We start from the raw sequence: 277,154 nt of genomic DNA, 5'->3' as shown, positions 1-277,154 counted from the left end.
AGGGACCACCCCCGTCTTCGACAACCTGTGGAAACAAGGTCTCATTCCTGAAGAGCTCTTCGCCTTCTACTTGAGCAAGTAAGTCTGGGCTGGACGAGTTTTTTGTCCAAATAAGCCATAAGATGCTTCCAGTCACATGAAAAATTGGAAACTACTTGATCTTGAAGTTTCTGGAGAGATAGCCTCATCTAGGGGGAAGCAAACTATGGCAGGGGGGGCGGGGGGGCAACTCTTGCCCGCCCCCTGTTTTTGTAAATAAAGTTTTATTGAGAGGTAACCGCGCTCATTCGTTTCCATCTGGTCTGTGGCTGTTTCCATCTCGTCTACAACGGCGGCATGAAACAGTCACAAGAGCTATCCTTAGGCAGCAAAGCCTAAAATCATGGCAATCTGGCCCTTCACAGGAAAACTCTGCTGACTCCTGCAGTCCAAGTCCCTCATTTGACTAATGGGGGAAACGAGGCTCAGAGGGGAGCTTTGCACAAGATTTCCCAGGAAGGGGGCTATCAATGGGCTGTAGCAAAGGCTTCTCTGAAATGAGGTCTCTGGAATGGGAGAGAGCCGGGCTACGGAGCAAAGTCCCAGGCAGAGGGAAAAACCTGTGCCATGGTCAGAAGGAGCACCTGAGGCCCAGCGAGGGAGCCAGTGGGGCTGGAGCACTGGGGAGGAGGGAGTGGAAATGGAGCCTGGCAGGGAGGCAGGGGCAAGGTTCCCCTTGGGTTCTGTGCCCCCCCCCCACTAACATCTTAGCGAGTTCCCAAGACCTGCTACATAATTTGCAGGAACAATGCAAAATGAAAATAGGAGGCCCCTTGTTTTACAAGTATTGGGAATTTCAAAACAGGGACAGCAGAGAGGTGGGGCTGTGCAGCCCGCACCCTGTGTGAGCCTAGACACTCGGCTTTGCTGAAAGAGGACAGGCCAGACCTCTCTGGCTGACATGGCCCCTGACCACATAGCCGAGTGCTCTGATCGCCGAAGGGGAACGGCAGAGGGGGTGGTCAGAGCCAGCCCAGGTTCGGACTCAGCTTCACCCTCCACTAGCCAGACCTCCACCCCGCTGTGCCGCAACCTTCCTGTCTGTAGAATGGACAGCAGAGGAGAGCCTACTCTATGGGGCTTTGTGATGTGTGGACAAGTGAGCCATGAGAAGCACACCCTTAGACGGTGCCTGGTGTGCTGCTAAGATTGAAAAAAGCTACCACCCCCCAGTTATTTTCCCCTCACAATGAGCCCTTTCCCACTTCCCCCCTCAGAAAGGAGGAAGAGGGCAGCGTGGTGATGTTTGGCGGTGTGGACCACTCCTACTACAGCGGAGACCTCAACTGGGTGCCCGTCTCCAGACCCCTCTACTGGCAGTTAACCATGGACAGGTAAGCCTGGCCCTCTGAGGGCAGCCCCAGGTCATGCCCACACACATGCACACAGAAGCACACACACACACACAGACACACAGACACACACATACATCGCCCACAGGTTCTGATAGCCCTGCGCTCCCTGACAAGTTCCAGATACCAGCAGACAAAAGCTTAAAATGCCCTTTGGAAGCTCCCATTGCCCGAGTCCTGCCCCCGGCATCCACGCTGGGAGCTGGTGGAGAGCAGCCGGTGGCCCCCTTCCTGTCATTCTAAGAACCTGCTCAGAGAACCTCCGTCTTCACTACGTGGGCCCCATAATGAGCCAGACACCAGAGAGGGGTCTCTCATCCCTCCCTCACTTACTGGTTCATTCATTCATTCAACAAAAATATGTCGAGCACCTGCTGTGTGCTGGACACTTGAGAGAGGTGCTAAGGACAGAAACTGCTCCTACAGAGCTTGCCATCTATCAGGACAGATGTACATGAAACAAGTCAGACAAACAGTGAATTACCATTTTGATACATGCCAGAAATGAGTAAAAGTATGCCAAGGTGACCGAGAGAGGAGGCTGACTGAGTCTGGGGGAAAGGCTTCCCTAAAAAAGTGACAGTGAAGCTGGAACCTGGAAGAAGAGGAGAAATTAGCCAGACAAAGGGAGTGGGGATGGTTCTAAAAAGGGATACCCGCATATGCAAAGGCCCTGAGGCACAAGAGAGCCTGGGACATTCAAGAACTGAAGGAATTCAAAGGTCAGTATGATCAGAACAAAGGGAAACAGCTGGCAAGCACGTGCTGAAGGACTGTTCTGGAGATAGCCAGGCAGAGTGCAGTAGTGACGGGAGCCCCCAGTGTGATCCTGCTACCTGCTTTATCCCCCTGTCTCTCAGCATCTCCATGAACGGAGAAGTTATTGCTTGTGATGGTGGCTGTGAGGCCATTATTGACACCGGAACCTCGTTGCTGATTGGCCCATCTGACATTGTCTTCAACATCCAGAAGATCATTGATGCCAAGCAGTCCTACAGTGGCGAGGTGACGGGTGATGCCGCAGGGACACTCTGGGCTCTCCAGACATGGAAGGATCGGCTGGGCCAAACTTCTCTCTCCCTCTTTCTCTGACAGTACATGATTAACTGTGACACCATCAACACTCTGCCTGACATCGTCTTCACCATCAACGGCGTCGACTACCCAGTGCCAGCCAGTGCCTACATCCGGGAGGTAAGGACCCAACCCTGGGGTCTGGTCCTCAAATCTGGGACTTGCAGGAATGTGGCATAGCAGCAGAGAGGAAGACGCCCCCGCTGGAGGCCCAGCCACACCATTGCGGATGCTGCTGGGTGGCCACGAAGGGCCCCCCTGAGGCTGGGAAGGCTGCTTAGAGAGGGGCTGAGCACAGTCTTAGGGAGCAGGTCAGGGGGAGGAGAGAGAGAATGGTATTCTCCACAGAGGGGAACAGCCCAGCCTGAGTCACAGGAAAGACACAGCAGAGAGTGAGGGGAGCTGCAGGCAGTTCTGGTTCCTGGCTGCCCGCCCGCCCCCCCCACCCCCCACCCCCTACCCCCCACTTCTGCAGCTGCTGAGACAGCCACGTGGCTCCCGGGAAAGGAGGGCGATGGAGGGCGATGGAGCGGAGAAGGACTGGCGCTGAAGGCGGGCTGCAGGTGAGGGCTCGGGCTGACGGGTGACTTTCCGTCTCCTCCAGGATCACCAGGGCACCTGCTACAGCAACTTTGATGAAGGCAGAGGCGGCCTCTTGCTCTCGGACTCCTGGATTCTGGGTGATGTCTTCCTGAGGCTGTATTTTACTGTCTTCGATCGCGCAAACAACACAATTGGCTTGGCTCCTGCCGTGTAAATGCGGGCGCTGCTTCAGGAAGCAGCCACGCCCGCCCCGCACACGCGCACACGCGCGCACACACACGCACACGCACTCACTCGGGGCATTCCTGCCCCGGGGCCAGCCGGAGCTCTGTCTGGGGCTCTGCAAAGCCCGCTCTCAGAAGAGAATTAAAAGACCTCATTTTCCATAGTGCTGACGTGAACGAGTGCCTCTCTTTGGATCGGGGATGGGGGGTTGCATCGGAATCGGGCAGGACTCCAGAATCGAGCAGGGAACCGCCCGTGAGGGGAGACCAGTGCCAGCTGGGGGAACTACCGGAAGGCTACTGGGGACCCAGGATGCAGGAGCCAGAGCAGGTCCACAGGGCTCGGTGACCCAGGAAATCAAAACCATCTGCTCATTCTTTCTCTCCCTTCTTCTTTCCCTTCACTCATATTTGATCCTCTTCTTCCGGCGAGCTTCTTTCCTCAGTCTTCTACGAGCGCGGAAGGACCTCGCTCCTGCCCACCTCGGGGCTTTCTAGCCTTAAGGGATGCAAAGCCAAAGGAAGAAACCCTGGAGAGCAGCTTAGTATCGGAGAAGGCTCTGATTGGTCCATCTCGGGTCATGTGCCCAGCCCTCGACCAACCCTTGCGGGCCGGACCTGGGGTACTCTGATTGGCTCTACTTGGTCATGTGGCCTCACCGGGGCTATGGGTGTGATTGACAGTTTCTGACCCAACCACCGGGCCGCGTGAGCTGAGGAGGGATAGTCCCTAAAAGAAGGGGCAGACGTGTGTTGTAGACAAAAGGGCAAGTTCGTGACTACATCCCCAGTAGCCACCACCTCCACGTTCAGAGGCATGGTAAAGGATCGTAAAAATAGATTCTATTCTGCTGACCGCAAAAGGCCGGCTGGCCATGGCCTTGCGCTGCAGAGGATCTCTGAGTGACGCCCTTCAAACTCAGATGGTTCCACTCTGGCCCCCCCCATGCAAGGCAGGCAAAGGACTCCTGCCACCAACTCGCTGCCACCCACACCTACAGTGTCCTTTCCAGTCCTGCTTCCTAAGTCATGGACCCACGTGGACGCCTGAGCCCTCCCCACCCCTTGGAAGCCCAGCAGGGCCCTTCCCTTGCCCTTTGAGACTGTCCTGGGGAGACTTGACTCCATGTCAAAGGGGACCCAGAGTGCACAGAGCCTTCAGCCTCCCAGGGCATGCCAGCCTGAGCCTCCTCCAGGCACACAGCCATTACACCATTTGGTGTGAGCTGCCATGGTCTGGGAAGTTCAGGGTGAAGGCATCACTTCCTACCACCTGGAGACCTCAGGTGGAGGCGCAGGATGGGGGCAGCAGGAGTCATAAGGCAGAGGGAGGGAGATCCAGTCTGAAGAAGGCATCAAAGGTGGAAAACAACACCCTGTCCCAGCCCTTCGTGCTGCCATTATTCCGGTGGGACAGACATCAGTGACAGTGATGTTTCTTCCTCCAGCATCCTTTCCTTTGCCACACATTTACTGAGCACCTACTATGTGCCAGGCCCTGTGGGGGACCCCTGGGATAGAAGGCCAAGATAGAAACAAATGAGAACTCCCACCCATGAGGGCCAGTGGGGGAACAATAGAGGTGTTAGTAGGAGGCTGGAGGACTGATGGGCTTTCTCTCGCGGAGCCAGGATAAGGGTTGGGGGGTTTGGCATTGACCTCAGTCTTGCCACCCGAGCCAGAAACAGCCCCAAGCCCTGCAGTGACCACCCGTAGGAGATCGGCTGTGTGTCCACAGTTACAGCTCAGTCCCTTCGGGAGGGCAGAGGGATATGGAGGGATATGATCACGTGCAGGGAAGCCTAAAGAGGACTAGATGCAGAGCTGATGGAGGGTAAGGCCAGAATCGGTCATGTTTTCAAACAATAAAAATCTAAAACTTAATGAAGACTCCGTGGTGTACAGTTTGTAACCTCATTTTCCAAGTGGGTCTTCATGGAATCATTGGCCACTTCTCTCTTGGTCAGAAGCCACCCATAAGAGCAAGAATAATAAGTTCAGTTAATTGCCTGTGCTCACTGTTACCCTGCGAGCCCCTGCGAGGCAGGAAATGTCACCCTAATTGTACAGATGAGGGAGATGTCCGAGCTCCTGGCTCCAGCTCCCAGGGACAGACACATACGAGGCCTCAGGAAAGACACGTTGAATAAATGAATAGATGAATCAGGTAGTGCTCCCACTAGCCCATGCTGCTGCATCCACGGTGGGAGACGTGTGGCATCAGCGTGGCTTACTGCCATTCCTTCAACCGTAAAAGGCGGGGCTTTGCTCCGCTAGATGAGTCCAAGCTCAAGGCTGGAGCTGGTGCCTTTTAATGAACTGAACGTTCCTCGAGGCTCTGTATGTGTAGCCTGTGCCACCAACATGGGCATAAATTCTAATCTTCAAAGTGAAAATCCCCTCCTCCCCCCACTCCCCCCGGGCAGCCTCCACTTTGATCCTTTACCAACTGCATCCCCCCCGAAGGGACTTACAGAGCCTTTGGTGAGAGAGGATGGAGAGAAAAAGGACAAAGATTGCCCTTGAATACTTCTTGTAAGAATGTAAATTGGTACCATCTTTTTAGAGATGATTTGTCCTTAAAATGAAAGGGGGGGGTAGCTAAGCGTTATTCTATGAAAGAGAAAGGCTTCCGACAGAGAAAAGATGATGGGTTTGCTGGAACAAATAAATCCAGTCCCTTGGAAAAGCCATCCAGGAACAGACTGTGACGTGCTGACACTTAGTGGCCAAAGTAGATATTGCACACGCACTCTTCCGGGTCACTGTCGGACCTGCCTGTCCCCTTCGTCCCCTCTACTTACTTGAATGGCTTTTTGGCAACATGAAACCATTATCACATCCACTCTCTCACCTTTAGAACTGCTAATCCCTGTTCAGACTTAGACAATATATTCCAGATTTTACATATATATATATATATATATATATATTTTTTATTTTTATAATATATGACTAAAAATTATATATTAGCTATGCATATTTTCCCAGGGAAGCTATACTAATAAAAGTTGGAAAGTGACACATAAAGAAACATGTACCCACATGTACCCACGGGGTGCCTGGGTGGCTCAGTCGTTAAGCGTCTGCCTTCACCTCAGGTCATGATCCCAGGGTCCTGATATGGAGTCCCGTGTCGGGCTCCCAGCTCAGCAGGAAGCCTGCTTCTCCCTCTCCCACTCCCCCTGCTTGTGTTCCCTCTCTTGCTGTCTCTCTCTCTCTCTCTGTGTCAAATAAAAAAATAAAATCCTCAAAAAAAAAAAAAAAAAAAAAAAAAGAAAGAAACATGCCGCCGGAATTGAGGGTCCCTCCCTCCCTCCCTTACCGTCTTCAGGTGTCTACCCCACCCCCTGGCGGGGGGGAGGGAGGGGGCTTCACTGGCACCTGTCTCTACAGTGTCAACTCTGACACTCCCTGTCCCCTTCCTTGTCCTCGCTTCCCTCCAATATCACCATGTCACACACAATATAACGTATTTATTGCTCTGTCATCTTCCCTGGAGTGGAATTTTGTGAGGGAGGCATTTGGGTCTGTCTTGTTCCTTGATAGATCCCCGGTGCCTAAGTTAGGGCCCGGGACATGCGAGATGCTCCATAAATATCCTGGGGATAAATGTTAAAAACGTGAAACCAGTGTGAAGAAAACCACATCATCGGGTGCCTGGGTGGCTCAGTGGGTTAGGCCTCTGCCTTCAGCTCAGGTCGTGATCTCAGGGTCCTGGGATCGAGCCCCACATCAGGCTCACTGCTCAGCAGGGAGCCTGCTTCCCCGCTCTCTCTGCCTGCCTCCCTGCCTACTTGTGATCTCTCTCTGTGTCAAATAAATAAATAAAATGTTTAAAAAAAAAAAGAAAAGAAAAGAAAACCACATGGTTGATTCACGCTGAGCACAACTCTGCAGAACCAGGAAGTGTGCACGTTGCCAACTGTTACCCATTTGCTCGGGCCGCCATAATGAATAGCATGGGCTGGGGGTGGGGAGGACTCACACAACAGAAATGTATTTTCTCACAGTCTTAGAGGCTGGAAGTCTGAGGTTAAGGTGGCAGCGGTGTTGTTTCTTCCGAAGCCTGTCTGCTTGGCTTGTAGGTGGCCACCTTCTTCTGGTGTCTTCACATGGTCTTCCCTCTGTGTGTGTCTGTGTCTTAATCTCCTCTTTTTTTTTTTAAGATTTATTTATTTATTTGAGAGAGATAGAGAGCATGAGCAGGGTGAGGGGCAGAGGGAGAGAAAGAGAGGATCCCACGCAGACTCCCCTCTGAGTGCAGTACCCCACAATGGGCTCGATCTCACGACCCATGCTATCATGATCTGAGCTGAAATCAAGAGTCGGACGCTACATGGACTGAGCCACGCAGGTGCCCCTAATCTCCTCTTCTTATAAGGACACCAGTCAGATCAGATGAGAGCCACCCATATGTCCTGATTTCACCTTTTTTTAAAAGATTTTATTTATTTACTTGACAGAGAGATCACAAGTAGGCAGAGAGGAAGGCAGAGAGAAAGGAGGAAGCAGGCTCCCTGCCAAGTAGAGAGCCCAAAGCGGGGGCTCAATCCCAGGACTCTGGGATCATGACCTGAGCCGAAGGCAGAGGCTTCACCGACTGACCCACCGAGATGCCCCAGTCCTGATTTCATCTAAATCGCTTCTTTAAGTACTCTGACTCCAAATACAGTCACATTCAACGATTCTGGGGATGAGGACTTCAAACATGTGAAAACACTGGGGGAGGGGGAAATCATTCAGCCCACTACACAGATAAACACAAAAGCTGCTGGGTTGTGTCAAAAAAATACAGGAGTCGGCTGAAAGGGGCTCCAGGGGCCAAGCCCAAAACAATCAACCATGAAAAGTAAGAAAACTAACGCCAGATTTAACTCACTGAATAAAAAACAAAAATCTCTGAGTCCATACTGATCAATAAATACAAAGAGATCGATGGATGCATAGGGTGAGGGACAGCTCGTCGCCACCATAGGCTGCCAATCGAAAAATGTCAACGAAAATTTTCACTCTGCAACCATCACTTTAATGATCGGTTCACGCACTAACCTCAAGGGTTGCTTTGACTTGGGTGAAGGTCTCACGGGGAGCAGCCTATTTGCACAGTCACAAGGCACCTCCCCACAGAACACCTTAGTAATCCCAGCGCCAGAACCACAATGGACGATCTGGACAGCAGGTGCCACCCTTAACCAAGTCACCAAAGTCAGCAGCACCCAGCATGAGACAGATGAACCCCCCAGTGCCCCCGTGACATTCCTGAAAAAAAAAAAAAAAAAAAACAGAACCTGGATCTAAAAGTAAGACTACCTCAAACAAACCCAAATCCAGGTACATTCTGCAAAACCAGCCCGTGCTCTTCAAAACTGTCCACATCAAGAACAACAAAAGGCAGGCCAAGGAGCTGTTCCAGACTGAAGGGACGTGAAGAGACCAGGCAACCAAAAATAAGGCACGGTCTTGGATTGAAGCCTGGGTCAGGAGAAAAAACAAAAAAAATCACTGAAATGGGACAATCTTAGGACAGCCGGTGGATTTGAATACACACTGTGTGTCAGGTTGTATTAGGCTCGGGTCAATGTTAAATTTCCTCAATATGATCTTTGTGTTGTGGTTATGTAAGCCAATGTCTTTGTTCTTTGGAGATATGCACTAAAGATTTAGGAGTGAAGGGCCATGATGTCTGCAACTGACTCAAATTATTCAACCAAAATTATGCTCCGTGTGTGTGTGTGTGTGTGTGTGTGTGTGTGTGTGTGTGTGTGCATGCATGTGTATAGACAGAGCAAAAATGGAAAAACGTCAATAATGGGGGAACCTGGGTGAAGTATATATGGGAACTTGGGGCACTAGCCTGGCAGTTTTTCTGAACATCTGAGATATTTTCAAATTAAAAGGTTTTGAAATTTGCAAATGGTTTCATGCTTGGTGCCAGGGGCGAGACAGCCCCAGAGTGGCAGGGGAAGGGATGGTGCCTTACCTGAGCCAGCCCTGGGACAGAGAGAACAGCTTCCGGCTGAGAAGGGTGACCAGTGCTGCAGGCACACCAGCAGGAGGATTTTCAAGCCTCCGGCTAGACCCCGAAGCCTCCTCTACCTGTCCTAGTGACCACAAGATCCTTCCAGAGGGTCTGTCAAGATGCCTAGCCATTCGCCCAATGTCTACTCTGTGCCAGTTTCAACTGCCTGTAAAAAGTTGATTCCCCTGGGAATCTTAGGCTACTCTCCTTAAGACAGTTCAAATGCCTCCTCCTCCACGACGACCTCCCAGATGTTCCCTGAAAGTGAGCTCTTTTTTCTAAATGGCCTATAGCACCTTGTCTCTTTTCGGTATCCTGCTCTACTTAAGTATTACGATCATTTTCTGCCTATTATTTTAGTGATTTAAGTCTGGGTCTTATGCCTCCCACTCAGATGTGAACCCAATGGAGGCAAAATTCACGGCCACTTTGTCTCCTGCAGGCCTATTGCCCAGCACGTGGAATGAATGAGGAGATGGACCGGGCCAAGGACTCATGGGGTATCTGGGGGCTCAGGAACCAGTCCAAGGTGGTTAATGCAAAGCAGGAAGAGGGTCTAGAAAGATGGAAGAGGCTTCTCATGCATTCACGGCCTCACCGTGGCAAGAAGGCCCGAGCGCTCCTGCCACAGGTCACCCGGCTGGATGTCCGGCTGCTTCAAGAACAGCTTTTCTCATCAGGAGCTGGAGGCCCACGTCAAGGGTTTTAAATACCCTCCGGCCACTTCCCCAGCTCCCTCACTATAACCAAACATGATAAAGTCCCAGGTCAGAAGCCGAGACCCAGGTCACCGCCAGAAAGAACAGGGCCTCCATCAGATCAGATTGGATCAGAACAGACACGGAGGATCGGGTCCAGAGGTGTGCTCACCAGGGAGCCACGTGGCGTTCGGAGGATAAAAGAGCTGGAGCCCTGTGGGGCAAGACTCATTATCAGCAACCTTGACCTCTATTCCGAGCAGGAGTTCACCTCAGGCCACCAGGCAGCTCCAGCTCCCAGGAGGCACCCTGAGGTGGAGTTGGGGGGCGGGCAGTGAGGGACAGAGGGGCTTTCTGAGAATCCCTTTGTCCCTGCTGCGGGACTTTAGGCCAGCTCCTTGGTTATGCTCCAGTTCCCAAGAATTTTCCATACCCTGGTTAACATCTCCATCCTCTGCCACCCCACCCCCAGGTTCCAAACATGGCCTTGTCTGCTTCCAGTTAACCCTGTTCTGCCCTCTTCCGAACGCCTGTCTCCCCCAAGCCCTTCTCTTGCATTCTACCCAAAGCTGGGCTGGAGGCTCCGGACCAGGGGTTTGGAGACCTTCTGCCTTCCAGGGGTTCTTCGTGAGCACATTCCTACCCACCCCGGAAGCACTGTCTCCTTTCTGCCTCCTGACAATGCTTGAGAGCTTGGACCACCGTGCCCCACGCCCACAGACTTAGGGCTGTCAGGGACCCCATGCTCCGGGCCCCTGAAAGCCAGCGGGCTCCTGCTGCCCTCGGCCGACTCACCCACTCATTCGTGCTTTCATTCACTTAATCTACACGGGATGTCGATTCTGCACCAACTGCCAGTGGCATCCCAGCTTCTGCTTACATACCTCCCGTGGGGCAGAGCTCATTACCTCCATGCTCCTTATCCATAGTCAACAACTCCATTTGCTTGAGTAGAACTTCTCCCCCTGGCTGGGCCCCAGGGATGAACTGTGGGAGTTCTGAAATTGGGTGTCTGTCTGGGTGTGTGTCTTCCCAGGAAAGTGGCAGTAAATGCTTACAAGGCTGGGCTCAGACTCCAGACAGCCTCAGCTCTACCCCCCTGCCAGCTGTGAACTTCTGTAACCTTGAACCTGTCACTGAACCTCTCAGCATCCTAACAGTAAGACATGCAGAGTGGGGAGCCCTTACTCACAGGGTTGCTGAGATGAGACTTAATTCCCGTCACACACTTGCTTTTATACCTGTCAGCCATTATCACGCGCATAGGTGTCTATGCCTTACTGGCCCTGATCTGCCTCTTGGTCCCAGGGGCTGGCCTGGGTGGGAGGAGTTTTGTTCCACCTGCCCCGGGGGAGGTGAACAGCGCCCGGATGAGTGTCCTATCTCCCACGCGCCATTTGCCAGCCTTCCTAGGTCTGGAAACCAAACAAAACCATTTAGAAATACACTTTCTTTCTTTCTTTCTTTTAAAGATATTATTTATTTATTTGTCAGAAAAAGAGAGAGATTGAGACAGAGAGAGCACAAGCAGGGGAAGTGGCAGGCTGAGGGAGAAGCAGGCTCCCCACTGAGCAAGGAGCCTGATGCCAGACTCGATCCCATGACCCCAGGATCATGACCTGAGGCAGACGCTTAACCACCCAGGAGTCCCGAAATTCACTTTCCTTAGTGGATAAGGAGGATCCAGAGCCAGAATGGACTACTTGCTTTTTCATTTTTTTTTAATTGTAAATCATAACCAATATGTAAGTAAGTTTCAAGGATAAATACATAATTTAACACATTATCATGAAACACTTAAGTGACCCCCACACAGGCCAAGAAATGGAACACGCCAGCCCCCAGAAGTGTTTCACAGGTCTCCATCCAAGAGAACTTTCACCCCTACTATCCCAAGATGCTCAGGCCCAGCAAGACAGACAACAGTGGGCCTCAGACCCTCTGAGCAGAGAAGTGAAAGACGCCAGCTCTGCCTTCCGCTTCTCTGTACTCTAGGCAAGCTGCTGAACCTCTCTGAGCCTCAGTTTGCCAGCTATAAATCTGTAAAATGGTTCCATGTAGTCCTGGATCTATCTCCCGGGGGAGATCTCATGCCGGCATATGGGTACCTGGCCCTGCACGGGCAAGTGCTTGGCCCCTGAAGACAATTACTTTTACTAATTTGGGTGGGGACAGCCATCGGGGTGAGATTTCTAGGAGGGCTCTTCTCCCCCAAACTCCAAATCTGCAAATGAGATAGAAACCCAAGAGGTAAGGTTGAGAAGACCCTTCGTTTCATGGGTTTTTCCAAACTGTGTACCTTCGATTCCCAGGGTTTCCATAGGAATGTCTCCACTCTGTTGCCCAGGCAACTCCGCTGTTCCCCATTTTCTATAATGGCATCGCACGCATGTAAGAGGTTATAAAGATATTTTGTCCCTAGACAATTAAACTACTGATGTAAAAGTACAAGTTACAATGCAAGAAAAGAAACCTAACTAGTTTGTTGGGGTTTTTTTACAATTTTATTTATTTATTTGACAGAGAGAAAGAGCACACAAGCAAGGGAGCAGCAGAGGGAGAGGGAGAAGCAGGTTCTCCACTGAGCAGGGAGCTGGATGCAGGACCCGAACCCAGGACCCTGGGATCATGACGAAGCCAAACGCAGACACTTAACCAACTGACCCACCCAGCTGCCCTTATTTTTAATTAGAAGCAGGCTGCAGGGGAGCCTGGGTGGCTCAGTGGGTTAAGCCTCTGCCTTCGGCTCAGGTCATGATCTCAGGGTCCTGGGGTCGAGCCCCACATTGGGCTCTCTGCTCAGCAGGGAGCCTGCTTCCCCCCGCCCTCTCTGCCTGCCTCTCTGCCTCTTTGTGATCTCTCTGTCAAATAAATAAAATCTTTAATAAATAAATAAATAAAAACAGTCTTCAAAACAGTATGTTTTGGACCATCTGGCCCCATTTTTATAAAAAATAAATATATTTATTTGCAACATTAATGCTGGATAGTTCTGGGCGGGGTTGAGTCACTTTAAAGGTTTTATTTGCCTATTAAGTCATCTACAAGGGACATATATTATTTGTAGACTTGGGTCCAAAAAATGTTATTATAAATTTAATTTCAAAACCCGTGCCCATCCCTAGAGCAATTCCACAGGTCTGGGACTGGGGAGTGGAAGTGTGTAGTGGGTGTTGTGGGAAGATTGTATGCCTGGGGCAAGACCCTGATTGAAAGCCCCTAGGGGACCAGCCGGCCCAACGCCTATCACACCAGCTCGATAACACTTATCGTGCTTAAATGACCCATTTCAGTCTTGCCAGGATTGGGCTCCTTAGATCTCATTCCATTGTTTGACTTGATATGTTCACGGAACATTTCTGAACACCTGTACCCTTGGCAGGGCGTGCCCTGCCTTGGGGATGCCGTTCCCAGAACTCCTCAAAGCCAAATGCCAGGCGTGGCTAATGGCAAAGTACACAATGTTGTCTAATCTTTCTTCCATGCCTGTCTGGCACGATGAGATTACCTGGCGTCCCCCACCCCGGCAGCCACAGTGTGGGTCTGGCTGGCCATCAGACTTGCTCATGGAGAATATGTGTTCCTGGAGTCGGGGGTCCACTTTCCCTCCCAGGAGCTCCCGTGGGGACCGGACAGAGTGGCTTCCCTGAGTGTCCCCGGGGTGGAGGCTGTGTCCGTCATGGAACGTCCACCTGATGCTCTAACCTATGGGCGGGAGCCAGGTGGGTGTGTGTGGGCACCAAGCCTGGCCCAGGGCAACGGTTTCCCAGGATCAGAGCCTCCCGTGACATGGATTCTTGTCCCTAAAGTGTCACTATTCGGTTATATGAACCTGTGTTGACCACAACCTCCTGGACTCTAGGAATCATGAAGGGAAGACAATAATTTTTAAAATTATGTATCTTGGAGCGCTGAGAAAAGCCTGGAGGGCCACGGAAACACAAGCCTTATTGTACAGATGGAGGTCCAGACGTCAGCTCCCTTCTTGTCTGATCGTTCACATTTCCTGGGCCAAAAACTGCCTTGCAGGGCTCTGGAAAGACCCCGAGTGGGCACAAGCAGAGGCGGCTACGTGTCTGTGGAGTTTTCAAGGGGGGTTCTATTGTACTAGTTTCTATGGCTGGTGACAAATTAACACAAATTTAGCAACTAGAAACAACTCACGTTCATTATCTCACGTTTCTGTGGGTCAAGCATCCAGGCTATGTAACTGGTCCTCTGTTTCAGTGCCTCCCACAAAGCTGTGGTCAGGGTGTCAGCCAAGGACGTGGTCTCGTCTGGGGTTCACCAGGAGGAGGGTCCGCTTCCCGGCTCCCATGGTTGTTGGCAGGATTTAGCTCCTTGTGGGTTGTCAGACTGGGGGCCTCAGTTCCTTGCTAGCCACTGGCTGGAGACCAACCCCCATTCTTCACTGTTTGGGGCTCTCCATGGGGCACTTTGTTGCATCACAGTGAGCGAGAGAGAACATCTAGACAAAGAGCCTACTGGCAAGACAGAGGGGACGACCCCACATAACGTAATCACAGAAGTGACATCCCATGTGCTGTCATATCCTATTGTTAGAAGCAAGTCACAGGCCCCGCACATGTTCAGGGAGGTGCGGGGAATACAAGGGTCAAGGATACTAGAGGGCAAAGATAATTGGGGGTCATCATAGACTTTGCCATAAGTAGAAAATTGGTACCACCAGATATTTCAGCCTCCTTCAGGGTGTTAAGATCTCTAATATGGGAAGATTTAGTTACTTTCACCAATCCAAGAGCTTCCCATTAGTGCGATCCAAAGACCTGTCCTGGCGGGAAGGAAAGACCTCCCCCCGACACGCACCACCACCCTCTCTTGACTTGACCACAAACCCCTTGAAGTCTTGGCGTATTTCCGTCTTGCTCACGGATGTACCTCCAGCCGCTGAAATTACATGCTTACCCAGCACGGAACAGGTGCGCAATAAAAACGTACTGAACGAATATGTAAATGACTTGTTCAGGTTTCTGTGAGAGGAGCCTTCCTTCTGCTTCCCAAACATATTTCCCCTCGGTCCGAAGTTCCCTGGTGGGTCCGACAGACAAGTTGTGCCTCCAAAGAGATCCCCGTCGTCTTCGGATTCTAAACCCTGCAACCCTCTAGTATGGCCCAAGGAGCACGGACACTATCAGTCCCTCCCAAGAGAACCTCACCCACCCCACACTCACCCCCAGGATGAGGTGAGAGAGCCCGCTGGCCAATCTGTCATTCTTTGGTTCTGCATCTCCTTTAATGGCATTACAACATCTTATCGTGAAATGAATCCTATGTGTCCCCTCCAGGGCACCCGCACAAGCAGAACCTAGCTCCCAGTTTCCCTCCGCCCCCTCCCTCCTGGGGCTGCCACTGGCTGAATGGGTCCCCAGTGTGAAGTCAAGTGCATTGCATCTACTGCTCTAGAGGGAAACGTACCTTGCCAAGTGTACGACCTAGAGAGAGAGCATTTCCATCTCCCCAAAGTCAACCTCTTCCCCTGGCCTCTCACCTGTGTTCTGTCCCCATTATTCTGCCTTTTCCAGAAGATGGTGTACGTAGAATCTTACACAGGTAGCGTCTTGAGTCTGGCCTCCTTCACTCGGCGTGATGCGTGAGACTCAGCCAACACCTCGTTTCTGTCTGCTGCTGAGCGCTCATCCGTCAGGTGGCTCCCCACCATTTCCTGATCCAGAGGATGGCGGAAGGACTTCCAAATTGTTTCCAGTTTTTGACAATTATGAAAAAGAGCTGTTCTAAACATCTGTGCACAGGTCGTTGTGGGGACATATGGTTCTCATTTCTTTTCAGTAAATACCCAAGAGGGGGACGGCTAGGTCAGATGGTAAGTGCACACTTACTTTATACGACCCTGCTAAGCCTTTTTGCAGAGGGGCCGGACCTCTCGCATGCCCACCTGCCGTGGCGGCCCCGCTCCCCACCAGCACTTGGGAAGGGACCGTCGCTTCCATTTCAGTCCCTGCAAGTGCATGGCAGGTTGGGGCGCCGTCGCATGGGCGCCTGTGGCATGGGTGGTGCTGCCGTCGGTTAGGCGTCCAACTCTTGGTTTTGGCTCAGGTCATGATCACAGGGTAGTAGAATCGAGCCTCGAGTCGGGCTCCCCGCTTCGCATGGAAAATGCTTGAGATTCTCTCCCTCTCCCTCTGCTCCTCTCGCCCATGCTCTCTCTCTCTCTCTCTCTAAAATACATAAATCTTTAAAAAAAAAAAAGTGTGTGGTTTGTTAGCACTCCGTGTTTAATTCTCATAATGATCCCAAGAAAGTGGTGGGACTCTACCCCCATTTAACAGATGAGGAAACTGAGTCTCAGAGAGACCAGATCCCTAGCCCCGGGTCTTACAGACATTCAGAGGCTGGGCTGGGATTCCAGCCCCAGACCCGGGATCCAGAACCCTTCATACAATTCCTCCATGGCCTAGAGTAAGCTCCAGTCTGGGAACTGAGGCAGAAGAAGGCGCGGGGAGCCACAGAGAGAGGCCTGGGCTCATGCTCCCTCAGGCAAGTGGCACAACTGCTCTGCACCTCGGTCTCCTCATCCGTCAAATGGGGATCATAGCGCTACTCACCATAGTGAACCCGGAGTGAGAGGCAGTGAATCTGAGCTCCCCTGTCTCCGCTACCTGCCGAGGGAGAGGAACACACAGATGATGCTGTTCCAGGTAAATTAGCAGAGTGGCTAATTCTAGAATCACGGCCCCACTCAGAGTCACATTCCCAAGCTGCTCTTAGCTCTAAGCCCAGCTTGCCTGGGATTAATCAAAACACAGTGCTGGGGGCGCCTAATGGCTCAGTGGATTAAAGCCTCTGCCTTCGGGTCAGGTCATGGTTCCGGGGTCCTGGGGTCCTGGGATCGAGCCCCTCATCGGTCTCTCTGCTCAGTGGGGAGCCTGCTTCCTCCTCTCTCTCTCTCTGCCTGCCTCTCCGCCTACTTGTGATCTCTCTCTCTCTCTCTGTAAAATAAATAAATTTTTAAAAATATTAAAAAAAAAAAAAACCACAATGCTGAACACACCGAAGCCATTGAGGGAAATGAAAGACAAAACACGCATAATGATCTTCGTGGTTCACTCCCCCCAATCCTGAGGCTTCCTGTTCTCTCCCTGCTACCACCCACCCACATTTCCCTTCATCTCCAAGTTGAGAAGTAGGCACAAAAGACTCGGCCCTTCTTTTTTTTTTTTTTTTTTTAGTTACGATGCATAGTTTCAGATACACATAACAGATTACACAAGGTATAAAGAATGATGAGCACCCAGATACCCGCCCCCCAGGATAAGACCCCAGTTACCTTTGAAGTCCGGATCAGCAGCTCCCCACACACGCCCCGCTCCACACTCCCTCCCGCCCCGTGGCCGCTTTGAGCCAGAGTTTCGGCTGGAGCTCCCAGAACTTAGCAAAGCCTCTGTAGGACCATCAGCTCCACCATAGAAGGGCTGAGATCACCCCACAGATCAGAGTGAGAAAGGCTAGGGGCGGGGGGAGAAAAGAGAGAGGAGAGGAAGTGGGTACCAAAACACTTGGAGGTGGAAAATACAGCACAAGGATCCATATTTGGGGTCCAAAGATGTCTTACCCGGGAAATGTGCAAAGCGAATGTGCTATGTACTCACCACCCCTGGTCCCAACCTTGAATCATACTCCCCACCCCTCCACACTCACCCTGAGGCATGGCACGAAATTTGGAGCTTTCATAGAATCTGTGTCTCCTGATCCTGGAAAAACCAGGGATGGCCCAGGGAATCTGATCTCCAAACAAGACCCACAGACAGGGCTTGCTACTACTGACTGGTGCCCTCCCTCCTGCTTATCTCTGTCCCCCACAACTGCTGAATCAAAGTTGTCACTCTATTTTGTCCACTGATGAAGCGCCACAAGGTAGAGAATCTTACAGGTTGATAAGCACCCTCTTCCAAGAAGAGGATCCTCCTTTTTTTTTTTTTTAAGAGGATCCTCTTCTAAGTCATTCACATGCTAGTATGAATTTGCCCAGATAGCTTTGGGCAAATCCACTGTAGCTGATTTGGCCATGTTTTAAGCATGGAGCCCCTGGGAGAGTCAGACCCTCATGGGGTCTCCAAGGTGGAGGCTTCCAGAAACCTGAGAGGGCGAGAGAAGAGCAGAAGGGAGAGAAGGGGTGCGAAACGAGAAAGACGCAGATTTCAACGACAAACGCAGCCAGGTTCAAGTTTGCTTCCTCCAGCAAAGGAAGGCAGTATTCTCCCACTCGCTCCAGCCTCTCCCCTTCCTCTGTGCCGCATTCACCCCTTCCCGAGAGTCAGCTCAACTGCCATGAGAAACCTTAGGCGAGTTTGACACCCAACAATCCCTCAGGAGGACATTGCTGTGTGAAAATGTGTCCTGAGTCCCGAACCACCGACCTAAGAATGAGCTTTGGGGTAGCAGCTACAGGAACATGGACCATCGCTGCGTGGGGGGACTGTTCTCACAGGGGTATCCCCCAGGGGCAGATCAGAGTACAGCAAGCCCCCTTGACATCTGTTCAGTATTAAGTGAACTTTAGACCAATTTTGTGAAAACGTGCAACTTGTCAAGTTTTAATGAATTCCATTATTTAAGGAATAAGCCGTGACTCCATAGCTTGCTCCATCCCCACTGTGGGGGACGGTCACAGTGGAAATCTACTCGATTGGAAACTTCCGGAACGGAGCTGAGGGGCGGGGACAATCTTATCAGGAACTTTTCTGTTTGGGGTTAGGAAAATGGGTGACATTTGGAGGCTGATAAGGCTCAGCCCCAAGCCCTTGGACCGTATATAAGGAGCAGCTCCTGCCTGCTGCGGTACGCTTTCCAGCCTTCGACCCTTCTCTGGAGATCGGGAGCCGAGAAGAACCATGAAGTGGCTGCTGCTGATCACTTTGGTGGCACTCTCTGAGTGCGCCATCATCAAGTGAGTCTGGGGGACACATAGCCCCAGGACCAGCTTCCCGGAGCTGTTTCCTTCTGCCGCCTCTCATGTTCCTTTCTTTTGCCCTCAGGTTTTTCTTCCTGCTTCCCTCATCCAACTTGTCTCTCCTCCACCTCCTCCGGCCTCCCTTCTTGTCTCCCTCTGCTCTTTTGGGGAGGCAGCACAGCCGACATAGGTCTTGAGTCCTGCCCGGGCTGGGTTCCCAGCTCCAGGACCAGGCCGGTTGACTCTGGGTACCCGCTCAACCTCTTTGCATTAGTGTGCCAAATAGAGAAGCGTCTCCCCCCTCAGCTTCTCCCTCCTTCTTCCTCTCTTGGGCCAGCTTCCTTTACCTCCCAAGGCTTCCATGGCACCCCACGAGCAGACTCCTTGCCTAACTACTCTGCCTCCTCCAACCCACCCGTTTGCTCACGCTCTGCTGCAGGGTTCCCCTGGTCAAAAAGAAGTCCTTGAGAAAGACCCTGTTGGACCATGGGCTCCTAGGGGACTTCCTGAAGAAACACAGCCCCAACCCAGCCAGCAAGTACTTCCCCCCGGAGGACCCCGTGATGGCCACACAGCCCCTGGAGAACTTCATGGACGTGAGTGCCCAGGCTGGCCCCAGAGGAGAAAGGGGCTCCCAGGGGTCTTGGATGGTGGGCCAGGACTCCCAGGCAGGATCTCAGAGGCACAGGGCATGCAGGAAAACTCAAAGTCAGAGCCGCTGCTCTCACTGGTTCTGTCATTCACTCATCCAGTGTTTATGCCCTTGTGCCACTCAGTCTAGGAGAGAGAGGTTAGCAGGGACCCTCGGAAACCCTGAACAGTGCCACCAGGCCAAGAGTGAACAGTAAATGTCTCATGCTCGGAGGGTGTGGCCGGGGCAAACATTGACGGAAGAGCCAGGCTTTCCAGGGGACAAGAGAGCTTCCCAGGGGGTGACCGCTTGTGCCAAACCCCGTGACACTGGGGAACAGAGTGCATTTGAGGAAAGGAGGCTGGTGTTCATGGAGAGCAGAGAGCAAGGGAAGGAGACACAGCGAGACCTGAGGAGTCGGTGGGTGGAGCCTAGTCAGAGTCTCCTGTAATTGCCACAGAATTGTCTTTTTTTTTTTTTTAGAGATTTTATTTATTTATTTGACACACAGAGAGAGATCACAAGTAGACAGAGAGGCAGGCAGGGAGAGAGGGGGAAGCAGGCCCCCCACTGAGCAGAGAGCCCAATGCGGGGCTTGATCCCAGGACCCCGAGATCATGACCTGAGCTGAAGGCAGAGGCTTTAACCCACTGAGCCACCCAGGCACCCGCCACAGAATTGTCTTAACCAGGAGGGCTGACATGACCAGACTGGAGCTTGAGGAAGATCACTGTGACTCCCCAGTTTGGGACCACATGGCCACACCCTGCCCTTTGGTAGATATTACGTGTCCCTACTGTGAATGTCCCTACTGTGAATGGCCTACGTTCCCTACGGTGAATGGCCCTGGGCCAAAGGTAGGAGACCAGGCTGCCTGTCGTTCGGAGCTTTGCCTGTGAAATCTGCCAGCCCCGGCCCCGAGCTCAGCTCTCAGGCCCGCGAGCCGCCTGACCCAGGGCAAGTCATTTACGTTCTCCACCTGCTCGTCTGCAAAACGGAACCACTAAAATCTACCATCGTGGTGTCGTTGCAAGTAATGGAGGCAATAATGCTTTTCAGAGTGCTTAGCACAGGACCTGGATCTTCGTAAGGGCTTGGTAAAGTCGGCTCACCTGTTCACTTAACAAATTCGTATGGAGCACCTACTGTGTGCACGGAACTAAGGAAGTGGTGGAGAAGAAGTGACGTTCCCGGAGCTTATAGTCTAGAGGGAAATACAAATTGGAGACAAATAATTGTAAGATAATTTCAGAGAATGACAAGGGTCACAAATTAAAAATCGAGTAAGGGGGAGAAGAAAGACGGAGGGGGGCAAATGCAGATAAAGGAGTCAGGGAGGGCCTCTTGGCAGAGGGGACATTTCACTGGAGCTCTGAATGAGTGATGAGTAGGAGCCAGCCAAGGAAAGATCCAGAGTAAACATCTTCCTCACACAAGAAATAGCTAGTGCACAGGCCCTAGGAGGGGAAGGAAGTTGTCATCATCCAAGAGTCACAAGACCAGTGGGGCTGGAACAGAGTTGGTGAGGGAGAAAGGACTGCCACTGAGAATCACAATCCTGACTGTGTCCTTTTGTGCCCTTTCTTGAACCTGCCACCCACACCTAGATTTAGGAATCTGACATCTCCAGGGGTCCCCTTCGTTAGGTGACTCGTTGATCTCCCCATCGACAACTTACTGGAGAAGCATTTCAGCGTATACTCTGATGGGTGCTGTCAGGTCCCACCCCTTTCCAAGAACGCGCATTCTCTAGGAAAATGAGACTAAGATATACAAGACAAGAGCTGAAGAGGGGACAGTAGATTATCATTGGGTGTTCATGGTGCTTAGAAGAGAACAGTAAGAGGATAACAGGGGAGCAACCAAGGAAGACTTCCAGGAGGAGGGGAGACCGGGCTGGGCCTTGAAGAATGGATGCATTGGGCAGGGAGAGAAGGGCTAAGAGAACAGCGAAGGGAAAGTCTGGAAGGTGGGTGGAGGCGCCAACCCAGACACAGTCTGCAGGGATGCCGGGCCATGGGGTCCCAGCGAACAGTGTGCTCAGTGAACTGTGCCGCCCCACCCCGTCCTGACAGATGGAGTACTTCGGCACCATCGGCATCGGCACCCCCCCTCAGGAGTTCACTGTGATCTTCGACACCGGCTCCTCCAACCTCTGGGTGCCCTCCGTCTACTGCTCCAGTCCTGCCTGCTGTGAGTTCGTGGCCCCTCCCCACCTGGGCTTCCTGGCACCAACCCGTCGGGGAGCCCAGAACACCCAGGGCTGCAAATAGGTCCATTTTCAAGCGGGGGGGGGGGGGGGTGGGTGTCAATCAGGGATTCACGCCACAGGCATTAACTGAACACCTATTATGTGCCAAGCACTGGGCTTAGGTGCCCAAAGATTGAGGGGTGAATCACATATGGTCTCTGCCCTCGGGGACGTCAGCCCACTGGCGAGAGAAGCGTGAAGGTGCTTAGCACTGTGGGTGGCCATGAGGCTGCTCTGCTCAGGGGAGCAATCAGGAAGACTTCCAGGAGGAGGGGAGACCAGGGTGTCCTTGGGGACCTCCCATCCGGGACAGGGTCCCAACTGGCCCAACTAGACAGAAGCGGAAACTGGGATTCTTAGGCTCTAAAGTTCAGGGGAGAGGTTACTTTTCTCCTCCAAAGCCCACCCAGAAACAAGGCACCCACTCTAGGAAGACCCTCTCAGCCCATGACTCTTGCTCTGCTTTTTGAGTTTGACGTAATTACTTCTCGCTCTGGCAGCCAACCACAAGCGCTTCAACCCTCAGAAGTCCTCCACCTACGAGGGCACCAGCCAGACAGTCTCCATCGCCTACGGCACCGGCAGCATGACAGGCATCCTGGGCTACGACACCGTCCAGGTGAGCACCTGACAGCTGGCCACCCGCCCAACCCTGAAGCCATCTTCCCAGGACCCTGGGGAGCACAGTGCACCACCCCCAGAGCAAGCTTATTCAAGCAATGTGGGTCTCAGTGACCACAAAAGTAACCTGAGAAGGATGCAGGAAGCAAAAGTGGCAAAGATGTCACTGACATTTCTAGGTGTGGTGGTGGGTTAAGGCCAGGAGCCATTAGCCAACCTCCGCACCCACAAGTTGAATGCTAGGCAGGGGACAGGAGCAGACAGCAAAAAGCCTCCGTTCTCCTTCAGCACATCCTCCCCTCTTTCCATATCCCCTTCTGCAGCCCTCCCTGCCCCCCCCAGGAGAACTCCACAAGCCCCTCCACCCCCACCCCCCGTGGGGTGATGCTGGGGTCAAGGGCTTTGACTCGCCCGCGGTCTGCTTTGCATCCAGTCGTCAGAAACACACACACACACATTGTGACCATCTGCTCAGCCCCAAATTCTCACTCTTTTGTCTCCAGCCGAGGCCATCTGGAGATCAGTAACAAGCATTCCTGGAGCCAGTCCTTCCCCCTTCCTTCCAGCCCGCTGCCCGGGGAGCAGAGTCCTACTCGAAATGAAGCGGGGATGCTCTGGGCCCACGGCTGGCGCCCCACTGCGCTCCATCAACACGTGCTGATGGAGAGCATCTTGGTTTCCCCCAATTCAGGTTGGAGGCATCTCAGACACCAACCAGATCTTTGGCCTGAGCAAGACTGAGCCCGGCTCCTTCCTGTACTATGCTCCCTTCGACGGCATCCTGGGTCTGGCCTATCCCCAGATTTCATCTTCCGGGGCTACCCCCGTCTTTGACAACATGTGGAACCAGGGGCTGGTTTCCCAGGACCTCTTCTCCGTCTACCTAAGCAGGTAAGTTGGGCGGGGCCGGGGTGGGGAGGTTGGTCACAGCCACCTGGCCCAGCCCGGCTGTCCAGGGCTGGGTGGGGTGGGCACAAGGGATTTGAAAGGTCAAGGTCCGAGTCTCAAGAGGTAAATCTTGGAGACGAAGGTGTCAAATCCCTCCCTGACCAACCTCCTTCCTTCATCTTGTTTTACCAGCGTGACTTTTGTTGCCTCGACTTACACGATCAAATGTCGTTAGCCATTTGCTCCCAGCACCGGTCCCCTCACGGCTGGCCCCCAGGAGTGGATTAAGTGAATCCACTTAAAATGGGGGCCAAAATTCCAGAGCAAAAAATGAGAATAGGACTTAATGTTTTGAACAAGGGAATTTTAACTGACGAAAGCAAGTTTCTTCTGTTAGTTAACAAAATCCACGTTCCGGTTATGACTATGAATTAATTGGAAGAATGAGTAAAGAATAAGCCAAGGGCTGGTTTCGCTGAGCAAAGGTTTATACAAGAATATCAGAGGGTGTCATCAGTTTCCTCAAGACACTCAGCCCTCCTCCGACACATCCTGCTCTCTCGAAGTGCTTTGCCGCGCTCGATGTTCTCCCGGAGTGGCTAACTGTTCTGCCGTCACCTCATTGGGTCGCGCTGTACAGGTGGACGTTTGCCAGGAGGCGGGGTGGGGTTAGCGGAGTGGGGCCCGTTGTATCCGTGGCCAGTTCTTCCCTGGTTACTTTCCTATCTCCGCCCACCTTTATTTCCCTGCCTGACCCGAAACTGCAGAGATTTAGAAAGCAAATGTCCCAGGAACCAGGACTCCTGGAATTTACAACAGGAGCAGCCATTCCTCCGTGTCTGCCCTTGGCCACTTAATATTCCAGTCGGCTCGTACACAGAACCTGTCTTTATGGCTACTTCGGTATTTATCTTATTTCTCCGACCAATCAGGGCCTTTTCCATCACAATCACTCTGGACGTTTGAGACCAAAGAATTCTTTACAGCTGGGGGGCTGTCCTGTGCATTGTGGGATGGTTAGCAGCTTCCCTGGCCTGTCTATTAGCTTTCAGTAGCACCCCCTTACCCCTTCCGAATCACGACAATCAAAAAACATCCCTGGTGCTGGCAAATTGGAAACCACCCCTGGCTGAGAGCCAGGGAACTACATGATCCGGTCCTGACAAGCGGCCACTGTCACGTATTTGCTTCTCTTGAGGTCCCTACAGCAAGGAGAGCGAACATGGGGTAGAAACCACACGCCTTGGAACCAGAAGGACCTAGGCACTCCGTGGCTCCGTGGCCGTGTGACCTGGGGGAGTTGCCTCATGTCTTCGAGCCTCACCGTAAAGTGGAAATGAAAATTTCCACTGTGTCTGTCATACACTTGGCACAGCTCCTGGCACTGGCAAGAGCCCCATCAAGAATAGCTCTTGGGATGCGCAGAGTAGATATTCGGGTGAATGAATGAATGAATGAGTTTCTGTCTCTCACCCCCACTTTCCATAGCAATGACCAGAGTGGCAGCGTGGTGATGTTTGGTGGCATTGATTCTTCTTACTTCACTGGAAACCTGAACTGGGTGCCCGTTTCTGTCGAGGGTTACTGGCAGATCTCCGTGGACAGGTGAGAGCTCTGTGGATGGCCTACACCCTGCCGTGGGCCCTGGGTCTCCTTTCCATAAGGACCTGTAGTTAACTAAGCTTTCTAGAATCCCCCTCGAACAGCCAGCACAGCGAAATGTACCCCATGGGAGAACGTATTGGCCAAGCCAGACAGACCCCAAGAAAGGCATCTCACTGGAAGAGGAAAGCCACTTTCCTTCTGGTTAAACAGGCAGGACAATCTCCCAGCATACGCATCCACACACCCCAGCACCCAGGGGCATTGAACTAGCCCATGTCCCTCCCACCCTAGGGTGAAGGGGCTGACTTGTTTCAAGACATTCCTTTCCACTCTCCCCTTGGGAACCTGCCCCTCTCCCAAGCAGCCTCGTTCCCCAGCTGTCTGTCACCCAGCTGGCCCGCTAGGGTGACCAGCCAGCCGCCCAGGTTGACCCAGGAATGAGCTGTTTCCCGGGACACCAGACTCGCGCGGTACCAAAACCAGGATGGTCTCGAACAAACTGGCACATACTGGTCACCTTGTGTCTGCCCCAGCCCATCACGTCTTCTGCCGCCTGCTGCTGCTCAGTATCTCCATCAGTCCCTGCCTGTGCTGTCCTCCTCCAGCTCTGCTCCTTCTTGGAAGCCTTCCCTGGCACCACCACCCTGTCCCCTGGCCATGTGTCCTGCTCCTCCTGCTCTAGCGCCATCATAACCCATCTTCCCAGACCATGCACTCGCCGCGGCCTGGAACCATGCGGCTGTCCGGTTGTGCATCTCCCGTTCCTAGCACAGAGCAGGCGTTCCGTCGATATTTGTGGAGTAACTGAATGTGTGAAAGCATGAGAGTAGCTGGAATTTTATGTATCAGCCCATGGATGGAAGAGGGCCCCTCTGGGGCCACCTGATTCCTCCTGGGGGAGATACACGCCCCGGGGACTCAGGAGATGCTTACTTGTGTCTCATCCTCAGTATCACCATGAACGGACAGGCCATCACTTGTAGTCAGGGCTGCCAGGCCATTGTTGACACAGGCACCTCTCTGCTGACTGGCCCAAGCAATGCCATTGCCAACATCCAGAGTACCATCGGAGCCAGCCAGGACTCATACGGCCAGGTGAGTCCAGCTGCCCTGTTCTAGACCCGAGCGGTAGGTGGGCCATGTAGGAGAAATCAAAGTCCTCCTAACCGTCCCTCTCTCCAGATGGTGATCAGCTGCTCAGCCATCAACAACCTGCCCGACATTGTCTTCACCATCAATGGCATCCAGTACCCTCTGTCTCCCAGTGCCTACATCCTGCAGGTAAGGGGGCTTGGGGCCAGTCACCTACGTGCGCCTGCAGCGAACATGGCCATGCGCCCCTCAACCCCCACCACCCCAGCCTTTGCACAAGGGAAAGTGATCTTCCACAGGCTGAAGCTGACATCTGCTCTGGACAGCCTCCAGAGAAAAAGAAGATGCTTAAAATAAATGCATGAATGAAAATGGGGGGATGCGCCTCCCCCCAAGGGGAAAAGGGAGGAAAAGGCTGGTGGCGGGAAGAGAGGATTTCCAGTCGGACACCTGAGTCCAAGGTCTGGGTCTCAGTGACCGGCTCATGATTCCGAGCCAGTTGCAACCTGTCCTGGCTCTCAGTGTCCTGGTCTAGAAGCTAAAGATGTCAGCTTTGCCCACCCCCAGGGTGTGGGTGGGGTGATCGAGTGGGATTGACCACATCGAAGATACAGAGGGTTGAGCAAACGGAAACCCTACCTTCCGTGGGGTCAGGGTTTGTGATGCTCCTACTATCTCTACCAAGTAACAAATCTTTCCTTGGTGGAGATGAGCCACAGGACTACGCCACCCGGACTATTGGAATGCCAGGTGGAAAACCAGTTCTGCCCCAAGGGTCGATGTCATTCAGCAAGAAGTATTGATGGCTAGGCTGTCCCCACCCCCAACAGGGATGCTGATTAATTAGGAGGGGGCGTGGTCTAAGCGGTGGGAGGGTGTGGCCTAAAGTTCCCCAGGCAGTTCTAATGTACAGCCAAGGTGGTGGCACCAGTGCCCCTAGGACTCACAGCTGACGTGCTTTGCCACCGGACGGGGTCAGAATGAGAAAAGGTTGTGTCACCAGGGCTTCCAAAATCCTTCACGGCAGCTGACTTCTCCCCAAACCTCTTAGCTCCGATGCTGATGTCAGGGTCTGTGTGTCTGCCAGAAACACTGGATCATGTCTAGTAATCCCTGGAAACCAACAGCAGAGCCAGCAGCTTATACAGGCAGACCCCTGGCCAAGAAGAGCCAGGTCCCCGGACATCAGCCAGGAAATTCGTCCCCTGCCGTGCGGCTGCCTGGGGACCATGATGCTTCGCCCCCATGCCCCGTCACCGGGGAGCCTGTGCCCCGTCTCCAGCTCTCTTCTCCTTTCCTCCAGAGCCAGCAGGGCTGTGTCAGCGGCTTCCAAGGCATGAACCTCCCCACCGCCTCCGGAGAGCTCTGGATCCTGGGTGACGTCTTCATCCGCCAATACTTCGCGGTCTTCGACAGGGCCAACAACCAGGTCGGCCTGGCTCCCGTGGCCTGAGCCCGCGTCTCTCCTGCCGCGTCTCAGGAAGATCTAGCCTTAGTCGCCCACTCTAGATGTATATAATTCTCCTGACTGTGCTTCCTAGGCGCCTGTGGAGGTGGAATCCTGGCCCCCTTCCCTGTCATACCAATAACGTAGAATAAAAACCCATCCTCCTGAAAAACGTGCTCTGTGTTTCTCCCCACACCACCAGGATCAGAACACTGGGGCAAAGGGACAAGACGACGACGTCCACTTGGACGACACCAGACAGGGCTACACATCCCATCTGGAGCCGGGGAGATGATGGGCCCTCGGCACGCCGGGCTGGGGCCATGAGAGAAAGACGGGCACCAGAAATCCCAGACCCATTGCCTCCTCGGGAATGGGGCACCTCGGTTCTCCGTGAGGGAGTCAACTTCTTATTTCTCCCAAAGGCGGTAGGAGATAGTGAGAAAAGGGAAGAGATCAGGAGGAGGAAGCCTTCCACTGATGGGGATATTCCTAAGCAGGCCAGGCAGGGGGAGGAGGGGTGACCAAGGGTGACACTCTCACATCTACCAGGCTGCTCTCTGGGATGAGCTGGTTGATCCAGACGAACACTGGAAAACCCCTCCAGGCTCTGGGTGCGGGACACTGAACTGATCCAATGGTTTTCCAGTTCCCGGGGTTGGTGGGGGGAGGATGGGGTGGGGGTTGAGCAGAGTTTGGGAGAAGGCAGTGGGCAGGCCAGTCAGCAAATCCACCCTCACTGGCAAACAGTAAAAATGGAGAAGCATTTCTCCCAGTGGGTTTGGTAGCAAAACGTCCAGGGAAAAACAAAGTAGCATTCTAGGCCCTGCTTGGAGGTACAGGAGGCTGGTTTCCCAAAGGCTCCCAGGAAGTCATCTGTTTGACCTTGACCCAGCTCACCTGAGGCCAGTGCCTCTCTTGCTAGCAAGCCTTTTGCAGTCCTGCCCTCCTCGGCTGGACTGTTGGGAAAACTCCCACAGCTGGAGACCCGGATTCCAGGCTGAGGGCTGGTGCTGGGCCTCCCTGCGGGAAGGGAGTGACTTTGGGGTGCCCAGACAGGGATGGCTTGGGAAACTCTCTTGTCACATCCTCCTCCAGTGTGTTGTTTGTCACTCACACAAATATAAGATGGTGGGCTCTAGGGTGCCCCGGGTCTCCCCAATGTCACGGACCCCCTCCCCAGCCCATTTTCCAGAGCTGAACAATCTATTTGAAACAGAAAACCTGATCACATCTCTTCCCTGCCTAAAACCTTTAATTCATGCCTTGCACTTGCACTTGGAATAAGACAATACATTGTCCAGCCTCTTCACGCTCTGGTCCCGGAGTACCTTCCCTGCCTCACCTTAACCCCCTCCCCCTGAGTCCCCACCACCCTGACCTTCTGCCACCTCCACAAATACCCAAACTCCTTCCCTACCTCTGGGCTCTGTACACACGGTGCCCTTTGCCGGGGCTGCTGCTCCCTTTCTCTTGACCAGCGACCACCGAGGCTCCTGCTGACCCCAGCTTACACGCACCTCCCTGCCAAGCCTTCCCTGACCACCATCTCGCAGATCCCAGCCTTCCTATCTGTTGCGGCACTCGGGGTGCAGAAAAGCACTGCATTTCTGCCAGTGCTTGCTTTAGACCCATGAGGGCCGGCACGGCTGAAGCCATGGCGTCAGGAGCAGGGCCTGGCACATCGCAGGTGCTCAATCAACACTTGCAGACTGAGTGATGAATTCAAGATGACCTTGAAAGAAAATGACAAGGAAGCGGACCTTCTTTCACCGGGGTCACGCTTCAGACAGCATATGGGTCGGCTCCCACCCCCACTCAGTCCTATCTGGTCCTGAGACAGACAGGTGGACTTCTCAGGTTTCTGGGGAGGAATTTCACACCATCTGGGCCCCTTTGCAGTGTTTGTGTTTCTGGCATTTCCCGAGTACCTCCCACGAGCCAGGCAGCGTACTAGGCTCTGGGGATATGGGCCCGTCTTCCTGGACCCTTCCTGCTCTACTCCTGGGACCCCACAGCTGCAGCTCAGCCCATCCCTCCCACCCCTCTTCCGTTTCCTCGCCCTGGGATTCCTGCATCCAGAGAGAATCTAAAAAGACTCCCCTTTAAACAGACCGTTTGCGGGACGCCTGGGTGGCTCAGTTGGTTAAGCAGCTGCCTTCGGCTCAGGTCATGATCCCAGCGTCCTGGGATCGAGTCCCACATCGGGCTCCTTGCTCAGCGGGGAGTCTGCTTCTCCCTCTGCCTCTGCCTGCCATTCTGTCTGCCTGTCCTCGCTCTCTTTCCCTCTCTCTCTCTCTGACAAATAAAAAAAAAAAAAAAATCTTAAACAGACCATTTGCACTGGGAAACCCAGAGCTGACATGTCTGATCAGACTCTTTCTGCTTTGCCCCCCGCCCCCACACCCCAAGATAAGATAGATTCACATTCCTGTTCTATCTTCTCAGGCTTCCCTCCCGTCATCTTTCTCTGTTCCCTGCAGACCTCAGGGATCTAAGCACAGCTCGATCCATCCCTCCCCTTCACACTTACCCAGGAGTATATTTTCATCTCCTGGGTCTCCGCTCCACTCGTCTGTGGAACCCACACGCCCCCTCCCCCGGATGCGGGGGTCTCACGCCGAGCCAGTGAGAGCAGAAACAGGTACAGCTCCTAAGGAGTGCTGTTCGGCAATATCTATCAAAATGAGAAATGTGGAGATCTTCTGGCCCAGTAACTTCCCTTTTGGGAATTTAGCTTTAAGACATACACTTGCACACGTGCAGAATGATGTAAGTACAAGGTTATTCTTGGTAGCATCTTTTGCAAAAGCAAGATTGGAAATGACCCAAATGTCCTCCCACCGGGGGGGGGGGGCGCAGTTCAGCAGACTATAATGCATGCAAGGAGCTGCTGAGCTGGTGTAAAAAGGTTAGAAATGAGTGTGCTCCCCAGGTGCTGGGGAAAGCTTGAGAAATCATGAGGTGAAACACACACACACACTAACAGGTGACAACCGGGCTTAGACCATGCTATCTTTGGGTTACAGAGAAGGAAAATAAGATTTGCTTGCATTTACATACAGGAACTGAGAAAGGACACCTAGAATCAGAAACGGTAAAAGGAGGAAGGGGGGAGCTGAGTAGATGTGGGATGGTGGAGACATCACCCTGGACACAATTTTATACATTTTTATATCTGATGATGTGAACATATTACACATTCGAAATAAGGGAGGACGCCTGGGGGGCTCAGTCGGGTAAGCCTCTGACTTGGTTTTGGTTCAGGTAGTGATCTCAGGGTCGTGAGATTGAGCCCTACGTCAGGCTCTGCACTCAGTGGGAGTCTGCCTAAGGTTCTCTCTCTCTCCCCCTCTGTCCCCTCACCCACTCTCACCCTCTCTCTTAAAAAAAACCCACACACAAAAATACAAAACACAGGGCACTTGGGTGGTTCAGTCACTTAAGCATCTGCCCTCATCTCAGGTCATGGTCTCAGGGTCCTGGGATGGAGCTCTGCATTTGGGCTCCCTGCTCCTTAGGGAGCCTGCTTCTCCCCCTCCCTCTGCCTGCCACTCCCCGTGCTTGTCCACTCCCTCTCTGTCTCTGTCAAAGAAATAAGTCTTTAAAAACTATTTTTTTAAACTATTCTTTTTTTAAAAAAAGATTTATTTCTTTTTTTGACAGAGAGAGACACAGCGAGAGAGGGAAAGGAAGCAGAAAGAGTGGGAGAGAGGGAAGCAGACTCATCGCTGAGTGGGGGGCCCGATGAGGGGCTCGATCCCAGGACCCTGGGATCTTGACCTGAGCCAAAGACAGACACTTAATGACTGAGCCACCCAGGCGCCCCCAAAAAACAAATATTTTTTAAAAAGCTAAAGGAAGGTATTCTTAAACCTCCGAGTTATCTTAAATTTTTTTTTAAAGATTTTATTTATTTATTTGACAGATCACAAGCAGGCAGAGAGGCAGGCAGAGAGAACGGGGGAAGCGGGCTCCCTGATGAGCAGAGAGCCCGATACGGGGCTCGATCCCAGGACCCTGGGATCACGACCTGAGCTGAAGGCAGACGCTTAACCGACTGAGCGACCCAGGTGCCCCTGAGTTATCCTCATTTGAAGCCTACTATGGTTTATCCTGGAATCTGTGGATCTGAAAACCTCCAATATCGGGTCTCTCGAACTGGGTCTGATCCTTTGGCTCCTTGGGGATCCATAGGTCCGGTGAAACTGACACCAAGGACCAGGCTTCAGGCATCCTCTCTTCCGCACCTTCTACTGCTTCTCTGAAGATTCCCCAGTGTGGAATCCAGGTAAGGGACACTGAAGGGGGGGGGTTCCCCAAAACCAAACACCACCCCATGGCCACCCCACAGAGTTTTGGAGTCCAAGAATTCAGACCAGCTCCTCCCATTCATTAAAAGCAGCCCTCACCCCTCCGGGGTCTTGAAGGCAGTCCTCGGGGCTGCTGGAGCCGGCCAGCTCCAGACAGGGGCCCGAGCATCCTGAGGCTTCTCTCGGGCAGAACATGCTCTTACCAAGTTAGATCCCACTAGGGCCTCCCAATGTGTCATGTCAACACTACCTGAAGGGGGACAGTTCTGAACCCCCCAGGGGTCCTGGGAAGGGACTGTGCTGACCACCGTGTGAGGCAGTGAGAATCCTGGCCAGCCCGGAGGCCCTCTGCAGGCAGGTCCCTCACCTCTCCCCCGAGAGCCTGCGTGTGGTCAGTGGGAAGGAGGCAGTCTGCGTCCTTGTCCCCAGCCGGCTGGACAGGCTGCAGAACCAACAGCCCGGGAGCCAGAGAGGGACGGAAGGAGGACAATGCTGAGGTGTGTGCCAGTCTCCCAGAAGGTCTGCAGAAGGACCAGGTGCCCATAACCTACAGCTGTGACCTGCTCTGTAATGCACCGTGGTTGGTTTTCTTCCATCTGTCTCATTGCCCCCTCCCTCGCCGTGCCTCCTGGATCACTCCCTGCCACGTCAATGACTCTCCCCCAAATATTTCTCTCGAGGTCTGCTCTTGGGGGGAGCCCAAACCGAAGTAGGATAATCACAGCCCCCTGCACAAACTGTCCCTGAAACCCCACCAGAAGAATCCAAGCAGGTGTGGTGCGAAGGGACAAAAGCCTGCGGGGAGTCAGAGAAGCAGGGCTCTCCTCCCAGCTCAGACGTCACAATCCAAGTGACCTCAGGACACGTCTCTGGACCTCTGCAGTCCTCACTGTAAATGGGGAGAGGGAGTTCAGAGAAGCGTTTTTGTTTTGTTTTGTTTTGTTTTTTAGGCTTGGACCACCTTGGGAAAAATGTTTACAGCTATCCTCCTGCCCTCGGTTTGCTTTTTCCGAACATTCATAAACACGATTAACTTGGGCTCTACGGAGGGGGAGACCGGTATTAAAACCCAAACTGCGCACTTTATTGACTAGTGATGAGAAAACTGACACTCTCAGCCACTACCACATTGACAGCTGGATTGTTGGAGAAGTGGTAATGTGGAGACAGCCAGCGCGCTGCACGTTCACCCTGAAATCAGATCCCGGGGGGCATCACGACGCGCGCCGGTGGCCCCGGGGTGCAAGGACAAACCACGGAGAGGTATGGAGCCATTAGCACATGCCACGGTCACCGCTCCGTGTCACATTATTCAGAGGAAGGAGTCGGACCTAAGGTCCCTGGGTGGGTCACAGCTGACCAGAGCGTCCCAGACTTCACTCCGCACCCCATGCCTCAGGTCTTACTGGACAAGAAGGTCTCTCTCAAGCCTTGGGTTTCCACGCTCCGAACTAGAAATTCATTATTCCTGCCACCGCGCGGGGATTAGGACCTCACTGCCACACTGGGGTGTGGGTCGGTGCCCCAGATGGCCTTGCAGCCAGCGCCCCCACAGAACTCCACCCTGGGACGTGCGCTGAACAGCCGGGCAGAGAAGAGCTGCGGGGTAGGGGGATGCGATGCCCCGCAAATGTGGGTAGGGTCTGTGCCCTGGGGCTTGCAGAATAAAGGGATTTCGGTGACAGCAGAGCTCCCTGCCCTCCATCTCCATCCCACCCCCATTAATGACAGCACTGTCCTCTTTCCATCTGTCGTGTGAACTGGGTTCCACTGCCCAGACCCCCCTTCAAGACTGGATATTTATTCCCCCAGCTGCTGGGAAGGCTGTTGGCTAAGAGCTCTCGGCCATCAGCCCTCTTAGGAACGGCCTGGGCTGAAGGGAGCCCTGCCAAGGTCACGACCCTTGCCTGGGGCAGCCCAGTTCGAATTACTGGTCAACACGGGGCACAGAGCCCTGGCTCCTGGCGCCAACTCAGGACAACTCTGAAGGGCCACCCTAGCCTCAGAGGGGGCTGGCTAAGGCTTAGGACTTCTCCCTCACTGCTGCCCTCCCCGCCTCCCACCTGCCTGCAGGTGCCCCTGCTGAGGGTACCCTGGGGAACCACGCACTCCCGGTCCATCTCCGCGAGGCTCCCCCACAGGGAACCCAACCCACGGAGCCTCCTCCTTCATCCTTTCCCTTTTCACTGGAGGAGCCCCCCAGTGTCAAAGGCAGCAGGTGCTTCCACAAGAAACCAACCCACGCCACCCCAGTTGGGTGCTGGTTTTTCTCCCGAGCTGGAGGGTTGAGGTGGGGTGCTGGTTTAGCACCTGTGGGCTTGGAGTGACGTTTCCCCACCTTTCCAAAGGCGAGAAGTGAGTGAGCAGGGCAGTGTGGGGGAGACTGAGACAGGCTTTAATCAGGAAACCTCAGGGAGGGACACGGGACAGCTGGTGGCCCAGTCCCAGGGGAATCCAGGGCCTTCGCTGACTCCTCTCCTCCAAAGCGGGGAGCTCAGCAACCCCAGCCGTCCTCAAAAGACAGGCCGGCAGTGCTGTCCAAGGAGGATACTGACCATGGAGAGTACCGATTGCTGTTCTCACAGGACGTTCCAAATGCTTCTTGGGGACGAGGTTGCGAGGGGTCCTGGGGACTTCCCATCCCTCCAGGAGCCGGAGGTCAGAAGTGAGCATCCGGGGTCAGTGGCCTCATTCGCCCCAGGGCCTCCCTGCCAGCTCCCAGGGCCACTGGCCCTTTTCTCTATCCAGCGTCTCCCAGGCAGGGCCCCGACCTGGAGGCCTGCTTACCCGGTGGACTCGTCCTCCCGTGAGGTCCCTGCAGCGGGCCACTGGGGGCTGGAGCTGGCTGTGGTTGTAAGGACCGCAGAGAGTCTGGAGGCGATGGGAGAGGGTCTGCGAGGCCTGAGGAGGGTGGCGGGGGTCTCTGAGGGGCTGGGGGCCGTCGTGGAATGGGCTGAAGCTTCAGTCAGGAGAACGGCCAGTGAAGAAGACCTTCTGGCCCCTGTCTGGACCCCAGAGGTGGAGGCGGACGGTTCTGGAGTAACAGGAGGAGGCCCAGGAGCCCCGGGAGAGGCTGGAGGTAGAGTGGAGGCTCCTGGTGAGGGCCGGGAGGCCACGGGCTCCCCTGGGAATGTACCCTCAGGCCCCAAAGGGGGTGAGGGCAAGGCCCGGGCTCCTGAGGGGCTTGTGGGTAAAGTCTGCACATTAGACAGGTTCGTTCTGAGGAGGAGCTGGAGGACATGGGGCACTGGCTTCTGAGGCAACACCGCCGGGGGGGCCTGGACAGGAGCTACAGTTCACCGGGGCCTCGGCATCTCCACGGGGACTCCGAGCTGCTTTGCTGACCTCCGCGGACTTCCTCTCTGGGGCATCTAGGGAGAGGTGGAGGAAACAAGATGCCCTGGGGTTCCCCCAGACGGCCACGGCGGGGATAGAGACCTCTCATGGCTGCTGAGGACCAGTGGCCCCTGCCTCCAGGGCGAGACCAAGAGGGAACCAGGAGCAGAGGGAGGCAGTCCGCCCAACTCACTCTACCAGGCGTTGGCTGTGTGACCTTGTAGGAGGTGCATAACTCCACTGGGCTTCCATGTTCCCATCTATGGAATGGGCATCCTAACGACTTACAGGGCCACTCTGAAGACTCAATGAATGGTGCGTGGGAAATCCCAGCCCACACCCTGCAGTTAACCCGGACTTCGGCTGACTACCATGTGCCAGGGCGGGAGGCTCACTGATCGTAATAAACGTTCCATTGCATGCAAGCTGCTGAGAGTAGGAGAGGTTCTCCCACCTTTGCTCACTTGTGCGGGGAACCTTAAACTGCTCTAAAAAAACCAAGTCTGTTGAAAAAAATTTTTTTTAAATCTCAGCCTGGAGCCTGGAATATCATAACGGCTTGATATGCGGGAGGAGAAAAAGCAAAGGAAGAGGATGGGCAAAGAGAACACGGTGGGGAAGAACCACAAGAAGGAGGAGTGTTGGAGAAAGGTACAATCAGGAGGAGACAGATGTGGTCGAACCCAGAAAACCGGGAATGATTATATTTTAAAAATCACCCGGAGGACGGTCCCCAACTCTGAACATGCCTGAAGGCCCTGGCTTGTACACGGAGTGTGTGAATGGAACAGTACGTGATTTATAGTCATGAAAACTGTGGCTTTTGTTAATTGCCGAAAGGAAACCACTCACATTCTACCGCCACAAAAAGTGGTTTCTCCTTATATGGAGCGCTTGTTAGGAAGAGGTGCGAGGCAAACACAGCCGAAGCAGTGTGTTCCAGGAGAAGGGGCCCAGCGCTGCGCCTCACCTCCCTATGCCTCTGTTTCCCCATCTGGAGGCAGCAGAGCACGGGGGAAGGAATCAGGGAGACCTGGGCTTGAGCCCAGCGCCACGAACTAGAGAGCAGTCTTAAGACAGAACCCTAACTTCTCTGGGCCTCCGTTTGCCCATCTGCAAAATGGAGATATAACCACAGCAGCCACATTCCTGGGAGCAAATAAAGGAGGTAACACAGGTCACATGCTCCGGACGCGGCCCAGCTTCTTCGCAAACGCTTAGCCTCCGGACAGTAGGCGGAATAACCATCAGCTTGCCGAGAAGCGTGTGGCGGTTTCAGGAAGCAAAATCTACAAATCAAGGGTTCTCAACAACAGGGCCGGAGGGGCTCAGGAGGCTTCCAGCCCCCACAAGTCCTGAGGGCTGCGCCTCTCCAGCCACAGACCCCAAAAGTGACCCTAAATAGAGAGGATCCTCTTCAAATGGCCAAAGGAGTTAAACAGGTATTTTATCCAAGAGGAAATCCAGGCCACAAAAACAGTAGAAAAATTCACTGTCTTCCTGGAAACTTAAAAAACATAAAGCAGGGTGTGCCTGGGTGGCTCAGATGGTTAAGTGTCTGCCTTCGGCTCAGGTTATGATCCCAAGGTCCTGGAATCAAGTCCCACATCAGGCTCCCTGCTCAGCAGAGAGTCTGCTTCTCCCTCTACCCCTCCCCCTGCTTGTGCTCCCACTCTCTCAAATAAATAAATAAAATCTTTTTTTTTAAAAGAAGCATAAAGGGGCGCCTGGGTGGCTCAGTGGGTTAAGGCCTCTGCCTTCGGCTCAGGTTATGATCCCAGGTTCCTGGAATAGAGCCCTGCATTGGGCTCTCTGCTCAGCAAGGAGCCTGACTCCCCCCACCCATCTGCCTGCCTCTCTGCCTACTTGTGATTTCTGTCTGTCAAATAAATAAACAAAATGTTTAAAAAGAAAAAAAAAGAAGCATAAAATAGCCACATTTAAGGTACTCTATGGACATGTTAAATCAGAAAAATTCAAGACACACAGTGCAGAGCTTGTGGGAGTATGGGGAACCAGCTACATCATGATGAGTTTCCTGTTTCTCGAGGACCCCATCAGGTGGGGACGCCTGTCTGGTGACACGCTGTCCTGCCCCAGGAGGCCCCACAGGGCTCTCAATGCCCCACCACCTAGTACTCCACCTGCTAACCACAGGGCCCAACCATGTGTCCTCGCCACATGCTGGCTGTGTGACCTCGGGCAAAACACATTCCCTCTCTGAGCCTGGGTTTTGAACATCCAGCCCTTTACAAGTTCTAGGTTTCTGGGAAGAAGAGCAAAGTGCAGGAAGACAGTGGAGAAGCTTCAGGACCCAGAGGTCCGCTTACCTGGGCAGGAGGAACAGCAGTCTCCGGGGGGCCCAGAGGGTTCAGAGCAGGCCCGTGGGCAGGGGACCCTCTCACAGCTCACCTCTCCCAGCTGGGGAAGCACAAGGACACACATGAGGAAGCCCAGATCATCACCCCTCCCGGAACAGTGCCCCCACGGAAGAGTACCCTCTTCCACCCACAGAAATATCCTGGGATGGAGGTTTTAAGGAACCCAAAAGAGGGAGGGCACCATCGAATCCAAAGGTATTCTGGCTGTTATTTAAAGTTGGGAAGCGGGAGGAAGATGGGCTTCTGTGCGCTAAGGGGACTCAGCGTTTTGCAAAGGGACAAAAGGCAAGCAGCAGTCCCCAGGCCCAGCTTACCTGGCATGTGCACTGGGTACAGGGCTCATCGTCCAAGGTGAACACCTGGCCATTCACCACCTTCCTTCCCTCGTAGTTGCAGTCTGCAGGGGCAGAGGAGACCAGGCCGTGAGAGCCGAGGCCTCCCAGGCGCCTCGGGCGTGGGGCGGTGGCTCCCCCACTCACCTCTGCACACCGGGCAGCACTCCCCGTCAGGGTGGAAAGGGTAGGTGCAGGCGATGGGACAGTCCACGGGGGAGCAGGCCACAGAACCCAGCTGCGCGACACAGAAAACACACGAGGCCCTTTGTTCTGGGCCACCGCCAGGACCCTCTGGGAGGACAGCCACAGAGCCATCAAGCGCCCACTGGAGCCCCCATGGTGCGGGGACAGGTTCCTTCACTCAGAATCTGTCTTCCTGACAGAGGGCAAGCCCCACAAGGCAGCTCATCTGTCACCAGGCCCCAGCTGAACAAACCCACGAATTACCCAGGAAGGGTGAGCACCAAAAACCAAGGAGAGAGAAGGACCTAGAAGCCTGGAGCTCCACAAAGCCCATGAATGAACAGGGCCACTCAGAGGCCGAGATGTTCGCCCTGAGGTCCTCTGATCCCGCGGACCCTGTCCCTTTCCACGCTGCATCTTCACCCACTGCCAGCAAAGGGGCTCCCCCTGCATCAAACGTTTCCTGCAGCACAAGCAGCAAGGCCGGCCCCCCCACCCCACCCCCAGCCGTTTTCCCAATCTGAATCGTAAGAACAGTCCCACATGCTTTTTCAGACTGAGAGGCAGTCTGGCCAAGTGCGCCTCCCAGAGCAGAGACTCAGAACACCAGGATTCGACTCCTGGCACTTCAGCCGACTAGCAGGACTGGCTGTAGGCTCTTGAGGGAAGGATGACTTCATCTCTCTGTGCCTCATTTTTCTGACCCACAGATGGAGGACATGGTGGCTCCTACCTCATAGGATTCTCCCCAAGATTAACTGAGCTCATGCAGGGAAATGGCCGAGAGCCAGACCGGCCCACGGCAAGAGCACCATAATGGGAGTCTATTAAAGATGGTGGCTCAGCCCTGGGCTTGAGACCCTCCCCTGAGCCCTCTGGGAACACTCCCACATTACACTGTAAGGGGCCCCCAAGATGCCCCTTGGCAGAGGACTTTCACGGGGCAAGCTTAAAAAGATTTCTCTGGCCCTTGGTAAAGATTGATCCTGGGGGGACACCTGGGTGGCTCAGTTGGTTAAGTGGCTGCCTTCGGCTCAGGTCATGATCCCAGCGTCTTGGGATCGAGTCCCACATCGGGCTCCTTGCTCAGCGGGGAGTCTGCTTCTCCCTCTGCCTCTGCCTGCCATTCTGTCTGCTTGTGCTCACTCACTCTCACTCTCGCTCTCTCTCTGACAAATAAATAAATAAAATCTTAAAAAAAAAAAAAAAAAAAATTGACCCGGGGTAGGGCCAGAGGGAGTCAACTTTCCCCGTGACCTAGAATGACCTTCCCTATGCGGGGCTCTGGATGGGCGTCCAAGGTTCTGGAACTGGTGTGAGCCTGTGGGGAGGTTCCATAGACAGGGGTCAGGGCCGGGTGGGCCGTACCAGGCAGATGCAGCTCAGACACGGGTCCAGCACGGACGGGAAGGTCTGGTTGTTGTAGAAGATTCTGCCTGTGTAGGTACAGCCTGCCAGAGAGAGCACGGGGGTGAGTGCCCGCTGGGTAGGGGGCTGGTGACCAGGCTCCTGCCAAGGGCAAAGGTCTGAGAGTCTTCTGAGTAACAAAGGTCAGGCCAATTGCCTCCCCAGGCAGTCATCCCCAGGGTTTGGGGAAGGGACAAAACACAGGTCTGGATTGGGTGTTTTTGTTTTTGTTTTCTTTGCACTGGGTTTAGCAGAGGGGTCAGAGTGTCTCCACTTCCAAGGAAGGGAGCATTTCTTGGGCAGGATCAGGCCAGAGGGACTGGCCCAGGCACTACAGCCATCCTCTCTGCTCTTCCCCCAGCAACCCACTCACCCAGTCCCCACCTTCCAGAACATTCCCCCACATCTCTCCCCTCAGCTTCCCCAAGCCCGCTGGGGTCTGATCTGAATGCTGCCACCTTGAGGACATTTATCACATCCTGGGAAGAATGAAAGCAGGTGATAAGACATCAGGGGAATGTTCTAGGTCATCAGTATGTTATTTCTTAGATACAGGTACATGTTACAAACCTGCAGCCTACAGAAACAGAGATACTTCATTGAAAGAGATCAGAAAAACAAAACCATGAGGCTAAAAGTGATAAGGGGCCCTTTTTAGTTGTTTTTATTTTTGCTGTATGTACTTCAATAAAATGTTACTTTTGAAATCATGGAAAAGGGGAACATTGGTATAAAAAAATAAAGCAGGGGCACCTGGGTGGCTCAGTCGATTCAGTGTCTGCCTTCAGCTCAGGAAATGATCCCAGGGTCCCAGGATTGAGTCCTGCATTGGGCTCCCTGCTCTGCGGGGAGCCTGCTTCTCCCTCTCTCTCTCCGCCTGCCTCTCTGCCTACTTGTGATCTCTCTCTCTATATCTGTCTGTCAAATAAATAAATAAATAAAATCTTTAAAAAAAGAAAGAAAGTGTTTTAAAAAAAATAAAGTGGCATTGTTAAGTTCTCTCACTGTTCCCTAATTGTTTCACTCATATGGTTCCTTGGTCACCCCCACCCAGGATGGAAGCTCGGAGAATGTCTGTATCTGCTTCCAGCACCCAGATAGGGCTGGCCTTGGGCAGACAGATTTAGGTCTCTGAAGTCCGGCTTCCTCATCTATACGGTGGGCTTACCCCGTGGGACATCCCCCGTGGGGCTGTGGGGATGAAGCCTGTGGGGCCCAAACTTTGCACGGAGGAGCCTGGTGCAGGGTGAGCCCAGATGTGTGTGGAGCAGGGGGCAGTGTCAGGGATCTCTGCCAAGGGGAGCAGGGGATGCTGTGCTGCACACACCCCGCCCCCCGCCAGCAGGAAATTACCTGCGGAACAGTCCGGGCAGCACTGTCCTGGGATCCGAATTGGGTGAGGGCAAGAGTCCACACAGTCCGTCCTCTTACAGCTCACTGAACCATCTGCCTGAAGGAGGAAGAACTTCACCCAGACCCTACCTGTAACCCCGGCCCCACCTCCCTGTCGCGCTCCAGCCTCCCAGCATGCCCACCTCCACCCCCAAGAAAGGGCCGTGTTGCACACTGGCCGAGGCTTGGCCCAAAGGGTACCATGATGCTGCTGGGGGGTCGCAGGTTCCCCACAAAGAGGGCTGGCTACTGGGGAAAGGGGGTGTGAGCCTCCTTATGTACTGAGAGAGCAGGTCAGAGCGGGGCTCTGGTCTCCGAGGCTTCCTGTCCCTCTCTAGTGGCAGCCAGAGCTCAACACCAGCCCATCCAAGTTCTTCTCTCAGCTTTTCCCTGGACCCCTTGCTCACCCCAAACCTATGGAGTACAATAAAATCCTATTTTTATAGAAAACTATTCCACCGGAAATGTCTATTTCAGAAGACAAAAGCACCACATATGGTTTCCTTTTTTTTTTTTTTTTTTCTAAGACTCTGTTGTTGAAGCCTTTGTGTTGCTTTCTCATACTATGAGGGCCCTGGTCAGTCATAAAGGGGAGAGGGAGCGGATGTGCCCTCCTCCCAACTGTAATTCCGATGAAACGTTTCCAAGTTTTGCAAGGGTCTCGGGCTTTTTCACAAACCGTGCATCGGAGACCCGTGAAGCCTGTGCCTCTCACATGCCAATGGCTGGACGAGTCACCCGGGGGATTAAAATGCAGATTCTGAGTGCAGAGGTCTGAGCAGCCTGGAGAGTCTGTGTGTCCAGCAGACACCTCCCGGGGGCACGGCCCTTGTTTTGAGAGATAAAGCTCTAAGATCCGAGGGACTAAAAGCTCTTCTAAAGCAGAAAGGAAAGCCAGCGAGTGCTTAAACAGCGAGCAGAAACCAGGCTGTTCCTTGGTAAGCAGCTGTTTGCCTCTGGGCCCATCGACTCTAAGACCCGTCTCCTGACCCGCTTCCGCCAAGCTGAGGTCACAGCTTTAGGTCTGTGAAAGAATCCCCGCAGTTTCACAGGGAAGACCTGAACCGTGGAGCCTCGGGCCACCCCACTCCTTCGGTTATCCATCCCCAGGGAAATCCTGCTCCTGGGACCCTGACTGCTCCCGGACCAGCGGTTCACACCCCATTCTGTACAAATGGGACCTGCCGGCACAGGATGGGGACAGCTTCAGGAGCGGCAGGGAGGACCCGGTCAGGGCCAAGGGGTTCTGCTCGGGGCGAGGCAGGGACAGCCGGGGGTTGGGGGAGCAGCTGAAGGCGTGCAGGTTGCCATTCACCTGGCAGATGCATAACTCACAGGGGTCACCCGGAGACCAGATCTGTCCAATCGGAAACTCAACCCCGTTGTCATCGAGAGAGCAGCCTGGCCAGGGGACAATGAGGGAGAAAGCGCGGTGGGGCACAAGGGCTGAGGAGGGTCCCTAATGCCTGCCCAACCTACAGGGCGACCCCCACCCAAGGACAGACGCTGGGCTTGCTCATGCCACACAGATGGTCCCGCAGAGTGTCCATTCCGCCCCCTGCTGGGCCCAGGGGCTGCCTACAGCTGCCGGCCCAGCAGGGGGCTGGGGGCGGGGGTGCTCCCTCCAAACACGTGCCTGTTCCGCACAGACAGGCCCACGCAAACAGATGCCAACTTCCGAACCCATAAGTGCGCACACTCACACACGGGCCCGTCACACAAACACGCACACTCCAAGACAAACACGCAGATGGCACTCCCACACACACGGGCACACTCACACATAGACACGCTTCCTGAAACACACACACACGCACACGCACACACACGATCTCCTCAGGGGCCACGAAGCCTGCCTCTTGGAGGGCATCCAGGCCCCATGTCGGGCAGAACGCCAGCAAGTAGGGCCGAGGGGCCGCACCTGTCATGGGTGTGGGCTCCCGGCAGGTAAAACAGCATTGTCCAGGGCCCAGCCACCACTCCTCTCGGGGGCAGTCCAGTTCTGGACATGGTGTGAAGGAACATTCCACTTCCCCATTCTGGAAGAGAACCAAGGGCACAGGCTATGAGGGCAGCTCCCCAGCCCCGGGCTATCCGAAAGCTAAAGAGGAGCCTAGAAGGCTGCTGTCACCCTCCTAAAAGTGACAAAGAATCTTCGTGGAGCAGAAGGAGTAGGAGTGGGAGTGGGAGGCAGGAGGTTGGGGGCGAAGGCTGGGACCGTGTTCCGGGATTTCCCGGCTGCTGGGATGGGGGTCCCTGCTGGACCCGGCTGCACCCCAGCCCCTCATGCCCTCACTTAGCTCTCACTCCAGTCTGCCCTCACTCCGCAGCCAGAGAAAGTTCTCGTGCACCAATGGAATCGCACAGCTCCAAACCTAGAACCCATCAGCAGCTCTGCCGAGCGCAGAGCCCTCCACCAGGCTGGCAAAGCCCCTCATGACTGAGTCTGAGGCAGAGACTATGGGGCCCCCTCCTCCCCAAGACCCCTTCCCCCAAGTACTGCCCTTGGCTGACAGGGGACGGGCCCTCCAGGTACCTGGATGGTTCCTTCACCCCCCCACTCCCCTCCCTGGGAGCAGAGAGAATACAGACAAGTACAGCTCCCTGGCCTCTGGCCACACCCTTCTTGGCCGTGCAACTCACTCCAGAGCTCCCCATGGGATCAGCCTGAGACCCCGTGGTCACCTGGCTCCTTCCCCCCCCCCTCACCCCCCCGCCCCGGTCCCGCTTCCATGGCTGGCTCCTCCTGCAAATCTTTGGGAAATCCCTTACACAAGAATCCCGCCCCGGACCCTGCTTCTCAGACCCCAACCCCAAGCACCCCCCATCTGCAGTCTCTTCTCCTGCCTGACTCGTTGCCCACATCCTACACTGCCAGAAGGGACATCTTCAAGCCCTGACAACAGGCGTATGCTCTTGCCCCCTGCCAGGCACCCCTGCCTTGGCTCCTCTCCTGGTAAGTCCCTCACCCTGCAGATCTTGGCTTAGCTCCCCACCCTCCAAGAAGCCTGCCCCTCTGGTCAGGAACCCTCGCCACCACCTGCCCGTGGCCCACCTAGGCTGTGGGCCCCCTGAAGAAGGGACCGGGGCTGTCCTGTGTTTAGCTGTGCCCCCAGCACTCAACATTGCCCCAGACACACAGTAGGTGCTCTATAAATAGCTCCGCTAAAGGGAGAACGGTGGGACGGTGGGAAGTCCTTGGTGAACGCAGGTCCCCATAATGTCTCTGCTTCCTCCGTGTCCCTTCTGCCACACGGCAGCTCCTATTCTCCGGGTTGAGGCATGCTTGGGAAGCCCTGCACCCGGCCGTCTCCTGCACCCACCTACCTGACAGACACAGGTGGTACACTCGTCACCACCCCCACTGAACACAGCCCCGTCTGCGTACCACCGGCCGTGGAAATAGCATCTCACTGCGGGGGAGAAAGGGAGAGGCAGCTCAAGGTCTTTGGGCTGGGGCAGCTAAAGAGAAAGCAAAACGGTGGTGGGTCGGGGGGCCCTGGGGAAGCTAAGATCCTCCTACCATGTCCACAGCATGTGCCCCATTCAAGGAGCCAGCCACTCCCTCCCAAGCCCCTCCTTACGGAAACTACACTGCTGCTTGGAAACTGACGCAGGAATGAAACTAAGACCCACATGTAGACTAAGACCCTTAAACAAAAAGGGAGGGGACTCCCAGAATCACTAAAGAGTAACAGAAAAGCAGAAATGAACAGAGACTGTCCCAGGGCGCCTGGGTGGCTCAGTCGGTTAGTCTGCCTTCAGCTCAGGTCATGATCCCAGGGTCCTGGGATCAAGTCCCAGCATCAGGTTTCCTGCTCCTTGGGGAGCCTGTTTCTCCCACTCCCTCTGCCTGCTGTTCCCCCCTGCTTTTGCTCTTTCTGTCAAATAAATGAAGAAAATCTTTTTAAAAAAAGAAAGAAAGAAAAGAAAAGGAAAGGAAAGGAAAAGAGGTTGCCCCAGATACCTAAGACAAGGTCCGAGGCTTTGAAAAGAAAGAAAGAAAGAAAGAAAGAAAGAAAGAAAGAAAGAAAGAAAGAAAGAAAGAAAAGAGAAGAAAAGAAAAGAAAAAGAGACTGCCCCAGATACCTAAGACAAGGTCCGAGACTGAAGCCATCCCCTGGAGACCAGGAGGAATCACCGAAAGCTTCTTTTTTTTTTTTTTTTTAAGATTTATTTATTTATTTGACAGTGAGAGAAAGCCAGCAAGAACAGGAACATGAGCAGGGGGAGTAGGAGAGAGAAAGCAGGCTTCCCACTGAGCAGGGATCCTGATGCGGGGCTCAATCCCAGGACACTGGGATCATGACCCGAGTCAAAGGCAGACACTTAAGGACGGAGCCACCCAGGCACCCCCGCACTGATAAAACAGCCCGCAAGCCGGACCAGGCCCACCCCACTCAGTCGGTCTGCCCTGGATTCAAATCCCAGCTACACAACTCACTAGGGAGGGATTTGGAGCAACATCCTTAATTTCACTAAGCCTCAGTCTTCCCATCTGTAGAATGGGATTGATAAGAGCTGTTGACGGTTATTATTACTTCATAGGCAGTACATTACCTACTCAAAAATATCTCAGCTAAAAATAATATTTAAAATATAAGAAAAATATTTTTTTAATGAACACCAGCTTTGCAATCAGGTAGGCTCAATTTCAAGTTCTATTCATATATTAACTGGTTGTAGGTCTCTGGGCAGTGATGACCTTGGTAAGCCTCGGTTTTGTCATCTATGAAATAGGGTTATGAATAGTACTCCCTCAAGGCTGAACCACACGGATGCGATGAGATCAAGGGCTGGCAAGCAACAGCACAGAGCTGTCAGGGAACATTCGTGATGATGATGAGGTCATCCCAGGAAAAGAGAACCACATTTTTAACAAAGGACCAACTCATTAGTGGGGAAGGGGAGACGCCTTCCCAGTCCCAAGACAAAGCCATGCCAAGGGTGGCCTCACACCCCTTCCTGGCTGTCTTGAAGGCACCTCCTGGGCAGGGGCCGCCTGAGCAGGGAGCCCGATCTAGCGTCCAAACTACAGCACACGTAGTAAGTGCTCAATTAAACTGGTACTTTGAAATGCTGCACTTGATTTGAGTTTCCAAAGCAAAAACCAATCTCTGTCCTCTGTTCCACTCATCCTTTCCCCAAAAACACACAAAAAAACTAAACCCCCCCACCTGCACCCCAAAGATTCACTGACCTGGAACACAAGTACAGCAATCTGACTTCAGGGGGGTCTGACAGGGGCCGGGAGGACACTCGGGGGAGATGCAGGACACATTTCCGGCCTGAGCAGGGGAGAGATGGTGCTGGGTGGGGGGCAGAGGGCAGGGGGAGAACCAGGCCCTACAGCCCCTCGGTTTGTCCCGTATTTCACGCAACCCGTTGGGTCCCCTGTCCAACACCAAAGCCCCTTAAAGGAAATCATCCAGGACCTCTGAATGCCACCATGGTGAAAGCAACAACAGTGTGCAGGGACCCAGGTCCTGGCGTTTACCGCCGCGTGCCAAGGACATCCTCCCATGGCATACAGGAGCTTTGCGAGGATGCCGGGAAGAGGCAAATGGAGGTTACGCCACCAGAATCACCTTCCCGTGCATCTCAGTTTTGAACCAGGTAAAATCTTGTCTATTCAAAGAATTGACTTTAAAACTAAATTTCAAAATTTGAAGTTAAGGCAAAATAAAACAAAACCAAAAACCTGCCTCTGGAGCCAGCCAGAGCTGAGTTTGCTCCCCCACTAACGAGTCGTGTGACTTTGGCCAACGTCCAATAGCTCCCTGAGCCTCAGTTTCCCTAGCTGCGAGACGAGCCAGAAATGGCGCCTCCATCGGGGATTGCTGAGGACTGGTGCCATGACATGATCCACAGAGGTGCTTGGCCACTGTGTGTGCGTGGCACAGGGGGGAAGCTGGGTAAAGGGGGGCGCTGGCTGCCTCCGTGCCCTGCCCCCCACTCCCCCTCCCCAGCCTTCCACGGTGGCCGCTGCCCTCGCCACCTGGGCAGTGAAGGTCAGAGGGTGGCGGTGAGGGGTGGTGGGCAGAGCCCAGGCTGTGGACACAGACCTTGGCTCAAATCCCAGCTCATGCCTTGGTCTTGTCATCGGTAGAACAGGGACGGGAGAGCTGACCCGGACAAGCCACCAGCAGCCACAGCTAAGGCAAGAGAAGAAAAGCCCCAAGCCCCAAGCCCAGTAGGCCCCGAGGGCTCCTAATGGAATCGATGGGACAGCACCTGGCGGTGTCCGGAACACAGTAGGTGCTTAATAACTATTCCTTGAGAAGTGAATTGGCCTACAGCAAAATAATACTCTTAACAAACTGGTAATAAGCTTCCTCCCTCCCAAGTGTGGATACCTAGGGTGTCAGGATGGCCGAGGGGTCTAAGACGCCAGATTCAAGCTTCGCTTCCCAACTGTGGATACCTTTATTGGGCTGGCAAATATTTTGCCTGGAGAGAAAAACAGCCTCCCTGGTGGGAAGTTTCCGAGGGAGTTCCATCCCCTCCCCTTCCTCAACAGATGGACCCTGTTTGCCTGCTGGCTCTTCGCTGCTCAGTAGAAAGCTCCTGGACTCCACAGACCCCCACGCCTTTAAATTTGACAGGTTCCGACCAAAATCCACAACCTGGGAACTCTTTCTCCGTTTGACAAGCTCACCTTCAACATCGGAGCTTTCCCTCTTCCTCTAAAACCCCCAAAGGTTAGGAAAACAGCCACAAGGCTTTGGGGCTCCTGGGATGCTCACCAGGCAGACACAGACAGTGCAGTTCTCGTCGGGAGGGGAAAACACGTCCCCTTCGGCTCGGATGACGCCACTGTGAAAACAGCCTTTTTGAAAGACAAACAGGAGTGGAGGCATCAGACCTCTTCAAAGCAGAGGAAGCTTGAGGTCTCATTACTTTTCCAGGCGTAATGTCCCTGGAACCTTCTCTCACGGCCAGGATGCCCTGGGAGCGGCAGATCTAGGTACCCAGGACTGTGCAGTCCTAGGACCCCTGGAGAAGTAAGCAGAAGACACCCACAGAAGATGGCCCAGGAGGGTTCCATCTAGGTCTATAAACCCCGAACTCTACTGAGAACGTGGCATTTTATTCCCATACGGCAGGAAAGGCAGCCAGGCAGCCCCGGGTTCAAAAACCTGGTCTGTCCATTCAGTTAACCTGAGTGACCTTGGATATGTCACTTAATCTTCATGGATTCAGTTGTCTTTACTGCAAAATGGGAATACCACCACGTGCCCTGCCGGGGCTTTGGATGGACCCACAGCCTCACATGGAAGGTGCCCAGCCGTTCACATTCAGAGCTCAGTATACAGTAGGAACATGGCAAAAGGTCACGATTATCATTAAGAAGCCACTAAGTCTGTTTCTCATTCTAACCCTTCAGATGTCTTCACTGCTGCTCCCCGGGCAGCAGCCCCAGCATCTTATAGCCAGAGTTCAGGCCCCTCCCCAGATCTACGGAATGAGAAGCTGGGTTTTCACAAGATCCCAGGGATCCACATGCAGAGTGAGTTGTGAGAAGCTCTGTGGAAGGACCTATGAAGATTTAGGGTCTGTATCCTAACAGCAAGGGGAAGTGAATGAAAAACTGTAAGCAGATTATGGAAGTAAACTGGAAAGTGGACAGAATTTGCAAAAGATTACTCCTCTGGCTGCAGGAGGGGAGTTGGGGCAGGGGAGGGGCACCACTGGGTAGAGTTGGGGAAACTCACTGAACGTATGAAAGGATGAAGCTCAGAAAGGATCCCCAGAAGATGAAAAGTTCCCCCCGAGGGATACCACAGCATAGACCAGTGGTTCTCAAAGTGTGGCTCCTGGACCAGCAACACCAGCATCACCCGGGATCTTGTTAGAAATGCAGATTCCCAGGCCCGGCCCACAGCTAATGAATAAGAAGGTCTGGGGGATGAGACCCAAGAATTACCCTTCTAGTGATTCTAATGTACCCCAGAAGTTGGAGAACAGTCTTTCAGCTGCAGATGGGCTGGGGAAGGGAAGGAGTAGGACCATATGGGGAACTCACAGCCTTCCCCAGACCAGCTCCCACCTGTACACGACGGGCAGCAGCCCCCATCTTTGGAGGGAACCGGGTGGGAACAAGCAGCTTCACATGTCACCTTTTCACAGGTCACCTCCCCATTCTGGAAGCAGAAGCAGGAGTTCCAGCCATCACAAGGCCCCAGACACCAGACCTCGGCAGCCCCCAGGATCCCTCCCACCTACCTGGCACCAGCACTGGGAACACCCAGGCTCTGTCCAGCGGCTCCCTGAGTCATATGTGGCTCCCAGGTGCCAGCAGGCAGAGGACCCTGGTGCCACCTGTGTGGCTGCTGGGCCCCTGGGCAAGGACGGGGACCCCTCCTGTGGTTGTGAGGGAGGTCCAAGGGTCCCCAAGAGGGAGGCACGAGGCATGGGGGTAGCCACCAGCCGAGTTGGGACAGAGGGCAAGGATGTGGGTGGTACAGGGGTGGGAGAAGGCAGACTGGTGGTCCTGACCCCAGCTGGGGGCCCCGGGGCCCCGGAAGGAGGACTGTGTCCGGGGGAGAGAGCAGGCCGGCCAGCCTCTGGGAGCAGCAGGAGCATCTTGGGCGGCGGCTGCAGAGGCTGCAGGATGGCCGATGGGGCGAGCACAGCTTTCTGGAAGGCTGAAATGCAAGCAAAGGGGTCTCCTGAGGGAGGCAGCGGGGAGCAGGAGGCGGATGGACGGGGCGGGGGGGGGGCTTGAAGGCAGCTCCTCCACCAATAGTCACTGGATATCTCCGGACCAGTTTCTTCATCAGCATAACTGGTGAACACCACCAGTTCAACCCAAGACCACAGGGGCTGCGGTGACGTTCACACAGGTGGATGGAAAAGCACCACTGGAACAGGCCCAAGTGACAAGTTGGGACGGGGTCCCCGGGTCCCCCTCCCAGATGTGGCTTCCCGGGAGGGGATGCTGAGGCTCCGGTTGGAGGCACAGCTGGGGAAAGCTCGCGGTGCACTAGAAATGAGCCAGTGCTCAGTATTTAGTGACCTTATACGCATGTTTATAGGCACACTGCTGAAGCATGGCAGCGTGAGCTGACGCCACCTTGTCCAAAGTGTCCTGGGAGCCCAGGTTCCGGGGACTCCTGTCTCAGGCTCCTCTAGCATTTGTCTTTCCCTGTTACCATTTGCAAGAAAACAAAAAGGGTTAGGGAAACAGTAAGATGGCAAGGGAGGACGAATGGATAAAGAAGTGGGAGGGGAAAAATGAGAAAGAACGTGAAGAGTTGGAAATAACAAGATGAACTGGAAAAGAATGGGTGGAAAAGGAAGAAGGGCCAAAGACGTGAGGGTGGGGGGCGGGGCCGGGGGTGGGGCGGGGACTGGGAGGACGGTGGGCGGGCCCTGGCATGAGGGCGGGGCCTGGCATTGAGACCAGGCCTGGGTCCGGGACTGCGGGGCTGGTGGCTCACCTTCACAGGACACGCGGTCAGCTCGGAGCCTGAAGCCAGGTCGGCATGTGCACAGAAAGCTGCCCACGGTGTTATGGCAGGAGTGGTGACAGACTCGCCTCTCCAGCGGCCTCCGACACTCGTTTACATCTGTAGGAGAGCCGCGCTGCCAACAGCTGCCTTGTCGGGGCGACGACCCCTTGTTCCTGCATCCCTGAGCCCAGAAGGCGGGGGCAGTCTCCTTGCCATGTTCTTATGGGCTCCATCCCCGCCTCGGGATCTGGGACGTGACTCAGACGTCTAGGAGTGGGGCTGAAATCTACTGCTAGTCCCTTTGGAAAGTTCATACATCCCCTTGGCATTTAATGGATGCACCGATGACTCATTTCCGCCCCACCCCCGCCCCCTGCCCCGCTAGGCAGCGATGGTTATGCCCTGGCTGGTGGGGATGCTGGCTGGTGGGGATGGGCCCCCCCGGGGGAATCTCATCTCCAAAACTTCCAGCCTCCCACATGTGGTAGGGGATGGTGTGGCCCCCTGAAAAAAAGTCTCAAACATCACTGCCCAGCTCAAGGTAGGCTTCAGGACAAACACCAAAGTCCGCCAGAACAAGGTCTGTTTTCAGGCGGAAGGGCCCCCACCTTCAAGCCATGAGCCAAGCTTAAGCCAAACATGCCAATCAATCCCTTTCTGGAAATTTCTGCTAATGGGCTAAGAAAACAGGGGTCTCCTTCTAAACCAGAGGAACCAAGACATAACATGCTTTATTTACCAAGGGGAGCAAAGGCAGCCAAGAAAATGGGTGAGCAGAGAGGAATCCTTGGGATGTATCTGGGAGAGGGGTGGAAGAGAAACGCGACGGGATGAAAGTGGCACGTGGCCAGGAAAAGTCCAAGACAGGGTCTTCCATGAGGAGCCACGCCAAACCCAGGGAAGGGCAGGCTCTGACCCCAAGGCTCAAGGGTTTCCAGGCTCCAGGCAGCCAGGAGGTCCGGACCACTGGCCTTTCCCAGTCCCTGGGCTCGCTCTGCCCATCCTCCTGATGGGCAGCCTAAGTATGAAGATAACAGGCCCCCCCCACCTTACCTACACAGGAGTGCCGGTTGCCATGGAGATGGAAGCCAGGTCTGCAGGAACACCTGTAGCTGCCTATGCTGTTTTTGCATCTCTGCTGACAGGGGGTCCCGAGGCATTCGTCAGTGTCTGCAAGGGACCAGGGCAAGGCTGCCGCTCATTACCCCATGGAGTGTCAGAACTGGGTGCTCCCCCCTTCCTCTCCCCTTACCATCCCCTCCCCCATTCAGGGCCGTGGGAGACCCTCCTCACCCCTCTTTCTCACTACCCACATTCAGCCTATCAACAAAATCCTCCCTGGGCCAGCCCTCTTCTCTCCATCCTCACTATCTTACCCCAGCCTGGGTCACCTTTGTCTCTAGTTTGAGAAGAGCGACAGCCTGGTGCGTCTCCCTGTGCTCCTCCCAAGCCTTCTGCTACAAAACGTCCAGGATATTCTGACCAAACACCCGGGCCACTCTCTGCTCCCATGGGCACCGATGGCACATCATAGCTCACAAGCCCTGGGTGGCCTTTCCCACTTCCTTCCCTGTCCCTCACCTTTGTTCTGCCACCTTCCAAAATGCACCATGTTCTTATGGGCCTCCCTCTTTGCCCACGTTCTTTTGTTTGCCTGGGATCCCTGTCCATCTTGTCTAGGGGGAAACTCCTACGCATACCTCAAAACTCAGTTTCTCTAGCGCCTCCTCTGTCAAAGCTTCCCCATGCCACTGTTTGAAATTGTGAAACACTGGAAATAATGTATGCGTCCATCAATAAGAGAAGAGTTAGTCTGCTGTGGGAGAGTCGCAAGGCAGAGCCCCAGGCAACAGTTAAAAAGAGCAACGCGGGCCCATTCATACTGATCTGGAGAGATCTTCAAGACCGATTGCTGAGAAAAACAACCACCAGAGGCGCAAATCCCAGGTCTAACATGGTCTTGGGCAAGTTACTTAATTTCTTTAAGCCTCTAGTGTTCCTATCAGGAAAATGGAAATAAACGGTACCAGCCTCACAGCATCAGTCTGAGAAAGAAATGAGAAAATGCACGTAAGGTGTTTAGCATGAGGCCAGAATCCAGCTCTGCACCTCTCGGCCACTCAGCCTACCTCTGTGACTGTGTATGGGCGTGTGGGTGTGTGTGGGTATGTGTACATGTTGTGGGGACAAGCAGGGAGGGGATGCATCAGATCAATAGCAAGGTGCTAGGGGGAGCTGTGTTCCCCCAGAAGCACATGTTCAAGTTCTAACCCCTGGTGTGATGGGATTTGGAGGCGGGGTCTTTGGGCAGTGATTGGTTTTAGCTGAGGTCTTGAAGGGGCTCCTTCATGATGGGAGCAGTGCCCTTATCAGCTCTCTGTCCCCGTGAGAACACAGCATGGAGACCGTCTGCAAGCCAGGAAGGTCCCTCACCAGAAAGCGAATAGGCTGACTCATTGACCTCGGGCTTCCCGGCCTCCAGAACCATGAGAATAAATTCTGCTGTGTAAATGGCCCAGTCCGTGGGGTTTTGTTACAGCAGCCTGAGCAGACTAAGACATCAGGGTTTTTCCCCAGGGAGAGCAGGGCTCAGGAGTGGTGAAGAGGGTCTGGAAGTAGCAACTTTTAAAAACTTGTTTTACAGTTTATGACTATTGCAAATGATAGAAAATAACACCACACTTTCACAGGGACCTTTTGCTTTATCTGCCTGGTTTAAGAGAAAAGGCTTCCTTCCACAAGTAAGAAGCATCTTCAAGGAAGGGATGATTATGTTAGAAGATCTCCCTCATCCTGCCCTCACCCCTACCTCCTCCTGGCCCTCCCCACCAGATGGGGCAGCTGGGACACCACTGGGGCAGAGAGAGCTAATGAGGACAGTGGGTTAAGGACTGCAGCAGGTGTGTCTCTCCCACAGCCCTCCCTCACCTCGGGGGCCTCCTTGGTCCTGCCCCGGGCCCTCCCCTCGGCCTCTCCAGCCCTGTGCCTCTACCCTGCAGAGCCAGCTCAGAGCTGGACATGCCAGGATCCAAGCCGAGTCCAGCGCTTCCTGCCGGAATGGCCTTGGGTGAGCCTCAGTTTCCCCATCACTAAAGCAGGGATGACTAACAGGATCTCCCTCGGGGGACCAGGAAATGTGGTAAGGCGTGGAGCGCCCATGCTGGGCTGGGCAGGGCCACCACGCCTTTGACTCAGAGCCCCGCCACAGTGGCAACGGCATCATCATTACCTGTCCCCAGGCCGCTCACCTTGGCAGCTGTGGCGGTCGGCAGCCAGCTGCATGCCCCGCCCGCACTCACACACAAACCCGCCTTCCGTGTTCACGCACTGGCCCTCGCAAGAGGCGCTTAGGCATTCATCAATGTCTGGGAAGAGAAGAAGACATCCTTGCATGGACCACTCTGCATGGCAGTCAGGTGCGAGGGTAAAATGGACCCCACGAGGATGCTGTCCCGTCAGATAGCCTACCCTCAGCAGGTGGAAAGCACCACCACCCCCTTTCTTCCTCCCCAAGGAAGAAAGACCAGGCACCCCCAGGAAAGTCATCAGGCAAGAGGGAACCACCAGAGAGCAGAGGCTGAGGGCCAGGATCCTTCTCTGTGACCCACTCGGACCAGAGGATGGAGGATGGCTGAGACAGAGTCATTTCCAATGGCCCCACTGCAGGGCAACGCTCAGAGGGCAGAGGGGAGTGAGCAGGAAGGCTGATTCAGTTCCATTAAATCCTTATTGAGCACCACCTGTATGCAGCAGATCCAGAGGGAGGCCACTGAGGACACAAATGCGGCCGAGACATGGCACAGACTCTCCAGCTGGTTAGGGTCTGATAACATCAAGAGCCACATGCCCATGAAGTCGGCACCCGGCTGGGTGATACACGCCCCACCGGGGAACGCCTGGAGGACAGGTGGGCAGAGGACCAGGAGGAATCAGGAGGAGGGGGGCCATGAGCGGAGAGAGCCTGCAGTTGCGCTGGCACTGGCAGGAGCTCAGGTTCCTGCAGGGGCAGCGGGAGGCCAGACCAATGGGTGGAGGCAGGGCTGCAGAGAGCCCAGAAGGTCCTGAGGCTGCTGCCCAGAGTGGGGTGACTGGATCCAAGCAGTCCTTTTCGGAAGTTCAGGCCTATGGGGTGAGGGGCACCAGGGGACAGAACTCCGCACCCTGGCTTCATGTCCTCCCTTCTCTAAGAACCATGATAACCTCTCAAGGACCTACAAGATCTGTGCCACCCACTGCAGTCTGCCTCCGGGTCTCCCAACCCTTGGCCCCAAGCCTGCTGGACACCTCCTTTCTCCCTACCTGCTCTCCCCAGAGCTGGCCCCTCGGGACCACACCCACCGCCTCTAGGAAGCCCACCCTGACTAGCCCCATCCCACTGGGACCCCTGGTGGCGGTGGCCAGATCCCCCCTCCCCGGGGCCTAGCTTTGACATTAGAACATCGGCTTTTCCAAGTTCCGTTTGCTTCAGCAACAAGAAGTGTGTGTAGAAAGAGCTCCCCAGGAAACATTCGGCGGGGGTGCTGGGGGGAAAATTGCTTCAGCCTTCCTCAAGAGGATGTTGCAATGAGTCCCGAGCACCAAAATCCTCAGCAAGACCCTTGACCCAGTGGCTCTCCTTCTGGGAACAATAAAGAGAAGCCTCTTTACTGTGGCATTGCTGGGAGTAGTGAAGCTACCGACGACGTCCGTGAGGGACCGCGAGCTACAGCAGAGTCACAGACGTGACCCCTAAAACCTCTGTTGTGAGGACTATTCCCCAACCCCAATAAAAAGTGAGAAAAAGGGGCAGCTGGATGGCTCAGTCGTTAAGTGTCTGCCTTCGACTCAGGTCATGATCCCAGGGTCCTGGGATCGAGCCCCATATCAGGCTCCCTGCTCGGTGGGAGGACTGCTTCTTCTCACTCCCCCTGCTTGTGTTCCCTCTCTCGCTGTGTCTCTCTCTGCCAAATGAATAAATAAAATATTTTAAAAAAATAAAAATGGGGTACCTGGGTGGCTCAGTAGGTTAAAGCCTCTGCCTTTGGCTCGGATCATGATCCTGGGGTCCTGGGATCGGGCCCCGCATCGGGCTCTCTGCTCAGCCGGGAGCCTGCTTCCCCCCTCTCTCTATGCCTGCCTCTCTGCTACTTGTGATCTCTCTCTATCTCTGTTAAATAAATAAATAAATAATCTTCAAAAAATTTTTAAAAAGAAAAATAAAAAGTGAGAAAAAGAATGAAAACTCTGCATAAGGTATGAGCCCCATTTACAGAACACACAGATATACACAACTAACATACATACACACACAGGTACACACTCTTACAAACACATACACCTCCAAGGAACAGGGCAGAAGAAACAACTTCATTTTAGTAACAAATATCCCTGGGTAGGGACTTTGGGGACATGCTTGTTTGTACCTTCTACCCTTCTTTCACTTTCCAAATGTTCCAAAATAGGTTATTTTTTACTTTCATATTTAGGAAAGAAACATTATTTTTACAAAGTCAAAACTCCAAAAAAAAAAAAAAAAAAAGGCAGGGGAGTGGCTTGTTTTCAGCTCTCTGGAAAGATCCGCAAGAAATGGGTCCCAGTGGCCGCCTCTGAGGAAGGTGACAGACTTTGCCTGTTAGAACATTTTAGACTCACAAACAAATAGCACTTTTACAGAGTAGTTATTGAGGCTGCCTTTCCTCATCTTTCAAACATCACGAGCCCAAGGGAAACTTCCAGGGTCAACTCACCTCCCGTGCTGGTTATCTGCCCCTCTGTGGACCCAGCTCTGGGCACTTGGCCAGTTATGGCCCCATTACATGGGACCATGGTTATCCTGACTTGCCTCCCCTCCTCCTATTCAGAAGCAGGGACCAACAGCAGCCAGGACCGAGCCACCATGCGTCACCAGAGCCCCTGGCCCCTAGGCCCGTAAGAGGTGCTCATAGCAGAAGGGACCCTTTTCTTGGTTTTGCCTGCCTCCCTGCCCATACCCCCAGCCAGAGCTTGGCCTCACTCAGCCTCGCCTGCATCTCTCTGGAGACTGCCCTGGCAGGACAGACAGATGGACGGAAGAGACAGAATTCCCCCCCACCCGGCCCCCATGTCTCTCACCCGTACACCTGATGCCGACAGCCGTCTCCGTCATGGAGAAGCCCACGGGGCATACTCGGGCCACCTCCTGACAGCCTCCGTGGTTACAGGACAGGTCACAGCCGTACTCTCCACAAGGTCCGTGTGCTTCTAGAACAGGCACCACCCCCGTGAGCACATAGCACACCTCAGTGCCAGCAGCCCCCGCCTCACTAGGGTTCCTCCTAAACTCTGCTGGGAAGGTGGCTCTGGAGGCCAAGAGGCCGGAGCTTAAATCCAGCTCTACCACTCACTAGCCAGGTAACTCTGGGCGAGCCACTAACTTCTGTGCCTCGGTTTCCCCATCTGTAAAATGGGGATGAGAAGGCCTCCCTAAGGGGGTTGCTGGAAGACGATATTCTCAGTAAGACAAAAGCCCTGAGCCGGGCACACAGGCTCAGCACCAGAAGAATTCTTCCCAACAGCCGTGGCCCATCCCCAGTTACCTGGGCAGGTGGCTCCTTGCTCTCCATCCTGGCAAGAGCAGACGTTGGGAGCAACGCAGATGCCACTCCCGCAGCCAAAGGAGCAGAGCGCTGAGAGGAGAAACGCAGGTGAGGGAGTGGGACCTACTTAGGCCAGCCCAGGGAGCGAGCGCCCTGCTGGGGAGGGTATCTGGGGCACGGGGACAGGCACTTACGCAGGGTGCAGTGCCCACTGCCCATGGAGGGGGCCCAGCCAGGGCAGCAGCCACTCCCGAAGCCTGAGAGGCAGACGTGGGGGCCCAGCCGGCGTCTAGGAGAGAGGAAAGAGCATTTTCCACATTTCTGCTCTGGGCCAGGGATCGGTCTGCCATGCGGTGAAACCCTCCCAACCAGTCAGCAAGTCAGTCAACAAACAGTTCTTGAGGCCTGGCACATGAACACAGAGCAGAGTGGCTGGGGGAGTGGAAGGGGGGGGCCTCAGAGGGGCCTTAGCACTGAGGGGGATAGATGGAAATGGAGGAAGGGCCCTAGGTATGGCTGCCACAGGGCCTTTGCACTTGCAGTTCCCTCATTCAGGAAGGTTCTTCCTCAGAAGTGTACCCAGGTCACTCCCTCCTTTACCCAGTCTCTCTCTGCTCCTGCACCTTCAAAGAGATCCATCTCATCCACCCTTAATTGCTTTATTCTTCTTAACACTTGCTTCCTGGGACATTAAATTACTTATCAATTGTTGATTTGTTCATTGTCTGTCTCCCCTCTCATTCTCTGAGGACCCGGGTCCATCTTTTGTGTTCCCCTCAGTGTCCAGAGCAATGCCTGGCATGTGGTAGGTGCTCGCTAAACGGCTGTTGAGGGAAAGGTTGAGAAAGGAATCCAGCAGAAGGGACGAAGGAAGAGGGCTGCCCCAAGAGAGCCAGAAATGTCATTCCCCAGGTAAAATCTCATGGTGGGGCCGGGGGTGCCAGTAAAAGGGAAACAGTGTGCCCAGCGCTGGATGAGGCATGGCAGTACGGTCAGGAACAGGCCACTTTTCCCACCTTCAAGGGACGCTGGGCAAAGACCCAGGTGATAACAAAATAGTGTGACCAGTGCCACATAGGGACAGGCTTTGGAGTTCCGAGAAGGGGAGGTTTCCTGGAAGGCCAGGATCTAGGTGGAGTAGAGCCAGAGGAGTAGCGGTAAGGTGTGAGAGTGGAGGCAGGGAGAGGGCACTCCAGGCAGAGGGAGCAGCAGGTGCACAGCCCCCGAGGAGGTCAGGGAGGGTGACTGGAACTGATCCTGTGATGGGCTGGGCAGAGTGATGGAGTCCCACCCGGTTTTAACTGGGAATCCTTGCACCACCGGAGAGGGACAAGAAAACCCTCCCAGACTGTGCTTTCCCCCTGCTCAGAATGTTCTGCCGGTCAGGTGGTCTACAGGGTACCCCCCAGGTCCAGGTGCGGCAGCAGGCACGGGGGTGACAAGGACGGCAAAGGCAGACTCACTCCACGCAGGGAGAGCAGCTGTCACATGTGACAAGCACTCTGGGAAGGAGAACTGCGGGCACAGGGCAGCACGGAGACATCTGCACAAACTGTGCCTGAAGTCTCAAAGAGACGTCTCCTTCTCTGAAGTCATCACAGAAGAAGCAAAGAAGCGGGGCCCTGGGGGGTGGGAGGTGCTGGCCAAGCTGGCACTGGTCGCCCGGGCCAGAGCGATCAGGGCAGCAACCTGGGAAAGAGGAGCCGGCAGCTCCTGCTCCTCGGACGGGGTCCTGAAAGGGACTGGGGTGCCCTCGAAGCGGCAGACGGAAGGATGCCCCGGAGGCCGGTGTTGTCGCCCCCCCTCAGCTGGCAGGGGGCCGAACGCCCCAAGGAGCCTCCTCGGACGGGCGGTGATGGGGAGACAGGTGGCTGGAAGGCTCCGAAGCGCTGCGGAGCCGGGCCCATCGGTGCAGGAACTGGCGGTGGCGGCGGAACACACGTGCGAGCTGCGAGCCTGGCGGGGCCGCCCCCCTGCGCGCCCCCTGAGGCGGTGGCCGCGGGCCAGGCTGCCCGCTGACACCGTGTTCCCTCGCTCGGAGCATCACGCACACACACGCGCTCGGCCCGCGGCGGCCCTACCTCCGCCGGGAGGAGACTCGAGGGGAGGGTGGCATCAATCGGGAGAGAGCAAAGGGGCAAACACGCCACCCCCACCCGCGCGCTCACACAGGCGGAAACCGGAACGTAACCCAGGGAGAGCCCAGCGGTTCCAAGGTCCACGGCGTGCGTGCACCCTGGACGCGGGGGAAGCCCCCAGCCCCAGCGACGGCCAGCCGCTCCGGAGACCCCGTGGCACGTCCGGGGCTGCCCTCGCCAGGGGTCCGCGCCCCAGGGCACACTCAGGGGCTCACGCAGTGCCTGGCTCTCCATCCCCCCCACCACCGGTCCTGGCAGGACAGCCCCCGCCAGGGGCGCAGGACTGGCTCCCGCCCAGAGCACAGGCTGCTGTCTCTTTGTCCGGACCCCCTGGGCTGCGCCCGCGCGCGGACAGCGCCCTGGAGGGGAGCTCAGACCCGCGGCTGCAGGCGGCTCCCCGGAGCCCCTCTGCCCCACGCGGGGAGCGCCCCTGCGGCGGGACAGGGGAGGGGCGAGAAGAGCTTACCTCTCGGCGGCGAAATGCCCGGGCGGCTTCCTCCCGGTGTAGCTGCGAGCCGGGGCCCCCAGCAGGAGAAGCGCGACGCAGGCGGCCCGGAGGAGCAGTCCGGCCCACATGACCGGCGGCGGCGGGTCCCCCCGGCTCGGCTGGGCTCCGGCGCCGCGCGCGGGGGAGGGGGCTGCCGGCCCTCGCCCCTCCTCCTGGCGCCGCAGGGAGCGAACCAGCGAGCCTCGAGCTGGCACGCGAAGCCGAGCAGGGGGGCTGGGGACTCCGAGAGGAGGGGCCGGGGGCCGCGAGGGGACGCGCCGGACGGCTGGGGGGCGGGGGGTGGTCTCTGGCACCTCGGAGCGAAACACACAAAAGGCAGAGCCGCCCGCCGGCTGGTGGCCTCCTGGGGAGGCGCGGAGCCCAGCGCGAGGGCAAAGATCAGGGACCCCTGGGGGCGGGGTTTTCGCCTCGGCCCACACCCCCTGCCCCGGTTTGGGAGTCGGCTTCCTGCGAAGGGCTGCGGGCGTCAGACTGAGGCCCGGGGAGGAAAGAGACACCCGGACGAAGGCTGGCGCTGCAGGCTGTGCGCCCGGATCATTGCTGATCTTGGTGGAGCTGGAGTTGCCAGTATTGTTCCGAGAAGTTGGGACGCGGGGTCATTTCGCTGCTGGCCAGTTCTAGCTGACTCCCCGCCTGCCAGCAGTCTGCACACTAGCCCTGGGTGTGCGGGTCAGTGGATCCACCTGCTCCCTGGCCAGGGGGCACTAGCCAGTCGGGAACCCAGAGGCTCCTCTTCGCCCCCTTCTGCAGCTGCCCCAGATCACAATCAGAGCCCGGTAGGCGGGGAAATGGTGAGCAGGTGATGGAGGAAAAATCGGGATCATCCAGTGGGAGGAAGCGGGAAGGATGACCCCTCTGCCTGGTGTAGAAAGCCTCCCTACGCACCCAGATCCAGTGAGTAAAGCTTTTGTTTAAACACTTCCAGGGATAAGAAACTCACTACTCGGCAAAAGGCAGCCCAAGCCAGTTTTGAGTATCTACATTTGTTAGGAAGTGCTTTTACTTCTCAGCTAAATCATCCCAGCTCCTGTGGTTCTGCCTCTGCAGCTGTCCTCCCACTGGCTACCTTAGGTTAACACTGGTGACCACAAATGACCACGGGGGGCCAACAATGGTCTGGACTCTATAATCTCCTTCCTTCCACATACCATGCTTTTATTAACACAGCCCAATAGGACTTGGTTTTTCTGGCAAATGCATGATGCTGGTGGTTCATATCACAGTTTCCACTACCGGTGTTTCTGGCTGTCATGCTTGTTACTGTTGTTTCCTAAACACGAGCTGCTAAGCCAGTCTCCCTACCCGAACCTGAGTGCTTGTTTTCCCCAGGTGCTCAGATTTAGGTCCATTATCTCACCTTGTTGATGGGGTTGGGGCCTCTTCTAATTGAAGCAACACATTCTCAGCAAGTAGGTCACCAAAATACTTTGTATCATGAGTGCAACTTTCATATGTACATCCATCCTGAGTCCTGAGGACGCTTGGGATCCTACAGTATCTTTCTTTCAGGCCTTAAACAGCCACAGGGTTCACTTTTCCCTGTGCTGCTCAGGCTGCATTTCTGTTACTTAAAAAGTGTTTTGGTGTCCAGGCGCCTGGGTGGCTTAGTCGGTTAAGCATCTGCCTTCAGCTCAGGTCATCTTCCCAGGGTCCTGGGATCGAGCCCTACGTCGAGCTCCCAGCTTAGTGGGGGAAACTCTCTCTCAAATGAAAAAATCTTTACCCCCTGCCAAAGTATTTCAGTGTCCACATCGTGGGAATCTAGCCCTGATTTATTCAAGAATAGGGATGAACACGAAGCCCTTCCTTCCCTTGAGCCCACAAAATCTTCCACACCGCTGTCTTATCTTTGTTACCTGGGTCACTACTCAATGTCGAACAGGTGCTCCTTCCTGATCCTAGAAGCCACCCAAAGTGCTCAACACGCTACACTGGACAAATATTCCTTTTACACACCTGTCCCACCTCGTGCCGTCCTCTCCCACACTCCAGCACACCCCGGCTACCTCCTCCCTGAACTCCACTACTCTCTGCCGCCCCCCTGCCCCATCCCAACCCCCCAGCTCACCTGGACTGTCTGCAGGGTTTGCTCCATACTCAGTGAGCAGGGGGCATAGCTGAGATGCAACTTCGTGCTTGAAGAAAATCCTCATTTTCCCTCAAGAGCAGCTCAGGATATTTAAGACTTGGTAAATTCCTACTGGTGAATTTCAGAAGAAACACTTTTCCTTCCCCTGGTTCCTTTCGACCTTATGGCTTTCACCTTCCTCCTCTTCCCATCAGTTTGCTTCTTTCGCTCAGTGTTTGCTCCTTTCTTGTTGTCTTTTGGTTAGACCCTGAGGCTTCTCAAAGTTTGAGCTCTGAGGGACTCTAACTTCATACTGTTCGTCTTCAAGGACTGCTCTGGGCATATCCTCTGGCCGCAGCTTCTCCGTGTTTCCTTCCCACTTCTGTGGCCTGTGGCTTCTCCGGAACAAAAGGGACCCTCCGCTGAGGGCGGAGGATCCAAGTTGTTGTTGGCTCCAGAAAGGCAGCCTCTGGCTTGTGACCCTTCCAAATGGTCATGTGATGAGTCAGTGTTTCTATTATTCTCCCCAAGGTCCATTCGTGCAGAGGCCTGAAGTGAGTAGCTCATCAGCGCCTACACGGGAAGGACCATTCCAGCTGGCTGCAGCAAAGCTCCAAGGGCAACCTTTCACCCCTGGAGAGGTGATTAATGGTTTTTAAGAGGGGATGTGGGAGTGTGGCAAGACAATGTCAGTTTCCAAAAGATTGCTGGAATTCAGTCCTCAGTGAATATACCCAAGATTATAGGAAACAAAAAACTGCAAGGACTCCAGAGCTTCCGAAGTCAAGACTGAAGCCACTGGTAAGTAATAACGTGTAGCAGGTCTCCGTGGTGCAGGTCAGACAACGAAAAAGCACCAGAATCATCATCCCACTGCCTTCTCTTTCCGATCTTAGCACCTTATAGGCAATCCTCCATCTCGGATTAACATTTTAAAATAATCTGGAGACCGTTGCTTGTCTGCCCCATGAAAGCTGGTCTCTGGCATGGGGGCAGGCCTTTTCAAATCAAACCATGACTTGAAGAATTCAAATCACAGTGTTGAGTTTCATGTTCAAACTGTGGTTTTTGAGATGCTGATTTTTTCCCCTTGAAGACCCTTATCCCCCACCCTCAGAAATCCCAGAAGAGGATGGGGAAAAGAACAGTAATGAAACACAAGGAATGCCTCCAAGGAAGGAAGCTTACTCCAGAAGACCCCCAAAGCAGAGATGCCTCCTGGCCCTTTCTCTTTTAAGCTAGAATCTCTCAAAACCACAGTTTGAACTTGAAACCACAATTTTCCTGACACCGTATCAAAGGCTGGTCTTAAAGGAGCCTGCCAATATGCCTAGGATCAACCCTACTCCCCACTGTTGGGACAGAGCAGCCTTTATTCCCACTGGATCACTGGTGGAAATGTGGGCCCAGGCACTCTGACCCACTGAGCTGAAAGAAGACAGGCTCTGTTTGCTGGATAGAAGGGTGAACCCCTAATGTGTCCTACTCCTGTATTTTCAAACCAAAGGTGCCATAGGTTTTACTTGATTAAACCAGAGGAAATAAAATCTGCCTCCAAAGAGCCCGTGGCAACAGGAAGCTGGGAGGGACACGAGGAGCCACTTGCCCTGGCCAAGCAGCGGCGCCTGGGGGCGAGCTGGCCAGGCGCTGTGCACACATCTCAAATGCCATCCGGAAAGGGAGCCCAAGCAACTCCCAGGCTTGGCAGGTCATTGACAGAGGCAACTGGGAACCACATGGTGACTACAGAGTCAAAGGCAACCGCTGTATTTTGAAAACCCAACACCTATTATCCTTGGGATCCCACCAAAAATGATCGCACAGCAAAGGAGACACACAGAGGTCACTTCACTACCTGAAAGCAGCTGTGGCAGCAGCCACTGCCCTAAAGGAGGGAGACAAGTGTGCCTGGACTGGGCACTGTGTGACTGGGAAGCTGGGCGGCAGGAAGTGGAGGCAAAGAGAGCTTTCTTCTTAGATTCTACTTTATTTGGTAAAACTCAGAAACTAACAACCAATTCACGGCCCCCCACCTCCTTCCCTCTGAGGAAGGCAGTTCCCCAGAGACAAAAAGGCTACGGCGGCTTGGAAATCACCCACCATCTCCAGCTTTCAGACTCGGGCAGCTCACGGCCTGATGGTCAGGCCTCCAGACCCCACAGCTCTCAGGCAATAGAGAAAGCAAAAGGAAGCTCTCACTTCAGAGACAATGAACCCGTCCCGCCCCTCCTCCCCCCTACCCATAGCCTCCCCACACCCCAACCTAAATAAAAAGATAGCAGAGGACAATGCATGAGTGTGAGATACATACACACACACACGCACGCACGCACGCACAGCACACACACAGAGCTTCCTTTCAGCCCAAGAGCTGCAAAATCCCTCCCTGGAAGGAGGACAGCAGGCAACACCAATCAAGGCTTGGTGTCCAAAGTGATGGTTGGAATCCTCTGGGACTGGTAAAAATCCAGGGAGAAAATATTCCACCTTCACCCCATTCCCAGGTCTCCAGTGAACCGGTTTTAGTTCAAAAAAATCCCCATTTTCACACAGATAGACTGTGGCTTCTGGGATAGCTGGCTTAGGGAAAGGCTTCCCACGGCTGAGAAGACAATGGTGGGGGAGGGGAGCAGGGCAGGAGAGCAAAGCCTTCGGGGAGGGCCTGGGAAAGGGGCTCCCAGTCCTGGGCTAATGGATCCGCGTCAGCTCCTCCACAACCTTGATCAGGTCATCTGCGGTGGCCTCTCGCTTCATCCCGCTGCCATCATCATACTGCAAGGAGGAAAGGGGAGGGCTGTGAGGACCACGAGTGCACTCTCTCTCCCCAGGGGAAGGGACAGTCACAGCAAGAGGCACCCGGCCCCACTACTGCCGTGACAAGGAGGAAGGTCTCATCAGAAACCCACACCCTCTCCTGAAAGGTACAAGTCAGCAAGGTCTACGGATGGCAAAGCTGGATGGGAGGCCACCACCTGGCATACGTTTCTCCCCCTTCTAGGATGTCCCCCCGAAGCACCAACTCCAGTGAGCAATACCTTAAAACCCCACACTGGGGAACTTCTCTTCCCGGCAGGATGCTAACCCAATCCCCGTGCCTCCTGTCTGCGGGCTACCAGAGACCCCACACGTGCCCAACACGCCCTCACTTCCACAGCACAGATCACACGGGGAAAGGTCCTAGTGCGGTGCCATGACCCTCTCTCCACCTTCCCTCGGGGGAAGGAAACTACTCAGGAAGGAGGCCGCCAGCGCTGGGGAATCGAGGCGGACGGCACCCGGTGCTCTGATGCTCTCCAACACGGCCGGCCCCACCATGGACTTGGGTCACAGGCGCAGGGCCAAACACCACACAGCTAGCTCACCTGTAGGTTTGCCACCACCTCCTGCATCTTGGGCCGGCTGATGTCCAGGAAACTCTCAATCAAGTCTCCATCGATGAAGCCCGTGGCTGGTTCTGTCTTTCGCTCAGTATGAAAAGATCTCCAGGTGGACAGGTGAGTTAAGGAATGGGCGGTACCCGCCAACAGCCTTACTCTCGGTCACCCCCACCTCTGCATAGACCATAGTCTAAAGCAAGCATCAGGATGGGAACAGGAAATAACATTTTCAACTAAAAATCACATTGCTTTTCAGACAGTCTGGAACTGGAAGACATTAGGTAAAATTATTACCCATTCTAATGATTCTCAACTAGGGTGATGTTCAAGACAATGTTTTTAATACAGATCAGACCCTCCTTGGCATAGAGCCTAGACGTACGTGGACATTTTCTACAAGTGCTCCAGGCAGTCAGATGTGCCCACCTGGGAAGAGCCCCGCTCCGGAGCCTAGCCTGATCTTCACAGGTGAACAAACGGAGGCTTGCCCAGAGCCCTGCTGGTTGGCAGAAGCCAACATGTCAGCCCATCACCTCCCTCCCAGATGAGAGCAGGAGCCCTCCCACCTCCGGCCTGGGGAGGACCCTTTCCATCTCCCAGAATGAGCGAATGTCCAGCAACACTTGGATCCTGGATGTGCCGGCGGGGCTGATCCCCGGGCTTCTGGAGTTTCCGGCTTCCTCACTTTCCCCCTCTTCTTCCACTAGCCTCGCTCACGAGGTTTCTCAGACACTGCTGTCCCCAACAGATCTCCAAAAGTATGTTCCTAACGTGGTCATCTGAACTTCATGTTTGACATGTAAGGCCAGAGAAACCAGAGGCGGATATATTTCAAGAACAGCAGTCTACATTTCCGAGGTGAACCAGGTAAGCTGGGTGACAGTACACGAGGATTCCCGATACAATTCTACTAGTGGGTTTCAATTTTTCCCCAAGAAAAAGTATATTTAAAAAACAGCACAAGAGGGGCGCCTGGGTGGCTCAGTGGGTTAAGCCTCTGCTTTTGGCTCAGGTCATGATCTCAGGGTCCTGGGATCAAGCCCTGCATCGGGCTCTCTGCTCAGCAGTGAGCCTGCTTCCCCCTCTCTCTGCCTACTTGTGATCTCTCTCTGTCAAATAAATAAATAAAATCTTTAAAAACAAAAAACAAAACAAAAAACAGCACAAGAGCCTGTTCCCCACAGGAAGCTAGTCAAGACATTTCCTAAAGGAACTGCAGTTTCCAGGAAGCAGCTAAGGGTAAGGCAGCGCTCTGGCTGTGCTAGGACACGCCACCGGGAAGGATATAAGGAGTGCTCGATCTTGCCCACACTCTTGATGACTTTATTGAGTCGATTCTGCATGTCCAACAGGAGGTTGTACCAGCTCTCTGACAGCGAGGTCACCAGTCCTAAGTGGCAAAGGGAGCCGAGAGCTGCGGACAGCCGCAGGGCGTGGAGCCCGCAACAGCCATCTTCTACCAAGGGCAGCCCGGGAAAGGAGCGCGAGGAGGGACAAGCTGGGGCAGCCTCTGCTAGGGAGCTCCAAGGTGGTGTCAAACCACTCTCCCGTCCCCCGGAAGGCTGGTCTGAGGACAGTGGCCTGCTGGGGAGGGCGCCCTGCAGGGACCAGCCTTACCAATCATGCCGTTGACTGTGCCAAAGAGCACCGAGCCCTGCGTGGGGGTGGAAGTCTCGCCCAGGTTCTGCATGACCAAAGAGCCGTGACAAAAGACGTTGACGAACTCGCCCAGGTGGAAGAGACCAACCTCCTGGAGGTGTTGCCGCTCCTCATCGGTGGTGGCAGCACTGAAAGGCGTGTGAGACACTCACTCCCCGCACCTCCCGGCCCCACCAGGAGGCCCCCGCAAGAACAAGGACCACTCCCTGGGGAGCCCACAGCGGCAGAGCCGGTCTGAGGGGCTAACTGTTGTGGCTCAGATTCACTGGTGAAAGAACTCTACCCTGGTGAAGAGGAGCACCTACGCCGGAGAGAGGACCTCATCACCGGACCCAGGGCCCCACCCCCACCCCACCAGTCCCAAAGCTTGCGCTCACCTATCCTTCTGACACACAAACAAGTTAAAGGCATTTTCGGCCCCCAGGAAATTGTCATCATCCAAGATCTCCACAGCACTCATCCAGTTAGGATTAAAGTCTCGAGCGATCTTAAAACAGGTAGGGTACAACAAGAAAATATAATCAGCAGTCGCCCGGAAGCCAAGATCCTGCCCCGCAGAAGATGCAGCCCCAGTTTCACAACTGCCGCTCTATACGGATTCTACCCCCAACCTCCGGCCGGCACGTCCCATTTGGTTGCAGCTGCCCAGAAACGGCACCCTACTCAGATTCATGCTGCAGGGAGGGGACCTCTGAAAATACCTCATCAACGCAGATCGTTCACTCCAGGGAAAAACCTTCCGTCCCCACTGGGCTTGATTACCCCTCACCACCAAAGAAACACTTGCAGGGGCCACATCTGCCCCCATCCCCCCAACTACCTCCTCAAAGTTCCCCTCCATGGGCTTGTAGGCGAGCAGCAGCACTGAGCGCATCAGGTCGCCCACCAGGATGAAGTCGCCCTTGGTCTTCAGGTAGAGGGCCATGATGTTGTTGTAGTGATTGCACTCCGTGCGAAGCTCCTTTTCTGTTGTCCACTCATAAAGCCGCACCTGCGAAGGACATCTCGTTTCTCTCAATCCAAGGGCCCAAGTGCTCTCGCACTGACCAATGTACCCCTCCGCCACCCTCCATCTATAGCACCACTTCTGAAAGCGCAGCATGGGGTGTGACATGGTTTGCTGTGGTACTGGTGTGGGTATTTATTATTTTGGTATTACATATTTACGAAATATGAAAATAGAGCAAGAACATCAAACTGGTAACAAAGTTTCCCTTTACACAAAACATGAGTCAGCGTAAAAATACTAAATAAACAGTGGTGCATGTAATACTAAGGACAGGACGAAAGATGGTCTTCTCGTGACTGAAGGGTGATAACTGACCTACAGAAATATTTCTGAAAAAAGATCCACCTCCAGTTTCCTGATCAGAAAGGAACAAAATCACCTCCCAATGAACTGTCTTTTCTGAGCCCTTCTCAAAGCATGCACTCCCAGAACATTCTGACGTGAGCCCAATGGGTAGAGAAAATGAAATGGAAATTCCAACACAAACACTGTCAAATAAGTAAAGGACTCTTCAAGCACTGGAGTCTGTGGCCACCAGACTCCACCAAAGGGTCCCCCCTCCCCATGCCTTTCTGTCTTGTCCCCTGCAATGTTCCTTCAGTTACGACCACACCTCCAAACGAAGGAAGATGCTTTACATCAGCAGACAGCTATCCAGTCAGAGGAAGACAGACTCAACTCCCTGGGAAGCCTGCCCTGGCAGACCCTTCAGGATCCCAGTGGTCCCACCCATGGCTTCTGCACACACAGAACTCCTGGGCAGAATATATCAAGACATGATTTTCTCAGGGTTCTGTAAAGAAAGAACCCAAACTCCAAAGGGGCATCCTCCAAGACTTATGCATGACAATTACATTGGCTACTACACCTCCATTGGCAGGGTCAAGGGTGCCCAGAGGCCCCCATCTTTGTTAAGCCCAGCCTAACAGAGAAGTGAAAATGGAGCCAAATGTTCCATGTGCTACTGACTACACCCACTACCCCTCCACTCCAGACTCTCAGCCTCTACATCTGCTGTGGAGACAGTCAAGGCCAAGGTAGGACACTACCAAAAACCCAAGATGCCCACTCTTAGCCCAACAGCTCTATGCCTCTTTGCCTAATATGGCAGCGACTAGCCACACGTGGCTACAAAACACCTAAAAGGTGGGGTGCCTGGGTGGCTCAGTCGGTTGGGCATCCAACTCTTGATTTCCACTCAGGTCATGATCTCAGGTCACGGGATGGGGTCATGTCGGGCTCTGCAATCAGCGGGAAGTCTGCCTGAGACTCTCCCCCATCCGTCTCCCTCTGCCTCTTCCCCAGTTCACAAGCACGCTCTCTCTCAAATGAATAAATCTTAAAAATAAACAAAAAGGGGGCACCTGGGTGGCTCAGTGGGTTAAGCCTCCTCCTTCGGCTCAGGTCATGATCTCAGGGTCCTGGGATCCAGCCCCGCATCAGGCTCTGTGCTCAGTGGGGAACCTGCTTCCCCCTCTTTCTGCCTGCCTCTCTGCCTACTTGTGATCTCTCTCCCAAATAAATAAAATCTTTAAAAAAAAAAAATTAAAAAATAAACAAAAGTGGGGTCGTCTGGCTAGCACAGTCAGTTGAGCATCCAGCTCTTGGTTTCGGCTCAGGTGATAATCTCAGGGTTGAGGGACTGAGCCCCATGTCGGGCTCTGCACTCGGCACAGACAATGCTTGGGATTCTCTCTCCCTCTTCCCTTTCCTGCTCTGGTGCATAGCAGGCACACACTCTGTCTCTCTCTCTTGAAAATAAAAAAAAACAAAAAAACAAAAAAGCAAGCAAAAAACACACATGAAATGTGGCTAGCCCAAATTGAGACATGCTGTGCATGCAAAACATGAATCAGATTCTGAAGTCTGTATGAAACATACCTACACATCATCTTCTAATAACTTCTGTATCGATCATATGTTAAAATAATAGTTTAGCTCTATTGGGTTAAAATAAAATACATTCCGAGGGCGCCTGGGTGGCTCAGTTGTTAAGTGTCTGCCTTCGGCTCAGGTCATGATCCCGGGGTCCTGGGATTGACCCCCACATGGGGCTCCCTGTTCAGTGGGAACCCTGCTTCTCCCTCTCCCACTCCCCCTGCTTGCGTTCCCTCTCTATCTGTGTCAAAAAATAAATCAAATATTTAAAAATATTTTTAAATAAATAAATTCCTAAAATCAATCTCATGTGCTTCTTACTTTTATTCACATGGCAACAAGAAAGTCTAGAATCACACCTCCGGCTCCTATGGTGTTTCCAATAGACAGCAATGGCCTAGACAGGTCCTACCCAACCTCGCACCCAGCCTTCCCAACTCCTGCACACAGGCTCTGCTCCTGCCGCTGTCACCACCTCCAGCCCAGTATAGTCCCTGGGCCACCCCCATTCTCTAACTCAAGCGTGGCTCTTTCACAAGGACCACAGGCCCTCTCAGCTTCTCCCTGCCACTGACCCCGTACAGCTGGGACTAGAGTAAAGGGGAGCCTTCCACGGACTTCCTGGTGGCCCTCACTTCCGCCCTGCCTCCTCCCTCGTGGCAGTCCCGAAGCTCACCCCACAGACTGCCAGCACCGCCAGCCCCGAGCGGCCATGCACACCCTCACCCCACCACTCTCCTCCACACAACCTTCCTGTCATTCTTGGTGACTTCTACTTTCACACAGAAGACCCAATAACAACCTCTCTTCTTCCTTGACCCCCCCCCTTGTCCCTGTGATATCTTGTCCACCCAGTGGTCACCCCTCAGAGCCTGTCATTAAAAATAACTCCAGAATCTGGTGTCCTCAGTTTCACCATTTCTCAGATGCCCCGGGTCCCTCACCATAAACCTCACAGGCTCTCAACCCCATTGCCCTGTCTTGATCCTGCTCACCGGACGTAACCAGACTCTGGCATGAATCTCGTCTTCAACAACAGCTGTGGAAAAACAATGGAGCGCTTGAACTCTATGACCACTCCTGACAGTGACCTCCTTAGACTTCCCAATAACTGGATACTTTTTCTGGTCCGTTACGCTCCAGGTCCTGAAACAAGGAGCCAAACCTCCTCGAACCTCTACTACCTCTGCTTCCACCCTTCCTCTCAGCTCCTTCAGAGTATGGACACAATCAAGAGACCTCCAGTGCTTCCACCGTCTGAGGCCCACATGCAGTACTGGGTCCCACCTCCCACTGGTCTGATTCAACAACACGGCTCCAGCACCTCCTAACGGACCACTCTCATCGGCACAGAAACACGCAGCCGTGTTTCCATGCTTCAGAAGCTAACAACTCTCTTGTCCTGTCCAGTCACTCCCTGACTCTCTTCTCCGTCATCGCGGAACTCAAGAGCATTTTCTAAGGCTAGCGGCCCTCTCCTCCCAGTCCTGATCAAACCCTCTTGTATCAGTGGTGCACTGCACCATTCAAGCAAACGAGCTCTGGCCATGGGCAGCACCACCTTCGCCGTTGCGAAACCAGCACCCGACCCTTAATTCTCATGTCACCTGACTTCGGGCAGCACTTGCCACTTCCCAATCCCCCAGCTGAAATGCTTCCTTTCCATAGCTTTCCCAAGTTTTCTCTCGGTTCCTCTCCTACTTCACTCGTCACCCTTCTGTTTGGCGCCATCTTCCTCATCACTCATCGTGACTTTTAAAAGCTCGAGGGTCCCACGGCTCAGCCTTCCCATCCCTCCTCTGCACGCTCTCAGCGCATGGGTGAGCTTCAGGCCACCCATCCAGACTGTTAGCATTAAACGCCCGGTCTTAACTGCTACCCTGCCAATCCCCAGCCCAGCCCTTACTTGGATTCCAGCCCTCTCATCCAGCGACCACCCTGACATCTTCACTCATCCTCACTACCGAAACAACTGACCCATGTCCGAAGTCAGACCTCTGGTTTCCCCACTGGGGAATGATGCATTTGGTCTCTGACTCTGGTCCCTAACCCAGAGCTCCTAAACCCTTGTAACTTCCTAAGTGTGAGCAGCATTTTACACTGAACTCCTCAATCCCCTGGGATTTCCTGGGTGGTAGGAGACCTTTGTTCTGATGAGTTGGCTCTTGGGGGTGCCTGGATAGTTCAGGATGTGGACTGTTCACCACAATTAGAAGCCTGGACCCAGGGCGCCTGGGTAGCTCAGTCGTTAAGCGTCTGTTTTCAGCTCAGATCATGATCCCAAGGTCCTGGGATTGAGCCCCGCATTGGGCTCCCTGCTCTGCAGGAAGCCTGCTTCTCCCTCTCCCACTCCCCCTGCTTCTGTTCCCTCTTTCTCTCTGTCTCTGTCAAATAAATAAATAAAATCTTTTTTTAAAAAAAAGTCTGGACCTGTCGGCGCTCCTCCCCATCCCCTGGGGAAGGCACAGGCCAGAGATGCAGTTAACGATCTATCAGGCCTCTGTGACGGAGCCTCCATAAAAATCCCTCAAGTCCGGGTTCAGAGCGCACTCAGGTTGGTGAAGACACCCACACGCTGGGAGGATGGCGGACCCCCGCTCCACGAGGAGAGATGCTCCTGCACTTAGGACCCCTGTGGCCCTCACACGATGTTTGTCTGGCTCTCCGCCAGTACCTATTATGATAAGCCAGTAAATGTAAGTAAACGTTTCCTGGAGTTCTGTTGAGTTGTGCCAGCAAGGTATCAAACCTGAGAGGGGGCTGTGGGAAGCCAACTTTGTAGCCATGCAGGACAGAGGCTTGGGTACCCCTGGACCCCCACTGCTCGGGATGGTGCCTGAGGTGAAGACAGTCCTATGGGACTGAGCGCTTAACCTGCTCACGAGCTCCAGGCAGCTAGGGTCAGAACGGAATTAAACTAGAGCACACTTAGTTGGTGTCAAGATTGGAAAACAGGTTGGTGTGGGGATAAAACCCCACACATACGGTGTCACAAGTGTTTTAAGTAAAGAAACGTTTCCCTTTCCCTTCCAAACCTGCTCTACTCCGTCTTACCCCATCAGCAAATGGCCACGCTGCCCTTCCTGTTGCTCAAACCAAACTCCTGTCCCGTTATTCCCCTCCTCACACCTCACCTCCGTGGCTCCCTGCTCCCAGTGACTGCGGTCGGCATGACCACTAGAGCCCCACAGATGTCAGCACCTCTTTCCTTGGGCCCCTCCAGCCTTTTCCAAGGTGTAAAGTGATCTTTCCAAGACCGAAGTCCAATCACATCCAAACATTTACTCAAACCCTCCAGAAGTTTCCATCATCCTCAGAGTAAAAACCAAAGTCCTTAAACGGCCGGTGTCTTCAGTCACCTGGCTGCTCGACTGACCTCCCCGCACCCTCCAGCTCGCCCCCACGAAGACAGCAGGTCCACTCCCACCTCGGGCTCCTTGCCCTTAGTCTCTCCCAGACACAGGCATGGCTTCTGCCTCCCCTCCCTCAGGAACCTGCCCAGAAGTCATTATATCAGCAAGAATCCTGACCCTGTGACAAAACAGCCATCCCCACCCTGTGCTCCTTCTGACGCTCCTCCAGTCCCTGCCCCATTTTTATTTCTCACCATCTTGAGAACACATATATACTATTTGCTAGTAGTAAGCTTGGAGCAAACAGTCTGTTTTCTTTGTCCATATTTGTCCTCTGCTATACCAACATCTTTTTTTTTTTTTAAGTTTATTTATTTGACAGACAGAGATCACAAGTAAGCAGAGAGGCAGAGGGAGAGATGGGGAAGCAGGCACCCCGCTGAGCAGAGAGCCCGATGCGGAGCTCGATCCCAGGACCCTGGGATCATGACCTGAGCCGAAGGCAGAGGCTTTAACCCACTGAGCCACCCAGGCGCCCCCTATACCAACATCTTAATAGCACCGGGCACACAAGCGTTCAACGAATAGGTCGTGAATAAATACAACTACCGGAAAACCTCGACTTTAAGTACTTAATTGATGTTTTTTCACTCCCTGACTTCTTGGCACCTTGAATATCCCATAATGCACCGGGGAGCTCCAAGAGGGATTGTAAGACACCGTACTTCACAGACGTATCTATGGAACTTTTAAAAACTTTTTCCAAGGGAGGTGGAGTCACAGCAGAGAAGCAGACTCTATGGAACCAGTATTTCAGGGACATACGTGGGATAGCAAGGTTTGGCTCACCTCATTTCACACGGATCAGTCGCCCACCACCACATATTCGGAAGTAAAGGGGCCATCCGTGGCCCTCACCCTCTCCTCAGTGCCCACAGCACTTAGGGTCTGATTCTCAGGGGAGGTTCCCGTAACCAAGGCTAACATCTGGGCCAACCTGAGCTCCCCGGACTCCCAGCTCCACCCTCCATTCCCACCGTTCTGCCACTCTTAAAATCTGACACGCAGGTGGCCTCAGGAAACATAAAGGAGACATGCTCTTTAGACAATGGTGTGCAACCTGGGCTGTGATATCGAATGCCGTGGGCCTCACCGTGCTGTTGATGCTGGCTAACAGCTTCCCATTAAATTCCACCATGGAGTACACGGCTCCCTTCACTTCCTTCTCGGCCACAGTCTGTAGTTTTCCTGAGGAGAGAAAGATAGACTCGGAGTCTCCTTTATGAGCCCACACTTCAACTCATCAAAAGAATCCTGATTTTCCCTCTGGCTCTAATTCCTGCTCCCAAACCACGCATCTGAATGCAGGAAGTAGAGAGCGTCCACTGCGGTTAACCCCCACCACAACTATGAGCCCCGACAGAACGCGCCACACTGCAGACCGTGTCCAAGGTCTGCCTCCCCCGAAACACTGCAGATCCAACTCTCAAGATGGAGACCGAATTCCATCTTGGCCATCTGAGCTGAGATCTGGGGGCTGACATCGAGTCTTTGGAACCATCTCGCACAAGGAAACGAGAAGAGACAGGAACACGAAGTGCTAAAGCTGGAAAGAGGAGCTACGTGGCAGAGCAACCAAGTGGAAAGCAAATCTAAGATTCCTGTGATCCTGGCCACTAGATTCTCTCACCCACCGTTCACCTCTCCCATCGTCTTCCTTTCAAAGCGTAGAAAAGGAAGAAACACAAGCCAGATTTTACTCGTGTGTCTGCTCACTCCCCTCCTCCCGAACTCATTGAGCCCATCCACAGCTTGAGTGGAAGCAACAGGAAGTCTCGCGTCACAGCAGTTACCCCCAGCCTCTTCTGCGGCTTAACTAAAGTTCTGAAGCCAAAACGGTCTGTTACTTTCCCAGAATTCCAGCTCTCTCAAAGCCGGGACGGTGCCCACGTACCGTCGGAATACTGAAAGACCACGATGCGACCCTGCTTGGGCTCCGCCTCTTCGGGATACACCATGGCCGTGCCCACGATGAAGTATGTGTTGGGGTCTTTGCCCAGCTTGCAGGAGACCAGGCTGAGGGCATACTCATTCTGCAGAAACTGGTGGGCATGAAGCACTGGAAGGAGAGCCAGAGGCATGACCGGCTGTTAAGCTGCATGCACACGTAACCCTGAATTCCAGGGGTGCCCCTAGCCCGGGCCCAAGCACGGGGTGGGTGGTGCTGGGGCCCCAGCTCCTGCTGTTCCTGCCTCCCCAGCCTGTTAGGCCCTCACCGGCCCACACCACAGGAGGGGACTCCGCACCCTGGACTCCCGGCCAACCCAGGGGTCCCACCCTCCTTTCGACTCTGCCTAGGATGGTCTGTCACAAGGTCTATCCAACTGTGGAATCTATCAGAGCCCAGAACAGGCACTTCAGGAAGGACGAAGGAGCTCGTCTGCACCTTCGAAGGTGTGCTGGTCAATGATGAGGAGGTTGTGCACCTCCACCTCCTCTCCGAAGGAGGTCTCGTGCGGCGCCGTGCTGCTGGAGAACAGCTTGCTGGAGCTGACGCTGCTGGACAGGGCCTGAGCAGAGAACACACACAGCCCCGCTCAGAGGCACACCAGGTGCGGGGAGCATCTGAGTGAAGGGCCACCAGGAATGCGGGACAGAAGCTGAGTCCGAATGAGGAAAACTCGAGGCTGGCGGCTCAAGGAAAGCCTAGAGAACAGAGAGCTTTGGAGGACAGGGCCCGGGGACTGAGGACCAGGAGCCAACTTCCGCATGAAGTTGACATAGCAGCCCAAAACAGAAGCAGCTAAGGGCTGCTAATGGCCGCTAAAACAGGGATGCCAAGTCAGTCAAACAAAGCGAATGAGGAACTAAGGCAACCTGATAAGGGGAGAGACTCCACCTCTCTCAATGGGAAGAGCAGGGAGCACGTGAATTAAAAAGGAAAGTGTAAAGACTATGCATTCTCGGTTAAGGAAAGAAGTCCCATCACAGATGTTTGGGAGCAAGAAAAGCAAAGAACACGTGAGGTAAGACGATTGGCTACTATCTCCATCAAGTCTACTCCATGGGGCTGCAGACTGCCCTACCACCCTCCATATCCCACAGATGAGGAACGTGAAGTGTGGACTTGCCCAAGGTCACAGAGCTAGCAATCAACCTTGAAGCCGGTCCTGTCAGACTCTAAATCCCACCTCTCACCTATAACGTTATGCTGACCCGTTACGCATACCCTACAAAGCGTCCAAACTGATGATGAAAGAGAATTTTCATCCTGTGAGGCTACGGAGTAGCAGACTCACTGACTGCCACACTTATCCCAGACTCTTCCCAACCCTCCAACGAGGGGACCCAACTCTAGCTCCTGTGTTTACAGATAAAGTGTGACTGGAACCCAACTATCCTACCTGTTGTCTGCAGCCACTTTTGTGATGGCCAATCGGAGTAGCTGTTCCCATACAGTGGACAAAGCCATACCTATCACATGACCCTTTCCAGAGTGTTTGCCAGCCCTGCTCTAACACCATCTTTCTTCGTCTGTGCCCTCACCTGGGTGCTGGCACTGGGCCTCAGGGCTGTTGTACCGCCACTTGTGTCCTGGACTTCGATACGGCTGGAGAGGACCCCGAAGCACTGGGACACTTCCTGATAGCAGATCTTCCTGGGGAACAAGTGTTGACAGTGCCGCTCAGAACTGGTCTGAGAGGGGAAGCACCCCCCACACACACCCAGATCGCCGCGCTCTGTAGCCCTCCTCCCCTGGACCTCACCTGGGAGACTCATAGAGGGGAACCGTGCGGATATGCAGCTTCTGGATCTCGTCAATGGTGCCGATGGTGAGGGTGCTGTTGTTGGCCAGTGCCAGGCTGGAAAGAAGGGTCTGGGTTTAGACTGAGTAGACCCAAGGAAGGAAAGGATTCTATAAGGCAACTCCATAAGGGGAAGAAAAACAAGGCAGAATTACACTAGCTTCCTCCATGCAATGGCTCTCAACTTCCGACTCCTTGCTAAAAAGGGCCCTAATGCCTGGTCCCACTGCCACCTCCCATCTTATTTAACAGGTATGGGTGAGCCTCAAGTGAGATTTTTAACTGCTTTCCGTTTAATGCTTATCGTAGCATTGGAATCTAGAACAGTGAGTCTCAAGTCACCACCTGCATCACAATGAGGAGTGCGCATTTAGGGGGACTGCTCCCCCAACAGAGGGTCTGATTCCGCACCCTCCCCTCCCTCACCCAAGACCTGAAAGTTTTCATTTCTAATGAGTTCCCAGCTAGGTGCTAGCCGGGGACCATACTTTGAGAATCCCTGCTCCAGGGGAATACAGAATGATCTCTAAATCAGGGGTTCCGAAACCTGACTAACCATCTGAGTCACTGGGGAGGTTTTCCTGAAAATACAGATTCTACGGCCCAAACGCCAGATCTACTGAATCAGAATCTGAGGAGGATTCAAAAAATCCATACTTTTTTTTTTTTAAAGATTTTATTTATTTATTTGACAGAGATCACAAGTAGGTGGAACGGCAGGCAGAGAGAGAGAGGGGGAAGCAGGCTCCCCGCTGAGCAGAGAGCCCAATGCGGGACTCGATCCCAGGACCCTGGGATCACGACCTAAGCCAAAGGCAGAGGCTTTAACCCACTGAGCCACCCAAGCGCCCCTAAAAAAATCCATACTTTTTAAAAAAGCATCCCAAGGGTTTCTAATGGTAGCCCAGATGGGAGAACTCGTGCTCTACACTCTCCATCTCAGCTCTTTACACTGACTCAACTTTGGGAAAAGGTGAGAGGGGAAGGCTGCGAGGGAAACATCATGCTGCCCCAATCAATGGCTCTTGCTAAAGAAAGAGAGGCTCACCTGTCAGGATAGCCATCAGAATTGAGGGGACACATGTAGTTGACTTCCTTGAGGTTGACATTGGAGAAGACCAATTTGTGGTTGCTGCTGTAGATGACAGTGGGGCGGTCAGAGCAAGCAAAGACGTTGGTGGTAGAAAGAGAACGGAAAGTCCTCAATACCGTGGGCTGGGTGCCCAGGGTCACCTTCTTACGGTCGCTCAACAGGCCTACAGAAAGAATGGCATCAGAAGAAAGTAGGAAGGAAGGAAACAGGACAAACAGCTGGGTCGTGAAGGTTCAAAAGCTCAAAAGTTCAAAATGCTCATTTAATGCGGTACCCCGAGGCTAAAGCAACTCCACACCCCTCGTTTCTCCGAGAGCCCTCTACTCAAAGTGTGGTTCTCACCTGTCTCAATGTTGAGCCCGAAGTAGAAAAGCGCCCCATCTCCCAAGGCACAAAGGAGGTAGTGGCTACTCTCAAAAGTGGTCATCAGGATGGAACGAGGAATGATCTCTGTGGGAGAGGGGCACGTTAAGATCTTGTTCCACACTCCGACTCTGACCCCAACCCTTAAAAGGTCCTTACAAGCCACCTACCTCCACCCAGCATCTCTTTGTGCAGTAGCTCAAAAGAGGGCAGTTTCAAGATACGCGCCGAGATGTCTGTCCAGAGGCCAATGGCACAAAGAGGGGACAACCCATTGCTGTCCCCCAGTGGGGTGATGTCCAAGCAGGCCACTTCGTGTTCCATCTCTGTATGGCTGAACAAAGAGGAATATGGCAGAGGAAGGACTCCAAGGATGAAAGGCGGCCGGGAGAACAGGGAAGGGGGAGAAGGAACAGGCAGGCAGGCACACACCTGATCTGCCGGAGCTCCTGAGGATGGATCTGCAGGTAGTAGAGGGCCCTTCCCACCGCTACGACCACCTGGCTGCTGTTGCAGGAGGCCACACTGATGTTCTTGCCCTGAGGCTCTTTCCACTCACTGACCAGAGCTTTGGGTTCCTGAGAGACCAACCTTACAGACGCTGAAGTGATCTAGAAAAAGAAGAGAAAGGTCTCCAGGCACCTGCTGGGATCCATATGCCAGCAGAAGGGTGGTAAACGTTGCCCTAGTGGAGCCCTAAAAATTAACTACAGAAGTCCTCTCTGCTCTACGTATTTTCTTCCCCAAACTCCTGCAAAAAATAAAATTCTTTTTTTTTTTTCAAGATTTTATTTATTTGACTGAGAGACTGAGAACAAGCAGGGGGAGTGGCAGGCAGAGGGAGAAGGCGAAGCAGACTCCCCACGGAGCAGAGAGCCTGACAACATGGGGCTCGATCCCCAGCACCTTGGGATCGTGACCCGAGCCAAAGGCAAACACTCAAGCAAATGAGCCACCCAGGCACCCCAAAAATAAAATTCTTTAGTAAAGGCTATGAAATTATCTTGAAACATGCTTAATCAACCTATTTCATCACTGAAATAAAACAAAAAGCAGGTTGATGACACTAATGTTCGCATCAATTCACCTTAACCTATCAAAGCTGAGCTCCTATTTAAAGAGAAAAACCCTTTAATAACAGATACATGAGCGGGTCTTCAGTCTTCAGGCCACTAGTTAGAAAAAACTCACAAAGCAATGAATCAGTATCTGGGTACCTCCCACACTTGGTCCACAAACCAAAAGAACTTTCCCTCTGGCCTTCACCAAATCCACTACTGCCTACTGGCCACAAGGAAATCCCAAGTGGATAAAAAAGAGGGAGAGGACTCACTAATCCTCAGGCACACAAGTGCTATACCCGACACTGGTGAACACGGACTCTGGCCACAGTTCGGAAAAGTTCCAAAGGCTGAAGAGGATGTGCAAAAAGTGAAGATGCCAGGGGTCACTCTGAACTAAAAACCACCAGGGGGTGGGCAGGTGCTCAGAAATCGGACTTAGGCTAACAAGGGCCAAAAGGATATCTGACCCCACAACACACATAGATTTAAAACAAAATCACGGGGCGCCTGGGTGGCTCAGTTGGTTAAGCGACTGCCTTGGGCTCAGGTCATGATCCTGGAGTCCCAGGATCGAGTCCCGCATTGGGCTCCCTGCTCAGCCGGGAGTCTGCTTCTCCCACTGACATCTCTCCTCTCATTTTCTCTCTCTCCCTCTCAAATAAATAAAATCTTTAAAAAAATAAAATAAAATAAAACAAGATCAGAATAGAGTAAGAGCTCTGGTTCTAACAATTACTGTGGAAAGTACTGCCAACAGCCATATAGGGAGGGGAGCACTAGGACTGAATAGGCATGTTATTAGTACAACAAGGGAAAACACATGTCTCAGAAAATGGGGGCACAACTAAGTGCAAAAATGATACCCCCAAACATAAAAAAATTATGAGCCTAGTCTGTAAAAGAGAATGCAAATAAATACTGCATATACTTCCAGAAGAAACATAAAGCTAAGAGGAGGAACTCCAAACTCCAAAGTTAGGAGCTGTTTTCTCTGAGTGGTGGGTTATTGGGTAATTTTACTTTTTTTCTATGATGTTACTTCTAGAACCATAAAAATGGACTTCTGTAAAATCCTGCAGGGCTCTACACTCCACTCTAGAGCAAATTCAAGTCAATGAGGCTTGCCCCTCTCTGAGTTATTACCTGGATGAGTTGCTGGTGAGCCACGTTGCCACAGAAGAAAGTCTGCTGATCATCCACGAAACCCATCAGTTCGGTTTCTTCCACCTCTTCTCCGTTTAACATGAGAACTCTGCAGGAGAAGGGAAGGCCTGGGTCAGCCAGCCCAGCTCCCCCACCCTATAACCATCATAGAAGCATCTGGCGCAGTCGCCAGATTCATCCTCACCTTGTCTGGCCCACAAAAGAGAGCACCAGAGTGTCATCAGTCTCCCGGTTAGGATCAGACCGCAGCGGCCACAGACCTGGAACAAAGATCAAGGATAAAGATGCAGAGCACAGCCTGACACTCAGCTCCCCATGTCTGAGGAAAGGGAGCCTGGTCTCAAGGAGGGGCAGGAACTTTGTGGAGTCCCTCCTGAAGCTGGAACAGCCACTCTGTTCTTTCCTGGCTTTAAGACCCTGAAGAAGTTGTTTTTAAAAACCTTTTTGAACCTAATATTTTAAAGTTCTTCCTTCGGTTTTGGACAGGATGATACATTTCTATGACTCAAAATTTAAAAAAAATTTTTTTTTTTAAGATTTTATTTATTTGATAGAGATCACAAGTAGGCAGAGAGGCAGGCAGAGAGAGAGGAGGAAGCAGGCTTCCCACTGAGCAGAGAGCCCGATGCGGGGCTCGATCCCAGAACCCTGGGATCATGACCAGAGTCAAAGGCAGAGCCTTAACCCACTGAGCCACCCAGGCGCCCCTTAAAATCAAAATTTATCTTTAAAATGTGTACACAGAAGTTTCACTCCTATACCTCTCGCTGAAACCCATCCCCCCAAATAAATCAATAGTCTTCTGTTTATTCTTGAAAAAAAATTTTAATTTTAGGAATTCGGTAGTCACTGTTTTATAAGGAGATACAAATATAGGGGTGCCTAGCTGGCTAAGTTGGTGGAGTGTGCGACTCTTGATCTCAGGGTCGTGGATTTGAGCCCTGCACTGGATATACAGATCATTTAAAAATAAAATTTAAGGGGGCACCTGGGTGGCTCAGTGGGTTAAAGCCTCAGCAGGGAGCCTGCTTCCCCCTCTCCCTGCCTGCCTCTCTGCTTACTTGTGATCTGTCAAATAAATAAATAAAATCTTTAATAAATAAATAAAATAAAATTTAGGGGCACCTGGGTGGCTCAGTCGTTAGCATCTGTATTCAACTTGGGTCATGATCCCAGGGTCCTGGGATCAAGCCCCACATCATCGGGCTCCCTGCTCTGCGGGAAGCCTGCTTTTCCCTCTCCCACTCTCCCTGCCCTGCTTGTATTCTCTCTCTCGCTGTCTCTCTCAAATAAAATCTTTAAAAAAAAATTAGTAAAAATAGGGACACCTGAGTGGCTCAGTTTGTTAAGCCACTGCCTTCGGCTTAGGTCATGATCCCAGGGTCCTGGGACTGAGTCCCACATAGGGCTCCCTGCTTGTCTCTCTGCCTCTGCCTGCTTGCGTGTGTGTGCGCGTGCGTGCTCTCTCTCTCTGACAAATAAATAAATAAAATATTTTTTAAAATAAAAATAAAAATAAAATTTTAAAAAAGTTACACACACTCACATATATACATATATAAAACAGCCCATCATATACTGTTCTGTGCTACATTTTTCCATTTTATACTGAAGCCCTTATCACAACGGAACAGTACCTTGTTTTCGAGTACACAGCGTTTAATGACAGATGTACCAGTTTTAAGTCTCCACTGATGGCCATTCCTTCACTATTTTGCATACAACGCCACAAAAAATGACCTTATCTTTACATCACGCTGTCTTTATGAAGGTCTAGGTGGGACACACTTACAATCCGGACTGTCCAGAACTCATTAAATTAAATGCAGACGCAGTTCTGGCGGATGCTACCAACGAGCCCGCTTATCTTCTCCGGGCCTCACCAACACAGTGCTGTCAAGCTTTTGGACTCTGGCCACCTGGTAAAGAATGGTATCACTCTTCAGTTTGGATCTGCATCTCCCTTAGTACAAGTGAGGCCTGTTACCGTTCCACACATGCCCTTTGCCAATCTGGGGGCAAGAATTTTGGTGACCTTCTTTGTCAAAGTACTTCAATCAATTAGGGAGATGAAGCCTTTGTCTGTAAGATGAACTACAAACGTTTTTATCTGGACTGCATTTCTTAGGACAGCTTACAGTGTTTTGTTTTGCCATGGAGAAGCGTTTCAGGTCACTGAATGAACCAATCTTTCGCTTCGCTTCTACACTTTGAGTCACAGTTTAAAAGGCCTTCTCCACTCTAAGATCATAAAGGAATTCGACAACCTTTTCTTTCAACTTTTGTATGACTTCCTTTTTACATCTGGGTTCTAGCGAGGTACACAAAGTACAGTACGGATCCAAACGTATCTTCCCAGTTGATAACTGGGAACAACATTTATTAAAAACCATTTATTTTGGGACGCCTGGGTGGCTCAGTTCATTAAGGGGCTGCCTTCGGCTCAGGTCGTGATCCCAGGTCCTGGGATCGAGTCCCAGATCCAGCTCCTGGCTCAGCAGAGAGCTCGCTTCTCCCTCCCACTCTGCTTGCTGCTCTCCCTGCTTGTACTCTCCTTCTCTGTTAAATGAATAAATAAAACATTAAAAAAAAATTTCTTAAAAACATTTATTTTTAAAAAATTACCTTTATCTCACTGAGCTGAAACACCACCACCACTGTACACTAAATTCCCACATGTAACTGTGTCTACTTCTGGACTTTTTTTAAATTTCTGGATTTTTTAGTCTTCTCAAGGAACTCTGCCTATTAGTGAACCAAAACCACACTTTCATCTACTAAGGCTTAATGGTATGTTTTAATATCTGATAGGGCTAGTCCTGTCTCGCTGCTCCTTTTTAAGTCTTTCTGGCTTTTCCTGCTTCTTCCTTTTTCCATTTGGACTCTTGCTTATCTAGATCAAGAAAAAAAGCCTCTTGATATTTTTATCGATACACATTAAATGCAAAAATAAACAGGTCAAGGGGCGCCTGGGTGGCTCAGTTGGTTAAGCTCTGCCTCTGGCTTGGGTCATGATCCTGGGTCCTGGGATCAAGACCCACATGAGGCTTACTCAGCAGGGAGTCTGCTTCTCCCTCTGACCCTCCATCAACTTGTGTTTTCTCTCATTCTCTCTGAAATAAATAAAATCTATTAAAAAAAAAAAAATGGTCAAAGAGAGACCGCTTTATAATTTAATTTACGTGACCCTTGGTATGTTTTTCATTTGATCAATCTATCCTTTGAATCCTTAAGTACTTCAAAGTTTTCCCTGTATAGGTTTTATACATTTCTTGTTAAATTTACTCCTCGGTTGGGATGCCTGGGTGGCTCAGCTGGTTAAGTGTCTGTCTTCGGCTCAGGTCACGCTCCTGGGATAAAGCCCCACACCAGGCTCCCCTGCTTCTCCCTCTGCCTCCGCTCCCTGGCTTTTGTGGCATGCGCGCACTCTCTCTCTCTGACAAATAAATAAAAATCTTTTAAAACAGTTTATTCTTTGGTATTTTGCCTTTTCATTACTACCGTAAATAGCTCCTTCCCTCCACTATACCTTCAAATGGACTGCGTTTGCACATGAATGCTACTGATTTCAGTAAATTAATTTTATATCCTGCTGCCTTAACGAACTCTCATTGTCTAGTTTTCAGCCAACTTTCCTGGATTTTGTACTTTTAGCTCTTCCTTTCTAATTCATAAACCTCTACTTATCTATTCCAGTCTTCTCATCTCCTGATAGTCTAAATATCTTTTTCTGATTGTCTTGTTTTGTTTTCTGATTGTTTTGCTTTATGATCCAATCTGATCATCTTTTTCTTACAACAGGCGAGTGCAGCGCATTCACTTTACTGATACAACATGTCAGAATATCAGACACTCGTGCAGATGCCACATCATCCTGAGTCACATCTACTACTTACATATCACAAAAGTCTTGCCCTACGTAGTCTATCTAAGATCTTTTTTTTTCTTTGATCTTTTTGATTATTATAGTTCTCCTGGAATTTAGCTTTGTATTTCTGTTCTAGAAGTTACTACCTTTACACTTACACCTTTGTAGGATATTCTCAGTTTCCTCTTTTCTCAGGAATTCTATCAGTTCCTTTAAAACAACATTAAATTTAACTTTAAAATTTAAACTTTTTAAATTTAAAATTTTTTAAATTTAAACTTTCCCTTTCCATTTCTTTAATCCATTATCCAAGACTGGTCAATAATACATATTTTCAAGTGGACTTTGGTACTTTTAAATATGTTTAAGCTTCTACCCCTTATTTGTCATTATGACTTTTACTCTTCATGTGACCTTTCCTCTAGCTCCCACCCACATGCCTTCACAACACATAATGAGGCCAAAGGCCAAGGTTACTCAAATAAGATTTGCATCCCATGTCTACCAAAAGGTTACCTTTGATGCCCGGTAAGTCAATGCTGGCATGCTCATGGATTCCAATTCCATTCCGGATGATTCGCAAGGAACCTTCCTTGAAAGCCCCAGAGCAAGTAACCAGCTGCAAGCAGAGAGAAGGTTTCTCAGGACCTCCCTCCAGAGACCGGGGCCATCATACCGATGCCCAGGAAATAATTAAGCTATACCTAATCCCAAGGACCCTTTCAGTGGAGCTAGGTTTGAGGAAACAGACTTAACAGAGACTGATTTCCATGTCCCCAAGTTTACGAAGCAGCAGGATGTTCTAGTTCAAGAAGTGAAAAGCAACTACCACTGCTCCTAGCAAGCTGGCTTCCATCCTTCGAACCTAGTTTACTAGAAAGAGCCCAGGATCTAGAGCCAGACACACCTGTGATTTGGAGGTTATGTAAATTTGGGACAAGGTACTTGATCTTTCCCAGTCCCCAGCCTCCTCACTTTTGAAATGGTCAAGAATTCCTATCTAATTAGGGTGCTCATGTGACCACAGATGAGATAGATCTGTACCACAGACCAAGAGATACACTTGATAAATAGAAGTTATCCTTGCATCACTGGGATTAGTGAGTGAGGCTCTTGAAAGTTGTCTTCACTGGGCACTCCCCATTCCAAACAGGCAAATCTAGAAGGACACGCTTTGAGTGGGCAGGTGTATCAACTATTCATTTCTGGGATGAACTCCTTACCTGCCCCTGCCCCTGCCTCTCCAGGTCCACCACGCACATGTCCACAATGGGTCCTAAATTGGTGAAGGTTTCCATGGCCACTACATAGGAGCCTTGTTCATTGCTGTCAACATTCAGCTAAGAGGAAAAACACAGTTAGTCCTGGAATGCTCCTAAGAGATCCACTCTAAAGAGATGGTTATCATCCAAAGGAAACTCTCAGTCCTATTAGATCTGCCCTTCTCGTGCTCCACTGCATGCTTCTGGAGGGGAACTGCTGAGTAAGGAACATAGCTGGCCTACAGGAGACCTACTAATCAGTCAGGAATTTCTAATCTGTGAGTCCTGTGGATGGATTTCAAAGCAGCAGTTTGGAAATTAATGCAAAATGTTCACATGCATTTTTCTGCAGGGAAGGTAGGAAGTTTTTGTTTTCTAGAGGGGTCCGGCACACTAGACTATGACCTTTTTGAAGGTAGCAGCTGGGTCTTGTTCATAATTGTATCTGCTGCACCCAGCATTCTGCCTGGCACATCTGTTGAATGAACCTTTAAGACAAAGAGCTAGTCAGGGAGGACGTGAAATCAGCCAAGGAGAAAGCTGAGTAGTACGGACATTGAGGAATTAAAGATTCCGCGATGCTCCCAACACAGGAGAAGCCTGATGAAGCAGCAGTGAAGGCGGTAAAGTACACAGGAAGAAGAAAGCGTCTTCTCACCTTCACAAGCTGGGAGTCCCCAAGGCGAGACCCAACGAACACAACACCGTTATCGAGGTATGTCAAGCACTCAGCAATAGAGGTCTAGAAGAGAGTCAAGGGCACGAGAGACCTCAGAACAAACACCCCATGGGAGCCCGACATGTCGAACCCCGTCCTCGACATCTACTAGGCAAATGAACACTGCAGCCATGAGTGCTGAAACAACTCTCTATTTCAAATCTCCAGGTCACACTGAGCAAACGTTCTGAAACATCTGAGGCTTGTGACTCCATCTATCACATCCTTACAGTCAGAAAAAGCTACACTTTATCTCACAGGTGCCTGCTCCAAATGATCATTTTAGCCCCAATGGCTCCAGTCTCCTCCGAGAAATTAGCAACCTCTAAAATTCACTGCCTAGGGGCGCCTGGGTGGCTCAGTGGGTTGGGCCGCTGCCTTCGGCTCAGGTCATGATCTCAGGGTCCTGGGATCGAGTCCCACATCGGGCTCTCTCCTCAGCAGGGAGCCTGCTTCCCTCTCTCTCTTTCTCTCTTTCTCTCTCTGCCTGCCTCTCCATCTATTTATGATCTCTGTCAAATAAATAAATAAAATCTTAAAAAAAAATAAATAAATAAAATAAAATAAAATTCACTGCCTAATTCTTCAACTTTTGGGGGAACCTCTTCCTGGAACTGAATATCAGCATTAAATTAATCTTTAATTCCAAATGGCACCCTTTAGCTCTTCCTTTTGATGCCTGAAGTAGTGCCCACCTGCCTGTGAGATTCTCCCACATGTCACTTATTCAGAAACCTCCCTCCGCAGCAGGACTGACCGTCTGTTGCTGGGGGCTAAATACTACCAAGCTCACGGCGCTCACACTGTGAGTCACGTTCCCACATCCGCCACCCCGAGGAGAACGCGGCAGAGCAGGGACAAGCCCTACCTCTCCGAGGAGCTCCACACGGAGATCTTTGAGGGTGACGGTGCCATCCATCTGTTCCTCCTTCTCCAAAAGCAGCATGAAGAGCCGTCCTTCCATGTCTCCCAGCAGATAGCGGGAACCGTTGGGGTCCACACGATTGTGACACACAATTGTGCTTTGCTGCCAAGAGGGAAGACATGGTCAGTAGAGATTAAGTGTCTCTCATAATCAAAGTGCAAACCCTTGTGAACCACTCCCTTCACCAAACCCAGCCATTTCAGGAGCAAGGAATCCACTTAGCTAGGACTACATGTGTGACTGAAGATGAGGACATTTTCTTCTGAAGATAACCTTCTGAGGAACTCAATGTACCTTAAATGGTTATACACGTATTATTCCAATGGAACACAGAAATCCACAGAAAGCAGGAAGCACTCTAAGTAGTCACTGGACTGTGGATGCCCCCACAGATTTTGTTATTTCCTCACTACTACTAATTACCTCCCCCTGCTAATGCTACCACATTACTATGTACCGTTTAACTGAATTTTGTATTGATTCTTACAACATGAAACATTAAGGTTTGAAACTTTTAGGACTAGTTTTTTAAGTCTATACGACTGATCGCTATGCTACCTTTCACATGACCTGAGCTCTGAAAACATTCAATAAAATTTGCAAAATTCTTCCCTTCTTAAACTTGTCCCAGCTGGTGGAAAGGGGAAACCTACTTGGGTTAGGACTTCTTTCTCTTAGTTAGCAAGCAAGCTCTCAGGAATCAAAACCAGGCCAGTCTCTCCTTGTATTCCCAACGACCACCACAGTCTCTCACACACACAGCAAACGGTATGACAGACATCTGTAGACGTTACTGTCCCTTTGACAAACGGGGGGAGAGAGAGGAGCAGGGGAAGAACAAGAGCGAAAAACAGGAAGGTGGAAGACCGTTGCTCACCTTGATGATAGGAGGGGCAATTGCCAGGTATTTGTCTCCATTGTGGTAGGTGATGGACTCCTGTCCAATGATGATGGCCCCTCCGAAGGGCTCTGGGACTGCAGGAGGGAGGGCAGCGTTAGAATGCTCGGCACTTTGGACCTGCCAAGCCCTGCAGCAGCAAGGGCACCGATCCAGCCAACTCTGAGGCAAACCTTAAGATAATCATTCTTTTTAAAAAAGACATCAAAGTCCAGGGAACATGATGGCCTTTAACTGAGATTGCCTTTGGAGAAATTTCAGGCTGGCATTATCTAACCTGGGTGATGTTTTTAGTGTCACTCTTTTGGTATTTCTCAGTTTCTAGGGGTGGGGAGACCTCTCTGTGTTCTTCTGCCTGCATTCCTCCCCTTTTCTCTCCTAAACTTTGGTGCTTTCTAACTCAAAGTTCCCCCCATGCCTTGTTCCTTAGTCTAATTTCCCCATGATTGGGGCCACCATTTAGAAAAGCCAATTCTCACTTGAGAGTTTTAGATTTCTCTCCTAGATGAGACACACAACATAATGTCATGGGGAGGATACAGGAGAGGGAGCAAAGAGGCCTGGAGTCAGGCCAAGGCTTTGTCAGTGCGGCACAGGCATGGGCAAGCCCCTGGGGCCAGGTTTCCTCATCTGTGAAACAGATTAGGTAAGCTCTAAAGATCCCTTGCAGTTTTTAAATGTTATTGCCCCCCCCCAACAAATAAATAAATAAATAAATAAATAAATGTTATGCCCAACAATGAAATGAGAGTAATTTCTTCATGTCACTTTGCAAATCAATCTCAGTTCATAATTAACCCCTCTACCCTAAGATAAAGGAAAGCTAAACCTTTTCGAAGGAGCAAAGAAAAAGAGACAATCCCAAAGACAGAAATGGGAGAGCAAAGGAAGGCACATTCAGAAACAGAGGAGACCCCAGGCTGCCAGGTAATGAGTGTGTATAACAGCACCTGAGCACTGAAATGAAGGAGCAGAGGCGAGGTAGAAACGAGAGTAAGGAACAGGCCTGGGGTTGGGGGACATATCCAAAACCCCAACCAACCTGCGATCACCATGGAAGCTTCAGCTTCTACATTTTCCTGTTTCCAAGGGCCCTTATTGAACTCCTTCTCACGGAGAGACACCTCATAGGTTTTCACGTGCCGCCCCTGAGGGTCCTAGGTGGGGAAAGGTGGAGAGGTTAGCCCTCAGGACGGATGAAGCCTGACTACAAAGGAGACCTAAAAGGGACAGGCCACTACCACCCACTATCTGACCATCCTATCCCACTGGCCTTACTATCCTGACCCATCAGTAGGTTGACAGCCACCAACTCAGCCTGTGACTGGGTAGACGGAGGCTCAGACCTACCGTTTCTAACAATTCGACCAATCAAGATAGGCTTAAGAATTAGAAAAATCAATCTGGCGCACTATACCAATCACCATAAGACAGACAACGTACACAGGTGTATTTGTGGGTACTTGTAAGATATATGCATGTTCTATGGCCTCAAGGAACTTATGAAATAGTTTTAAAAAAAAAAACCCATACATTGAGAAGCTAAATATACATCTAAGAAATTTGTTTGAGGGGCGCCTGGCTGGCTCAGTCTGTGGAGCAAGCAACTCTTGATCTTGGGGTTGTTAGTTGAGCCCTATGTTGGGTCTCGGTATTACTTTAAAAAAAAAAAAAATTGTGGGGCGCCTGGGTGGCTCAGGTGTTAAGCGTCTGCCTTTGGCTCAGGTCATGATCCCGGGATCCTGGGATCGAGCCCCGCATTGGGCTCCCTCCTTGGCAGGAAGCCTGCTCTCCCTTTCCCGCTCCCCCTGCTTGTTGTGTTCCCTCTCTCACTGTGTCTCTCTCTGTCAAATAAATAAAAATCAATCTCAAAAAAAAAAAAAAAAAAAAAATTTTTTTTATTTGGGGCGCCTGGGTGGCTCAGTCGCCAATCTGCTATGTTCCCCTCCTTTTCGGAATCATGACTCAAATCAGTCCTAAGGCTATCAAAGCCACCTCTGAAAGATGGAAAGACCAGGGATGGGGAGGGTACCATCGGCCAGTGGGAGACAGCTCCACAAAGGCCAAATGAAAGCCTAAGAAGTTATGGAAAGAATTCAACACTGTATTTCAGGGCAGGATAGCTCCTTAGAATGACTACCTTTCACACAGTAAGTCCCTAAATATTTACACCAATATTTGAAATTTGGGCACAAAACAGAAGATAATCATTTTTAGTTGATGAAAGATCTTCCCATCAATGACCAGCAGTAAGACTTAACTTCACAAGTACAAGCTGGGGGTTTGATTTGGGCCCCTGAGAGACAGATACACACACACACACACACACACACACACACACAGGAAAGCAGATAGGTCACAAAACTGGCAGCCCTAAGGCTAGGAACAGAGTCAGCCTTGAATAACCAACATCAATGTTTTAACGACCTTGTATCTACAAAACTGAAGAAAGGAAAGAAATTCTTAAGTTTTTATCTCAGCTCTGATCCTTAAAGCACAGTGAGCAAGATCAAACAAAATCCCCTGAAGTAGTTTCAAGCTTATTCAAATGAACTTCATTCCAACCAGCCTCTGAACTCTAGCACTTATGGTGACACTAAGAAATAGACAAGAATACATCAGTGTTTCCAATACTTAACACGGCTATCAAATGTGCCCACACACAGCACTTGGACTACGTTTCCTTCCACCATTTATTCGACCATATGCGAGCGAAATGACCTCATGCTGTATGGCTCTTTGTTAAAAGGTTGAGATTTTAGCACGATCCAGCAAGCTGGTGTGGTGCTCTGCCACCCCACCCCCACTTAACGGCTCAGAAAACAGCTGCCCAGGATCAGCTCTGCTGAAGTTTTAGGCACAGACTAAAATAGAAGTCAGCAGCCAACGAGTCCCCAGAAAGTGAGTGCTGGACAAAATGCAAACCCCTTCTTAGAAGACATAAGAAAGTAAACACCACTGAGACGTTTTTTCTTTGCTTATAAGGGCAATTTCTAGATCATTTCTTTACAGCTAAGTTTTAATAATCCCCTGGCATGCCGTTAAGAGACTCAGACAAAGTACAAACTGGGTCACCCTATAAAATCTCCAAGGGCCACAAGAATGTAATCTTGGGATTAAAACCTGCTACCAGCGCCAGAGCGCTTCCTGCCTCATTAAGTACTACCACACTGGAGACGCGACGGAAATCTGACCCATATTAATTATGCTGTTCAAATCGTTTCAGGACAAATACATTAAACTCTCTGCCTGCCCTACTACCAAATCCAGACAGTCCAATTAGTGAAAATCAACTCCCACAATGGGAAGCCACATAGCTTTTCCCTCTCCCCTCCAGCTCCAGTACCTGGTAGACAAAGCAGATGGTAGGTGCTTGGCAACCATATAGGAACTTGACGTCGATGACATGCAGCTCCTCCAGGCGGATGTTAAAGGCCTTGAGCTCTTTATTGTCCCGGTCTAGTGGAATAACCTTGAAAAGGCCATCATAGAGTCGCAGGCCAATCATCCGGCACTCGGGGTCGATGATGCCAATAATGCCGGTCTCTGAGGGGCGGCCAATACGGTCCTGAGAAGTAAAACTGGGGTTAGGGAAGAACCTCAACACTCAGAGTAACAGAGGACACCGGGCACCTCTTCCCCAAAATAATTTTAGGGGTGGTAATAAAACTAGTGGCCTCCAACTGACATGCCAGGGAGCCCAAATGTCAGTGCACACCTTCTCGCAAAACGCTAATTCTCAATGAATTAGTATCCTGTCCCTTGGACGATTCCTTTCTTCATAAAAGCTTAAACCCTTAGTGTTTTCTCCCTATTTCTCTGATCACAGGGAGAGCTGCCTCCAGCCATTCAATTTTTTTTATCAAGTCATGACAGCTCTATCCAAAAAACTCTCATCAGCCTGAAGCAACCACCTCACCTGGACATTGCCATGGGCTCGCGTTATGATATCAATGCTCTCGCCACTCTGCTTATATTCCAGGATGCAGGCATTGTATTTAGCTGTCAGGATAAACAGTAGGTCCTTGCTCTCCCCCTGGAAACCAACATAATACCATCAAAAGAAGTTCTTTTTGAAACAAGAATACCTATCCAGCCCCCAAGCATCTTTCTCTGAGCATGCTAAATTCTTTAAGAACTTTCTCTTCTCCCTGAAGAGAAAAATCCACAGCGAGCAGGTAACACATATCAGATGCACACACCCTTAGGGTGTGTGCAAAAGGCCAGAACTGAAGCTGGTAAACACCTAGTCTACCCTTTGATGATTGCGCATCTCTTTGCCCTACCTACAACAATGTCTTGTCTATTTCCATCTCAAGCTAATCTCACTCATTCCATTCAAATTCTGAAAGATGAATGTGATGTCTCCTTCTAATCCTCTCCAACTATTTGAAGAAAGAAAAAAACATGAATATCAATGGAAGCTAGAATGGGTCTACGCAGTCTTACCTACTTATTAACAGAAACCCCAAAAGAGGGAATATTTTATTCAAAGGGTTACAATTAAAATTTTAAATCCACTGCTTTCTTGGCAGATGCAATTAGAATATAATGAAACAATATGGATGAAAACACCTCAATTGCAGTAAAGATGATAATACTATGATGACTGTTAACATAACGACAAATGTTTGCTATGTAATAGCTCCTGTGTTATTAAGAACATTTCATCTTCATAATAACCCAGAGATTTTACACTGTTATCCCCATTTTGCAGACAGGCAAATAAGGCTCTGAAAAGTTAGGCGATACCCAAAGTTAAAATTAATGAGGAATAAACCCAGGACTGCCCTAATCTGGAGCCTACTCTCTCAATCAGTAGTGACCCACATTTCAAACTGCTTTAATTTTGTCTTCTAAAGAAGTCAACTTGATCAGTTTTTCCTACTGACTCTCTTCTACCCCGAAGAAGCTTATTTAAGAATATAAATTGAGGGAAGCCTCAGTGGTTTAGTCAGTTAAGCATCTGCCTTCGGCTCAGGTCATGACCCCAGGATCCTGGGATGGATTCCCACATTGGGCTCCTTGCTCATCAGAGAGCCTGCTTCTCCCTGCTTGTGCGCTCTGCCCCTCACTGGCAAATAAGTAAAATCTTAAAATATATATATATATATAAGTTGAAACCCCCCATTCAAAAGAGATGATTTTCTCTCTTAAACCTTATTCCACCCACCCCAAGCAAAAGTGTGAAACAATGTAAAACTATCTAAGTTCTTGTTGCTGGGCCCAACCCAGAGCACTTACCTTGGGCCTGAAAAGCTCCATGACTGCAATCTTCCCATACATGCCCACCTCTTTGACGGGGCGAAGACCCTCAGCAGTGACCACATAGATCTCTAACCTCGTGTTTTTGGCAATCAACAGGTTCAAGTCTTCAGCTGAAGTAAAGTGTCCTGAAAGGAACAGATCCTCTAACTTTTGAAGCCAGCGTAGTATCTAAATAATCCTATCACTTCTACTTAAATACCACCAGAATTCTCATTTATTTCACATATTTCTCTGGCTCCCTCCATTCACACTTCCTTCTCGCCAAATCCAGCACCTCAAAGAGTCTCACTTCATACATTCAAGCTACTTCCCTAATCAGACTAAGAAAAGTGGACTGGGCCTAAGAGTAGCATGTCCTTCAACTGACAATGGCTGTGAAACCTTTCAGATGGCTCTGTGCCCTCAAATTTGACTTTTCCTACAGCAGTGGCAGACAGCTAACTACGGAACACTGGAAAAAGTGTACATCACCATTCTGTCCTTATCTAAATGTTCACAAAATCTTTACCAGAGCAGAACGAATGCAAATTCCCAGAGCTTTTTATGAAAACACCGCTTTGTCCACATCCCTTGTCTTCCCTGCAGTGTACCGATACCCCCGCGTCCACACTCCCTCAGAGCTTCCCACTCTACAAACAACAGAGTTTTGTTTTGGAATCATGATTAGAATTTACATAAACATACAAATTTGAGGTCTTCGTGTTCTGCTGGGAACGTGGATCAAGATGATTATTCCCGGGTTCAGGACATCTGTGTCCTTTGTAATCCTTGCACAGTCAACAAGGCAAACCCAGCACTGGGCTGGGCCATCCAAACCCTCCTCTCCCAACAGCTCCCTGGAGTAAACAACAGCCCCCGGCAAAGAGAACTCCCATCCTTTGGGGGAGTGCGGACATTCCTCACATCCCTCCACCTCCTGCACCTCCCTGGCTCTCCCACAAGAAAATTCTGACCCTCCAAGTCACCATCACCACGGCCCCTTCCCCTAACCACACGAGGCCAATCTCGGGGCCCACCCCAAGCACAAGCACCACCGCACAATCAACTCGCTACTTCGCTCTCCGTCCCAGTGGACCCGTCCTGTCACCGAGGCCAAGTGACATCCCAGGACGAAAGAGGACCCTCGAGGGCAGCTTTTGCTCCCCAAAAGGCGCGAGCTGAAGAAAGCTTCTTTAAAGTCGCGGCCTGGGAGGAGCTCCGTCGGCCGCCAGCACCTTCCATTCCCGGGACTCGGTCCCGCCCGGCCGCCCCAGGGGCCGCGGGCCTCCCTAGGCCTCGGTTCCCCCCAGCTCCCTCCCTCGCGGGGTCTCCTGCCCTGGCAGCCTCACCGGTCACGCAGCCGTTCACCGCGGTGGGCTTCTGCGCCGTTACCACGTAGTTGTACGACATGTCGAGGTCTGAGACGGCCCGTCGGTACTCGAGCGCAACGATAGAGAAATGGACACAGGCGAAGATACGGGGCCCCCACCCGCGCGCGGCGAACTCCACTGCCGCTGCCTCCGCCCCAGAGACACGTTGCAGGCCAGAGCGGCCGGGGCGCGGGGCATCACGGGACGGCCTCACCTGGCCTCTTGGAGGACTCACGGCGCCCCGGGCGGCCAACCAAAGGAGGCCCCGCCCTCCAGAGGCCCCGCCCCGTCTCTTACCGCCAGAGCGCGGAGTACCCGGATGAGGGCGCGCCGTCGGGGGTCATTGTGAAGCGGCAGCTGCTACGGAGGTGGCTGGTGCGGGCGTGAGCGGGTGGGGGAGGTACGCGGACACCCCCTCCGTTTCGGAGCCGACCTTCGTCCCAGTCTACGCCCTTCGTCCATCCACAGACCCTGTCCTCGCCCCCTTCCATTTCTCTGGGAGCTCTCGGGGCTGTTCTCCCTTTTGGAACCGGAAGTACTGCAGAGGTCTAGAGGGGGAGGGGGTAACAGCAATTTGTGCCCCTCCCAGACTAGAACCCAGGTCCCGACCTCCCTCTCCTTAGCACACCCCCCCCCCCCGTTCATCCAAACTCAGTCGGTACCCTCACCTGACCCTACAATGATTGATCACCCCGCCTCACTTCGAAGGACACCAGGAGGCTCACCTGTCCCGTTTAAACTAAGTTTTATTTTTCAGACTTTGAAGGGCCCACTGGGCCACTTGCCCAGCATTATTCGTGCCCCTGTTGCTGTACAAATTCTGACCTCAAACACAAAACCAGGATTTCCTGGGTGGGACCGTTAATGGCTTAATAGCCCAGGAAAGCAACCCCCAATTTCCAGGCCACTCCTCCCCCGAGAGAGGCTTTGCAAGGCTTGGAGTAGCTTCAGAATGCCACAGAGAAGGCAGCCCCCTGTTTTACAGATGAGGAAGCTGAGGTTCAAGGGAACTGGTTTACCTAAGACGCTGCAGTAAGTCGAAGGCAGAGCCAGGTGGCAACCCCATATGGATACTCCCTCTTGCAGACACATAGCATAAGAGCCTGGATGACCTCTGAACTGGGGGGAGCTAAAACGTCATTGTAGCTTACCTGTGTAGTTTCCCACACCAAGGGCTCTGCCTGACTTGGGAGGCCCAGACTTACCAGGAGAAGGAACACAGGCTTTGTCGAAAGACTAGGTGTGGGTTTGAGTTCTGGCTCTTACTGTTATAACCTTGGACAAGGCACTAGAGCTCTCTTGAGTCTGGTTCCCAGAAGTAAAATGGGGTCACAGACTCAGCTGCCTCCTTGCTGGTGTGGTGCCAAAACCAAGTGTGTGAAGATCTTCGTAAACTAACTCACTGCACATGCTGCCCACGTGAGAGATGAAGTTACTCTGTGGGTAACTGCCCCTTGGTGAGGAGGTGGGGTGCATAAAGGCAGCCTTGTGCCCAACATAGATTGATCTGTCTTCTAGCAGTCAAGTGCAGGTGTGAACCTTGGTCAGTCCCATGCTCTTCTCCATCCCCAGTGCACGTACTAGAGTTTGGACTTGGATCAAAGTCTGGGGCAGCTCCCTCATTACTAGGGCCATGGAAGCGTGATTGTGCCACAAGGCTGCTGGTGCCTCCAGCAGCCCAGACTGTTCGCCTCTTCTGCAGGTGCCGCAGCTGTTGTCACTGTGCTTTGACCCCGCTAGCATCCACAGGATTGCCTGACCTCCACCGGCTCAGTGCAAAGGTGTGAACTCCGCGTGCTTCAGAGTCTCCCCACCATGGTGAGTCCCATGAGGGCCGGGGCAGAGGAAGGACACTGTGGTCTTGGAGCAATGGGGGTGCCAGCCCTAGGCGTGCTGGAATTCCTTACACCCTGACGAAGAGACACTGCTGCCTCCTGAGGTTCAGAGAGGTTAAGAGAAAGTGTCATCCTTCTTCTCAGGGCCTGATCCCTGCTTCCCTCCATTTCCCAGCTGGTCCCAGCCGGACCCAGGGCTGCAGCCCCTGAGTCCCTGCAGGACCCATCTGGCCGTGGTCTCAGTCATACATTTAGATCAGAAAATTATTGGTTAGGTATTCTTTAATAGACATTTACCAGGAGCCCTGAGGGATCTGATGTCTGCTCCTGAGCCTGGGACAAGTGTGGGCTGGTCCCAGAGGTGGGATCTGCACTGTGGGAAGCTCGACATGGCCTGGGGGGCATCGCTCCAGGCCCACTCTAGAACTAGATCTGAACCAAAGCAGGTCTTAGACAGACTTGGGTTCAAATGTCAGCCTGTCACCAACCAGAGACCTTCTTACAAGAGACTTGATTTCTCTGAGCTTTTTTTTTTCCTTCTTATCTGCAATGTGAGGCAGATTAAGGCCCAAACTACAAGTGGCTGCGAGGTGTTAATCAGACCAGAATCCTGGGGGCCTCACTCAGTGCCTGATCAACTTCCTTTCCTTTTCCATCCTCTCAGGCTGCTAGGAACCAGGGTTGGCACTGGTGTCCGAGCCCTCCTTTGGCTCTGGGTCAGAAGTGGTTGCAAATCCCAGGCAAGGCTGACTGTCAGAGATGGTGGTTGAGGCTGGGGGGCGGGGGGAAGTGTACATTCTTGGAGGGTGGTGGCACTGGAGGCTGGGCTTGAAGTTGAGACCAACTCACAATTTCTTTGCATATTCCAGTCCCCAGAGGACTCTGAGAACCGCAAGCACATGCCCTTACTAGGGCAAGACCTCTGCCAGTCTCAGCCTCCTTTCAGCCCCTGGGGAGAGCAGCATGATAAGGCTAAAATGGAACCGTCTTTGGAGTCAGGCCGACCTGGACACTTGCTGGCTGTGTGACCTTGGGCAAAGTCATTAAACTATGCCTCGGTTTCTTCTTCAGGCTAATCTTTTCTCCATAGGGTTATTGGGAATATTGAGTAAAACATGCTCAAAAAGCACCTGGACCCTGGGCCTGGCTCTCAGTCACTATTTGGGAACAGAACCCATAACAGCGTTCTCATTCTGCTTGCTTCCTGCTGACCTGGGCTGCTCTCCTTAGCCCAGAGAAGATGGCTTGGCTTGGGCGCTTGCCCAGGCCCAGGAAAGGCCAGAATTTGCTCCGGGGAACCAGGTGCCTGCAGGTTTGGGGTAGGAGCCTCCTGGAAATGAGCCTTGATGGGACCTGGCTTGGCAGCAGCTGCCCAGGGCCACCAGGCGGCGCTGGGAGCCTGCCGTCTGGTTCCTCACTGGGCTCCAGTCTTTCCCCTCTTTGTGACAGAGGCAGAAGCTGGCACCCACCAGCTTTTCAGAGCCCGCTTGAGAAAGGGAGTAACTGCTTTGTGTTCAGTTCTTAAATCTACAACAGGTGTATACTCTAGTTTATTAAGCCTCTGATTTGCTGAGGAAGACAAAGGTCAGAACCACAAGGTGTCTTCCCTGAGTTCTCACAGCTGGTGAGAGGCAGACGGGATTTAAGCCCAAGAGCTCGTGACTGTGACCGCAGAACCCAAAGCCTTTGACACGCTAGCCCCCACGCTGTCTACTTCTGCCTGCACCTCGTGTCCACTCAACCCTACCCTCAGGCCAGCTGCCCTAGACCCTCCCACCAGAGGTTCCCCACGGCCAGGTTCTACCTTCCGCTTGTGAGGACCTGCCCACCTTTCCTGGTGGTCACTGGTTGCTTAAGTTTTTCTAACTTGCTTCCTGTCCTGGCCCCTGTGCGAGTTCACATCTCCAGACCCTGGTGTGTACTCTCCCTCGGCCTGGAATATTCTCGTCCTTTTTCCCTTCCCCCCATGCCCCTCACACTCTTTACTTCCCTAACTCCTCCTCCTCCTTCACAAAGACTCCCAGGAGCCACTGAGGAGGCAAGCATATTCCTCTTGTGTAGCACCTCCCCAGCATGTGGAGATGATCTTTCTGTTTCCGTCAAGGGTAGGAGGAGCATTCTGTCTGGATGAGCACTGGGCACACCGAGAGGCTCAGGAAATGTTTGTCTGGCACCAGAGCAAAGGAGTGTAGGGCCTCTCTGATGCCTTCTGGCACAGGAGCCTCAGCCTGGGGCTTTTCCCCCTTTGACAGAAGAAGGCTGTTGGGCCCTAATTTTATTCAATTCTTCTAGACTCAGGACTCCGGTTCCCTTCTTTGGTCTACATTGAAGCCCTTTTTGTAGAAAACTTTAAGCCGTAGTCCAAAATAGTTCATAAATTTTGCCCTTGATCAATAGTCCCAAATTAAGTGAACTCACAGAAATACCCACCTGAGAAAGTCATGCCCAATTCAAGATACTGCCGTGTCCCTGGAGTTCTTATGGCTAAGGGGTCTCCAGCATAGCTGTGTGGCTGGGCGGGGAGTGTCCCTGCCAACCGCACCTGGAACTTCCTCCCGGCTCCTCTCTTGCAGACGTCCAAGAAGCTGGTGAACACGGTGGCAGGCTGTGCCGACGATGCCCTGGCTGGTCTGGTGGCCTGCAACCCCAGCCTGCAGCTCCTGCACGGCCACCGCGTGGCCCTCCGTTCTGACCTGGACAGCCTCAAGGGCCGGGTGGCACTGCTGTCGGGTGGGGGGTCTGGCCATGAGCCTGCCCATGCCGGTGAGTAGTCTGGGACAGAGGTGTGAGGGACAGGTGCTGGGCAGAGTGGACGGGGGCTCCAGGAGATCCTCAGTGCTGCAAGGGGGTTTAGGACAGAGCCCAGGTCAGGGGCTGTCTCAGTCCCTCAGGCTGTGACCTAGGGCTAGTCATGGCCTTTCTCTAGGCCTCAGTCTCTACGTCTTATGAGCCAAATGATCTCTTGGGTCCTTCCAGCTCTGAGAGTCAGTGATTTTGTGAATTCTGGCTCTCCAGGCCTCCCTGAGCCCTCCCCCTCCTCCATGAAGCCTTCCTGACTTTTCTAAGCTAGAGTAGTATCCCTCTTCTAAGTTCCCACCCCACATTTTCACATACATCGCGGATAGCCCTGGAATGTTTCCCGCTCAGTGCCAGGCATGTGAGCTCTCAAGAACTCCTTGGGGGGCCACAGACCCGGCTTTGTATCCTCTGTTCCTTTCCTGTCTCCCTTGGCAAATCCATCCATCCACTAAGCACCCTTCATGGGCACCTTTCATCACCTGGCACTGTTTGGGGCATGAGAAATATAACCTTGAGCCAGAAAAACAAGGTGCCTGCCCTCACAGAACTCCTTTTCTCGTTTGGGGAGACGTAACCAGGTAAATGTATAAGTGAGGGAGAACCTTCCAGAGCAGGTTAAGTGAAGTAGCAAAGACAAAAGAGTGGGAACACAGAACAGGGAGTCACTGGGTGCAGGGTGACGACTGCCTCCGTTGGGAAGTCAGGGAAGGCCTCTCCAAGGAGACCGCTCCCAAGGAGGGCGACCCCAGTGCTCTTCCAGCACCAGGCACACAGAAGGGCTCACCAAACCATGACGCCAAGCAGCGTGGGAAGGCCCGGGGACCGCAGGCACAGGTCCCCAGCCAGCATCTGCTCTGTCTCCAGGTTTCATAGGGAAGGGGATGCTGACGGGGGTCATCGCAGGAGCCGTGTTCACCTCCCCGGCAGTGGGCAGCATCCTGGCAGCTATCAGGGCAGTGGCCCAGGCGGGCACAGGTAAGCCTGGCAGGCGGGAGGGGCTGCCGTGGTGAGGGCAGGCGCTGACAGGGCTCTGCTGGCTGCTTCTGCAGTGGGGACCCTCCTCATTGTGAAGAACTACACTGGGGATCGACTCAACTTCGGCCTGGCCCGGGAGCAGGCCCGGGCTGAGGGCATCCCCGTGGAGATGGTGGTCATTGGGGATGACAGCGCTTTCACCGTCCTGAAGAAGGCGGGCAGGCGGGGACTCTGCGGCACAGTGCTCATTCACAAGGTGAGATTTCCCACCCGGGACACTGGCTGGCTGGCCGGCTCCCCGCAACCCCCAGCCTTCTCTTTCCACGCAGCACCAGGGACCTGGACCTTTCCAGCCAGCCCACCCGCCCTGCCCCAGGAAGCCACTCTTTCTCCAGTGTTCCCTGATCCCCTCAACTCCCTAAGCCCAGAATCTAAGTGTTTTCCTAGACGGTTCCCTCTTCGTCCCCCACACTCAGCCAGTCGCCCTGTCCTCGTCATCCGACTCCTGAATTGCCCCCACGATGCACGTGCCTCTCAGAGCCCTGCCCCTCCTGTCCCGGCCTTGAGTCAGTGCCCGTGTGCTCCTGCCCAGCCGGCTGCAGCCGCTGCTCACGGGGCCCCCGCCTGCCCCTCCAGCACGTTCCCCACACTGCCCCAGAGGTGCCTTTCGAAAATGCGTATCTGACCAGGTCGTCCACCTGCTGAAAGCCCTGTGGGGCTCCAAGAGTCAGTCTAGGCTCCGTGGTCAGGTGGCCACCGCGCTGTCACCTCTCCTCCCTGACTTTCTAAGTTCATTTGCCGTCATGCATCTCAGGCTCCGTTAACGCCAGTTCACCGCATGCCTGGGCTGTGGGTCCCTTCTGGGGCTTTGCTGAAGCTTCGTCTAAGGCTGTGAAAATCCTTTCACTGCCCAACCTCTTCTGGACCTAACTAACTCCTGCGATTCTGTACGGCCACCTCCGATGTCCCTCCTGGGTGGAGACTCCCCTCCTCGGTGCTCCTGTGGCATTCCGCTGTGACAGTCCGCCTCACGTTCACCGTTCAGTATACAGGCGTCTGTTTCCCCAGATTCCGATCCCTCCAAGGCAGGGTCTGTCACTCGGTCAGCTTTTTTTCTTCTTAGCACACACTGAGTGCTTGGCAAAAACACAGTGGGTGGGTGTGTGCGTGAGTAGGGAGAGACAGCCACAGTGTATGTGCCATGGAGAACCAGCTCTAGGCTAGTCACCAGGAAACTGGCTACCAACTAGCTGTGTGACATTGGACCAGTCACATCCCTTCTTTGGGCTCATTTCTCTATTTGCGAAGTCCTTTCTGGCTCCCACAGACTGGGCTTCTTGAAGATTCCAGGCAAGTGCCCTGCCCTAAATATGGCGGGCCAGGCTGATGTGGTAGTACTAAGATGCCTTCTTCCAACTAGAAGCTCAGCCCCAGCCTGTCTCCTCCCTGCAAGCCATACACTGACTGCTTCCTCTTATCTGTGTGGGTGCAGGTGGCAGGTGCCCTGGCTGAGGCGGGTTTGGGGCTGGAGGAAATCACAAAGCGTGTGAGCGCGGTTGCCCAGGCCATGGGTGAGTGCTGGCCCAGGGATTTGGAAGGGGAAGGTGGGAGGTCCAGGCTGACCTTGGGACTGACTAGGTGCAAGTTCCCTGTGACTTTCCAAGTGATTCCCCAGGGGCGGAGGGAAGGTCTCCCTGGGACAGTTCCTGGGGACTGGTAGCCTTGGGTCCGCAGGCTGGGTTTCTCCTTCCCCACTGAGGTGACCAGTGTGGCAGCCAGGCTCAGTGAAGAGGCTGCGATGGGCTGGGCCCCCCGAGGTGTGGCTGACACCAAGAACAAAACACTTACCTTTTCCACACCTCACTTCTGGCAGGGACCCTGGGAGTGAGCTTGTCATCCTGCAGCATCCCTGGTTCCAGACCCACCTTTGAGCTCGCACCAGATGAGGTGGAGCTGGGCTTGGGTAAGTTTGGGGCCACCCCCTCCCTGGCCCTGTCTGTGCCCTGGGGTTTGCCCACATCTTATGCCTTGGGAGCTGGTGCCAAAGAGGTCTTAGTATTTTTTTAGGCTTTTTTTTTTAAGTTGATGTATTTAAGTAATCTGTACACCCAATGTGGGGCTCATACTGACACCCCTGAGATCAAGAGTCATATGTTCTTCTGACTGAGCCAGCCAGGCGCCCCGATATTAGTATTTCTAATACTAATTAGAAATACTTAGTATTTCTAAGCAGGCGCTTGGATCTCTTCTGGCCCAGCCTGTCTGGTCTCTTCACCTGCTTTGCCATCCATACCCGGACTCTGGCCACAGGGGCTCTGTGTCCCACCTACCTCCTTGCCTTTGCTCACGCCCCTTCTGGGTCCCTGGGCCCGTGCCAGAATGCAGCCCTCCTTTCATCGGCGGTTCAGAGGTCACCCAGCTCCCTTCTTCCTCCCCCGCCCGACTCCGTGTTTCCAAAGTGATGGAGAGAGGCCTCATGTGGCCTCGCTGTAATTGCCTCCAGTTAAAGCTACTTAGCTAGTTAAGAGTTAAGTAAGGCTGCCTCCACCGCCCAGCCGTAAGCTCCCAGAGAGTGGAGACTGTGTATTTCTCATTATTCTGTGTATCACTCCTCGACACTCCTCACATCCACAGTGCCTAGCTAGTGCTGAGCACTTCGTAAATGCTCGAGGAAAACATGATCAGTGAGTCCCCAGGCCTTGAGTGGGTCAGCAGTGACCGAGTCTGTCCACAGGGATTCACGGGGAAGCTGGTGTGCGTCGGATAAAGGTAAGCGGACTCCCGGGCCCAGGCTGGTCTCAGACCGAGGCCTTCCAGCAAAGCTCACTGCTGGCTCTCATTCTGATAGATGGCAAGCGCCGGTGAGATTGTGACACTCATGCTGGACCACATGACGGCCTCCTCCAACGTGTCCCGTGTGCCTGTGCAGGCCGGTGAGGGGCTATCACGCTGTCTCCCAGCCTTTCCTCCTCCTCTGGGCAGGCGGCCTGGAGAGTCTCACGTGGGGGTCGCATCTGCCCACAGGCTCCTCAGTGGTGCTGATGGTCAACAACCTCGGTGGCTTGTCGTTCCTGGAACTGGGCGTCATAGCCGATGCTGCTGTCCGCGCTCTAGGTGAGCCCCACGCTGGAAGGGGACTTCCCCAACCCCTGGAGCTCCTTTCCCTGCAGCCCTTTGAAGCTGGACAGAAGAAAAGCAGCCACAGTGGGGTCTTGTGATGGCCCAGAGCGGGGCCTGTGCGGGCAGACGAACCTAAGTCAGACCATCACTGCCAGCTGACTGCTGGATGCCGTGCGCCTCTGCCCTTGTCTGTGAAGAGGAAGCAATGATAATTCCTGTGTTTCTGGGTTGTCGTGAGGATTACGTGAGATTAAACATACGTATCACACCTAGCACAGGGCCTGGCACCCAGCAGGAACTCAGGAAAGGAGACTTGTAATTACCCATCTTCCCCATAGAGGGGGCACTGCCAGGGAATTGGGTAATTTGGGACATCCTTGAGGGATTCTGGCCATCTCCCTACTAACCTCCTGGCTTCCAAAATCCTTGTCTTCCTGGTTCTTTCTCTGATGCTCTGGGGACAAGTGCCCATCCTCCACTTCTTGCCTCATGGGCTTCCTGCTCTGAATTGCAGAGGGCCGCGGGGTGAAGATCGCCCGTGCCCTGGTGGGCACCTTCATGTCAGCCCTGGAGATGCCCGGCATCTCTCTCACCCTTCTGCTGGTGGATGAGCCTCTCCTGAAACTGATCGGTGAGACCCAGAAACTGGGGTCATCCAAGCCAGGTGTCCTTGTGGCCCAAAGGAGCCACGGGGGAGGTAGGGACGACACCCCATCAGGGCTGACCATGACTGCTGTAGAGACACCCTCTGTAGAGATACTCCAGCCTTCAGCTGTCGCTTGAGGAGTTGGGATTACGATCCTCCCCAGGGACCCTCCACACTTCCCTGTATACAGCAAGCACTCGGTACTTGCTTGTTGATACGGTGAGAGCCAGACACCAGGTGGGGAATCCAGGTCCCACTGGATCCCTGTCTGGCTGACCCATGTCTTTGAGTCGTCATGCTGTCCCTAGATGCTGAAACCACCGCGTCAGCCTGGCCTAACGTGGCCAAGGTCCCCGTGACTGGGCGGAAGCGGAGCCGGGCAGCCCCTGCTGAACCTCTGGAGGCCCCTGTTTCCACCACAGCAGGAGGTACCAAGCCCTGCCGGTGGGGAGGGGGGTCCGGGGCTTCCACCTGTGGGTGTGGGATGGGTGGGGGCTCTTGAACCCACATCTCCCACACCCGTCGGGGTGGGTTGTGAAAGGGCTGGGTGGGCCTCTGCACCACTGTCCTCCGTCTCCAGGTTTGACCTCGAAGCGGGTGGTGCTGGTGCTGGAGCGGGTGTGTGCCACCCTCCTGGGCCTGGAGGACCACCTGAACGCCCTGGACCGCGCTGCGGGCGACGGGGACTGCGGCACCACCCACAGCCGCGCTGCCAGAGGTGGGCGCGGGGTCCCGCTGGGGTCAGGAGCGGGGGCTGCTGTGGGATGTGGGTCTGAGAGGCTCCTGGATGGCTCAGTCACTTAAGTGTCTGCCTTTGGCTCAGGTCATGATCCCAGGGTCCTGGGATGGAGCCCCACGTCAGGTACCCTGCTCGGCAGGAGGCCTGCTTCTCCCTCTGCCTGCCGCTCCCCCTGCTTATGCTCTGTCAAATGAATAAAATATTTTTTTAAAAATTAAAAAAACAAACAAACATGGGTTCTGAGATTTGGGCACTTTATGAACCGGAACATCTTCAAAAGCATGGCGAGTGTTCATAATGGAATGGCCAACATTTATTTTGCCAAGAGAGATAATTCACAGAACCTGGCATCCTTTCCCCTTTTTCCTAAGAAAGGATTCTTCTAACACTATAAACGTAGAAGGGTTTTTATTGCAAAATAAAATGTAACCTTTGAAATATTTTTTACATTTATTTTGAGAGAAAGTGAGTCAGGGAAGGGGCAGAGGGAGAGAGAGGCCCAAGCGGACTCCACACTGAGTGTTGGAGCCAGACACAGAGCCCCAGACCCTGACGCTGAGATCGTGACCTGATCTGAAACCAAGAGTCGGGTGCTCATCCGCCCAGGCCCCCCGAATGTAATCTCTTTTTAAAAATTTATGTATGGGGACGCCTGGGTGGCTCAGTTGGTTAAGTAGCTGCCTTCGGCTCAGGTCATGATCCCAGCGTCCTGGGATCGAGTCCCACATCAGGCTCCTTGCTCTGCAGGGAGCCTGCTTCTCCCTCTGCCTCTGCCTGCCATTCTGTCTGCCTGTGCTCGCTCACTCTCCCTCTCTCTCTCTGATAAATTAAAAAAAAAAAAAATTTATGTATGTACGTAGGTGTGTGTGTGTGTGTGTGTACGTACCCCAAAATCAAGAGTCGCTTCTACTGACTGAGCCAGCCCGGCGTCCCCAAATGTGATGTTTTACAGTGAATAATAACTTTAGGTTCAAGAGAAACTCCCACAATTGTCCTTATTTTTCTCAGCTTGAGGGAGGCTAATGAAAAGCTCTAATTATCCAGCATAGTTCAGGCAAAATATCAGGGCTCCCCCGGGGCTTGACACAGCTCTAGCTGCTCTGAATACAGCAGTGAGCAAAGCAAATAAAACTGCCTGCCCTCGAGGCTCGTGTACCTGTTCGGCTGGAGGAGTCACACAGTCAGCGGGAACCATCAGCAAAACATAGAGGATGGAGGTGCGCCGGGCTGAGGGGGAGAAATGAAGCTGGGAAGCGAGGCTTGGAAGGTCAGGATGGGGGTGTCCGGGGCAGGCCTCACTTTCTGGGTGCTGGCGAAGGTTCTTGTCAGTCCCCGTTTCCCAGCCCTCCCCAGACTGCGCCCAGGATGGAGAAAGGGAGCTTTGGGAATCTCCTAGGTTGGTCCCCTCGGCCTCTGTCAGGGGCCGGGCCTTCCGCCTGGCAGTGAGGCCTGGATTGCTTGATTGGGACGCAAGCAGACGGGAGGGAGGGTCTCTGAATTCTTCATTTTTCTCTTTGTGCAGCCATCCAAGGGTGGCTGAAGGAGGGTCCACCCCCTGCCAGCCCTACCCAGCTCCTCTCCAAGTTGTCCCTCCTGCTCCTGGAGAAGATGGGAGGCTCATCTGGGGCGGTGAGTGCCAGCAGCCCCTGGGACCAAAGGACTGACCCAGAGGGACTCCAGATTGGCTGAGGCCCATGCCAGCCCCATGCGCTCAGCATTCTGGTCCTCCCCAGCTTTATGGCCTGTTCCTGACTGCGGCGGCTCAGCCACTCAAGGCCAAGACAGACCTGCCAGCCTGGTCTGCTGCCATGGATGCCGGCCTGGAGGCCATGCACAAGTGAGCCAGAGCCCCATGCCTTCCACCAAGTGTGGGCTGGGGGCAGCGGATGGTGTCACCTGCTCCCAGCCTGCCCCATCTCTGTCTCACAGTGAGTCCCTGCAGGGAGTCTTAACTCATCCTCTCTCCTTGCCAGCTACGGGAAGGCTGCTCCAGGGGACAGGACAATGGTGTGTATTCGGCCCCGCCCCTCCCTCTTTGTGGTGGAACAGAAGCCTCGAAGGCTACCCTCAGTGGCAGGGCCTGTCCTTACTCCCCTCTCCCTCACCTTGCCCAGCTGGATTCCCTGTGGGCAGCAGGACAGGAGCTCCAAGCCTGGAAGAGCCCAGGAGCCAATCTGTTCCAAGTTTTGACCAAAGCAGTCCAGGTGAGCAAGCAAGTTAATACCTTTTCTGGACCTGTTTCCTCCTCCAGACATGGAAAGCATTGTCTGTGTCAGAGAGTTGCTCTGAGGCTGGAGATAGGAGGAGCCCCAGGGCTCCTAGGACACAGCAAGGGCGTCTAGGACACAGCAAGCCTTCAGTAGATGGTGGCCTCTGGCCCTGCTAGAGGTAGGAGAGGTGACCTCTCCACCCCGGTGACAGTACTCAGGGTGCTGGTAGGGCTGGGCCAGGAGGGTGTAGGGTCCATGGGGGAAGGAGGCCTGCTGGCTTGTCCTTGAACCTGCTCCCACGCTCCCACCCAGAGTGCAGAAGCTGCAGCCGAGGCCACCAAGAACATGGCAGCTGGAGCGGGAAGAGCCAGCTACATCAGCTCGGCGCGGCTGGATCAGCCAGACCCTGGGGCAGTGGCAGCTGCGGCTGTCCTCCGCGCCATCCTGGAGGCCTTGCAGAGCCCGGGTGTGTGAGGACATCCTGGGCCTTGGTGCCTCTCACTGCTGGGCAGAGGTGGCCACCGTCGCTTCCTTCTGTCTTCCAGCTGTTACTCTCCTCACCCTTTGCCCCCAGGGCCTGTCCTGGGTTTCAGCAGGCAACCTCTACCAGCCATGAAATTTCTTACGGGAACTGCAGGGCAAGTGGGTTGGGTAGGACTTTGGCCCTGCCTTTTCCCTTTTTGAGGAGATAGAATTCTGCCCGTGCCCCAAGCCACCTCAGGGCCTCCGCCATAGGCACTTTCCTTGGGTGGTTCCATGGCCTTTAACTGGCCATGCTAACTCGATTGTAAGGCTCCTTGGGAAAGGCCTTCTGACCTTGAGAGAGTATAGAAAAGCAAGTGAATTAAAAACCACATTGAGGGGCGCCTGGGTGGCTCAGTGGGTTAAAGCCTCTGCCTTTGGCTCAGGTCATGATCTCAGAGTCCTGGGATCAAGCCCCACATCAGGCTCTCTGCATAGCAGGCAACCTTCCCCAGCCCCCCCCCCCGCCCCTCCCTCTCTGCCTGCTTGTGATCTCTGTCAAATAAATAAATCTTTAAAACAACAACAACAACAACAAAACCATATTGAAACAAGAGCTCCTGCTTCTGCTGAGGGAACTTTTTCCAGGTGTGAACCAGTGGCCCCACTGATGCCCCAGGCACTAAGGCTTCAGCCCGTTCAAAACGATCCCCACCCCTCCCCTACCACCTGAGACCCAAGGGCAGGGTCTGTGCTGCTGGGCTCTTTCACCATTCCTGTTTTCCAGTACACACGCCACACCCGAAAGCCGTGCTTTTCTCAGCAATTAAGTTAAACAGAATTCACACATTCTTAGGGATCCAGATGGGCAAATGGGACACCCAAAGAAATCACACTGTAAAGCTCAGCGGTTGAACGGAAACTGCACCCAAGCCAAGCAGGTCTCCTGAGAGCACTCACTGACGCACGCGGGCAAGCAGGAAGGGGCCGCGGAGTCCGGTGCGGGTGGGGACAGGACGGCCCTCGCCAGGCCCATCCTCCATGCAGGCGCACAGTTAAAGGCACTGGCATGGACTCAAGGCTAAATCCTGATTCTACTCCAAACCAGCTACGAAAACTCGGGTCTACTGCATAGCCTCTTAGAAGCTGTAACATCAGAACAGTATCCCCCAGGGACGGGGGTGAGCACGGAAGTGAACTGATGAAGGTGAAATCCCCAGCACAGGCCAGTGCTTACTGTCTGAGAGTCACTATCACCACCAGTGACCGCCCCCAGCCCCTCCTGGGTCATCTGCTCCACCGCCAGGAGGTGTCGGCCACAGGAAGGGGGCTCTCCGTCACTTCCTTTGCCCAAACTTGACTGCAGCCGCCCTCAGTCCCTGGGCCCAGGGGCCCCTCTTCCCCATGGGTGTGCACCCTGGGTCCCAGATCGCTGGGTATGGTTATCCGTGTGCACAGAATGCACATACCCAGCAGCTGGGAAGGAGACTGGCACAAACATCTGGTCTGTGGATCCCGATTTTACCATTTCCTACCTGAGGGACCTCAGTCACCAGTGACCAAGTCACTTATCCTTTCTGAGTTCCGGATTATAAAACAGGAAGCATTTCCTTCCTTGTGAGATAAAGCACTCAGAAGCTTTTCATTATTAAGGACACCCACACAGACCACGAGTCACATATGGTTCCAGGACAGTCACGGGATTTTTGGTGCCTTTGGGTTTGTTCCTCCTCAGGCTGAGGGTCAGAACTGTCCAGAGGCTTTTAATAAGTTTCTCAGAGCTCATTTAGCCACCATGTCATGTCAGCACAGTAGAGAAGGCTTTGATTCTTAAAAACATGATAAATGGAAATCAAGCTTCAGGTTACAGCCCCCCCCCACGGAAAGAGGGGGCGCTGGTCATGTTGACTGAGGTGTGTGGCAGTCATCCCAATGGCTTCAAAGGCTTCATCCCCTCAGGAAGTCCAGTCAGTCCTGCCATCAGGCCACGTGGGGTTGGGGTGGACAGTCGGCCTCATCTCCACCTGCCAGGGGAAGTGCACCCCAGCCCTCAGGCGCCTGCTGCTTGTCATTAAGGACGGCAATATGGAGCCTGGGACCTGGCAGGGCTCGTTGGGATAGGGCGGGGAAGCCACAGCACCCCAAGCCCAGCTTCTCGAGAGGCGAGCAGTTGCTCACCCCCTGACATAACAGGAGACCAGGTCTGGCCTCCGCATGAGGCAGCCCGATACTCAGCAGGGAGCACCTTGGAAAGTGACTGTGGCCCCAGGGATCCGCTAAGCATGGTGCATCACAGCTCTGGCTTGTTTCATGGTAAGCTGGAGAGTGAAAGTCAGCTGGGCTGGGGCTCTGCCAGCTTGCCCGGGGACAGGCAGGGGAGCCCTGGTCCAGGGAGGGGTAGCAAAGGAAGTGTGAGGCCCCCCTGGGGCTCAGTGCTCCAGGACATCTGGGGACAGCCTGTTGTTGGGAGAGCAGGCTACCAGCGTTCGTCGGGCTGCCTGGCCATGACCGGTGCGTGCAGGGGTCATAGGCAAAGTCCAGAATCTAGGCCAGGGCTGTAGCAGCAAAGGGGAGCCACCCAGTCAGCCCAGGCAGACAGGGAATGTGGCGACATGAGACAGAACGGCAAAGGGCAGTCAGCTCCCCGACTTCTCTAGGAACCCGCTCGACTGCCATTCTCCCCATTCTCCGTCACCTCGAGATGTCTGTGCCCAGCCTCACGCCTGGCTGGGCGGCTGGAGGTAACGGCGACTGATGCCCAGCCCACGGTGGGGGCGGCCCAAATGGAAGGCAGGACTTTAAGGGGAAGCTGCTGGACCTCGCTGCCTCCCTCACTTTGCATATGCTGATCGAGTCCTGGCTCAGCTGAGCTGTCGAGATCTCCTACCACATCCTAGGGGTCTAAAGGGGAAATGAGCTTGACTTCACACGGAGAGCAGGGGCGGCAGGAGCAGCTGTGGGCTGGGGGAGGGGGGCATATGTAAATGAAGAACTGAGAAGTTGAGGCCAGGAAGGAGGACAGAAGCCCAGGCTGCCAAGCGAAGCCGGCGAAGCCGGCGGGTGGCACGGTGGTGGAGGGAGCGGGCCCCACGTGGCGGCACGAAGAGGTCTGGGCCCGGAGCCCAAGGCGATCTGTTGCTGAAGCCAGACGGGAGCCCCAGGCAGAGCAGAGCTGCTGAGGGACAGGACAGCACCTCCACCTGCTCCTGGCTGCCCCTTCCCGCGTCACTCCCCATCACGCAACAGGGGCTGGAAAGACAGGCAGAGGCACGGGGTTAACGGCATCCCCTCAGCACGGCCCTAACGTGCAGGAGTCCCACGCGCCTGAGTGGCTCAGATAGACCCCCAACCTGAGAACGTTCTCCGCCCAAGCCATGTCTTTTAGGGAAGCTCCAGAGCCCCTTGGCCTGATAGACAAGCCCCCTCACTACACCACTATGCCATGAGCAGGCAACACCTAGTCCAAGCGCTCACCCCTTCGGCCTGCTAGATAAATCCTGCCTCACAAGACTAGCCCCAAGGCTGGAAAAGTAGAAATTATGACACCCACTCATCATGCCCAAGCCCTTCCTTGGGGGAGAGAAGGCCACACTTTCCCCTCGTGAAACCACAGGAATCTGGGGAGGGGCAGAAAGACCTGTCCTCTCCCAAGAAACAGGTTCCGGGAGCCGCCAAGCCCGAGCAGCTGCTGGGGTGTGCTGCGCTGACACCCGTGGGCCCCATCAGCCAACCTAACCCCAACTTCAAGCCACTGGCTTTCCCACCACACCACTGAGTGGTCTTCCTGGCAAGGCCCAAGCCTTTTCTGGGGGACCCTTCTCGAGACCTGGCCCTACCCCAACCTGGAATGGGAGACTAGGACCCCGTACCTGTCCTTCAGTCAGGGTCCCTGGCTCTGGGCGTTTCCAAGACGAAACCAGGAGGATATAGAGCACCAGGAGCCCGAAGACCACCACCAGCATCCCCAGGCTGTTCGCAAAGATGGCTTCACCGGGCAGATGGGAGTATGGCTTGGTGGCGTTGTTCCTGAGGATGACAAAACAATGGGGGCCCTCGACAGACTTTCTACCTGTTTTTGCCCAACACCATTAGCAGATGGCGAGGAAAGCTTCCAAGGACCATCTGTGACCTGGAACGTTAACACACTAAGCCCTTCCCGCCACAGCAAATCTCTACAGACTGCTTTTTCCCGCTGAGGGAACTAAAGCTCAAAGAGGTGGGATGAGCTTGTCCAGTCACAGAACCAGAAAATAGCACAGCCAAGATGTAAAGCCCAGTCGGACCTCATAGCTATTTGCTTTCACTGCCTACGCTCCCGCCTAGAAAGAATGGGGGATGGTAGTGGTTAGGCATGCAGGCTGTAATCTTGACTCAAAGCCAGGCTCTGCCACTTACTGGCTGTGTGCCCTTAGGTAAGTTACTTAACCTCTCTGTGCCTCAGTTCCTTTATTTGTAAATGGCAATGACAAGAGTACCCATGTTGTGAAATGATTAAAGGATTCAATTTAAGGCACTTAGAAGAGTTAGTACTTAGTAGGCTCTAAGTACTTGATACGCACAGTAGATACTGAGTCAATTTGATGGTAGATAAATGTTTGCTGAGCAATTTACCATCTCCATCTAAAGACTCCATGACCTTCCAGACCAGGAACAAGCCCAACCCCAAAGGCTCCCCTCCCTTGGCTAGGTCCTATGCTCACAGGGTACATCTTCCAAAGACCCAATGTCTTCCCCCTCCATGTTACAGTTGGGGGCCCCACTGCACTCACAAACTGAAGAAAAGCTTCTCATTAATGCCAGAGATGACCGAAGCGATAGACAGAGAGAGGATGATGACTCCAAAGAAGACGTGGACGGGTTTAAGGAGGCTGCGCAGCCACTCGGACGCCCAGGGCAGCAGGAAGACGACAAAGCCCAGGAACCACTGTGGACACAGGGAGAAAGGACCTGACTGCCCCGTGCTGGGCACCTCACTGGGACCTCCTACCCTGCAGTAGTCCCCCGCCCTTCTTTCCCAGCTCAAACCTCCCATCAGGGGCCACCCCTCGCTTCTGCACTGTGGTTGCTTTCTTAGCCAAACCAGAATGTTCCACAAAATGCTTAGTTATAAGCCCAGGCTCCCGAAAGCCCAGCCATCCTTGTATGTCTCTGTTTCCTTCCAGTCCTGGCCCATAAGACTCCTCGCTTGTAGGGGGCTGATGTCAGAATGTGGAAGCCACTTCCAGAATTGCTTCTGGTTCAAAGAACAGTGGGAATGGGGAAGGTGGAAAAGATGATCTAGAGTTGGCGTGGCGTGTGCTGTGACTGGGTGAACTCAGCGACGACAGAGGGGCAGCGCACCAGGTAAGAGCAGAACAGATGAGCATGGGAACCGGTAGTCTCCTACGGCATTTAAGCTGCCTGCGCTCTGGGATGCGCCCTGAGGAGCCGTCTCCGGGCGCTGAGCAGAGGGAACGTGTGGTGCGGCTGCACGCGAAGCCCTGAGCAGAGCCCACAGCCGCCAGCTGGGAGCGGGAACCCAAAGGAGAGAACGCACCTGGCAGGCGAAAAGGAAAACGGTGACGATGCCCAGCCAGCTGTGCAGGGAGTAGAGGTTGGGGATCTTGGAGCGGCGGTGGAACTGAAAGACGGCCACCAGCCCCAGCACTGTCAGGATGAAGGCCAGCAGGTGCAGGGCCGCGTGGCCCATCTTCCATGGCAGCTTGGGCCCCGCCCAGGACTGCGGCAGCCGGTACACCAGTGAGGCTGCGGAAGAGAACGTCCCAGGGCCCGGCCTCTCCCTTTTGTGCTACCACCCCCCCCACGTTAGGAGCATGAACGCGGCCTCCCAACCAGAGGAGGAGGGGAGGGTAGCACACAGCACCCCCCCCCCCAGTGTCTCCTATCCCTGCTCATTGCTGGGATAGTAGCCAGCCATAATGAGGTGTGTGTTGTGGGGTGGGGAGCACAGTGATAAGAAGGGAGGAGTGGGCTTCTGGGACCTGCCAGTCTTTGACTGTATCACACACGCACTCGTGTGCACTTCTGCAGTTGCAAAAGCAATGTCACGGTCAATATTTCTTCTAAGTGAATTCTTAAAACTGACGTTAGTGGTCACAAACACAGGCTTTTAGCAAGGTTAGACGACCTATGTCCACCTCCTGGCTCTGCCTCTCGGTTATCTGGCATCTTGTTTCCAAACCTCAGTGTCCTTAAAAATGGGGATAACGGTGGGGCCCATCTCACAGGCTTCTTGGAAGGACAAAACGGGATGAGGTTTCAGAAGTACACAGAATGAGCTGCTGTGACCGATGCCATCATTCCCATTTTACAGGTGGGGAAACGAGGCTCCCCCGGGGCCCCAAGGCCCAGCTCTGAATTCATGGGCAAAGATGGGAGTGGCGGGAGGAAGCCCCTTCCTTGTGTAAGGACCTGACTAGGGCACGAGAGGCTTCGAACTCCTGCTCCCTAAAGCAAACTACAGCTTACGGGCCACATCCAGCCTGCCACACATTTTTGTAAGTAAAGTTTTATGGGAACACGGCCACGAATATGTTTTGGGGTTAACCATGGCTACTCACACTACAACAACAGAGATGAGCGGCTGCAACACGGGTCCTGTGCTTTGCCAAGCCTTTGCCATCTGCCCCTGTACAGGAAAAGTCTGCCACCCCTAGCCCTAGAGTAAAGCTACCCTCCCCAGATGCCCCCATTCTCACTACTCCTTCCTGCGAATGACACCTGGGCCCGGAGACAGCCTGCCCCACCCCATTCCCAGAGCCGCAAAGCCAACACGACCAAGGCCAGCCCTGGGGAAGTCTGGGTACTCACCAGCGCTGTAGAGCACCACTAAGCCAACAACCATGAGCACTGGGTGGTAGTTGAACATGTGAATGGTGCCATCCCAGGCAAAGCCCCCGTGCCACAGCTGCATCCAGTAGATGGTGAGGATGACGCACATCAAGCCCAGGAGCCACAGGGCGTAGAAGGACAAGTAGAACCACCTCACGGCCATTCTGAGCAGGCACTCCTGGGAGAAGCAGAAGTCACACGTCCCCTGCTGGCTCGAGTGCACCCCACGCTCCAGCTACTGCAGGGAACACCGAACTCACTCTTACTGGAAACGGTGGGTGCTTTTCACTTTAGCTCTCCTGTCACCAGCCTGGGCAGCACCCCATGAGACCTGGAGTGCTGGGTCAGCCTGACCTCAGGTTATGGACAGTAAGGATGGCCCCACCCAGGACCTGGCAGCACACAGTGCGGCCAGCATGGGCCTGGGCCCCACTCTGGAGAGGGGCTGGACGTCAAGGCTCTCGGCCCAAAGCCCTGGGATTAGCCTCCTTTCACAGGACCGAAAGGTAAAGAATCCACACCACCATCCCCCACCAAACAACAAGGGACAGGAGTCCAAACCCAGGCTAGATCGCACAAATGCCTAGGCCCTCAGTTCTGACAGGAGGAGGCGAAAATATCATGTGCAAGGAGCCAACACACAGCGATCAGGCCAGCTGAGAGGAAGTCCTGGGATCACGCACTTCTACGGAAAAGTTCTTCGCCAGATGGCGAACTCTGTGGGGCTAACCCTCCCTTTGCGGAAGTAAGATCAGGCCTTGGCTCTGAAGTCCCCACACTCCACACCTTGAATTGGACAGCAGCCCTCAGATGTTCCTAGACCCAAGACTTCTGCTTTCTCTTCCTCTGAGGAAAGTTCAGAAGAAAAAAGAGGAAGCAAGAACTCATGGTCTAGAAAGCAAGAGTTTGTTTTGAGATTTCTCTGTGTCCTTGGTACACTCAGACACCAACTCTGGTTTCAGACAAATGTCTAGGGCCCTGAGCAGCTGCTCTTACAAACCAGGCAACTGGGCCTGAGGGCCGGCTGGCAGGCAAACGCACAAAGCCATAGGGCCGGCTCTGCTCTCGCCTGATGTGTAGGCAGCACGGGCCCAGCTCTCATGGCGGTCCCCATGTCCCATGGGCTCACACCAAGGAGGGGACAGTGCAGCCTCCTGCAGCTGAGATCCCTCAGTCTGAACCAGCTAGCGGAGAGGAAAGTCCCTAAAACAGCCGAGAACGCCCATGGAGATAAAACACTCGGTTCCTGGGGTGCCTGGGTGGCTCAGTGGGTTAAAGCCTCTGCTTTCAGCTCAGGTCATGATCCCAGGGTCCTGGGATCGAGCCCCGAGTCGGGCTCTCTGCTCAGCGGGGAGCCTGCTTTCTCCTCTCTCTCTCTCTGACTGCCTCTCTGCCTACTTGTAATCTCTGTCTGTCAAATAAATAAATAAAATCTTTAAAAAAAAAAACACACACACTAGGTTCCTCACCTTTAGACGTAGCGGTAGGCTCACCGAGTGGTGGCCAAGACTCCAGTTCTTATGAAGTAGGGCGCCTTAAGCAAATCACTTGGCATTTGTAGGACCCAGTTGTCTCATCTGAAAGGCATGCAAGCTAGTAAGAACATACTGAAGAGCAGCTATGAGCAGACGCCCCACTGGAACCCATGAACACATGAACCCCTTAGCTCCTGTGAGCAGTTACCATCCCCATTTTACAGATGAGGAAACTGAGGCTCAGGAAGATTAAACACCAGCCTTAGGACCCAGTCTGAAACCCTTGAAACCCTTTTCTGTTGGGTTTCAAGGCTCCTGTTTTTTCTTTGACCATAGGTTGTTGGAAGGGCAAGTGAGGAAATGTCCGTAAGGACGTTGTGAGAGCAAAGTATTCTTCTCTTCTTGGTGTTGTCACAGGAGTTCATCCTAGCTACAAACTACAGCCTGAAGCTCGTGCCCCCCACGCCAGCCCAGGCCCCTCGGTGGCCCTGATACTGTGCCAACTCTCTCCACAGCAGGTGTCCCCCTACAAATGACACAGAAACAGACACTGAACTCTCACAATGTGACCCAAATTGGCAGTAATCACTGAGAAAGGAAGATCCAAGGGGATGGGGATAAAATAAGCTTCCACAAGGCCAAGGGAAAATAATGCCACCATCTTCCTAGAAGGTTCATGACTCAACTACTGAGCTCAGAGATTTGCTACCTGGCCTCAGAGGTGACCCCTTAGTCCCCGTAAAAGCAGAGAAAGTTTCAGGTCACCAGATGTTTCAGTCACCTGCCCAGGAAAGTCAGCATGAAGCACTCGGTCAGCAGGCTCCCTCCATCAGACAATTATCTTTCATGACTTCCTTTTCTTTTGGGGAAGAAAAACCAAAGTAAATATAATCCAAAAGGGCTGTGTCCACCCTTCTAGAAGAGGTCCTGGATTACTGCCCTGGGACAGCCTTAGAGTTCACAATGGGGACGCTTTTCTGACAGGAGGCTGCAAAGTTATATTGTTCACAATACAAAGATGACCCCTTCCTCTGTGCAAGAGGGCAAAAGAAGAAAAGAATGCAGGAAGCCCGGGTGGCTCAGTCGGTTAAGCCGCGGCCTTTGGCTCAGGTCATGATCCCAGGGTCCTGGGATCGAGTTCTGCATCGGACTCCTTGCTCGGCAGGGAGCCTGCTTCTCTCCCGCCTCTGCCTGCCGCTCTGCTGCTTGTGCATGTGCGCTCTCTCTCTCTGACAAATAAATAAATAAATAAAATCTTAAAAAAAAAAAGAAAGAAAGAAAGAAAGAAAAGAATGCGGTGAAAATTGCAACCCTAATACTGAGAATATTCTCATTGATTCCAAGAAAGTAAGTTGTGCTGTGATTTCCGGATATGCTCACCATTGTTTGGTTTCTCATTCTGCCCTCACTTTGTAGAGCCCCAGGCTGTGGCAGAAGTCAGCTTGCCCTTCTGTAAGGGCCGGAATGGTAAATATTTCAGGCTTTTCAAGCTGTAGTCTCCCTCCCAACTATGTCATCAACTCTTCTGATGTAGTGCAAAAGCAGTCATCATAGACAGCACCTTCACAAATGAACACAGCCATGTTCCCAAAAAACTTTATTTATGGGCACTGAAATTTCAGGTTCATGTCATTTTTACATATCAGAAAATATTATTCTTTTGGCCGCCTGGGTGGCTCAGTAGGTTAAAGCCTCTGCCTTCGGCTCAGATCATGATCCCAGGATCCTGGGATCAAGCCTCACATCAGGCTCTCTGCTCAGCAGGGAGCCTTCCTCCTCTCTCTCTGCCTGCTTCTCCGCCTACTTGTAATCTCTGTCAAATGAATAAATAAAATCTTTAAAAAACAAAAAAAGAAAATATTTTCCTTTTCAATTGTTACTTTTTTTTTTAAAGATTTTATTTGTTTGACAGACAGAGATCAAAAGCAGGCAGAGAGGCAGGCAGAGAGAGAGGAGGAAGCAGGCTCCCTGCTGAGCCGAGAGCCCAGGCTTGATCCCAGGACCCTGAGATCACAACCTGAGCCCAAGGCAGAGGCTTAACCCACTGAGCCACCCAGGCGCCCCTAATTCTGTTACTCTTTTAAAAATGTAAAAACCAAGCAGGCGGTGTGTCATAGTTTGTCAACCATGATCTAAGAAATGTACTCTCCAACCTAATACTCCCCTCAGTTCCTTGACAAAAAGGCTTCTCCCTGGCTTCAGTAAAAAGAGATCAGGCCCAGGGTGCCTGGGGGGCTCAGCTGTTAAGTGTCTGCCTTCAGATCAGGTCATGATCCCAGGGTCCTGGGATCTGGCTCTCTGCTCAGCGGAAGCCTGTTTCTCTCTCTCTCTCCCACTCCCCCTGCTTGTGTTCCCTCTTTTGCTGTGTCTCTCCCTGACAAATAAATAAAATATTAAAAAAAAAAAAAAAATCAGGCCCCAGTGTAAGAAATGGGTACTTTCCATTCAGCCCTTGATTTTAGGAAAAGGCTCTATTCCAAACTCTTAAAGTACTACTTTTATTATTTAGAACTACATAGATGGAGGAACAGAAAGTTGATTTGTTGCCCCCGCTTCCAGGATGAATGGTGGGGATTTTGGAAATCCTAAGAATCAGACTTCGGGTTCAAGTCCTAAACTCTTCTCTTACAGATCAAGATCACTGGGACTCAAAGAAGGAAAGTGACTTGGCGACGTTGAGTGGCAGAGCTAGTACAGGTTCCCAGTTCCCTTCCCTCAGCTCCAAGGACTCCTCACGTCCAAACGTGGCTTCTGTAAAGTCGGGGCTCAGGAGCGAGGACCCCTAAATTACAGTCAGGAGGTAGCTAGGCAAGGCGCTCCTCCGCGCCACAGAGATTACAGACCCGACCTTCCAGGCTGCCCCGGTGTGGCTCAGCTGTCCAGAGAACCCTTCCAGGAACCCCGAGCCCGATCCCCGACTCTTGTGCGGGGACGAAGGGCTGTTGGTCCTAGCTAACCTTCGATGACAATTAGGGCGAGGGGCTCCGCCTGCTGACTGCGACTTCCGAAGCGCTTTTGTGCCTATACAACCACACCACACCTGCAGAAGGAAGGGCGCGGACAACGGGGTCCATGTCCTACAAGAGAAAGCTGAGCTCGAGTGAGGAGTAGCGACAGCACGAAGAGAGGCAGTAGCAGAGCCAGCACTCGAACCCAGATCCCCGGACTCCCCATCCGAGCTCTTTCTCACTCCCGAACCACAGTGCGTCGCAGGGGTCTCGGAGACCCGCCTCTCGCCCCCCGGCGCCGCAGCTACCAGGACTCCAGGCGTATGGAATCACGAACCCTCTGCATCACACACGAGCACACGGTCCTCACCACAGCCCCAGTGCCCACGAACACGGCCGCCTCCCCCTCTTATAGGCACCCAGCACTTCCGGTCGCGCGTGCGGCCGCCTGGGAAATGAAGTCGGAGGTTGCTGGCTCCCATCTCCAGTTCCAACGCGGGCGTTTCTTCCCTGGGAGGCGCCGCCACCGCTCTGCGGGATCCCTCACCGCCATCTCGTTCGGGCGGATTCGAAGCCTCCCGCCGGGGGCTGGCCCGCAGCAAGGCCGCGCGCGGCGTGGGCGGGAGGCCGCGGGCAGCGGCTGGGGAGGTCCGGAGCCGGGTGCGGCGACGCTGGGAGGGCAGGAGAGGCGCGGGCCCAGGACGGCGGAGGCCAAACATGGCGGCCGAGGCGGCCGCAGGGCTTGGAGGGGAAACAGAGGACCGGCGGCTAACCCGGCACAGACGGAGCCCGCGTCCGCCATCTACTTCCGGGAGTTAAACCGGTGTCCGGAAGCCAGGACGGTGTCCCCATGACAACCGACGTTGGGTCTCGGAGGCGAGAGTGCTTGGGTGAGGTGACCAGAGTCGGAATTTTTGTTGTCACTGTTTTGGGTGTTTTGTTTGTTTGCCCAGGCAGCCGCGTTTTGAGGTGGCTTGGGAAGGATTGGGAGGAAAACTGCTCTGGGGACAAAGGGCACGCGGCAGGGAGCGGCGGACAGACCGAAGATGGCTTCGTTGCCGCGCGAATCCCTGCTGCCCTAAAGCGGAGGGGAGGGGCTTCCTTTCCGCGGAGTTGGCGGCGGCGGTTCTCTGTCACCGAACCTCACGACAGCCCGCGGTGGGGGCCCGTGAAGTGGTTCTTTGGTGTCACCCCGCGCTGGGAAGCCTGGCTCTGCTCCCCCGCGACCTGGAGGCACTTGAACGCTGTCCTTGTGCTCTTGCCTGTGAAACGGGGGGGCTCATTCTTTCCCACTTCGCAGAGCAGTGGCGAGGATTAAAGGCAATTGTCCAGGTCGCCGGGAGTGTCATGGTGCTGGTAGTAGGTGATAGCTGTCGGTGTTGTTTACGAATGCGGAATCTCCGCTCAGAGGAAGTGCATCACGCGGCCACGAAGGTGGGACTTTCCACCAGGTGAGGGGGATGCGGTTCCTTAACCTCTCAGAACCCCTGTCTATACGGCCATTATATTCCTACTAATGGCTGCTTCTCAAGACGGATGCAGGGTAAAGGAATCTGGTGAATATAAAAAAAGTTTGTAAATTGTAGAACATTTTGCAGACGTTCATTTAATCTCATCGTGTTAGGCTTCAGAGCATTTTGAAATTTGTTTATCGATTTGACCCAGCTGAAGAGGTCATGGGACACCTGCAGAGCAACTTCTGGGCCTTGGGATTTATGAAAGTAAAGGCCCAGCTCCCCTTACCTGGTGCCACTGTGTTGCCACCACCTTAAACATAGACTTTTGCAGGAGAGCACTATTTCCTCTGCACTGCCTGCACCGTTTCCCGTTCTGCGCCAACATCTTTCCCGCCTAGTTACATGTCAGCCCGTCTGTTACAGGAGAGGCTGCTTTGGGCAGTGGTTAAAAGCACAGACTCTGGACCCAGGCTACCTGAATCCCAGTACCTGCTCTGCCACTGCTACTAGCAAGCAGTGTGACCCGGAGCAAATTATTTTACTTCTCTGGGACTCCGTTGTCCTACCTGTGTAATGCGTAGAGTAATAATTGTGTGTCTTCTACTTCATGGGGTTATTGTGGGAGTTAAAGAATGTTAGTGTTTAGAATAGTCCCTGGCCAGGGTGCCTGGCTGGCTTAGTTGGTGGAGCATGTGACTTGATATCGGGGATCAGGGTCATGTGTTTGAGCCCCAGGTTGGTTGTAGAGATTTCTTAAAAAAGGGGGGGTAGGAGTACGAATAGGGTGGCTGGGTTATGGACATCGGGGAGGATATGTGCTATGGTGAGTGCTATGAAATGTGTACAGACCTGTACCCTTGGGGCAAATAATACATTTTATGTTAATAAAAATAACTTAAAAAGAAAGAATAGTCCCTGGCGTATTGTGAGTGATGTATAAAGGTTTGCTGCAATTAGTATTAGAATTAGTATTAATTGCACGACCAGACAGTCACTCTTTGTAGTGCTCCTAGATTCCTTTGAACTCAGAAATAGTTAGAAAGAGCTCTGCGTTGGGGTGCATGGCTGGCTCAGTCGGGAGGAGCATGTGATTCTTGGCCTCAAGGTCATGAGTTTGAGCCCCACGCTGGGTGAGATTAGTTAAAATGAATAAATTAAAACTTAAAGAAAAAAGAAAGAGCTCTGCAGTTAGAAGTTTCCAGGCATGGAGAAAGTTTGAGGGTAAAGTCACTCCTAGTTGGGTTTTTTGGGAGGTGGTAGTGGTTTCGGTCATTGATGTATCCCAAGCACCTGGAATGGCACCTGGCATGTAGTAGGTCCTCAGTAAATATTTACTGTATTAATGAATTTCTAACCACCTGTCTCCTCTCTCTTTTTTTTTCTTTTGCCTCAACAGGCCCTTGTCTTAGAGCAAGGAAAACAGCTCCCATTTGAGGAACTAGTGCTTCTTCCTCAGTGCTGGGGAGAAATCCCGGAGCTGTCTCCTGGGGAACTGTGGAATGTGCCCCTGGGGGCCCAGTAAAGCAGAAGGAAGATGCTCCAGACCAGTAACTATAGCCTGGTGCTCTCGCTGCAGTTCCTCCTGCTGTCCTATGACCTCTTTGTCAATTCCTTCTCGGAGCTGCTCCGGATGGCTCCTGTCATCCAGCTGGTGCTCTTCATGTGAGTTCAGTGGGTGGGACCGGACAGCTGAGCCCCAAGCCGTTTGAAGGCCCTGACAATTGTGATTTCGCATTTTAAAGAGAAATCTCAGGGAAAATAAAATTTCGCGTTATCTTGGGTACTCCACAGACATGTCACAGGTCCTGTATTTATATGCTTCTAACGAGGGTCTGGGATCCAGGGAGCAGTCAGAGGGTCATTTTCTCCATCTGTGAGTAGAAGTATTGTCTCACAGTGCCATGAAAGAGGATTATAGAACAGCAGGCTAAAAGGGCAGTCATATCCGTTATATATATGGGATGGAAGCTGTTGGCATTTTTCTTCCACAATGATTTATAGACTCCACGAGGCAAGTTACCAACAGAAAACCAGTCTTCGACACTGTCTCCCTTCACTCAGCAAGTGTTCATTGGCCTGCCAGCCGGTGTTCTAGGTGCAGCAGTAAAGCTGACAATTTCTTGCTCTCACAGGATTTCCACTCAAGTAGAAAGAGACAAAGAATACATTTTTTCTTAAAAGATTTTATTTATTTATTTGACAGACAGATCACAAGCGGGCAGAGAGGCAGGCAGAGAGGGGGGGGGAAGCAGGCTCCCTGCAAAGCAAAGAGCCCAATGCAGGGCTCCATCCCAGGACCCTGGGACCACGACCCGAGCCGAAGGCAGAGGCTTTAACCCACTGAGCCACCCAGGCGCCCCCATTTTTTTTTTTTTTTTTAAGATAATTTTGAATAGTGACAAATGCCATACAGTGGGCGGAAAGCAGGTGGGGCGGAGAGGGGAGGGCTCCTTGAGGCGGTGGGGTTATAGGAGGATTTTGGAAGAGGAGACATTGGAACTGAGACTTGAATGGCACTAAGACACCGGCCGTGCAGAGATCAAGGGAAAGGCGTTGCTATCTCTCTAGATGGAAATGTCTGGTAGGCCCAGGTTATGTGACAGGCAGGGCTGGCTTTTTCTGGACATGGGGAAGAAAGCAGCTTCTCCTCCCAAGTGTCTAGAAGGTTAAGAGCATCAGAGCTGGAAAGCCTTATCTGTGGGCTGCAACTCACTGATGGGGCCAGCAGGTGGTTCCGGCTTTATGTCATTTGGGACCCAAGGTCCATGCCACCTGGAGGAGGGTGTGGTTTCAGAGGCCTAGAGCACAGGGAAGGCCAGATTTCATGGTGTCCCTTAGGACCTAGGGCCAGCCCTTGGGTGACCACACAGACCCCCATTTGACTGTGTTGTGTTTGATGTCCACAGCATCCAGGATATTGCAATCCTCTTCAACATCATCATCATTTTCCTCATGTTCTTCAACACCTTCGTCTTCCAGGCTGGCTTGGTCAACCTCCTGTTCCACAAGTTCAAAGGGACCATCATCCTCACAGCTGTTTACTTCGCCCTCAGCATCTCCCTTCATGTCTGGGTCATGGTAAGAGCGGAGCTCTGAGTTCCTGAATCCTTAAGGGGCTAGGAGTGTCTTTTCTCTAGGAATCCAGCATCATTTTTTTTCATATCTCACAGAATCCTTGACAGGAAACATGTGTTTGTGATGAAGCCTGGGCTTGGGCATCTGCAAGTTGCCTGAGGCACTTCTGCCCAACCATTTGTGTTAAAGAGCTGCCTCATCCAGGAGTCAGGGGACACTTCTGGAATATTCTGTTCACCTTTGCCCCAAAGCAGCCCTGGTAACACAGGAAAGTGACTGTGTTTCATCAGTAGCTGTTGGGCATGTGGGTGTTGGGACAAGGTATTCCTAGACATCGGTGTCCCGTGGGAAATGGCCAGGCCAAGAGTGCCTCTTGCCCTTCAGTGCCTCATGCCCTCTGCTTTGTCCCCATCATACGAGGACTCATCTCCAAGGTGCCCACACAGCCTCACAGCAGATCCCAGTTTTTGTGGTTCCAGATTTCTCCTGCTTTGAGAATCATTCCATCTCTTTGGGTATCACCTGTTTCTCAAGTACTCATCTTGATGGGACACATTAAAACCTCAGGGTTCTTTAGTCACTTCTCTACTAACGCCATCTTCTAAGACTGAATCTTCTATTAAGTCGCCCTTGTTATTCTACAGAGAGAAGTAGAGCTCACAGGAAAGAAATAGCAGTGCCAGAGTCTCAGTGCTTCCTGAAAAGGATTGTCTCTGCTCTGGTTCTTGGGGCCAAAATAGGTCCTGGCTTTGTACTTTGTACTCTAAAGCTGTTAATCTGATTAAACCCTGAGTGCAGTAAGCCTTTATCTGACAGGAACTGAGCCTGAGATCTTCAAAGGAAGACAGTGACCGCACTGAACTCCTGGGATAATGTGTATCACTTCACCTTGGAAAAGGCTATCCTTCAGGATTAAAAGGATATTTCCTTTGCACTGGAAAAGGGAATTTAGAAGCTTCTTTGAGAAACACTCCTTGGGGTTATGGGAAGAAAGAAGGAGGGTGAGATTAGCCTGATTTAAAACCAGGCCGCATTTCTGCAGCTAACCAAGTTGGAGATGCTAGGGCCTCGTCTGGTCACTAACGTTTCCTTGTCTACTCATGTCTCCTTCAGAACTTACGCTGGAAAAACTCCAACCTTTTTGTCTGGACAGACGGACTTCAAACGCTATTTGTATTCCAGAGACTAGGTAAGGACCAGAGCAACCTCAGGCCTCACTTTGGTCCCACCTATGGCTCAGGCAACTAAGGGCCGTGATCCTGGCTTTCCCAGTCCATCACTGCCAGCGTGGGATCAGTGGAACAGCCATGACAAGAACAGGAGAGATGATGGCCCGCTGCCCTTGCTGGGAGTCACTGGGACATCATGAGGCTGGGCCCCTCTGCCTTGTTAGGTTGTGTTCTTAGCCTGAAAAGAATATTCGGGAGCATCCCTGGAGCTTCTTTCCTACTTATTGTCCACAGCGGCCGTGTTCTACTGTTACTTCTACAAACGCACAGCTGTGAGACTGGGTGATCCGCGCTTCTACCAGGACTCTCTATGGCTGCGCAAGGAGTTCACGCAAGTCCAAAGGTGACCGCTGCTTGTCACACTGATGGATGCCTTTCCCTCCTGACAGAGGCTACATTTGTGCCTCTGTGAGGTGGGGGTTGGCTCTGCACAGGAAGCACCTTGACTTTCCTACGACAGGCCACTTAACGTTCAACAGTCAAGAAGGAAGATCTTCCCTCTTGCAAATTAAAGTGTTTCCCAATACAGGCTTCAGTACAAAACCCTCCCTGGCCTTCTACCTCAGTTCTGCCCCTTTTCCTTTCCTACTCTCTACCCCTCTTCTCACACAAGGCTGTGAGGCTTGATCCTTGGGAAGCTGCCACTTAGCCTAGTACAGGAGGGGCTCCTGGCACCTGCTTTCTTTGCACCAAATGTAATTAATGGATGCAAAGAGTGACATTTCTGAGCTCCTGACTGATCATACCATAGACATTTAGATTTTATAACCAAGGCATTTTTTTTACATTTTATAAATAGGAAATAAATTGAATTCTTTTTCCATAAATGGTGGAGTCTGTTTATGTAGCTAGATCTCTTTGCAGATAAGAGGCATGTCAGTTCCTTGCCTTAGCATTTACTTGACCCGGTGGGCAGCTTGAGCCACAGAACAAATAAAGATATTTATTGAATGCCGTAATGAGTACAAGCTATTTTTATAGAAATTCGAGATGCAGTCTGATGCCCCATCCCAACCCTTGGAGTTCCAGACTTCTGTTGTTTGTTTGTTTGTTTGTTTGTTTGTTTTAAAGATTTAATTAATTATTTTAGCAAGAGAGAGAATGCGTGTGCACATGTGCACATGTGCCTGGGTGTGGGGAGAGAGCAGCAGAGGGAGGACAAACTGTGTGCTGAGCAGAGAGCCCAACATGGGGCTCAGTCTCCTGACCCTGAGATCATAACCTGAGCCAAAGCCAAGAGTCCAATGCTTAACCAATTGAGCCACCCAGACACCCCTGGACTTCTGTACTTTATTCAGGCTCTCTCCATCTTCAGAGTCCTAAACTGCCCTCAGAAGAATAAAAATGTTCCTTAGCCTGTTTTAGCACAGTAGATTTTTTTTAAAAATTTTATTTATTTATTTGACAGAGAAAGAGAGAGCAAGAGAAGGAGCACAGCAGGGGGAGTGGGAGAGGGACAAGCAGGCCTCCCGCCAGGCAGGGAGCCTGAAGCAGGGCTTGATCCCAGGACCCTGGGACCACGACTGGAGCCAATGGCAGACACTTAACGACTGAGCCACTCAGGCACCCCAGCAAAATAAATTTTTAAAAATTCATGCGCCGAGGTGCCTGGGTGGCTCATTCAGTTGGGTGTCCGCCTTTGGCTCAGGTCATGATCCTAGAGTCCCAGGAGTGAGCCCTGCGTCAGGCTTCCTGCTCAGTGGGGAGTCTGCTTCTCCCTCTCCCTCTGCAGATCCCCCATTCCTTCTCTCTCTTCTCTGTCTCTCAAATAAATAAATAAAATCTTTTAAAAGTTTCACATGCCCATGGTATCAGCTTTCTTTTGGCAGAATCACATGAAACAGACCATCCCCAGACTTCAGCAGCAGGTACCAATGAATAGTTACATGGCTTTTGAGCCTTGGGATTCAGGTGATTTCTGCTGGGCTTGCTCACGTGTCTGTGGTCATCTGTGGGTCAGCCAGGTCAGCTGTGATGATCTTGGGATTTGGGGCTTTTGGCTAACCTAGGCTGGTCTCAGCTGGAATGACTGGGCAGTTCTGGTTCATGAGTCATCCTCGGAGGACTAGCCTGGGTCTATTCACATGACAGCAGCAGAGGAACAAAAAAATGAGCCTCATTGTGCAATCTCACTTCCAGGCCCGCCTGTGTTGTATCTCTTGGACTCCCATTGGTCAAAGGGAGTCATGTGACCAAGCCCAGAGCCGGGGTGGGAGCACACTACAAAGTGTCCTGGTAAAAGGCACAGAGACAGGGAGGGCCATTCATTCAGTCTAACCTCGTCAGAAAGTTGCTGTGAAACTCTTCACTCAGAAGCATTGTAGCACAGGGGTTGGCAAACTTCTGTGAAGCTCCAGATATTAAGTATTTTAGATTTTGAGGGCCATATGGTCTTTGTTGCACACCTTGCCTTGCACTTCACAGAAACTGTTTCTTAGAAATAGGTTTGTGGCACCCTCCTGTTAAGTGAATCTGTCAGTGCCATTGTTTTTCAACAGCATTTGCTCATTTCATGTCTCTGTCATGTTTGGGTAATTTTTGCACCATTTCAAACTTTTCATTGTGATTATAGTTGTTAAAATGGGGCTCCGTGATCAGTGTTCTTTGATGTTGCTGTTGTAACTATGGGGGACACAATGAACACGCCCATATTAGAGAGCAGATTTAGGCCATAGATGTTCAGCATGTTCTGACTGCTCCACCGACTGGCACCACCACCCCGTCTCTCCCCTTCTCCTCTGGCCTCCCTGTTCCCTGAGACACAACAGTATTGAACTTAGGCCAGTGAATAACCCTACGATGGTCTCTGAATGTTCAAGTGAAAGAAAGAGTTGCGTGTCTCACTTAAAATCAAAGCCAGAATGACTTCGCCTACTGAGGAAGACGTGTCAAAAGCCAAAATGGGCCGAAAGGTAGACCTCCTGGACCAAACAGCCAAGCTGTGAATGCAAAGGAAATTTCTCGAAGGAAATTAGAAGCGCTGCTCTAGCGTTCACACAAACAAAGCAAAGCAGCCTTGTTGCTGATACGGAGAAAGTTTGAGTGGTTTGGGTAGAAGTTCAAACCAGCGTCACCATTCCGAGCAACCCACAGCCAGGCCCAAACTCCAATTCTATGAAGGCTGAGAGAGGTGGGCAAGCTGCCCAAGAAAAGTGCAAAACTAGTGGAGGCTGGGTCATGAGGTTTAAGGAAAGCAGCAGTTGCTGTAATATACAAGTTCACGGGAAGCAGCTGCAGCGACACTGAGGCAGGACCCTCGTCAGCAAAAAGTACGACTCGGGACTCCTGGGGGGCTCGGTTAAGCGTCTGCCTTTGGCTCAGGTCATGATCCCAGAGTCCTGGAATCAAGTCCTGAATCAGGCTACCTGCTCAGCGGGGAGTCGGCTTCTCCCTCTGCTGGCTGCCTCCCACCCCGCAATAGTGCTCGCTCACTCTCTCTGTCAAATAAGTAAATATCTTAAAAAAATGATTACAACTCACTGAAAGCTCAGATATGGTTAGCATTTTTTAGCAATTTTTAAGTAAGACTTTATTTGACAGAGAAAGAGACAGCAAGAGAGGGAACACAAGCAGGGGGAGTAGGAGAGGGAGAGGCAGTTTCCCACTGAGCAGAGAGCCCAATGCAGGGTTCGATCCTAAGACCCAGGATCATGACCTGAGTCAGAGGCAGACGCTTAACAACTGAGCTACCAAGGCTGCCCTAGCAATTATTTTTTATTGTTTTTTTTTTTAATTAACGTATAATGTATTATTTGCTTCAGGGGTACAGGTCTGTGAATCATCAGTCTTACATAATTCACAGCACTCACCATAGCATATACCCTCCCCCAATGTCCATTATTTTTTATTGTTTTTAATTTAGTTTAGTTTTTTTAAGGGTTTATTTTTTTTAGTGAGAGAGTGGTGGGGAGAGAGAGAGGGAGAGAGAAAATCGCGGGCTGACTCCCCATGGTGCGTGGAGCCCAATGCAGCCCAGGACTGGATCCCACCACCCTGAGATCAGCAGGACCTGAGCCAAAATCAGGAGTCAGACGCTCAACCAACTGAGCCACCCAGGCGCCCCAGCAATTATATTTAATTAGGTATATATGTAGGGTTTTTTTTTTTAGGACCTAAAGCTAGTGAACCTTTAGTGGACTATAGTATGGTGTAAACACAACTTTTATGTACACTAGGAAATGAAAAAATTCATTTGACTTGCTTTATTGCGTTATTTCTCTGCTGTGCTGGTCTGGAACCAGACCTGCCTGTCTGGGGCCTGCACGTGCTCCGCTTCCGCGCCAGAATGTGAAAGCGGCCGGAATGATACATCAATGAATGAATGTAGCCGCCTTCTGATGAAACTATTTAAGGACACAGATTTGAATTTCATATCCTATTCATGTGTCACACAATATTTTTCTTTAAACTCTTTTTAGCCATGTAAAAATGTAAAGCCATTCTTAGCTCAAGGGCTGTGTGAAAATAGGCTAGATCTGCCCCATACAGGTCACAGTATACTGAGCCCTGGTTTAAAGGACTGGAATAAAGTTCTGGGGAAAGAGAGACTGTATAGGTAATCAGCTGTGCTTTCAAGATTTTAACAGTTATTTGAAAAGGTACAGGGTTAAATCGTGTAAGGCCCCATATCCTATAATTGGAACAAGTGATCTTAAAAAAACTAACAAAGCAACCATCATCTATGCTTACTACACCCACATCCATGAAAAAATAGCCCAACTTTGAACTTTTCACAGAAGCTTGTATAGGAATGTTATATTCCCCTTTGCTCACAACAATTTCGGGAAGATGAAATTTTCTGTGCCCCAGAATGAATCTGGCCTAGATTGTTCTCTGTAGTCTTTGCAGCTAGTGAGAACAACCAAATGCCTGTTTCTTCAAAATATTTGTGGCACTTTGAGGTCCTGTGAATTCTGGTGTGTGTGTGTGTGTGTGTGTGTGTGTGTGTGTGTGTGTGTGTATTTACTTTCCTTAATAGTTAATATATTCGTGTGATACAAAATTTAAGCTTTAAAAAGGTTTATGCGATTAATCTTCCCACTGCTGTATCTCAGCCACTGAGTTCCCTCTCCATCCCCTCCCTGACAATCTACATTTACCTGTATACTTCTTACAGATAATACAACATTTCAGAAATATTTTTACCAAAACCAGACAAACGCAGTTTGCCACAGTCCTGTCCCAGTCATTTATTTCACTTATTTCAAATCTTTGACAATATGTGTATATATTTTATATACAGCTATGATTATGGGGAAAGTGCCATAAAACCATTTGCCTCCCCACCCCCCCACTTAGCAGTAGGAATGTGTATTTAAGATGGAATGTTAAATTAACTCCCTGGGGACAGTCGGCGATCAGAGGAAAGAAAAGCATTTTACAAATGCTTAGAGACTTAGGAGGACAGAGTTGCTTCTGGCTGACCAGTGCTCCAGTTAGTAACTAGAAAAAAAACAGATAAAATATAAAAATCATCTTTTTAAAGGGCCTCAGAGGATTACTGAAGGAAGGAGGGTGGAGGGACCCAAAATTCTAAAGTAGGGAGATTCATACCAAATTCTAAAGTAGGGAGCTGACAGTTTGCAGCAGATTTTTCCCTGGGGCATTTGCTGATTCTGGGTTTGAGCAAGAAGCCAAGAATCCAGGCTTTGCTCAGATGGAGGGTTACAGCCAGGAAACAGAAGCCTGCCGAGCCAGGTTGTCTTACAACACTGGAGAAACAAAACTGAGGACCGGAGGAGGCTTACACAGTGAACAATTACCTCCTCAAGATATTTACAAAATCTTAGGGCCAGAGGTTATCAAAAGCTAAGCTGCAAAGCTCCGAAGAGCAGAACAGAATTTTTGGCAGATTTACGGTGCTGATAATTAGAATTCAGGACCCGCCGGCGGGAGGGAACTGCTGAACAGATAAAAAGCTCAGGGTTCCTCGCTAGGAACAAGATGAAACAGGTAGACAGACGCTTATCAAAGTGGCGGTGCAGCTTCTACCGTCTATAGAGTTCGTGAGTAAGTTAAGGTAATCAGTCCCCTTCTATCTGCCTTTCAGAGAAAAGAGTGGGAAAAAAAAAATCTAGAGACACTATGTTTTTTATACACAATCTCTGGATCTAGCAATAAGTACGGGCAAGGCAAGAGATAGGCCCTATTATTTAAAACCAGAGTAAAAGTAAAAAAATAGAAACAGGGGATCCAGATATTGGGGAAAGTAGACAAGGGGTTTAAACTATGATTAATACATTCATGAAATAGAGGAAAACGGAGGAAATAGATAAAATACTTAAACTATACCTAGGAACTTACGGGAATGACACCTCCACAGATAACTGTAAAGTCTGGACATGATAGGAAAAAACAGCTGCTTGAAGATAACAGAATGAAGGGAGAGTTTGATGGGCAGTCCACACTCTCAAGAGGAGATTCACGCAGAGAAACTTCCCGATTTCTGCTGCTTGTAACTTGGCAGTAGGCAAAGTGGCATGTACAGATGTGGGTAAAAAATCCCAGGACCAGAGTCCCCAGCCGGGGCAACTGAAGGCATGGGAGAGAAAGATGAGAATCTCAGAAGGGAGGTAGCCAGAGAGGTGGGAATCCCTGGATTCTGTCTGCCCACGTCTCTGCCCAAGCCCCCCACCACGCATGTGTGATGCAGACTCACCGCAACTCAGCTAAAGACAGAAGATCTAGACTGAGATTGGAGCCACCACCCAGTAAGTGTGGCCTCCGGTGTGTATCCAGCCAGGACAATTACCAGAGGCTACCAAAGGAACATTAGTCTTTGCAGACAAGGAACAGAAACCAGAGCCTCCACACTTTAACATTCAAAACGGACATGGAGGGCGCCTGGGTGGCCCAGTCGGTAGAATGTCTGTTTGCCTCGGACACGGGTCATGATCCCAGGGTCCAGGGATCGAGCCTCCCCACCTCCTGGTCAGGCTCCCTGCTCAGCAGGGAGATTGCTTCTCCCTTTCCCTCTGCCTGCCCCTTCTCCTGCTGTGCTCTCTCTTTCTCAAATAAATAAAATCTTAAAAACTGACATGGACATCGAGATGAGCCAGATACTGGAATTAACAGACAAGGATATTAAGGCAGCAATGAAAATACATTCCCAGCAAAATGATAGGTGACCTCAGCACCGAAACAAAGAATTTTTGAAAAATAGAAATTCTGGAAATAAAAATGACAGTAACTGGGAAGTTTTAAATTAAATGGATGGATTTAACACCAAAAGCAGAGATAACAATGAACTTCAGCGAACTAGAAGACAGACTAGCAGAAATCACCCAAGCTGAAAAACAGAGGGAAAAAGAGATTAAAAAAAATTCCACAGGCTAGTTATATCACATCAGACAGTCTGACATATCTGTAATTGGAGTCCCAGAAGGCAAAGAGAAGAAACAGGGCAGAAAAAATATTTAAGGAAGCAATGACCAAAAATTACCCTAATTTGATGAAAGATTTATAGATTTAAGATACTGCACGAGCCCACCTTGAGAAACACAGAAAGGCCACCGCTAGGGCATCCTAGTCAAATCATTGAAAGCTAAAGGTGAAAAGCAAATCTTGAAAACATCAAGAGAAGACACACCACGCAGAAAGGAATAACAACTGACAGCTGGCTTCTTACTAAAAATTGGAAGTCAGGAGAGAACAGAACATCTCTAAGATGTTTAAAAAAAGAAAAGATCATCAGAATTCAGCATTCACCAAAAATATGCTTCTAAGAATGAAGTTGAAATAAAGACATTTTCAGATAAAAGAAAACTCACGGAATGAGCCGCCAGCAATTCTGCACAACAAGAAATGCTTCAGGAATTCTTTGGCCTGAAGGAAATGGGAATGGACAGATGGCAGCTCAGATTCTCAGAAAGGAATGGAGCACATCAGAAATAGTGCCCAGTTAAAAGGAAAGTCTTTTTGTCTTTTTTCCTAGTAATTTCTTTAAAACATATAGGAGTGTAGAATGCAATTTTTTTCCCAAGTACACAGAATATTGGCCAGTATGTACCATAAAACAGTTCTCAATAAATTTAAAAATGCAAATAGTACATTCTTTGACAATAATGAGATCGAGCTAGAAATCAGTAACAAGATAATGAGGTGCTTCAGTCTAGGTCCAATCAGGAGACAGAAACCATACAGTAGTTTAAACGTGGCACGTTTACTATAAATTAATAAATTAACTATAAAGTTATGACAAAAGAGTAACTATAAAGATGTAAAGAGAATTCTTAAAAAAGAGAAACCTAAAAAGGTGCCCGAGGGCTGAGGGAGAGTACCCAAGAAAGGACAAACTTGGCAGGGTCCCCCAACCCCGAGACTGGGGTTCAGACCTCACTGTAGCCCACTGGGTGGGAGACAAGTTCACGGGTTTGCTCAGGCCAGAGCTGCTTCACGGCTGCCGGGCAAGACGCAGCCCTCCAGGACACAGGTGAGCCGAGGCCGGTGAGCAGGTGCACAGGCAGCGTAAGGACACCACCTGTAGGCCCCAGGCCCAGAGCCCACAGGTTGGGAAACAACCTTCCAGGCTACAGGGGAGCCAAGACTGTTGGGAAGGTGACCAAAGGAATTAAGCGTGTCCTGTGTGCCCGAGGCCTGGAATGCATGACCTCCACGCAAGGCGTGGAGGGCCACGCGAATCAACCCTCCCAGGAGAAGGGCCGAGGTTGGTGAGCAGACGTGCAGAGGGAGTCGGGGCACTGCTGTGAGTACGCTGTGTCCATGCCTGGGGGGCTCTGGGACAATGGTCCGGGGCATAGGTGAAAAAGGCCCAGGGTGCATATGCAGGGAGTTAGGGAGTTGCCACAGGTACAAGGCCTGGAGCATGCAGCCTCCCTCCCAGGAGGGCCACCGCAAAGTAGTCGCTGGGGCTGGACCCGGTCTGCAAGGTTGCGGAGGGAGTGCTCACTGCTGGTGCTGAGCTGGCGCTGAGCTCCCCACACCCGTTTCTGTGCTCAGGCAGGGCTGATAGACCATGGCACCAGAGCAAGGAAAAGCAAACCAGAGCTCCCTGCAGCCCAGAAGACAAGTCCTTTCCTCCCTCCAGTGTCCCTCCAGTGCCCTCTACTGACAAAGCTAAAATCGGGCTCACTGCGAGGAAGAAATGCTGAGTCCCGTCCATTATCAAAGAACAGGTACTAAATAGGGTGAATCTGGAACTAAGAGGCAAAAAAATAGATACCAGAATTCATCATCTTGGCTACTCAGGATCCATATGTGTCCTTCTAGACATATTTGAACTTCCCTATCAGTTATAGTCCTACCAATAAAATATATCTATCCTTAAAAGTGATGTTCTCACCCCTCTCCCAAATGAGAAGACACAGTCCTAACTATCACTGTTTCCAGAGCTGGCTATAGTAATTACTCCACAATTTTAGTCATGGTTCCACGAAATATTCTATTACCTAAAGATTAAATTATAAAGTTAAACTGCTGCAATTTGTACATAAAATAAAAAGGGAAGTAAAAAAGGAGAAAATGGTCAGTACATACAAAGATATATATAAGACTCAAAGAAACACATGCAAAGCTACTACAGTCCTCGTTTTTGTAACGGGTCACTTTTGTAACAGATCACAAGGTCACAGTTGATATCCATGGCTTCCTTCTTCAGCTAATCATTCCGTATTTCCCTTGTCCTCAGCTGAGATTCTGGTGCTTTGGGCTCTTTACCTGGTACAGTCACCCAAACCCTCATTCTAAAAGATCTTAGTCCTTAATTGCCCTGCTTTTGGGGAAGCATGGATGTACTGAGAGGTGCCCGCAGAGAATCCTCTAGGTTCCAGAGATAGTCTTGCTCTCCTCCACTGTGTAGCAACAGTTTTTTTTTTTTTTTTTTTTTGCCCCATGGTTTAGTGGCATAGGGAGCCCAAAATGGCCAGGTAGCAGTCCCTTCTTCCAATTCAGTGGTACCATTTTTGTGTCCCTTTGTGGACCATTCCTCACTTGCGAACCAAGATCTCCAAATCAGTAGGCTCCAATTTTTCAGGATAAGAGGCAAAAACTCTATGAGTGGGTAAGGTCTAATGCGACAAGTCATTCCTACTCCCACCCCCTTGGTTCCTGGACCCATGGATATTGGCCAGGGGGATGACAGCGCCATCTAATGGACTCTCATTCAAAGAAGTCCTTCATTCTGTATATCAAGCCTCATCCTTTCATGATGTTGTCTCCCACCCCGTGCTATAACCCAGTCTTCAGTAAGCTGTTCCACTTTTCAAGCAAGCCCCCTGGTTCCGGGTGACGAAGTATGTGTGGGAAGTCCTGTTAATTCTGTGGGCACAAGGCCATTGCCACGCTTCCTCTGCTGTGAAATGAGGGTCTTGATCAGAGGCGATGTTGTACGGAGTACACGGTGTCCATGGCGTCTCTGTTGGGAGGGCCCCAGGGTGTGGGTGTGGGTGAGCCAAGGCCGGTAGGAGGGGATGCAGAGGAGTCAGGGCGCTACTGCAGGGTAAGATCTGGAGTCTCTGGGGTCCATATCAGGAAAGCTCTGGGAAACACCCCCTGGGGTGCAGCAGGCTGGGGCCGGTGGGCAGGCTCCAGAGGGATCCAATGCGCTGCCCGAGTGAGGCTGTGGCAAGGCGATCACCAAACCTGGGCTGAAGCTAACAGACTGCTGCGGGTCCCTCCACTCTGGGCACACAGCTGGGACAGAGCATGCTGGATGTCCCCCCACATGCACATCTCTGACAGCCTGCAGCAAGAGCAGACGCACCCCGGAACCCGGAAAGTCCCTTCCTTCCTGCAGTGTCCTTCTAGCATCCTTTTATCATCGTGCTCACTGTAAGGGAGAAATGCTCCATGGCCAGCCTGCTAGCACAGAAGAAGTGCCGAGAGGTGAATCGAGCTGAGGAGCAGTAAGTATACTGAGCAATTAAATAATACACTTGTAAAGAACGCATGGCTCAAAGAAGAAATAGTAAGGAAATTAGATAGTACTTTGAATGGAATAATAATGAAAATAAAACATATTAAAATGCCTACAATGCAGCTTTTTTTAGAAGAAATATTTATTTTTTTTAAAGATTTTATTTATTTATTTGACAGACAGAGGTCACAAGTGGGCAGAGAGGCAGGCAGAGAGAGAGGAAGGGAAGCAGGCTCCCTGTCAAGCAGAGAGCCCAATGCGGGGCTCGATTCCAGGACCCTGGGATCATGACCTGAGCCGAAGGCAGAGGCTTTAACCCACTGAGCCACCCAGGCACCACTAGAAGAAATATTTAAAACCAATGGTCTTGGAAAACTGGGTGGCTCAGTCAGTTAAGCATCGGCCTTGGGCTCAGGTCATGATCCAGAGTCCTGGGATCGAGACCCGCATTGGGCTCCCCTCTTCTCCCTCTGCCTACCGCTCCCCCTGCTTGGGTTCCCTCTCTCTCTAATAAACAAATGCAATCTTTGACAAAAATATTTTATTTTTTTAAAAAATATTTAAAAAAAAAGAGGGACACCTGGGTGGCTCGGTTGGGCGACTGCCTTTGGCTCGGGTCATGATCCTGGAGTCCTGGGATGGAGTCCCGCATCGGGCTCCCTGCTCAGCAGGGAGTCTGCTTCTCCCTCTGACCCTCCCACTTCTCAAGCTCTCTCTCTCTCAAATAAATAAAATCTTTTAAAAAATCTTTTAAAAAAGATTTTATTTATTTGACAGAGAGAAAGATCACAAGTAGGCAGAGAGGCAGGCAGACAGAGAGGGGGAAGCAGGCTCCCCGCTGAGCAGAGAGCCCGATGCGGGACTCCATCCCAGGACTCTGAGATCATGACCTGAGCTGAAGGCAGAGGCTTAATTCACTGAGCCACCCAGGCACCCCCCCCTTTTTAAAATATATTTTTTAAAGATTTTATTTATTGGGGTGCCTGGGTGGCTCAGTGGGTTAAACCTCTGCATTCAGCTCAGGTCATGGTCTCAGGGTCCTGGGATCGAGCCCTATATTGGGCTCTCTGCTCAGCAGGGGGCCTGCTTCCCCCTGCCTCTCTGCCTACTTGTGATCTCTCTCTCTGTCAAATAAATAAATAAATAAAATTAAAATTAAAAAAAAGATTTTATTTATTTATATGATAGACAGAGATCACAAGCAGGCAGAAAGGCAGGCAGAGAGAGAGGGGGAAGTAGGCTCCCCTCTGAGCAGAGAGCCCGATGCGGGCCTCGATCCCAAGACCCTGAGATCATGACCTGAGCCGAAGGCAGAGGCTCAAGCCACTGAGCCACCCAGTGACTTCTTTTTTCTCACTGATTTTGATGTGCATTCCCGTGATAATGAGTGATGTTGAGCACCTTTTCATGTGTCTGTTGGCCATCTGGATGTCTTCTTCAGAAAAATGTCTGTTCATGGCATCTGCCCATTTCTTTTTTTTTTTTTTTTTAAAGATTTTATTTATTTATTGACAGACAGAGATCACAGGTAGGCAGAGAGGCAGGCAGAGAGAGGAAGTGGAGCAGGCTCCCTGCTGAGCAGAGAGCCTGACGCGGGGCTCGATCCCAGAACCCCGGGATCATGACCCGAGCCGAAGGCAGAGGCTTAACCCACTGAGCCACCCAGGCGCCCCGGCATCTGCCCATTTCTTAAGCAGACTGTTGTTTTGTTTTGTTATTGAGTGTATAAATTCTCTATTTATTTTATTTTATTTTAAAGATTTTATTTATTTGACACAGAGAGAGATCACAAGTAGGCAGAGAGGCAGGCAGAGAGAGGGGGAAGCAGGCTGCTCTCGGAGCAGAGAGCCCAATGCGGGGCTGGGACCCTGGGATCATGACCTGAGCTGAAGGCAGAGGCCCAACCCACTGAGTCACCCAGGTGCCCCAGTTCTCTATTTATTTTGTATATTAACCCCTTATTGTATATATGACTACACTGTAATTGCTCCCACCCCCCAGGGCCCTGGCTTTTTAACTGCTTGTTTAAAAAGGTGCTGAACCCTTACCCTGGGCTCCTTGGATGGGGCTTCGTGCTTTGTGTGCCCCACTATCTGGGCTCATTGTCATTCAAAGGACCTGGGTGCAGGGGACCCAGGCTGCCATGCTTGCTGCTTGCTGTGCTAGAAGCAATTCAGTCTTAGCATCTACTTTAACCTTTGGTACGTTTACTCCTTGCCATCCTTTATGACAGGGGTGAATAGGGCTAGGTGGTTAAGTTTTCAAGGCTGCAGGCCACATTGTTTCTGCTGGAAACTGGAAAGGACTCAGTTTAACCACTGTCCCCTGAGAGAAGCGGTATACAATATGTAAATGAGTGGGTGTGGTTGTGTTTCGCCACCATCACACCCTGCCAACCTAACAACTTTAAGTACAAGAGCAAGCAGCTGGTCCACCTTCCTTTTAGAGATGGGACATCTGAGACTCAAAGCTGGAACCTGCCTAATGTCTCATATGGAGCAGGCAGTAGAGGTGAAGACGGCCCTGTGCCACCAGATCCTTTTCCACCCTTCCCCACCTTACCCTGTGCTTTGCTCACGGTTGCTAAAGAAAACCTTCAGCTTGCAGAAAGTTCTGCCAATGGGAGGCACAAGTAGAGATAGAAAGGCAGAGGAGAGGGGAGGGAAACAAGGTTGGTTATGTACCCACCAGGCTTCTCGGACTGTCAGGGCCTGGTGGGAGGGCTTCTTCATACCCCTCTCCAGGTGCATGGAATCGCTTCTGCTCCTTCCCCTTTATGCCCAGAAGAAAAGAATTACCGCCCACCTCCATTCCAACTGGCGACATCCTTAAAGGTTAGTCACTCTATTCAAATTACCTGTTTCCTGCCCTGCCAGGACCGACTGCGGGTTAACGGGCATGTCAGCCTGGGTCCACTGAAAACCCTTTATCTTTCCACTCCTCTGCGGGAAGCGACACACTTTTATTACTCCAAATGGTATTCAGACTTCAGAACCCAGTTCACAGGCCATCCCTTGGCAACTTTCAGTTCCCGACGAGGAGTATTTTGGTCTCTCAACTCCCCTCCTGTTCTGGGTCACGTGGTGATCACGTTTCATCTTTGTGTCTTCTCTGTGCTTCTTGGAGGGGCCCTCTGTTTCTGACCCATTGTGGGGTCCGCTAACTACCTGACACCTAAATCCGCCACACTACAGGCCGATGCTAACCCCCACGCGGTGTTTGCAGAGCACCGTCGCGCAAGCTGCTTCTCATCATAAAGTCCCTTGTTAGAAAAGAGAATCCTCGGGCTAGGGTCCATTTACTAATCCTGTGGTCACGGTGCCACACAGCTGACCATTTAGACCAATGCATGGCCACCTGGGGTCGGGGGAGCCTGAGACCTGCCACTGCCCCGGGGCCCCTCGGGCGACAGCCGTACCCCCTGTCACTCTTCCTCCACACTCAGCGAGGCGAAATCCCACGAAAGGCTGTCGGCCGCGCTCCTCCCCGCGCACGCGTGGCCGGGCCCTGGAAACCATAGAGTGCCGCGGGCGGACAGAGGGGCCAGAAGCCGGGGTCGCTCCATCCCCCGCTTCCGGCCGCGCCTCGCTGCTCTGCGAGCGGCTGTAGCGGCGTGCGCAGTTTCCATGGGGACTGAAGATGGCGCCGCGAGGTGAGATTTCGGAGGTGTGTGAGTCTCTGGTCCTGATGCCTTCAGTGTCCCTCTCGCCCCCGTTAGAGCTCGACCTAAACTCGTCATTCTCGGGGCTAGGGACATCGCTCCCCGCTCGTCTAGAGTGGGGTTTCGCAGCCCCACCCTCCCGGAATGCCTGAAGGTCTCCAGGTGCAGGTCTAGAAGCCCCCAGATCCTGAGCTGGGCCTTTCTAGGCCGGCTCAGTTACGAATTTGCTGTGTGACCTCGAACAGGCCAGTGCTGGCCTTTGCGCCCCAATGGCCCGAATAGTGACCGGGTTAGATCTTAGAGAGGCCTTGACTTCCACCCAGAAGACAAGAGTCGGGTTTGACGGTAATTCCGGGGAATGAGGGGGGTTAAGGGAAGCCCCCTACACACACACACACACAGAGGGACGCGCGCACATGCCCTCTCTTTATCCGCAGTCAGAGGTATCCCAGGTGGCCTTTTCCACTAGCTGCGACCTCGTGTTTTCTTCCAAGTTAGGCACAGAACCATTCAAAGAACAGAGATTGAGGTGCCGTCTGGCCCATCCCTCTTATTTGTGCTCGTCTTTCCAGGTAAACGGCTGTCCTCCACCCCCCTGGAAATCCTGTTCTTTCTGAACGGGTGGTATTATGCTACCTATTTTCTGCTGGAACTCTTCATATTTCTGTACAAAGGTAAGGCGTGGGGCTTGACTACCGTTGCCCCAACATCCCTTCCCCACTTCAGCCCAGAGCCAACTCCCATCAAGAGCCTGCTTTTCTGTAGCTCCTCCTCACCTCTTCATTCTATGGCTTCTTCGAGAATGATTCACTCGGAAGCCCCTCAGCAAGCATTTCCTTAGTTTGGGAAATGTGACTTCTCTGTCCTTACTCTCCCTTGTCACCTCTCTGCTGAGCCCCACTAAGCTCATTGGTGACCCTCAGAAACTGTTCAGGGGCCAGTGTACCTATGTAGATCCAATCATTTTGGAGAGTGGAGGCCTCACAGACTCTTGGAGTTCGGGGTGAAATCCCCTAATAACGAACTGGCCTCTAACAGACACAGTCACGCTGCGAGTTAACGTGTCCTGCAGCAGGTTAATAGATCCTGCCCACATCTCGCTAACTAGTTCATGGAAAGCTGAGAAGATGCATGCCTTCTTTATCCCCAGGTGTGGGGGAGCTCTTGTGGGTGCTGTTATAGGCTTGCAAACCCTGGCTTTTCTGTTGGCAGCTCTCCTGCTACCATATCCAACAGCCAACCTAGTACTCGATGTGGTGATGCTTCTCCTTTACCTTGGAATTGAAGTAATTCGACTGTTTTTTGGTGAGTGTTGTCCAGAGAATGTTTCCATTCCTTCTCAGACAGACTGCTCTCTGTAACTTGATTAACAAGAACAAGTACATAACCTAGTCTCACAATAAGAGATTGGATCTGGTGGAAAGTCCCATTACTCCCTCTCGGAAGTTTTAAGCTGCTTCATATTTTGGGTCAAGCTTTACTTGTTTATTGCTCTGTAGGGCTAGAGTTTGTCAGTAGCATTTTAGATAGTTCCTTCCTAATTTCCTAAGTGCTAGGAGAGCCTGGTTCCTCCCCCTGGCTTGCTTGGGAGAATAGATTTGACTGTAACTCCATGTTCAAGGCCATATATGTCACATTAGTATTAAGGTCCCCTCTGCTCTCTGAACACGGATTTCTTAGGACATTTTTTTTTTTTTTAAAGATTTTATTTATTTATTTGACAGAGGAAGAGAGGGAGACAGAGCAGAAGTCAAGAGAGCAGCAGAGGGAGAGGGAGAAGCAGGCTCTCCACTGAGCAGGGAACCTGACACAGGGCTCAATCCCAGGACCCTGAGATCATGACCTGAGCCAAAGGCTGATGCTTAACCAACTGGGCCACCCAGGTGCCCTTAGGACAAGTTTTTTATCCTCACAGATCCAGAGCAAATTCCTTACTAGTTAGAATATCTTATCCCAGAAAACAGTGTTAAAACAGAAGCTGAGAAGAAACAGTATTTGCAACACATGTAACAAAGGATAAAGAAGGCTCACGTAAATCACTAAAGAAAAGATGACCTAATTTTAAAAATTGGTAAGGGACACTAATAGGCAGTTCATACAAGAATAATTACAGAGGGGGCGCCTGGGTGGCTCAGTGGGTTAAGCTGCTGCCTTCGGCTCAGGTCATGATCTCAGGGTCCTGGGATCGAGCTCCGCATCGGGCTCTCTGCTCAGCGGGGAGCCTGCTTCCTCCTCTCTCTCTGCCTGCCTCTCTGCCTGCTTGTGATCTCTCTCTGTCAGATAAATAAATAAAATCTTTAGAAAAAAAAAAAGAATAATTACAGAGGATCAGTAATCATGATAAAATGCCCAAACTCATTAATAAAAAGCAAATTGAACCGACAAAGTAACAATTTCATCCATCATATTTAAAAGATTTCCAAATACCCAGTATTGGAATGGATATGAAGACCAGGCCTTTCTATTCCCACACTCTTTGGGAATATAAATTAGAACAATTGTTTTGCTAATAGTTTTGCCATGTAAAATATGTATTTTTTCTTTAAGATTTTTATTTGTTTATTGGACAGAGATAGAGATCACAGGTAGGCAGAGAGGCGGGCGGGGGAAGCAGGCTCCCCGCTGAGCAGAGATCCCAACGCGGGACTCGATCCAAGGACCCCAAGATCACGACCCGAGCCAAAGGCAGAGGCTCAACCCACTGAGCCACCCAGGCACCCTGTATTTTTTTTTTTTTTAAGATTTTATTTATTAATTTGAGAGAATGTGCACATGAGTGGGGTTGAGGGGCAGAGGGAGAGAATCTCAAGCAGACTCCCCACTGAGCACAGAGCCTGATGCAGGGCTTGATCTCACAGCTCTGAGATCATGACCTGAGCTGAAATCTAGAGTCATAAGCTCAAAGGACCGAGTCAGCTAGGTGCCCCTAAAATTTGTATTCTTAGTCCTGACAATTACACATCTAAAACTGGTTGAAAAAAAACCAAATACTTCCACAGATATGTAAAGGTACCTATTGGAGAAAGCTTATGGCCACATATTTTGTAACATCAATACATTAGAGGGGCCCCTGGCTGGCTTAGTCATGGAGTGTGCCACTCTTGATCTCTGGGTTGTAAGTCCAAGCCCCATGCTGGGTAGACATTACTTAAAAAATAAAATTAATAAAAAAAAAATTAGAGGGGCGCCTGGGTGGCTCAGTTGGTTAAGTATCTGACTTCAGGTCAGATCATGATCTCAGGGTCCTGGGATTAAGCCCCACATTGGGCTCCCTGCTCAGTGGGAGTCTGCTTCTCCCTCTCCCTCTGCCCCTCCCCCCGATAGTACTCTCTCTCTAATAAACAAAATCTTAAAAAAAAATTGGAAGCAACCTAAACATCTGCTAATACAGGATTAGTTAAATAAATTATAGAATTGCCTCAATGAAATCGCTCATAGCCATTAAAAAAAAGAATTAGGTAGTTATACGTGGAAAGTTGTCTAACTTACGTTAAATGGGGAAAAATAAATGGAAAACAGTATGTAGAGTATGATCCTATTTTTATAATAATAAATAGTAATATGTAAGTATACACACATAAAAAAGTCTGCAGCAGTATACATCGTTCTGTAATAATGGCTGTCTCCACTGGGCAGTCCTGGAGCCTTTTAGTTTCCATATTTTCTAAAATTATTTTCTGTATTTATATTAGTTGAAAAGTTTTCAATGATTACATATTATAGTTAAAAAAATATTCCCCCCAAGCAAAGAAGTCGCTGTCCCTTGAGTGGGAGGCAGACTTGAAGCAGGACCTTTGGAGTGAACGACTCCCATCCTGTGGCACCTCTGGAGCCTCGAATTTTGAGCGCAGTGGGACCTCATTTATAAATCTGCCCATCCCCATTTGGGATCATTTTTCTCTGCCTTGCCAGGCTCTCCCATGCCATCCCCCCAACCTTTCCTCTGAGCCCAGGGAAAGCAGGCCACTTGGAGGTGATTCCATGGGCTGTGTCTGACAGGTACAAAGGGAAACCTCTGCCAACGAAAGATGCCACTTGGTATTAGCGTGGCCTTGACCTTCCCATCTGCCATGATGGCCTCCTATTACCTGCTGCTGCAGACCTACGTGCTCCGCCTAGAAGCCATCATGAACAGCATCTTGCTTTTCTTCTGTGGTTCAGAGCTGCTGCTTGAGGTGCTCACCCTGACGGCTTTCTCCAGGTACTGCTGCTGAGGGACCATGTCCTGTCACCTGAGGGTTGGGTTCCCATCTCCTCCTAGGGAGGGACTCATTGTTCTTCTGAAGCCTGAGGGGTCTGAAGCACTTTCAGGGGGAAAAAGGGTGCCTAGGGGATTGCTTTTCCTATTCAGGGTAGACAGTTACTCAGGGAAGAGATTCCCTTTGTTCTTTGGGGCCAAGAGGCTTGGAAGATAGAACAGTTTAGGCCAGTTGCTCTTGTTCACTGGTCTTTTAACCTTTTTTCTTTCTTTCTGCCATCAGTATGGACAGGATTTGAAGTGCAGACATTTCAGCCAGCAGCCCTCATGGGCTGAGACCACAGGTTCTTCTGGTCTTTAGCCACACCAGTGAGAATTGGGTCATGTTGTTCTGGGAAGGGTCGCAGCTCTTCCTCAGTACAGACATCCGAGCATGAGGCCACTGGGCATCATCTTCTAAACCAGGACCATCAGCCCAAGAGACTGTGCTACACTCCAGCGTAGGGAGGGACGAGGCTGTCCCATTCTGGCCCGGCTCAGAGCCAGCTCCCTGCTGAGCTCCGGTTCTCTTTGATCCTCATGGCCAGAGCATCTTGTGTGGCCCACGTGGGCTCCTTGGACTTCCTTCAGGACCGGAGCCACATACTCCCTGTGAGTACAGAGAACCTTGGGACGGTTTGCTCCCAGGGTGACGCGCAAGCCTCTCACGTCGTTCCCCAGAGACTGAGCTCCAGAATTTTTTTAGTGGCTCATAGTGTTATTTTTCTACTCTCATCATGATACAAACATTATTTTGTAATAAACGTGTATTTTCTATCATGGGAGTTGCAGCCTTTTCCTTATGGCACCTGTCCCTGGAATTTCATCTGCCCCAAGGGAAGGTAGGCTTTGTCCCAGTGGTTTGTTCTCAGGCTGTGCTTACTGGTCCTGTGTGGACACGAAGGCAATGGTGACTTTCTTCCCCCGGCTCTAGCTTAAATTAACCCCTAAAAGCACCGTCAGCTTCCGTATCTTCCTCAGGCCTGTCGTCCTGTAACAGACTGCTTATACACTTCACCTCTGCCCCAAAGCCAGCATCTTTTCTCTCACTCCTCTTACAGGTCATGGTCAGCTTCTTACCAGAATGAGGCAGGAATACTTGGAAGAAGCATAGTCAAAAGCCAGCATTTTCCAGTCGTTTATTTTAAAATTTCAAATTAACATAAAAGGAAATACACTTTTTTTTTTTTTAAACTGGAGAAATAGTGCCCTACATGCGTGTATCATTCCTTTTTCCAAGTCTTTAAAATTTTCTCATCTAACTCAGTAGTGGCTTTTTTTTTCTCTTTTCCCCCAAGAAGCCACCAGGAGCCATGACAGAATCCACTTCAGAAAACCTCAAGCCATATGGCCCCTCTGCTGTCAGATGAATCCTAGAATATCTGCTCTTGCTCAAAGTCAGAGTTAATTGGTCTTTAAGCATTTCCATGCTGGCTTTTAATTCTGCTTATTTCCTGTGATCGAGCTCCTTCTCATCCTGTGAAGGTCTCCACTGTCCAGAAACACTGATCATTTATCTTGTTTCCTACCCCTTCTGTGTCCTTGCTTCCTGGCTGCTTTTGGAGTCTATCCAAAAACTGTAAACAGGCCTAATCCACCATGAAACAGTAACAAAAAATCTTGGAACCTCCTTGGTGTTTCAGTCACAGACGCCCCCCCGCCCCCCAACCCCTGGCCTGTTGCTTGCACTGCTGTTTTCTCTAGCTGTGCTTTGAAGAAGTTGTTGACATTAAGCTAGACAGGAACTGGTTCTCCAGGGCCTCTCCATTTCTTCTAAAGGCTCAGTGGTTAAGGTCGCTCTTCCGGCAACACAGATAAATGAATGAAAGGCTCAGTTGGAAGTTTAGAGGTGGCTTATAATTAAAAGGAACCTTAGAAAGGAATCTAAACCCCCCACTTTGGAGACAGAGATGAGAAGGGAACAGCCAAGCATCCCATAACCTGTTACTAACAGTTGGATCTAGAAATCTTGTCTTAGCAATCTGTCTAGATCAAGTAAATTCTGCTCAACAGGTACCACTTGAGGAGGATGAGTAGTTGGAAATGGGGATGGGATTAGAGCAGGAAGTCCTCATTCATCTGATGGTTCTCTGGGAGCTTCATGCACGGTGCTTCCCGGGGCCGGTTCCACGGAGGTTCATTCTTCCTGCAGCTTGCTGGAACCACACGTGCAGGTGTAGTCACACAACAGAATGTCATATAACAGAAACTGAGGCAGCAGGGGATGGGAATGAGCATAGCCAGTCTTTCAGGGCTCATGTGGTTGGGTTTTGTATTCGAATGCCAAGGGGAATTCACTGGGCTGCCCATCTAGACCTGAAGGATCAACATTTTGGAACAGTGGAGAGGACCTGAGTGAAGGAGTAGGCCTTGGTCACAGGGGCTGGGAGAGACCTGCTCAGATATTTATCACACGCATGGCCAGGTCAGGTGACTGCAATGGCCATCCCTAGAGGCTGAGGTCTGGCCCAGTTCAGGAAGCACTCGGCACACGCAGATTCGGGTTTGTGGCTCTATACCATGACAGCAATGTATAGGAGACTAATACTCATCCAGTGCCTGGCAGAGTAGATTTAATCCATACCATGAGCCTGTGAGGCAGAAGAAAATCAACTCGAATGTTAAGTCACCTCCTGTCTGAGGGCATTTAGCTTAAGTAAGAGTTGGGATTTGAACCAACAGGAACCCCAATCATTCCCTTTCTGTTCCACCATGGTAGCGCTTTGATGAACGTGTTTACTTCTCTAACTTACTGGTCCTCATGCTTTAGTTTACATGAATGTCATCTGGGACATAAAAAGTAGATTTCTAGACTTCACGTAGAAGTGGGGCTTGCTGGAATAGGCAGCACGGGACCACGGAACCTGCCTTGAGAGCCCACTCCTATTACCCTCATGCTGTGCGTTGTCAGAGAGCTTCCGGGGTTCTCCCTCCCCCGAAAAGTTTCTTGTTTTTTTGCTGATCTTGCTTTCGCAGGTCCCAGTATACATTATGTACCACCTGGTCTCTTGTTCATCTTTTTGTACATGTAACACTTGTCTTAGTTCCTCTGGCTCTTTGAAAAGCCAGAAGCTTTCTGTAATTCCAAGGAGCTCACCCACAACACTCTGCTAAACTTTCTAATCTGTACTTCCTAAAGCTTAGACAGCATGACGGTTTCCAAAACATGTTCACGTTGCTCTCTCGGATTCTTCAAACACCACTGTGTGAAAGGCAGAACAGCTCTGGTTCTCAGCTCACAGGTTATGCCGCGGTCCACAGACAGTGGCAGCGGGCACTGGCAGGCATACTTCCAGACTCCGAGCAGAGGAGTCTTCCCTTCCTGAACTTGAGAACATCAGAACCGAACTGTAAGGGGAGGACATTTACTCAGAGAACGAACCTTAGGAATCTTGAAGGACAAAGGACAACTTGGAATTTTTCTTCCCTTAGCTTAGCTGGCTAAGGAAGCAAGCTAACCCTCATGGGGCGCTTCAAAGACCTGCGCTCCAGGCCCCCTGGAGTTGCGCAGGCCACCACACGCCCAGCCGGCGCTTCTAGCTCCGAACTCGGGGCTTCAGTGCCATCCCAGAGCCTCTACGTCAGCCCCAGCCCAGGTCCCAAATACCTCAACAAAGCTATTCAATGCAGAATCCATAAAACAGCTCACACCCCATTTATTATTTAAAAATATTTTGTTACAAAAGGAAAAAAATACAATGCAGTATAAAAGATTGACAGCGTCATCAAGTTTATTACACAATTTTCAACCTATCAGAAAGACAAACAAATCACCGACAACAGGGGGACGGGGCCTTGGCCTTTTTGAGGGCTGGGTTTGTTTTTTTTTTCCTTTTGCTATCAGGAAATAGAACTAAAATTTGTGTCATTGAGTAAAAACAAAAATGGGGGAGAAAAAATTCTCCGGGTAAACGGCTTTTCTGGTATTCTATATATTTTTTTTCCTTAAACTGTCACCTTACTTGGTTTTCTCTACATTTTAAAAAGACACCCGGAGCTGCTCTCGAGGATAAGCACATCACTTAACACTTGGCCAGCCGGGCGGGGGGCCATGTTCTGAAGTGGAGGTGGGGATGGGGTTGGGGACAGGGGGAAAAAAGCTACAAACATGTAGCCTCTGTCCCAAGGGAATGTGCCTCTCCAACCCTGGGGGGACCCCCTCACTGACTGACTGAGGGCTACGTCAGAAACGTGCAGGGAAGAGGAAGGGTTCCGGTCCAACTCAGTCTCTCCCCTCTGAGCCAGAGGGTCCTGGGTGACCCTGCGTCTCACATGCCACAGCTCGTCTCACATGCCACGTCTCTTCTCCTGTTAGATGTCACGTGCCCCATACACGCATGCAGAGGCAGCAGCCATCGCCCCACGGGTACCGCAGGACTCTTGCTGCAGCTGTCGTCGGCAGCAAGCACACCCAACTTGGATGTTACGGGAAAAGCAATTCCATTTGCCTGTGTAGAAAATGGCCCCCGGAGTGGTGGTCCTTAGAACTCTGAGCTGAGCTCACCTGAGTCAGGCCCCGCTTCCTCCTCGCTCATCAGAGGCAGGAAGCACCTCCACACTGAGTGAGGGGAACTATTAATACATCAACAGTCAAAAGGTGGAAAGACATCAAATCTGTGACTTCACCTGCCTGCTAGTGCCAGGTTCTCCCACAGTGAGTAAAATAGGTATGTACCTGGGGGATGCAAGCCCATGCTTACATCGAACCTGAAAAATGAAAGCCTCTATGGAAGTAGGCCACAGCCTGCCCAACCTGCCTCCGTCCTCCCGCTCCTGGAGTTCACAAGGGTTCTTCACTGCTGAGGTCCGATGTCCCCATCTCCCAAGGGCAGTAGCTTCCTCTAAAACAAGGAAGCAGCCTTCGTGGGGGAGGGGCTCCACGTGTGAAATGAAAAAGCCCCAGGAAAGGGAACACCTAATACAGCGGGTTCTTCCAAGAGGCAACAAGCACGGAGCAGCAGCGGGTGGTAACTGGCTCTGCCAGGCTCCCCGGCAGCAAGCAACCTCAGGGGCCTTCTCTACTTAGGAGGGGCAAGTCCACTGAGGCGGCTGGGCAGCAGGGAGGTGGGAAGGTTCAGCCCTCTGGGAGGTCAGGGAAACGAACCGTCAATATGTGAGAGGGAAAAGCAAGAACAGGAGAAGCTTCTCGTAAGGGAATTTCTGTTCTCAGAGTCCCTCCTCAAAGGGCTGGGAAGGTAAAGGAGTTAAACAAAGAAGTGGTATGTTAGCAAGGGGTTTGGACCCTCTTGGCCCCACCAAGCCTCGTGCGGAGGGCAGGAGCCTGGGCATATTTTGGCACACCCAGTCACTCTCCCGGATCCTGCAGGGAGGATCCGTTTTCTTTGGGAAGAAAGTCTTCCTATCAGCCTCACCACTGAACTGCTCCTGGAGAATCAGAAACTCCTACGTTTCCTTGGACAAAGCACCATTCTCTGTGGAGACCAGGGGCCTGGACAGGTTTTCTTCCTGTCTGCCAGCCCTCCCAACCACACAAAGTCTTCAGGTTCCTTCCCCTGACAAACAGGAGGGGTGGGACTGGGAGGGCTGCCAGGCAGTCTTCAGTCCTGTAGGGCAGAGGGTATTCCCTGGGTGTCTGAAGGGGGTGAGGGGTTTGGAGGAAGGGGGGGGGGTGGAGTGGCCTCCGTCCTTTAGTCCTGATCAAGGTGAGGAGATGCAAGTCCATTAAAAAAACATTTGCTTCCAACCAGACTCCTGCAATGAGAACATCAGAAGAAAAGAAAACACACGTTAGCGGTTACCTTTCAACTGATGGGCTTACGCGAGTCACACTGGCATCCTCTGAAGTTACAATGTATGAAGTAGGGTATATACACAGACAGAACGCAAGCCTGGGAAAGTGAAGGAAAGAAAGCAGGATTGTCTGGGGGTGTCTGGCACTGTGCGCAGTGCGGGAATGGTTGCAGGAGCTACATTGAGTAGAGAGAAAAAAAGCAGTGACATCTCACTTTAAGGTTAGGGGAAAACAGACAATGAAACGAAGTTTCAAAGCAGTTTGACTGAAAAGGAGACTTTGCCTGGAGAAGTATGGAAACTACAACAATCCAAGGAGAGTTGCGATAAGGAAATATGGGGAACTGATTTACCATTTCAGAAAATCTGTTCTGAGCAAGTCAGAGCTTACCTTAAGGGGAGGGGTAAAAATCTGGAAATGGGAGGTACAATGGTAAGAAAACAAGTGTGCACGTAACCAAATCCGTTCACCCCCAAACACCCAAGAGGCCCTAGCAGGGAGCATGTACTTACACAGGAAACTCCTAAACTTTTCTCTCTAAGAAGCCCTGTTTAAAACAGACTCCAAACAGTGTTCTTGCAAGTACGTGTGCGTGCATACACACAAGGGGCCGGGGATCTTCTAACCTGTACTAAAGCTCAAGGGCTTCTATGTTTTTCCCCAGACAAGAGCTTTGAGTGAGGGACCCAGAAACAGCCTACCGCCAAGAGTTACCGGGCCGGCCAGAACAGAAAGCAGAGCATGGAGATCAAAGAACCTGCAGTCCCCATTCAAGAAACCTAAAAGCACAATTAAGAACTTCTGCCGAACAGTAAGACACTGTGAAAGCCACTCACTACATGTCTACCAAACTTTAGGTCCCTGGTATACCCAGCCCTTTTCCAGTGTTGCAGCATCAGGAAGCTGGGAAGCGGCCTGGTCATCTGACCGCATAAAACAGAACTCATAGGTAACAAGAGAAAGGGAGATTAAATTTAGGCTTGGTACTTCCGCTAAAGGCCAAACCCACAACACAGCCTGCACACAAGTGCTCACTTTATGGGTGCTCTTCTGTAACCCGGAGGAGCTATCCAAGGGGGGTGGGGGGGAATCCACAAGCTGCCTGACCCTTTGATGTTCTGAAATGGAATATTTCCGCTTGGGATCCCCAGAATCTGTTACAGAGGCCACTGCCTTCCGGCTTCTCTAAACACCTATACTGCAGGCATCTGTCTCATTTCCTGTGAGGGAAAACTGAAGCCCTCTGTGCCTCTCCCCTCCACACCATCTGCGTTTCTGAATCTTTGCACTGGATCAAAACTGAACAGAATGTTTAGTTTTCATTGGACCAGGAGGAAAGGAATGAGGTGAGAACGATTACATCTTAAGTAGGATAATATCTCCAAATAATGATCCAAGAGCCAAGAACCACGAGAAGTTGAAGCCAAAGCCACATATTACCTAAGGATATCCTCAAATTCCAAAGCATACACACATATACCCGAAAACAGATGTAGTTTGGGAACTGTCCATACAAAACAAAACACAGGATAACTAATACATCAAGAAAAGTCACCCAGTTCTTAGAGCCTATGGATACATTTGGTGGTAATGTTTGGATGCAGGCAGAAGCCCAAGTGGCCAATGAGACTGTGCCCTAGTGGTGGTGCCCACCCTGAGGCAGAAGGGACAGAAAAGCTTGCTGTCTGTACTGCTGCCTCTAGACAGACACACCTTTTGGCTCCCAGGGAACACTGTCCCTACAATATGAACACTAGTATCTTCTAACTAAAACATGTTGTACACAGAGCTTGCACAGTTCTCCAGCGAAATGGGCCCAGGCACCATCTCCCCAATGAGACGTCCTACGTCAGGACTTGGTGACTGCAGATAGAATGCAGAGTCCTTAAGATGAGATGTGAGAAAATGACATTTTTGGAGTGCCTGATGCAATTTTTTTGGACTAGTTATTTGGAAGGAATGAGTGACATATCTAAGGGATAAAACATGGGGACCCAGAAAACCTGTTTCAGAGTTCCTTTTCCTCCTCTTGTCAGAGGCCTGCACCAGCCAAATGACTGTTTTCTGGGAACTACTGGGTTGTAGGTTTTTCAGTTATCCAAAGTGCATCACCTCATAATGGAAAAAAAAAAAAAAAAGCCCATTTTATAGGCAGAAGAAATGAAGCAAAATGACGGCTCCTGTTTCAGGTTCAGATGTTCAGTCCCCAAAATACTAATTGTCAGTGGATCTCACAACTTCTGTCAAAAGGCTATTAGAAGCAAAGCTGCCAGAACTGTGACACGCAGTTCTATGTTCTAACTGCTAAAGGGAAAGTGGCCCCGAGACTGTAATTCATGCTCTGCACAGACATGTACCTCCCTGGTCACTATTCTAGTCTCTTCCACTCAGAAGGACCCACACTGTGAGCAGCAGGATTAAGGAAGGGGTGGCCCCAGACCACAGCAACACTAGCAACTGTGCCGGCTCAAACAAGAGCAGGGAAACGCTGCTGCTGCCACAGAAGGGATGGGACAGGAACAGAGGTTTACCCTGATGCTCACCCTCCCGCCCACCCCAAGGCCGAATGAGGCCAGAGCTTTTTGTGAGCTCTACTCCCCCTAGAGCCCTGGAGATACATGGGTACCTCCCCAATCTCAACCTGTTGCAAAACCCAGAAAGAAGTATCTAGAACGCACAGTCTATTGATTTTATATGGATTAGCTTCGATTTCCGTGACATCAAGCATTCTAAAATTTTGTGGAATAAACGAGTGGTTTAAGAACAGAGAAGGAAGGCAGGTAAAAAATGTTAACTTCTCATTTCCCACTCATTCACCTCCTAAAGAAGGTAGAAAGAAATTTCCAGCTCTGACTGCTTATATTAATGGCAGATAATGCCAAACAACAAAGTAGAGGGCGGCAGGAACACAGGACAGAACTCTTCTTGTTAGGACGCTGTCAGTAGGCCAAACACTGCTCTTTCTGTTTACAGTCCGGCTACTGCTGGTGAACTACAGGCATTCCCGGGGAGTGTAAGGGTCTCTTTCCCTGTCTTCATCCATTCACCCTTCTAACTCCCCTAAAGGCATGGTGGAGAGCCGTTCTCGATCCTCACCCTCCTGCGGGTCACTATCACCTCCGGTCAACCAAACTGCAACCCCCCACCCCACACAACACAACAAACAAAAAACAAGGACATTTTCATGACATACTTGATGTGGAACCAAAGTCAAGATGAGATACTAAAGTCATCTGGGTCATTCAGTAACTTCCAAGAACCAAAACCAGATCACCCTAGCCAGAGTCTAGACTGCTTTTAAAGGTCTCCAGAGAAACAGAATCAAAACCACTCTTGCTTGCTTATATACTAGAAACAAGTTTTGCTTGGAGCTTTCAGTTGCGATAGCTAAATTGGTGGGATAGAATGATGGGGCTGTGGTGCCTTCCCCCTACCCCTCCCTCAACCCAACCACTGAGGCCTGTCTGAGGATGAAGAGAGAGAAAGAGCAGAGCTGAGGGATGCGGAGGGGTTAAGTCCTGAGGAGCCCCCGAACCCAGCCAAGCCTAACTCAACTTCTCCATAACCCGAGTTAATATAGTTCCACTTACAACTCTTCTGCTTTTGTTTTTTGTTTCCCAAACAAATATATCCTTCCATTGAAATACCCTCCACACAGTCTCTATATTATTAAACATGATTATTTTTCGAGATCAGCTTTCTCCTAAAGCATCCTGAGTTTCAATATCCTTTTAATAGATCTTAATTCTTAAAAATCATCCATGTTGCGCCTCAAAAACCTACAAGTAGGCAGTGGTCTTACTTTTTTGTCCTGGTCAATTTTTCCTGAAAACACCTTGCAAGTTTAGTGGGGTGAAGATATAACTGGATATCGTCTACTGAGAACTTGGTATGTGACGAGTACCACGAGTGCTAATGCTCTGGGTGGACTGTCTCACTGAATTCAGCAAGACAGCTGCTCGTGCGATCTTCACTTACAAATGAGGAAACTGAAGAACAAAGTAACACGGCCAGCAGATACTATGTTCTCAGCCCGGACGCCAAGCTGTCTCTCAGATACCAGGTTAAGGCAGACAAGACACAAAACCAGCTCAATCTCAGGTCCATTTCAGGGTGAGACTTCTCCAAACAAGCAGGAAGAGCAGGAAATCTGCCCTCCTCAATTTTCTGTTACCTAAGTCAAAAAGTCCTCCCTTTCTCTTAATTTGCTTTCAAAAAGAGCAGACTCTTCATGATCATGATTTTTTTCTTTTATAAGATCGCCCACAGCCAGGAGCGGGGCTTCGTCCCACCTTTCTCAGTGGTGCCGGTCCCGTTCTCTATCCCGGTGTCTCTCGTGCTCCCGGTTCCTTTCTTGGAAATACTCATCATGCCGATCTTCGTTATGAAGCAGGTCCCGATGCCTCCTGCTGCTCTCCCGGGACCGGCTAGGTGACCTCTCTCGGGACCGATGTCTTTTCCTATTAGAAAGATCCTTCAGCCTCACTCGGAGGACCTACCACATGCCTTCCAAGAGTGTTGTGTTTTCGTGTTTCCGGTATTTGTCTGAACCACTTTTCTACTATGGGCCCAATGTCTGAGAATGTTAGCTCTTTGAGGACTGCTAGTCTTTTTTTGGGAAAATAGTAACAGTCAAATGTGTTGAGATCTTACTAATGCATCAGGCACAGTGCTAGGAGCTTTACATGCTTATCTCACCTAATCTCTACAATAGATCTGTAAGAGAAGTACTGCTATTGTCCCTTTTCCAAAGATGAGAAGAGTGTTTAGAAAGCTGACTGACGGCTATACTCAAAGCCATACAAGTACTTGGGAGCAAAACTAGATCTGAATCCAAGCACGTATGGCTTCAAAGCCCATGTTCTTAGCTATCCACCAGTCTATATTCCTAAACAGCCCGCTGCCTCACCGTGCTGGGTGACAACACGGACTGCACACGTTACGGCATGTGTTGACGCAGATGCTTGATTAATTCCGTCCCCTTAAAGACACCAGGGCGAGGCCGGCTCTTCCAGCCAGGGCCTTGCCAGATCCCCTGGGCTCTCTTCCTCCCCCTGCCAATCCCTGGAAGAGTTGCTGAAGCAACCAACAACTCACCTGGACGAGCTCCCGCTGGCACCCACACTGTAGGACTTGGCTTCAATGCCATGAAGACAGTCCTTAAGAGAGGAGATGAGGACACGGCAACGCTCATCATTGGCGACCCGGGACTGTTTGATAACAGCAATGGCTGTGAGCAGCGTCTCAATCGCGTCACTGTAATCCCCTGACAGGGGACGGATGGGAAAGGCCAAGGATGAGCAGAGGCAGTAAACTAACTGGACCGAAAGGAGAACTCAGGAGGACACAAAGCAAGAGTAACTAGTTGTCCCACAGAACCATGGTAAGATGGATGAGGCTTAGGTGGCAGGTAGAAGAGCAGACGCACCTATATTCCAACAGTCTGCGATCAGACAGGTTCTCGGATGTTGCTAGTGGAGGTACAAACCGGGGCAGGGTGGTCTGAGGGTGATCTGACGATATCCATTACAATAAACCATGTGCATACTTCCTGACCCAGCAATTCTAAGAATATTCTACTTCTGTTCACAAGTATGTATGCTTAACAATGTTATGTTTCAGCATTATTTTATCAAAAAATTAGACATAACCTAAAAGTTCCTTCAGTAGGGTGCTATATAAACTATGGGATGTTGGTTTTATAAAATACTACATAGTTGTTAAAAAGCACACAATACATCTACAGGTAAACAAAGTAATCCACGTAAAGCGCTTAGCACAGTGCCAGGCACACAGTAAGGGCTCGATAAACATTAGGCATTATTATATATTGACAGATGTCCAGAATATATTAATTTCTAAAAATCTGCAAAAACAGTATTCCGTTTTTGTAAAAAGAATAAAAATTCTATATATGTTGTCATATGCACAGAAAAAAAAAATCTGAGGGACAGACACTAAATTGTAGAAGGTGGTCTTGGTGGTGGTCCTTGTATAGACTTTTATTAATTACCACTGCACGTTTCTAAGTCTGAATTACTTTGAATCTATAATCAGATGTGTACACATGTATATGTAATGTATACCTAACACGTCTATATGTGGAGTGTATTCATACATATGTATTTTTTAAATTATGCTGCCATCAAGAACTAGCCCCTTCATTCCCCAAAGGTGAGCAGTGCTTGGCTCAGGGATCGTGGTCAGGGGCTGGGTACTTGCAGAATGCTTTCCCAAGCTAAATCTAGCACATCCAGACAGAAGATAATGCGAGGAAAGCATGAAACCAGACAGGGGTCCAGTGATGAGGACTGGCAGCCTCCTCTGTGCAGGGCAGTGAGAAGAGATCAGAAACTGTGGAGGAACTTTGATTCTGTGAAGGTCCAGGAACACCAGGATGTCAGCTCTACTGGGATGGGGAATTTCTGCTTATTTTGTAGGCATTCATTAAGTATTTGTGGTTTGAATGACTTAAATGAGAACAAAAAGGAAGGGAGATAGAGATTCAGTTATTGATTTCTCTAAGTGAAGGAGCTGATAAGGAAGTACAATGACTATTTCCTTTATACTCCTCTGTATATTGGACTTGTTAAAATGAGCACAGATTACTTTCTAATTAAAAAATCCTTCAGATGTCAATGAAAGTTTTCTGGAGGGAAAAAAAAAAAAAAAAAAAAAAGAGAGAGAATACATGTATTTCCTGTCTTTAACCTACTCTGTGGATTCAAATTTTGCAGCCAAAGATGAGAAATTACAGAAAACAGATGGTAATATTTAGTGTTAACTTACTTCTTAGGAGATCTGACAGTCTACATTTACATTAATGTGGGAAACTCACAAGAAGGAAGCGAGTATGACTCATATCATAATGTGAAACTTGGACCAGAACCCTATAAAGAACCAAAGATTCCATGCCAGGGCTCTCCGAGTCACAGCTTCTGGTTCTGCCCACTTAATACTGACAGCAGGGCAGAAGTTAGCTGTAAGGGCATACTATGTCTTACGATGACACCCAACAGACTTGCCTCTTTCTAGGATAGGCTACAGGGAGGCCAGCAGTTCTGTCTAGACCCCAAATATAAAGAGATTCCATATCAAACCACATCTAGTTGGGGTATCAGTCCTAAAAAAACCTGGGATCTATACTAGGCACTACAAAGACACTAGGTCCACTGATGAACCACTGAGATCTCCACAAGGCCAGGAATTTCATTCTACAACAAAAACTACAATCAGATACTATTAGTTATTTATAATCTAGTCACTAAGTTTGTCTTCATGGGGCAGGTCTGGATACAGACTAACACCACTAGAGCTTCCCCAAAGTCGTTCAAGCAGGTTATATATTACCCAAAATGTGCCACTCTAGAGAATCTAACAGTGCTCCAATTTTATCCTGTTGAACTTCTTGCCAATGGAAATGACAAAACATGGAAAAACTAAAGGTAAGGAGAAAATGGCAAAGGTAAGGGTGAGTTACCTGCACTGGCTCCAGCTACCGCTTTGGAAATGGCACTGCTGGAAATTGCTCTATTTCGCTTCATGATCTCTTCAAATTCTGCTTCACTCACTGTAGAGGGCGGAGGGCCCGAATCTCGGCTGCACAGAAATAATACCATTCCTGATTGCCCACACTTCTTATTATCTTTACCAGATCCTACCATACAGTGTTAATCATGCTCTCCTATATAATGTCTTAAATGCTTCTCAGCCTGCTCACGTTTTATGTGTTCACATTCTCTTCAAGGACAGGATTTACAACATATTCTTTTGTAATTCTGGCGTGACCCGATAGCGCTAGACATTCACAGCAACCCTAACAGCCACATACAGCACTTGATTTAATCAAGCTCCTTAAAAAGGGATGCCGAAGACATGGTTTGGGTCAAGAGACTTAGATGCAAATGAAACACCAAATAAAAAACATTATCTAACAGATGGTTAACTATTTCCCAGGACTCAATACTATGACAACAGAGTTTCCACAAGGGAGAACACAAGAATTCACACTCACTTCCTCAGGGAGAATAAAATGCTTAACACATGGTGTACCCTACTATACCTGGCTCAGATCTGAAAGGAACAAGATAGTCCTTACCTGCCATGGTGGTTATAGGGTGCGGAGGCCTTCATGTAAGTATCTGGTGGAGGCCCCACTGTAGCATTTGGTGGGGGGAAGAAGGCTGGATTGAGGTGAAGGGCAGGTGGGATGGCCCCAGGGGGAGGTACAGCCAGATGAGGAGGTAATCGAGGAGGAGGGGGCATGAGATGCTGGTAGTGGATGCCAGGAGGAGGAGGAGGGACCCCAAAACTTGAGGAGAGAGGAGGAGGAGGTGGAATTGGGGGTGGGGGCAAACCCATCAGGGGGAGGGCTGAAGGAGGGCGATTGAAGTAGGGTAGCACACTGGGGGGCTTATCCACACGGGCCGATGAGGGTACAAGGTTCTCAGAGGGTGTGGCCCGTCCATCAGCAGAATCACTAGAATCCCGGGAATGGGCCCGTGGAGGTATTCCTATGAAGGAAAACAGAACTAACGTTACTGCCCAAAGCTTTACATGTACCCATGGAACCAGATCATCCTTCAGGAAGAGTCCTCTGACACCATACTGAAGAAGGCGACAGGCACCTGAGGAAGAAGGTAAAATTATCTACTCCTTTTTCTTTGGCCTCAGAAAGAAAGGGCAGAGGCAAGTTAGTAAAGTCATAAACCCAGAAAGCAATTATCACCAATTCCATGTCAAAGAATGCTCTTTATCTAGAACTTTATGCTTCACACTTAATTTATCCTTCGATTTGTCTTCTATTTCTAAATGCAGGACCCTAATTAACGCATGAGAAAATGACACTGTTGAGAAGTATGTTCATTACTGTTCTGGTGGATTCAAGCAGATGTGAAATCACCCGTCCCTGATCAAGAGGTTCAGGGCCTCTCTCCTTCGACCAGTACTAGTAGACCTGAGATCAGTACTATCCTACTGTGCACCTGGAATTTTCTCTTTGCTGGGAATTTGGGAAAAGTGAGAGAAGGGCAGGGGATAGATACTTCCCCCCATTCACATACCAAAATGGTCACTGGGATGGGGAAGAGACATACGCCACAGAAGACTAGAGGTCAAGTGAGAAGCAGAGAAAATGGGAGGTAAGCCAAGATAAGATGTGTCCACAGACAGAGCAGATGGCACAGATGACTGCAGGGCCTCCTAGTAAAAGCTTAGTTTTTAAAAAAAAGCCTCCCATTTAGGGAACTCCCACTGTATTTCAATGGCCCAAACACTGTACCCCACAGGAGGATCACCACCGCACGCTGTTATGGTGCTGGGCACAACAGGGGCTCACACATGCTTGTTTACAGCTGGGGATATGGCTGGCCATTGTCAAGTCACTCAGTTAAACTTGTTCACTCTTGCCAATTTAACAGCCAACTCCAAGCCTGGTTCATGTGGAATCCAACAGAACATGATCCCATGGCCTTAGGAGTCTTGGAAGCAGAGAGATGCTGTTGGCAGTCAAATGTGGACAGAAAGGTGAGTGCTACTAAAACTAATACTTGCTGGTAAACTCAACTCCGGTTTCAGGCATGGGGGGACCCATCATCTCAGCAACCACCTCGCTTTGTCCTCTGTGGTTTATCACTGGTGCCGGTCATGGCACACTTGTGCTTCATGTCTCATCCACATGGCAACCTGTTTCTTCCCTGAGTTCTTTCAAACCAAAGAAAGAAGTATTAGCAAGTGGGATCCTCTGAAAGTTAGCCATCTTCCCAGCTACTCTTCCTACTTGTGCAAGGGTTCTGTTTTGTATCTATGGCTACAATCCCAAGAGGAGCAACCATTTTTAAGCAGAGAAGTCCACCAGCTGTACTTGGTACTGTACTACGCGACAGAGCAGAAAACCACCACTCAGTCACTGCCATCATTTCAGCAAAGAAAGGGAACACCGAGGAGTAAACAGCTAAGCGGAAGTAGGAATGCTATCCCTAATGCAACTGTACATTTATGCAGCTTAGAAAAGTCAGAAAAGGGTCAAATCATACAAAAGCTCTGAAACAGAAGAACTTGAAAATTCAAGCTGTTAAAGAAGAAAAGTATGTGCCTTTTAACCCAGAGCAATGGGAGTTCACACTATACCCATCTAGGCTCTCAATCCAGTCAGAAGAACAGTTGTTCCTATGCAAGAGAGACGTGGCCTATCTCCACCTTCAATCAATCGATACAAGATCCCAGTGGACCACCCAATCAATACAAAGCACTATTTTGAGAGCAGAACCTAAGAAATGACAGAATGCAAGTGATGACACTTTCCCCACGACCCCCACCCCTCACCCCCACTGTCAGAAAAGAAAGAAAAGGCAGTTGGCTGCTTCGGGCAAGGCCTTGCAGGGTGGCTGCACCTTGTGAGGTCAGGAAAATCCAAGGTCTGGTCCTCAGGTTTCGCAGATTCAGAAACTCGACTTTAGAAGTTCACCCAGGGGTGACTGTACCCTAGAAAATTGATTCACGCTAACCAAACTCACAAGAGACTGATTCATAAACCAGAATGCCAATTTATTAATTTACAATGAGAAATATAACTGCCAAGCAGACCGGAATACTTGTGTCGGCTGGTCAGCGCATTCTCTTCCCAGTAGGAGAGCCTAGTTGGGAAACCAAATTAGTATCAGAAGGTGGCTTGGTGAGTACAGAATCAGAACAAAGGGAGTAAGGCGAACTCAGGGAAACTATCATCAAGCTAAGGTCATGTAATGCAGCTTTATTAGTAGGAAATACTTGCCAAGCAGATTAAAGTATCAGGTAACTGAATGGGCACCCTATCCCCTGGATAGTGCTGGAGAAATATTGTTAAACTCTTCTTTTCCAACATGCCTTTTGGTTGATTTCTTACAAAGCACCCTTCCAGCACATGTTTATGATAAGATTATAGCCATCTTTACAAACATTACCTTCACATTAGGGCGGCTGCTTGTTAATTTATAAAGAGCACGTTACAATTAAGCCCATTCACTTATACACTGATTTTTTACACAAAACCACATAATTTAAAGTTGACAGGAACTTTAAACATCATGTATCTATTTCAGAGGGGAGAAGAGGCCCTAAGCAGTACAGTGACTTCCCCAAGGTCACACAATGAGTCAGTGGCAGAACCAGACTATAACCGGAACCTACCTCTCAGCACAGTGCTCTTTTTTGTACACAGCCTCATTTTTGGATCTACTAATTGCCCATGCCACCACCCACAACCACCACCACCACCCCCCCCCCCCCAACTCCTCCACACTGGAGGCAGAGCCCATACAACAGAAAACAAACCCACAAAATTGCCCCCTTCATACAGATGGTCTCCACGTACCCCCTCTTGGGACTCGGACGCACTCACGTTTCCGAGCCTGTGCCTCAAACTGTGACAGGTTTTGCCGGGTGGCCGGCCTCACGTCCACTTTTTCTCCATTAAGAACTTTTCCTGGAAGGAGTTCCAACAATTTGTGGACAGAGTTTTCAGAGGCTACCACCACCTCAGCATACCTTTGGGAAGAAAAATTAAAAATGAGTGAGATCTACTAGTCAAGCAAGAGAGGAACAAAGAAACTCTCTTCCACTTTTAGTGAAAATGGGTAAAGCAAAAATACCTTGCTAATACAACATACACAAAACTGGCACCAATGAAAAGGTGTCAGTCTATCTTCCTATTATTTGGAATCAGAAATTAGTTCTTTTTGCCCCTTGATGGATGGACATTGTTACACTGCAGCTAGGTCCCCGTTCTAAGGTGGTCTGTCAAAGCCAAGGCAATAACCTGGGCCAGGGGTCAGAGGGATTAAAACCCAGGGACAAAATACATCGTAGATCTGTGATCCTAATGATGACAAACTAAACAGGACTTCTCAAATCCAGACCTCACCCTTTGGACTGGCCATTTGCTCGATTCTCTGCAAATTTCAACTCCACCACATCATAGACTCCTATAGAGCGAATAACCTGGATCAGCTGCTGGTCTGTGGTCCACTGGGGCCGGCAAGATGGAAAAGGAAGAAATGTCAACAGCTACACCCCCTCCCCACCTAGAATGTCCCAAACCCTTTCCCCAAACCTAGGATTCTAGTCACAGCCATGACCTCCCACAGAAACCCAAGAGCCCATCAATAGTTCAATTAGCACAGGCTTTTCTGATTACCCTCAACCCACCCAGAATTCCAAAGCCCCCCACTCCCTTCCCAATCCCCATTTTTTGAGATTAAGAAAATTAAAACCTATTTTAACTTTGACCGCCATTTGGGCTGCCTGGTCATCAGTTAAAACAATGATTACTAACAGCTTTTAATGAGAGACCTGACAGGCTATAGTTTGACCACTGTCAGGAACTTTTCCCTCAGTATGTACATTTCCTAATTTGGACCCTCCCTCCACCAGCCCCAAAACATGTCTGTCACCAAAGAACTTTTGCAGAACAACAATCGCCACCTACCCTGAATACACTAGAACTATCAAGGTCTTTGATCCCTGTCACCCATCGTTATCAAAGGACCATCGAATGACCACCAAGAGTTCAAGGTGTTCACTCTGAAATCTCATCCCACAGATGACCCTGCTAGACATAAAGCCCCAGGGTCAGGGGCATTAACAAGATGGCAGAAAAAGCAACTACCCACTTATTGCTTTCTTCGGCACCAGTACGTCCTCAGGATAGTTCTCTTTCAGAGATCAATCCAACCTGATCCCAGGAAAAAGAAATCCAACCCCATCAGAGCACAAAACAGTGCAACAGTGGTTTTTGAAAATGCCATCACCTCCCAGCGCTCTCCCTCCAGCCTACCCAGAAGGCTTTCTGGTTCCCCATGCTCACCCAGGAGAAGCTGCCCACGTAGACAGCAGCTCGCCTATTGCGGAGGCCGCTGTACGTGTACAGGATCGCAGGACTCTTGTTATTGGGCTTGGGAGACGGCTCCTGGCGAACAGGAGGAGGTGGCTCAGTGCTGCTGCTTCTATCATCTGAGGGCTGGGAGGTGGCTGTCAACACGTCATCATAGAGGTCAATCTGATCTGTATTGTTGAACTCTGGGTCCTAAGAGATGGGTTGGCAAAGGTGGGTTTGCAGACCTTCCAGACCTTCCACTGGATTTATTCTGTTTCATTCTAGTTTACTTAGAATCCACAGTCAAATACTTCATAAGACAACATACAAAAACTTCCCTGTTCTACTCTAGGAAACTAGGTAAGAATAATTTTTCACTTAAAACCATTTCATTGAATTATGCTTCTGTAGGTTTTTCTCCCAAGACCCTGTTAGTAGTCTGCAATGTTTCCAGCTTCAGCCAACTGTAAGAATCAAAAGGTACATGATGATTACAGAAGCAAACTAAGAACGCATAAAGATGCACCTGCTACTGTTGTCAATGAGGTCAGCTTCTGAAGGGCGACATCTAAGCGTAACGAAAACTTATTTTCCACATCTTGTGCTATTTCCAAAATCAAGAGTTACAGAAAACTTACTACTCTATTTAATGAGAATATATTCATCTCGAAATAAAAAGCAGGGAAAAAGCATATTAAAGTGAGAACCCAGAATGCAAAAAAAGAATCAGAGCTACTGGTTTAAACTTTCAGATTTACACAAATGACTCAGAGAAGCTCTAAAACTCAACAACCCATCTTTCTAGTAACCATCAAAGAAACATTTTTAAAAAAGGGAAAAGAATACTCTGGGAGATTTTCCCTTACTATTTCTCAGATGATAATTGCAACTCCAATATATTACCGTGACTCTTAATAAATAAGAGACTTTTCGGAGCAACACCAGAGATGTTCAAGGATACACAAAAACAGTGAAGTTCTCTCCAATCTAAGGGTCAGAAAAAAGGACAAACACCCACACCATAAGCTATGCCACAGTAAGCATTTACAACGTGAACATGTACTCCAAAAACATAATGCGTGGTATACTTTATGTATTATGTTTACTTGTTTATTGCTATCATGGGCTGAATTTGCCTGTTCCCACAAAAATGCTATGTTGGAACCTATTCCCCAATGTGATGGTATCAGGAGGTGAGGTCTTTGGGAAATAATTACAATTAGACCAGGTTTTGAGGGTGGAACCTCATCAAGCCAAGAGCTTGCTTGCTCTGCTCTGCATCCACGAGGACACGAGCTGGCATTGTGCAACCTGAACAGGGCCCTCTCTGCCGCCCAAACCTGACTTCAACCTTCCAGTCCCCAGAACCACGACAAGTACATCTGTTGTTTATAAGCCACTCAGTTTTTGGTATTTTCTTATAGCAGCCAAATTAACACCATATACCCCAAATCCTAAAACCGGAAGAGCTACGACCAGGAAATCTTAATGTTTCAGATTTGTGATGTCATCTCAAAGAGCTCTTTTTATGTTCCGGATCGAGAGTATTTTTCAGGAAATATTCTGAAACATCCCAACAGTGCTAAAGATGCTGCCGAACTGACAGAGACACACGTTCCAAGTGTTTTAAGGGAACTACAGCTCATTCACGTCATTGCTGTATTTTTAAAAAAGGAATAAAGGAAAAACCTACATTAAGTAACTTGTCTAGTTCCCTGAAGAAAGGGAGCACTTCCTCCAATGCAACTCAAGACGGGAAGCTCCAGTAACTTTCTCTGTTCAATTCCATTATAAGAACTGTAGATTCTAAAGTGAGACTAGAGAGGGGACTCACTACAAAACTCATTCCTAGACCTATATAACATCGCATGCTTCTGGAAACCATCTTTCAGTTTCTCAGTTCATCTCAAGTACTATGGAAGAACATGCACACAAAAATAGCATTATCACTGTTCTGATAGTCAAAGGGAAAGGATTCTACTTCCTGAGGCAAAGAATAATTTCAAATACTACAAATTCTCTAAAAAAAACCACAAGAGAGGAGTTTATACCTTGTAAAAATATCAGAGAGAATGGCAAAAGAGACTAACCTTTTTAGAGGGAATTTAAAAACAAGAAAGGGGGGGGCAGTGTGGAACCCAGGTGGCTCCGTCGGTTAAGAGTCAGACTCCTGGTTTCCACTCAGGTCGTGATCTCAGGGTTGTGGAATCGAGCCCCATGGGCTCTACACCCAGCGTGGAGTCTGAGATAGTCTCCCTCTCCCTCTGACCCTCCCCTGCTCATGTGCTCTCTCCCTCTAAAATTAAAAAACTAAAATCTTAAAAAAAATCAAACAAGAAAAGGAATCAATGAAGACAAGTAAGCACAGAAAGACTGTTCTATGTAGTCAAATTACAAATAAATAAGCATCTTGGATAAAAAGAGTATGTAAAGAACAGGAAGAGAAGAGAACATCAGAGAGCACAGGATGGATAATAAATTAAGTGCTAAAAACTTGTCAAATACAATGAGTGTAAAATACTTCATAGCCCTTTTGTCTCAAAGAACTGCAACTTTAAACAAAATCACTTATTCACTTATTCATAGAGTAGGGATGGGGATATGCCTTATGGGTCAAGGTAAAGGAAAAAGAGGGAAACCACTGGATCCTCTCTGATGTTCTAATCCTTAGAGAGCACTACTTCACTCCAGGGCACTTTTTAAATTTAACTCAAGGATTCTGAAGTAAAACATAAAGGGGAATAAAGAAACACACCATTTTAGGGCGCCTGGGTGGCTCAGTGGGTTAAGCCACTGCCTTCAGCTCAGGTCATGATCCCAGGGTCCTGGGATCGAGTCCCGCATTGGGCTCTCTGCTTAGCAGGGAGCCTGCTTCCCTTCCTCTCTCTCTGCCTGCCTCTCTGCCTACTTGTGATCTCTGTCTGTCAAATAAATAAATAAAATCTTTAAAAAAAAAAAGAAACACACCATTTTAGATACTCAGTGCAACCAAACTGGAATTCCTTCCAGGCAGTATCTGGGATTCAGAGACGTGTGTCTAAAATTTATAATACCAAAATTACCACTGATAATTGGGCAGTGAACTAACACGCAGATCTGGACAGCTCAGAGACCAACACATCACCAGGAAATCTCCCATACTGCAAGCCTACGCCAACAATCTACTCTTTAAGGAACCCTTAAAGAGCACGAAAGACTCAAGTCCTGAAAAACCTTGTATATGGATTACCTTACCACTTTAAGAAGCACAAATGGATTCAATGAATCCAAAATTGTCACAAGATTCAAATGGTTTCTCTGGGCCATAGAACCTCGGTTCAAAAAAGTTGGTGGGAACTGTTCTGATGCACAGAGCAGGCCTGTTGAGGAGTCTGTTGAAGAAACAACGTATCAAGTTCTGTCTGGATTTAAATCTACTAGCAACACCAATGCATTTTAACTTCTTCAGCTGGTAAAACAGAAAAACAGGTTAAGGGCCTGAGGTTTTTCTGATTACCATATATGAGCTGGTGATCATGCAGTGTTGGATTAGGTTAAAGCAAAATCTAATTCTACAAATTAAATGAAAAATACAATGTTTTACATGCATTGATGCTGAAGGTTTCATTCCAGGGAGATTAAAAAGTAAGTATGTATTTAAAACTAAATGAAAATCTCAAGAAAAATTTTGTGTTTAATAGCATAGAAAGAATTAGGACTATCTCTGAAACTTTTTAGATACAAAAGAACTTGCGCGATTTTGAATTTAAATAAGAACTTCTCCACCTGTATGCTCAGTGTTTCTACCTTCCAACCCCCTTTTCCTGATATCTGAGGGAAGTAAGAAAAGCTAAGATTTATTGTTCTCAAGGCCACCTACTTGATACCATTGTTCTTCTAATTGTAACAAAAGCTCTAAAAAAGTTTTGGCTTTATAATGACTATGTCTAGTCCTCACCTTATGCCCTCCTTCCCTGCCATCCACTGTCCTCAACTACCAGGAATGGAACCTCTTTTGAACACAGGGATCCATTTTGTCCCTGTTCGCTCACTAGTCCTGACACTAACAGAAATTGCTCAATAAGTACTTATTGATGGAAGTGGCAAACAGAATTGGGCAATGTGCAAAGCGTCTCCCTTAAGAGGCTAAACACTCAGTAAAGTGGCAGCTCTCACTTTTTCAGAGTGCTTCTCCCCAGTCCAAGAGAGCAGCTGTGAATTTCAAATCCCAGTGTGACAGGAGTAAAGCAGCTCTGCAAAAGAGGCTTTTATAGCCTGTGTCATAAGAGATCAGGGAGCCAGAACCACAGGGTTCTGTCCAGGGACTGTGTTCATTTTGCTTGGGGAGCAGAGTACGTGTGACAGGGTTCTCGTGCATGGGTCGGCTTGGAATGAATCCTTAATATTCCTCAAACATTCTAAAATACAATCCGTACTGGCTGCCTTCAGTCTAACCTTGCTTTTAACAATCCCCGCCAAACAGAACTTTAATCATTTCTTTAGCAGCCTCCAAATTACACTAAATCCAGCTTTACCAAAAATTAATTCACTGGGAGTGATGGGGGGTGAGCAGTGGGCGGCACCCCTCCTGGACCTTCCACAAATGGACATAAAACATTCAAAATCTATACTTCTTTCACCGTGCCAAGCATTAAATATTGTCTGTTCAGTATAAATGTCTACTAGATTCCACATGCCATCTCAGGCCTATCTTAAACTCACAAAAAAGCCTTTTCTAACTGAAGAGATATAACAAATTGAGGCCAATGACTTCTATCCTCACAAAACAGTGACCACTAGACAAGGCCTGTGCCTTGACTAGAACCTCCAACTTACACTGCTTAAGAAATTATGGATTTCCATTTTTTTTCAGACCAAATGTGGCTAGACCTGTACCACTCTGCCCGTTTCTCAAAATGAATCAGTAGCATTGTTATCAACCCAGAAAAGGAAATTAAGGGGGGGGGAGGGTTTTTATTATTAATAAATAACTACGAGAACCTCCTTCTTTTCTTCCTGTCTTGTATTAAAAACAGAACAAAAGCAACCCACAACTTGTAAAGCGTAGTAAAGATCTGATTCAAAGTAAATGGAAAACAATGGTGTGTAACTACACTCCTATTCTAAATATTTCTTTTCATCCATAATTACTTGACTTGTTTGAACTTAACAAGTTTTTTTCCGTATATTTAGGTCAACTGGTAGTCACATGTAGAGGACTCAGTTTACCTGAGGAGACCTGGGAAAATGGCAATTAAACAAATTAACTGGTGACGCTGGTGGGTACAAGCTCACTATACTGTCCCACTTTTGTGTTCTAAAATCTCCACGTTAAAACAGGACAATGTGGTTTTTGTTAAATGTATACTTGTGCCAAGTAAAGAAAATGACATGTATAAAACCTCTATTGGCTTGTATAAAAGTCAGGGTCTAACCAGGGGACTTTCTTTCTCTAATCTTTTTATCTTTTTTCCAGGTCCTTATGTATACCCACTGAAAGATCCTAATGGGAAGAACCAGTTTAATCAAGTAAAAATGGGACTGAAAACAATCTGGGTAAGATAATTATTGAGTTTTAAAGAGACTATGGAACATTCTTGAGATTGACCTCAGTATGTTAGATTATCATTTCAAGGGAAATCACTACATAATGTTCCTTAACATAACATAGAGCAACCAACAAATCCAGGGTATATAAGGGGGTCTACAAGTGCTTTTTAACTGGTTTATCCAATACCTTTACCTCTACCCTCAAAACAATTGAATTCACCAATAAAATTTATTTCACCAAAATGCCTATGTACCTCTTAAGACTAGAATCAAACTACTTAGAGAAGGAAGACAGACCCAAAACAGTCAGAATGAAGCTGCGATTAAATGCTAAAGTACGTCTTATACTGTGTTTTTGCACCATCTTATGGAGAAGAGGACTAAATTTCTCCAGCTGCCCTTTCAAAGCATCGAAAACGGGGGTGCCTGGGTGGCTCAGGACATTAAGCCTCCTCTTGATTTCAGCACAGGTCGTGATCTCAGGGTTGTGATCTCAGCTCTGCACTGGGCAAGGAGCGCTTAAAAGTCTCTCCCCCTCTCCCCACCTCTCCCTCACAAAAGAAAAAAAAAAAAAAAAGATCCGCAAAGGAACAGGTATGAACACTGTCCTCATGAATACTACAGCAAACGTTAAGTGTGATTTTTAAGTGTGGTTAGTCTTTGAGGAGACTGACACCCAAGTTTGGCCTCCTGGGGGAGCAAGTTCCACAGGTTGACTCACCATTCTATTAAACCTAATTTTTATTTGCTTTTAAAGCCTGTAAAATTAAGCCTTGGGAGCTTAAAATTAACATAAGCGGAATGATCAGACGTCTTGAAAGTCTGTGACATAGTAAAATTTTAGACCCGATAGAGAGATGTTCAGGCCTAGCAAGGCCTGCCGCAGCTTGGAACCACTGCAAGTTTGACGAAAGTGATTCTTCAGCAGATCCAGGAAAATCCCAATGCTCCCGATGACCCCTCACCTGATTGAACTCCTCGTCAGCATAGATATCAATCAAGTCCACTCCTTCTGACATGGCTCCGGAAGGAAGATCGCGAGCCCGAAGAACGGACAAAGTAAGGAAGATGCCACTGCGGTATCCTGAAAGAGGCAAGAGTTAGAAGGCATGAGGGTCCCGGGCTCGGAGGAGAGCAATGGTTGCCAACCTCCCGTCTCCAGAGACACAGCATCCCGGTAGCCCAAGCTCGGTCCACCCGCTCCGCTCCGCCCCGCCCCCGGCCTCGCGCCGCCCCTTGCTCTCCCAGGCCGCCGGGGCTCGCGGGGCTCGCTGCCCATCACCCTCGGGCCCGACCCGAGTTGCGCCGCAGCTGCCCGTGGCGCGACGGCAAAGTCCAGGCCTCTGCTCCTAGGGGCCCTGGGACGGCGCTGGAAAGAACGACGGCGTCAAAGCCGCAGCCCCAGCCCGCTGCACCTGCCTAGGACCCAAAGCGGTCCCGGCTAGAGTCCCCGCGGGTCGTGGAGCTCCAGCCGCCTCCGCTCCCCACCCAGGCCTAGTCCTCGCCCCCAACTAGGCCCGCCCCGCTCCCTCCCCACAGACTCGGCCCCGCGCCCTCGGCCTCCTCCCTCAAAGGCCCGCACCACCCCGCGCCCGCCGACTCCGGCTACCCCAAACTCAACCGACCCCCTCCCAGTCTCAGCGCTGGCCCCGAGCCCTCTTCCGGCCCAGCCGGCCCACGGCCGCGCGCCCCCGTTACCGGGAATATGGCGGCGGCGGCGGCGAGTCCGGACTAGGCCCGAAGCGCGCGAACCGCTCTCGGCCCCAGGTCCCACCCCCCCCCCCCCTCTGGCGTCACACGCACAGCCACTTCCGCAAGACGCAGGAACGCATCTTCCGGCTCAAGCCCTTCAGCGCTCAAGTCCGCACTTCAGGCGTCTGGAAGTTCCCGGAAGTGACCTGACAGTAGGCTTCCGGTGTGAGTCGGGAAGGATGGCGGTGGCTTCCACGTTTCAGGTTCTGCCACGGGTAAGGAGCGTAGAGATTTTAGGGGCCCGGGTGCTGTAGTGGGGACTGAGTCTCGTCCACCAGCGCAGTCATGAAGACTGCGAGGAGCATCCAGCTGCCTGCTAGCCCATGGCAAGGGCAGAACCAAGGAGAGATCCGCCTTGCAACAGGAGATTCAGGTCACATCCACCCTTTTCTTAGCTCACTGTGTGCCTGTCTCGTGCGAGACCCAGTTCAGATTTCACCTGTTCCCCAGGTGGAGCTGGCTGCACCACCTCTCCGTGTTCTTCAGTCTGTTCTTTTGTCTAATACCTGTTAGAGATATTTCACATGTTAAGATAATTTTTTTTATTGTAGGCTTTTCACACTGTAACATCTCAGTACTACTCTTTGCTGCTTCTCATAACTTTTGTGTGTGTTGCGTTTTCGTTTCAAGATATTTCCGAGTACGAGTTCCTCATTTCGAGTTCCCCTTTCGATTTCTTCTTTAATCCATGTGAACGATTGGTTATTCATGAGCTACAGTGTGTTGTTTAATTTTCACATATTTGTGAATTTTCCAGTTTTCCTTCTGATGTTGATCTCAAGTTTCATGTCAGTGTGATCATTTGTATCATTTTAATCTTTTTAAATTTGGTAAGGCTTGTTTTGCAACCTTAGATAGATAGATAGATAAGGTGATCTATCTTGGAGAGTATTCCCACTCAAGGGTGCTTGAAAATAATGTATTCTGCAGCTTTTGGGTGAAATGTTCTGTACATGTCCGTTTTGGTCCATTTAGTCTATATTGTTATTCAGGTCTTCTCTTTATTGATATTCCGTCTAGATGCTCTATCCATTACTGAATGTGGAATATTGAAATCTTTTTTTATTGCATTACTGTTTATCTCCCCTTTCAGTTCTGTCAGTTTGCTTCATATGTTTGAGTGCCCTGATGTTGGTTGCATATATATTTATAATTGATTTATATTTCTGGTGCATTTACTCTGTTATCCCTACTCTTATCATTATATGATAACGTCCCATATCTCTCCTGGTAGTTTTTGACTTAAACTCTGGTTTTTTTGTTTTTTTTTTTTAAGATTTTATTTATTTATTTGACAGATCACAGGTAGGCAGAGAGGCAGGCAGAGAGAGAGGAAGGGAAGCAGGCTCCCCGCTGAGCAGAGAGCCCGATGCGGGGCTCGATCCCAGGACCCCGGGATCACCACCTGAGCTGAAGGCAGAGGCTTTAACCCACTGAGCCACCCAGGCACCCTGACCCCTTTCTCATTTTCTATTATGTATCTTCTATGAATGTTTTATTCTTGGTTACCATGGGGCTTACATAAAACATAATAATCTATTTTAAGCTGTTAATAATGTAACTTCAGTTACATACCAAAAAGCCTACCCTTTTACATCACCCTGTTTACATTATTGATGTTATAATTACATACTTTTTTTTTTTTTAAGATTTTATTTATTTGACAGAGAAAGAGTATACAAGGAGGCAGAGAGTCAGGCTGTGCAGAAAGCCGGATGCAGGGCTCGATCCCAGGACCCTGAGATCATGACCTGAGTGGAAGGCAGAGGCTTAACCCACTGAGCCACGAGGCGCCTCTCTATATTTTTTTTTAAAAGATTTTATTTATTTATTTATTTAAAAAGATTTGTTTATTTGCGAGAGAACGCACATGTGTACAAAGGTGGGGGTGGGTGGGGAGGAAGGGGCAGAGGGAGAGGGTCCCAAGCGGACTCTGCACTGAGTGCAGAGCCCCAACACAGGGTTGGAATTCAGGACCCTGAGCTCAAGACCCAAGCAGAAATCAAGAGTTGGTTGCTTACCCAATGGCACCACCCAGGCACCCCCACAATTACATATTTTTGTGTTGTATATCCATTAGCCTATGTTTTTCTATTTCAACTTTTATACCAGAATTAAAAGTGATTTACGTACCACTATTATAATATCCTATATTTGTCACATATTTATCTTTACCCATAATATTTATATTGGTTTGCTTGATGATGTCATAAGTCCCTTGGGCGCATTTCAGTCTTTTTCATTCTTCTTTTTCTTCCTCTGATTGGGAAATTTCAAATGACCTGTCTTTGAGTTCCCTGATTATTTCTTCTGCTTGATCAAGTCTGCCGGTTAACCCCCATAGTGAATTTTTTTCATTTGGTCATTCTATTCTTCGGTTCCAAAATTTGTTCGGTTCTTTTTAATATTTCTTCCTGTTGATATTCTGTTCATGCTTTCTTTTTTTTTCTTTTTTGAGCTCATTGAACATTTTGATGACCGTTGTTTTGAATTCTTTGTCAGGTAATTCATATGCCTCTGTTTTTTTAGGGCCAGCTTCTAGAGATTTATTTTCTTCCCTTGACTGGGCCATGTATTCCTGTTTCTTTACGTCCCTTGCAGCTCTCTGTCAGATCCACACTTTTGAAAAAAGTTACCTCTCCTAAGTCTTTGTGGACTGGCTTTGTAGAAGAAAAGACCTTCACCAGTCAGCTTGGCTAGAGATTCCAGGAGCCTGTCCGACTTCTTGCATGGATAGGTCTTTTCTAGGCTTATGCATGTGAATTCCCAGTTGGAAGGATTTGCTGGCTTTTTTCAGGAATCTCTTACTTGGTTTCTAGATTTCTCATAAAGGGAGTTGGTCCATGTATTGTTGAGTTGGTGTCTCTGTGAGAAAAGGAGAGTGTGAGGCCTCCTGTTCAGTCATCTTGCTGGTGTCACTACCTTTTCATTGCATTTGGATAGGTTTTGCCCTTCTCCAAATTGGGAGCCTGTGGAGGATTAGGAACCATGCCATCACTGTATGCTCAGATTGCAACACAAGCGAGTGAATAATATATACCAGTCCATAAGAATCTTAAGGGAGGGGCGCCTGGGTGGCTCAGTGGGTTAAAGCCTCTGCCTTCAGCTCAGGTCATGGTCCCAGGGTCCTGGGATCGAGCCCCACATCGGGCTCTCTGCTTGGCAGGGAGCTTGCTTCTCCTCTCTCTCTGCCTGCCTCTCTGCCTACTTGTGATCTTTGTCTGTCAAATAAATAAATAACATCTTTAAAAAAAAAAAAAGAATCTTAAGGGAATATAAAGGAAGGAGAAAATATTTCTGCTGGAGAATTTCTGGAAGGGTGTTAAGAATACATTTGCAGTTAGGGCTGGGTTCCAGTCCTAACTGCATTTACTATCTGGGTGACCTTGGTAAGTTATTTAACTTCCTGAGACTCAGTTTCCTGTGTAATAAAGTGGGGACAGTATCAACATAATTTCGTAAGAACTAAATGAGATTGAATGCATTTAGCACCTAGTAAGTGTTGAGTGAATGCCAGTGATGTTAGTCCTTATAAAGGTGTTTGTGGTTTATTTCAGATGCTTGCTCTGTCAAGGCGCCATCTAGTGTCTCCTTTGCTCAGCATACCATCATTCAGCCGTTGCTACAGAGGTGACAGCCCAACAGATTCCCAAAAAGACATGATTGAAATCCCTTTGCCTCCGTGGCAGGAGCGAACTGATGAGTCCATAGAAACCAAAAGAGCCCGGCTGCTCTATGAGAGCAGAAAGAGGGGAATGTTGGAAAACTGTATTCTGCTTAGGTAGGGAAATACGAGACTTGGTGTCACTTTCTTTTTTACTGGAGATGGCTTTTTCATCTTTGTTTTCTCTCTTTCTTGTTTTAGCCTCTTTGCTAAAGAATATCTGCACCACATGACTGAGAAACAGCTGAACCTCTATGATCGTCTGATTAATGAGCCCAGTAATGACTGGGATATTTACTACTGGGCCACAGGTACTGGGCATGATCAGCAAGCAGCATGATGTGAAAAGTAGGATGGTTCACGCTGATTTGAGTCTGGAATTTTGTGTCCTCGGCAATTTTTTTCTTTTGTTCATGCAGTCAACACTCAACCCCAGCACTCTCCAAATTTTTCAAAGTGTGCAAAATGGTTTTATTAAAGTTCTTCGTTTGTAAGCAACAGAAACCCATCTGACATAAGCAAAAAGGGAGTTTAGTGGAATGGTGTGGAAAGGCAGAGTTACAGAAAAACCAGGCTGGGAAGGGGGAATGGTGTGGAACCCGACAGCTCTAAAGGCTGCATAGCAAGTGTTCCTTGATAGTCTAAAAACAGCATTACCTTTGGGAAGAACGGTTCTCACTGTTTATAGTTAGGATTAGCTTTGGCTATCAGAGAAAACAAACAAACCAATAATAGCTTAAATAAATCAGGATTGTATTTCTCTCTCATAACAGCAGTCCAGAGGTAGGCATTCCATTCAGAAGTCATGCGGTGCAGATCCCCCAGATGGCCGTCATGTGCTGTCTACCTCATGGTTGAAGGTGGTTGCTGTGGCTCTGTCTGTCATGGCTTATGTTTCAGCCAGGAGAGAGTGTGTAGAAGCTCACACCTTATTTTTTATGAGTCCGCAGAAGATTATGCCCCACACTTTCCCTAGTTTTCCATTGCCCACAGTTCAGTCACATGATGATTTTTAGTCAGGATGAAAAAATAATATAGTCTGTTTCATGCATCCAGTTACATTGGGGGTTCTGTTACCAAAGAAAAATGGGAGAATGGATATTAGCGGACATCTCCTCCATTTCTTTCACACTCTGGCTCTTCTGGTTTTAAGTTTCCAGCCCAGATTTGAGTCATAAAATAGAAACCATTCTGTAGGTTCTGAGCATAAAGTGTGATAATACAATCTTGAGACTTATATAGAGATTGGAAAACCCGCAAAGTGTAAATATTTACTCTGTGCTCCCTTAGTGTTGTTGAGGAAAATTCCATCCTGTGAATGTGCCCCACTGTTTGTTTATCCGTTGACCAGGGGAGGGACATCAGGTGTTCCAGTTTTAGGCGATTATGAGTAAAGCCACTATAAACGTTTGCATATAGCTTTTTGTGGGTGTAGGTTGCAGTTTTTTCTTGGGTAAAAACCCAGGAGAAGGGTCACTGAGTCATATGGTAAGAGTTAAGACAAACTTTTTCTGTAATGGAACAGGGAGTGAATATGCGCAGACCATACGGTCCTTGTCTTGAGTCTGCCACCCCTGCCACCGGAGCCCACAGGCCGCCATTGCTACAGTGTTGCAATAATATTTTATTGACAGACATTGAACTTTAAATTTCATAGAGTTTTCATGTGTCACAAAATACCCTTTTGACTTTTCTCCTGAACCATTTAAAAGTCATTCTTAGCGCACAGGCCATAGTTTGCTGACTCCTCTGTTAAGTGAAAGAGACCAGACTCAAAGTCTGGCCATACGTACTATATGATGCCATTTTTATGATGTTCTGGGAAAGGGCAAAACTATAGGGGCAGAAGACAGATTCACCATTGTCAGGGACCAGATGTGAAGTTCCCCGTCCTTACCAGCACTTGGTAATATCAGGATTTTATTTGTTTTTGTTTTTAGCCATTTTAAGAAATAGGCAGTGATATTTCACTGTAGTGAATTGGCCTGGCCCTGATGATTAAGGATATTGAGGATCTTTTTTTTTTTTTTTTTTAAAGATTTTATTTATTTGTCAGAGAGAGAGAGGGAGAGAGAGCGAGCACAGGCAGACAGAATGGCAGGCAGAGGCAGAGGGAGAAGCAGGCTCCCTGATGAGCAAGGAGCCCGATGTGGGACTCGATCCCAGGACGCCGGGATCATGACCTGAGCCGAAGGCAGCTGCCCAACCAACTGAGCCACCCAGGCGTCCCTTGAGGATCTTTTTTAAGTGCTTCTTTGCCATTCCTACATCTTTGCTCTTACGTCTCTTCAGGTCTTGCCCCACCTTTGTTTTTACCTTGAGTTGGGTTGGTTCATTTTCTAATTGAGGTTTGAGTGTTCATTGTGTCAGATTGAAATTCTTTATCAGGTACGTGTCTTGGAAATTTCTTTTTCCTTGCTTATGGTTTGTCTTTGCATTTTCTTAACATTGTCTTTCACAGAGCGGTTTTTAATTTTGGTGAAGTACAGTGTTTTCTTTGGTACGTTAGTGGATCATGCTTTTGATACTGTGTCTAAGAATCTGTTTTATCTGAATTCACAAAGATTTTCTCTGTTTTTCTTCTCGGAATTTTATAGTTTTAGAATCACCTGTTGAGTTTCTCAAAAAAAAAAAAAAAACAACCCAGAAAAACAAAAACCTACCTGGGTTTTGATTGGAGTTGTGTTAGAACAATAGATCAGATTCTTCTAGCATTGAGAATTGTCTAATCTATCACATGCCGTATCTCCATTTATTTAGATTTTTGACTCTCTTTTTTACATTTATTTAAAAATATTAAAATTTTATTTTTCTGATATAGAGAGTGAGCACACGAGCTGGAAAGAGGGACGGAGGGAGAGGGAGAAGGAGACTTCCTGATGAGCAGGGAGCCCAATGCAGGGCTCAATACCAGGACCTTGGGATCATGACCTGAGCGGAAGGCAGATGCTTAACCGACTGAGCCATCCAGGTGCTCTCAGGTCTTTGACTTCTTTAATTAGCATATTATCTATTGTTGGATAACAAATTACCCCAAAACTTACTGGCTTTAAACAAACTCGCCATTATTATCTCAGCCTTTCTGTGGATCTAGAATCCAGTCATGGCTTAGTTGGGTGCTGTGCTCTACTCTGTCGCAAAGTTTCAATCAAGGTGTCAGCCTGGGGTCTGGGGTTTCATCTGGAGGCTCAGCCAGGGGAGGATCTGCTTTAAGTTCTCTCTGGTGTTGGCACAGTTAAGTTCCTCACAGGTCCCCACCTGCAGGCCCAAGTTCTTTGCTGGCTGTTGCCTAGAGGCTGCCTTCTGTTGCTTGTCACAAGGGCCTCTCCTGCTTGGAAGCTTGCTTCTTCAAAACATGCAAGCCGAGAAGGCAAGAGAGGAGTCTCCTAGCAGGAAGGAAGTCTCAGTGTTTTGTAACCTAGTCACGGAAGTGACATTGTGTTGCCCTTGCTGTGTTCTGTTGGTTAGAATCGAGTCGTTAGGTCCAGCCCAGGGCAGGGAGTAGGCATGAGAATCACGCAAGAGCATGATAGAGGTGCAGGTCTTGGGGGCCATCCTAGAAGCCTAACTGCTACAATCTGTGTTTGTAGTTTAAGCGTATTTTGGAGATATTTTGCTGGATTTGTACCTAGGTATTTCATATACTTTTGTGCCATTATAAATGGTACTTTAAGAGAAATTTTCAATTTCCCATTGTTGGTAGAAAGTATAAATACAGTTGATTTTTGTGTTATGTATACTCACTCAGATCTAGAAGCTGTTTTGTAGATTCTTTGGGATTTTCTGTGTAGACAGCTGTGTCATCTGTGAACAGGGAAGATTTTCTTCTTTTTCAGTCTATGCTCATTGTATCTTTAATCTGTTTTATTGCAGTGTCCAGGATCTCCGGTATAATGCTTGATAGTAGCAGTGAGAGCAGCACCCTTGGCCTGTTCCTAGTGTTAGGGGGAAAGTATTCACTCTTTCATTATTAATATACTGTTACCTGTAGGTTAGTCATAAATGCCTTTTATCAGATTGAAAAAATTTCCTTTCATTTGTATATAGAGCATTTTTTCATAAATAGATGTTGAATTTTGTCGGCTGCTTTCTAGGCATTTCTGTAGACACTATAATTTGGTCATGTGCTTTTTTCCCCTTAATTTATTGATATGATGAATTTTTGATTGATTGATTTTCAAATATTAAACCAACCTTGCCTTCTCATGGTAAACATCACCTGGTCTTTTGCTTGATTGATTTCATTTGATTGATTTCATTTGCCAGTATTTTGGAGATCTTTGTATCTGTCTTCAATGGGGGTACTGGTGTATAGTTTTCTTGTAAGTTTATCTGGTTGTGATCAGGGTAATGCTGGCTTCATAAAATGAGTTATGAAGTGTTCTTCTCTTCCATTTTCTGGGAAGGTATATAGAGTTGGTATTATTTAAATATTTGGTAGAATTTGCTAGGGAAGCCTTCTGGATCTGAGGTTTTCTCTTTTGGAAGGTTTTAACTGTAAAGTCTAATTTTTTTTTTTAATAGCTATGGAACAATTCAAGTTCTCTGTTTCTTCTTACTTAGATGAGGTCCGTTTATTAGTGTGTCTTTAATAAATTTGGCCACATCACATAAGGCGTTAAGTCTATGGATATAAAGTTATGGTCATATTCCCTTTTTCTTTAAATGTCTGAAGAGCTGTAGTAAGGTCCCTCCTTTATTTCTAATATTGGTGATTTGTGGGTTTTTTTTCTTGGTCAGTGTAGCTAAAAGTTTATCGATTTTATTTATTTTTCAGAGAACCAGCTTTTGATTACATTGTTTTTGCTCTATTTTTCTTTTTCTAATTTCATTGATGTCTGCTCTTTATTTCCTTTTTTCCTTCTTGGTTTGGGCTTAGTTTGCTCTTATTTTTTTAGTTTTGTAAGGTGAAACTTGAGCTCAATGATTTGAGACCTCCTTTTCCACTGTAAGCATTTAATGCTATGAATTTCCCTCTAAGCAGTGCTTTAGTGTCATGTTGCGAATTTGGATTGGTTTTTCTCATTCATTCAATTCCTAATTTCCTTCTGACTTCCTCTTTGACCCATGAGTTGTCTCTTTTCTTTTCTTTCTTTTCTTTCTTTCTTTCTTTCTTTCTTTCTTTCTTTCAATATTTATTTATTTGACAGTGAGGGAACACAAGCAGGGGGAGCAGCAGAGGGAGAGGGAGAAGCAGATTCCCTGCTGAACAGAGAGCCTGACTCAGGGCTTGATTCCAGGACCCTGGAACTCAAACAGCTGAGCCACCCAGGCGCTCCTGGAAGTTTCATTCAAAATGAATGAAACTTACTAATTCCATTAGGACCCCAGAACTTAGGTTGTGTAGTTTCAGTTCTTTTAAGTTTCTTGAAATTTGTTTTATGGCCTGAACTATGACCGTGACACTTGACAAGTGTCTCATGTGCACTTCTTTGAACATAACATGTCTTCTGCACCTGTGGATGAAGCGTGCTGTCAATGTCACCTCAGGCAGCTTGGTTGATGCCGTTCTTCCTGTTCTCGATGTTCTGACCGGTTTCCTCTGTACTTTGTTGATTAATAAGAGAAAAGTGCTGAAATCTCTAGTTATCTTGCAGATTTGTCTATTACTCCTTTCAGTTCTCTGTTTTTCCTTCATATATTTTGAAGCTCTGTTTTTTTTTTTTTAAGATTTATTTATTTATTTGACAGAGATCACAAATAGGCAGAGAGTCAGGCAGAGAGAGGGGGGAAGTAGCCTCCCCGCTGAGCAGAGAGCCCGATGTGGGGCTCGATCCCAGGGCCCTGGGATCATGACCTGAGCCAAAGGCAGAGGCTTAACCCACTGAGCCACCCAGGCACCCCTGCTGATAATATTCTTTGTTCTGAAGTGTCAGATAATAATTTAGGCATGCCAGCTTTCTTTTGATTAGTGTTTGCATGGTATGTATTTTTCCCATCTGTGTTAGTTTTCTGTGCTACATAGTAAATTACAAGAAACAGGCACCTGGGTGGCTCAGTCCTTAAGCATCTACCTTCAGCTCAGGTATGATCCCAGGGTCCTGGGATCAAGTCCCACATCAGGCTCCCTTTCCCGCTCCCTCTTCTTGTGTTCTCTCTCTTTTTTTGTCAAATAAATAAATAAAATCTAGAAGAACTACGAGAAACAGTGATTTTAGACAGCATGGTTCATACATATTTATACATATAGTCATAGTTCTATAAGTGAGAAGTTCTGTAGGCCTAGAACTCAGTCTGAAATTGGTGTCAGCTGTTCTGCATTCCTGTCTGGAAGCTCATTCAGGTTCTTAGAATTCATGTGCTTAGGGTTAGGGGCTGAGGACGATTGTCTTGCTCCCTGTTGATCTCTCAGCTCCGGGAAGCCACTGGCAGGTCCTTGCTGCAGGCTTCCTTCCATCTCAGCAGCGGAGATTCTCCCTCACGTGGAATCCCTCTGAACACTTCAGATCTCTCTGACTTTCCTTCTGCCACCAGCTGGAGAACAGTGCTTGGAAAGAGCGCATGTGGGGCGCCTGGGTGGCTCCGTCAGTTAAGCATCTGACTCTTTTTTTTTTTTTTTTAAAGATTTTATTTATTTATTTGACAGACAGAGATCACAAGTAGGCAGAGAAACAGGCAGAGAGAGAGGAGGAAGCAGGCTCCCCGCTGAGCAGAGAGCCGATGCGGGGCTCGATCCCATGACCCTGGAATCATGACCTGAGCCGAAAGCAGAGGCTTTAACCCACTGAGCCAATGAGGCACCCCAAGCATCTGACTCTTGATTTCAGCTCAGGTCATGATCTCAGGGTTGTGAGATCGAGCTCCGTGCTGGGTGTGGAGCCTGCTTAAGCCTCTCTCTCTCCCTGTCCCCCCTTAAAAAACAAATAAAATAAAGAGCGCATGTGATGAGGTCAGAACCACCTGGATAATTTCCCTGTGCTGAGGTCAGCTTTGCCGTGTAACCTAATCGAGGTCAGCATCGTCATGTTCCCAGTCCTGAGGGTTACGCAGGACTTGGATGCAAGGGGAGTGGGGAATACTGAGGGCCAGCTTCAAATCTGCCTCCCACACCATTCCTTTGCTTTTGACCTATCTTTGTCTTTATGCTCAGATCAAGCTTCTTCTAGATAGCATATGTAGTCTCTTTTTTATTCAGTCTTAGAGTCTCTACCTTTCCATTGATATGTTTGGCCATTTGCATTTATTAATTGAACAATGTGATTGAATTAAAATCTGCAGTCCTTTTGTTTCTTGTTTCTTCCATCTGTTCTTTTTTCCTTTTCCCCTCTATATCCATTTTTTTAATTGAGTATTTTAAATTTCATATGACCTCCATTGTTGGTTTATTGTTTATACTTCCTGTATCACTTTTTGTAGTGATTGCCCTAGGCTTTACCATATACATCTGTAATGAATTAGTGTCTCTTCAAGTTATATTTACTGTATCACATAAGATATAAGAACTTTACAATAATATACTCCCAATTCTTCCCTCCCATCTTGTCGTTGTCACACTTTTTACTTTTACTTATATTGTGGGCCTATACTATATTTCTCTTGTTTCACTTCAGACAATTGTCTTTTTTTTAATTTTAAGATTTTATTTATTAATTTGACAGAGAGAGTGTACAAGTGGCAGAGCGGCTGGCGGAGAGAGAGGAGGAAGCAGGCTTTCCGCTGAGCAGAGAGTCCAGTGCAGGGCTTGATCCCAGGACCTTGGGATCGTAACCTGAGCCGAAGGCAGACACTTAACCAACTGAGCCACCCAGACACCCTAGACAATTATCTTTAGAGCAGTTTAAATTAAGGCAGAGAATGTTATATTTTATATAAAGTTTTATAAATTGTAATTTTTATAGTATATTTTATATATGTACAACAATAAATAACTATCAAATATATTTTATATTAACCTTTATTTTAGTCATCGCTGGAGATCTTCATTTCTTTGTATAGATCCATGTTTCTTTTTTTTTTTTTTTAAACATTTTATTTATTTATTTGAGAGAAGAGAGAGACAGTGAGAGAGAGCATGAGCGAGGAGAAGGTCAGAGGGAGAAGCAGACTCCCCGCGGAGCTGGGAGCCCGATGCGGGACTCGATCCCAGGACTCCAGGATCATGACCCGAGCTGAAGGCAGTCACCTAACCAACTGAGCCACCCAGGCGCCCTAGATCCATGTTTCTATTTGGTATCCTATTCCTTCTGCCTGAAGAACTTCCTTTAATATTTCTTGTAGAGCAGGTCTGCTCTTATGAATTATCTCTGTTTTTGTCATTTTTGAAAGATATTTTCACTGGGTGTGGAATTACAGGTTCACAGGACTTTCTTTCAGCGCGTTACAGGAGTCTGTTTGTTTGGCTGTTAGTGTGCGGGGTTGAGGCCGTCTGGTCAGGAGCGGTGCTGGGTTCGGGTTTGCTGTTTCGGTTACCTTTATTGTACCTTTACCTTCCAATTCCTGTAGCATTACCGTGAGCTGTTTCCTGGTATGTGTAGGTTCTGACAAGAACTCTACTGTGTCTCTTTATTCCCATGCGTGTAATGTCTCTTTTCTTCCTGAATGTTTACACCACTTCATCTTTGGTTTTTAGGTGTTGAATATGATGTGTCTTGATGTTTGTTCTTGGTATTTTTCCTGCTTGGGTTCTCCGGGAGTGTAGGCTCCCATACACTGTTTACTTGTACCCTCCAGCTTCTAGATTCTGTTTTGTGTCTTTAAGTCTTTTCTTTTTCTGTATCAATTTGGGGAATTTGTAGCGGTGAGACTGATCTGTCTTCTAGTTCACCAGTTCTTTCCTGCACTGCAGTGTTGAGTCTCTTGATGAGCTTGTTGAGGTCAATCTGCTTATTTGCTACTGTGTTTTTAGTTCTAACATTTACATTTGGCTTTTATAGTTTCCAGCTCTGTAGTCAAGCTGCTCATTTGGTTCCTACATTTTGTCTACTTTTTCTGGTAGAGCCTTTAATATTTTAGTTATTTTTTATTTAAAGATTTTATTTATCAGAGAGAGAGGGGGCACGTGAGCAGGGGGAAGGGCAGAGGGAGAAGCAGACTCCTCACTGAGCAGAGAGCCGGGTGCGGGGCTGGATCCCAGGACTCCAGGATCATGACCTGAGCTGAGGTAAATGCTTTGAAATGACTGAGCCACCCAGACCCCCTAATGTATTAGTTACTTTAAATTCCGTAACAGTTCTGACATCTGGGTCATCCCCAAGGCTTTTTCTGTTGATCGCTTTGTCTCTTCATAGTGTGTTGTGTTTTTCTTCTTTTGTGTGCATGCATATCTCATAATCTTTAATTGAGTCTTAGACATTACAAGTAGGACAGTAAAGAGTGAAGTGAATGGTATTTATGCCTAGAAATGGGCATGCTTCCAGTAAGTTGTTAGGATGGGATCGAGTCAGTCTAGTTAGGAGTTAAGCTCACCTAGATTCTGTTACTGCTCTCCTTCCCTTCACTGCACCACCAGCCTCTTGCTCCCATCCGCGGAGAGTAGGGGCTGAGTTTCCGGAAGGTAGTTCTCAGTGTTCCTGTTCTCCCCTCAGCTTTTCAGCCTTCCCCCTATTTCTGTGCCTCATAGGGAATCTCTCGCTGCTCCTGCCTTTCCCAAACAGTAGATTCCTGTTGCTTCCCACTTGGGGGAAGGAAGGTTGGGAGGGCATTCTCCGTTGTCCTGGTTCACCTTCAGTCCCTGTGGCCCTGCCTGTCCCACAGGATGAGATTTTTCTTTTTTTCCTTTTCTCTTTTCACCATCCCAAGTGGGTCCTTGAACAAGTAGGAAGTAGGATTTGCAGACCTACACCCAGTCTCTTAAGGCTTTTATTTCATTGAGGAGAAGGGCTGGGCTAGGCTTTATGCTTTTTTTTTTTTTGCAATGTTGGCCACTCCGCTGCTCCCAGCTTGCACCGGTGAGGGAGACTTTCTCCCACCTCTTGCTCTGAACTAGTCTTGGTCAGGAGCGCACTCTGGAGGTTTACTGAGAACAGCCTGCAGGGCGTGCACTCCCCGGCATCTGTGGCTAGCCCCCACTTGGCTTGTAGCAGTTGGTTAAACATTTTAGCCAAACTCTTCTGACCTGTCCGGATGGTATCCAGTGTCTGTTCTTCCTGGGCCCTGTCTCAGGCAGGCAGGTGCTCAAGTGCACTTTCTCCTTTGGCGGGGGGAGCTTCTCTTCCCTTAGATTTTATTCTACGTGGTTGCCCCGTGACCTCTGTTCTCGGATGACTTCACAGAAAGTCATGCTGTTTGTAGTTTTTCTGGCTTTTCTTGTTAGGATGAGCCTAGTGTTCTTTCCAACTTACACTGTTCCGGGGGGATGCCTCAAACTCCTGGCCTCCAGTGATCACAAAAACAAAACCCGACACCAAGCCCCCTAGATGCTGGGCTCTGTGCTGAGTGAGGGGGAATTAAGCTTTGAGGAATTCTCTCTCCCAGCATTGTAGTCTTGGTAGGAGGGTCATTCTCGAGCACATTACCTAAGCTTCCCCGGTGGGAGCTTTGCTTATAATTGGAATCTTAAGCGAGTATCTCCAGGTGGAGAGAGAGGTGGGAGGTAAGCAGGCATACGGGGCCCCCTCGCACACCCCCAAGATGACACTCCCGTGGCTTTGCTGTCCATGCCCTTGTGGCCTCTCCATCTGCATCTGATTTTCTGGGGTCATGTCCATTTTGTGTGCCTCTGACAGTCTTCTAATGAATTCCTTTTTGCTGAAGTTAGTAGAGCTCCTAGTCTGTCATGTACAACTGAGGACTTCCACCTTGGGAAATGTATAGGCTGGAAGGGGAAGCACAGTACCCAGAAAACACAGAAATGCCGAGTGCAGAGCAAAATCGTGCTGCCGCGTATGGACCGGCCTGGGGGTCAGCCGACTTGTTCATAAAAGGCCAGACGGTAAATATTTCAGTCTTGTGGCCATATGGTCTCTGTTGCAGCTACTCAGATCTGCCATCCTCGTGCAGAAGCGGCCGTGGACAGTATGTAAACAGATGGGAGCAGCTGTTCTAATAGCGCTGTTTACCCAGGCAGGCAGCCGTGGGTCACCCGCTCCCGCTCCAGGCCACTGTGTGCATTTAGAGGAAGACTAGAGACAGTCTGTGTATCTCCCGGTTCTTTGCAAAGGCCAGAGTTTCAAGTGTCAGGGTCCTTATGCCTGAGGATTAACTGACATCATTCTCTCTGCCCATTCTTCTCTTGCAGAAGCGAAACCAGCCCCAGAAATATTTGAAAACGAAGTCATGGCACTGCTGAGAGACTTTGCTAAAAATAAAAACAAAGAGCAGAGACTGCGCGCCCCAGATCTGGAATACCTCTTTGAAAAGCCACATTGAGCTGTGCACCAGCGCCCGCCGTGGGGGCTCCGTCCGTGGACCCTAACTTAGGATAGATCCCGGCCTTGGCTTCCTGCTTCTCCTGAGACACTCAGCCCACCCAGACCGTTAGTCTTGCTTCACATGATGGACCCATCTCTCAGGACATGTAAATACTGGGTGTGACTCATTCTCACACTTTATTGGTTTAGTTTTAAACCTAAAAGCAGTTGCTGGTGTTGCCGGCACTCGGGCCTGTTGCTCTGGCTCCGGTCTCCCAAGGCGGGCCTCTGCCACAAGAGGGCAGTGTCGGGACACGATTGTGCTCACCCGTAGCTTCCGCCAGAAGTGTGTGCCCTGCAGAGACAGCCCGCTGCGGGGGGCTGGGTAGTAAGCTTCCCGAGCAGCCCAGGGCTTTGTTCAAGTGAAATCTGCCCCCCCTTCTCCCCCAGGTAGAGTCCTTCCTCCTGGGGCAGCAGACCCAAGCCCCCTGAGCTGACTCTCAGAGGCACGGCGGGCAGAGCGAGGGCGGCAGGCAGGGATGTGTGGGTTTGCTGCTGACGAGTCCACATCCTCCTCGTCAGATTTTCTCGCAAACGTTCACTCTGTACACTGAAAGATAATTAAATATTAAAGAATATTTTATGAAGGAGAAATCACAGTTCCCGGCCCTCACACAATTATTTTAATTCTATCTGTCCTCATATAATCCACAGTCACTTGTCTCCAGAGTTATATAAGGTGACAGCCACAGGATTGATTCCCGTGTGGCATGATGGCAAGCTTTCTCTGTCTTTCTACAGTCTTCCCGGTGATTGTAGTCGACGAATCAACAACACATAAGCAATAACATCTTAGAATGAGTCGGTTGGCAGTGCTGAGCTCCGGGGCCAGGAGACTAATGTGTGTCTAGCAGTGGTCTCCCTGAGATTTGCTCTCAGAACTGTAACCCAGTCATCACTGTCGCCCCCCGGGCTGGGCGGGGACCATTCGAGGTACAGACCTCAGAAAGCAGGCCGGGGGGGATAAGCACGGGGTTGGTGATCACAGGAGATGCATGCGGAGAGGCAGTGCCTGCTTCCAGCATCCTGGAGCTGAGGGGTTCCTGGAGAGCCTCCTCCCGGTCTTCTTTGCCCCTCAGTGTCCCCGGCTAAGGAGAGAAGAGAAGAGAACTAGCTTTTACTTATGGGACCCCGTGAGAGCCTCATAGCACCCCTATGGAAAAGTGGTGTTATGCTAATTTTGTAGATGAGAAAGTGGGCTCAGAGAGCAGTTTGTCCAAGGTCAAGTCACTGTTCCATCAGAAAGTGACAATCTCCTTTAGTTCTGCCGCCAAAGTGGAGGAACTTTCCACTAGATCACTCTTCTTTACTGGTGGAAACTTAGTAGGAATTCATGCTTTGCAATGTTAGGGCAAAGACGTGATCATTCTGAGACAGTGAACCTGTGTGTCATGAAGGGGACAGGAAGCTGCTAGATGCTTCGCAAAGTAAGCCCATGGCTACCCAGGGCAGCTCTCATGCAGGAAGGAGCAGTGTTGGCGCTGGTTTCAGGTTCAGATCCTGGCTCTGCTGCCCACCTGCTGGCTAAGTGCATTGCCTTGAGCCCCCACGTCCTCATCCATAAAATGGGGGTGACGACTCTCCTTATTTTAGCTGATTGTGAGCTTCAGATGAGAAGAGAGAAAACTCGCAAAGCTCCTACACGGCCCCTAGCACACTTGGCTCTCAGTAGCTATTCGGTGTCCACGCTGGGTTGAGGCCTCAGCTGAGACTTAAAAGCCGTCTCCTAATACCAGTTGCCTGGCATGTCACCTGTGCAGGCGGGAAAGCAGCCCGCTGGAGAGCCACGGGGGTGTCTCACCAGCCAGGGAAGGAAGAACACCCTGGGGGCGAGAAGCAGATGTGGGAGTGACAGCTGGGAGGCAGAAGCGGGGCCCTCGGAGAGGACGTGCCTGGGGGGCTTCCTGCAGACTCTGGTCACTTGGGGCCTCGTTTGAGGCACTGGGCAGAGGGTGTTAAGCAGCCGGAGAGTTTGTGGGGCGCACTGGACTGTAAGACGTGCACACAAAGGGGCAGCGACTTGCCCATCCATCCCGGATGCTGCTGTGGCCCTCCCTGGTGGCCTAGTGGGCAGCCTGGGCCTTTCCCCCCAGGGGGGCGGTTGGAGGTGTTCTGACCCTGATTTTGTCTCATTTAACATAATGTTCAACAGTTGCCATTGTCCCCTGGGACTGGCATGCTTCTGAAGAATTGTTTTCCTCCCAGGCTGCTGGCTTGTGTCCCCTCGGAAGGTGAGGGATCTTGCTAACTTCAGCTGCTCAGCATCAGCCCCAGGGATGCTATGTAAACAGTTTTTTCCTTTATTGGGCATTGACTAAAACTAGGCCGGCCACAGCACATTTTTTTAAAAATTAATAAACATATAGCGAGGGCCAGCAGTCCCCCAAGGATCTGTGGGGAACAGGAGCCGGCCCCATCTCTCTCAGTCTGACACTAAACTGCTCGGTGACCTCATTCTGAGCCAGGGCCCTGCTCTGCCCCATCCGAAGTGAGTTCTGCCGCCCGGGCTGCCTCGTGACCTGTCCCACTGGCTCACAAAGGCTGTTCTCTTCCCAGTCTCGTGTCTCAATCACTCCCAGTCTTCCCAGTGCACCAGCCACACCCCTTTGCCCGAGCTCTGTGCCTTGGAGGGGATCTGCTGGGGTCATTGTGGAGGTGTCTTGTTCTGGCTCTGGGCTTCCTGGAGGTTATCTGGTCTGTCCCATCGCTCCAGCCAGGGGGGCACAGTCACAAACCTCGTTCGTGTTTTTAAACATCACCAGGAAAAGAGATTCTGCTGGCAGAGTTGAGAATCTCACGTTTATCTGTCAGTCCATCCGCCACGCTGCCGTGGCTCGAGGAAGAGGAAGGGTTCACGATGCAGAAGTCAGGCAGCCTTAAGGGGCCAGCAGGTCTGGGAGACTTCTGAGCCAACAGCACCCCATTAGCCCAGCCGGCCGTGTCTGAGGGGGTGGGTCTGCCGTCCTGCAGCTGTCAAGGCAACGGGGCCTGTCTGTGGGACACAGGTTTCCCAGGGAGCCCTCTGGGAGCGAGGAAAGGTGCCAGATCTTCCCCAGTCAGCTAAAGTGGCCTTGGGACAGATGGCCTGAGGCAAGGGCTGCTCTTGGAGTTTTAAGGAACACGGGTCTGTCCCAGTCTGACATTTTAAGGGGGATTACGGAGAAGTGGAAGCTATCCAAGATAAGAGGCTTGAAAGGGGAAGACGTGCAGAGAAATCTACCACCTCGTAACCCACAATCGCAGGGAGAAGAGTCACGGTCTTTTGCTGGGTCCCAGGTCTTGCCTGAATCCAGATAATCCTGCCAAGGACGAGGTTGTTTTCTTTAAGAAGGGCGCCGTGAGCGCAGCTTACATAACGACCATCACAAGCCCGCAGTTGAAAAGCGAGCGATGACATTAAGATGAGCAGTGTGTTTGCCAGTGGATTTCAGGTCATTTAGTTAGTATCGAGAGAAGTGTTCACCTTCCGCGAGGCGCTGGGACCCATGGTGAGGGCAAGTAGAGCGGAGCAGTTAAGGGCAGCTGCTTGAGAGATGGAAGGAAGACTCCCGATGGCCCGTTCATCAGCCGGGCGCGTGCGTCAACTGAACCTCTCCACCGCTCTGTGTCTTTTTTAGTAAAAGGGAAAGAAAAGGAACTTCCCTGCGTGTGTGGGCATGAGGACCAAATGAGGTCGCACACGGAAGGTGCCTAGCACAGGACCTGGCACCTTAGCAACACTGTTGCTAGGTCGACCTAGCAACGTGCTCTTTGCTGACGCGGGCCCAGCGCTGCTAAGAGCATCACAAGGACTCTGGCCGAAGGCGCACCATGGTCACAGGAGGTAAGTGGGGTTGTCATTCCCCTTCCACAGGTGAGAAGAGTGAGGCCTGATGAGATAGAAAGCTACTTGCTCAGAGTCACAGAGGGGAAGCATTTGAAGGCAGGCCTTGGGCGGATGTGGGCGGATGGCGTTGGCTACATCGCGGGCAAACAGGAACGCCATCGCCAGCCCTCCCCCGAGACTGGCTTCTGGATCTCGTTGTGGTCTGTGCAGGACTGCTGTTCGGACTTGGCGGAGACCCTCCCTTGGTTCCCTGCTGGGCCCCGGGCCGGGACTCTTGCAGACATGACGGCATGGCCTCAGCCGCTCCAGGCTTAACCCCCGGAGCCCTCCTAGCAGGACCGGTGCCACCTCCCGATGATGGTTTGGAGTTGAGAGGCACTTTGGATTTGGGGAGGCAGTCAGAGGGCAGGGCTCAAACTGCCCTGTGTCAAGGGATCTGGGCGCGCCTCCAGCAGCAGAGATGAGATTTGAAGCTTTCTGGATCTCCCCGTCACCATCCGTCCTTTCCCTCCGAGCTGGAGGCCGGCTCCGTTTGCTGGGCATGGCTGGCCGGGAGGGCCACGCAAATCCCGTTCCAGGGTACAGAGATGAGTTGCCCAACCTCTCGCACACCCCTGGCTCCTGTGCTTTCGCTGATGACCCAGTGCTGGCTCCTCCGAGCCAGAGACTCTGATGCCAGGCCCCTGTGAGCGGGACCCTCACTCTCCTGTTTTTCTTGGCTCCCACCCTGTCATCAGGGTCCCACAGACATGAGACATTTTTGTAGATATTGCACTAGATAACGTGTCTCCCAGCTTAAGTAGGAAAAGGCAGTTAAAGATGCCCAGACTTTAATTTTAAAGACGCACTGTGATGGCCTTCACGGTGTTACACATCAGCAAAATTTGATAAACCTATTGTGTTCTCTGACTTGAGAGGAACCCCACATGCCTTCCAAGCTGCCAACCCACGGAGAAGAGGTTGGAAAGCCAGAAGCTAGTCCTTTCTGTCGGCTACTTCTGTCTGCATTTGGACGAGAGTTACGAGGAAGAGATGAGCTCAGGAAAGTATTACGTGGTGTTCAAGTAGTAATGAAGGGAAATAGAATCCAGAGATCCAGGGCCTTCCAGGGTTGAAAAATCTTCTATGCCCTAAGTAGAAAAAAGACGAGATTTAAAAAAAAAAAATTGAGGGCCACAAAAACCCGGTGAAACTTTTCCCTCGGATAAAGTGCCTCAGGACAGGACCAGACTAGGGCATATCTCCTTTTTATCATTCCAAGTACCCTCAACACAGCCATTGAGGAGAGGAGAGGTACAGAGGGGAACCAGCAAGACAGGTTATGTGCTAGAACCGTCTGGGAAAAGACTTCGGGTGAGTGTGACTGGGGGGCCACAGAACTGACTAGAAGCAAGGGGGTCTGTGACAAGTTGTGTTGCCGACAGAACCGTGAGCTGCAGGTGCCACAGTTTGCAGCTGTGAAAGGACTTACCACGCATGAGTAGGAGGGGGAATCCGCAGCCCCCCGGGGGGACAGGCCGTGCCATGCCTATTTCAGAGATGGTGGAGGAGGAGGCCCGCGGATAGAAGAGCTGGGCCAATGCCAACTGTGAGCTCAATCTCCTGCAAAGCAGGACCAGCGAGCGAAGGAGCCTCGGGGCAGTGCCGTCCCCGCCCCACACCGGATGGGCCCCCCAGCGTCCGCGTGCCTGTCTTTCCAGTTGTGGGTCCCTGGCCCAGGATGAGCTGCATGGGATGGGAAGAGGCTAGTGCACCAGTGTCACCGGAGACCCCAGGCTTCGAGCCAGGTGCAGGGACTGGACAGACTTAGGGTGGCGTCCCTTGGGGAGAATGTGAGTGTGCCATGCGTGAGAAGAAAGACTGGCTGGTTTGGCACACAGAGGGTGGGGTCACAGCGGAGACTACAGGGTCTACCCACCCCACTGCCACCTCTTCCTGACCAAGCAGGGAGACGACATGGCCCCAGCCTGCCTTCCATAAGGTCCGGGCTGCGTGGTTGGAACTGGCAGGTCTGGCGCGGGCAGAAGTAAGGAGAGCCACTTTCAGGCCTGGCCCTTAGAAACACTCCGACGAGGCACCTGGGGGGCTCAGTCGGTGAAACATCTGCCTTCGGCTCAGGTCACCATCCCAGGGTCCTGGGGTCGAGCCCCACATCTTGCTCCCTGTTCTGCGGGGAGTCTGCTTCTCCTCTCCCACTCCCCCTGCTTGTGTTCCCTCTCTCACTATGTCTGTTAAACAAATACAATCTTAAAAACAGAAAAGAGGGGCACCTGGGTGGCTCAGTGGGTTAAAACCTCTGCCTTCAGCTCAGGTCATGATCCCAGGGTCCTGGGATCGAGCCCCGCATCGGGCTCTCTGCTCAGCGGCAAGCCTGCTTCTTCCTCTCTCTATCTCTCTGCCTGCCTCTCTGCCTACTTGTGATCTCTGTCTGTCAAATAAAATAAATAAAATCTTAAAAAAAAAAAAAAAAACAAATACTTTGGGGCCACCTGACCGGCTCAGTCAGTAGAGCACGTGACTCTTCTCAGGGTCATGATTTCAAGCCCCATGTTGGGTGGGGAGCCTACTTCAAAAAAATTTTTTTTTCAAATACATAAAATGTGGAATTTTTCTAACATATTAGAAAAAATTTCATATATACAGCAATGTTCAAAAGACTTTTACATCAAGTAACTGTATGCCTATCCGTCACTTAGATTCCCATTAACTTTTTACTTGCTTGATTCATTGTGTATCTGCTCATCTTTCCATCCCTTTCTGGAGGGTTGGAAATGAATTAATCCATTAATCATTAATCCATCTACTTTTTGATTCATTTCAAAGAAAACGATAGATATCAGAATGCTTCCCCTAAATATTGTGGAGCACATATCTTTAATTAGACGTACATATTTAAAATTGTTTTCTTTTGCTCCAAAATTTACATACAATGAAATGCCCAAATCTTAAGTGTACATGTGCTGCCTTCTGACAGGTGCCCACACCAGACTCCTATCAGGAAACAGGAATTACCATCACCCTAGAAAGTTCTTTCCTGTTCCATCCTGGTCAGTCCCTACAATACACCTCCTCACATGCCAGGTAACCGTATCTCTGACTTTTTCTCTCACCATAGATTAGCTTTGTCTGTTCTAGAATTTCATAAAGATGGAATCATGTGGGGTGTACTCTTCTGGTTGTGTCTCTTTCAGTCAGCATAATGTTTTTGGCACTGCCCACATTGGTATTTGGTCCCGTTTATTGTTGAGTCGAATGTATCATGTCAAACGACTCTACACCATTTGTATTCATTTCATGGATGGGCATCTGAGCTCCTTCTGGTACTGGGTTCCAGACAATTCTTTTTGTGATTGAATGTTCTTATTTCTCAGTAAATATCTAGAAGTAGAATTGCTAGGTCATATGTAGGTGTAGGTCTAGTTGAAAAGCAAGTGCCAGCTCGTGGTCCAAAGCAGATGTACCCTTTTACATTCTCACGGGCAACGTACGAGAGCTCTAGCTGCCCTACAAGCTTGCCAGCATTTGATGTCAGTCCTTCAAAACGTAGCCATCTTTGTGGGTAGAAACCGGCACCTCCCTGTGGTTTTCATTTGCAGTTCCCTGATGATGAATGATGTTGAATTCTTTTTCATGTGCTTACTGGCTATCCAAATGTCTTCCTAACATTTTATTTATTTATTAGACAGAACACAAGCAGGCAGAGGGAGAGGGAGAAGCAGGCTCCCCACTGAGCAGAGAGCCCCAGGTGGGGCTCAATCCCAGGACCCTGGGATTATGACCTGAGACGAAGGCAGATGCTTCACCAACTGAGCCATCCAGGTGCCGCCATATGTCTTCTTTTGTGGGATGCCAGCTCGAGCCTCTTGCCCACTTTTAAATTTGGTTGTTGTCATTTTATTATTGAATGGTAGGAATTCTTTATACATCCTGTATATCAGTACTTTGCCAATATATGTTTGCAGGTATTTTTTTACCTAGTCTGGGAGCTGTGTGTTCCTTTTCTTCCCAGGGTCCTTGGAAAAGCCAGACTTTCCAGTTCTGATGAAGTCGTTTATCAGCTTTTCCTTTGATGGTGTTATTGCTTTCTGTGACCTGTTTCAGAAGCCTTTGCTTCTCTCTGAGTCACAAAGGTACCTTTATATCCTCAATGAATTTTTAGATATGGTGTGAGGTAAGGTTGGAGGCTCTTTTCTCTTTCCATAGAGATACCCCATTATTCCGACATCATTTATTAAAAAGACTTCCTGTCCTATTGGGTTCCTATGACATCTTTGTCAAAAATCACATCTGTAACTGTGAAAACAAACAAAACTACATATTGAAGTTTCAAATATTTTATTTTTTTAAAGATTTTATCTACTTATTTGACAGAGAGAGAGAGAGAGAGAGTGCACGAGAGTGCGCACAAGTAGGCAGAGCAGCAGCAGGGGAGAGGAGGAAGCAGGCTCCCCGCTGAGCAGGGAGCCCCATGTAGGGCTCGATCCCAGGACCCTGGGATCATGACCTGAGCCGAAGGCAGCTGCTTAACCGACTGAGACACCCAGGTGCCCCGAATTTTTAAAAATTTTAAATAAAATGTTCAAATGAAAATTAAATGCAGCTAAAAGTAGTCTAATCGAGTTACAAAAATTCATATTTAAAAATAAGTTCCTAAAAAAAAAAAAATTAGTTCCTCACTGAGAAAAATGGGACTGGCGAGGACTGGTCTATCACAAAAGATTTCTTGGTTTCCTAGTATGATTTACATTTAAAATGAAAATCAAGTTTTCCATCAAAAAAGCCATTCTCTTTTTAAACCGTGACATTAACTAGCTTTGAGAATGCCAACAGCCCATATGTATGTAGGTGGAGAGAGCGAAAGATGTTAACTGTCTTTCTGATACAATTACTTATCAGTTTGGCACATAAAAAATGATCGTCGGGGGGCTCCTGGGTGGCTCAGGGGGTTAAGCCTCTGCCTTCAGCTCAGGTCATGATCTCAGGGTCCTGGGATCGAGCCCTACATGGGCATTGGGCTCTCTGCTCAGCAGGGAGCCTGCTTCCCCCCTCTCTCTCTGCCTGCCTCTCTGCCTACTTGTGATCTCTCTCTCTGTCAAATAGATAAAGTCTTTAAAAAAAAAAAATGATCGTCAGCATCCAGGAGGGTTTGTTGTGATGATGCCTGTATACAGTCAGTGCTTGGAAACCCACACCAGTGATCCCCAGCACCTACAGTGCCCGTCCACTGTGTGGCCGGAGGGCCACGTGGTCGCGTGGTCAGTGTCCTGGTCAGTGTCAGAAGGACAGCCAAGACCACGCTTCTTTCAGCTTTATCCCGGGACTAAGAATAGCGAGATGTGCTTATCGTGTGAGGCACGCCTCTTATTTAGTTTCCTTACTCCTCCTAGAGAAAGGCAGAAGCACCCTGGTCACCCCGCCCTTCCTGGGAACCAGAGGTGCCCAAAAGCCACGCCAGCTGCCCAAGTTTGCTCCACTGGTGAGCTGGGGACAATCGCACATAAAGCCGGGCCGCATGGCTCCCCGCCCGTTGTCCTAAGTCCTCTGCACGTTTGCCTTCTCGTAAGAAAAGAGCTTGGCACGCTGCCTGTATGTACTGTTCCCATTACTCGGTGATTTCAGTTTATAAATTGCTAAAAACCTGTCCGTCCTAAAACATCAGGGAGTGTGTCCCCTTTGGGAACCCTACACTGCTCCTTGGGTGCCCGCCGCCTGCATCCTCCCCCCACCTCCGGGAGGCTACTTCCGGGGCTGAGTGATACTGACAGAGAAGTGACTTACGCAGATCCGGGCTTTAGGAAAACCACTGGCACCGGGAAAGGCACTCCAGGCGGAGGGAAACCGCAGGGGTAAAGGGCCGACAGAATGCAGGCCATGTTTGGAGCGTCTCTAAATGGTTCCTGGTGAGTCTGGAGCAGAAGGGCACCTAGCCGGTTAGACTATGGTCGTAAAGAAACCTCCCGATCTCGGTGGCTTAACAAAGCAAAGTTTATTTCTCATGTGGGCCAAGTCCAGTGAGAACGGCGCAGCCCCTTCCTGGGGTGGCCGAGTGATCCAGGCTCTGTCTTTTCAGTGTATGTTTACCACACACACGGGGAGGATTAGCAACGAGGCCTGGAAGGATGGCCGGTGTTCGATGTCATGCCCAACCTTTTGCGCTTAATTCTGAAATAATAGTGTTTAAAGATTATAATGCTTCCAAGTTAAAACGGGCTAGGTTGTGCTGCGCTAACAACCAGCCCTGATGGTGATGGCCCCGACAGCTGGCTTATGGTGTGTGCACGTCAGGCCCGTGGGGAGCTCGGCATGACGTCTGTGTTGTCTTCATACCCGGCCTCATGCTGGCCCGGCAGCCCCCTCTAGAACACTGCATGGCACGGTGACAAAGGCTCTTTGGGCAGTCAGCCTCTGTGTGGTGACTTGGTGACCCAGGCTGCCCCCATCTTTTAGTCTTCTGTCCCAACATGGGGTCTTCACCACTCCCCCTCCCCCGACACACACAGAGCCACTTCTAACTCCTTCCGGCTGGGAGTAGTGGTTCTCGACCCCCCAGAACTGGACACACTGTGTTTATCTAACCGCAGGGGAAGCTGGGAAATGTAGACTCATCCCAAACACTTACTGAGTGCTTTCTCTGTGCCGGCCTGGGTGCTAAGCACGTACATGTGTCTCTTCTGAATCCCTCAGCCTACTGTGTGGGTTCTGCTGTGAGGCCTCACCACCGTGACCTCATCACACAGCTAAGGGGACAGACGTCAAGAAGTTAAAGGCATCCGAGAGCACAGGGCGGGAGGATTTGGACCCAGATCTGTGTATCCAGAACTGCTCTGGACCCCTGCCCTGAATTCCTTGCCGATCACTGCCGAGAATATCTTCATCCCCTTGGAGCCCTGGGATTGTGTTCTTGTTTTCTGCTCTGTCTCATTTCATCTTCCCCAGGAGTCATGAATTTTTAAACCTTGTGCAAGATCAACCAGTTCACCCAGAGGAGACAGTAAAAGAAGCAGAACAGACAGAAACGGAACAGCCATCAAAGAGGCACGCCAGAGTTCTTCCAGGAAATGTCCACCTGCGGGGGAAGCGAACCAGAAGAGGTTGTGCGGGCATGGCGGGAGGTGGAGAGAGAGTGCTCAGGTCACCAAGGGAATTGTTCCCTTTTAGGAAAAGAGAGACAGAGAGAGAGTGGGCTTAGGCCATCAGACTCCGGCTATTTCAGTTTCTGGCGGTGAGGAAGGACCTCAAGAGAGAATGAGCTGGGGTACCGCTACGGCTATGGCACAGATGACAGAAGTGTGGAGCCAACCATCATTTCCAGGTCTGTTTGAAGAAAGAGTTCCAAGGCCCTGAGGCCAAAACAAACAACAGGGCTCAAACTTCAGACAAGCCAAACCTTCTGTTCCGGCTCCGCCCCTCTTTTCACAGGCAGCAGGACCAGAGGAGGTTGTTAATTAAGGAAAGTCACACAGCCCCATCAGTGCCAGAGCTGGACAGCAAAGCCAAGTTCTAGAAGAGGGTCAGAGAGGAGCAGGGATGTGACCTGGTCTCCCTCAAGACAGGAGCCCTCCTGCTCTTCCTCTCCCACCAAGGGGTCTACACCCCAAAGAGATGCGAGCAGGCACTCAAAGTGCATCCGTGTCTGTAGGAGTACGATTCACGATAACCCGAAGTGGAAACAGCCCAAGAGTCCATGCATGGCTGAATGGATAAGCAATGTGTGGTATTTCCACCCAATGGAATACCATTCAGCCTTTTTTTTTTTTTTTTATAAGGAAATTTTGACACGGGCTACCTTGGGGATAAACCTCGAGGACATGATGCTAGGTGAACTAAACCGGACACAAAAGGACACACACTGTATGATCCCTCTTACAGGCGGTCTGAGAGCCGTCCAATTCATAGAGGCAGCAGGTAGCAGGGTGGTTGCCGGGGCCTGGTGGGGGACAAGAGAGTGAGGAGTGTTTCATGGGCGCAGTTTTAATTTGGGAAGTTGGCAGAATTATGGAGATGGACGCTGGTGATAGCCGTGCGATATCATGAACATATTTAATGCCATAGAACTGTACACTTTAAAATGGTTGAAATGGGAAATTTTCTGTTACGGGTATTTTACCACAACTTTTTGAAAAAAGATAACCAAGTCCCCTCTCGACGCCACCCCAGCCTCCCACTCAGCTGCATCCCAGAGGCCTGCTTCCTGCCTCTTAGTTGTCTTGGCCAATTCGGATGATTTTAAACCTTTCTTCTGTGGATTTTTACAGTGAGGCGCCCAGCACCGACCAAGGAGCTCTGTGCGAGAGAGGATAAGGGAGGCACAAGTTTCAAAAAAGAAAACTGCCATCAAAGCTCAGATTTTGAAAATAGCTTGGAGAATCTTCTAGTTCAACCCATGGGGCAGCATCAAAGCAGCCGACAGCTTTCCCCTTGGGGCCAGCCTGCCTGGGTTCAAATAATGACCCCTCCCCTATTTGCTGTGTGACCTCGAACAAGTGAAGCAGCCTCTCTGTGTCTTAGTTTCTTCATTTGTAAAATGCAGGGGCTGATGCTATCCACCCCCCCCCCCCCCGAGAAACACACCTCACTGTGATCAGGTTTGAATGTGTTAATACATGTGGAGCACTTAGAACAGTGCCTGGTACCAAATACAGCCCAAAAGAAGGTTTGGTATTACTGCCATCCAGTTCAAACGTCTGCTTGATTCTGTGATGGAGAGCTCACTCCCACCAGGGCACCCTGTTCCCCCGTTAGAAGGTTGGGTGAGTTAGGAAGCTTTTGGCTCCTTGAACCTCTCTTCCTGACAAAGTTGGCCCTGCCCTCCGAGGTCTGTCATGAAGACACACGTCAATCAAAGTCAAATGACACCTGCTCAGTGGCATGCTGCCTCATTCGCCCGAGTTGACATTCCTCTAGGGACCTAAAGCTGACGGAGCCCAGAGCCCAGAGTGCAGATGTCTGTCCCCATTCAGGACTCAGCAAAGGATGGGGCACGCTAGCCCCGGATTCCTGTCAGGGCCCTCCCCCCAGTGGTCCCAGCTACGGAGTTCTGGGCACCAGGGCCCCCAAATCCTCTAGCTGGTTCCTGAGCCTCAGTCTTCTCGGCTTCAGAGGCGAGGCAGCTGCTGGTGTTTGAGGCCAGCCCCAGGGTGTCTGTAGCTGTGCCTTCTCACAGGAGGAAAACAGGGCTGAATTTTACTGCTCAGGATGGGGCAGGTCTAGAAAGGAGAAAGAGGTCACCCATGTGGCCAGGGCAGTCTGTCCCTTTGGAAAATCACTGAGCTCAACCAAATGGTGTGAGAGTCTACTGCTACAGTCCCAGCACGTCACACCAAATTAGCCAGCATGATTCTGGAGTCAAAGTTGGCTCTACCCCTTCCTGCTCCTGAGGCCTAAGCAGTTTCCTCGTGTGTAAAGCGGGGGCAGTAACAATAGTCCCTGCTCATAGGGCTGGACTGAAGAGTGAAAAGACAGTGCAGCTCGGCACCTGCACGGAAAATGCTTAATAAATTGGAACAGTTATGGAAAGAGGGGCTGAGGTGGGCCCTGGATTTCCTGCTTAAAATATGGAAGGATCATTTAGTCTGTTGCTTCATTTTATAGATAGGAAAACAGGCCTCGAGCCAAGAGGTCCAAAAGTCACACAGCAATTTGACTACTGCCCAGACCTCCACCTGGTGAGCAGCCCCTAGTCTCCTGTTGCTTGTAGGCTCTGACCCTTGCCTCCCAGAGCACTCCTTGCCAGGTCGGCCCCTTGTGTTCTGGAGGGCAGGTGAGGCAGAGTGGTCCATGGCTGAGGCAATAGTGGCTCTGCCCCCTCCTCAGTTCTGTTCAGGAGCCCCCCAGCCTTATGAGAGCTCCACCTGCTGCATCTCCTGCAGTTTCCAGTGACAGCCGCTGGGTGTCGCCCCACAGCAAAAAACAAAAACAAAAACACCGACAAGCCACTGAGAGCCCAGACCTAATGGGAGTTCAGTCTCAGAGCAGACACCTCCCAGAATCCACCCCCCCCCCGCCCCACCCCATCCTCTGTGGGCTTCAGGCCAGGCTGTCCCCAGCAGCTCCAGAGTTTCCCTCACAGCGTTACCAACTATTTCAAACCTTTCACCACCTCCTCTGTCCCGCCAGCTGCTAAAATGAAAACTTGGCACAGCCTCTCCCCACTGAGTGCCTCCCCACACAGTGCCCCAGCCACCTGGGACCCATCACCACCCCTGGCCTGCCAGTGCTACCCACCTTTGCCCTTTCAGGGCCCTCTAGGTGGCAAGCCCTCCCTCATCTCCGCCTAGCACCTGCTGGACACTGGACACGGAGTATTTGGAGGGCTTTATGTATTTTGAGGGCTTTACAACCCTGTAGGTAGGTACCATTTTCCAGAAAGGGAAACTGAGGCACAAGTAACACGCATCGACTCTTCCTTGGTAAGTGGTAGAGCCAGGGCTTGTCCCACCGGCTTCAGAGTCTGAACTCTTGCACCCTTGGAGGAAGGCCACTCCATCCCTCTGTCCCAACCGCCCATGGAGGTCTTACCCTCTCTTGTGTTTCCCAGGTGGGGCTCTCCTGAGCCTCTGTCGTTACACGGGGAGAGCAGGATTGTGTGCATTCACTTGTCACCTTGCGGCGGCTTCTTCTTCTTTCTTTTTAAATAAAGATTTTGTTAAGGGCTGCCTGGGTGGCTCAGTTGGTTAAGCATCTGCCTTCAGTTCAGCTCATGATCCCAGGAACCTGGGATCGAGCCCCACAGCCAGCTCCCTGCTCAGCGGAGTCTGCTCCTCCCTCTGCCGGCTGCTCCCCCTGCTTGTGGTCTCCCTCTCCCTCTCTCTCAATGTGTCAAATAAATAAAAATAAATAAAATCTAAAAAAAAACCCTGAAGTTAATAAATACTTCAAAGTCCTCATCTCCTTATTATATTACTGTATTTGTCCATCATTCATGGTCTCAAGGTCGCTTCTGTCTACTGCATCTGTACGACGCAAACTCTGTACGGTGGCAGCCCCATAGGGGGCTGAGCACGACTTTCCAACTCCCTGCTCGGTGACCTTGCCTTGGTGGTTTGAAAGCAGCCATGCGGGGAAGATTTATACTACAGAAATGTGGCAAATGCTACCCATCTGGGCTCTCCACTCCCACCCCATCCCCAGAGATCCACTTGTTAAACAGTTACAGGCTTCAAAGCCCCATGGGGCAAATGGGCTGGCTCAAAGGGAGCAGGGGCGATGGGCGTGGCTCACTGCCACTGTAATTCTTCACCAACTCTGAGGCCTGGTCAATGTCCTTGGGCTTTACCTTTCCCATCTGCAAAATGGGCTGAGCACAGCAGCCCTGAAAAACTGAGGAGCTGAAGCCAGGCCCTCAGGCAATCTGCCAACGGCCCCATGAGGCGGGTCCAGTCACGGCCCTCGGTGAAGATAAGGAATTGGGGGCGGTGAGAGGTTTGAGGTTTGAGTCACACTCCTAGCTGCTTGGGCTTGTTGGCCCTATAATCCTAGTACCCCTGCCACAGGGTGGTTTGGGGATTGTCCGAGCTAATAATGTGTGTGGAAGGGACGCCTGGGTGACTCAGTTAATCGTCTGCCTTCAGCTCAGGTCATGATCCCAGGGTCCTGGCAGGGAGCCCACTTCTCCCACTGTCTCCTGCTCTCCCTGCTTATGCTCTCTTTCTTGCTCTCTCTCTCTCTGACGAATAAATAAAATCTTTTTTTTTTTTAAGATTTTATTTATTTGACAGTGAGAGGGACAACGAAAGAGGGAACACAAGCAGGCTTCCAGCCAACCAGGGAGCCCGACGTGGGACTCGATCCCAGGATGCTGGGATCATGACCCGAGCCGAAGGCAGACGCCCAACAACTGAGCCACCCAGGCGCCCCTAAATAAATAAAATCTTTTTAAAAAGTGTGTGTGGAAGAGCTTGGCACTGATCTGGCTCTAGCAGGACACAGGAAATAGGATAATTCCCCAAGAGGCTTACAAGTGGGATCCGGGCCCACCCACGTTTGAGTCTCAACTCTTCTCTTTCCTGATGTTTTCGAGATCTCTGGCTCGTCAAGACACTACTTGTCTGAGCCTCATTTTTCCCAGGTGAACAGAGGGATAATAATAGCCACCTGGAGGAGCCACTCAGAGGACTGGCCACGAAGGATATAAAGTGTCTGCTGAGAAGTGGATACTTAATAAGTGGGAGAGTGATCGTTCGAGATTATCTTTTATTTCTTGTCACTCAGAAGACAGCAGCTCTGCCCAGCCCTGTCAGGGGAAGCTAGAGACTGGGGCGAAGGGGGTGGAGGGGGGGTGCCGAGGAGACAGGGCCTAGGCCCCCGTAGCTGCCTTCATCCGGGCCAGCTCCGCCTCTCATGGGCCCTGGCCCTAGAAGGGCTTCTGAGGCGTGGGGACGCTGTTGCTAGGCACCGGTTGCTAGGCGACGCACTGTTTCTCTTGGCCTGGCCACCTCCCAGAGGGCCTGGGCTTCTCTGGGGCAGCTCCTGCCTCCTGCAGCCTCTCCCCAGACCTCAGAGCCACAGCAGAGGGCAGGTGAGGGTGGGGCCAGCTGCGGCTGGGACCCAGGAGGGCCGAGCCAACATCCCTCTGCAAGGCCCCGGGGCGAGCTGAGGGAGGGACAAGGAGCCCAGGGCTGGCAGTGAGCTCCGGGGCCGGGCTGGGAGGGTGTCTGTCCATTCAGTCCCCAGAGGAGGCCATGAGGGGATTAAGGTCAAGTGCGGGGAGTCAGACACCCCAGGCCTGAATCCTGGCTCCCCACGCCCACCCCACCCCCCATTATGAGCTCATCTGTCATCACTTGGAGTCTTTGTTTCCTGCTGTGAACTGGGGAGAGAACAAGGTGTGGGGAAGGTGGAATGAGTCTATGATTAGGTGCCGAAGGTGACCAGTCCTTCCTTCAGTATGGGGTGTGGGTGTCGACGGAGAGAGGGACGGGCCGGAGGGGGGACGGCACTGGCTTGGTGGGGCTTGAGCGTCACCCCTGGGGCCTCTGCAGCCCGGGCCTGAGGCAGATTCTGGGCCCTGGGGCTACTGAGCTGATGGGGCTCCTTGTGCTTCTTCCTCAGGCGCCCCGCTGGGGCCCTGCCCCCCAGCACCATGATGGGGAAACTCCCCTTGGGCGTTGTCTCTCCGTATGTGAAGATGAGTTCAGGGGGCTGCACGGACCCCCTGAAATTCTACGCCACCAGCTACTGCACAGCCTATGGTGAGCGCCCCTTTGTGCTGGAGCCACCCCAGGACTTGGGGCCGATAGCGGGAGGCCCTCCCACTGTGAGATGAGCAGCGCCTCTGGCCCATCACATGCTCCGATGGACCCCAGCACGCTGAACCGATCCATCGCCTGAGCCCCCCAGGAACCATGTCCAGGCTGGCTTGGCCCCGCTGCCCCTCTCCCGTGGCCGTCCTGTGATTCTGCCACGCTGACCATGTCCCTACCCCATCCTTTCCATTCCCTGCTGCCACAGTCTCAAAGGGCCAGGCTTTCACGGCTCTTGCTCCAGTCCCTGGTTCTATGCCTTCTCCATCCCGAGGACCCCTGGATCCTGAGGGGGGTGAGAGTTGGGGGGTGTTTCTGGCCCTGCCTGGGAAACCCTGCTCACTGCTCGTCCACTCCCCTGTCCCGTGGGCCGGTCCGGTCTCCTGGCTTCCTCTCTGGCAGGTCGGGAGGATTTCAGGCCCCGCATGGGCAGCCACGAAGGCACAGGCTACAGATCAAATTACCGGCCCGTGGTCTCGTACCACGCCAACCTCGATGCCCTGGACAACCCAGCCATGGGGTACGGTCTGTGCAAGCCTTTCTCCCTGTCTGCGCCCCTGGGCCTTAGGGCTCAGGGGCACTGGGGCTCATTGGACCAGCTGTGGGCTCCACACACGGAGACCTAGAACCTTGCCTGGCCTGGCTCTGGGGTCCTGGAGCCCTCAGGGCATGGCACCTAGCTGGGGCCCCAAGGCAGGCGGACTCCTGAGGCACCTGGGGGAGGTTTGGGGGTAGTGGGCGGCTTCTAGAGATAAGCAGCTTCCAGGTGGCCCTGGTCATACACGGCTCCCACCCCACCCTCAGAGAACAAGTCCGCCACAATTTCCAGTCAGTGACCAATCAGAGCTACCGCCCCCTGGAGGTGCCGGATGGCAAATATCCACTGCCTTGGAACATGCATCAGACCAGCTCTGGCTACTCTCGCGAGAAGCCCAGTGCAGCGACCCCCACTAAGGAGGTCAGTGGGACCCCGAGTCTGGGCTGGAGGAAGGGTCGGGGGGCTGCGGACAGCGTGAGGATCTCTCCAGCAGGGTGGGACTGTGCTGCCAAGATTTGGTCCAGGCTGAGATGCCTGGGCACAGAGGAGCCATACGCGGGCTGGGAGTCTGCCCACTTGTGTCGCCTTAGTCCCATCCCCACCCGCACCATCACCTCCCCTCCACCTCCATTCCCATCCCCGTCACTGCCATCACCTCTGCCTCCCCCATCTCCAATCCCAACCCCAACGCCATCCCCATCCCATGGTCTCCACCATCCCACTGACATCTCCAGCACCACGTGACCGTCCTCACCACCAATGTCACATATGCTTGTCCGTGTCGTCCCCATCCTCTTCATTCTAACATCATTACGATGATGGTCCTTATCACCAGCAGTAGAATGAATACTAATTCATTCATTCATTCATTCATTCAACTGATACGTTCTGAGCATCTCTTTTATGATGCTCAGGAAGGTGCTAAGTGCTGGGGGGAAAATGCAACAGGGAAGAGGCAGGGTGGGGAAGCAGTAGTGAAGGGGTTGCAACTGCAAACCAGGAGGGTGGGAGAAGAGCTTGCTGTGGAGACATGAGTCAAAGACTCAAGGGAAGTTAGTGCCCTCTGAATGCAGCGATGTGTGAGTTCCAGGTAGTGCAGACGGCAAGTGCAAAGGCCCTGTGGTGCGAGTATCTGCTGTGACAAAGACCAGCAAGGAGGCAGGTGGCTGGAGGCCAGTGAGGGGCCGGGGTCCTTGTGGGTCTCTGTCAGGCCATGGGGTTCTACTCCCAGTGCAATGGGATGATGGTGAGGTTCTGAGCAGGGGGGGGACATGATTGGACTTCATTGTCAAGAGACACTTCAGGCTATGGATACCCTGTAGGGGTTAAGGGCAGAAGCAGAGTCAAAACGTGACTGCCCTCCCTCGGCCTGGAACATGACCAGCCACTTCCTCTTCCCAGGTCAGGAAGGTCCATTTTGACACCCAGGACTATGGGCCACAGTCCATCACAGGGCTGGAGCCCAGGGACGGGCCCCTGCTCCACCAGCTGCAGGGCAAGGGCTCGATTGAGTGGGAGAACGCCCGGCATGTGAGTGGGCAGCCCCCAGTCAGGGCTGTGAGCGGGACAGGGGGACCAGACCCACCTCCTTCCCCTCCTGGAGACAGTCACCGCTGTGACTCACACAAAAAGCCAACTACCTGGGGTCTCAGGGTACCTAGAAAAACTGGGGAAAGCCGAGGATATTTGGTATTTCCAAGACAGTATCAATGTCGTCCCACGCTTCCTTACTCGTGTCTTGGGACTTAGGACTTAACCCCATCCAGACTCCCCGAGCTCAGGGCCGTGAAGTGTGATGGGAGCACCCACTTTACTCCCTTAGCCTCTCTCCTCGTGTTGGGCCTCCTCCTTGTCTGGATCCCTGAAGCCCATATTTATTCCTGGGAGTCCTGTGTGGGATGGGATGGGACGGACTTCACGGTCATGGGGAACTTATGGTGGGCTGTATGGCGCTCTGCTACCCTGTAGGGGAGGGATTTGCACCGGGCCTGCTGTACCCGTCCTCCCTTTGCAGACTGTACTGCATGGGTCTACTTGGAGCACTGAAGGGCCACCACAGCCACCAGCCGCCTCCAGGCCCTGGTCCACCTTGCGGGCCCCAGTGCTCTCCCCTCTGTGTTCCAGGGCCCGCGCTTCATGACCTCTGAGTACAATTCCAAGTATCTCAAGGAGCCTTCAAACCAGCCAGGTAGGCACCTGTCTGCACTCCTGCCTCTCTCCCAGGACACTTCCCCCCACCCAGCTACAAGGAGAGACACTGGGCGACCCAGATGGAGCTGGCCGGGGACATAGACGTCACCAGCAAAAGAAAGAAGGCTGCAGAGGCAGCCTGGGGGACCTGGGCCTTAGCGCCGAACCCCGGAAGGGCAACTCACTGGCTCAGGAGGACTGTCGATCCTGACCCCAGCTGTCTCCAGGCCTGTCGGTGCCTGTCCTTCCTGCACCTCTCTTCTCCTCTCCCATCTTGTTCTCTGTCCTCTCTGTCCGGGACTCTGGAGGCTTCCTGGTGCCCATGATCCTAGAGCTCCAGTGTCCAGACCCTTGGAGCCAGCTCCCTCCCCACTGGCTGGGACTTGGAGCCTCTGGAGGCCGTGTGGGTGGGGCCAGGCGGCCCGGGTTGGGGGGCAGTATCGGGGGGCCGTGTCTTTTGCAGATCTCTTGCAGAAGAAAACAATTGGCGCCAAGGAAGAGACTGGCTTCACCGAAGAGGCCGCCAAGAACCCCATTGTCTTCCAGTCACCCTCCCAGGCCCTCCCGGGGGACCCCGTAAGTCAGGCCCGTGCCTGCTAGAATTTCAGGGCTACCTCTAGCTTCTTAAGAAAATGTGAGCTACATGAGATGAACACATATGGGTAAAAACTACCATTTTGGTCCAGCTCTCCTAGTTTATGGATGAGAAGACTGAGGTTCAAAGAGGAGAAGGGGCAGAGCCAATGTTACTTGGAGTCCGGAGAAGAGCCCTGGCCTGCTGGTTCTCACTCAGCATTGTTACTCCCCAAACTCTTCCCTTTCCTCGGTTACCCCAATCATATGCATGTGTTGTGAGCTCTCCTTGGCGCTCGGGACCCGGGGCAGGTGCCTCGGCCTGGCTAATGTGCCCCTGCGGGCCTCTTTCCAGGTCCTCCTCCCTGGCCGGAGCGTCACCAGGTCCAACTTCCTCCCCATGACCCACCCTCACGTAAGCTGAGCCAGTGAGGGTGGGTGGCTGTCTGAGCCCACAGCCCGGGGTTGTTCTGTGGGGCAGTTAGGACAGCACCCAGACGACTGCGGGAGGAGCCACCCAGCGCTGGTGCCAGGGGTCCCTCTTCTGCCTTAGGGGGACGAGTTCCTGCCTGTGCTGGCCAGAGGATCCGAGCGGGAAACTGGCTACAACCGGGTGACCGAGAGGACACTGAACCCTAGAGTGAGTGGCCCTCGGTGGGGTGGGGGCTCCCCCAGAGCAGGAGCATTGCCACGAGAGGGGACAGAGGGCTCAGAGGCATTTGGGCACTAAGGATGGGAAGAATCAGGATATTTGGACCCTCCAGGGGAGGGGTGAAGGCCTGGGAGCTGGAAAGTGAGGGTGTCTTTGAACCAGGGCATTCGGTGTGCCTGGAGGGGGAAGGACGAGGTCCTGGGACTGGGTGCAAGTTGCCTCTGGGTCCGTGTGCCTCTGCCTGCCTACCCTCTGTGCTTGCCGCCTCCCCCTGACCACCCTCTACCTTTCTCGTGGCTCCATCCCCTGCAGGTGCCCCCTCCTGACCCAGAACCTAGCAGCATGAGCCACCGGCAGTTCCAGCCCCCGCAGCGGGTACAGCAGACGAATGTTGCTTTGCTGGGCCGGGAGACCGTGGGGAACAAGGTGAGGCCAGGGTGCCCAGCCCCATCCCCAAATCTCCACCCCCTCCTGACCTGACAAGTCCCCTCCGTACCTCTGGTGCAGGAGCCCACGGGGTTCAGCCTGAACAACCCCGGCTACTTCCGGAACCCCTATGACCCTGACCTGGATAATCGGTACCTGACCACTTACAACCAAGGGTGAGCACCCCCCACCCCCGCCCAAATCCAAGGTTGTGAAGCCAACATGCACTTCACAGACAGACTCTGGGACACGTGATGAGCTCACAGCCTGCAAAGTAGAGCAACGCTGAATTAATGAGGGTTCCCCCAGAAGCAGCCCCTGAGCCAAGGATTTGAGCACGAACCCCTTACTGGGGACAGTGGGGAAGCTGGGAAGTCGTGTGGGGAAAGGAAGGCAGCCCAAAGCCAGTGTGTTATTAACCAGATATCCAGTGGGGAGACTCTAGAAAACAATGCAAACACACAACTTGGAATGATGAGGGCCAAGGGAGGGGAGAGAGAGCTGGGGTACTGATACCCCCACATCCATCAATCAGTAATTAAGGGCTGTCCCCAGGGACCATACTAAAGATCCCAGGCACCTCCTTGCTACAGGCAAAGCTAGCCCCAGCAGCCCAAGGGCAGCCTTCCTCTGTACTTCTCTCTGATGCCACGCAGGCCACTGGTGCCCGGGCTGGGGGGCAGGGGAAAAACATGGGGGCTGAAGAGGGTCTGGGTAGAGCAACATGGCATCTGCTAAGATACTCTGTCCAGTGGGTGGGCTCTGGGCTGAAAGTAAGCTCTTTGCTAAGCATCAGGGAAGGCTTCCAGGAAGAAGTGGGCAGAGAGCCATGGGGAGGACTCCCAGGGCCAGGACTGGATGGGAAGGGCATTATAGGAGTAGGATAAAGGAGGTGTAATTTTCTGGACAAAAGCCTCCTCGCACGACATCTGTCATCTGTGTGAGCGTGTGTCACCTGTGTCCACACTGACCCCCAACTCCTTATTCTCCCAAGTTGCCTCCCATCCCTGGGGCTGGCCCCCCTCTTTGGGATGGGGACCTTGAAGTTCAGATGGGAGAAGTGGTGCCCAAGCCATAACATATATCGTAAATCTGTGACACAGGTGGCTTCTTCACTTCCCGTGAAGGGGGAGGGAGAAGGGGAGGGACAGAGACTCCTTCTGGGTATCAGGGACTAAGAGTGCCCCTGCACCTCTCTGGGAAAACGTGCTCCTCCTGGAGCTCCAGCAGACCCTCAGCTGCAGCCCTGTCTATGCGGTCCTTCTCCTACCCACCCCTCGGCTTTCCCGAGCTCCTGCCAGGTGTCAGGCACGTGGCTCCTTCCCCAGGGGTTGTAATCACTGATTTTCTCATTTATCTCTCTGCATCCTCACTTCATAAGTTCAAGGGCGGGGACCACATCTGAAGCGTGGCCATTTCAGAACTTGGCCCAGTGCTTAGCGAGCATCAGCAAAACGGATGAAAAGTGGAATGCCTAGAGAGAAATGAATAAGCCGGTTTCCACTGCCCACCCCTGGGAAGTTCATGGGGCAGAGAGGGAGCCGGCAGGCACACAGTCCTTTATGCTCCCAAGTGCTGGCATAGCATCAGGGGGCCATGCAAAGGAGGGTCGTCCAGTTCAGGGACAGAGCCAGAGCAGCGTTCCCAGGCAGACAGGGGCTCAGGTAGTGCCTGGCAGAGGGCACTGCATGAACAAGAGGAAGGAGGCTGGAGGGATCTGAGGCCATTTGTGCTCTGCTGGAGCCAAGATTCCCATCCAAGAAGGGCAGGGAAGCTACAGAGGTGGGCAGAGGCCCCCTTATCACCAGCAACAACCCCCCCATGCTGCAGGTACTTCGAGAATATCCCCAAAGGTCTGGACCGAGAAGGCTGGACTCGAGGGGGTATCCAGCCGCAGAAGCCCGGGGGCTATGCCCTCAACCAGCCGGTCACCCGCATGGAAGCCACCCCCAACCCCACCGAAAGCCTACGTCACCTGCACCCCCACGTGGGAAGGTAGCCATCCCTCCCTCTGTCTGTTGAAGCATCCGGGCCTTTCCCCAGCTTCCTCCCTCCATCTGTCTGTCTGTCGGTCTGTCTGAGTGACCCATTTCCTCTCTCTGGCTTGTTCACTGCTTTTCCTGGTCCTCCCCCACTATCCCCAGCGACCCCTCCCCCTGCATGGCTGCCCCGCACCCACCACCTCATTCCCATCCCAGAGGCCCCCTCCACACCAGCTCCCAGCCAAGCTGCAGGGAGGGGGCAGGGACAGAGCTGAATGGACTGTGGTTCCACCTCACTCTGACTTCGTTCAGCTCAATTCAATTCCTCAAAAATTACATTTCGAAGACAATGGCCCAGAGTTGGCAGGCAAACATCTGTGGCTTGGCTGACCTAGCTGAGCGCTGCTGTAGGGGACGGGCAGGCAGAAGAGGAGGTCCCAATGCGCCCCACATCCCCCTCACCTGCACCCCTCCCTGCCCTGCAGAACCCTGACCTCCACGGACCCCTTCTATCGAGTCCTGCCTCACAGCGGCCGCTTTATGACTCCCAGCTGAGCCCGAGTCTGGGTAAGGGGCGCCCCATGTGGGCCAGCCCCACATCCCCAGCCCTGTGTCAAGCAAGCCCTGCTGGGGACCCAGCCTCAGAGTGAGGGGTGGGAAATGGGGGTGGGGGGTGGCCAGAACCTCCACCCCCACCCCAGGAGCCCTCGGGCCTCATCTCCGTTCCCCACAGGTTTGCCAACGCAGCAGGGCAGGACAGGAGCTGGTTACAGACCCTACCCCCCACCCTGTCCCTGCCGGGACTCCCCTGGCTACTTCCCTAATGAAATAAAGAACAGAGAAGTGGCTGTGTGTCCAGTCACTGGTAGGAAAGCTGGGAAAAAGACGGGGGAGGGCGGGGCAAGCATGCAGGGGTAGGAGATCAGAGCAGGACCTCCAGGGCCCTTCTGGGTCCCGCATAGGTCCCTCAAAGGAGAGGGGAGGGCAGAGGAGCAGGCAGTCACAGAGATCTCTCTCTAGAGACAGATGGACAGGAGTCTGTGTTGGATGAACCCCTGGACATTGACCTAGGGAGGGGCAGGGGCTGGTAGAAAACACTGGTGCCTCAGGGCAGCTTTTCTAATTGTAATTGTGAGAATTAGAACAAGGTGTCCCCACCCCCAAGCACGGTCCCTAAAGAGCAAACTTCCTGTGGGAAGAAAGCATCACCGGGGCCCTCAGCCTGCAAGGCAGAACCCGGGCTGCCTCTGCCTCCTCCACCTCCACCAGGTGCATTTGCACAGTGCATAACTGTACAACTGTATGCTGTGTTCCTGCCACCACCAGCTCCTCACTTCATAAAGGGGGACCTGGACCCAGAGAGAGTGCATGAGTTGCTGGAGGTCATATGGACAGACAGGCAGCAGCAGCCCAGGTCCGAATGTCTCCAGAGCCTCCCAGGCCAGCCTGCAGGCAGAGGGGCAGACTCTGTGGTCTAGCAGCTGCCCCCCACCCTTGGTGGGTATCTGTGGAGCAGTGCTGCTGGCCCTGGGCGGGGCCCGGTGTACCAGCCGCCTGCAACGGCAGGCCCGGGGGCTGTCCTCACTTGGCCTGGCTGGGGCTCCATGTGGGATGTGGGTGGCTCCAGCTGGCTCCAGCCCTGGAAGGGGAGAGTAGGGGACACAGAGTCTCTCAGCTCCAAACCCAGCCAGACTCCGGACCCAGGGCCAGCCCCACAGTCTGTGGGTGGGTCCTGCTGGTCCATGGTCTCCAGCATTAGGGGCAAGTTACCAGATCAGAGATTTGCCAGCTGGGCTGGGTCCCAACTGTGGCCTGGCCATGATGAGCTTGGGGGGTGAGGGAAGGGGATCCACCGGCCCCTCCCTCCCACAGTCACACGCACACAAATACACGGACCCCTGGAGACATGCACATACTAACACATACACAAAAACGCCAACAGACCAGGACATACCGACCGACACAAGCACAGCAGAGACAGAAATGCACACAAATGCACAGATCTTCACGGAAACACCGAAAGGCTTGTCTGTGTGGACACACAGACACAGAGGCAGACTTAGAGACATTCCACACGCTTAGATGGACTCACAGACACACCCAAACAGACGTACAGAGACAAGATGGACACACACACACACACACACACCCAACCGCACTTCACGCCTGCATGTCTTTCTTTCCCACCAGTGTCCTTTCATAGCTCAAGTTTCCGGCTCAGCCCCGCTCTGTCTGACGCAGTAGGGGATATGGTGTCAGGGACACTGGAGCCTCATCACACCCTTTCTCGGTCCCCTCCCCCTCCCATTGTCCTGCACCCCGTTTCCAGGCCACGTGAGCTGGGGCTACCCCACAATGTTTCCTGCACTAGAGCTCTGGACCCCACCCGAGGGAAGGGAGCTGCACAGCAACCTCCTCTTTCCTTTAGCCCCTGCCTTCATCCCTTCAGCCTCTCTCCGCAGCCCATCCCAACCTCTCCATTTGGATCCTGGGCCCCAGCCCTAAGGACTGTGTGAGGAGCAGGAAGGGGGTCCAGGAAGGGCCAACACCTAACTTAGGTAGTTCTGGAACTCCTGCCTGGAACAGAGCATGGATTTCCCCAACTTCTAGATGAGGGGACAGACACAGAGAGGCGGAGTCCCTCGACCCAGGTCACACAGCAGTCAGGACTGTGGGTGGGCACCTGTTGGCAAGGGCTGGAGTGGGAGCCCAGAGCGGCGGCTGCCCAGTGGGGCTGTGAGTGGACCCCGAGTCATACCTGCCTTCCTGACCTCTGCCCACCGCACTGCGTCACTCAGGGCAGGCCCGGAGCGGGGAAGGCAGGTGTGAGCTGGACCTTGACATGGGCAGCATGGCCAGTGGTGGGGGCTGAAGGAGGCGAGGCTGCGGGCAAGGACACAAGGCGGGGCCAGCTGAAGGCCTGGCAGGGGGTCAGGGGACAGACAAGCGAGGCTGTGAGGTGGGCAACCCCCGGGGGAAGGCGGGTGGCCTAGGTTTCAGGGCTCTTGACGACCATGCTAAGGAGACCTCCTCTGTCCTCCTCCTCAATTATGGGACCCTGTGTCCCCAGGGCAGGAAGGATGGAAACTTCCCACCCTGCGGCTACTGAGGTTACTGAACCCCTACCCCCCATCGAAGTGAAGGCCTTTGCCCTTGTCGCTCCCCTTTTCTGCTGTCGGGTGAGTGTGGGCCTGGATACTGCGGCTTCATTTGAGGGGGCCCCTGTCCCCTTGCCCGTCGGAGACCCTGCCACGGGCTGTGGAGGCCACCTGATCATTCTGGGCAGTAGCGAGTAGCAGGACCCAGGCTGTGGCTACACAAGATGGCGGGTGTGAAGGACTTGAGCTGGGCCACTAGTGGCCGCCTTGATGCTGGAGCAGAGGGGACCGAGGCCCAGCTGGGAGTGGGGACTTGAGACAGGCACAGGCTCTGGCCTTTGTCTCCTCCTGCTTGGCCCTGGACAGGCCTCCTCAGGACCCTCCCAGGAGCAGCCGCCTCTTGGGTCAGGTAAGCCACTGCCCAGCCTCGTCTGGAGGCCTGGGTGGCCCCTGTCACGTGTCCGAGGCCAGCTTCTGGCAGGCTCTCCTGGAGGCGGCCTGCCTCTCCCCTCACCTGGAAGAAGCCAGGCTTTGGGAGTGGAGGCGAGTCACTCCCAGTGGGTGCCAACTGTAGCTGCTCCTGGAAGCTTCCTTCCCCTCCCCCACAGATGCTTTAGAAAGTGTGATGAGGTGTACAGGGACGGGGACTAGCGTCATTAAGCCCCCACAGCCTGCTGGGTGACGGGAACGTTCCGTGGGCCTTCATCTTTTCAGCGAGAACACTGAGGGGCCTCCCTCTGGGAGACGTTTGGGGACGCAGGTGGGTGCTGCGCTGACAGCCGCGGTGTGGGGGTGTGGAGCCCCGAGGGCTGATGGGACGGCAGGTTGAGAGAAATGCTGGATACCACGCTCTGGGGCCCCACCTCGGACGCACGTGGACGCATGTCAGGCTGCGGCCCATCACGGCACTGTGGCAACTGATGATGACAGGTACCATCTGGCCCAGGTCACGTGGCGACACGCAAAGCCACCAGCTCACGGGCTTGACAGCTGGCCAGCTGGGAAAAGGCATCTATCTGTGGACCTGAAGCTCCCCGGGGTGGGGGGGGGGGGGGGGACTGGGGGGGGGGGGGGGGGCGGGCAGCCTGCCTGGGGAGGACGGTGGGTTCGCTCCACCCAGACAGATGGAGGGCCTGAAAATGAGAATCCGATCCCGATCCCTGCCTTCCTCTCTGACCATCTGGAGGACCATTCTCAAGGAAATTTTCCGGTACAGCCAAATATGCAAGGGTAGAGGAGGAGACAGATCTAGAAAACTCCCCCTCCCCCACTGAGAGGAGGGTTCCGGTTCAAGGTCAGAGGAGAGAGCCTGCCAGGTCTCCCAGGCATTCAGATACTCTGTGCTTCTCACGAGCCCGAGCCGCTGACGCCGCCACAGACAGGGCTTGGCCAAGGACGTTCTTGGCATCGTAAAGCTTCACTCCTGGAAAAACCTTTGCGATAACCAGTTAATCTGGGCCAGCGAGGAAGCAGCTTGGGTGTCTGCTCGGAACACAAGGCCTCTCCCGTCGCATCACTAGAATGAGGCTCTCAAGGAGGCAGAAGCGGGGGCCTAGAAGCTTCCTAGGGGAGCCAGGTCCTGGCACACGCAGCTGGCCAGCATGGGGCTTTGTTTTCTTTTGCTGGAGAAGGGATATGTGAGTGTGTGTGAGTGTGATGTAGGTCTTCCGAGGTCCCCAGGTAAAGCGACAGACCGGTCAGAAGAGCATCGGTCTGGACCACCCATCCTAAGAGGGAGACTGGGTGAGACGCCAAAGGAGTGGTGTTCAGGAAAGACTTTATGGGACTCTGGACCCCAGCATCCTTATTATGGCCCCAGGGACAAGGTGTGGTTCCTACAGTAAGAGACTTGCTGCATGTTCTCCTGGAGGGCTCTGGCCCCGGCTTTGAAGAACACGAGGCAAGCTGATTCCGAGCATACACAAGGCACCTGGTAGTGTGGGCCCTCGTGGGTACCACAGCGAAGACCCTGGAGCACCGGACAGTGGACCCTCCACGGCGATCATGGGGCTCCCTTAGTGCTCACAGGCTTAAGTCCGAGCTTGTGGGGGCTGCTCAGAGCGCTTTGCGAGCAACAGAAACCGACGTTAGCTAATGTAGCAGAAGAGAAATTTGTTAAAAGGAATTCGGAGCTCACAGAATCCTCAGGTAGACTTGAGAGCAATGCTTAGAGGCTACCCAGCCAGAAATGGGGGCCACACTCGTCCCATGAGCCTGGGCCCCTGGCTTGGCTGGGCACACAGCGGGTGTCGATTCCCCACCAGCCACATGGTTAGGAGCTCAGAAATGCACACTTGGTCTGTCTGTACCTGAACTTAGCAAAGACATCCACCCATGGCTTTCCAGTCCAACTTCCTCATCCCCTTTGAATTCAAATTGTTCATTCAAGACTCAGATCCAATCAAGTCAAGAGTTCTGCCACGCCTCCCTCTTGTGTCCTGCTCCCCAGGAGCTCATTCTTAGGGGAAGGAAAGCCGTCTATCTATGTGGACTCCCCCTGAGATGTAGGATCGCCATGGGTTTGGGTCAATCCACCTGTGCCCTCCCGGAAGCAGCTGCGACCTCCTGACCTGTGGTTGCCAGGGTTACGCAAACGACCCTCCAGCTGGACTGCCCACGGAGCCTTTCCAGGTCCATCAGCAGCTGTCAGCCCACCAAGACCATCTCAGAGGGGCAGAAACTTCTGGATGTCCTCCCTCGTGACACAAGGGTGTGTAGAGGGATTCAGGGGAGGGGTTAGCACCCCCCAATTTCTACTCTATTGAAGCTTCTCCCTACATCCAGGGGGTGCTTGTGGGAAGCCTCTTGTATTCTTAGGCCTCATGTGGTAAGGAAAGGACAGATTCCCTCTGCCCTGGTGTCCCCTATGTGTACCTGGGATGTTTTTCATGCCCCCCCTGCCTCGGCCCAGGTGGCCCCTGAGCTCCTTTGCAGGCCGTCTGTCTGTAGGGGTGCTCTGCTCTGCCCCTTCTCTCCCACCTGATGGCTGAGGCTTTATCTCCTGTTGGGTGGGATCTTGGCTTCTGTGATGACACGTGCTTTCCCACTCTGGGGCTTACATCATCAGCTCCTTTCTCCCCAGGTTCAAAGCCAAGGTTTTGGACCTTCAAAAAAATATTTCTCTCTCTCAACCCAGCTCTTGCACGGCTGTAGTCTGAACTCTGGGTTTCAAAGCCTCTTTTGCAACTCAAAGCCAGGGATTGGACCCTTTGTTCTGAGTTTCCCTGGGAGAGCTGGGAACATAGGAAGCCAGCTCATGGGAATGGATATGTTGAAAATTGTCTCCAGTGGAACATCAGTTAATATCTCAGAATGACAATCCCCAGGTCCTACATTACTCCCTGAGGCTTCATGATCGTTCTTCAAGAGAGGGTGATTGGGCCCATTCCAGGGCCAGGATAGGGTGAGGGGAGGGAGGCCTTTTCGCAGGCACAAAATTCAGAGCAGTGCCTGAAAATTCAGCAATCAAAAGAAACAACAGTTGAATGCAATTACTTAAAAAATTGAAGGCGAATGCAAAAAATTCACAATGAACAGAACACCAGCATTTTAAGTAAAGACAGGTTGAGTACTACTGATTTTTCCTTTTGCCAAAGGCCTCAATATGGTTCACCATAGCACTGATAACTGATCCTATCTTCATTTAAAATTTTAATATTTTGTTCATCATAGACTTCTTACATTAATTTTGGGTTTAAAAATATTAACATTAAACTGTTACTTATCTTGATTACTGAGGGCTTTTTGGTGCCCTCCCTGAATCTTATGCCTTGCTCCCCTCCCCCCTGGCCCTGGGCTGCTTCTCTGGATGTGAAAATTAAGGTTCAGAGATGGTGAGTAGCTCAGGTGGAGCAGAAGGCCCCAAGGCGCATGACGGAGAGAGGGTCTCCAACCCATTCATTCATTCAACACACATGCCTTGAGCCGGTGCAATGCAGCAGGCACGGGGCTCAGTGTGTGGAGTAAGGTCAGTAAGCAGACAAGGTCCCTATCCTCATAGAGCTTACATTTTAAAACAGGGGAAACAGTTTCCAATCAAAGAATTCACAGGTAATCATTTCTTTAATTGGAATTGGAATAAGTACTTCAAAGGAGAAATGTGGGAGCTCAAGGATCTGTAACAGGGCAGCTTGATGGGCCCTGGAAGATTCTGGAAGGATTCTCTGAGAGAGGAAAGTTTGAGCTGAAAACCTTAAAGATGAGGAATATGAGCAAGTAGAGAAGCAAGAGGAGAACCCAGCACCTGTCTGGAGGTCCTGGAGCAGAGAGAAGCCGGCACATTTGAGAAACCGAGAGCAAGAGTGCTGGTGAGTCCAGGATGATTCTGAAACAAACAGCCCTTACGTCTACAGTTAAACACGCTAAAAATGTATTTCTCAGGACACCTGGGTGGCTCAGTCGGTTAAACGTCTGCCTTCAGCTCAGGTCATGATCTCAGGGTCCTGGGACTGAGCTCCAAGTTGGGCTCCCTGCTCAGTGGGGAGCCTGCTTGTCCCTCTCCCTCTGGCAACCCCGCCCCCAACCCCAGCTGGTGCTCTTTGTCTCACTCACAAACAAATAAATAAAATATCTTTAAAAAGTTGTATTTCTCATTTGCCTCACAGTTTAGCGTGGGTCGGGTCACTCATCTGGAAGTGGTGACTCGGAGATCCAGTTTTTTTCTACCTTTAATATTGCAGAAAATCAAAGAGTGGAGGATCGTGAATGGGTGTGGGCGGTATCACTTCTGCCCACCCCCACTGGCCCGGGGCTCAGTCCAGGCCCCATCCCATTGGCCCGGGAGAAGGAGCTGGGCTGGGCGCTCAGGAAGAAGAAGTTTGGACCCTCAGCACCTTCCCCGGGGCAGGGTCCAGGCCAGGCAAGAATTTGGCCGTCATGGTTGAGACCTGGGTCTACAGTGTTCAGCCTGCACTTGACCACCGATCGAGGAACGCATTACCCTAAGGGCAGCTGCTAGCTGAGAGCACTGTGGTTCTTCCTGGGAGAAGGACTGGTCATGCCCAGAACCCATTTGAGTGGTCGGGTTCCCGCCCATGGCATGGAGTGGCCTTCCCTCTCTTGGCCTCTTTTGCTGCAGCTCTAGTGTCCCTGGAAGGGACAAGGGAGAAGACTCACCTTTCAAGAGACCTGGCAGGTCACTCTCAGGGCTCAAGTTCCAGGGCAATGTGATCTTCAGGACATGGTGAGCCTCTAGTTTCGAGGGAGTCTGGGGAGCAGGTTGGTGGGGGCTGAGCGAGGCTCATGAGTTTGGGTACCTGAGTGAAGGTACTCATGAGTGAAGGACCCTGGGCTCATTGTGGTCTGCCTCTGATTAGAGAGATGGCCTGGGATTTGCTAATAGGCAAACCCTGAGTTCAGATCACAGCCCTGGGCTGCCCCTGAACTTGGGACTCTCCTTGGTGTGCCTTCTTGAACCTGTTTGAGGTTCCGACGCTTGTTCTGTGGGCCCTAGAATGCCGCCCCCATTTAGTCGAACACACCGAGCCCTGGGCCCTGGGATCAAAATCTCCAAGTAGGGCAGTTCTAGAAAACTCTTTACTCTTTGCAGGATGGGAGCGAGCATTTAGACAACCTGGGTGGTTTCTCTAATTTCCCCCAGCCGAGAGAGACAACGAACCATAGGAGGAGAAGCCCAGACTTTGCAATAGGGTGGTCTGGCTTTGCCCCGCCCCAGCTGGGTAACCTCGATCAAGCTACTCCACTGGATCTGTCTTCTCCTCAGTCAGAGAAGGGGGACTTAGTATCTGCCTGGAAAAACTGTGCTGGAAGGTGGACGAGATAATCTACAGGGGTTCCATAAGTGAGAACCGGCATTTTCCTGTGGAAGAGAATCAAGACAGGGGTATGAGTTGCACAACCCCCCCCACATCCCTTTCAAATCCCCCCCACAACAAAGCTGCAGCCTGTTCAGATACGTGTCAGATTGTTTGCCACTCATCTGCTCAAAGTCCCACACTGACATCTCACCCAGAGTCAAAGCCAAAGCCTCCACAAAGGTCACGGCCCAACTGAGGTCTGCCCCTTCCTCACTAGCTGGCTCTGGACTCATCTCTAACCACACTCCCCCTGGCTCCCCAGGCTCCTTGCTGCTCCAGAACCCTCTCCCCATCCCCACTCCTGCCCCACGGTCTTGGCACCACTATGCCCTCTGCCTGGAACGCATTTCCCCTTGACAACAACCTGCATGGTTTGCCCTCTCTCGTCCTTCCCATCTCTTCTCCAAGGCCACCCTGTCGGGGAGGTCTCCCTGGCCACTCTGTTCTAAACGGGGTCCTCCATCCTCCAGAACTCTCTCCCTTGTTTCATTTCCTGCAAAGCCTGCCTAGTCCCTGACAGACTGTGAATGCGTTTTGTAGATTATCTCCACCCCCAAGGATAGAAGTCCTACAAAGTCAGGGGTTTTGCCTATAATGTTCACATTCACGGCAATCCCCAGTGCCTAGGCATACAAGTAGGGGTTTCATGTTTGTTGAATGAATACCGGAGGACTCAAGTTGCGGGGAGGGGGGGTGGTGCAGGTCGGGAGAGTGAGTTGTGGCATGAAGGACACATGGTCAATGTCCTTTTTCTCCAAATGAAGGAGTTGGACTAGACCCCAGGAGATTATGAACCCCTGGGAACCCCTCTTGAGTTTCCTGTCTCCATGCCTTGTTCTGGGATGAAGGTCCCTAAGTTCTCGCTGACCTTTAACAGAGCTCAGCATTGTCCCTGTTCCCATGTTTCCTGGTTGGATCTAACAGGCTCAAATCCTTGCTAAGAACCTATGATGCTGACATTCCATGATCTTATTCTGGTCTCAGCAGCCCCAGTGGTCCTGGCCCCCGAGAGGGGAATGGGAGCCAGAGGGGAGCCTTGGCAGGGTCAGCACGGTGGGGAAGACACTGGAGGACACAAAGGAGACTTTCGTATTACGACATGTGCTACCTTCTTTTTATGTAAAAGAACACAGATGTAGGGAAGTATGACAAAAATGTGAACAATTGTCCACGCTGGATACTGGGCATGGGGGTGTTTATCACAGAGAGCTTTGTACTTTTTCTGTATTTCAAAAATTTATTAAAAAAAAACCAAATCCACAGATGTGGAGGTGGGCAGGGCAACCAGAGCTCGTGAGGAGGCATAGAGAAGCCGTTTCTGGGGGTGTCTGAGGGACCCACACTTTGGGCATTTTTCTGGTGTGTGTGCGTGGGCAGAGGGGACGGCCCGGGTCGGAGCGCATCCCGGGAGTTGTCGGAGCCCTTTCTTCCATCCCCCTTGCTCCCCCTTCCCCGGTCTCAGTTTCCTGCCTTCCTGGGGAGTAGGGAAAGGCTGAGAAGCCGTGTGCTGGGGAGAAGCTAATTCATTACTGACGCTCCACAAGGACCATGCGCCTGCCGTGCCGGCGTGATTCATCACCACGATTGCCCTGCTGCCAGCCTGCGTGGGCCCGGAACGCCAGCACATTTTACCTTTACCCACTGAGAAGGGCCTGGTGGGAGGTGAAGGTACATGATCTACCCGGAGCAAGAAAAAGACTCAGAGGAAAAAGAGGGCTGGTCCCCTGTGCCCTTGAACCCAGGAAGCTCTGCCAGGCTGGGGCTGGAGTTTCAGGGGCTCCTGGGGTTCCTGCCATGCCCGCAGAGCCTAGGAGGGCTGCCTGGTGCTGGCATGCCAGCTAGGAGCATGTGGTGGTTGGGGGGGGCGCGGTTTGGGCTTCCTCCTCCACAACGAATGTTCCTTTGGGGAACCTGCTTGGGGGGCGGTGGGGGTGTGAGGGGGAGGTGCTCATCCTCTCCCCCAGCAGCCTGGCTGGGTTTTCTTAAGCTTTTTGGTCTTTTCGAAAAAGTTATCCCGAAGGAGTAGAAGAACGAGCTGGATGGGGGCTTAGATCAAGTCCAGAAGGAGCTCAGAACCTCTTACACCCAGTCTGGGTCTGGGCTCCACTTATTCTCTGCCTGAGTCCCCTGCCTTGGCTGGGAGTCCTCCCTTCATTTTGTGAGTGCCCCCCACAGGACAGGGGGTGGGTGGCTGGGTTCCTGGGTCACAGTGATACCTTCCTCGGTGTCCCATCACCTGTCAACCCCATGCCTTTTCATCCCTTTATCCGACAAATATATATTGTGCATCTGAGCAAAAGAAGCCAGGAACCAAACAAAAAAGAAAAAAGAAAAGAAAAGAAAAATGTGGGAACTGAATAATTTCATTTATATGAAATTCAAGGACAGGCAAAACGGATCCGTGATGAAAAAGGTCACACTCATGGCTGCCTCTGGGAGGCAGAGATTGACTGAGAGAGGCTCAGGGGAACGCTGAGTGATGGAAATATTACATGGGTGTTTCCATTTGTCAAAACCCATCAAAATGTACACTTACCATCTGAGCATTTCATGGTATGAAAAGTTTGTTTCCATTTAAAAAATGTTAAAAGTTCTCACTGAATATCTACTATGTGCCAGACATGGTGCAGCAGGGCATGAGATAAACTTGTCTGCTCCAGGAGCTGACATTCCAGCTTCCAAGCGGTTCTCATGCTCTCCTGGCACTGGTCACTGCTCTCTGCCCCTGGGCTGGCCTCCCTCCCTGTCTGCAGTGGGGGTGGGGATAGGGGTGAGTCAAAGGTCGGGGTGCAGCTGGAGGGAGGCTAGAGGGAGAGTCAGATCAGTTACATGTGCACACCAGCCAGGTTCAAGTGGAGGCAGGATGGAACATGCGTTGAACCTGCGGAGGCTGCTTTCAAGCAGGTTCCCTAATCCCTCTCAGGCCACTTTCCTCCTCTTCTACATGGGTCTAATGATGCTTTCCTTGTAGTTTTGGCAAAAGAGTTAGAGGCTCCCTGGTGAGAAAATTCATTGTTTCTTTATGTTGGTGTGGTATGTGATTAGCAGCACAAACCCCGCTGCTCACCAGCCCGGTGACCTTGGGCAAGTCACCGGGCTCAAGTCAAACCCCTCAGAGCCTCAGTTTCTCCGCCTTTCATTTTGGGGTAATGAGGGTACCAATCTCAGACGTGTTGCAAGGACTCAGTGCAATGCTCTTAGTACAGCGCTGGGCACATGGCAGACTCGGAGTAAATGGGAGCGAGTGTTTCTGCCAAGAGCTCTGGCAGGAGGGCTCTGAACTGGAGGGAAGAAGGCAGGGGCACACAGCTGTTGGTGGGAGCATGCGCAAGAGAGCTGCAGAATGACAGTGGTCATCCTTGGTGGTGCTCAGAGCGGCTCACGTGTCCCAGTCCTCTGCCCACCGCAGCCACACACAGACCTCGAGCGTAGCTGGCGGGACAAGGCAGGAGACTGGAGCGTGAGCGCACTAACAAGGAACCTGTTGGGCAGTGGGAGCGGGGGATGGGGCGGATCCAAGCCCCCGTCCCCACAAAGCCTCCGATGTGACCCACCCTGAAAAGGGCCAGAAAGTAACACTGCTCCGAGTTACTATCCTAAAGTGAGGATGAGCGCAAGCCACTGGCGATGAGAAGCCGGCATTGACAGCGCCCCTCCGTTCCTCCCCGAGAGCCACGCGGGCGGAGTCCCGGAGTCCCGGGTCGCGCGCCAGGTTTCCAAGGTCCTCGGTGCCTTCTGACTTGCTGCTCCGGGTCCACACGAGCGCTCACCAAACGGCTCGTCGTGCTGGAGGTGTAGACAGCGTCGGACGTCGGGTCGGTGTTGGCACAGCGCCCGGCTTTCGGGACGCGGAGCTTGGGTTCTCTCGGCTTGCGCCGGCTCACCCGGGGGGGCGCGGGGGGGGGGGGGGGGGGGGGGGGGACGGGCCCGGGAACCGGGACCCCGCTCTGGTGGCACCTCGGCCCCGCCCCGCCCCGCCCCCCTCCGCCTCATTGGCAGCAGCACACGCGTCGGGGGTTGCCAGGGCGACGGGTCGCGGAGCCGCAAGTCAGCGCTAAGCCGAGGCAGTCGGCCTCCGGCGGAGGGAGCGCGGGAGGCCGGAGGGCGGGCGGCGGAGCGCAGCTGCGGGGCCCCGAGCGGGCGCCTCCTCCCGGCCCGGCCCGGCCCCCCTCCCGGCGCAGGGACAGGCCGGGGCGGGGGGCCCCGGAGCCGGCGCGGCCTCGGCCCCGTCGGGGAGGCCCCGGGGGCGGCCAGGGCGGGGCGATGCCGGGAGGCGGAGGCGGCGGTGGCGGCGGCGGCGGCGGCGGCCCGGGCCGGGGCCCGTGACCATGGGCATCGCCGAGTCCACGCCGGACGAGCTGCCGTCGGACGCGGAGGAGCAGCTGCGCAGCGGCGAGCAGCAGCTGGAGCTGAGCGGGAGGCGGCTGCGGCGGCTGCCCAGCGCCGTGTGCGCGCTGAGCCGCCTGCAGAAGCTCTACGTGAGCGGCACGGGGCTGCGCGAGCTGCCCGAGGAGATCGAGGAGCTGCGCGAGCTGCGCATTCTGGCGCTCGACTTCAACAAGCTCGAGCGCCTGCCCGACGGCCTGTGTCGCCTGCCGCGCCTCACGCGCCTCTACCTGGGCGGCAACCGGCTGCTGGCTCTGCCCGCGGACTTCGCGCAGCTGCAGAGCCTGCGCTGCCTCTGGATCGAGGGCAACTTCCTGCGGCGCTTCCCGCGGCCGCTGCTGCGCCTGGTGGCGCTGCAGTCGCTGCAGATGGGCGACAACCGGCTGCGCGCGCTGCCCGCCGAGCTGCCGCGCATGACGGGCCTGCGCGGCCTGTGGCTCTACGGTAACCGCTTCGAGGAGTTCCCGCCCGCGCTGCTGCGCATGGGCCGCCTGCACATCCTCGACCTGGACCGCAACCGCCTGGGCGGCTTCCCCGACCTGCACCCGCTGCGCGCCCTGCGTGTCTTCTCCTACGACCACAACCCGGTCACGGGGCCCCCGCGCGTCGCCGACACCGTCTTCCTCGTGGGCGAGGGCGCCGTCGAGCGCATGGCAGAGCGCGACGAGCCCATACCTCGGCCGCTGCCCCGGCGCCCAGCTCGGGCCTTTGAGGATGAGGAGGAAGAGGACCTACTCATTGGGGGCGGTGGCTCCCGGGCTCTGGGGGCCCCCCGGGGCAGCCTCCCCGCCCTGGAAGCCGCTCCGGGACTGGGCACCTGAGCCTATGCTCTGGGTGATGGACTTGGGCCATTCTGGGAGGAGGGGCTCTGGGAAGGTCTGTGGGAACGGCAGACCCCTACCTTGGGGCAGTGAAGGGGGCACTTTGGTCGAGCTATAGGGACAGGCAGGCCTGGGGGCCATCTTCGCACACTCCTGGTTGGTAAGCAGCCTGCCACCTGGCTGATCTCTGGGCAGTCCTCAGACTGGGAAGCCTGGCTCGGTCTAGTCGCCTCGGGCTCTGTCTAGTCTGATAGCGTTGCTGACAGCACAGCGGAGATGCTGGTCAGCGCTGTCCACGGCATCACCACCTTTGGCTGAGTCTGGGTGCCCAGAGTGCCACACCAGCCCTCCCTCTCCTGGAGTTTCGATCTCCTAAAGCCACCCTTCCTGGTGCAGGAGCCGCTACCTCTGGGGTGGACCACAGGCCTGTGTGAGCCCGAGCTGCCCTTGAAGGAGGGCCTGGGCCCCGCGCCAGTGCCCAGGACAGAAGTGGGAGAGCGGGATTGGGGCCCTAACACCCAAGCTGCTCTTGGCCCTCCACTGGGGCCCATCGCACATACCTCCCTTCCCAGGCCCCCTAAAACTTGCATGGGGTAGGGGGCGCTTAGAAGGCAGGGTCTTTACTCCCGCCTCTGATTCTGTTCTGTTCTCTCAGCTTGTGCCTGGAATCTCGCCGGGAGCAGAGAGCTCTCTCTCCCTTCCCCAAAGCCTGAGCCTTCCAGCTGTCAAGTTTGAGAAGAATCCACTGTGCCTCTAGGGCCTCCTGCGAGGAGGAGAGAGGATCTCTGCTCTGGGAGGCTGCTCCGGGGCCTCTCCCGTTGCCTGCACTCTCCATTCCCTTAAATGGGCACAGTCAGAGTGGCTGGCACGGCGTGGGGCACGGGACAAGCACTGTGTGCCTCCACTCCGTCACCAGGGACAGTCTTAGGGGGTGAGGAGTGGGGTGCCGCTCTACAATTCCCAGGGCCAGATCTTTCCCATCCAAGCAATAACGGAAGGTGGGGGCCAGGGCGGGGACACTCAGGGACACCGTCAGGGGCAGGGGCCCCACGTGGTAGTGTTTTCTTTAGGAAGAAAAAAAAAACTGGCTGTAAACATAAATTATATTTCTTGGAGAAAGAATGTGTGTTTCCCACATGCCTGTTTATTTATAAGTCCTGGGAGCACTGGGTCCCATGGCTGTGGGGAACCTGGGCTCCCTCTGGCACGGCAGTCCTGTCCATGTGCGCCAGCTCTGCGTCAGGCGGGCCGTGGCCAACAGTTGTGTCCTGTCTGGGGACCAAGTGCCTGCCGTCTGTTACAAATGGCTTTGGCTGCTTGAGACTGGTCTCCTGTCTTGCTTTCACTCACTCTGCCAGCCAGAAACCACTCTCACCTCCTTTTTTGTCCTTTCCAGCTTGCTTCGTAGGTTCCTGGCTCTTAATATAATGTGAATCTCCCTCAAGCTGGGCTGACCTTTCTCTCTCCTTTCACTGGCACTCGCCCCCCCCACCCCCTCGCCATGTGTCTATTCTTCCCTCTTTCCATATCCCTCACTCTGTTTTCCTTTTTCTTCGTCTCTCCCTCCTTATCTCTTTTTTACTCAGTCATGGTATTACTTTCTTTCCTCATTATTCAGGAAAAAAAGATTTAAAGAAAACATCATAAAGCCTCAAGCCTAGAGGCCCATCTCCCATGAGAAGATGCTGCCCGGCCACGGTCACCATGGCAACAGGGCTGATGTCATTCAAGGCCCAAAGGTCAGGTCCGGCCCAGCAGCTCTGTTGGTCACTGGGCTGGGCCTGGGTTACAGGGAGGCTTGGGATGGATCTGGGAGCAGCTGACTTGCAAGTGAGAGAAAAGGCCTTGAACGGACAGAAGGAGTGGGTGGATGGGGAAGACTGGAAGCTACCTCCTGCTCCAGGACAACCAGGGGTCTGGGGCTTGGCTGCAGAGCTTTTCCCTCCTGGGGCTCCTCAGGTGCCCCTGCTCCCCTGGCTGGAGCTCCATCAGGGTCAATGGTCCTTTCTGGGGCTTGGAAACTTGGAGGATGGAATTTTAGGTCTCAAAATCACTCGAGGTAGGAAGCGCAGCTGACCAGAGACTGTCCTCTTGCTCCGTGACTCAGACCACAGCATACAGGAAATAGCCCTGAGGCCAGATTCAGAAGGCGTGGGTTCCAGTCCTAGTTTTGCAATTGGCCAAGTGACTTGGAGCACGTCGTGGTCCCCTGGGCCTCAGTTTTCCCATCCGCACACACAGTGTTGGGTTTGTGTAGATGTGATGCTACAGCTCAGAACACCATGCAACCCGGCATTTCTCTACTTCCCTCCGTGTGAATCTGAGATGTAGGGGAAGTCGAGGTGTGGGGGTGGGGGGAACCACGGTCACTCTGGAGTACCTACTGGCCCCCATAACCCAGATTTCCTCCCTCTCGGTGTGTTTCCCTGTACCCCTTCCCCTGTTGCACCTGCCTGAGAACTCTAGGTGAGGCCAAGTCCCCATGCGTACCCCGGGGCCATGTGCAGGCACAGAGGGTCCCTACCGAACATGGCACCCTCATCCATGGCTGCTACCAGCCAAGCAGGGGCTGCCAAGGCTAAGTTTCTCTCCAGGGAGAAGAAAAACCTGTTGGGGCCCAGTTCCCAGCTTTTCTACTTGCTTTGCACCACCACCAGGAACCAGCTCCTCTTGGGAAATGAGACCGTTTGGCTAAAGTGGTTGCAGACTCCTGGCTTGAGAGCACTACCAAGGGTCTGGGTCTCCATCTGGAAATGGAGAGACCAGGGTAGGGAGGGGGCCGTTGCCAAGGACAGTTGCCAAGGACAGCTGGAAAGAGCACGGTATTGGGAGTCCTAGCTCACCCCTGCCCCAACTGCCTGTGACTTCTCACTTGGCATTGGGGGGAGGGGGCGGGGGTTGGGGAAGGGAAAAGATTTTTGGAGGGGAATTTGTAACAGTGGACCTGTCTACAGCACTCCTGTTGGTGCGGGGCAGTCAGTGGGGGGGTGGGCCTTGGGGGAGCACCTTGGAAGCTCTCCAAGAACTGTGTGTGTGCCTAGGGTTCAGGGATCAGAGCCAGAGGGCAGGCAGTGGTGACCGTGATGACAAATGAGCAAAGGCAGTAGCAGGGTGAGGGACAGGCCCCGGAGGGAAGGGACTTGCTCATCCATGGAGTTCAGGTCTCCTAACCTTGAGCTGAATCCACACCAAAGGAGATCCCCTCTGTCCTAAGCTGATGGTCAGGTTTCGGTGCGTGATGGGTGGGATCATGCCCTCCCAGAGCCTCCCTGCAGCAGACCTGGCCAGCAGAGTGGCGGAGACTGAGACTAGGATATGTGTGTGTGTGCGCATGTCCTTTCTTAAGTTGTGACAGTCATCCCCCGCTTCCCACCCACCCTCTGGGGCTTGGGAGAGCAGAAGGCGCTGCTCGGGACCTGGAGGCCATGCCCAGAACCCCCTCCTGCCTCCCAATACCACCATGCCATCTTGCCCAGCCACCTGTCCCAGAGCTTCCTGAAGACACTTGGACACTCTTCTTCTGAGGATGGACATTTATTAGCACACCTAGGCGTGCCACACAGAACATGTATCAGACAGGGGTCGCTGCCCAGGGGGGCTCACAATCTAAAGACACAAGGCACACACACACACACACGCGCAGGACGCAGACACAGGGAGTGGGGCATCTTCAAGGGACACAGATGGTCAGGGGAGCCACGGGCTGGGGAGTAGAGCATGATCAAGCGTGTCCTTCCGCTGTCTTTGTTGGGGACGGAGAGGAGAGCAGGACGTGGCCCAGGATGGCCTTCGGGAAAGCAGCAGCATCTGGGAGGGGTTTGCGTGGGGAAGAGCACACCAGAGGACGGGGTTCCCGGGCACAGGGAGAGATGGGCAAATCTCTTGGTGAAGGCATGGATGCTGGGAGAGCTGACAAGGTGAAGGTGGGCGAACCAGGCAAAAGGTCCAGGGGGAGCCCCTGAGCCCCTGAGGGGGTCTTCCCTCGGGCCCAGCTTTCCAGAGAGATCCTGAACAGAAGTTCTGGCAAGGCGTGCTCTTCAGGCTACTTACCTGATCTGAGGGTTCCCTCTAATCTCTGGGATAGAGATCAGAAGCCAAAAGAAGAAAACCACCTTTTAACGGGACACTGAAGCCAGGTTGGAAGAAATTGACGGAATGGAAGGGGACAGGACAGGTGGCTTTAGGTGGGGGTTCTTGGTGCATCGCAGGGAAGCAGTTGCCCACCCCAGGTGCTGGGGAGCAGGGGTGCGGTGGCACCCTTCACTCTGGAGGGGGCAGGGCCAGCCGCTGGCACATGGGGACAGACATGCACTTGCTCCTTCTGGGTCTGCGACAGATGTAGCACCTTCCTTCTAAAGTACCCTGAGAGCTGCCAGGCCTCGGCTTCCCCCAGGCTACGTGCGGGGAGGGCAGGAAATGGGCTGGGATGGTTATTGCTTTTTTGTGAACTAAGGACACTGGTCCTGGGGAAGGAAGTAACTTGCCCGGGAACCACAGTGGCTGGAAAAGGAAGACACTGGGGCCCAGTTTCCTCGGACTGGAACTGGCCATGGGCTCTTTCGATTTGGAAAGATTCTTCTAATCCTAAAGGATTAAAACCGAAAAGGGTAGAGAGAAGCCAAAGATCCAGCCAACAGACCTGGAGCTCCTTCCTGGTCCCCGAAACCACAATAGGCCAATCAGCATTTGGGGGGGAGAGGTAGGCAAGGTGGAGGGTCCTGGTTTGGATTGTCTGACCTGCCTTGGAGGGTGGTGACAGTCCCCTGGGAGCTGAAGGAGGTGATGCTGGGCTGGGTGAGAGGGTCTCAAAGAGACTCCACTCCCGACAAGCCTCGCTTCAGGTCTGATAGGGAAGTATGGCTGCTCTCCTGCTTTCTGGGTAGCTGGTGGGTTCATATTCTAGATCTGAGGAGGGGCTGGAAGGTCAGGGAGGGCCTCATCACCAGTGAAGCCAAATCCCAAAGGGGACACAGGGAGACTCAGTCCCAAGCTTCCCAACCCCCTCACCCAATACCTCTTCTCTGGGAGGTGAGGTAGGGCTGGGACCCACGGAGGAAACAGCCGAGGCCCTACTTCGTCACGATCCTTTATTGATCAGAACGGGCCCTGCCACAAAAAGCAGGGCCCATTCCCACAAAAATATGATTTTGCAAAGAGGAAATTTTGCTGGCTTAGAGGGTGGGTGTGGTGGAAAAATTTTGTATGGTTCTTTTTTCCTTTTTTTTTTTTTTTCCCCTTCTTCAGTTTTTCTTCATTTCTCTTTGCTGCATTTTTTTTTTCTTGTGATAGTTTCTGTCTGTCTGTCTTTTTAAAAACACTTGCACTCAAGGACTCCAACACAATACAAACAGTGGCCACCAACCCCACCCCTGGGGCCCAAGCCAGGCTGGGGACTCTGGGGGCCCCCTTGGCTTTTTTTGTGGCTGTTTTCCTTGTCCCTTCCCTGGCGTCTGGCGCCAGTGGGCAGGTGCGGGGTCCTGTGGCAGGTGGAATTTGTACAGCAGTTACGAAGGGAGATGGTCACAAGAAAGGATACCTGAACGAGGTAACAACTAAGTCTAGGGCGCCCACAAAGACTGCAGGTGATGCTCATGAAGGGACCTGGGACACAGTGGAGAAGAGATAGATGGGCCCAGGCCAGCCTCGGCTATCCCTGGAGACTCTGCAGGGGGAGGGGCAGGTGGGCCTTGCTTTCAGGCTACAGTAATAATACTTTGCTCCCGGGTAGCACCTTCAGAGTCCTCCTGCCTCAACCCCCAGGTCAGGTGACGGCGGCCTCACAACCTCCCCTATGAGGTAGGTGAAGTATTATTACCATCATTTTACAGATGGGGAAACTGAGGCCCCGGGAGTGTGGGTGATCTGCCCAAGGTCCTGGGACGGTGGCAGGGCTTCTGTGCCCTTCCCCCCATCCTCAAGTTCCCCATTCCCTGTTCTCCTCTGGCCCTAGCCCAACCGCGTCCTCACCGCATACCACCCGCCTCCTTCTTTGCCAGCCCACAGGACCTTGGCCCACCACTTGCCGCCCCTCCCCGGCCTCCCGGCCGCAGCGTATTGGGGGTTGGGAAAACCCAGGCAGGGTTCACCAGTATGCCTGGGTGGGTCAGACTGGGAACAGACTCCGCCCGCAGATGCTCTCTGCAGATGATTCGCCAAGAGCTCTGTGGGCGGGGCTCGAGGAAAAAAAGGTGCGGTTGCTCCTCCCACTCATTGCAGGTTGGTTCAATCCCGCCCCCACCCCCCGCCCCCAGGCTCCGCAGCGGGCCAGGGGACACAGGGGCGGGGCTGGCACCCCGTAGTGTTGGGGCACAGGATCTCAGGGAGCCATGGAGGACAGATCCCTCGCCTTGCAAGGCTTCCCACAAAACCCTCTGATCACGCCTTCGGAGTTGCTGCCCTCCTATCCCGCTGGGGGCTGGTCCCCAGGCCGCCCGATAAAGACCCTGCACTTGGGGCAGGGCCCCATTTTAAGCAAAGCTACAATACAGAAAAATTGGGATTTACAAGAAATATGGGTGACTATTTGCTTTACAAGAGCACTCCTGAATCTACAAAATGATTCACTGACACTGTATGACGCTCCTCCAGACCGTAGGAGGAGGGGATGAGGACACGGGTGTGAGATTCAGTGTAATACATTTTGATACGGGCAGCTCAAGGGGCAGTCTACTGAAGGAAAATGGCTCTCAAATTCCCATGCTTTTGCCGTGCTCTGTAAGTGGGGACCCTATCCAGAGTCTCCCCTTGGGGTCAGGCCCATCTCGGGGTAGAACTGTGGTCCCAGGCTGCCACCACAGACGTGGTGTCCGGGCGCCACCTGGCGGCCTGTGCCGGCAACGTCAGGCCCAGGCAGGCAGACCCCCCGGATTTGACTGTCCCCAGCTGTCTTTTATCAATACCAGGACCCTTGTGGGGCTGAGCAGGGTTAAGCAGAGATCATCCCGGCATCTGCTGTCTCCAAGGGGAGGCCAGTTCTAGTCTCTGCAACGGCTGAGGCAGAGAAATCCCCGCTTCTTTGGGTGAGGCAACCTCAGAACTTGCGGAATCTGGATTTTCCCTACTTCTTCTGCCTCAACTGAGAGGGCGGGAGGAGCTGCTCGGAGGGACTGGGAGCAATGGGGAAAGAAGGCTGGGCCACAGACCCCGACCCCAAATGGAAGGGAAGGTCTGCGAGTTCGGCAGATGGAGGGCTGCAGAGGTCTGCCCAGACAGGGAAGGAACCTGGGAAGCATGGAGAACACGGCCAGCTTGGCTGGGATCTGAGATCTGGGGCAGCTGAGGGTGTCTGGGTGAGGGTGTTGGGGAAGAGGGCTGGTGGGGCTGTGGGACCCCTAAGAAGGAAGGGAGGGGAGTCCTGGTGCAATGTGGTACACGCAGTAGGGGCCTAAAAGGTGTGAAATGATGTTCAAGTGATGACATCGCTCAGCAAGGAGCTCCGGGAGAGCTCTGAGCAGAGACAGGCAGGAGGTGGAGGCAGCCAAGTTCTCAGTCCCGCTCCAGAGTCTGCTCCTCTTCCGCCACCCCACCCTTCCCCTCTCACCCCTCACCTGCCTCTCCTTGCCCACCCCTGGCTCTGTGCATTGACCTCTCTTGGCCTCCTGTCCTACCTCACTTTATGAAAGCCTGCCCTCTCTGCACGGGCGGCCCCCAGGGGGACAGGGTAAGAGTGCCCCCCCGCCCCCCCCACACACAAAGTGGACGCGACGCCAAGTACATGGGCTTCGGCTCCAGGACCCTGGAGCGGGCTATATACTATCCTTGGCATTCAGGGCCCAGCTGGCACCTGAAACTGCCCTGGGATGGGCCTCTCCTGGCCAGGCCAGGCCAAACGCCTCGGCCTTCCTTCCCCCGGGCCCATATCGGGAGCTGGGGAGAGAGCAACTTCTCTCCACTCCAGGCACTGCCTTAAAGAAAACAGGGGACCGTGCCCACCTGGCGGGTCTCTGGAGGGGTCTGCCCATCTGCCTGTCTGGCCTTCACGCTCTCCCCCACTTCTTTAATATCAGCAAGTCAGGAAGGAAAGGGGCAAAGCAGGAAAATGGCTCCCAAAGCCCCTCCCCCAGAGCTGGACCGGTGGAGGATGAGGCTGGTACTTCCTAGAAACGGGGCCCAACGGACTCCTGGGACCCCTCCCTGGCCAAGCCCTCAGGGTCCTCCCCTCACCTATGGCGGGGGGCCAGGCCGGGCATTGTGCATAAAGTGGTGAGGGCATGATGGGGACCTGGGCCCTTGGCCCCCTGGGCCTCCTGTGGCCACACTTAGGCCTTCAGCTGGTGCCACTGGGCCACCGGCTGCCGTGGACGGGCGATCATGTCCTTCCAATGCTTCACCTCCCCGGGCCCGCTCTTCCAGGACAGGTAGATCTGGGGAGAAAGGGAAGAGCACGGTATCAGTGACACTCAAAAGCATTGTCCCCTGCCCCCGCAGGGGGTGATCTCCATCTCCTCAATGGCAGCCCGAGGTCGTGATCATGGGGACCTAGAGGCCTCTGCCTACAGCGACGGCCTACCCTCAGAGGCTCCCTCCTTCTCCCTCCTCCCCACCAGCTTGACCCATTTTCCTTGCTGTGCCTCCCTCTGGGAGCTTGGGCCTGCCTGGCCCTTCCCAGTTAAGACTCCTGACCTGTTTTACAGTGGGGGTGGAGGCAGCTAGGCCCAGCCCTTCCTGCCCTGCTGGCCACTGTCTAGCTCTTCTCACTTTTTTTTTTTTTTTTAAGATTTTATTTATTAGACAGAAAGATATCACAAGTAGGCAGAGAGGCAGGCGGAGAGAGGAGAGGAGGAAGCAGGCTCCCTGCTGAGCAGAGCCTGATGTGGGGCTCGATCCCAGGACCCTGAGATCATGACCGGAACCGAAGGCAGAGGCTTAACCCACTGAGCCACCCAGGTGCCCCAAGCTCTTCTCACTTTTGATCGCTCCCCTTCTCGCCACTTCCTGCCCGCCAGGCACTGAGGTCAGGAGTTTATAAACACGTCCCCGAATCCTTACCCATGAGGCAGGTATATTACTTACATTTTACAGATGGAGAAACGAAGGTGTGGAGAGCAAGAGACTCACCCAGAAGTTGTAAGTGGTACAGTGGAATGTACATCTAGCCCTTTCAGCCTCTGTCCTACCAGCCCGATCCCGCTGGCTTCTGTTTTGGGGGTTTTGCAGCCTCGTGGAACCATGGGCATGGTTCCCCCAGCTGACCCCAGCCTTGTGACTGGAGGCTGGTTAGAAGCCCGGGCTCACCAAGCGACTCTGGCTGGCCTGAGAACCCCTCCTCCTTCACCTTGGCTCAGGCAGCAGAAGGTGGGACGGTTTCAGAAGGGGCTATGATCGGTATCACGAGAACACCCAAATGCAAAAGGCTAAGCTTCCAAAGAGCTCTGAAGTAGAAAATGGTTACTTGGCCCGAGCTGGTCAAGGAGGGGGATCAGTAGGCCGCAGGCTGATGGGAACACATGGTCCTGCTAGGCTACAGGGGTTGCCACCCTGAGGAATGGTGCCACTTGTGACTACAGGTTGGGCGCTCAGGTTCCTGGGACCTTACCTGAAGGTCAGGGGCTTCCCTTAGGTAGCTAAGTTCTCCATCCCCAACTGAGAGTTGCCTCCATTGTGGCTCTCTTCCCCATGGGGGCCCAGGTCACTTGTCATTTACCCCATACGGGGCTGTGCCTCAGGGAACACAAATTTTTTCCTCCCGTGCTCCTGGCATCGGCCCTTCCCCTCCACCTGCCCTCCTCCGTGGCTTCCTGTACTGCTCCTGGTCAAAGCTCTGGATGCACAGACATGCCCTTAGTAGGAATGCTTCACGAATAACTTTTCTTACAATGGCAGCTAACACACACACTCAAAGCAGCATGCTAAGCATTTCGCCCATGTTGTCTTATTTCATCTCCGCATGCTGGGAGGTTAGCACTGTCTTACTTTCATTGTGGAAATGAAATGGGGCTCAGATAGGTCATGGCTGTCAAGAGTGGGGTTGGGGCCCAGCAATGTGATTCCCAAGCCCAAACTCTCCACACTAAACCATAAACGAACTCAGGGATAGACATTTCAAGGTAGAAAAACTGAAGGGATTATGTCACAGACTCATCCTGGAAAAACTCAAGGCCAGGTATGGATTTTTTTGGTAAGTCTATCATGAGGAGAAGTCACTTTCTACAAGGAGAACATCTGCAGATCTCGGGTAATCCTCATACCACCCTGTGAAGGGCTATAGGGTCGGTACTATTGGCTCCGTTTTATAAATGAGGACACTAGAGGTCAGAGGGACAAGTGGCTTGCCCAAGGTCACACAGCTATTTAGCAACACATGGGGTGGGAACAAAAGCCAGGTCTTTGGGGTCTGACTGCGGCTTCTTACACTGCTCCACCGAGCTCACCCTCTGAAGATGGGACCTGGGTGACACTGCTCTGAGGTCCTTACCCAGCTGGAGGGTCCTGTCCAGTAAACTCCCTTTTGGGGACCCAAGCCATGTCTTTCTCCCACTTCCTCCTTTCTCTGCCCTTCTAGTGGTCTGGACCAACCCACAGTAGGACACCCAAGGAAGATTTTGTCCCATCCTCTCATTTATAGATGAAATGGAAGTGCAAAGAGGGGAAGGGACTGGCCCAGCCCTGAGCTCACCCACTGCCCCTGCTGCTTCTTGGAAGTCAGGTGTGTCGCCCCACCCACCAGGCCCCTACCTTGCCAATAACATCATTGCGGCTAAGCTTGTCCTTGTCCATGACAGTGATGATGATGGTCGTCTCCCTCAGCTTCTCCGTGGGGATATCAAAGGCAAAAGACTCGTTGAAGATGGGGTTCAGGTTCCTCTTCATAGTCACTGTCTTCTTCTTCTCCACCCGCTTGTCTTTGTACATCAGCCACACCTTCACATAGGGGTCTGGGGAAGGGGTAGAAGAAGGGTCAGTGTTGGAGCTCCCCAGGATTCCCTTCCCTCTCCAGGAGTGGCAGCTGGGGCAGGAGGGGCTGCACGCTTTCCCCAGAGGGTCAGGAGAGCCCCAAGCAACAAGGAGAGGGATCTGGGGGACCAGTGGATAGATGAATTGGAAGGGACCTTGGCCATCACTCAGTGCCCTATTATGAAAACAAACAAGGAAACTGAGCCCCACAGAGGCCAGGTCTTGCCTGAGGTCACCCATGACAAGTGTTCGAGCTGGCGCTGGAGCCCAGATCTCCCACCACAGTGCTCCCCTTCTCCCTGATTCTGGTCAGGACGGAGTCCAAGTGATACAGACCCTGAGGGTGCTCCAAAGGGGGCCACCCAGGGCTCTAAGGTAGCGGAGTTGAGACAAAAGGTGGGGTGAGAGGGTCAGGGGTGAGTGCACAGCTCAGACCCTGCTCTCCACATCCGGCATGACCGTCATGTCCCCAGAACCTTCCCAGTCCCTCCCGCACTCTTGTCGAGAAGCCCCAGGACCTGAGGTGCCCCCGATGTCCATGGCTTTGAGGTTCCGGGCTTTGATGATGTTCACGATGATAGAGTTGGCAGAGGGGTTGTAGCAGAGAGACAAGAGCAGCTCCCCTCGGCTCCCCTGGGAGGGAAAGGCTGCGGGTGAGCCTGGGCTGTGGGGAGGGGTGTCCCCCTCCACTCGCCTCAGCTCCCCTGGGAGGGAGAACAGGAGCAGTGTGGGGACTGGGGGAGAGGGGAGGGTTAGAGAACTCTCTGGCTGGCTCTACTGCCCCAGGGCCCTCCCTGCCCGGGCCCAGGTGCTCACCCATCCCCACCTTTCACCTCTGTCACACCCGGTGTCCCCTCACCTGGCAGTTCCGTACACCAACCCCCATGGGGCCCCTCCTCCCTACACAGGCACCAGGTCCTTTACCACAGCTCAGCAGCTCCCACCCACCCTGCCCCAGGGCCAAGCATGGGTGCTGAGACCAAAGGTGGGAACTCTGCTCCCCTGGGTGCCCGTTTCCCACCACCCTCCTGACATTCCCAAAGTTGCAGGGGGACTAGGACCAGTTCTGCTGGCCCTGACCTGCCCGCCCCCTGAGCCAGGGAGCCATAAGTGGGGCCTTACACTCCCATCGCTGCATGGCTTCAGATCCTTCCAGAAGGTCTGCATCTGGGTCAGGTCCACCTTGTTGAGAGGGATGGACACCTCCCCAATGGGGTCATTGCGGCTGAACCGGTCATAGTCCAGGACCTGGAGGTAGAGGATCCTCTGCACCACCTTCTCGTACGGGAAACCTGGCAGACAGACGGCGGCTTGGGTGAAGCACAGGACAGAGGGGCCACATGGGGCCTGGGCATGGCGACCCCCCCCCAGGGCACCAAGTCCCTGTGAGGAAGCCTGCCCCCTGCTACCCCACCGAGGTATGGGAGGCAACAGCCGAATTCTGACCTTCCTGAAGCATTAGCAAGAACTGTCATGGCCACACTTTTCCCTCATGACAGCTCTCCAGGGTCGAAGGCATCTGATATATTTTACAGATGCGGAGACAGAGGCTCAGAGGGCTCATATCACCTGCCTGCAGTCTCCCAGCTAAAGAGCAGGCGGGACCATTTAGGCACTCCTGGGTCATGTGTCTGTCTCGGGGGCTGGGCAGGGGTCCCTCTCTCCCTGGGCAGCCCCGCCCCTGCCGATCTTGCCTGAAAGAGCCTGGGCCAGCAAGCCAGCCCCAGGAGGCCTCAGGCAGATGGGAGGGGCAAAGACACAGAAACAGGAGCGGATGTGTATCCTCAGACGCCACGCTTCCCCCTCCAGGGATCAGCCAGTCCTTCGCTTCCCCCTCCAGGGATCAGCCAGTCCTTCGCTGTTCAACAGATCCCAAAGCTATCCCCTTCTCCACGGCCACCTCCCTCATCCAAGCTGCTGGCACGTTCTAGACAGTCACCAGAGTTTCCAAACCACCCTCCCTGCCTGTGTGCTTTCTCCTACCATCCATTGTCAACACAGCAGAGTGATACCTTAAAAATAGAAATCCCATCGTGACACCCTCCTGCTTAAAGCTTTTCAGGGGCTCCCAGTGCACTTAGAGTAAAAGCCGCACGTCCTGCCTTGGCTTCCAGTCCTTCTGTACAACCTGGCCCGCTGTCCTTTCCCGGCCCCTCCTGCGAGCGCTTTCCACTCAGTGATGGGCTCCCGCCACACCAGCTTCCTTCCCCGAGTTCCAGCACCCGGTGTCTCCTGTCTGGAGGCACTTCCACCACCTGGCCTGGCCGAAACAGTCTCAGCATTCCTCCCTGACATCCCAGATGGCGTCGGGTCCCCTGTTCTAGATTCTAGCACTTTCTGTTCACATCATGCCACCACGGGCTGTTCACAGAGACTCCTCTGTTTCCTTGGGCCTGACTCCCACCAGGGTAGGACTTCCAGGAAGGCATCTCTGTCCTCAACCACCAGATCCCCGCATCCAACACTGTCTCTGGCACGTGGTAGGCACTCGATAAATATTTGTTTAAGTGAATCAATACTTGAAAGGATGAATAAATGGCAGCTAATGGCCTGATAGAGCAGCAGGAATGTGCTTCGGGGAGTGGGTGAGGAAGCTGCAGGGAGTGCCAGGGGAGGGAGTCTGAGGAAGGGCTGAAGCCAGAGTCACTGGACCTGGGGAGGCTTGGTCAGACGAGGGGCTAATCTGGGAGGCACAAAGCACAGAGAAGGTGCAGGTCAGCCTGGAGGCCTGAGGTGGTGAGATCCTGAACCACGGTGTGAGCGGGAAGAAGACAGGACCCCCAACACTTTAGCCTGGCTGGCGGAGAAGATGGGGGGAGAGGAAGAGCTCTGGAGCATTCTAGCACTTTCAGCCAGATGCTAGAAGCAAAACTGCCTCTCACAGGAGCGGGTGTGCTGGAAGAGGAAGTCCTGTGTTCCCCAAACCTCCACCCCCTGAATTCCTTCAGGCCCTCCTCCCACCGAAGGGGTCTAGGTCTTGTCTTGCTCATCTTGGAGTCCCCCAGGGACCTGTCCAGTGACCTCTGGCATTGGTTCAGGTGAACGGTTCTGGAAATGTTGGAGGCTCCAAGAGGTCCCCACACTGGAGTCCATTCTTTTCAACAGCAGAGGAGGAAGTCAGTCTCTTATTTGGCAAACACCTATTCATCCGTGAGAACCCATCCTGAATGGCCCCTATAGTGGGAAATGTTTTCTAGCACCATCAAGTGGAGAGGACAGTGGGTTCCCACAGCATCTGCCATGCAGAGTATGGCTTGATTGTCTACACACCTATGTCCTCCATTAGCTCAGGAATGACTTGAGGGACAAATGGTGCCTTGGTCTTTTCTGCACCCCCAGTACACAGGACAGTGCCCAGCCCATCGCTGGTGCTGGATAAATGTCTGCAGAAGAGATCAGGGGATTGAAGCTCTGCCCATAAATCTCGCCCCACCAGCTGGCCTCACACCCCTCCAGACAGCTGAGCCTCTCCCTGGTTGTCCCATCTCTAAACAGGTCTCCCTGCTGAACCGGGAAGAAGGGTCCTCCCACCCCACAAGCATCCACTAGCTCACCCTCGACGATTCATCTGAGGTGAGCTGGCTGTCACTTTGCAGAAGGGGTGGGGTGTCAAATGGCTGGGACACCAGGTGGGGAAGATTCCCCGGGGTGCACACTGAAAATTCTGGAACCCCGAGACAGATGGTGGTTGGAGTCACAGGGATTTATTTTCACTGGCTGAACATGTCGGGAAAGCATAATGGCTTCTCTACGTGGAGTCCACGCATCAAAAAGGCCTGGGACAGAAATGGCTCCCTGAACACAGCCCAGCTTCCTGGTTACCTTGGCGCCTCAGAGGTAAGAGATAAAGATGGCCTTGAGGGGGTGTGCAGGGGAGAGGAAGGGCATCTGCCTCAGTGGCTTCTAGGAACCAGGGGCATGGTTCATAGCTGCTGTCACCACGCGTCTGGATGTGGGGGAGGGGTGGGGGGAAAGGTTCAGAGAAGGGGAACGGACGGAGCGTCTCCAACAAACTGGTGTAAAGGGTCTTCTGGGTATCATAAGGGCTTTCACAAGTCACTGATTTGTTCCTCCTTGCTATTACTATCCTTCTTTTACAGATGAAGAAACCACTGCCCAGAGAAATGCAGGAACTTGTCTTGGTCACACAGCCAAAGAGGGGCGGAGCTGGGTTTCCAACACGCAGCCTGGGCGGTAGCCTAGACTCCAGGGGCTCCCCCTCTGGGTCCTGTGCGCGCCTCCCCGCCTGCCCGCCCTCCTCAGGAGGAGTCCCGCGTCTGCGCTGAGACCCCAGGTACCGGCTGCGCTGGGTTAGACGCAAAGAGCCTCGGGTTACCTGAGCGGTGACGGAGGTCTGTGTGGGTGAGGGCCGGGGACGCGCGAGTCTACCTGTGTGCGTGCGTGCGCGTGCGTGTGTGCGTGCGTGTGCGCGCGCCTGCGCACCGGTAAGTACAGGCGCCCCAGGGTGGGGGCGGGAGGAGAAGGCGGGGCTCTGGCTGGGGGCGGGGGCAGCCCCGGGCTCACCTTCGAAGAGGAAAGTCTCGTTCCAGTGGGGGTTCAGGTTCTTCCGCTTCACCTTGGTCTCCAGCTTGTGCTTCTTGTCCGGCAGCAGGTAGATCTTGACGAAGGGGTCGCTGGTGCCGCTGAAGTCCTTGGCTGGCAGCTCCTGGGCCTTCATGATCTTCACGGTGAGCGTGGACTCCTGGAAGTTGTAGCCGACACTGAACTGGATCCGGCCCAGGTTCTCCCGGCTGCAGCCCTCGTGGGCCTCGTCCTCTTCGGAGCCTGGGGAGAGCTGGGGGCGGGGGAGAGGCCGGCGGGGTTGGCGAGGGTTCTGCTCCCCGCCCTCCCCCGGGGCTCCCCACCACAGCCCAGCACAGTTAGGAAGCCTCCCTGGGCCTGAAGCCAAGCCTCCCGAGGCGAAGCGCTCGCTCTCCCTTTGGTCACCATGTGGGGCTGGTGGTGGCCCGTCTCATTCACGTTCACATCTGGGCGAGGATTGTCCCGTCACCCGGGAGGGGCAGAGTTGGGACAGCCCCTGCCCCTCAAGCCCCAGAGCAGTGCGCACTCTACTCCCCAGTCTGCCCTGGGTCTGCCCACGGCCCCTGCCCCAAACTCCCCCGCCCTGCTGCTTTTGCCTCCCGGGTCAGAGCTGCATTGATGTCCCCGCCACCCACCCCAGGTCCCTGAGCTCCCCCTCCCGCTCTCCCGCCTTCCACAGCCCAGCGGGGTCCACTGTGAAATGCACCAGCACAAAAGCCGGGGCTGCTGAACAGATGAGGGAGATTGTTCACATCTCAAGAGTTTACCAGGCTATATCTTTGGAAAGTGACTCTCTGGGGTTCTGAGAATGATGTGATTTACAAAATGACTTTTCAGCAGCAACGTCTGATTTGTGTAAGGCATAAATTCATGTGGGGATGCTAAAAATGCAGGTTCCCAGGCCCAGTGCCCAGAGAGCCTGATTGCATGGGGCTGGAGAGGGCCTGGGCCGTGGAGTTGTTTAGAAAGCCCCTCAGCTCGCTCTATTGGGGCTGAGGGCCACCAGGGCCACCGAGAGGAAGGGCCCCGCCTGTGTTCAGCCCCCATCTCCCAGGGGCAGGGCTCTTGGGCCCGCCCAGCATGGGACATGCACGTGGAGGCTGGTGTGGGTGTCCCCTTCCCAAGCTGACATTGAAAAAGTAGGGGGAGTTAATTGGGGGGAGTGTCTCCCAGCCAAATCTCAGCTGTGGCTGCTCATGGGAATACCTGGGGAAGTTTCTAGGTTGCCCGGGTCCCACCCCAGACCCAGGGGTCCTAGTGGCCCAGGCATCCCTCTCTCTGAAAGCGCCCCAGGTGACTAGATGAGAGCCCGAGTTGGGACTCGTGGTACCACATTTAGGGCGAAACTGCTAACCCAGTTTCTCTCCCACTTCCCCTACAGGAGCCTTCCCTGTGTCCCCTCCTTCCTCCTAGGCAGCAGCCCCAGGCTCTGAACTAGCAGGTAATACAGAAAATAAGAATATATATAGTGCGCACCTACCATGGCGGAAGACTTACATCACCTTCTTACTGAATCCTGACAACAGCTGGGTGAGGCGGTTAGCACCACTCCCTCGATGAGGAGACCGGCTCAGAGAGGTTAAGTCACACAGCCAAGATTGCACAGCATCATGGACCCTCTCTGACTTGAAAGCCCACTCTTTCCACCAAAGCAGTCTCACGTCTCAGAGCAATTTTGAGACATTCCCCCCCACCACCACCAAGCCAGCGAGAACTCACCTGCCCCAGGGGAGAAGATTCAAATCACTCTAAGAGCAGTAAGGACCAGGCCTGGCCTCGCCCTGTGTCCTGTGCTTGGCGCTCACTGACTCCCTCTGACATCTGGATGAGGCAGGCACTACCATGTACCAGTCGGGGTGGGAGCGCAGAGAGGTGATTAGCTTGCCCCAAGTCACCCATGAGGGAACAGGGAGTTAAAGCCCGAGGCCAGGTCAGTGCCCAGCCATCATGTGTGTCCAGGCTCCCCTCACTCTGACACTCAGATCCAGCATCAGGCTCCCCTCTAGACCCACTGAGAATGTTGCTTTACCACGCAGGGAAGGTTTCCCCTGTGCTCCTGTCCACTGCTGGTACCAGCCTCATTCCCAGTGCATCTTAGATGGCGCACCTGCAGGACGGGACTGTAAGATCCGTCTTTCGTGGTTCCTGGGATGGTGCAAATGGACTGTGGTCCCTCTCTAGCCCAGCCCCTGCCACAGCTGGCCATGGGACTGGGAGCCTGGGGCATGCATGAGTAGACAGAGCCAGCAAAGACCACTTGCCCCTCCTGTTCCTTCTGTAGTTTGGGTGGAGTCCCTAGTGACTGGAGCCCAGGGGACCCTGGCCCTCTCTGAGGTCTTAGTTCCCAAACTGAGTGGTTTAGGTTCCCAAACCAGGTGGTCTGGGGTGAGAGGCCCAAGCTGGGCCTGGCTCTATGCCTGTTCCCAGCTTTCCCAAACCACAGTCCCAAGCCCTAATTAACCAGCCGGGGCAGCTTTGAGGAGCTGTTTCCATGGCAACCAGCCTGGCCACCCCTAGCAGGGCCCCAGAGGAGGTGCGGCGGGAGCCCCCGCTCCAGTAGAAGCAGGCATCAAAAAACATGTCAGGGCTGGGGTGACTTAGATGGGGGTATGGCTTGGCCTCCTGTCTGACCCCTCTCCCTCAGTCCCTTCCTCTGGCCAGCTGTGGGCATTGACTCCTGACCCCCAGCTTCTGAGGGGCTGGGGCCTGCTTGTCTTCCGCCTGGGGCTGGGCCATTAGACCTTGCTTGCTCCCCTCTGAGCATCGGCTGAGCCCTGAAGCCCATGAGTGGGCCCTGGGGCCTACACTTCCTTCCTCTGCCTGAGGCTCAGTTCCTCCCTGGGGGCAGCAAGTGGCAGGCAAGCTGGCTGGGAATGGTCTGTTCCTTCTAGGAACCTAACTGTCAGGAAGCTGTAACCAATTAAGAGGCTGGGCAGGGAGGCAGGGTGGGCTGTGGCCTGGCCCATCCAGAGGACAGCATGGCTGGGCCCACCTATGTGGGTGGGAGAGATAGACAAGAGGGCCGTGGAGGGCCAGGCACGCAGGGGCCTATGGTGGGGGGTGGCAGGTAGAGGCCCAGGGGAAATCAGCTCTGGAACAGGGAAAATCTGACGCCTGAGTCTGCACCCGAGAGAAATGCAGATCTGAGGGACCACGGCAGGCCTGCCGACTGGGAATCTGCATTTTTGAAAATAGTTATATGTGTCCAAGTCATCTCTGTACTCAACATGGGGCTCGAACTCATGACCCCGAGATCAGGAGCTGCAGGCTCTTCTAACTGAAACCAGCCAGGCGCCCCATGGGAATCTGCATTTTTACGAGCTCACCCAGTGATTCATGTGCATATTATAATTTGAAAATCTCTGGGCAAAAAAAGGGGCAGTGGGGGTGGATGGGTGGAGCTGGCTGGAATCCTAACTGGCAGAAGGGCGGGGCCCAGGGGCTCTGGGGCCCCAGGGGAGCGTGGCAGCTGCCATGCCAGAGCCTGAGCAAAGGAACTCTGAATTGAATGATGTCCAGCAAGGGCTTGAGAGCCCACAAACTGGCTTCCCTCGCTCTACAGGACTGGGGAGGGACCCTCGGTCGAGGGAGCAGAAATTACTTGTCTCCAGTCACGTCCAGTAGGAACACAGCAGGCATCAGTTTCCCCAGCCTCAGACCCTAAGCCTCCTTGAGACTTGTGAGCTGACAAAGCCCTGATGGACGGCCACCTGCAAACCACCGGCTGCCCCATCATGGCGTCCTCACCCTGGGTTCTTCCCCCCAGCTCAGGAGGGGCACATGGCCATGACTCACTGCTGCCACCAGGGGGTGAGGCCTCGGTGCCTTGGTGGAAACGCCCCAGATCCATAGGGCTGGGAGCCCCGTGGAGCGGGGTGTGCACAGAAGACCCTCAGCACAGTCCCAGCAATCAGGACCTGGGGAGTCGTACTCTTCTTTTACCTTTGAGCCCCAGCTGGTCCCCAGCAATGGGGGCTAAAGGGAGGTCCCTGAGAGAGGGAAAATGAGTCCCACTCCACCAGGAGCACCAGCTCGGACCTCCCTTCAGTGGGACACTGCTCCAAGAGAGGGGACCCAGTCTGCCCCAAGCCTTTCCTCCTACGGATCACAAAAATATCTCCCATGAGTAGGTTCTCTTGGACCCCTACTCAACCCAGAAAGAGATGGGAGGAACATGGGCATTCTTATTCTCACTGGACAAATGAGGAAACTGAGGCACAGAGAGCCTGTTCTGGGGAAAAAGCTGAACAAAGAACCCAAGCCTTGCTCACTCAGTCACCATGCTGGTACCCGTACCCGCGTGGACAACTCCCACGCTGTCACCAACTGTCACACGCATCCCCTCCCTGGCCCCAGCCTCCCACTTCAGCTCCTGCCTGGAGCCCCAGCGCCCTGCTCTTCTCACCATGAGCATCTCACTGGTGAGGGAGTTGACGAGGTCCGAGACGGAGGAACGCGGCTCAGTCCGGCGGTCAGACTCATCGTGGGGTGTCTGGCCCGGCACCGGGGCTGTGTTCACTGCCTTCCCTCCTGCGGGCAACCTGGAGGCGGGGGGAATCCAAATGAGCGCAAGTTGGGAGGTGGGCTGGGCTGGGCACCTTGGCCGGGGTGGCAGCGGCACGTCCTCTGAGACCCAAGCAGCCACCACCTCCTGGAGGCCAGCAGGAGCTATGCTCTGGTCCGCAGGGAGGGCTGGTCTTCCCTCAGACAGTGCCCGGGGCCCATCTCCCTCACTTAAGCGCGATCCAGGTAGACTGCCCCTGTGGGTACTCCCACTCCTCCTGTTCCCCAGGAAGCCCCCCACCATCCGGTCACTGCCTGCATGGTGGTCTCTGAGCGTGCCCCTGGCAGCCCTCATCACTCCAGCCTGGCAGAGGAGGCTCCCCGGCATGTCCAGGTTACCCCCTGCGTCATTACCCTCTGCAGACACGCCCCGGGGTGTTATCTCCCAGAGGCCCTGCCTGTGTTTGTTCAGCCTGAGAACGCAGGTGCCCTTCAGACCCAAGAATGACCAGGTGAGGTCAGGACTACTGCCCACACAGCTCTGGCCAGTAGAACTTTCTACGATGGCAGCCGTGTTCTATGTCTGCACTGTCCCTATGTGGCTACTAAGCATTTGAAGTGGCCAGTGCGACTGAGGGCAGAGTATTTTGTGTCGTTCGACTCAAACTAATTTAGATTGAAACAGCCACCTGTGGGATGGGACGAGTCTAAGCCCCCTGCTCCCCAGTCCCCACCCGTCTCCCGCTCTGAGGACTGCGCGTGGGATACGGCTCTCACCCAGGGTCAGAGAGAGATGGGGCACCACCGAGAAGCCCCGGATCTGACCATTCCGTGCGAGGCCCTGTGTGCACCCCGACTCCATGCTGCTCCTGGGAAGCTGGGCTCTCTGGCCTGGCAGCTGGGTGGTGAGCCCAGGCTCTGTCCAGCTGGGGCTCAGGAAGGGGGTACTATAAGCCTGCCCAGGGACCAGGCTGGAACATCTCATGAGGAGGATAGGTGGGGTGGGCAGCGAGGAAAAGACAGGAAGTCCGGCAGCGTGGGGCTCGGGACAGGCTGCAAGAGAACAGCTCTGAGAGTCCCAGAGCCTCAGACTCGGGGACACACGCAGGTGAGACACACATCCTCGGTACGGACCAGCGGGTGGCACACAGTTAGCCACGACAGGCAGACAGACATGCACGGAATCTGTCACGCCCTGGAGGGGAGTTACCAGGACCCAACAGCAAGGTGTGCACATGTGCGTGCACACACGCGGACGTGCGCACGCACACACACTAGTGCACACAAGCCCGACAGACACCCGGGGGCACCCGGGAGAGAAGGGCACAGCAACGAGGCAGGTCGACCACAGCAGTGAGATGACACACACAGAGCGATGCACACTTAGATCCCGAGAGGAAACATCCAGGGAGACCCAGGCATGTTGAGGTGTGCGTGGGACTCGGGACCGGCTGAAATGGGCAAGAGCAGGGAGACGTGTCAGGGACAGACACCCTGCGAATCAGACGCACACACACCTGCTGCGAGAACCCGGCCCTGCCTAGATAGCACGAGACATCCTGCCCTGCCTGGGGCCACCCCAGGGTCCCTCCCAGAAGTGCGGCCACAGCGATGCACGCACACATGCGCACACACACAGGGACACACACTCGTGGACACGTGCGCACGCAGACAGGCACGGGGAGGAAGAGGACACTGAAATAGCTGGAGAGGTAAAGTCAGGTTAAAAATAGAGTGGGACAGGAGGAGAGCGCCAGATTGACTGCTGAAGGTATGAGAAAGTCGGAGTTATTTTGGCCACACCACAGCATCAGCACAGCTGCAAAGCAGCCTGGGAAGATGGTCAGCGCCACTGAAGCTACCGGAGGTCATGGGACAGAGAGAGACAGAGAGACAAGTGCACAGAGAGGCAGAGGGAGAGGCGGAGGGGCCCCGTCACTGGCCCAGGGACATCCCTGTGAGAAGCAGATGGGAGGAAGGAGAGGGGGAGAGAGAGAGGCCAAGAAAGGTTAGTTGAAGACTAGTGAAGAAGGCTGCAGGGTGCACAAGGGGACGAGCGAGGCGGCCGAGAAGAGAGGCAGAGAGGAGGCGGGGGACACACACCGGGACAGAGGAAACATGGTGGTTTTGGGGCGAGGAGAGTGATGGGGGTGGCCAGGTCCCTGCCCTGCCCCGCGCCCCACTCAGGTGGGGGTGGGGCCACGGTGGACACCATTCGGATCCCAAGGAGCGATGGAAGGGATGGCAGGGAGCATGACATGGGCATGGATGCAGGGCAGGATGGGTGAAGGCAACGGGGAACGGGGGCCAGGGGTAGTCCTGGCCTCCTTCCTTCCTCCCTCCCTGGTCCAACAGCATTCTGTTCTTGGGGCCCACAGAACTGAGGCTAAGGGACTGGGAGATCCTGGATGGGGGACTTCCGGGCCACCAAGGATCCTGGGAGGGAGGTAGTGACCAACCTTCCCATCTCCATGTTGCTCGCTAGACGCACCCCTACCTTGTTTGGGAATTGGAATGGCTGCTCCTCTTCCCGGGGCCCTCCTGTCGCCCAGGGACCTGCTGCTGACAGACCTTGGGCGCTGAAAGTCCTCCCCAAGGACAGCCAAGGGGTCAGCTGGATGGGAAAGGGTGGGGGGATCGGGGCAGAAGGGCAGACTCTGGGTCTGGAGGCAGTAGCTGAAGAGAAAGGGACAGATGACCCAAGCCCACCATGCCAAGGTCCAAAGAGCCAGGAGTCTAAAGGAGTAGAGCCCTAAGGTGCTGGGAGCCTGGTGGGATGCTGCCAATCCTGGGGCCGGGGAGAGTTCTGGGAAGGAAGCCCTCAGTGCCAGACACCTTCTTAGCGCCCGGTCGCCTGGGAAACACTCCAGAGGCCCTGAGATGGACGGGGTGGGTGTGACAGGGTGGGAATGGCATGTGTCCACCAGGAGAGTTAGGCAGGGTGGGGGGTGAGGGCCCATGGCCTCCACCTCCACACCCACCCTTCCCAGGAAGGCAGGGACAGCTGATGTAATGGTCAGAAGGGATGGGCGTGTTAGAATACGGGCGGGAGACCTTCATGGCAGAGGTAAAAAGAGGCTGTACGTGGAAATGGAGCCAGCTAATGAACACAGCGGTGATGTGAAATCTCGTTTCCAGCCTGCGTCGCCTCCTGCACACTTCACACCTTCCCCCGACAAGGAGCTCGGGTTCTCAGCAGGCTTCCAGAGGTCTCCAGCCTCCTCCTGCCTCCTCTCCCCCATGGCCCCTGGCTCCTTCCCCGCAGCACTCTAGCCTACCCAGGACCCAGTCCAGGACTCCTGGGGTGCCAGGTGGGCTGGAGGTGGTAGGCTCTGTTTCTCCCACCCCCCCAGGACATGGGCTCGGGTGTGATACCATCTGTGCCACTGAGTGAAAGAACCCGTCCCGCTTTTCCCTCCCACTCTCTGGGAACTTCTGACTGTGTCCACCATAGACATTCAACAGTGAACTTGGAATAGGAAGAAAATGCGAGAAGCTGCTGGAGGGACAGGCAGTTCGCTAACTCTTGACCTATCCTTCCATAACCCACAGGCCCCTGGTGGTCGCCTGGGACAGTCTCCTCCTGCCTTAAGGGGCTCAGGGAATGTCAGGATCCCTGCCCAGTTCACAGGCTCTGACAGGTGCCCCCCGCCTGAGTGTCTATGAGAAGCTTCGCATGCCCAAGCTGGAAGGGGTCACCCTTTCCAGTCCTCCATTCGACAGACAAGGAAGCAGAGGCTCAGAGAGGGGCAGTGACTGGCCCACATCTGAGGAGCGTGTTTCTGCCACAACCAGAACTAGAAGGCCGGCATCCTGGCCGTCAGCCCACATGCTCTCCGGGAGGCTTTTGGTCGTGTCGAGAAGCAGACTCGACTGAGGTGAGGAGCCCTCCCTCTGCGACTACAGCTGTGCATCTGGCCCAGCCCAAGGCCAGGAGACAGGCGGCAGCCACACCAAGGGCAGGCTTCCTCCACCTTGGTGGTACTGCCCAAGCCTCCGACCTTGCCCCGTTTCCTTTCCCACAAGTGCTCCACGCCCTCCCTGAGACAGGAGGTACCAGTAGGTGCTTCCCTGAGTTCCTCATGGTCAAGACTATGGCTAAATGCCCAGCCCTCTTCTTGGCCTGTGTAAACAGGGAGCCTAGCCGGCACCCATGGCCTGCTCTCGGACCCTCCCCCTAGTCCCTCCTCCTGGTACCTCAGGTTCAGGGCTGCCTCTCAGTTCTTTCTGGTCACCAGGCCTCTCCCACACCCCACACCCTCCCACCAGGGGTTCTTCTTCAATCAGCCAAGCAGCTCAGCCACACCTGTGCAGTTCCCCTGCGGTGACGGGGTGCTACCTTCACCCCAGCGGGACCTCCAGGCAAGAGGGAGGTTGAGGTGGCGGGGATGAGGGAGAAGAGGCTTGTGCCCCTTCCCTACATCCCCCCTGCCCACCAACCACCAGAGAAACTGGGATTTCGAGGTCGGGGGTGGGGCAGAGATGGAAGATGAGGGGCAGCAAGGGAGGAGGGAGCCAAGCAGGGAGATGGGGCAGAAAGGTGGGCTTGCTCCGGGCGAGGGCAAGCATGCCTGGGGAGCAGGCTTGATCCAGAATGGTCCCAGGATGGCCACACTGGCCTCGGACCCAAGGGACACCCGGGTGTGGCGTGTGTGAGGGTGCCAGCTGGGGAGGGGGCTGTTCTCCCGCTCCAGGATCACTGAGGGCACCGCCGCCTCATCCAGCAGCCGGGCCAGGGCTGGTGGAGGCCGGCAGCCTCTCCACGCCTCCATCTCTGCTGCTGCCGCTGCAGGCCCTTGCCTGTGCTCGTACCTCTTGTCCCCCTGAGCGTTCTGGTTCTGCTGGGTTCCTGGGTTTTGCAGGTCAGGGATATTGGCAAAGTCATCCTGTTCCGAAAGCCCTAAGACCAAGGATAGCACCACCATCCTGCCTTCCCTGCCCGAGGTGGGCAGCCCACCGGCCGGGAGGAAACGAGGAGGCCCCACGGGTTGGGGCAGGGAGGGGAAAGAGAGAGACAGAGACAGAGACAGAGACAAAGAGAGAGAAGAAAAAAGCGTAAGAAACTGGCCCTGCAGGAGAGAAACCACACACTTTAGCACTGTCAATAGTTGTAGAGCAGAGTCGGGTGGACGTGGGGACGGAGGGAATGAGGGGAGGTGTCCATGGCCTGAGACCCTGCCTGCCTCGGGGCCAGGGAGCAAGGTGCTCTGGAAAGACTTGGGGAAGGGGCTGGGCAGAAGCCCGATGAAGGGGCATGTGCCCAGGACACTGCTGAGGAAACTGTTAAGGAAGGCTGGCAGGGGTGGGGTGGGGGAGGCCAGGGGATGGGGGGAGCATATGCCCTGGGGCACTCGGACTTCCAAGGAGAACTCATCTCCAGTTGAACAAAGGCCAGAGGCTTTATGCTGGGCCCCTGGGAGAAGAGGGAGGGGCTCCATTGCCATCTTGCTTTGGGAAGGGCAGGCAGGTTTGGGCTCCCAGGTGGGAGGTTCTTAGAAAGTCTGGAAATCCAGTGGGCGCTGCACCTTCATTAAGACATCTCTAGGTCATGGTCAGCCAGATGTCCTTGACACCAGGAGGGGTCCCTGAACACACAGCCCATCAGAGGAGAATGGAAGTCCCTTCTGGTTTGTGGTGTGCTGGCCATCATGGGCCTTCTTTTGAGTCCCCCTTCCTGGAAATCCAGGGAAAAACCACCAAGGCTTTTGAGTCCAGTTCAGGGGCCTTTCCTTGGAGAAACAGTCCAGAAGTCACCAAAAAGCAAAGGTGGAGAGAGAGAAAGAGCAGGGACCTGGCCAGGTCTGGAGGGAGCCTGTTTCTGCAATGAGGAAGATCTGGAAGAGGCTGAAGTCATTCTGCTTTGAGGGATGCTCAGTCCAGGCAGACCAGGAGCTGGCATGTGGGTAGCAGCGTGGGGCCAGAGGTCAAGGTGTGATGTTTTTCATAGGCGGCATTCTCAGAGAGCTCCGTGGCAACTGCGGAGTCACCCTGCATTTTCCAGGGACGGAAAGTGACCTGCTGCCCCACAAAATCATCAGAGTTCATGGGCATTTTCTGGGTATTTTGTGGAGCTTATCCAGCTCTGGGTCTCTCATCCAAAAGAAGAGGAGGAAAGCATGTCTCAGGAAGGGCCAAGGGAAGAATGGTAAGCCTGATGAAATATTCTGGAGAGGGGGATCTTGGGTTGGGAGATCTGCCCTTCAACCACCGTTATCCCGTTCAGGGAGAGGCGGCTTTGGTTATTTCCTAGAGAGGTTGTCAGAAGGGAACTCAAGCAGGTGACACGTGGCACCTGGGGGGGCTGGGCTCGGGGAAAATGGGAGATGGCAGTGGGGGCCCCAGGGAGGGGAGGAAGCCAAGTGGTTGCACTGCCTTTGAGATCATACATCTTTGTCCTGGGCACATTACTCCAGGTTGACACTCCCGCTGGCATCTAACTTTTGGGTAACAACTCCCTCTTCCCTCAGGACAAATCCTCGTTTTCTTTGTTCTCTGCCCACCGGTACTGTTTCAGAGTTGGTAAAATTCCATTTGGCTGCTTGGGAGCTGGTGGAGCTGGGGGAAGGAGAACCCAACGAAAACAACATGTTTTTCCCTGGTTAATGCATTTTCCAGATACTCCTTTTGCTCGTCTTGAAAACAAAACGGCTCTTCTGCATAAATTCCCAATTTGTCATTCTCTCCAGCAACACAGGCTGCAAGGGTGAGAACGAGGGGCAGGAGGAGAGTCTGGGGAGAAGCTGGTGGTATTGGTGGGGTCACACCCATTAAGCAGGAGGAACACCATCCTTCCTGCAAGAGGGGGTGGGATCCTGGGAGGTCTGGCTAGCCCTCCCACCCTGGCTATCTCCATAGACCAGCAGCATCTGGGGCAGGAGAAGGGCCTCAGAAGCACACCAGCTAAACTGTAAGGCGGAGGTCAGAGGTGGGCAAAGTACAGCTGGTGGCCTGGCTTTCTACAGCCTGCAAGCTAAGAATGGCTTATGCATGTTTAAAGCATTGCTTTAAAAAATGTGATTGAGACCACGTGCCCCACAAAGCCTAAAATATTTATAATCTGGTCCTTTACAGAAAAAAAATTTGCTGACCCCTGCTGGGAAGAATGACAAGTGGAGGAGGGGGGCGGTGGGTGATCTCTAGTGGTGACCAGCAGGCAAGGGGCCCATGAAGCAATGGTGGGCATGGCAGTGTGGACCGTGGATGCTGGCCCAGCAGTGCCACTCATCAAATCCCAGTCGAGCAGGGGCACAGCGGGCAGGGAAGAGTCGGTACACGGAGGCTTTCCTGCAGCCGGCTCCCTTCTTCCCAGGGCCTGGGGATGGCTCCTACTCCAGTTCTGATGGCTGCTAGAACAGATAGCAGGGTGAGAGCTGTGTGAAGAGCAGCCGGAGGGCAGGAGGAGTGGAGGGGTGCAGGGGCTTGCCGGTTCTCAGTTCTGTTCAAGCCGCAGAAGAACCAATTCCCTTGACTCTCCTAATCTGCACCAGTGCCATCGTATCCGTCCCCAAACCAACCACGGCCTGGAAGCCAGGAAGCTCGGCTGGGCATCCTGTCTCATGCAGGCACCAGCTGGATTCCCAAGGGTCCTTGGGTGGGGGAAAGCCCCAGCAGATGTGCTGCCTGGATGGGCCAAGTAGGGCACGGGCAGCATGGACGGCCAGGCCAGGGCAACGGGCCATTTGCACAGGTGTGGGAAGCTGGCATGGCAAGGCCTCTTCTGTTGGGGTGCCTCTGCCAGGGGCAGCACTCCTGTCTGCACTGGAAGCTTGGGCTGGGGTCTCAGCTGGAGAGGTAGGAAGCTTAGAGGGACCTGCTTGCCTTCAGAATCCCCACCATCTTGCCAATGAGCTGCACCTTGATCTTGGCCTTCCCCTTCCTCCTCCCTTTCTCCTCTCCCAGGCTTAGTGCTGGTCTCTTGCCCCATGAAAAGTGCTCCCAGGGAAGACCTGGGCGATGGAAATAATCCCCAGAGCCTGGAAGGAAGGTCATGTTAGGCCGGAGGAGGCGAGTGATATCAGGGACCAAAGCCCAGGTCTGCCTGGGCTCCGAGAGTGAGTGCAGATGCCCAGAGCGATGCCAGAGAGAGGGAATGCGCAGTGGGCAGGGCTCCTACCTGTGACAGGGCAGGGGCAGGGGGCCAGCATGGGACTGGGGTGGGGGGAGATGAGGAATGGCTGCAGTTAGATACCCGAGGTGGGTGGTCACTTCTCAGGCCTGTACACTTGGAAGAAGCCTCTGATTTAGAAAGAAGGTTTCCTAAAGCTTTGGGGGGAACATCTGAGGTTTGTCCTCAGGGGATGGGTCATTCTGGGAGCCGGAGGACAGGTGGCTGTAGAAGGTCAGAGAGGCAGAGGACAGGGCTAATGGCAGGAACAGGGGAAGTGAGAGGGAGGGAGGAAGTGCGGGCGCAGGAAGGTGAGCAGAGTCAGGTTACAGGGAAGGGGTGATCTGGAGGCTTGGAGGCAGGGCCCCAGCCCAGGTTTGGGAGGAGGGGAGGAGGCTGGCAGGGAGGCCGGGAGCAGCTTGGGACTAGCCGGAAGGGGAGGCAGACCTGGCGGCCTCACCGGCATTGTCCAGTGTCCCCGATGACTTTTAGCGGGGGGTGGGGGGGACCTTCTCCGAGCCCCGGGAGGAACGGAAGTGGGGGAGTTGGGGTCTTCACAGGGGCGGCCCAGATAAGAATCCTTCCATGGGGGGGCTTCAGGCACAAGCCTTGAGCCACAGGAGGCTGGGGAGGGGTGGGCCGAGTCTGCTGGGCACCCTGCCTCAGAGGCAGAGGGGCCACGGAGGGCCAGCCGTTCCCCAAGGAGATGAGGGGAGAGAGGCTGGGTTGGGAGGTGGGGGCCAGCCCGCTCAAGGGGGGGACTTACAGGAAGGATTTCATGTCCAAGCCTCGGTTTCGAATCTGCCCCACCACGTGGTCCCAGCTGCCCGGGTTGGAGCGGCTGCGGCCGCCGGCCGCCCGGTACTTGGAGCCGGCGGAGGTGCCCTGCCGAGCCTGGCCCCGGCCATAGGCCCGGGGGTTGGGGCCCGGCGCCGAGGCCGCGTGGGCCTGCAGCTGGCCCAGGCTCTGGCTGGTGGTGGGCTGGCTGGGCTGCCGGCCCCGCTGGTGCTGGCTCAGCGGCTGCTGCAGGCTCTGCTGCCGCATCAGGGTGCGGGGTCGCTGGCATTTCGGCTCTCCCGTGGAGCTGGGGATAGACTCAAGGGTAGTGGCCGTGGACAGGGTGGAGTCCTCGAAACTTGGGGCGGGTGGAGGAGAGGAGAGAAAGGAGAAGCAGGTGAAGGGATCACAGTGGAGGAGAAAGAAGCCGAGGGTCAGGACTAGGAGGCCCCAGTGCAGGGCGCGCTCTGCCGGACCTCGCGGGGCCTCCATCCCGGTTGTCGCTGCCGCGCCGTAGCTGCCACCACCTCACCCGGGAGGCCACCGAGCCCCGTGCCCGCCCCGAGCCCGCCCCCACCACCACCCCTGGGCTGGCCCTGCCCAGCCCACCCCACCCTCTGGCCTTAGCTTGGCTGGCGGACAAACGCCTCTCAGACCGTGGGAGCTGTGCAGGCTGCGTGGTGAAGGCGGCCCCAGGGCCCCGGACCTGGTGTGCTGGAATGGCGCGGGGTGGAGGGAGCAGCCGCCGCTCCCTCCCGCCGTGTCGCTGGGGGACCCCAGGAAAGTCTGCCTCTGTGATCTAAGTACGAATGGCCTTTGGAGACATGAGGAAATCCAGGCCAATGCAGAGCTGGCCTAGTAACGTGTGACGAGACAGGGAGAGGCGGCCTTTCTTATGCTTGGGCCACAGAGGCTGGGGACCGTCCCCGGACACCCTCTGTCCTTGGGCCTCTGCTGGTTGCCCTGGCTGTCTCAGGACTGCAGACCTTTGCCCTCCTTCCAGGGTTCCTTGTTTCTGAGGTGCAGTGTCCCTTCCTGATTTCTTGGGAGTGACTCCCAGTCAGAGGAAGGAACCCGGGAAAGGATCAGATGAGGTGGGAGCCCCAGGAACCACCTGTCTGGTCACTTTGCCCCAATTCTGATGGAGGACAGGGTGACTATGCATTTGGAAGAGGGCGCCCTCCTAGCAGGCCCACCGGCATCCCTGAAAAATGCTGGTAAGGGGGCAGGGACAGACGGGAAGCAGGACAGGGCTGATCAGAGGCAGGATGAGGTCAGAGGAACCTGGGCTCAAGCTCCAGCTCTGCTGCTTCCGAACCACGGGACTGTGGAAGAGCGAGCCCACCCCTCAGTTTCTTCATCCGAGTGTCTTCATAAAGCCCGGGCGAAAATCATCCCTGAGCTGCCTCTGTCCCAAGGTTGCCATGGGGACCCAGTGAGGTTGGGCCTGGGGACATGTATTAGTTAACGGTTCCCCATGCCAGGGGTACCTGCAAATGTCTCAGGAGACGGAGGTAGGAAGAGTCAGAGATCCCTGGCTTCCCCAGGCAACCTGCCTGCTTCGTTCCTCCGGCCAGAGACACGAGCACATCCCACAGGCAGGGCCAGAACCTCAGAGGTCCCAGCCTCCTCCTCTGTCCCCTCCCTCTGTCTCCCAATCTAGTGGTCAAGGGCAGGGGTTGACAAACTGTGGCCTGTGGGCCAAATCTGGCCCACCCCTTGTCTTTGTAAATAAAGTTTTACTGGAACACACTAATTTACATCCTGTCTATGGCTGTGACAGGCTTGAGCCGGCATGAAAGAGACTATGTGACTTGTGGAGCCTAAAGATTTTCTTTCTGACCCTTTATAAAGAAAGCTTGCCAACTGTGGGTCTAGGGCCACAGGGCAGCCATGTCCCCCTCCCCGCCTCCCCGCCCGGGCTGTCTGCGGGAGGGGCTCCAGGGCCCTTGGAACCACTTTCACCACTGCAACCAGACCTCAGCTTTGCTCCCCCCGAGCCTACCCTGGGAAGCAAAGGACAACAGTTAGGCTGCCCCTATGGGCTAGAGAGAGAGAAAGAGAGAAAAAGAGGGAGAGCAAAAGAGGGAGAGAAAGTCAGAGAATAGAAAAGAGAGAATGAGAGAGAGAGAGAACGAGAGAGAGAGGAGAGAGAGAGAGGCAAAACATGGCTTTGGCTGGGAGCTGGGGTCCTGGAGGGGGCAGCAGTCTTGCCCAGCTCGGGCCTGCAGCCCGGGTTACCACCAGGGTCAGACCAGGTAGGCCCATAGCTCCCTGTTGGGGGGCGGGGTGGGGGAGGTGGAGGCAGGGGAGGACGACACTTGGACGGCCTCCTCCTCCTCCTTGCTGACCTCATTTTGGTTTCCTATCACATCCAAAATTAGTCCAATTTACAACCTCTCAGTCCCAGGAAACTAAAATTGGTGCCTCCAGGCCTGGAGCCAGCGGATGGCATGGAGGCTTCAGCCAGCCTGGAGTCTGTGGCCAAAGCAGGCTGGGGAGGGCAGGGTGCTGGGCCTGGCTCTCCGGGGAGTGTGGGGCTTCCCTCTGAGACCTTCCTGAGGCTCAAGGGAGAAATCAGCCTGTGTGCCTTCAGGCCGGCAAGCAATAAGGTCTCGGCACAGTGGCCCTCTGTGGTCCCAAAGCAGGAATCATGGGCCTTCTGAAGAGAACCGGGGCGGGGGGTGTGTGCGGTGCTGAATGGAGGCAAGAGGGCAGCCCCCAGCTAAGAAGGGGTCAGGGCTGCCAGTCTTCTAAGTGAGAGGCTGTCTGCTCCCTTAGCTGGGAGTGAGGCAGTTCTAACAGCTGAAAATGGAACGTACGTCCCAACGGGTGAGAATGGTCATAGTTCAAAGGATTTAGAGCCTGGAAAGGCTCAGCTGTGGGGAAACGGAAGTTTCTAAAAGCCAAGATGAGAATAAGGCAGCCCCATGGTGGGGGAGGAGAGAACATACTTTCTGCTGTGAACAGGGGCCAGCCCTGTGTCCGTGGCCCAAGAGAGGGACGGTCTTGTCTGGAAAGCTCAGAGAGCTTTTAAAAAGGAAACGGCTCTTCTGTCTGACATCCAGACCACCCTCATCAGAAAAGAGAAGCTAGCTGGGGCGCTCAACAACCCAACCACCAAGAACACACCACCCACCACCTGACAGTGGGACAGCTCACTGCCCAAGACCGGGACAGCCAATGGGGATGGCTGAGATGAGGATGGCCCCATGGGGACAGCCCAGCTGCTCAGGGTGGGCCTGCAGGACAGACGGGGGACTGGTGTGAGCAAGAGTGGGACAAGCCGATGGAGGTGCCTGATGGTCAGAAATGGAATGGCTCAGCCTCTGGGTCTAGAGCCACCTGCCGGCTGTAAGGGGGAAGGCTGGTGAGTGGCATCGAACACAGGCTGAGAGTGGGCCAGCTCCCCAGGGATGGGATGGTCCGATGGCTGAACGACCACGGGTGGCCCACAGAGGGATGACCTGACAGCTGGGATGGGGCGGCCAGTCAAAGAGGATGGGATGACCTGAGGATTGAAATGAAGCCGCCTCAGGGGCAGAAAATGGAATGGCTTGGTCACTGGCAAGCAAAGAGACTGATGGGGGCAGCAGCCGGAGGCTGGGATGCGACACAGTATGGCTGTTGCGCCCGATGGCGAGGATGATGTGTGTCTTGTGAAGGAATGGAATGAGCCAGAGGCCGAGGACGGCACCTCTGGGGGGAGCAGCGGGCGTGCCGGGGCGGGGGGTCCCGCTGTCCCCGCTGGCGGGGGGCCGGCCCGAGCTCACAGCTCCGGCTCCGGTGGCCACAGGGCCATGACTCACTTGGACAAGTTGAGCTTCCCTGCGGCCAGGTGGCTCTGCACCGTCCGCCAGCGGCCTCTCCCCGCCTTGCCACCGCTGCCCGGCTCGCTGGGGGCAGCCCCGCCGCTTCTCAAGGCGTCCTCTCCAGGTGGTGGCACCGGTGCTGGCTTCTCCCCCGGCCGGCCTTCCCGCTCCACCGCCAGCCCCGCCGCGGCGGCCACCTTGGCGCCCGACAGGAGGGTGCCACTGGAGGCGCGCGGGCCAGAGGGGCACCGGGGGTGGCGGTGGGGGGGAGAGGGCGGGCCACACGCGGGGGCGGGGGTGGGAGAGGGAGGAAAACAATGACAGATAAAAGGAAGAAAGAGACAGTGAGAGAGGAGGAGAGAGACAGACGGACAAGAGACAGACAGAGAGAGAGAGAGACACATCAGCACTGCGAAGTGGGTGAACAGCAGAGCCTGCAGAGAGGAGAGAGGGGGCCGGGCGGGCTGGGGTCGGAGAACAACGCACCACGACAATGGAGGGGCGGCCCCTCCCCACCGCCTGGGGCAGGGGCGGCGGGGGTGGGGGGAGGGCAGCCACCTCCAACTCTATCCCACAGGACAACGAAGGGTTAACGACGGAGGAAGAGCGGGCTGTCCAGGCCAGGAGGCCCCAAGGCAGGGAGAAAGAGAAAGCCGTGTTAGTCAGAATTCATCACCCCCACCACCGTCACCGCCGTCACCGACCACCGCCACCGCGACCACCGACCGCACCGCGACCACCGACCACCACCACCGAGCAGCCTGGGCAGCGGCACACAGCAGGGAGGAGAAAGCGAGCCACACCAAGAGGGAGGGACCAAACGGGCAACCCCATCCTGACTGTACAGAGAAGGGGGTGGGGGCCCGCAGGGGACCCACTGTGGGGGGTAGGGAGGCTCTCCTGCTCCGCTGGCCCTGGGAGATGGGGGGGGGGGGGAAGGGAGAGGGGGCGGGAGGGAACGGGAGGGAGAGGGGAGGCAGGAGGGGTTGCTCGTCTCCATGGTCGGCCTGCCCATGGGTGCACCGGTCGGGGGAAGTCGGGGACAGGAGCAGGAGGGGAAGTGAGGGCGTGCGCAGATACTCGGTACATAGGATCAAACCAGGTAAAGTCACTCACTTGAGGGACAGTCGTGGGTCGCCATAAGGGGCGTAGGGTGAAATGTTTAGAATAAACTCCTTGGGAGGATAGGAGCTCCATTTCTGCTGCACTGTGCTCTCATTGTTATTCCAAAAGTCTCTGTCTAGATCGCTGGAGGGGCAGAGAGAGAGGGGAGAAAACAGGGAGATACAAGAAGAAACAAGAACCGCAAGTCCTGCGGGGGCAGAGGGGACAGGGGCCCCGGGGCCGCGCACACAGAGAGCGGAGAGGGCCAGGGTCTGCTCCTGCGGGAGGAAGAGAGGGGGCAGCTGCGCCCCATGTGGACGTGCACACACGCGCCCGCACACGCTCACACGCTCGAGGGCCGAGGGCCGGGAGAAGCCACGCAGAAAGGAGGCGAGCTGCTGGTGGGCAGGCTGGAGCCTCGCACCCCGGGAAGCTGGTGGGAGAGAGAAAGATGGTGAGAGGGGAGGAGAGGAGAGGGGGCTGGGGATAGGCCTGGGGGAGGATGGTGTGGGGAGTGGGAGGAGGAGAGGGTGCTGGTTTCTGGCTGGAAAGAGCTGAAAGGTAGATCAGACCCTGCTGCTAACTTCTCGGGGGCGTGGGTGTGGGGGGCCCACTGCTCCTGGCCTCAGGTTCCCCACCTGCGAAACCAGAAGGTTGGCCAGAGCCGCTGGGCTGTTGATTTTCCCATAGCGGAGACCCAAAGTTCTCTCCTCTTCCATCCACCTCCACTGAGCCACTCCTGGGGCAGGCCGTGCTCCCGGCCCATCTTTCTCCTCTTCCCATTGGCCCAAGTTCCCCCAGCCTCCTCTGCTCTCTCCCCTCCTAGGATACAGCTTCTGCGGGAGCTTGGTGGATCTCAGCCGAGCTGAGGATAGGCTCCTCATTGCAGATATGGTGCTTGGGTGACCTCTCAGAGAAGAGAAGGGTCTCCAGGCCTCTGACCTTGCTGAGGGTGTGACCAGAGTCATCCGCAGCCCGTCAGGTCCAATGTTTTGGGGCCTGTGTGGAGGGAGACTGCCTTTCTCTCTGGGGGTTGATGGGCAGACTCAGCCCCAGGCCTTTGACACGTACCTGACCTGCCAGCCGGGGTAGCCTCTTTCTGTGCCCCTGATCCTTTCCAAGGTGGAGCTGTTAGGTCTGGAAGGGACCCTCTGACCCACTCTTCCCACCCCCTCCTGCTCTGAGACAAGTCACACCAATGAGGCAGATAGGCTGGAAGAAGAGAGAATATGGGGACTTCTGCTGGGGGCTGGCTGCAGAAGCCTTGGCCAACAGAAGGCACAGCCTGGAAATCCTAGGAGCCAAAGACAAGGGGCTCCATCAGCTTGTCAGGCTCCTGGGGCCCTGAGGAGCAGGCCTGGGAGCACAGGGAGAGGAAAGGCAGAAGAAACAGGCCAAAGGAACATTCTAGAAGGGAGTCATGCCAGAGCCCTCAGAAACACATCTAGGGAAAAGGGCCCTAGGAGGTGTTGGGGTGGGCCTGGCCTGTGCTGAGGCCCTGCCACTGCTCAAGGCCAAGGCAAGGGCCGTGTTGTGGGGGAGGCACACCCTCTGAAGATGGAGCAAATGTGTTCTTGGGGGACCTGCTTCTCTCCCCCACACCCCACACCAGAGCTTGACCTTGACCTTGGTTCTCTGTCTCAGACCTGGGAACAAAGGAGAGAAGCTGAGTGGCCACCACAGGCCCAGAGGAGATGGTGGTCCTGGCCCAAGAGGGGTGTGGGCAGTGTCTGTCTGTCCAGAGTGCACATTAGAAACGTCTCACAGGGACTCTGTACACAGGGTTCGAAGCCAAAGTCCTGAGTCAGTCTGTGAAAGGCACAGTGGAGGCTGAGGTGGGAGAGGCAGGACAGGCCCTCAGTACTAGGAGGCCCCTTCCTGGAGAAGCTCCCTCGACAGAAGACCCTATTCCTGCCAGAGACATCCTTTGGTCCACCTCCCCCAGTGTTACAGAGAGATGGAACAAGTTGGACAGCCTCCCTCCCCTTGCCCCTCCAGATCTCCAAAATCAAGTGTCCTCCAATTCTAGGTCCTGCAGAGAAAGAGCCACCAGGGTCATCACTGCCAGGCTGGTTTCCCACCCTCTGTTCCAAGGAGCTCCAGGGTCCCTCGTGTAGTCCGTTGCGGTACTGGAAAAGACCATCTTTAATTTTAAAAGTTTGGGACACACAGGTTCCTTTCCTGCAGGACTTCTCAGAGGCTTTAATGTATCAACGAATACCCTAATCTCCAAGAGGGGGATAGAGTGTGCAGTGCTTCCCAAACTTAGTTGGTCACGGAACCCATGAAACCTCAGGAATTCATGGAACAACCAGTAATCATTTATGGAGTGCTTTGAGGAACACAGTTTGGGAACCACTGCTAAAGAATGCAACTTCCCAGAATCCTTGACAAAAGATCCCTTCAGAGGAGGTCCTAAGTGTCATGGGTAAGCCCTGCTTCCTGCCATGTGATTGGCTTTGGGCCCTGGCAAGAGGTAAAGGCCTAGGAACCTAGGGGCATGCTGAATGGTGGCTTCCCTCCCCTGAGGCAAAAGCTCTATAGCTCAGCAGAGTGGGCAGAGGCAGCCGTTGCCCTCCCTTTGTTTTCGAGAACATTCGAGTTGCCCTCCCTTTGTTTTCGAGAACATTCGAGGGTGCTGCCCCCGCCTGCAGAGCCTGTCCCCCTTGCTGGTCATCCCATCTCCTCTCACGGGCCCTTTCCACGACTATCTAGAACATATCCATCCCCAGGTTATGGTCATTCGGCAGACAAGTGCCCCGGCCCAGCTGCTAACTGGGTTAGGGGCCTGGTATGGGGACCCCACGTGGTCCTTCCCCACCTTTAGAAAGCCCGGGGCCTGCACTCGGCATCAGCCCCTGAGACCTGCCAGCTCTCTGCTTTGAAGACTGGAGAGTCTGCAACCAAACCACTTCAAAGGCTCCCCGAGGCCTCCTCCTGAGCCTCCTCCCACCCCCAACCTCAGCAGGCCCACCCCTCCACTTGCCCACGCACCCCCCCCACCACCACCACAAGGCACACGCCAGGAAGATTCTGTGAAGGCCCCAAACAGGGTCAGAGTAAGAGATGAAAACAGAGGAGGAACAGCAAGGAAGCCCTCAGGGGCAGGGGAGAAGGGGAAGGGAGAACACAGACAAGAAGGAGGGACTAGGCTGTGGGAAGGGGGCAGAAGGCAAGGTGTGGGGCGGGGATGGTGCAGGCCTTGAGTTACAGGAAGGAAGTGGGGGTCAGGGAAGGTTGGGGCGGCTCCCCTTCAGGCAAAGCCCCTTGCTGGCAGGCTCGGCCCTCGCTAGGCGAAGGTGGAGGGGAAGGCCTGGGTTCATTAGAGAGGAACCTTCCAGAGAGAACCCTCCTTCCCAGAGCCTCCAGCCAGGTGGGGTGGTTGGTGGTGGGGGCCGCCCTGCGTGTGTCCCAGTGACCTCTGCCGTGGGCTGGCCGAGGTGGTCTGAGGAAGGCAAACCCACCTCCTTGAAGAGGGATCTCAGAGCAAAACAGGGAGCCTGGGGGAGTCTGAGGCAACAAGACAGGCCGTGGGGACCGGGAGTGACAGGGAAGGGAAGAGTCCCCACTCTCTGCTTCCCAAGTGGCCCAGCACTGAGGTCTGCCCATCTTCCAGGTCACCCTCAGGACCCTGGTGAGGCCTTAGAGAAGAGCCTGAGCCCCCCAGGAGAGGGGATCCCAGCAGGGGGCGGGGGGCTCGGATATGCCAGGGAGCTAGGAGCGTGTTGGAGATGGCTGTGATGTGAGGGGATATGGAGGAAACGGCAACCAGGGTCGAGGGAGGAGGCAGACAGAGCCGGAAGTGACAGCGGCGGGAAAATGGAGCTGGGGTCCTTGGAACCTTGTGAGGGTCTGGGGTGGGGGGTGGGGGCACAGGCAGAAAAGCTGGAGCCCGGAGCCACCCTGAGGCCGTAGGAGTGTGCGGGCAGGGGGCAGGGAGAGAGAATGGCGCCCCATGCGAGGGGGAAACTGAATGGGTGTGTGGCCAGCTCTGGGGAACGGGAGGCTTCTCCCACATGGGGCTGCCTGCGTGTTCCCTCCCCAAACTCGAAGCCTGGAACCTACTTGATGGCCTTCTTCTCACTGCGCCCACGCCCTGAGTCTGGCGTGCCCACGGTCTCCAAGGAGTTCTTGTAGCGTTTGCCCTGTGGAGACAGCATGAGGGTCACTCCGGGGAGACAGCACTACGCCCTCCCTGCCTCCCCAGCACGGGCCTGGGTGGGGGCAGGGGGAGTAGGCTGGGGCCCAGCCTTGGCCACAAGGATCCAGGGGCCCTGTGTGAAGCTGTCACCACCATGGGGGGCCAGCTCCACTGCTGTCTCTTTCCCCTCTGGTAGCAACTTGGTCCCATGAGGCCTGAGGACCGACTCTGCCCCTCGAAGGGCACCCCAACCCTGACCCCCAGGGATGGGGCCCCTCCTTTCTGCCTGTCTCCTGGGGCTCTGGGCTGACTCCCAGAAACACACCTCCCTCTGCCACGGACAGACGGCTCTCAGGCGCCTGGCCACGTCATATGGGCCACGTCACCACCCCCAGATGGTGGGGGTGGCATCCTGCAGGGGCAAAGTTGGCAGTGGCCAGTGACGTGAATGGTGGGGGCAGGGAGAGGGCCCCGTGCCCAGTCCGGCCCAGGACCGGGTCCAGCACTGTCTGGGGGCTCCCTGGGGTCCTCCTGCCTTGGGCAGTGAGGCAGGACAGGGCCCAAACACTCTCCTTTATAGGAAGGCAGCCTCAGGAAGAGAGGCTGCCCACTGGCTCTGAGGCCGGGGCAACTTGGCCCGCGCCCCAGAGTTCCTCCCACCAGCTTGGGGTGGGGGGAAGGCTGGGCAGGCCAGGCGGGGGGGGGGGGGGTCTCTAGGTCTCCTGGTGAGAAGAAGGGCCGTGCCTGCAGTGGGGACCGGGCCTGCTGCTGGGAAGGTGAGCCCCATTCACCTTCTCAGTTTGGGTTTCTAAATTTAGCTCCTGCAGAGCCGGGCACCATTAACATTCCTGGCTGCCACCGAGCGTCCTCACGCGCACCCGCGGGCCACGGGCCTGGGCCCCGGGCCGATGCGTGCAGTGGGGTGGTGACAGCCCAGACACCCACACACACCCACACACACACCCGACATGTGCACACACATCTCCCCACCATCCTGTCCTGTGCTCACACCGCGGCCACGACAGTCTACCCTCCCTGAAACAAACGAAGAGCCACATAGCCGTGTCCCCAACACTCCTGTTGGCTGCAGCCCCTTCCAGGCCCACGGAGTGAGCCTGGCAGAGCTGGCGGGGCTCCCCAGAATGCTGTGGGCAGAGGGGCAGACTCCTCACTCTACCCCCAGTACCCCCAGGTCTCAGGGGTGCCTGGGTCCTGGTCCCAGCAACGCCGCACCCTCCCCGGGTCACCCTGGTCAAGTCCCTTGTCCTCTCTGACCTCCTTTCCCTCCCTTCTGAAAAGGGGTGTTGTCACTGGACAAGCCCCAGGTCCCTCATCCTTCCAGGCTCTCCTCACAGATAGGACAGGTTCTCTCCTGACTCACTTCAGCAGCCTCCCACCCCCCACCCCCCAGGGGAACGCAGCCCGAAACATTAGGGACTGTCTGGTCTCTAGGACTCGGTGTGGAAGATAGTATCCAGCGATGCCCAGAACGGGTCCCCTGGGAGTGCCCCGGCCCCCTGGGGTCTCAGCCCCAGGCTGTTGCCTCTGAGACAAAATTTTGAGAGTGAAAAAAACAGAGCTGTTGGTTCCTCTGAGTCCACAAAACCTGTCTTCGCTCTCTCCCATCATTACCCAGAAGTTCAAACCCCCAGTAATGCCTAGTCCAGACTGGGACAATCAGGGCCTGGAGCTGCCCATGCTGGCCAAGGGCCCTTCTCCAGACAGGACACAGGGAGAAAGAAGCCCCACCCCCACCATCCCCCCCAAATCTCCCTCACTTCAGGCGGTGTCCGGCAGGGACGACCGGGTTGAGGGCCCCCCAACCCCACCACTTACTCCCTCTCCTCTTCCTCTCTTGGCAGGAGAACTCGTCCTAGGGAGCACTTTCTTCTAAGGGGGAGTCAGCTGCCCCTTCCTGGAGGCCCGGCATGGCTGGGGGCATGGCTGGGTGGGCTGTCCCCAGTGCAGGCAGGGCCTGCCTCTCTTCCTTCCACAGCACAGAGAAACTTCCCCTCTGGCTGCCATGGTCAGTCTGCAGCAGGAGCTGTGGGACTGTGGGGGACAGGAGCCAGGGCAGGACTTGAGTCGGTGTTGGGGGGGCAATGACAGGAAACCCAGGCAGGGTCCAGGAGACCCTGGGCGGCTCTAAGGGAAGCCAATCCCATCAGCCTGCTTCTCAGGGAGGGGGTTGGCCAGGCTGATCTGGAAAAAGCCAGCTGGAGATTAAGGAAGTTATTAATGTTTGGAAATGGGATCTGGGCTGTCGGGGTGTCACACCACTATCACTGCTGCTGAGGGGACAGGCGGGCAAGGAAGGCCGAGGAACTGTGCAAGGGGCATATGAAATCCCCTCCCGGAAAGCACAGAGGCAGCCCAGGCAGAAAGCTCCCAGCAACCCCCATGGAGGGCGGTGGGGGAGGAATTGAGGCAGGGCTGGGGGGCTGGGCAGCTCGGGGAAGAAAGTGGCATAGACCAACTGCGGCTGGGACCCCCAGGGAAGTCCCTGGCTGGAGGCTGGGAGGACAGACTGGGTCAGGGGAGGTGCCTCCCATACTGGCGGGTCCCCCACCAGCTATGAAAGCTGTGATCTTTGAACACTGGTCCCCAAGTGAGTGGGGTAGGGGAGAGGCCCTCACCACAAAACACACACACACACACACACACACACACACACACACACACACTGTAGCACTCACCAGGAGAGATCAGGACAGTGGCTATCAGCTCACTCAGGTGGAGATCTGATGGGATGCAGCACGCCCCACCAGGCAGGGATGAACACACACACGCACTGCACCAGGACCCTCAGAGTGGCCCATTCAGCACACAGACCCCCACTCAAGGTCACGGGCAGCGCCTGCTCACACACCTTCCTCAGCCTTCAAATGCGGACTTGCACACAGACAGCGGAACAGACCCGACAGGGGTGGCAGGGCACGTGCGCACGTGTGTGTGTGTGTGTGTGTGTGTGTGTGTGTGTGTGTGTGCGCTTAGCCCCTCCCCTGGCCTCGGAGGACGCTCGCACACACGGGCACATGGCCAAGTCCCCTCCTCCACCGCCCCTGAAATTCTGGAGACAGATGCAGACACCAGGGATCCAGGAACAATGCGGGATGGCCAGCCTGGGGCACCTGCATGGCATGCCCAGAGTGGGCTAGGGCCAGGTTACCAGTACACTCACACTCGGGACACACAGGGCAGAGCTGGCCTTCTCCATGGTTTCTCCCCAGGGGAAGAAGCCCCGGAAACCAAGAGTCCCAGGATGGAAGCCGTGCTCCCCATTCCTGAGTCTGCCTTTCCTGAAGGAGACATGCTGGGTTGTGGGCCTCTAGGGTCCTTCTCAGAGCTCTCTGACCCTTATCTTCTGTAGGATTGGGGCTTGAAGCACCTGGCTACGTGGTCCCCAGGGCCATAACCCTCCCTGCTCATCCTTAAGGCCCCTCTGTCTCAGGCAGGGAGAGAATGCGGGTCTCAGATGGGGCGCCTGGCCCCCACTCCCTCAGTTCTCAATCTAGGGACTAGAGGTGTCTGTCAGAAACGCTTTTGCACCTAATCCCAGGGAAGGCCCGACATCTGGGACACCTCTGGGTCCACCTTTGGGGGTGCCCCGTGCTTGCTTTGGCAGCACATATACCACCTTTGGGGGTGCCCACAGCAGCCCCCAAAGTCCCCCACTGCACTTCTGGGCTGGGGCAGCAGGACTGAGGGTGGGGGGTTGGGGAGGAAGCAGGGTGGTGGTCTAGCCTTGTAGCCCGCCCCAGGGCCCCTTTTGGGGAGCTGTGGGCTGCATGCGGGTGGGTTAGAAGCTCAGCCCGGCTTCTCCTCCCGGGCCTTCCGGTGATGAATATCCCTCCTGATGGTCTCGTTACTTATTGATGGCCTAATCCTGCTCGTTAATTCCCCAGCCCTCGTTAAAAATGAAAAGAAGCCGTTTGTGCTTGTACAAACCCCAAGAACCAGGATGGATGTACTGGCACTGGGGGTGGGGTGGGGCGGGCGGCGCCTCCTCATTGGTCAGGAGACCCCGCTCGGCCACGCCCAACGCTGGGTTGGGGGAAACAGCGGGCTGCGGGCAGTGGGGAGCCAGGCACTGGGGTGGGAGGGGCCCCGGTTCTCAGGCCGCGCTTACGGGTTCTTCCGGGGGGGGGGGGGCGGGGCGTGTGTGCCTGTAGTGGCGAGCGTGCGAATGCCTGAGAGACTCACGTCTGTCCCCAACTGTGTCCCTGGGTGTGTGGTTCTGGGTGTACACACGACACATGGAGCCAGCACCCAGGCAAATGCAGTGCGTGCATGCGTGTCAATTCCTGCGGAAATGGGCCCGACTACGTGAGCAGATGGGTCAGGAGCCCTTGAGAGGGTTCAGGAGCCAGGGACTGTGGGGGGCGGGATGTAGGGCCCATCATCAAGGTTCAGGAGCCTCACCAGTTTGCGCTGACACCAGTGGCAGAGGCCGCAGAGGACGACAGTGACGCTAAGGCTGACGGTGATGATGGCAGAGACCAGCAAGACATCGCGGGTGGGCGCCCCTGGGGAGGACATACACAGGTCAGACCCTCATTGGTCAGCGCCGCCCACCCTCCCTCAGCCCTGAGCCCCCCCACCTCCAGAGCAACTACCCTACCCTACCAGCTGGCCCCCACACTGGGAGCTCTGAGCCTCAAGTTCCACTCCCAGCTACGCTTGCTGGCTGACCTTGGGAAGTTCCTTTCTTTCTCTGTGACTCAGTTTCCTCATCTGTAAAATGGGGGAATTGTGCAGGTTGAAGTTCCTCCCACACCCTCCCTGCATGAGCTCCCTCAAAGGGAGATGCCGAGGGTGCCCTCCGCCCAGCCAGGCCTCAGTGCACACTTCTACTCCCCCTAAAAAAGCCATTGCCTCTGCACAGCCTTCCTGCTCAGCCCCCTCCCATCCCCTCCCACACTCCGAGCCACGACTCCAGCCCCATTTCCCCAAAGGACGACATCTGCCACATGGGCCCTAACAGACCCTCAGAAGTGTCTGGCCCTACCTGGATGGCGACATGTGTAGTCCAAAAGGGAATTTCTGGAATCCCTCTGACCAGCCCTTAGCCCCTGCAGCTCAGCTTTCCTTGGACTGGAAGACCACCCAAGTGGCCCCTGTAGGCCCTGCCCTCCCACCCCTTAGCCCCCTGAGCTTGCCTCTCTTGCTCCCCCCACCCAGTGGAGGGGGGGCACAAGGGGGTGAGGGGCACCAGAAGCTTCCATTCCAAGAGCTCAGGGGTCTTATATTTCAGAAGTGGCTATGTTGACAGACCTGGCCCGGGACACAAGCCCCAGGTTCCATGCAAATCCCACCCCTTGCTCGCTGTGGCTTTGGACGAGTCACAGAACCACTCAGTTTTCGCCCATGCAAATGCGGATTAAACCTCCTCCCTGTCTTCTCACAGGTGGTTGCAAGTATGAGCCCAAAGCAAATGCAAGGCAGGCAAAATTTCACCAGAAATTCTCATGTGGGGGAGTGAGTCAAACGAGAGCAGCAGAGATCACACGTGCACTGTGAATACGTATGCACTAGGGTACGTCCTGAAGGCAAGTAGACGCTGTTTATTTACAGAGGAGCCTGCGTGGGCTTTTCGGTGCCAGCGAGGGCGGTAATTAAGAGCTGACGGTATCTGTCTGGTCCTGGTTCCTGCGGTTTTAGCTTCTGGGCTCCCGGTCTCCATTGCTTGGCTACGGGGCATCGAGGAGAAGGGCCCTGTGGTTCGCCCAGCTCTCAGGGCCTTTGGGGTTCCCTCCTATCAGCACTCTAGTGCCCTGGTTGGTCCGTTCACCCCCTGCTTTCCCTCAAGTCCTGCTTGGGTACCACCTCTCCCTTCCCGACTTCCTGAGCCTCCTAGCTGTGGGAAAAGGCCACCTTTACCTGGTCCCCTTCAGTCCACCTGCCAGGCCAACCAAGCTTCCTTCTGTCCCAAGTCTGCAGCCTCCCCGCCCTGACCCAGCCTTGTCCCCAGCTCACTGTCAACATCAGAGCCCATGGCACCCAGGAGCTCTGGCCTGGACAACTAGCAGAGGCCAAGGTCCTGGTCCTGCCCTTTTCTCTCTGGGGTGGAGGAACACAGCTCGGCCTCATTTGCCAAATGGGAGGCTTCTATCTTTAACCACCAGGCTTCTGAGGGTGGTGGGGAGCAGAACAAGGGGGGAGAGTGATGGCCATAACACCACAGGTCACACCGCCGGTGCCCCAAGACTCAAGTCTGTGGTAAAGAGAGGGGCGAACGTACCTCCCAGGAAGGGGACCTGTGCTTTTTCCAGCTGTCTCTGCAGGAACTGCCCCTGCCCCCTTGGAAGAGTCTGGAAGGAGGGCGCTATGTGGGCCAGAAAAGCAGGTGACCTCACACCTTCCTCTGTTGAACTCACTTTTTTTTAAAATATTTTATTTATTTATTTGACAGAGATGGAGATCACAAGTAGGTAGAGAGGCAGGCAGAGAGAGAGAGAAGTAGGCTCCCCGCTGAGCAGAGAGCCCCGATGCGGGGCTCGATCCCAGGATCCTGAGATCATGACCTGAGCCGAAGGCAGAGGCTTAACTCACTGAGCCACCCAGGCGCCCCTGAACTCACTCTTAAAAAAAATAAATTCCATTTTTGGTCTGAGCTTTCTTCAATCACTATCTGCTAAGAATCTAGCATGAGGCACGCAGGACAGGAAAGAGGCAAGATTTCAGGGGATTATCTCTTAGCATGTCAGTGCCCCAGAGCCAGTGAAGGGCAGAACACCCAGCTCGGGCCTCCAGACTCCAAAATAGCCACGAAAAGCCCAAAGGGTGAGTGCAGTTTCTGCCTCTTTGTAGCCGAGTGGCCTTGGACAAGTGTCTTCAGCACTCAGTGCCTTCCAGTAGAGACAACGGCGGCACCTACCCCAGGGGGTTACTGTTGGCACTTGATAGATACATATTGTGATTAAAGTTGGCAGTGTTAGTTTCCTCTCAGCCGTAAACAGAGGGCTCTGGGAGCACAAATTAAGAAATGCCTGCTGGACTAGAGGGCTATCTGGGAAGGCTTCCCTGAGGAGGTGGTATTTGGTGTGGTCTGGCGGATGGCTATGCGGTGAGGGTGAGATGATCCAGGGACAGGGAAGAGCAAGAGCAAGAAGAGGGAGTAGGGGTGGGGGGGGGGGAGGGTCAGGCGCGTTGTCTGAGGAGCTGGTCTAAGTTAGTGGGTGTGAAGTGGAGGAGGACCGGCTGGGAAGGGAGTGGGGCCTGATGGGGAAGGGGTTTGTCTGTCAGGTTGAGGGGCTCACTGTGGGAGCCATGGAAGGTTTTTGAGCAGGGAAGGGTCAGGACCAGAGTGGGTATGAGCAGGCTCTTGATCTGGTAGCTGTGAGGCCGTGGTAGGAGGCCGGAGGCCGTGCTCTGGCTGGGTTCCTCTGGCCTCCCACACCCTCTCCACGTACCTCCCCTTCCACACACATCTTGGCCATCGGGTGACTCTCCAAGAAGGTCTACCTCCTCTCTTGACCAAAAAAGTCTTTCTCAAAACTGCTGTAGGGAGGGGACCCCTGACAATGGAGCCTGTGAACCCCAGAAGCCGGAGGACACGCTGAGAAGAGCCGCCGGAGACCCAGGGAGTGCCCACCCAAAACAAGTAGCCTTCTGTGGGCAGGCAGCATGAGCACTGGGCTAGGAGTCTAGGAGAACTGGGTGGAGGTCCTGTTCTAGCCCCTAAACAGCTATGGGGCCGTGAGCAAGGTGCCCAGCCTCTCGGATGTCCATACCTTCACCTATGGGAGAGCTGACCCTTCCTCTGGCAATAAGCCAGGTGTTCTAGACGCTCCCCACGACATAACAACTTAGTCCTCCCAACAGCAATGGAAGGAAGAGGCACTATGATTGTCCCCATTTTGCAGACGGGGAAACGGAGACGCAAGGGGGGTCAAGAACCTTGTCCAAGGTCATTCAGGTAGGAGGTAGCGGAGCCAGGGTTCAAACCTAGGCCATCCGGCTCAAAGTCGGCTTTCTTTGCTTTGTGTGCTCTCTGGAACTGTTAGCATTCCCGGACTTTGTCAGGGGCTACAGACGTGGATGCCGAGATGAGGCTGAGGTCTCTCAAGCCCTCTTCCAAAAAGCAGCAACATTTCCCTGTTTCACATCTTGGGCGTCTAAGGGGACTTGAAACCATGTATGGGGACTTGAAAGTTCCATTTGAAGAAGGAGGTGTGCTGCTAAGGCAAGTTGCACCCCCTAATGGGGGCCCCCAGGATCCTCTGCTATCATGTCACAGGCAAGGAGTCCGACCCTTCCCCCTGCCCCCACTACTGCCCACCCACAGCCCTCGAAGCTGGGGTGAAACACACGCTTGTCACTGCAAATTGCACGGATGCGGTGACCGAAAGTGACACGGTGTCCTCAGCCAGCAAGCGCTGTTATCATCAAGGGGGTGCAGGTGTGTGTTCTTGCCTGCCAGCCGGAGTGACCCCATTCCCAGAGCACGGATCACTAAGTTTGGGGCTGGAAGGGACTTCTGCTGTCATGGAGTCTGGCCCCAGCAACACACGAACCCTCTGGGCAGCCCTTTCAGGGAAAAGAAGCTGCTTCTGGTAGGCGCTCCACTGCCAGGCGGGGTTAGGGAGGGTGGCTGGGCCCCGTGCTGAGCGGAGTCTGTCTCCCTAGAACTCCCCCACTCCACCCCCATCCCCCTCGCTCCCAAGTTTGCCCTCCAGAGCCACTGGGAACACGTGGCTCCTTCTGCCACATGACAGACCTCTAAATCCTTGCTGACAGCGCTCATGTCCCCTTCCAGTCTTCTCCAGGCACAACCGCCCTGGCCTTTCTAACCTGTCCTCCGATGACATACATGGTTTCAAGTCCCCTTAGTGTCAGCATATTAACATCGGGGGAAAGAAAATATTGCAGCCCTCGTCAGACTCTGACAGGGCCGGGTTCCACAACCTCTCCTTGAGTGGAGGAGACATCCTGGGTCCTGGGGGTGAGACATGGACAAGGGCAGACGGGTAACACTGGGGAGCCGTGGGTGGTGGGGGCAGCTGGGAGTGGGGAAAGCCGAGCCTCCTGGGTCTGATCCCAGGGGTGTCCGGGGAGTGAGGCACAAGCTTGGGCACAGGGCTGCCCCCACCCCCTGCCCAGGCCTGTGGTGGGCACTTGGCCAACTTGAGCTCGGGGTCAACCATGATCTGGTGGGGTCCCATGCTCCAGACCAAGCCCCCAGCGCAGCGGCTCTCGGGGTAAAGTCTGTGTGTTTGAGGAGGCAGCCCACCTCCAAGGGTGCACAACAGGCTCGAGCTCAGCCGTTGTCCCCTCTAGAATGTCTGCTCCTTGAGGGCGGGGCTTGCCCTCTGTTCCCCGCTGTCTCCCCTGCACCAAGGAGGGGCCAGGCTTACAGCAGGTGCTTGACAAAAGCTTGCTGAAAGAATGAGTGAGCAGGAACCCCAGGCCTCTAGGAATAATGATACTAATAGAGGCCACGATGTATTAAATGCCCACTGTGTACCAGACTCCACGGTCTATGAAGGTAAGGGCTTTACTGTTTTGCTCCTTCTGGATATTCTGCAACAGGCTGACATATGGGAGGTGCTCAGTAAATACTGTTAAAGTTTCAGTGCTTGCATGTTATCCCACTTGTCACCCAAACAAGATGGGAGGGAAGAGATGGGAGAAGCCACAGTGACAGAGTTTGAGCCTCTCTTCTACACACACACACACACACACACACACACACACACACACACGAGGACCCCTTTCAATCTCTCCCCATGCCATCTTTGTCTGACAATTCCTGATTTTTCTAGACCCTGATAAAAAACACCTCCTCCAAGAAGCCTTCCATAAGATCCCCAGTGGGAATGAATTTCTCCTGCCTAGGAGCTCCTATCACACAGAGCCTGCACCCTCCTTTTAGGGTACAGTGATTAAGTGTCAGGGCTCTGGAACAGACTCTCTGGGTTCAAATTCTGGCTCTTCTTCTTCCAAGACATGTGACTTAAGTTTTGTGTGCCTCTGTGTCCCCATCTGTAAATGGGGGCCAATCATAGTACAGGTCTCCTAGGACAGTTGTGAGGTTTAAAGAAATGAGCACATATGATGTATTCTGCACAGTGCCTGATGCAAAATAAGTAGGCAATATATGCTCGTTGTTATCACGGTATTACCACGTTTGCCCTGTAGTGGAGACATCTGGGGCACGGAGCCAGTGCACAGTGAGCGTTGAATAAAATACTGAACTAGATACACATCTAGTTCTTCCCCACCAGACAGCACAGGCCAGGGGTCCTGTCTTGCCCAGTTCAGTGCATCAGGATCCGTGCCCTGGGGCTTGACCAAGACCAAGAGCATCAGTGAATGCCCACAGCAGTGAGGAGTGGGGAGGGCTGGGGCGAGGGGGCGTGGGGGCGCCCACAGCTGGAAGCCAGGCTGGGCTTCAGGTATGAACCACAGACCTGAGCCCGTCCCTTGCCAGGCTCTGCCCCCACTCCCAACTCCTTCTCATCTCCTCAGCAAGCCATAATTTATGGATGAACAGAATCAAACAGGACGGCTGGCTGCTGGGATGCCCTGGGGAGCTGCTGGAGAGGGAATGGACTTCTGAGGGCACGCTCACCAGCTGCCCGGCGCGGGGGTGTGGGATGGGGGGAAGAAAGGCAGGGAGGGGGAGGAGGTACACACATACACAGGTCACAGACATGAACACCCATGGCTTGTACACACGCGTGCCTACACCACAGAGACTCGCTCTTGGCACAGACAACCAAGCGGCCCACACTCCACACATGTGCATGCAGGTGTGCACGCACACACACGCGCACACACACACACAGCCTCAGAGACCCATCCCTTACACAGACACTCATGCTCACTCACACACATGATAAACACACTGTGCACAGATACCCATGTCCACACAAACACATGCACACACACAAGCCTTGGAGGCTCACGGCGTGCTCACACTCACACACACAAATGCACACACGGCCACGGCCACGAGTAGATGCCCGGCCCACTCCATCATCCACGAGGTCTAGTTGTTCACGTACATCCTCTGGCATGGAACCCTCTCCCAGGACCTGTTATTCCTCTACTCAAATTCTGTCTGTCCTTCTGAGGCAGAGCAGTGGGACAAGAAGTAGACCTGGGGGCAGGTGGCCCGGATTCAAGTCACGTCTCCGCCCCTGGCCTGCGACCCCGGGTAGGCCCATTCTGGGCCTCAGCGGTTCACCTTCAAGCGACGGAAACCACCCCTAACGTCCCCTGCTGAGGTTCTAGCAGATACCACGATCATCCCCATTTCACAGAGAAGAGACAGGCACGGTGGATTAAGGACACGAGCCTGCCCTTTCCCTCTGAGATGAAGGACGTACCAGCCCTCCACTGTGGGCTCTACTGCGTGGTACAGCCACGCCTCACTTTCCTTCCGCCTTCAAGAAGGCCAACCTCTTTCCCACTTCGGCACAAGCTCTTCCCTCTGCCTGGAATACTTTCCTTCTATCTCCTACTGTTACTATCCCGAGACGAGATGGTCTTCATTCCCTCCCACATTCCTTTCTGCCTCCCCTGTAACTATGGCAATTCATCATTGTGGGTTAATAATTAGTACTTTCTGTCTTTTCCCCCAATGGGAACCCCTCGATCACCCATCTCTGTAGCCCCAGGTCTGGTACCCAAGAAAGCTGGATAAATAAGTGCTGAACAGATGCCTGAAGTTATTCAAGGCCCCCAGGTAAGCCTGCCTCTTCCAGGAAGCCCTTCCTGATGACAAGTGCTCACAGCAGTCTCTTCATTCCCCAAGTTTGAATTAACTGACCTTCTGTCCAGCACCCTTTTCTTGGGGGTAGGCCTGTCCCCCAAGCAGAGCCAATGGGGTAAGATCATGTCTCCCCATCTCTTGGGCTCCCCCAAAGCCCACAGCCCACAGCCCAGGATGCAAGACTGACACGTTGGACAGGTGCTGGACACGCTGGAAATCTGTGCACACAGACTTTTCTCCCGGAATTTGCTTGCTCTTGTACTCCCAGCTGGTGACACGCACACTCTCCATATCCAGGCCTTCCAAAGTTGTCCCATCACCACCACACCCTCCAAACCTAGACTGCTTCCCTCTTTTGGGATCCCTGGATCGCAGGCCCTTGTTCTCCCTACCAAATACCTCTCATTATAGTAAGTAATGTACGCTAAACACTGAATCATGTTCACATCTTCAGCTCCCCTCTGGAGGTAAACAGGCTCATACTTGTTTTACAAAGAAAGAAACTGAGGCTCAGAAGGGTTAAATACTTGCCCACGGGCACAGAGCAGAAGAGAGGTAAAGCCAGGATTGCACCTGGAGTCTGTAAACCTCAAACCTTACAGCTCACTCTCTCTCTTATTCCATCCAAGGAGAGCTGAGCCTTGAGCCAAGACACTCTGAGGACAGCCAAGAGAAGAAAGAAATAGAGGGAACACAAAAGAAAAGGCAGTCAGGAGGAGGAATTTCCCCCCAAATTTTACCAATGAGAGCCACGCCCGAGTTACCCCAAGAGCTTCACAGGCTCCTCTCACACACACCCTTCCCAGAGATCCTTCCTCCCTGCACTGACCCAGCCCTCAGCCTCAGTAAAGCACCAGCATTAGAGGCTCAGTCCACCTAAAGGTCTCTGAACAGGCTGGGGAGCTGGGCCCCTGGGGTTAGATAAGGGTGAGCAGGAAGCAGAGACAAGTGGGGTAGCCCAGGATTTGCCCAGGGCTCTGTCTCTGGTACCGTCTAGGGCACAACCACTATTCCGGAATAAAGCAGAATGATGTTGGGGGTGGTTGGGGCTACGTCTGCCAGCGTCTTCCCATCCTAATCCTGCCTCCTCCCACCTGATTCTGCACTACTTACGACACATCAGGCCCCAGCGCCTCCCCCCTCCATCCTTTGGTGGCTGCGTGATGACGTTCAAGATGGAAAGCAGCAAAAGCTAGAGTCACAGGTTTCCAAAGGAAGCGCCCCTCCACGTGTGTGCTGAGCAGATGGAAATGGGGGGAAGGTGGGAGGGTATTTACAAGTGCAGAGTCTACCAGCCCTAGGACTCTTTGGGCATGGGAAAGGGGGACATTTTCAGTACCTATCCCACCTTCCTTCACACACACAGAGCTAGAAAAAGGCAGAACCGGGGAGAAAGCAACAGAAAACCAATGAGCAAAACTCTGAACTTTACACAGCCAGGCAAAGCTCTGGGCCTCCCGACATGCTGAATTTTCTGCCTTCTCTCTCCAGTCTAAAACTCCTCCTCCAAGCTACCCACCTTGGGAAATAGAAAATAAGATGGGCAGGTAGAAGGAAAAGGAGGGGGAAAGAGAGCCTGGCATTCATTTCCCAGGAAAGCTGGGCCTCTACCTTAGCCCCATGCCCCCTGGACAGTCTGCCTGAGTGTCCTTCAGAAAGCCAAGGAGACACCCACAACCCCTCAGGCTTCACCTGGGGTGGGTGGGCCCAAGGCTGGTGAAAGAGGAGGCCCGAGGGGAATTGTTTTGGAAAGTTACAAGTAACTGAAAATAGGGGCTTAGCACGAGCAAGCCTCCTCAACCTTGACTGTAATAAAAACAGATAATGCGTGAGTGAGCTAGGGAGGGAGCGCTGGCAGGGGCCACAGAGGCCGGCTGGATGCAGACGGTTTAGAATTCAGAGGAGATGCCAAGTGAGTAAACAGCAAATGAAGGATTGTTCGGATGGGCCAGGAGCCGTTCCAGCAAGAAATTGGACGGGGACATGTCAGGATCCACCAGCACGTCAACTCCTCATCAGGGGAGCAGGGCCTGCTGAACTACAAAGTCCTCATCCACGAGTCCTCCGTGCCTTTTCTACCTTGGCTCTCTCTTCCAGCAGAGAGCATGGCCTTGGTAATAACAGCTCACGTCTGTTCAGTGCCGAGGAGTTTACAAAGTACTCCTGAGTTTGCCTACGGTTTCACATCTCCTGCCATATTTAATGGCGATGGGGTATCTTCTACCTCTCCCTCACCACAGCCACCCCCACCTCCCACAGTTCTTGACCTAGGGAAGCCTGGTACATCTGGCTTCAGTTTTCAGCCTTGGAAGATGGGGGAGGGGGGTTGAGACCATCAGCAACTCTAGAGAGCTGGTGAGTCTGGAAGTCATGAGGGTCAAAGCCATTCAAGATGAAGGGGATCAGGTGCCAGCTCTGAGTTAGCTGGGAATCAACCACCCTCCTCAACCATGCTGATCCCAAAGCTGATAAGCCACCTGGATACCCCTGAAAATGCTCATGTCCATCAGAACAGCAGGAGTTCAGGAAGGAAGGAGCTCAGGTGGAGGGCTTCTCCACCAGGAGTGTGGAGCAGGGGCAGGATCAGGGACGTGTGATGATTAAGTGCGGGCCTTGACCACTAGTTACTATGAATAATGCATCGTTGTGCCTTGGCCTAAGTCAGCATCTTATTGTTATTAATAATACACGGCTGCAAAGAAGCTGAGGTTGGAATGGTGTGCTCTGTTTTATTCGAGGATCTCAGAGCACTTAAGAGTTCCTCATGCTGATGACTCAACTCTAGCTCCCCAAGTCACAGGCTTCCTTATAGGCCAGGGCACCTGTCCTGCCCAACATCCTCCCACCTGATGCTTGGAGCCATGAAAAAGCCTCAGGGGCTAGGAATCTTCCATCCTGAGATTCAGATATTTTGATTGGTGTTTTGGTGGGAGAAAGGGTACAGTTAACCTTTGACGGCTCAAGGGATCTCTCTGAGATAGAATAGAATGCGAAGCTTCTCCCAGGGATATTTACGAAGGAGGGAGAGAACTACTGGAAATCCAGTGGGGAGAAATATTTGGAGAGAGACTACTGGAGATCTGAATCCAGTTCTGCCACCCACTGTGTCATTGTGGGTGTGTGGCCTTAGGGAACTAACTATACTCTCTGGTCCTAAGTCTCCTTGGGATGAGTGACTGAGATTCCGTCTGGGAGGTGCTATACTACCATATTCTGGGGGTATCATTTGCGCCACAAATACTAGGAAGGAGCCGCTTAGAGCGCTGTCCTGGGATCTGTCCACGGTTCTGAAACAGGGTGCAGGAGCAGTGCTCCTATCCTTGGTGCTGAAATTCGTTTCAGTCCTGGGACTGCTCCCTCCTCTAGACTGCTCTCTGCATCACCCCTAATGAGCAGGATGCAAAGGACTGGAGCTGTTTGCAGCACTAAAGCATAGTGATCCCAGTTTCCTCTGCCAGTTGCTCCCTGATAAGCCACGAGCTGAAGCCACAGCGGCAACCAGGCAACTTTGAGAGCTCCCTTTCCCCGGTGAGGTCCTCAGATGTTGAGGACCCAGTCAGCACTCGGACTCAGGACAGAAAAAACCTCCCCTCTAATGTAAATGCCACCTCCCATTCCCTCAAGTAGAGCCCGCCGAACCGCCTCCTGGCGGCTGGTGCGGGTACTGCGCTTAGAGCAGAAACACAGAAGGTCCCCCGCGGTGGCGCTGGGCGGAGTGGCATAAGGTCCGCCGTCACCGCCCCCTCACCAATCCCAGGAAAATATGGCGCTCCGAGCTTACAGCGCCGCCCAATAACTCACACGTTCCAGGCAGTCCGGCTGCCCTGAGGCCGTCTTGAAACACCATGCTCCCTGCTTCACTGCGAAGACTCAACCCAGTAGTCAACCCAGGCCAAGCGAGAAACTTCTTGCTGCCCCTAACACAACTTTTCTTCCCATTACTGGGTGAGTCCTACCACAATGAACACAAAGGCTTGTAATTAGCCTCCCTGAGGGCAAAGGCTCCCTACCTCACATCCATCCAGATAAGAAACTTGCCCACAGCGGCGCCTGGGTGGCTCTGTTGTTAAGCGTCTGTCTTCGGCTCAGGTCTTGATCCCAGAGTCCTGGAATTGAGCCCCACATCTGGCTCTCTGTTGAGTAGGGAGCTTGCTTCTCCCTCTCCCACTCCCCCTGTTTGTGTTCCCTCTCTCACTGCCTCGGTGTCAAATAATTTTTTTTTAAGTAAGAAACTTGCCCATAGCCCCTCTCTAGGAAAAAGTGGGAGTCAGGGGAGAAAGCCACAGTTTCTGCCCACTCCTGTCCACAACTCCACAGGTGGGGGTTCTTTGAAAAGCAGATCTGCTTGGTGTTTCTAGGGACTGCTTCATATTAGCCTCACTGGGTGTGGAAATTCCCCTCTTTCCAAAAACAAACATCAAAGCAAATAAAACCACCTGGAGACAATGCCCCAAATCACAGCCCTCTGGATCCAGGTAGGGAGTAAAGATAACAGTCTTTATGGTAGATACAGATAATATAATTTATTGAGCACTTACTATAGGCCAAGAGCTGCTAAGAGCTCTGTAAACATTTTCACATTGAAAACTACAACCCCTCCCCCGGGAGAAAGCATGAGGGTCAGCCTTCTACAGATGAGGAAAGTGGGGTCCAGAGAGGTGAGGTGGCCATGCAGAGTGGTGTAGCTGGCATGTGCTGAGACTGGGGCTGGACACCACATCTGTCTGTCCTTAATCTTGCAGCTGGCCATCCTTCCATGTTCTGGAAGCCTCGCTGCCCCACTCCCGCATATCCTCATATCTCATCTGAGAGCACACTGGAGGAACAGAGTGACACCTCACACTCCTACAGCACTTACAGCCTGCAAAGTGCTTTCACAGCCATTGTCCGAGTCAACCCTCATGATACGGAGGCATTCTTCCAATGGGACAAGAGAGAAAGCTAAGGCACAGAAAAATAAGACGCTTGCCCCAAGCCACACAGTGAGTAGTGGAACCAAAATTCAGATGAAGACGGTGGTACTCCCAACCCAGTGCTCTCTCTGTGCTTCCATAAGGCTGGGGTCCTGGAGGTAAGCCAGGGAGGTGGGAGGGGAGTCCAGGGGCTTCCTGAGACCCTGACCTGGGCTGCTTCCCTCCTCCTGGTCCCCAGGGGCCATCAGTTGGCTCAGCTCTACCTTGGAGTCTCAGAGTCTCATTCTAAATGAAATTTTTTTCCAGGCAATTACTTCCAACTAATTAGGAGGCAAGGCTGCCAGTCCCTGGGCCCTGGGCTGACCCCCTTTTTCAACTTACATGGGTGGGGGATTGTTGAGGTAACAAACAGCAGCACCAGCCAGAGAAACTGCCTCGCTCGGCCCCATCAGCCCCATCTGAAGGAGGCAGGGAAACTCTTGAGGGCAAGGGAACCGGTGGAGAACTAAAGAGCGCCAAGGACCTGGAAGGATGGAGGTGGAGCTGGGGACACTGAGGAGGAAGGGACTCTGAAGTGGGAGCGAGCAGGAAACGAAGGAGTCTAGACATGCCCATGCAGAGGAAGACAGAGACCTGAGCTCTAGAGCAGCAGGGGGAACCAGGAAGATCCAGAGAAACAGGGACATTTGTTCCATGTTGTAGGGAGGAAAGAGAAGGAATCTCAGGAAGCACAGAGACAGAGGAGGGGGAAGAGGCCTCCCATCTGTGGAGGGAGAGGAAGGAAGAAGGCACCCTGGAAAATGGTCAAGATTACTGAAGTGGAAGAGGCAGAGAAAGGGAGATACTGGAAGACTCCAAGAAGGGGAAGGAGAGAGGAAGGACAGGGAGGAAGGAGGATTGCTGAAGGAAAGCCCTGGGGAGGAGGGGAGAGTGGGGGAGGATGGCTGGAGTGGCAGCTCCCAGGGCCCCAAGGAGGGCTCTCTCTAGTCATTGTCCTTGAACCTCCCCCAATGTCAGTGCCCAGCCAGTCGGGCCTGCACGCCGTCCTATGCAGCCATAGGTGCGGGCCAGCATGATGGCAAGCTGCCAG

The 277,154-nt window shown here is 52.8% G+C and overlaps 13 protein-coding genes across 30 annotated transcripts in view; 8 read left to right on the top strand and 5 right to left on the bottom strand.

Annotated features, from left to right (window-relative positions):
• The window catches only part of LOC111150162 (pepsin F-like), a 7,318-nt gene extending 3,924 nt beyond the window's left edge, over positions 1-3,394 (top strand). The window contains exons 5-9 of the mRNA XM_022507557.1: positions 1-78; positions 1,257-1,373; positions 2,252-2,396; positions 2,487-2,585; positions 3,070-3,394. The exon at positions 1-78 is cut by the window's left edge and continues 122 nt beyond it. Coding sequence (XP_022363265.1) covers positions 1-78; positions 1,257-1,373; positions 2,252-2,396; positions 2,487-2,585; positions 3,070-3,222 — 592 coding nt within the window. The 3' untranslated portion in view covers positions 3,223-3,394. The remainder of the gene's footprint in view (positions 79-1,256; positions 1,374-2,251; positions 2,397-2,486; positions 2,586-3,069) is intronic.
• Positions 3,395-18,664: 15,270 nt separating this feature from the next.
• Positions 18,665-27,588, top strand: LOC111150016 (pepsin A). Its single transcript, XM_022507330.1, has 9 exons — positions 18,665-18,878; positions 19,321-19,477; positions 21,588-21,705; positions 22,264-22,382; positions 23,076-23,275; positions 24,761-24,877; positions 25,828-25,972; positions 26,060-26,158; positions 27,273-27,588. Exons 1-9 carry the CDS (start codon positions 18,823-18,825, stop codon positions 27,420-27,422), a joined length of 1,161 nt encoding a protein of 386 aa, XP_022363038.1. The 5' UTR covers positions 18,665-18,822; the 3' UTR covers positions 27,423-27,588.
• A 6,515-nt stretch (positions 27,589-34,103) lies between these two features.
• On the bottom strand, positions 34,104-59,486 carry LOC111150053 (von Willebrand factor C and EGF domains). Its single transcript, XM_022507383.1, is given in 21 exon segments — positions 34,104-35,004; positions 35,006-35,100; positions 37,396-37,486; positions 37,761-37,843; positions 37,926-38,016; positions 39,333-39,415; positions 40,725-40,821; positions 42,079-42,164; positions 42,685-42,802; positions 44,091-44,176; positions 45,964-46,051; positions 47,510-47,592; positions 48,814-48,907; positions 48,990-49,411; positions 50,207-50,335; positions 51,272-51,388; positions 53,467-53,583; positions 56,309-56,437; positions 56,773-56,862; positions 56,967-57,061; positions 59,377-59,486. Coding segments are annotated over 21 exon segments (2,796 nt in total). The 3' UTR covers positions 34,104-34,512.
• Positions 59,487-63,459: 3,973 nt separating this feature from the next.
• Positions 63,460-94,718, bottom strand: LOC111150052 (damage specific DNA binding protein 1). 5 transcript variants are annotated; one of them, XM_022507378.1, is made up of 27 exons: positions 94,520-94,718; positions 93,168-93,316; positions 91,843-91,959; positions 91,270-91,491; positions 88,966-89,080; positions 87,903-88,000; positions 86,969-87,127; positions 86,041-86,124; positions 85,344-85,460; positions 84,637-84,739; positions 80,437-80,512; positions 80,232-80,340; positions 78,457-78,635; positions 78,195-78,358; positions 78,004-78,111; positions 77,617-77,824; positions 76,530-76,625; positions 76,309-76,420; positions 75,209-75,332; positions 74,717-74,881; positions 73,916-74,010; positions 67,343-67,513; positions 66,900-67,009; positions 66,481-66,650; positions 66,151-66,253; positions 64,849-64,972; positions 63,460-64,258 (listed from the first exon to the last, which is right to left on the bottom strand). In XM_022507378.1, the coding sequence occupies exons 1-27, from the start codon at positions 94,578-94,580 to the stop codon at positions 64,175-64,177; spliced, it is 3,423 nt and encodes a 1,140-aa protein (XP_022363086.1). In that variant the 5' UTR covers positions 94,581-94,718; the 3' UTR covers positions 63,460-64,174. The 5 variants fall into 5 exon arrangements, 4 of the variants coding, with proteins under 4 accessions (XP_022363086.1, XP_022363088.1, XP_022363089.1 ...); XM_022507380.1 differs by having other exon boundaries at positions 74,717-74,750; positions 75,249-75,332; positions 94,520-94,691; XM_022507381.1 differs by having other exon boundaries at positions 63,599-64,258; positions 64,849-64,900; positions 66,226-66,253; positions 75,209-75,254; positions 76,384-76,420.
• A 146-nt stretch (positions 94,719-94,864) lies between these two features.
• LOC111150002 (triokinase and FMN cyclase) lies at positions 94,865-107,759 on the top strand. Of its 2 annotated transcripts, XM_022507307.1 has the most exons (18): positions 94,865-94,908; positions 96,243-96,358; positions 98,949-99,138; positions 100,039-100,149; positions 100,224-100,405; positions 101,642-101,720; positions 102,023-102,112; positions 102,884-102,918; positions 102,998-103,082; positions 103,174-103,263; positions 103,784-103,900; positions 104,224-104,343; positions 104,496-104,633; positions 106,177-106,283; positions 106,388-106,491; positions 106,584-106,661; positions 106,769-106,858; positions 107,177-107,241. In XM_022507307.1, the coding sequence occupies exons 2-17, from the start codon at positions 96,356-96,358 to the stop codon at positions 106,842-106,844; spliced, it is 1,605 nt and encodes a 534-aa protein (XP_022363015.1). In that variant the 5' UTR covers positions 94,865-94,908; positions 96,243-96,355; the 3' UTR covers positions 106,845-106,858; positions 107,177-107,241. The 2 variants fall into 2 exon arrangements, with proteins under 2 accessions (XP_022363015.1, XP_022363014.1); XM_022507306.1 differs by lacking the exon at positions 94,865-94,908 and having other exon boundaries at positions 96,148-96,358; positions 106,628-106,661; positions 107,177-107,759.
• A 1,267-nt stretch (positions 107,760-109,026) lies between these two features.
• LOC111150003 (cytochrome b ascorbate-dependent protein 3) lies at positions 109,027-119,006 on the bottom strand. Of its 3 annotated transcripts, none has more exons than XM_022507311.1 (7): positions 118,951-119,006; positions 115,627-115,734; positions 114,137-114,335; positions 112,863-113,071; positions 112,096-112,250; positions 111,196-111,352; positions 109,027-110,575 (listed from the first exon to the last, which is right to left on the bottom strand). In XM_022507311.1, exons 3-7 carry the CDS (start codon positions 114,318-114,320, stop codon positions 110,552-110,554), a joined length of 729 nt encoding a protein of 242 aa, XP_022363019.1. In that variant the 5' UTR covers positions 114,321-114,335; positions 115,627-115,734; positions 118,951-119,006; the 3' UTR covers positions 109,027-110,551. The 3 variants fall into 3 exon arrangements, with proteins under 3 accessions (XP_022363019.1, XP_022363018.1, XP_022363017.1); XM_022507310.1 differs by lacking the exon at positions 118,951-119,006 and adding an exon at positions 118,823-118,913; XM_022507309.1 differs by lacking the exon at positions 118,951-119,006 and adding an exon at positions 116,414-116,726.
• Positions 119,007-119,233: 227 nt separating this feature from the next.
• On the top strand, positions 119,234-125,300 carry LOC111150004 (transmembrane protein 138). Of its 2 annotated transcripts, none has more exons than XM_022507313.1 (5): positions 119,234-119,470; positions 121,434-121,699; positions 122,944-123,115; positions 124,226-124,301; positions 124,576-125,300. In XM_022507313.1, exons 2-5 carry the CDS (start codon positions 121,572-121,574, stop codon positions 124,686-124,688), a joined length of 489 nt encoding a protein of 162 aa, XP_022363021.1. In that variant the 5' UTR covers positions 119,234-119,470; positions 121,434-121,571; the 3' UTR covers positions 124,689-125,300. The 2 variants fall into 2 exon arrangements, with proteins under 2 accessions (XP_022363021.1, XP_022363020.1); XM_022507312.1 differs by lacking the exon at positions 119,234-119,470 and adding an exon at positions 119,479-120,031.
• A 9,235-nt stretch (positions 125,301-134,535) lies between these two features.
• LOC111150250 (transmembrane protein 216) lies at positions 134,536-144,273 on the top strand. Of its 5 annotated transcripts, none has more exons than XM_022507681.1 (6): positions 134,536-135,203; positions 137,959-138,048; positions 139,448-139,549; positions 140,088-140,180; positions 142,875-143,076; positions 143,357-143,723. In XM_022507681.1, exons 2-6 carry the CDS (start codon positions 137,991-137,993, stop codon positions 143,370-143,372), a joined length of 471 nt encoding a protein of 156 aa, XP_022363389.1. In that variant the 5' UTR covers positions 134,536-135,203; positions 137,959-137,990; the 3' UTR covers positions 143,373-143,723. The 5 variants fall into 5 exon arrangements, with proteins under 5 accessions (XP_022363389.1, XP_022363390.1, XP_022363388.1 ...); XM_022507682.1 differs by lacking the exon at positions 134,536-135,203 and adding an exon at positions 137,181-137,725; XM_022507680.1 differs by lacking the exon at positions 134,536-135,203 and having other exon boundaries at positions 137,181-138,048; positions 143,357-143,890.
• A 4,305-nt stretch (positions 144,274-148,578) lies between these two features.
• LOC111149432 (cleavage and polyadenylation specific factor 7) lies at positions 148,579-169,005 on the bottom strand. Of its 5 annotated transcripts, none has more exons than XM_022506494.1 (10): positions 168,942-169,005; positions 168,209-168,327; positions 161,706-161,924; positions 160,764-160,867; positions 160,215-160,387; positions 156,963-157,377; positions 156,345-156,463; positions 153,962-154,130; positions 153,157-153,324; positions 148,579-148,824 (listed from the first exon to the last, which is right to left on the bottom strand). In XM_022506494.1, exons 2-9 carry the CDS (start codon positions 168,260-168,262, stop codon positions 153,162-153,164), a joined length of 1,416 nt encoding a protein of 471 aa, XP_022362202.1. In that variant the 5' UTR covers positions 168,263-168,327; positions 168,942-169,005; the 3' UTR covers positions 148,579-148,824; positions 153,157-153,161. The 5 variants fall into 5 exon arrangements, with proteins under 5 accessions (XP_022362202.1, XP_022362201.1, XP_022362199.1 ...); XM_022506493.1 differs by having other exon boundaries at positions 160,242-160,387; positions 168,942-169,004; XM_022506491.1 differs by lacking the exon at positions 168,942-169,005 and adding an exon at positions 168,869-168,929.
• A 123-nt stretch (positions 169,006-169,128) lies between these two features.
• On the top strand, positions 169,129-184,637 carry LOC111149652 (succinate dehydrogenase complex assembly factor 2). Of its 2 annotated transcripts, XR_002640770.1 has the most exons (5): positions 169,129-169,210; positions 172,553-172,776; positions 172,861-172,970; positions 183,836-184,277; positions 184,311-184,637. XR_002640770.1 is itself a non-coding variant. In XM_022506850.1 (4 exons), exons 1-4 carry the CDS (start codon positions 169,175-169,177, stop codon positions 183,964-183,966), a joined length of 501 nt encoding a protein of 166 aa, XP_022362558.1. In that variant the 5' UTR covers positions 169,129-169,174; the 3' UTR covers positions 183,967-184,636. The 2 variants fall into 2 exon arrangements, 1 of the variants encoding a protein (XP_022362558.1); XM_022506850.1 differs by having other exon boundaries at positions 183,836-184,636.
• A 16,044-nt stretch (positions 184,638-200,681) lies between these two features.
• LOC111150280 (protein phosphatase 1 regulatory subunit 32) lies at positions 200,682-208,189 on the top strand. Its single transcript, XM_022507721.1, has 14 exons — positions 200,682-200,698; positions 200,884-201,023; positions 201,477-201,594; positions 201,879-202,032; positions 203,014-203,142; positions 203,737-203,800; positions 204,266-204,378; positions 204,731-204,790; positions 204,929-205,015; positions 205,340-205,453; positions 205,535-205,629; positions 207,284-207,448; positions 207,921-208,002; positions 208,169-208,189. Exons 1-13 carry the CDS (start codon positions 200,682-200,684, stop codon positions 207,988-207,990), a joined length of 1,326 nt encoding a protein of 441 aa, XP_022363429.1. The 3' UTR covers positions 207,991-208,002; positions 208,169-208,189.
• Positions 208,190-220,677: 12,488 nt separating this feature from the next.
• On the top strand, positions 220,678-221,556 carry LOC111149378 (leucine rich repeat containing 10B). Its single transcript, XM_022506394.1, has one exon. It carries the CDS (start codon positions 220,678-220,680, stop codon positions 221,554-221,556), a length of 879 nt encoding a protein of 292 aa, XP_022362102.1.
• A 5,305-nt stretch (positions 221,557-226,861) lies between these two features.
• Positions 226,862-263,971, bottom strand: LOC111149508 (synaptotagmin 7). The gene is made up of 11 exons (XM_022506604.1): positions 263,855-263,971; positions 259,357-259,436; positions 255,304-255,435; positions 250,365-250,733; positions 246,307-246,429; positions 241,397-241,532; positions 236,974-237,244; positions 233,572-233,741; positions 232,968-233,082; positions 232,231-232,430; positions 226,862-229,919 (listed from the first exon to the last, which is right to left on the bottom strand). The coding sequence occupies exons 1-11, from the start codon at positions 263,969-263,971 to the stop codon at positions 229,815-229,817; spliced, it is 1,818 nt and encodes a 605-aa protein (XP_022362312.1). The 3' UTR covers positions 226,862-229,814.
• Positions 263,972-277,154: the final 13,183 nt, after the last annotated feature.

Source organism: Enhydra lutris, unplaced genomic scaffold, assembly GCF_002288905.1.
Source record: "Enhydra lutris kenyoni isolate GAN:26980312 unplaced genomic scaffold, ASM228890v2 scaffoldscaffold22, whole genome shotgun sequence".
Taxonomy (NCBI): domain Eukaryota; kingdom Metazoa; phylum Chordata; class Mammalia; order Carnivora; family Mustelidae; genus Enhydra; species Enhydra lutris.
This window is presented reverse-complemented; position numbering and strand designations above follow the sequence as displayed.

Coding starts and splice junctions, on each gene's coding strand:
- LOC111150016 (XM_022507330.1), top strand. CDS start 18,823: ATGAAGTGGCTGCTGCTGATCACTTTGGTGGCACTCTCTGAGTGCGCC. Junction 23,276..24,760: donor TTCTCCGTCTACCTAAGCAG/GTAAGTTGGGCG, acceptor CACTTTCCATAG/CAATGACCAGAGTGGCAGCG. Junction 24,878..25,827: donor TGGCAGATCTCCGTGGACAG/GTGAGAGCTCTG, acceptor TCTCATCCTCAG/TATCACCATGAACGGACAGG.
- LOC111150052 (XM_022507378.1), bottom strand. CDS start 94,580: ATGTCGTACAACTACGTGGTAACGGCGCAGAAGCCCACCGCGGTGAAC. Junction 91,960..93,167: donor TGGAGCTTTTCAGGCCCAAG/GTAAGTGCTCTG, acceptor GTTGGTTTCCAG/GGGGAGAGCAAGGACCTACT. Junction 66,651..66,899: donor TTTGTGTGTCAGAAGGATAG/GTGAGCGCAAGC, acceptor CACGCCTTTCAG/TGCTGCCACCACCGATGAGG.
- LOC111150002 (XM_022507306.1), top strand. Junction 101,721..102,022: donor CGCGGTTGCCCAGGCCATGG/GTGAGTGCTGGC, acceptor CACTTCTGGCAG/GGACCCTGGGAGTGAGCTTG. Junction 103,901..104,223: donor GCCTCTCCTGAAACTGATCG/GTGAGACCCAGA, acceptor TGCTGTCCCTAG/ATGCTGAAACCACCGCGTCA.
- LOC111150003 (XM_022507311.1), bottom strand. CDS start 114,320: ATGGCCGTGAGGTGGTTCTACTTGTCCTTCTACGCCCTGTGGCTCCTG. Junction 113,072..114,136: donor AGTGGTGCTCTACAGCGCTG/GTGAGTACCCAG, acceptor TCTCTTCCGCAG/CCTCACTGGTGTACCGGCTG. Junction 112,251..112,862: donor TTTTCCTTTTCGCCTGCCAG/GTGCGTTCTCTC, acceptor CTGTGTCCACAG/TGGTTCCTGGGCTTTGTCGT.
- LOC111150004 (XM_022507313.1), top strand. CDS start 121,572: ATGCTCCAGACCAGTAACTATAGCCTGGTGCTCTCGCTGCAGTTCCTC. Junction 121,700..122,943: donor ATCCAGCTGGTGCTCTTCAT/GTGAGTTCAGTG, acceptor TGATGTCCACAG/CATCCAGGATATTGCAATCC. Junction 123,116..124,225: donor CCCTTCATGTCTGGGTCATG/GTAAGAGCGGAG, acceptor TGTCTCCTTCAG/AACTTACGCTGGAAAAACTC.
- LOC111150250 (XM_022507679.1), top strand. Junction 139,550..140,087: donor CTTCATATTTCTGTACAAAG/GTAAGGCGTGGG, acceptor TTCTGTTGGCAG/CTCTCCTGCTACCATATCCA. Junction 140,181..142,874: donor AGTAATTCGACTGTTTTTTG/GTGAGTGTTGTC, acceptor TGTGTCTGACAG/GTACAAAGGGAAACCTCTGC.
- LOC111149432 (XM_022506490.1), bottom strand. CDS start 165,020: ATGGCCCAGAGAAACCATTTGAATCTTGTGACAATTTTGGATTCATTG. Junction 160,388..160,763: donor GCAAATGGCCAGTCCAAAGG/GTGAGGTCTGGA, acceptor TTCTTCCCAAAG/GTATGCTGAGGTGGTGGTAG. Junction 153,325..153,961: donor GCCAGCGGGAGCTCGTCCAG/GTGAGTTGTTGG, acceptor TCTTTCTAATAG/GAAAAGACATCGGTCCCGAG.
- LOC111149652 (XM_022506850.1), top strand. CDS start 169,175: ATGGCGGTGGCTTCCACGTTTCAGGTTCTGCCACGG. Junction 169,211..172,552: donor CGTTTCAGGTTCTGCCACGG/GTAAGGAGCGTA, acceptor GGTTTATTTCAG/ATGCTTGCTCTGTCAAGGCG. Junction 172,777..172,860: donor GAAAACTGTATTCTGCTTAG/GTAGGGAAATAC, acceptor TTCTTGTTTTAG/CCTCTTTGCTAAAGAATATC.
- LOC111150280 (XM_022507721.1), top strand. Junction 201,595..201,878: donor CTGGACAACCCAGCCATGGG/GTACGGTCTGTG, acceptor CCCCACCCTCAG/AGAACAAGTCCGCCACAATT. Junction 207,449..207,920: donor CTGCACCCCCACGTGGGAAG/GTAGCCATCCCT, acceptor CCTGCCCTGCAG/AACCCTGACCTCCACGGACC.
- LOC111149378 (XM_022506394.1), top strand. CDS start 220,678: ATGGGCATCGCCGAGTCCACGCCGGACGAGCTGCCGTCGGACGCGGAG.
- LOC111149508 (XM_022506604.1), bottom strand. CDS start 263,971: ATGTCCTCCCCAGGGGCGCCCACCCGCGATGTCTTGCTGGTCTCTGCC. Junction 250,734..255,303: donor GACCCACGACTGTCCCTCAA/GTGAGTGACTTT, acceptor ACCCGCCCCAAG/TTTCGAGGACTCCACCCTGT. Junction 237,245..241,396: donor TCACCAGTGAGATGCTCATG/GTGAGAAGAGCA, acceptor CCCCGCCCCCAG/CTCTCCCCAGGCTCCGAAGA.